This window comes from Tetrao urogallus (assembly GCF_951394365.1).
Source record: "Tetrao urogallus genome assembly, chromosome: 5".
In the NCBI taxonomy this organism is placed as follows: domain Eukaryota; kingdom Metazoa; phylum Chordata; class Aves; order Galliformes; family Phasianidae; genus Tetrao; species Tetrao urogallus.
Window position 1 is genome coordinate 56,884,070 of NC_136818.1, and position 270,840 is coordinate 57,154,909.

General features: G+C 40.4%; 6 protein-coding genes across 7 annotated transcripts; 4 read left to right on the plus strand and 2 right to left on the minus strand.

Annotated features, from left to right (window-relative positions):
- Positions 1-69,475: 69,475 nt before the first annotated feature.
- HABP2 (hyaluronan binding protein 2) lies at positions 69,476-87,562 on the plus strand (the record flags this gene model as incomplete). The annotated part of the gene is made up of 13 exons (XM_079536043.1): positions 69,476-69,550; positions 76,468-76,501; positions 79,711-79,842; positions 80,722-80,832; positions 81,526-81,642; positions 81,913-82,032; positions 82,560-82,731; positions 83,089-83,183; positions 83,314-83,536; positions 84,207-84,349; positions 84,680-84,814; positions 86,341-86,486; positions 87,389-87,562. The coding sequence occupies 13 exons, from the start codon at positions 69,476-69,478 to the stop codon at positions 87,560-87,562; spliced, it is 1,677 nt and encodes a 558-aa protein (XP_079392169.1).
- A 1,384-nt stretch (positions 87,563-88,946) lies between these two features.
- On the minus strand, positions 88,947-134,432 carry NRAP (nebulin related anchoring protein; the record flags this gene model as incomplete). Its single annotated transcript, XM_079536099.1, has 42 exons — positions 88,947-89,175; positions 90,314-90,466; positions 90,726-91,037; positions 91,659-91,766; positions 93,332-93,436; positions 93,546-93,644; positions 94,303-94,407; positions 95,377-95,688; positions 97,316-97,423; positions 97,789-97,893; positions 98,693-98,791; positions 99,783-99,887; positions 100,613-100,810; positions 101,711-101,824; positions 102,167-102,274; positions 102,656-102,760; positions 104,547-104,645; positions 106,790-106,894; positions 107,865-108,176; positions 108,795-108,902; positions 109,363-109,467; positions 111,393-111,491; positions 113,075-113,179; positions 113,404-113,601; positions 113,996-114,097; positions 114,960-115,067; positions 116,080-116,184; positions 116,697-116,795; positions 118,510-118,614; positions 119,306-119,413; positions 119,939-120,043; positions 121,643-121,759; positions 123,711-123,815; positions 126,290-126,394; positions 127,833-127,940; positions 128,207-128,311; positions 129,139-129,246; positions 130,130-130,234; positions 130,712-130,816; positions 133,221-133,308; positions 134,000-134,094; positions 134,361-134,432. The coding sequence occupies 42 exons, from the start codon at positions 134,430-134,432 to the stop codon at positions 89,077-89,079; spliced, it is 5,211 nt and encodes a 1,736-aa protein (XP_079392225.1). The 3' UTR covers positions 88,947-89,076.
- A 6,318-nt stretch (positions 134,433-140,750) lies between these two features.
- CASP7 (caspase 7) lies at positions 140,751-159,605 on the plus strand (the record flags this gene model as incomplete). The annotated part of the gene is made up of 6 exons (XM_079536478.1): positions 140,751-140,863; positions 156,126-156,274; positions 157,235-157,363; positions 157,837-158,012; positions 158,581-158,719; positions 159,382-159,605. 6 exons carry the CDS (start codon positions 140,751-140,753, stop codon positions 159,603-159,605), a joined length of 930 nt encoding a protein of 309 aa, XP_079392604.1.
- A 5,043-nt stretch (positions 159,606-164,648) lies between these two features.
- On the plus strand, positions 164,649-177,428 carry PLEKHS1 (pleckstrin homology domain containing S1; the record flags this gene model as incomplete). The annotated part of the gene is given in 15 exon segments (XM_079535935.1): positions 164,649-164,712; positions 165,828-165,919; positions 166,025-166,131; positions 166,619-166,753; positions 167,706-167,778; positions 168,286-168,393; positions 168,984-169,079; positions 172,480-172,587; positions 173,559-173,674; positions 175,186-175,371; positions 175,486-175,587; positions 176,055-176,190; positions 176,933-176,996; positions 176,999-177,021; positions 177,321-177,428. Coding segments are annotated over 15 exon segments (1,518 nt in total).
- A 10,831-nt stretch (positions 177,429-188,259) lies between these two features.
- Positions 188,260-201,428, minus strand: DCLRE1A (DNA cross-link repair 1A; the record flags this gene model as incomplete). Its single annotated transcript, XM_079535719.1, has 9 exons — positions 188,260-188,426; positions 189,466-189,607; positions 191,168-191,322; positions 192,511-192,656; positions 193,507-193,650; positions 195,340-195,458; positions 196,505-196,638; positions 198,449-199,945; positions 201,011-201,428. 9 exons carry the CDS (start codon positions 201,426-201,428, stop codon positions 188,260-188,262), a joined length of 2,922 nt encoding a protein of 973 aa, XP_079391845.1.
- Positions 201,429-202,417: 989 nt separating this feature from the next.
- On the plus strand, positions 202,418-235,020 carry NHLRC2 (NHL repeat containing 2; the record flags this gene model as incomplete). 2 transcript variants are annotated; one of them, XM_079536580.1, is made up of 11 exons in its annotated part: positions 202,418-202,580; positions 204,445-204,597; positions 213,776-214,231; positions 215,876-215,997; positions 217,055-217,184; positions 227,585-227,684; positions 228,160-228,391; positions 228,843-228,965; positions 229,988-230,197; positions 231,848-232,073; positions 234,752-235,020. In XM_079536580.1, 11 exons carry the CDS (start codon positions 202,418-202,420, stop codon positions 235,018-235,020), a joined length of 2,184 nt encoding a protein of 727 aa, XP_079392706.1. The 2 variants fall into 2 exon arrangements, with proteins under 2 accessions (XP_079392706.1, XP_079392707.1); XM_079536581.1 differs by lacking the exon at positions 204,445-204,597.
- Between the last annotated feature and the right edge of the window lie 35,820 nt (positions 235,021-270,840).

Below are 270,840 nucleotides of genomic sequence, written 5' to 3' on the forward strand. Positions count from 1 at the left end.
AATAAAATGCCCTGCTGCTTATACCTTCACTGCTTGCTGTGGCAAGCAAGTCAGAAAGCAAAAGCTGGGCCTCCACTGAGCATTTTTATCACGTGTATCCAGTGTGTGCATTTATGTGTGAGGATGGGAGCTGCATGTGCACAGAGCAGACAGAGGAGCTTATGGCTGGAACCATGAGGTTGTGAAATGCTCAGTGCCTTGACCTGTAACATGCAACTGTAAATTCCTCAGCTCTTGTTATGTTTTCTAGGGGTCACGGTCTTTAACAGTTTATTTAGTGGAGGAGGAGGAAAGAAGCCCTTTGTATTGTTGAGCAGCACACGCTAGCTTCCCTTGGCCTGGCAGCTGGTGCTGACACAGGGCTGTTCCTCAGGTGTTACTTTGATGGATGGTGCCCCAACGGCCAGCGAGCAGCAGGGGTGGTGGCAGCCTCCACTTACCCGCCTTTGGTTGAAGAAGAACCTGTGGAGATTGCCCGTGTGGGATCCGGCGCTGTCTTCACAGCGTTTTCATTGCATTTCAGATGGAGGCTGAGCTTTTCTCCAGCCTAATTGCCAATGGCAATGGCCTGCTGAAGTGAACTTTTGCTGTGATGCAGAGCACACATAACGGAATGCTTGCAGTGGCAGGTCTGCATTAGAACCAAATCCAGCAGCAGATTGAGTCTGGAGTCCTAGGGCTAAAGACCTTTGCTATCTCCAGCGGGGGGAGGAGCAGATGCTGTTTTTATTGTACTGTAAACTGTCTTTGCACGGCAAAACAACTTGACACTGTGATCTTGGTGAATCGTGCCTCTCCGCTTCAGCCACAGACATTTCCACATCCACGGTTATTTTGGTACTCAGGGACACCATGGTCTGAGGTAGCTGCTTTGAGTCACCCTCCTAGAGGCATCACCAGCCTTGCTTTGCCTCGTGATATGCAAGTCTGAACTCGGTGTTCCTAGTGCTGGTAAAAATAGCACTGGGATGCTCCAGGTGTCCCTGACAGGGGCCAAGGGCTCCCAGGCCAGTCAGGCTCAATCCAGGACAGGGAGCAGCCCACACCTCAGTTTTATTCTGTAGCTCTGAAGTTAAGAACATAAAAAGAGAGTTAAGATGGGTAGAAATGAAGACCTCATGCTTTTCTGTGTGAGCCCTTCTCCTTTTTACCTGAAGTTTCTTCCATTAAAGGCTTTGCAGTTACATGGTGCTACAGCAGAAGTCAAAGTGATGGCTGGCAGCACTTGGTGGTTTGTGACACCTGGACTAGGAAGCACATTGCGTGAGACTGAACTCCTTTTGGATGTGAGGAAGCAGGAGCATATATTGAGCATAACAAGATGTGACTCCCAACCACCTTGTGCACTAATCCAGATTCACACATCTCCCAGATCTGCTATGAGGTCCCGATCCAAGGTTCACTGAAGAGCAGTTATTCAGCTTACTGCTGTAGTTCTGGGACATAGAGATCTATATCATATATTTTTTACTAGTTCTGCCACATTAGCTGGTTGGCCAGATAAGCATGCTGCCTGTCAGGCTCTGACACCACTCTTGCTTAGAGAGTTTGCCAAACTGGTTAACCCAGAGAGAGAATGTATATAGGAACACAAAAATATATTACTTTCTCTGTGTGCTGCTACAGGCAGCACAAAACACACACAAGTAGAGTGGGGTTAGATGTAATCTATGAGACCTTCCCAAGCAGCGAAATACTGATATGCTGAAGGTCTCATGTGTTTAAATTTTCTCATAGCAGTTTGTTAAAAAAGGTTCTGGTACAAACATATGAAAACTTTCTCCATTCCCATCTCTCTGTGTCTTTAACTACATGTCTTTCCACCTTTTTAATTTTAAAACGCATGTGGGTTAAGCCTAGAATTTCCTGTGGCTAAGAGGAATGGGGTCTGATTGATTGTAATAAGGGACAGTCTAAATGAAGTGCTTGGACTTGCCCCGGGCGCTTCTATCTGCAGGTGCTGGGAGCCCTTGCCAATGCGAATGACTTTTTGGAACACAAGTGATTATTTACTGCTGAACCAAGCCAAAGGCTATGCTTTTCCTTGCAGCTCACAGCCCTCAGCCTCCAACAGGAAACGTATTTAGTTTTCAAATCCCTCTCTGACCAAAAAGAAATTCCAGCAAAAATAGCAATAAACATTGACAGAGTCCTCCTCTTCTGTAGGAAAAACATGAGCTTGGGTTTAAAATGAAATATCCTGTGACTAATCTGTCCTAGGAGTGGGACAGGGTCAGGCTGTGGCGTGTGGGAGTCAGCAAGAGGACCTGGCGAAGGCTACCCCTCCATATTTGCCACCAGCCTCCCTGTAGCAACTCAATATATCACCAACGTGATGTTTTCAAACAACAATTGCAAAAGGGCTTCGCTGTTTGATCCTCCTCAGTTTGTCATTGATTTCCCCCATCAAAATAGTTTGTGCAACGAATCCCAGCTGTATCCCTGGCACTTTGCTCACCAGCAAATACAATCCAAATGTTAATTCTTTGGAGCTGAGAGCTGCGTGCCAAGAAATGAATAATCTGTGCAAGGCTAAACAAACAGTTTATTGACGGGGTGGGGTGGGGTGCAGGTGGGGGATAGCTGAGCTGAGGAGCAGGCAGGCCTGACCAGATGGACATCAAAGCTGCTTCTGTGAGAGAGCTTGGTCACATGTGATTTGTTTTCTCTCTCCTCTAACACAGTTACGTGTTAAGCTATTAATATATCCAGGCAGCAGTGCGAGAGCTTTCCAGCAGGCAGGAGAAGCAGATATTTGTGCCCTGCCCATCCCAACTCTGTGCCTTTGTGAGCAAAGAGTGTGGAGATCCTAGCCACTACGCTCTGCGGTGCCTTTGTCTCCAGTTGGCAAATGGGAGAAATGGGCTGGCTTGGAAGTCTGCAGTGTCATTTCTCTGGCAGCTGACAGGAAGGGCCAGGGCTACCAATAGATGGAAATTCCCTTTTTCAAACTTTGCAATTTCTGCCTTTCTCTTCCTGGATATCTAGGAGATCAAGGACAGAAGCAGGGTTACAGTCAATGCCCCCTAAGACCTAGCCCAACTATGGTGCCAACTGCTCCTTGCAGACCCTAATGAACATAATGTGGAAATCTACTTTACAACATTTGAGCTGAAGCCAAGGCAAGGCCCCAGGAATGCTGCCCAGCCACGTCCCATCCCTCCTCCAACCTGTTACGCTGCAATAGCACATACCCTGGTCTTTCTTTTTGTAAAGGTTTGGGCTGCACTTGAAATCCAAGCCCAGTAAAATGCACATGCGCACACTTGAATCTTAACTTTAAAAATAAAACATAAAGTGAAGTGGCTCCCTGGCCAGAAGCCCAGCCCTCAAGCCCCAGCTCCATGCTGTCAGGAAGAGACAAGGGCTTAAGGCACAGAGGTCCAAGAAATAAAAAGCAGGAAACGAGGAAAAGTCATCAGTGAAGGGCTGTGACAGTCATTTACAGAGACACACGCATGAGTAGTTTATTCTATCCAGGGTAAATCTAACTGAGGTACTGATGTAGTCATTTAGATAGCAGATAACCCATGCTGTCATTAACCTGTCAGCATTACAGCAGGAAGATTATATCTTCACAAGAATATATTGATCCAGAAAGGGACATGGTAGCATGACCAAGCTTTTTCTATGCTGTCTTTTACCACCTGCTTTTCCTCTGATCAAAGATGCTTAATGTGTGTGGTCAGTGCAATGAAAGCCATGTTTTCCTCTGGGCTGCTTATATATTTCTCTTTGTCCTCTTTCCCCATTATCTTCAGTGCAATCTAAATGTCCGGTTGCTTACACAGGCCCCTTCCTTTTCATGCTGATGGAGTAACAAAGGCATGATAGCTGTCTACCAGAATTGGTTTCAGAGACACTTGTAGTTGCTGTGTTTGCTCTGAGCAGCTCAGAGGCAGGCACTCGTGTCCAACATGGGACATATCCGGAGCTAAGAAGTCCTGCTCCTCAGATTGCTTACCAGCTCAAACATTGCACTGCACTTAAACATCTCTTCCAATTTTTAGATCAGAATGGGTTTCTCCCATATTTAGATATTTAGAACTTGATAAGGGTTTACCATAGTGGCTAGAGATGTATTGCAGCACCTGGTTTCCACCAGGGAACAACAGCTGCCAGCCTTTGTTTTGGGACAGGATGAAAAATGCACAAGGAGAGGGCAGCTATAAATGTGCTGACATTAATGTCCGCTGAAGCAGTAAAATCAGAACCGTTGCACTGGCAAATCCGTCTAGGGAAAATGGTGTTTTAAGGATACTGGAGAAGTTCTGATGGTATAGCATATCCATTCTTAAAGGGGGTCAGTCTCTCATTCCCACTCTAGCATGCTAGAGATGGCTGCCAGAGCCATGGCACTGTTTTGTTTCCATTGCTTTCAGGTGACCAGCTGAAGATAGGATCATATGAGCAACCTGGTTTGGAGAGAGGTGTCCCTTCCTATAGAGGGGGGTTGGAACTAGATGATCTGAAAGGTCCCTTCCAACCCAAATCATCCTATGATTCTATGATGGTCCATGAGGAGTGTGGATAGTTGACAGACAAGGGCTAGAAGTTTAACTGTAGGAATGAGCCACATTTAATAGCAGGGCATCTTGCTCATTACTAATTGGCAAAGAATAAAGGTACCGATAGTGGAGTCCCTCACCAGTGGCTTTGCACATTGTTGCTATCCAGACCTGTGCCCAGCAGGGTTGACTGCAAAAATGAGGAGGAACTGGTAGGGCTTTCTTTCTGTGTTCATCCTAAGGCTCAGCCTGAGGCACAAGCAGCTTTACAACACTTTCTTTTTCCTTTTTTGGTTAAGTGCCTGGTCGACACAACATCATGCTTCCAGGCTCTGACTGGAGTTACTTGGGGAAGCATGAGAAGCCACACGTGTCCCAGGAACTATCAAGTTTGGTATGCAGATGTACACGTTGGTAAAGACAAATCCTTGCTCTGAGCTTCTTGAGATGAAATCATTTCCAATGCTGCAGTGGGAACTGGCAGCTCTTAATTATGAGGCAGGTGGAAGTTGAATAAGCACATGGCTGGTCCTTAGTCCTCCTGCCCCAGACTGGCGTTCTCTACTGTGAGTTGGCAGCTGAATGTTGGAGGGGTGGTGACTGTCCACAGGGCCTTACATGTACGTGCACACATGCTCCATTCAAGCACTCATAAATGCCTGTGTTTTATTTTCTCCAACAACACTGGGGTACTCTGTGAATGACAGAGTGACACTTTGTCTGCCCTGAAAGGCAGCCACAAATTAGGAGTCAATGTTAAAAGCTGAGCAGAAAGCTGGCAAACTTGTGTGCCTCCATGTGGCAGCTGTGCATCAAACTCTTCTTCCCCAGCCCTTTGCAAAGAGGCAATACTGCCTTAGCAGGGACTGTTCAATCATGGCTATTCCTCCTACACTGGTCACACTATAATATACCACCGAAAAAAAAAAAAAAAAAAAAAAAAAAAAAAGGGAGAGAGGAAGAGAAACGAGTGTTCTTAACAAAAGCAGAATAATATGCTAAGGCAAGGCTCTCTGTGATGTGCTGTTTGAAAGCAGGCGGGCATTGAGTTGTCGTTACCAGCCTCCATCATTTGAGGGCACCCTAGTCTTTGATGTTGGCTGCAATTAGCTGCGGGAGTAGTGTAGCAACCATTTCTCATGATGGCAAGTCGGTCTTTCATTGAAATGCTCTCTTTCCTCCAACCCTCCAGGTCAGTGCTGCTGGGACTTGCTTCTTTACTGATGGAGGAGCACATGCTGGGCTCACAGATCACCATCCTTATTGGTGCGTTGAGGATTGGAGGTGAATTGCCTAAAGGAGAGATGCGCTGGCATGCCAACACTGCTATTGATTAATGCTAATTATCATTTAATTTAACCTCCAATTAGTTTTAATCAATTGTCGCATCCTCCCTGAGTATTACTGCAAGGATGATGTATAGTAAGGAGGATAATTGTCTTGAGCTTTTCCTTGCTTCCCAGATGGCTATTTTTCATTTTTTTCCTTTAATAGAGTTGGGTGAGTAATTTAGCTGCTGCTGCCACTTCTGTGCCTCAGAATTGTCCGTACGTGTAGTTTGAGTGTATTGCTTGGTCCAAAACCTCTTACGGCAGATGAGTTTTTGGTCTGTACAATGCTTTACAGCCACATGATCCTAAAAATTCAAGCAGAGCAGCTTCACTTTAATCAAGCATACAGCGGGGTCACACGGGTCCAGCTCCTGCGTTTCTATCAATCATAGTTCTGGGGATCCAATTTTGAATGAATTTTCCATAACTATTTCTTAAAAGAATGGTCACATTAGTCTTTCTGACATCCAGAGTATTTCCCTTTGAAAAGGCTAAGCAGAGAGAAGCTGTACCTGTCCAACTGGGTAGATCATCTCTGGGTGTTGAGTCCAGGCTCTAGCAATCAGTGAGCACCAACTCAACTTGTTCTCCCAAGAGCCTAACTCCTCTCTGTTACAGGCATCAGTCCTATGAACACAATCCTGTGTGGTCTCACCATTACAGTTTGAGGGATTGGTTTTGTCTTAATATCTCTACAACAGCCTGGCCTTTTAATGTCAAATTTGTACGGATAGGCACAGAATAAATTCAGAGATTCTTGTCCAATTCTTATTACAGCTCCATCTCTCCAAGAGAATTGCAAAAAAGTATCAATTCATTAATCAGCCCTGCTGATTTTGTGTACATCACCGATGAAACATCAGGCAGCATTCCCTGAAGGTCAATAAATTAGGGCAGTTATCCAAAATTGCCTTCTGAGATCTCTCTGAAAGCTAAGGGAAAAGCGAGCAGAGCACAGTCCCATCTATTCTTGCCGAGGATCAAAAGCAGCTCAACAATACCTCAGGGCATCAAAGACAGCTGATAGATCTAACAATAACATCTTGGAGCCCTGATATTCATCTGTAACCTGGACTGCCCGTGCAGTGCAGTCTCTGTGCTGTACTCTGTCTGTACCCAGACCGACACAGGTCAAGAAGGGCTGAGACAGTCAAGTACTTAGGGAATTTGCTTCCCTTCACAACTTTCTCATTAACTGTGCCCACAGTTGGAGAGCAGAAACAACAGAGCCAGGTTACAAGCATCCAGTAATAGATTGTTTTGGGCCCCTTCCTCCACTTTCCAAGATATCCTACATTTGCCAGCTGTCCTGATATAGGCAGTATGGTCTTTTCCCCCAGCCCCTTGCCAAGTCACTGTGGTGCTGATCAAAGTCCTGGTGGATAACATGGGTTCAGTTCTGCTGGTGGGCAGGTCACATCCCATCTTTGAGCCACCACCACAACTTGAAGGGAGGCAGAGGAGGTGTGAAAACAGCCGAGCTCCAGCTTCTCGCTTCCAGCTGCTGGGCTCGGCTGGGTTCCTGATCTCAGAGGTCTCACCTCCCATCCCTACAGCTGGTAGAAAGAACCTCCCTGCTGCAGGACTGAGAACCTCAAGTGTGACAGGAATCAGGAGGATGTGATTGCCTCATAGAAGTATATAGGACTGTGTCCCGACTTATTTATTTCTTAGGTCTTATTTCAGGAAGCAGAAGATCAGCTTATGTGTACCACTGGACTCTTCTTCCTACCTTACCCAACCCGTTCTGTCCTCAGTAGGTCAAGTTACATGGACTCAGATGTCTCAGGCAGATAGTTATGACTTGGTTCAGCATTACTTCATTATAACCGCTTAAGTTACAGGAGAGCTTTAGTGAAAAACAAAACTATGGTAAAGCAAATCCACTGCTCCATAGAAACGAAAGCTGACCCCATGCTTGCTTTTGTGCATGGACTGGATAACAAACCCATTGTGAGATTAAAATGAAAAAGGAGGAAAGCCAAAGCTTGTTTTGTTCGTATAAACATGGGACTTTCGAATTACTTTTCACAGAGCTTTGACTGGGCAACAGAAGAAATGTGAGCTATCTCACAATGTTCCCTTGGCATAACATGGTGCTTTCAGTCTCATTATTATTGCATTATATGTAGCACATCTGTTACTGGTCAGGAGCCAAACTATTTAATTCTATTAGATACATCTATACAGCTAAGTGATAATCTACACCAGGTTTATGGAACAAGCACTTAATTCTTGGCAGGGAGCAGCTCAAGACTTGATACAAGAGCAACAGAATATGTGCAGTGTAGTTGTAGATCAGTGTCAGAAACTGGCCAGAAATCATTTCTGCATTCTTTGGCATGCAGGCATTCCAGTGTGGGAAACTATTCATTCAATTTATTGTTCTAACATCTGTAAGTTATTGGGTGGGGGAAGGGGAGAGAGAGAGGAGGAAAATGCTCAGAGGGAAAACGTTTACCTAACAAAATACTAACTCTTTCAGGGGGTTTCATGTCAGCACTCTGTAAATAATAGGAGCTTTTTAAGGCACATGTGGTAGTATTTATTTTGTGGAGAGGTACACAGAATCCTGTCTTGTTCAGAAAGTTTTCTGCCCTAATGCTGCTCGAGTGTATAGTTTCAGCTGTACATGTTTTGTCTTTGTCCATCTTTTACCTTGCTGAACACAGCTGTCAAAGTCAAGGCCATTGCAGTGCCTCTGCTTGCAAGCCCGCCCAGTGCAGGCTGACCCTTGGGGTGCTGGGCTGGCAGAAGGAGCTGTGCTCCCCCAGAGGGGCAGAAAGCAGCTCTGCCATTTGCAGTTGGCAGTTTGCATCTCAGCACTATTTTCAATCACTCTCTTCCAAACCCTTTCAGACTCTGGGAGATGGAACTCCTGAGCTGTGTGTCCTTCCCAGAAAGGGCAAATAAACATGGTTTTACCCTCGTTTTTAGAGAGGAGGAGGAAGGGCACTGAGAGGTGATGACTTGCTTAGGGTTGCACAGGATGTCTGTACCAGGGCTAGATCAGGGGCCAACTCTCTGAACTGTCAACAACACCTCTACTTTTATCCACCAGGCCATCCTTCCTTCCTCTACATTGAAGAATTGAAACAATTCTCGAAAAGAAAAAAAAAAAGTCTCCACCTGCAGAATTTTCTGACCTTCCATTGATGGAGCTTTTCTTTTCCTTTTTTTTTTTAAATTTCTTTTTCTTTTTTTCTTTTTTCCCACCCTGTTTTTTGTCTCCCTGTGGAAGTAATTGGATATATTTCTGAAAGAAGTGATGTCAGGAGACCTGGGTGTTCCAAGAGTAGTTATTTCCATATGATTCAAACAGGTTCTTACATACTGTGACACATACACTGTTGTAATTTAAACATATCTTGTTCTTTGGACTGAAGGCCATTGGTAAGATTCTCCAGCTGGAGAGGAATTCATTTACTTCCAGACTTCAGGAGCAGCAGGTAACTCTCTGTTAACTCCAGAGCTCCTTCCATCCCCAACACCAGGCGTCTAAAATTTCTCTGAGTCATCTTATGCTGTCCCTGACCCTGCTGTATCTCCCTGGATCCAGCAGGTCATCTAATGATTTCAGAGGTCCTGCTGTTGTGCCAAATGAGGCTGCCATTCGGGGCACTGCAGGGAGCAGAGTGATAAAGCTGGTCACCATTATCATCCATGGTCATCGCCAGTGGCACCGGAGCTCTTAAGGAACAAAAACAGTCCTTGCACCTGAATTTACAATCTGAAATGAGGAAAACAAAAAAAGGGTTATAAATGAAGGAAGATGCCACGCTGTAATGCTATACTATATTTATGCTCTGAGCTCTGGGGGGTGAGTGCTGCCTTTCATCATCCTGTGAGGTTGTATAGTATCTAATGCTGCAAGGTCCTGGTTCATGACAAAGGATGAGTACAGTGCAAAAATAATATCATTACATACCAGTAATAACATAATGAGGTAGTATGTAGTAATAAAACCTTGGAGGGTGGCCAAGTTAAAGGCTCTCCAAAGGCTATCCACTGTTATTCATGATCCTGAATTGTAAGTGGTCATCAAATGTAACTGAAGTGGGGAGGTGTTGAAGAAAGGAGAATCCTTCTTCATGTGAATGCACAGCACTTCTGGCAGTCCAAAGCAATGCCAGGCCTCTTCACTGGTGCTTTCAGAGGCTGTTTGAAAACAGGAAGGCCTCGTGATTCAGCATGACACTTGCATTTCCCAAGTGCTTCCCGAGCCAGGGGTGCCCAAAGCAAAGCCAGCGATGAGCTCAGGTGTATTAGGTCTCAGGCACAGCCCTAACCTCACCTCCCTCCAGCCGAAGGCCTTGGGCAGAGCCAGTCAGGAGGAGCTGGTTGCTGCTGACAATAGCAATTTGGAAAGGTTTTGTCAACACGTAGGAGAAGTTAATATCCCAGTGGCTGTGTTTCTTTTCATTAAATAACTCACACCCCACATGGCCTAGGGTCACCCCTGGGGGACTCGCAGAAGGAAGGAGAGCTGGTGACTGCACCTCCAGCCTCCAGCAGTGTTTTTCAAACAGAACAAGTGCATTGTTTGCTGCAATGAGCCCCCTCCTGCCACTGTGGGGAAGAATTTATGAAGATCTCCAGGTATTTCCATAATAATAGGGAAGGAAAAAAAATCCTAAAATGTTAAAAAATTATGTACATATATATTACTGTTTTTTTCCCCCTTAGCTTAGAGATTAGAATAGTGCATTCTCTGGTAGCAAAATTCATGTTCCAAATGTTGAAGGTGTTTTCAGCTTCAATTGCTCTCTCTCTACATATATTTATTTATGTGTGTTTGTGTGTAGTGTCATTTCTCTTGTTCCTGCCTCAGCTCACGGACCTTCAGCCATACCAATAAAGCAGTTTGGCACTGGGCTACAAACTGGGCTATTGAAGCTAACAACTTCAAAACCTTTCAAAATGTGTTTTGAGGAGGTTTGGTTTGGGTTCACATCATCTCAGCAAGCCTGAGGAGAGCTTGGTGGCACAAACGTGTTAAAGTGAGGTGATTTCTGCAGGTAGGTCAATAACAGGGGTTAAGCAGGGAAATTCATAAATTTATTATAAGCATCAACCTCCTTGAGTGACCCTTGCTCTTCACCAGTTTGAAACTACTGATGAGGTAATGCAAATTCCTGGTGCTAAGCTTCAAACAAAAGACTTTCATCCATCCCCTGTGCAGTCTTTCTTTTGCATGTTATTTGCTTACACGATAGGCAAGCATTATCCTTAGAAAGCACCAGCATGCAAAACATTTTTCTTAGTATTTTCACAACGCTATTGCAGAAGGGTGACTGGCAAGCATTAAATTTCCAGTGTTGTTTATTGGATATTTATTCTTGCACTCTTCCCATGAGAGAGAGAAATCAATGTAAATGAAATACCCAAAGGGAACAGCTTGTTTTTACTTATGATTAAGCTTTAAAACTAAATGGAGAACCTAAGCCACAGATTCCAGTCCTGGTATTTTACCTAACAAAGCATACCACATTCCTGGAGCCTTGGCAGGTCTGGAGCTTTGGCTTTGTCACTATCATAAAGCCATCTTCAGGGTAGTCAAGGTGTTTCTGTCAGCCACTGTTGTCAGTTACAATCCACTTGGACCACTCCTAGGAGAACAGCCTTGTATTGTAAAGATATATCCATGAAACTGCGAAGCCCATCCATCTACAGATACAGGATCCGGTTCCCCTGAAAAAGATCATCACAAGATTCTGGAGGGAGAAATAGGACCAAAAAAAGCCAAGCAGAGTGCCCCTGGGGCAGTGCAGATCTGTTGAAAGCTAGCACTGCTTACAAAGAAATCCCTGACCAGCAATAGTTGAGTAGTTATGGTGCTGGGCAAAGTTTCAAGTGCTGGGTAAGGTTTCAAGAGGCTTGGGTTTGTTTCCTGCTTTTCCATAACATTTTGGTGCCTCAGCTTCCCACAAATGGAGTTGGGTAGGGGGTTGCAGAGCCTTCTTGAACATGGAAAGAGTAACACGATACAGGCCATATAAATCCCACAGTTACAGATCCAGTGGCATTGCACTGACTTCTAGGGCCTACAAATTCTCCATGTGTGGTATAAAATAACCATTAAATCATCAAGAATGTGTCCAATTTAACTGTAATTTCAAAAGGCACAGATTTAGTACAAGTAGCTAATAGAGCTGGTTAGAAAATATAGGAATCTTTTCACGGAAAAATTTAAAATAACTTTTGCATTTATTCAATGAATTCGATTGCTTGATTTTAGTTAGCTAAGAAAACTTTTCTTTATTCCCTTCAGAAGCTTTTGCTTTTTCTTTCTTTATTCTTTCTCATTTTGCCATTAGAAAAACAGAAGGGAGGAAGGGTATGCAGAGAGGGCAGAGGTGCAAAATACTGAAAATCTCCAAACCTTTCTGGTTGTTCTTTTGGGTCATAATATTTTGTTGTTGTTTCAAAAATGAAAACGTGCACAAAATACATTTCTATCTCATGAAATGGGTTGCTCTTCTCTGGAAAGTGCAGCGCCTGCCCCTAGAACAGGTAAATCATGGACTTCTCCAGGTGGCAGGTGGGGTGGCAGAGGGCTGGACACACAGCATGGGACATGGCCGGGAGAATGGGGAGGGATGCTCATAGATCTACAGACGCTCGAATTAATTGGCTGCTGTTTACAGCCTGGGTTTATAGCTCAGCTTTTAATTAACTGTTTCCGGATTTAATCTCGCAAATGTTCTGTCTTCATCCTTGTTTAATCCGGCAGTCTAATGGCAAGCTTATATATGCAGATCAATACTGTTTACAAACATGAAAGCCCCCTGCCAGTTTTTGAACTTTAGACGTGATGGCATTGGTTATCAATAGCTGAAGCGGCCCCAGCAGGTGGCATGTCAATATGCAGCCAGTTGATATTCATGGAGAAGCCAAGATTAAAACTCTTTTTTAGTGGCAATGGGAGGGAGCTGCCTAAATTCCTCATCGTACTCATATATGAAGGATTTACTATCCGCTCCCACCATTGCTTTGTTGCTGCCATTTGGATGGAGCACTAATGAGTAGAATCATGTTATTCAGGAATATGCATTGTGGAGGGAAAAACCATCCCCACAATCTGCTTTGAACCAACTCACCTGCAGTGGGCGTCACCTCCACTAAAATATTTTATGATATAACAACTTTTTCTCTGCACCTAGTCTACCACTGATTTAAATTGAAATTACTGAAGGCACTGGATTATTTTCCACTTGTTCTATTGGCTTTAGTGTAAAAGAAGAGCAGTACGTGTGAGAACCATTTGAAAAACACTTCCTTAAAAACAAGGCGTGAAGAATAGAGGTTTGGCATTTACTGGAGAGCAGATAGGTGCATGCAGACCAGCAAGGAAGGACTGTGTGGGCCCACTCCTACAGCCTTATCTCTCCTTGGACCTGCATTTCTGCTGGTCCTTGTGCAGCTGTTGTTATGGTTGCGCAGGGGTAATGGGGGATTTCCACCTGGATTGCTCAGGTATGGATAACACAGGGTCCTGATCCTCCAGGGGCAGACAGATGCTTCCCACACTGCTCTAGATGTAGTCTCTATTAAAGGAAAGGTAAATGAGATCTGGGTTGCCTCTGCCTACTTTGTGTTTGTGGGATACTCCCACCATAACCTGTTTTCAGGTACCAAGCCCTTGCTATCCTAGGGATGGTACAATCATAGGGAGTTGAGTGTTTGCTATAAATACAGCTCTTACACAGTTTTTACACCTTCTGTCAGTATATTTTTAATAATCAGCAGACAATAGTATGGGCAAGCCAGAAGCATAACACAAAGCATAAGAATAAATTGCATTTAATTACAAGGAAAATCTAATTAAGCCTGATTTTCTTAGATCAATGTTAGACTGGGAGTAGCTTCGTACACGTTAATAGAGTTGTAACACATGTGACCCATGGTATAATGACAGTGACTACTCAGGGGTAGATTGTCAGATTGATGCACGGCATGACACTAACTCGGTTCCTTAATTTCAGAGGTGCAGAGTAGATCATTTCCATGCAGCGTGTGAGGGCTCCAATCCTCCATTTACCTTTGTGCCTTGGCTTGATATTTTTGGCCATTTGCAGCAATTGCTGACATTTCTTAATCCCTTTCTTCTGATATTCACTGTTGGCTATGTAGCCAGGAACGAGCCTTCTGGGACAAGAACTGCAGTGTTCACGCTGGGGTCCCATGGGCCCTTGGATCGAATGCTCCCCCAGCAAGATGTTTTGTTCCTTGACTTCAGAGATGATTTCTTGATGGTTTAATTTTTACTCTTTCCAAATGACTCACAGAGAGGAGAAGTAGGACATGGGGAAAGGGGACTCATGGGGACATCATGGGAACACCAGAACAACGTCAGGCTTTGGAAAAACAAGCTCCATTCAGGCTTCGAAGCAACACACACTTGTATGGGGCTACTAGTCTGTTCTCTCACAACTTTTGGCACACCGTGGCCATTGTAACACTGCCTGAATGGCAGCGTATCACTTCTACTCTATTTTCTTGGCCACAGATCCCAGCCTGCAAAGTGTCATTTTTAATGGTGACATCTTGTGTGCCTTTCAGAGTCTGCTTGAAAGCAAATATATAGGCCTTTTATTAGGTTGTATTAACACATTAAGCTATGGAGAGAAGGAAGAGAGAGAGGGAAAAATCCCTGGCACATACATCTCCGCAAAAGTTTCAGAGTCTGGAAGAATCTGATCCAGAAACAAAAGCCCTTTGAATCTCTCCCGTTCCCTGCTCCCCGTGCCGGGCTCCCCCTCCCTCCCCTCACACCTCCCCCCATCCCCTGCTGCGCAGTAACAGTGCCAACTTATCAGATACTTTTAGCTGCCAGCTTCCCAGATACTTCCCTTTGAATGTGACCTGGCAGCAGCTCGCTACAACTTTTGAACTGCTATATATGTCATATGCTAAGAAGAAGAAGAAGAGGCAGCTGAAGTATAATGACTACTGGAATACGCGATTCAAGACAAAGTCAAAATGCTTTCAGTGGGGAGCGCGAGGCAATTTATTTTAACTCGTAAGGCAACTTTGCCATCCGACAGGAAGGGGGCGGGGAAGCAGGCAGGATAATCGCAGCGTTTCATCTTCACTTGAGGGCTGCAAGTCCACCGCCAGCACCCATGCATCGCCCCTCCTGACAGCCCTGGGCTGCGGGGTGAGCAGAGGGGGGTCCCACTGGGTAGTAGGCAGCAGGCAGGGATTGTGCATCCTTGGGATGGGAGCAGTCCCCAGCTAAGGGGGAAGGGGAAACTGAGGCATGGTGACTCGTGCTGGGAGGTTTGCCCATGGTAATGCAACAAGTCCACAGCAGAAATAACACTGAGGATCAACCAGCTGGGTTTCCAGATTCTGGGTCAATACGATTCTTCTGTGATGTGAAGGAAAGAAATATTCCCATCAATCCACAGTATATGAGGAAACGGGCAAGAGGTGAAGCCTCACAATGCTGTAATGGCTAGGGAAGTGGCTGCTGTAGGTAGTGATGACCATTTGAGGACAGTGGAGTTTTTTTCCCCTTTTCTTGGGAAGTGAATGGCATGTTGCTTTTAAAAATGCACCAATACGTTCTGGAGAGAAGCATCTGCATTTGTTTTTTGTTTTTTAGAAAGTGAATTCCCAAAACCCAACTCATTCAGAAGGAACAGTTTTCATTTTTGAAGAAAAATAGGTTTTCTTCTAGGAAGGGAGCAAGGGGTGGAGAAGTCACCATGCTAAGCACTGTGCCTATTGGAAAAGGTGTTACTAGTGATGAGGCGTTTTTCAACTTTTATATGGAAGGAAACATTTGAATTCCTGAGATTTCTCTGTTCCAGAACAGAGTGGATATGTTTCTTACAGCTTGTGGAGCATTCAGAAGAGTGCTAAAGGTGGTTCCTGACAACTCCAGCTCTAATACATTTAATGCCAGAGATCTCCCTGTCCGCAGCTGCTGGTTGAGGCTGCTATTAAAGAAGGAGAGGGAAGGCTGAGAGCAGAGGGAGGTAGTTTAAGATGTTCCCTGCAGCTCCTGCTTTGTGCTGCTGCAGGAAGCCCCTAAGCACTCTCTGTGCTTCGGCGTACCCCTCCCCAAACAGGTAGGCTGGTAATTATTTGTTATAAAGTTTATTAGTGTCCTTGGCACATTGCAGCAGAGGCAGATTAAGACCACCTTAGCCCCAAGGAGTTTGCTGGTACACTGCCACCCTCGCTGGGGCTTGGCAGGAGACTTAATACATTAATTTCACAAAGCGCTTTGAGATCAGGGGATGAAAGCTGCTATAGAAGTGCAAAATATAATGATTAATTGCCTTTTCTTGGTGGGAAGTTGCTATCATCTCTTCACTTTCTATGACTGGCAAACCGGAGGGAGTATTTAACTTTTAAAAAAAAACAACATCTTTACAAAGTAACAAATTAAGATGCAAATCTGGAGGGGTTTTTTCCCTCTTCTTTTTTCCCTCACTCTCTTTCTCTCTTTTTTTTTCTTTTCTTTTTTTTTTTTTTTTGCTAATTGGCAGAAAATTAATGACTGTGTTTCTGACTGAGCAGATGCTCCCGTCAAAAAAGGCAGATTTGGAATTTCTCTAACCCTCCTTTTAAAAACACATCAAGAAGGAAGTAGCATGTGGCAGGTCAGAAATTAAGCGAAGGTAACTGTGCAGACGGTAAAGAACACAAAGGAGGTTTTGTGCGTGTTTGTGAGTGGGGGGTGCTTCCCCCCTCCCCATCTCTCTCTTTTGTTTTAACTTCCTTGCATTGGTTTTTTATGGGATTTTTTCATTTACTTTATTTTTTTGTTGTGTTTTTAGTTTGTTTTTTTTTCTTTTTTTTTTTTTTTAAAAAAAGAAGCTCGTATTCCACTGCAGCTAATAATTAGCAGCCAGGCCTCTGGGACCTAATTAACCAATTCAATTAACAAAAAAAGCATACAAGTCACCCTGACATTTGTCAGCCATTAGGAGGGATGTCAGGCTGGCAGGTTCTACCGACACATTAATGATGATTAGCTCATTTGCAGCTCACTTTTACCCCAGGTGTCCACCTGGAGAGACTGGCACGAAACACTCTGCAGACAGAGAGAGGGGCTGAGGCTCTGCTGCAACTGTGGTGACCCTCAAAGGGAGTTTTGACCTTTCATTGAGCGTATAATCAATAAGTTTTTTGCCTCAGTTAAGAGAAGCTGCTGTCCCCTCATCTGGCTCCCACGCTCGCTAAGCTTCAGAAAAGCAGGAGCCCAAAGAGCCAGGGGACGATGCTTGCCCCAGGGGCTGAAAACCCTCGTTTTCAACTCCTTCAGTGGGAGAAGCCTTTAGAAACATTTTCCTTGTCGATAGCACTGTTTGCTTGCTTACCGCAGCAGGGCTCCTTCACTTGGCTAGGGCTGCTTCGTAGTTCAAGCCAAGCTCTTTGTTCTCAGAATTGATTAACTACAGTACTCTATATAATATAGGCAGATATTTATATAGACATTGCTTCCGTTCCTGCCTCTGATCTCCCTTAATTTAACTCCATTTCCCCAGCAGCTCTGATTTAATAATAAGTGGCTGATTGTAACAGAAGGGAAACCAAGAAAAATGCTGGCTGAGAAGTCTTCCAGGATGGAGGGGCATTTGACACTTTGGGTTTTTTCTCTTTTTTCATCACCTGAGAGCAACTTCCATTTTCCACCTGGTCAGCTGGCTTCAGGTCACCCGAGTCCCCCGGGGGCTTTAGCCATCCTGTCAGAGCCAAGATGGGTTCCCGTGGATCACAGAGACTTGCTGCTGAGGGTATGTTTGGTGGGGCTCGCCACACCATGCGGAGCCCTTAAGGCTGTACTCAGCAGGCGGCTGCTCAAGAGCTATGCTCTTATTCAGACCCACCAAATCATGCTTTTCCAGCATGCCAGAGCACACCTCCAGGGGAGGTTCAGGTTGGATATTAGGAAAAAATTCTTCTCAGAAAGAGTGGCAATGTATTGTTACAGGCTGTCCAGGGAGATGAGGGGAGTTACCGTCCCTGGAGGTGTTAAGAACTGTGAAGATTTGGCACTGAGGGACATGGTTAGTGGGCATGGTGAGGATGGCTTGGGGTTGGACTAGATGATCTTAGGAGTCTTTTCTAGCTTTAATGATTCTATGATTGGTTGCCTGCTCTTCTGGCCCATAGCTCTGTTGGCTAACCGCAGTCAATAGTAAGCACAGAAAAGCTATCAGCAAGTGGATTTCTTCCTTGATTTGGGCATTTGGCGAGTTTTCTGCCCACAGAGTGAACTTCTCACATCTAATGTCAAAGCGCAAAGCCCAGGTACTATCCCCAGACAGAGGGGAAAGCATGGTCAGCAGCTCAAATGAAGTCAGGTGCTTGCCTTAATTTCAATTAAATCTCAGCTGTGTATCCACTAATCACCAAGGGGCTGATTCAGCTGCTGCAGCAAAACAGGACCTGCATCCATCGTCAGAGCCAAACACTCCTTCCTGGAAATCAGCAGTGCACAATAGTAAATACAGAGAGCTGGGACTATTCATGTATTAACAATGCAGCGGCAGCAGCCCTTTATTGTCACACACATTGTTAAACCCACAAAGAGCAACTGGTAGGTTAAATCTATTTTAGATGGGAAAGCTTGACAAAAATCCTTGCCACCAAGCATTTGATACTGATCACAGTGTCACATCAGGGAACAGCCAGCTCAAAAGAACAAGTCATTTTTATTTCTGAACTTTAGAGGCAACGGCCTCTCCTCTACACTGGCTCCCCAGGTCTTAGTCCTCTTAGTAGGAGGTGGGCTTCTTTTTTTCTCCTGTGCCACTCAATGAGAGCAGACCTGGGGGGGAGAGAGGCAGGGGGAGGGAAGAGAAGGAAACATACAATGCTGCATTGAGGCAATACAGGTGGATGGGGAATGGGGACATAAGCTTCCCTCTCAAGGGAAATCAAACCCAAAGCTCGGGGTGGCAATGAAGGGAGTGGCTGGTGAGGCAGCAGGACAGCCTGGTGGCAGCAATTACAGCACAGATCAGCTGTCCTCTCACACCTACAACTTAGAGCATCACTCTGAAATAAATAGCATGGAATGAATATGAAAGCCTCCATTCAGATGGGTTTATTTGGGTTACAAACATTCCTGTTTGTTTTCTGTAGGAGTACTCTGTGATGGGACCAGTTGTTTCCCACTAATGCATCTCCCTCAGAAATCATGCTAATTTTCCCTCCCAGGTGCAATCCACAAACATTTTGGGCATCAAACAGGACAAACCTGCTGTAAAAAAGATGGGGAAACTTTCTTATACAGCACCACTGGAGTGGTCACTTATCACTGGCAGGAAGGCACTGTGGGAAGAGAGGGAAAAACCTGTAGAGTCTATCTGTGGCTAGTAGGATCCTATTCTTGTTATTTTGTTAATGGCAATAAGTAACTCCATTAAAGGCAATTCAAAGCTTCCAAAGTAGAGGACTATATTGACTTTATAACCCACGTATTTGTTTCATATAGGTGGTAGAGACAACTTTGTAGAAGTATGTTCCTTCTTAAATTTAAGAAATGGCCTTTCCCATTACTTGCCACCTCTATTCCTACTTGTGTCTTGTTTCTGCTTTTTGCATCGTGCCTGATAGGAGCAAGTTGGGTCCTAGAGCAGTCTCAGTGCCAGCATGGGGGCTGTGACAGGAATGTGGCTCATCTCAGAGTCTCAGTGGTCCCTCCAAAAGGACAATCCTATAGCACATTTCAAGACATGCATGGAAAAGAGAAATTTAGTGCTTCTTTGCCACATCCTCTTCTCTTGTTTTGCCCTGCTACATTATGCTCTGAGGACTTCCATGGGGATACCACATTCCAAATAAGCATCAGCCACACCAGCTCAAGTGCTGGTGGTCATAGAACTACTCCAGATCAAAGGGAAACAAACAGCAGCTTTGCCTTGGTCCTGCTGCAGGAGACTGCAGCTCAGTTGTGGTATCTATGCCCAGAATATCTTTTCAGTATTGCCACTCTGCTGTGAACCTTATGGCTCAATTTTATGGATGAATTTTAGGCCATTGAAAGTCAGCCATACAGCACAAAGAGGCTGTTTGCTCAGCTATATCTGAAAACACTGACATCTTGTGACAGTTTGGAGTGAGATGACAACAGAAAAGAGCTGGAGAGCCTGCAAGGTTTCCATGCCTCTTTAAGGACTAGAGATTTTAAAGAGGCCTTCAGCTGTTATTGCCATTTTTCACACACCTTCTGCACCACAACCAGTGTGCAGACACTGCTGCTGCCAGTGTGAGCAGGCTGCGTGGATGCTTAAGCATGTTTAAGCCCTGAGCCTCTGCCCACCTTGCTGCCCATGTTTACTGTTCCTCTTCACATGAAAGTATTAAAGTTTGAGGATTAAGACAATAAAATCCCTCTGAAAATTCTGGAACTCTTGCCTCCACAAGATGCACGTGAGTGATGGCAGATCTCACCCAGCCAGAGAGAAGATGAGGGGCAGATTTCTTAACGACTTACTTAGCTGTAGCAATGTGAATGCTCCTCTTCCATCCAGAGGCAAAGCCAGGCTGTCTTGCTTTCGCCCTTTGGCAGTGAAATGGCCAGCCAGGTATGCTCACCAGGCTGAGCAGAGAACCTGCTTTAAAACAATCTGATGAAAAAACAAGTGAAACTGTTCATTTACTGAGCTATTCACTTAAGCCTGTGGGGGGAAGTATCATGTTTTTAGAATTTTATTCGTAACTATTGTGAGCAATCTTTTTTTAACAAAAGAAATATCAAAATTTTTGTGTATTCTTACGACTCCCAGAAATGGCCAATTAAAGACTTAGTACAAAGCAAGGAAAGCTGGTATTGTCAGCACTCAAATTGAAAGTTTTTTCCTAACTTATTTACATGGTAGAAAAGCTGTAGAAAGAATATGATTACAGGACATTAATTATTCTGCACTTAACATCTACACAAATGTTGCTAAATAAATCGGAGTCTGTTCCTTTCAAGTGCCCCAGATTCTTCATTTACAAGAAAATATTACAACAAACATCAAATAAATAGGTGCAGAAAACTATGGGGGGGGGGGGGGGGGGAGAAAAAAAAGGAAAGACTTGCTGTGAAACTTTCAAATGAAAAAATAAAATTGTTATGCACTGTAAAGAAATAGCTGCATGCTGGTTGAGAAGCCGGTCAGCATTTTCCAACTACTTTTATTATAAAGAAACTAGACTGTTTTCAAATTCCTTTCTTTGAAAGAACCCGAGGTGTTACAAGTACTGTGCAATGCAGAGTCCAGGTAAGGCTGATGAACTGCTTTAACCAGCCTCTGTTTCCAAAATTAAAGTTCTGTGGGCAGAAGAGGTCGTGAGGGTGGCTTGCTTTTTCCTCATTGAAGTCGTGTTTGGGCTTCACAGATTTTAAAGCCAGAAGGGACTATTATGATTCCCTTGCCTGACCTCCTGCATAACACAGACTGCAGAACCTCACCCAATAATTTTCGCATCAAACCCATAACTTCTGTTTGATCTAGAGCATATCTTTTACATCAAGACTGGATATCTTCTTAAAGACTTCAAAAGTGATGGGGAATCTACCAAGTTCCTAGATAAGATAGTTTGAATTTGTCTAACTTCAGCTTTCAATCACTGGATCTCATTATGCCTTTTTCTGCTAGATTAAAGACCTCTCTTCCATCAGAAATCTCTTTCCCATGTAGGTACTTGAAGACCGTGAGAGGGTGATAAGAGAGGACGATATTTCTTGAATGGGTGAAGAGAATGTGTCAACTTAACAAAGATAAAAACTTATCCAATGGAATTTTTTTATTTTCCCCCCAGTTTAAAGCTGCTAAAAGGTGAAAGAGTGGACTTCTCTGGTGAGTGAAGACAGTTCCCAAGAATAAGGGCTCTGACTCACTCCCTATAAGATATATTACAGTGGATTTGAAAATGTCTGCCAGTTACATTGCATTTTATTTTGCTAGGTAGAAACATGATATAGTGAGATGCACCATATGCCCATATGATCAGAGAGTTTTTTTAAACAGGAATTTACAGTTTTTAAACCACTCAGGAATCATTCGTTTCATAATTTTCTATCTCTTGCTTTCTAAACACAAAGACACAAGAACAGCTTCACCTCAGGCTATGTCTGTTTTAGAAATGTTTCCTACAGTCCCTGCAAAAATAGCCCAGTTTTTGTATAAGTCTACACGAAGGGCTAATTTTTGCTGTAGGCTAATTGTGAAATTACATAGATGTTTCCTAAAAAAAGAAAATCACAAACAACAAAACCCAGCACTTCCATTCCCAAACAGCCTCTTAGCCAGCTTTCTGAAACAGAAATCAGAAGAAAGTAGCATCTGCATGAAGGTCAGTGTTTCTCTTCATGGACGATTCCTTTTGCCCCCTCTTTGGACTACAGGCAGGAAACCTCAGTAATTATTTGGCCAAGGAGTTTACAGGAACTCTGCTCTACATGGCTTATTGTTGATCCTAGGTGGATACTGCCACAGAGTGTTTTTAGTCAGAGTGCCCCACATTTCGTCTGAAGGAACAGAGGAGATTAATGATGATTAATGGTAAGCTGTGCGCTCCTGGGATTCACATTGTAAACTCTGTCCTGCATCTCTTCTGACAGGACACACCACTGACTTCCACACACACTGGCTGACTTTAAATGTCCAGAAACAGCACAGCATTGATTATGTGACTTTTCTTGGTTTGCCCTCCCCATCCTCAGCCTGCTGAGACACTGTCCTTGCTTGTCTTCTTTTTTCTTCTCATTTTCATTTCAGTTGGAACAGTGCTTGCACTCAGTATTGACGAGCACATATGGACTCTTTGCTGCTTGTTCAGTCAAAGCAAGCACCTATAAATACAGATGAATGTGTGGTTACATTGCTGAAGGTGCAGCTGCTTTGGGTTATGATGGCAGTCACCGATACCAGGCTAAAAAAATTATATAAATGTATTTGCTGTTGGAACAGCAGGATTTAAGTACTTAGAGTCATAGAATCGCTCTAGTTGGAAGGAACTCTTAAAGACCACGTGGTCCAATTCCCCTTCACTGATCAGGGAACCTACAGCTCCATCAGGAGCTGGACAAGGGTCCAGCCTGACCTTGACTGTCCCCATGGACAGGGCATCCACTACTTTTCTGGGCAACCTGTTCCAGGGCCTCCCACATAGTAGGGATTGCCACAACCCAGGCACAAGACCTTGAGGGAAGAATAGGAAGACATATGATCAGAAATCCATGATAATATCTTTTTAAATATAGTTGTTAAAACAACAGTTTTACTCAAACTGAACTTTCTAAAGGTGTGTCCCAGATCAATCTGGATAGTTTTCCACTCTCACTCCTTTGGACAGCTGTAACTTGTACGTGTGGCTGCATGGGGAATGCTTTCCATGTTCTTTCTTTCCCTAGCAGAGCCCAAATCAGAGGGACCAAGTGTGGCTACTTCATCAGATAATTAAAATGTGACTGCCAAACATGGGGATGAGCATGAGCAAGGAGCTCTGCAGGACCAAATTCTCAAAACAGGAAATGGATGTCTCAAACTGACAAGCCCTGCTCTGAGTAAAACTCCTCTTAAAAATCATTTCTTAACACAGCATTTCACTCTGTTTCATTGTGTGCGTATGAGGGATGCGGAAGGAAGCAGCCTAATGGTATTTTTGGCCCAGCTCGGTGATGCTCTGGATGAAGTCCAGACTCGGGATGTTTCAGCAGAACTGGCTCTATCAGAGCTACAAGGTGCTCCTCCTGTGGTTTAGCCTCAGGCTCAATGGGCAGGAGAGGTCTGGCACTCAGCCAGTCTCATCCAAGGAAATGATCTGAAGAAGCTGGGAGGGCTACATGAACACGGGCAGGTCTGTTTTACTAAAGCAGGCAGTGCACACACTGTTTACCTTTTGGAGCAAGCATGTCAGTACAAACTAATCTTTCCAGTGCTCAGCTGGGAATTAGCCCATAGGACCCAGTTTCAAATGCACTTCTAGATGGGGAACTAAGTGAGCACCAGCTGAGTCCCAGATTGCAAGCACAGAGCAGGAGAAGAGGCTGCTTGCTCCTCATCCCACATGACCTACTGCACAACCCTGCCTGCTCCATGCTGGCTGGCCGCATTGTACTGGGCTCCAATCACAAGAATGCTTCAGAAGCCTCTTAGCCTGATCAAATACCACTGTCTTTGGTCATATGCAGACTCTGTTAAACAAGGCTTGAACTGTCATTTGATATATATATATATATATATTTTTTTTTGTAAGGTCAGTTAGCATTCTAAGATGTAGCATCAGCTCCCCGTGGATGCTACAGCTTTCCTCGTACAAAGGTGGTAGTTAATGTTACCTAAAAAGAAGAAGTCCTATTTGTAAACAAGGTTCTTTGCATCTAAATAGGTTTGTGTGGATGTAAGTTTTTCTTCTCTTTCTGTGAAGAAAATTTTTGCCATGCACTCTCTCTCCAAATGACTGAGCATACCTACAGGGCTGCAGGGTACACATATAATAATTCCTCACACTGCCACATTCTGATCTCTTCTCCACTGAGGCAATTTCTTAACGCAAAGGAAAACATTGATTTCTATCGGCAAATAAAAGCAGTCAATGCAGTTTGCTCCTCTCTGTGCTCTGCATTTTCCTACATCATTAATATTCATAGACCAAATCAAGGAGCCCTTCCTTCATACAGTGCTCACCCAAAAATCATCATGCTATTCTCTGCACATAGTTAGTCCTCCCAGATTTTCAGAAACATTTGGATGCTGGATGACCAGTTATCACTTCAACTTGTTTCACCTCTACTTGTATGATGTTTCTGTAGCTACCAGAAATCTGTCTGATGACCTTCCATCATTAGAAATAACAGACTGGAATCTGACTGACCAATGGTAATAGGACACACCAATATCAAAGAGAAGCCAGTTTTTAGTTCACCTCTAATTCCTGTTCTTATTCACATTTACACTTAAAGCCATCCCACATTACTCACATGGTGCCTTTCAAATTAAACATTACGTTTCTCCTTCACAGGAAATGTCTTTGAGCAACACGTAAAATGCATTCTCCAAGGTGAGAGATATGCAGAGAAACAACTTAGGCAAGTTTTAGTTCTAAAACTGGAAAATTCTACGCACCAGAAAGCTTTTTTTCCTCCCTCTAGGCTAATAGTGTTTTTCTGTGGCAATGCAATAGGAAACTGAAACAAAAATTAACCAAAATTCAAAATAATTGGGAACAATTGTCATTGCTCTTGGGAACTCCATTTAAGGTTTCTAGTATTAGAAAAAAAAAAATCATATCATTACACTATCCTCTGGATCAGATGATCTAGCAAAGGGCATATTCTTTACTCAGTCTTTTATTTCTGTTAAAATATGAAGATCTGAAATGTTAGAAGCACAATCTGCCCTCACTACAGGAGGTTAGAACTACAAGATCCTTTCAAACAGCAGTAGGTGTACCCAGGCTGTATCTGCTGGGGTGGGGATGGAGGATGGGCTCTTGGTTGGGTTGCATCCCCAGACAGGTGTTGCTCATCTGGAGCAAGGCACAGCTCCAGAGAAGGCATGTAGAGAGCCTGATGGGTAGCTGATCTGTTGGAATCAGCCTTTAGGATACTCAGCTCCTCAAGGTAAGAAGTTTAAGGCCTAGTGGTGTGTGGGGTTGGGATATGATGGTGTGTCCTTGCTGGTATCATGCTAGGCTGTGTATTAAGGTGTTGATCTTGGGATAGCGCTTTTGCTTTTACTGAAGTTAGTCCCTCCAAACTGCTATGTGCAATCAACTGTTGGGTGTTTTACTAAAATAGCAGAAGAAAGCATTTGTTCCTATATTTGTCAGGCTGGTTCCTGTGCAAATATGCAGGGCTGTCTCCAGTTAAAGGGGAAAGAGAGGTGATGAGGAGGATCATATCCTACAACTGCCTAAATGATATGTCTGGGTCTTATTGTGACCAGCTGGTGAAGCACATCAAATCTAGCACATCAAGCTATGTTATAAGTGCATCTATTTCATGAACAAGGTGCAAGTATTTGAAATTTCTGGCTGCAGACAGGAAAATGCTTTGTCAGTCTACAAGGCAGTGGAGACAGCATCTCAGTTTCATCTGAAACAACTCAGTGCAGAGGAGGTGGGAGCCAGATGGAGACGTGTCTCACTTTGGAAGGTGCAGAGGGGGCTGGTTATTGAAACCTTGCTCCTAACTGAGTCACACTTGGAGGAGCTGTGCTCAGCTTCCATATGAGATCTCATGAATGAATTTGCATAGAGGGCCCATGGTGGATATATGCAAAATAAAAAAATGCAGCCTCAGAGTGCTGCCAAAGAAAGCTGAGCATGTGATTAAAAGCAGGTTTTAATAGATCCTGACCAAACTTCCCTATGTTTCAAGCCTGTGAGCAAAATCCAGTCTGCTTCATGCCGTGTATGAGGAGACCCAGAGAGCTGACTAAAACTGCAAGCAACATCTTGGAATTTCAATGTTATTTATTTATTTTTAGCAGATTTCAGGATATGCAATCCGAGGCACATCTGAAAAGTGCAGCACCTGTGCTTCGCTGTGGTTTGGTGAACCAGTGCTGGTATCCTGGGTGGCAGCATAAAATATTCACAAAGACAAATGAGATCTGAAGCCGCTGCCGGCTCCCTCTGCCAGCTGTGTGGGCAACGAGTAAATAAATAAAATAAATCCACCCTGCCCAAGTGAATGTGGCAAGTGGGCAGAAGCGCTTCTGCCTGTGCACATCTGTGCTTCTGTCTGGGCAATTAGCAGGGGTTTGTGAACAGTGCTCTCCCAACAGGGCAGGTGAATTTTATTCTTGCTTTTCAGCTGTTTCAGTGAGCTATATGCACCTCTCCAGAGACTCAAGAGCTCAGAGAGCTCTTTCCAAAAATGCCATGTTTGCTCTCTGTTATTTTCCTCCCCCTGTCAAACCTGCGCTGCTCCAGTCCCCACCCGTTTCAAAGGGGCTTCCTGTGTATGTTTCAGTGACTGTACAGAGCCCAAATTTTTCTTCCAGTCAGCCTTGAAACAGCCATGCAGTGAAACCTCAACGAATGGAGAGGTGCTACCAAGATTGAAAAACTGACTGAAAGGAGACAGTAGATGGAAAGAACAGGTCTGTGTAAGGCTGGTGGCCCATATGGGATGCAGTATCCCTACAATCAGTAACTGGTCCCTTGTCGTGCCCAGTCAGTGCCTCTGGTGGATAGGCCATGATTTTCTGTGGTAGGTATGGATAACCATGGAAGAACAAGTAATAGCAAAAAAAAGAGTGAAGGTTTTTCTTGTTGCTTTTGTTTTGGTTTTGTTTTGGGTTTTTTTTTTTTTTTGACTTGTTTCCCTATGGCTCCATCAGATAGAAGATTTGAGGTGCAAAATACCCCGTGAAGGGGTAGAGGTCTGCTTGGAGGGCCTGCTTTTCCCGGTAGCTGCTGGATGACCACCATGTGCATGGCAGTTGCTCAAGCTGGTCTCAGATTTCAGCACTCACCCCTTCAGGGCAGGTCGGCACCCTCTGGTTCTCCAGGCCTCACTCACTACCTGTGGTGTGAATCAGTGCCGTGCTTGGTGATGGGACACCTGCTGGTCTGACCCTAGGGCCAAGTGACCCTGCAGCCATGGGTGCTTCTGACCTAGGGAGAACTTGGATGACTGGCCCAAAGGCAAAAGGCTTGGCATCCTGTTACTAATCCCCTCATGCAGCCTAATCCCTACCTCTTCCCCCCCTCTTTTTTTTTTTTTTTTTTTTTTTAAAGTTTATTCTTAAAGAGCATTTGCTGCACCAGCTGCTGGAATATCTCAATTGCATCATGTCAACAGGTCCATCTCAGACCGATATTTTATACTAGAGAAGGCTGAGTTTAACTCTCTCTTCCATTAAACAATTAAAGCCATGCGCACCAAACTCAAAACAGGCTCTGCTGTAGGAGAACAGTAAATATTGATGACTTGAGGCAAGTCTGGCTTTTATGACGTTTAATGACAACTGGTATCACTTACAAAAATTACATCATAAAGAAAAAGCAATGAAATAGTATGTCATCAGACAGCATTAAATGTCAGAAGAAGCACATTTATCCTTTGTTTTCAGATCCAAATTCAGTTCTAACATTGAAAGAAATCTAGAGCCGTTCTGATATTTATCAGTCACTGTTGCAAAAAGTCAGGCAGTATTTTGTTTGCTAACTTTTTCATTGCTGAGGGCACTGTTCTGTTTATGTTCTTTGAGGCCAAGGTGTAGCCAGTAGAGCATTCTCTGAGCTGAAACGTCCCGTTCCTCCTTACCTCACCCACCTTGTTTTGGTCTGCTCTCATCCTTGGGAGGCACCACGGGCTGCAATTTCTTGAAAACCATAATCGATGGCAGTTGGGCTAGGAGACGCTCACTGAGTCAGGTATTAGCAATAACCCATGGCTTTATTGAAGATGCTAGAAGGTGAAAACACTTTGTCTCGTTTTTTTTCTTTCCCTTATGCTAAACAAAGTTAGGACTGAATGGACCACTGGACCACATTTGTGGTTTAAACTAAATAAACTTTCCCTGGATATGAATCTCAAGATCCTATATATATCCAAGGATATATATATATATATAACGAATGGTGTTATTAGGCAATGATAGGATTTCAGCTATTCTGAGTGCTTTAATATCTATTGCTAAATGCATTAAAAATAAAAAAATAAAAAAAATAACAAACACAGAGAAGCCTTAAAATAAATGTCTTAGTCATGAGATCCTTTTGCTTGCTGAATTCTAAAAATGCTTTTCTTAGTTCTGCACAAAGTAATCATGTGAAAAACCTGGCTGAGAGCTCATTGCAATGCCCGCTAGCTTTCACTTCTGATAATCAAAACAAATGCATAAAAAGTTGCCTTTTTGATGGGAATAGATGGGATAAAGCAGAAATGGAGCTCAGCAAGCATCGGGGAGGGTAGAAATGTCTCTTCTTCAAGACAGCACCTCACAGCATTCACTGCATCTTAATTGCATGTTTGTGGTGCTTGAAAGTGAGGGAGCTCTTCAGTAGAAGAGCATTTATATTGTGTTCCAGTGATTCCAGTATCAGCTGATGTGTAGGCAAAAAGGAAAATGCTCAGCTCAACCATGCTAGATGAATGTGTTTCTGATTGTCCAACAGCCAGTACACAAGAGATGCTAATGTGGGATGTCCACTATGCATCTCCAAGGTAAGCTGCTCCCTGAACCACAGTGTCTCATCAGACAGAATCAAGATTTCAACGTTAGGAGGATTGGGTAAAACCCTGCTCTTCATTATAAGCTGAAGGTTTCACTGTTTCTCTTTCAGAAGCCTGCTGGAAGGGCTGGGGGGTTGTTTTAGACTCTAGGGAGCTAAAGCCAGACAAAAACTAGGCATAATATAATAATAATAGTGTATTTCTAGAACAGTTTTTGCAGCATAAGTTTCATCTGAGATTTTCCTTGAGTTCTTTTCGTCTCATTTCAAATGAGACAAAAGCAGAGGGAAGTGATGTATTTTTTTCCTGCTGAATGGCATGCAGGCTCTCACTTCATGGGAGCTGCATGCTCATTGCTGGCTGTTAGGTCTCAGATTTTCTGGCTGTTTTATAGCAAGACAGGGGCAGCTGCAGTTGTTTTACACTAAGGAATTTCAAAGAATCATCATATGACTTTTTTCTGGTGATTGAATTGCTTAAAATATTCCTGTTCCTAATGTAAGCTAAGTTTACACACATCTAGATATGTATGTATAAACAAACAAACACTAAGGCTGCAAGTCAGCTGGGGAAAAAAAATGTAGCAGGAATAGCAGGAATACATCTAAGTTATTCTGGGAGACTATAAAAGCATCAGAAAGTAAATACAGCATACAAAAAAGAAAAAATAAAAATCAGGCATTAATAAGCACTGGAAGATATTCCATTGGTGTTTGCTCATTTGCATGTCAAGACGACAGTGCCATGCCAGCATGGAGCTGCTTCGTAGCAGCGCTAGTGTCTGAGCCCAGAGACACAATGGGAGAGGTCACATCAGCACATTTGTAGGTTCACCGATTTCTTTTCTGCATGCTCTGGAAAACAAAGCCAAAGGGGAGGACTGGCAGCGTATCCTACCCAGTGATTTGTTGCTGACCTCCCATGTCTTCAGCATGCACACAGTGGCTGCTTTCCCAGCCCCACACGGCTTGTGCTGTGCAGTGTTGGGAAGGGAGAAACTTCTGGGTTCCACCATGTGTTCTGTTGCTGTCAGACATTGCTGTAGCTACACGGTTGGCTCAGGCACCTATCTCGGTCTGCTCTGACTGCAAGCTTTTACTTCTCTGAATGTTGAGGTCAGGATGTCTTTGGCTGAAATCAGAGCAGTCAGCTTTAATTATCACTCTGTCAACTTCTACAAAACCTTTTATCTAAGGGTTCCAGGGCCTTTTATGGCTGTTAAGGGGCAATTTTGGCTCTGTTACACAAACACAGCTTCCTTTGAGTCAGCTGTATTTGTGGCTCTGATTATTTGAGCCAATTAATGAAGTTCTGTACTACATATCAGCAAATCCTCTTTGGAGGAGGAGACTCAAGCAGCTGCAACAAGGGAAGCACACTGAAAGAGACAAGTAGAGTGAGAGCTATGGAAGATGCTGTGTGTGCAGATGGAAGGTAGGCAAGCCTGACAGGAAGCTCCTGTTTCAGTAGTCATGCAAGGTGAAGTACTCTTCCAAAATGCTCATTGCACCTTATCAGCTTTACGCAGGGCTCCCACTCCTTTCCTTAGCTTCTCACTGCCTATGATCACAGTCCTGAATGTTGTGGCTCATGCTTTCATATGGATAGTGTTCCCTATAGGCTTAACTCAGAGCTACTGCCCTCATTAGATGGCTAATCATGTAGAAGTTGCAGCTGTAAGATTCAGTTGTTGTGGAATGAGCTCCAAGTTGCCTTTCTGCTCTTAAGATGACTGCTTCAACAAGACCAGCTGTTGCAATGGGATAAACATGAATAGCTGCTCTGAACTTGCACTCCCAGTACAGCTACAACTGACGCTATTTATTCATTTTTTAAATGCCTGGGAACCTATGCTAGGAGCCCACCACGTTGTAGTACCAAAGCAACAGCAGGAGACTGGCAGAGAAATCCAAGATCTCTAAAAAATTCAGCTGCTGGGGATACCAGGAGGATAAGGAGGAGCTGCCAATACATGCAGCATTTTTTGGCATATCGCTATATGCCAATTTTAGCTTGTCAACTGTTGCTGGCAGTAGGCAGAGAATGTGAGTGATTTCCATTAATTGCCGTTTCCCTGCCAACGCAGATAACCAGGACTTTCTTCCACCTCAATGATGTGCAGGGTGACTTTTCTTTCTTTATTTCCTCATTTACAAAACTTCAGATTATCTTTTTACCCAAGAACTTCTGTCAGGGATTAAGTCTATATAATTATTCTTTTCTACTGGATTGAAGTTGCATCCTCTTGGTTTTTAGCTATGGTTTACACTTGCATGTACTTTCTTGAATACTGAATGCTGAAAAGTCTTTGTGTTATTGCAGCTGATCTTGGATGGCTGTAAAACCTTCTCGTCTCTAGACTGGATATTTCACATTTATAGATGCCTTCAGAGCCAGGGAGAGAATCCAAAACTTCAGACTTTCCTTCCTTTGCGTTGGCCATGGCGTACCTGTGCAGAAGCTGGAATAAAAGGGGACAAAACAACCCATCTGGGGGGAAGATGATGTTGTTCATGACGCACAATCTGTGGCAAGAGCTACAGCTTTTTAGTAAACCAGCTAGAGTGCAGATGTTGCTGTTTAGTCTATCCTATGTTTGGTAGCTGCCCTTTCAAGTGATGAAACCTTCTGTGCTGTAGCTGTCACTGCCATAGTGTGTAAGACCTGTAAGGAGAGGCAGAGCCGTTTGGCTTAATGTAAGGTAACTTCCTTTCTGACAGACACTCTATTGCTTGTGTTCCTAGACTGGCAGGACAAAAGTGACACTAATTCTTTGTTATTAGCAATATGCAGTTACCTTCTTCATTAAGTAAGAGGTGGCTGAAGGCCACAGGACTTTTGCACAGATTTGCTCCGTGATCCAGTGGTTGATTTTTTTCTTTCTACTCAGAATACTTATTCACATTTGAACAAATAATGGATGAGCAAGCCTGAGAAAAATGAGCTAATCTAAAACATCAGTTCAAGACTGTTAGTGTATTCAGGACATTTTGTTTAATGTTTTTGTTAACGTAAGCAATTGTATTTCAAGTATGAATGGCAAAAGTGCTGAAATCTTTCATAAAAGCCTACTCAGTCACTCCACCACTTTCTATGAGGCTAAGTTAAGACTTTTCTTCTTTCAAAGGCTGGATGTGCTCAGCTTACTACTGAAAGGCTCTTTCTGAATTAATCTCTGTAGTTCTGTTACTTAGACTTACAATACTCATATCACCATCTGTGTTGGTGCAGAATATGAACCTGTATGTAACACCTATTATCTGCTCCTTTATGTAATCTGTCACTGAAATCAGCAAAAAGCTTAGAACCAGACCGTGGTTTATTTTAATAGTGGGAAGACAGTGTTGAGAGAGCTTTTATGATGGCAAATAATATTATTATCTAGCTCTCTATCAATTATTCTAAACATACCGAGTTTCTTCATGTACCAGAGAGTGTCTGTAGTCTAGTCTGATTCCTTTTCTTCACTTAATCACCCAAGCATTGACATTTGAAGAATAACATTTTTGATAAATCAGATGGAGTGGAAATGCAGCTTTTTAAACTTTGGCATTCTTCTGTTGTGCCTGCCACAAATTGTTCAAGGTCGGTCATTGAGCTGCTCTTATCCTTTCACCTGCTGCTTTGCCCTCCAGTATATTGTTAATTATTCTTACAAGAAACATTTTTATCTAAGTCATCAAGCCATAGAACACTCGTGTAAGTTCCTCGTGACCTTCCTAGCTGGTGAGGTGCTCTGTCCAACCACTTCATACTTGTTGCAGTGCAGAAGAGTGTTCTCAGTACTCACATTAGGTTTTTTGAAGCAGGTCTGGGTGCCCCTTCGGGTCATTTTTCTAGGCAAATTGAATCTCTGCTCCCAGTCCATTCATTCTAGGGGAGCTAAATATTTTTCCTAATTGTGCCGTGGAATCCTGAAGGTTTTTGGTTTTCCTTGCCTTCAGGCTGCACCACCAAGACAACTAGCCAGGTAGTTCTTGTAAGTCAGCCAACATTTCAGAGGAAAAGTCTAAGAGGAACTCTGCTAATTGTGCTTACACATTTGCTTCTACATGATTATGTTCAGCTTTGTAGATCTCTAGGAACTGTCAAGCCTCATTAACTAATCATACCTTCAGTGGGAAAATTGAGTCTGACAGCTTCATGGACATAAATGCCCTCTAGTGACTGGTGATCACTGTAAAGAGCTGCATTTTGTGTAGAGTGTGTGCATTCTTTGATATGCATCTTATATAGCTGTCTTAAAGAGTTACTTAGCAGGACCTTTGGCCCCTTATGATCCTGAACTGTTAGGGGAACTTTATTAATGTTTGCTTTTTGAGAAAATATTCACTGTTTATTCTTTTCAGCACTATACTAAATGAAAGTTATTTTATGATTGAAACTACTGACACTTTGTTAAGCTTTCCCTTTTTCCTTTTCTCATATGGAGCAGTCCATTTGTACTGTGTTGCCTGGTCTAATTGTTTTTCTTTTTACAGCTGGGGTAGCTTTGTTCTCCCTATTGATTGGGAGAAATGGGAAGGGGAGGACTGGGACTGCATGGTTGTATTTCTAGCTCTCACTGTGAAATGACTTTTACAAGTAGAGCATTTCTTAAACAAATAAATGCTTGACTCATTAATTCCATGTTTCTGCTTCTGTTAGCAATCTGACTGAGCAATCCTGACACATGAACATCCAGCAGCTATTACAGTGGTCTTGGACTGGGCAGTAGGTTGTCCCATCAAAATATTGAAGTCTTGGAAAAGAAGATCAAAATCTTCTAGATTTTTGAGAGTGAGAGCTGGAAAGGACTTTAAGAGAAGTTCTTCTCCAGTTGTTGAGTACTTTCTGCTTGCTAGATCTGATAGTTCAGACACGTGGCTTCTGTCTATTAGTGTGATAGTTATGCACTGGCAAGCAACAATCTAGATGCCTCCAAATGTCATGGCATTTGCTGAGGCAGCAGTAGTGGGACTAATACAAATATCAGAGGAATACCAGTTCCTCCATTTGTATCCTTCCTGTCCCAATGGTAACTGCCCGTGATACTGTCAACCTGTGTACCCATGTATTTCAGTGGGAAAGGCTGAAACTGGAGCTGCAGACATAATTGGAATAGCTTGGATTTTTGTGCATCAGATGGAAGGGTTGTGGCTTTTATCAGTTTGAGGAGAAGCTAGTTACAGGAACTGTGGAGGAGAGCAAAGTGGATGCACAGTGAAGACAAGCTGAGGGGCCAACCTGTAGTCTGTCATGGCACTGACAGACTGTGTAAGGAACAAACTTCCTTTTTTAGAAAGAATTAAATGTTAGTGATTAAAAATATCACAGTTTTTCTAGGGCCATAGCCAGCAATCTTTACTTAGAGGGAAAATATCTAGAGGTCTGTCACCATAGTTTTGTCTTGCTTCTTAAGGCATTTCCTGTCCTGCATCTATGCAGGAGCGTGGCACAGAAATCTTTGTATACTGCCCACCTGTGTTATCATTCCCATCATAGCCAGTTGCTTGGGAGCATTTGCTGTAGGTTGGGTGACTGGAGCATGCTTAGATATGTTACTGCAGAGTATATCAGGAGTAACAAGACTCTGGAGATTGGGAGTTGAGGTCATAGCCATTGGCAATGCTTTGCAGAAAGCCGTCTCTTCCATCATCCATTAATATCACATCATCTCAGAGTCATATGTTACCAAGAAAGATAATTAAGGGTTTCTGAAATGTTTACTTTGTCTACGGAACTTATAGTGAGGGATAAAGCCATGTTGAGGGCTGTCATAGAGACTTGCTGACTGTGATGCTCCTTCCCTTGGCTAATGGGCTGCTATTGGAAGAGATATGGGACAAGGCTGGACCTGCTGTGGGATCGTTCATGTTCCACCAACCCGCTGCCTTGTCCTGAGGTGGGGTAGCTTGGCTCCTAGAAGTCCTCCTTCCCTGCTCGCTCGTTCTTATCTTTGTGCCTAACAGGCTTTCTGGGGCTGCTGGTTCTTTGTTGCTGGCAGCCCCTGCTGAGTCCCACGTGCAGCCGCTGCTGATTTGCATGCGTGTGCATCGCTGCCAACAAGCTGCTGCTCGGCCGCCTGCGCTGACCCCTCTGCTTTGGGCTTGGGTTTTGTTTCTTTTAATGCTGCTAATCTCCAAATCTTGTATAGGACAAGTACGGGACAGCTCAAGAATTATTTTATTTGCTGAAGAAGCCTTGCAAATGTCTGTAGTTGGCACGTGAATGCTATTTGGAGAGGGGGAAGGAAGCAGCTGATATGGCTCTGTCTCATGGTGACTGAAGGTTTTGCATTAGGCTGTGCTGATTTGTTTGGGGGTTTTTACACATGGGTATTTGCAATATTTGCTATACAAACATCTTTGGTGTGCTTTCATGCACATGTATGTCTCTTCTCCGTGTTGCTCTTAGAAGAATTTCTCATTGCAATTCATACGCCTGTCGCTTTTGGGTGTCACTGCCTTCTTCCATGCTAATTAAACCAAAAAAGGGGGAGGGGGCAAATGGCCATATAAATAAAAAATACGGACTTGTCATGTTTGACAAAGGCATCAATGTTAAAGCAGAAGTTTTCAGCACCATGACGGCTTCCTTGTTAGCCTTAGCTATAGGAAAATATAACTAATGCTGTGGTTTTTAGTGATTAAGTGGTTAATGATTTAATGAAGTAAAAAAATCTCATTTGTTGCATCCCTTGGACTCAGAAAAACCTCAAAGAGCTGATTTTCTGTGTACCTCAGTCCAATATTGCTACCTGCTGGGATATGAACACAATCTCTAAATAAATTGCAAGTGGCCTTGGGCAAATGGAAGAGTTTCACTTTGATCTTGCTAGAGAGAATGAAGTCAAATGTTCAATCAATCAATCAAATTCATAACTTCTAGCTACAATCGGCCTGACAACAGCCTATTATTTATTTTTAAAATCATATATTTCATTATTGCAAAACACACAGTCTCTCGTGGGGGGAAAAGACTAAATTATTGATAAGCCTTATATGTGACTGAGTTTGTTGTTTCTGACATGCTTGTCACTAACTATTGTCAGGAAGAATTTACTAAGATGTTTAGTCTGAAAAGTTGGCTGGGAATGTGTGTTGTGCTACATTTAAACTGGGTAGAGGAAACTTTAATAGCTTCTTTCTTCTTGAATTCCTAGTTGGTAAAGACAGCTGAAGGCAGACAGGGCTTTCTAGATTGAAAACAATGCACCCAAACAAGCGTCCTTTGTTTTAATTGCTGCAGTACAGATGATTTGGGTTCTGAAATTATCCATGAGGTGGGGATATGGAACTTTTAATTGATTTATATATTTCTGGAAATAGCAACTCTCAGTCGGCAAAATACTTATTTAAACAGAAAAGGGAGAACAATTAACCCCACGCCTCAAGAGTCTGTTTTCACTAGCATTTGTCAAAGAGTGGGTAAGAGAAGAGCATGTCAGAAATCTGTAGGGAGGCTTACTTCACGTGGCCATAGTTTTAGGCAAAAGCACTTAGAAGGGTGTTGTAATACATAGTTGTTCCAACGCAGCCGGAGTGTGTGAGGAAGCTGTGCAGATGTGTAAATACATCTCCCATGCGGCTGCGGGGACCCCACAATTGACCTATCGCCATGTGTCTGGTAGTGGATTGAGTTTTTCTTGGAGAGCCATGACCTCTTCACTCCCCTATTGCTAGTTCTGTGACCCCCAAGGGTCTTACACATCTGTAAATAAAATACAAGTGCTCAAGATACCTCAGTCCCTGGATATGCTGAGAGTTTGCAGCAACACCTGAACACCGCAGGAAAGAAAGAGGTGAAATTCTGTCCCTTTTGTAGTCAATTGATGTTTTTTATGACGGACATTTTTAAGGTCAGGATTTTTGTCTGTCTGCGCCTTTAGTCATTACTGGGCAGAGCAAGGAACTAAGGTGAGTGCTATGACCCCAGTCTGGCAAGAGATCCACCAGCTTGTGCCTTAGTGCGAGATACAGAAAAATAGCAACTTGTGCAGTGCAACTGAGACACGGTGAATCTAACGACTCCTAAACACACCCACATCTCTATTTGCACATAATACATATTTGCACACTCCTTGTCTGCGTCCAAAAATGAATCATAAGTAAGGAATTGAGCATTTGAGTGATTAGCATGTAAAGCCTTGAGCCTTACAATGATGCTTTATAATGCAGCTCTGTCAGTATTTACAAGATACAGCTTTCACTGGGTCCTCTATGAACAATTAATGAAACTGCAGTTGATTTATTTCTGAAAGAGAAATTATCAATTTTTGCCTTGCAGATTGCCTCAACATTTAGAAAACTTGCTCCTTGCTGCTGGTACGACTCTTCAATAGACTGGGGATGCAGATTAGCAATAGCTCCCTTTGGCTGCAGGGAAAGGCAGGCCCCTCCAACCCTACTGCACGAGTTCACACCCACTGCCTTTAGGTCTGCTGTTCTGCTCTTGGCTGCAATGTCTTTCCATCAGATCATCCTTTCTGAGCTGCAGCATGGATCTCAGCCATCTTTTGGATCTGCTGCTTATTCTGCTTCTACTCCTGAAGTAGAAAACTCCACCAGAAAAATGGTATAAAATATGCAGCACCCACATGGCAAATGAGTCCTGTTTAGCGTATAATTCCTTCATTCCTGAGACACTGATTGGGAAGGACTTGCTAATTAAACTTGTTCTTAGTATGTTTTAGCTCTGTATAATGGACTCTGTATTTGCAATGTGATTTTTTTTTTTTTTTTATAAGTCTGGTTTAAAAACAGAACAAAAACAGCAACAGCCAAACTTCTGGGGTTAAGGTGGACTACGGCAAATACTTGCAGGGTCTTCAGTTCTAGTGGGGTCTTCAGGGTTAAATTCAGTGGATTTTTACTTTTGTTATATCTGTGGATCAGAAGCGTCTGAAACATTGGCATCACAACCACAGGGCCTGGTGTGGAATCATGAGGGTACTTCTTATGAGAAAGTGATGCTACTACAAAATTAAAATGGTTAGAAAAGATTTGCTTTCCATCTGGATATTCTGTTCTTCTATCTGGAAAATCTAAATAAGACTCTTTATTTCAGATTATTAGAAGACTGATTTATATTGTGGGTTTTTTTGGCACGTCTTGATCCAAAATGAAACATTTTGGGCCAGTGCCAGAAGAAAGAAGTAAATGTTGCCAGACTCCCCAGAAAACTTTGTTTTAGTTGCATTGAAATTAAACCACTTACTAATTCTGACTGCTTTTGTTCCCAAACAATTTGTTCCATGAGCTACCTGATTATATTTCAACACATGACGTTGATTTCAACAGTGGCATATATCATGTGTTAGAAGCTCCAAGGGGAGGTGAAAGAGAAGTTGAGCAAAAATTACTGATTTAACCAACTACTAGTCATCTAAAAGTTGGACATTTCACCCAGCACCCTAGGATCTCTGTGCAGGCTCTGAGAAAGAGGTACTCTCAGGTAGTCCTCCCTCTACTGATGGCATGGAGCATGGGCATCTGTCTTTGTGGGACTGGAGATGACATTTCCAGTGACTGTGTTGAGAGGCAACACCAGTGCCACCATGGGTAACCCAGTGCATTCTTATGCCTGAGTACCAAATCAGTGTTGGCCAAGCATGCCTTCAAGCTCTTTTAAACTGGAAGAGGGACCTGTATTTTTTTTTTTTTTTCAAGTGGTCACAATGTGACAAGTAGTCACATTGGGAACTTGTAAGAAAAAAACTCTTTAAAATTTGTACTTTTGAAATTGCTTCAGTTCTCTTGCATCTTCTTGCTTTAGCTGTTTTTGTTTCATAGTTTCAGAAGCATCAGTGCATTCTCCCAGCCTTTCCAGGTCACGCCATTCACCTTTGTCAGAAAAAAAACACTGCAGATGAAGTGGGTTATAGATGTGGCTGGCTTCTGGGAGCTTGCTGGGGCTTGCATTGCAACTCTGAGCGTGCACTTTTGTGGTTTGTTTGCATTATGTCGCATACGACAGTCCTGTTTGCACCTAGCCTTGGACTCAGGCTGTGGATGGCTTTTTAAACCTTGGACTGATTCACACTTGTTGCAAAGCCTGGAAAATGAAGCCTTTCCTGACTATTACTCCTGTGGCATCATTATACCATGTCATTATAGACTGTAATATTATTTTATTATGAAGGTTTAGTGAGATGAGCAGTTTGGGACGTTTACTGTCTAATGTGCAGTTCAACTTGCCTTTGAGTGTTGTTATGAGATTTATTATCAGAGGGAATACACATTCTGCCTGACACTGCCATGTGTCTGTCTGAGCTGAGTACACAGACTTTTTAAGACTAAAAAGATTTATTTGTTCTTTTTAATGTCTGGAACTAGATTTTTGCATGGCAGGAATGTGTTGCATAAATACACTCTAATCCTTCCAGGTATAAGAGAGGGATAAAAATAATTCGCTTCATTTCTGCCTTTCTCAACCGGCTGAGAAATATTTCAAAGATCTTTCCTGCCAGGTTTCCATTGGTCTATGAGTGACTATTGTCTGTTTTCAGAAGTTCACAGGTATGTCAAAACATACAAGCAAATATCCATCTCTCCTCTTAGCACGCAGATCATCGTGGGAGGGCAGCGCAGTGTTGTGTCCTTTGCCAGATGCTTAGTGCTGTGATAATGAGGGCTATTAAGGAAGCAGGGATATTAGATGCTGCAATCCATGATAGTGGGGGATTGTGCTTGATGACTCAGAAAGGTCTCCTCAGCTGCTGTGTTCCTGTGTTTAAGGGAGGTGGTGTTTGTTACCTGCCAAGCAGCCTCTGATTTACAATCTCAAAGCACCGCAAAGTGTCAACACCAAATTAATTTCTTTGTGTGTTGGTTGTGATCTCAGAAGGTCCCTTCTGATACTTGGTGGTTGCAAAAAGGTGGTAAATTCAGCTTTTAGCTTGTTTTGTTTCTTTGGCTCAAGTGAACATCAGAGGAAATCCTTTTCACTCAACTGTGCTATTGAGAAGAGCAGGGAAGTGGCTCAGTTATGCAGCAAGAGACAGTTAGGAGTGGTAATATGCTGCTGCTGCCTTATCCTGCGTTGATTTTGACTTCCTGTTCTTCTCATTTATTACACAATTTCATAATTTTGAAAGCTGGGGTTTGAGGGCACCCTCTTGCATAGGCAATTGTCTGCCTTGCACACTTGTCACATTCAGGCACTTCTGACAGCTTCTGGATTTGGTGCCAGAGCCTTCCCAGTAGCAGGCTGGCATTTTAACGTAGCAAAAAAGAGATTCTCCAGCAAGCAGAAATCCTACGAACTACTTGATGTGGTCTCCAGGTTGGAAATGGGTGTAAAGAAACCAGGCACATAGGATGTCTCAGTTTGTTATCCTTTTAGCAATATCCTTGCTGGAGATTAAACCTAATTTCTTCATATTGTATGGAGTGTGCTTATCTGTATTTTGCACTTTATCAGCATGCAATCGTGTACCACTATCTGTTTATTCAGAAACACAATTATTGCTACTTTTAATATTCGCCCTCGAAAAGCTTGTTCTCAGTAAACTAGAGGAGAGAGCTTTGCCCTTAAAGAGAAATATGTTTGGGGGTTAAACATTCAGTAGGACACTCCGAACTTCTGAAAGAAAGAAAGAAAAAAGCAAGAAGAATGTCAAGTAGAAGACTTTGGATTTAGCTATGCAATATTATTGTTCAGATCTGTCTTCCTCCCAGGGAGAGCAGTGTTTGAACCCACCTCTGCTCACTGAAGTCCTTCCTGATCCAAGCATTCAGTTCGATGTCTCTACATCAGTATCAAATCTGCTGTCTTGGTGAGGGCCATGATCTCACTGGAGCAATGGAAAAGATTTCAGCTTCATGCTTGACTTTCCTCGAATGACACTCTGGCACCAACTGATGGCCAGTTTCCATTGGTCTTACTTTAATCTGACTTCTTAAATTGTGAAGTGCTTCTAATTCCCTTTTATCCACATGGTAGCACAAACCACATCTCATCTTCTGGATTTAGGACATGGTTATCTATAAACGCATGGGAGACAGTGGATTATGCAGATTTGCTTATTACTCTGCAGTGGTGCTGCTAGTTGTTGGTTTGTTTTAATTTGAGCTCATTAACACTTGAGACAACATGCTTTCTCCCTGAGGTCTCAAGACAAAATCATAAGGAAATAAAAGGTGCTTCCACCTCTATTTTGACTGAGTAGAGATGCACAAAAATAAGAGGCTGCAAATTGTTGACCAAACCCCTTCAGATCCCCTCACATACAGCCCTTGTTTTCTCATTCCTAAGCTGAAAGTATCGACCCGGAGCAAATGTACAATGTTTTTGTAGTGGTTTCCATAGAAATTGGGCAGTTTTTCTGCTACACCTTAATTGCAAATGTTGCAGATCATGCCATAAGTGACTCTGACAGAAAGGCCAGGGAACCTTAATATTTTTGTTTACAGTATGTTAAACAGATGTTTTTTTCAGGGTAGAGATAAGACTACATTGAATATAATTTTATAAATACAGGCTCTCACAGCTCATCTCCTCTTGGGACTGCTCTGATTTGCTTGTTGGATGATTATAATGGGTTTTTAATTACACCTGTGAGCCAAGGTGTATATCAGAACTAAATTACAAAGCACCTTATAGTTGAAATTTTTTCACTGTACAATGAGCTGAAAAAGGCTTTTTGTCCAGAAGGACAAAGAAATTATTTTTTCACGTTATTAAAATTACAGAAGCTTCCTGGGCAAAACACAGCGATAACACGAGATTACGACAGACAGACTTTATTTGTTTATTTTTATTATTATTTATTTAATTTGGAAGGTGTTTAGCAGATTTTCCCTGGCAGGCTTAACTCCTTGTGAGCAGCAGACTGAGCCTCTGGTGTTCTCATACCTGCTGCCAAAGCTTACAGCAACCTACTGGCTTTTGTTTCTACAAATTTTTTTTTCTTTTTTTGGCCATAAGAATAAAGAAGCCAAATCATGCATATAGGGGGAAAAAAAAAAAGTAAAAGAAACAAAGCCTTATGATGAGTGATTTTTTTTCATCCTTAAAGGCAAAAAAAAAAAAAAAAAATTGAAATAGTTCAATCTTTTCTGAGCAATCTGCAGCTGTTGCATCTTTATTTACCATGAGAAGTCAGCCTGAATGCAAAAAATATTTTGATAATAAATGGATTTGCATCTAAGTAACAAGAGTCCAATAATTTGGTATAAATATGCAATTGGGCTAATATTTCAAACAGACTTGCTTAATGCAACTCTGTCTTAAAAACGTTATTTCAACCAGTTCTTGGATCAGTGGAAATAGGTACAGGTTGAAAGGTTGGTTTTGGTTACAGCTAGTTTTGGTATCTTCTGAGTTTATCTGAAACTCTGATTGAAATCCTTGAAACTACTCATGAATTAGGCTTTCATCTGCAAGACTTCACTGAGAAGTTTTGTAATATTTTATCCATGCTATGTTCCTCTTCTGCACAGAGCTGTTGATGACTTCCATTAGGAGCTTTTGTTACTTAAAGCGCAAATTGAGAAGAGGCCGTTTAGGCTAACCTAAGACTTCCTTCCAGCAACACCAGCTGCTGAATCCCAGGCCCTCTATTCAAGATCACCTAAGACAGGCACAGAAAACGGTGTCCTGGTGATGCCCAGACGTGTTTGTACCATCTATCTGCTCTGAGTGAAGGGGGAAGGTTCCTATTGCTTCCTTGTTGGTTTTAGTAGTTTTCCCAGCGTGGAAGATCTCTGTAGCCATCCTGGATTATTACTCTCAGGAAGTCATTTCCCTGCACCAGTGAGTCTTTTGTTCCGCCTTACAAAAAGTCTTCAATTTATTGACTGCTGTAGTGAACCAGTTACAATACGTGATTACATATGTCTGTGCTTCTCCAAATAGCTCAAGTGCGAGTGCTCCAATAGTGCAGCTCTGGAATGTACATTTCCATTGAAACTAGGTGCTTGACTTGGTAGAGTGTAAAAAGATGTTTTATTGCCAGCTTCCTTGTTGCAACCTGACTAATGCTGACCCCAATTATCTGCTCCTTCCAGAGCTCAGTGCTGTTTGGCCAGCAAAGAAAACAAGAAATCTCTTTTTGCCTTTTGTTTTGAGAAGATAAAGAGATTTTTTTCTAAAATTTTGGGCAATTATGATCTGATCTAGAAGAAAGGAGAGGTGATAACAATCAGAGCATCACTCTCCTGTAGAGACTGTGTTGTAAAGCCATGCAATCCAAGGAATTTAATAAGAAACAGAAAGAAAAAAAAAACAGGCAAAAATAACAGATTGCTGTGTTCTTCCTGCCTCAATGAGTTGTAACCACAGAGAGCCCTTCCTGGTTGAGTTTCTTGCTCAGCAATATGCAGTAAGTGGGGAGCATTCGTATTCCATTCTCAGATGTCTTTCAGAGCATGAGCTTGCTTTGTTTATTACTTATGTGTTGGGGGTGAGTGGACCACTTGAGATCAGCAATACTTGAAGCAGCCTATAGTTGTTGTTCACGAACTTTTATTTTTCCTTCGGTTGAACTGGAAGAGAGTAAGCTAGATGTTAAAAGGTACCAATATTGGGGGGGGCAGAAAGAGGAGTAAAAAGAGAACATAATAGTAAGAGGTGAGTAAGTGGAGAGATGGAAGAAATAGAGATAAGTGTAGAAAGTTGGATAGCCAGGCAATTGGCACAAAGTGCAAAGACATTGGTACTAGGAAGTGATTTCAGGGATGACACCTTCATTTCAGCTCTTCTACTCCAGATGTGCAGATTGTAGCCACTGGTTTGGATGTTGGTTTTGGAGATTAATTTCACCCAATGCAAGTGTCAGTGCTGGTTTGGTGGCAACAAAGGACTTCTTTCCAGTTTCATTGAGCAAAAATGATATGTGTTCTCAGTGAGCTCTAATCTGACAGCAAACTCTGGTGTTTTCCATCGTAGTCAGTGGCTCAGGCTGAAGGCAAATTCAAAGGACTGACTCCTCTGGGTGCCATCGTGTCATTGCTGATATTCCCTTTAGTACCAAGACAGAGGCTGGCAAAAAAAAAAAGAGCCTTGAACTCCACTACCTGGATATCCCCTTCTTGGAAGTATTCAAATACTGACTGGAGCCTGCTTGATTTTTGGCAAGCTAGGTCTGGCATCTTTGTAAATATCAACTCGTTTGATGGGTTGAAGTGGAGAGTAATATTTATTTATTATATTTAGTACTCACGTAAGACCGTGAACACAGAGAACAGAAGGCCAGATTTGTAACAGAAAAGAGTTTTCTGTACAGCATTTCTATTCCATTAAAACAAATAATTTTTTTGTCACTCGGGTGTGTCCATTCCATTTGTTGCCAAATGCTGACAGCTGGGACTCATCCCAAAAGTTCTCTCTGCTTTGCTGGCTTTGGTTGGTGTGGGATGACTTGGAGAGACCCTCCTAAGAGAACAGAGCAGGACTGCCAGTTTCTGACAGTTTTTACAGGAGAAGCATCAGTGCGGTAACGAGTAATTTCCCTGATGTTGCTGACTTGAAAAGCACCCAGGTAGCTTGTCTATCACAGCTTTCTTTTAGAAATCAAATTACCTTTGATCTCCAAATCCTCCATTTATTATAATTCAAGACCAGAAAGACTGATTCATGAAAATGTAGGCACAAGCATGTTGAAACGAAGCTGGCCACATCCCTTTCTGTGGTGTTTCAGCCTCTTGTTGCCACCTGCTTTAAAGGCCTCCAAGTGACAAGTGAGCGTGCTCGTGGTAACCAGAGACATACCGTAGGGCTCTATCAATTGCAGTACACAGCTTTACAACAAGTAGCTCTCCAGTCGCTGTCAACCTTGACAAGCATCCTTCTGAAATGCAGCTGCCTCGTTCTTGCACCAAATAGTTCAGGTAGAGTCCCTTCCTCTGGCTCAAATGAGGAAGAGGGGAAGGACATGCTTTTGATGTGTAATCATCTTGGGCTGCCTATGCCTCAGGGTGGGGCCACGTTGTGCAGGTGCTCTGTGCATCTTGCACATGATTCTGTTACTAAATTTAATATTGGGCTCATCTTACCCTTAGTGCAGTCAGGAAGGTGCAGTGGTATCAGAGGATTTGTCCCTCGTGTTTTTTGTCTTTGTCACAGTTAAGTGGAATGTGACCTCTGTCTTGCACAGGAGATGAGATTTTATAAGCCTTTATCTACAGGTGGAGAGTGTTAATAAGTATTTCTGACATTCTAATATCCTGCCACTTAAGCATTATTAATAAAATCTCCCTTTTTTCTTTAATCATCAGAGTTAGATGTTTCTGAGCTTTGCCATCATTTGAAAAGAAACAAATACGAAACAAATTGCACTTGACTAATTTTGTTAAATTCTATGGGAAAGCAAATGTGAAGTCAAGTCTCCAGAGGTCGAATCTTTGGCAAGAAGAATTTATAAGCAGAGTACGTATCTATTTGTTCTCTGATTATTTGCTCTGCTGACAGTAGACGAAGAAAAGACGAAGCAGAAGATTTGTGCTAATTTAGAAAAAATGTTTGAAAATGTTGAGCTTGCAAATCCAAATAAATTAGCTAAATGTTATTGAATAATAATGAGAACAGGCATGTATTGACCAAAGGACTTTGGAACTAGACAAAATTAATTTGTATTTATTTAACCCTGCCTTTCAATGAATCTTTGTTCATGTTTCTGCAGCTTGGATTTCCTTGCAAGAGCTGATCTCTCTTTTTATAGCACTCCTTTATTTTAGTAACCAGCCTAAGTGCCTTGCTTCCCTAACAAAGCTTAAACAAGAAATGAAGTAAATATACAAAGCAAAGGCTTGCTCCTCAGAGGTGCTATTGTTTGTACAATGGCAAAGTACCAGCATCTCTGCTGAGGCATGGGCCACCTCTTGCTGGATGTGCAGTAACCCCAAATCTTTCCAGACAAATGGCTGTAAGAAAAGAATTCTGTAATGTGTGGCTCGCATGCAGTGAACTGAAATGGGGAGTGAGCAGGAGACCTGTCTGCATCCCTGGTGGCAGTGCTCTGGGTTTCCCCGAGTCACAACCCCATACCCTGAGCACATTTCTCTCCTCTCCTCTTAATGAAGCTCTCCACCTGATGTGTTGTTTTTTTTTTTGTTGTTGTTATTACAACAGAGAAATGTTCCAACAGATTAAAATGAAGAGAGAAGAGTTAGGGAAGGAAGTCTGAGGGGAATTTACTCTACTTGTCCAGCTCAGCATGCGGACAGAGTGAGTGGTGGTTCTCTAAGCTCAAGTACTTCTACTTGCCATACCTCCCCACCTATTGAACCTGTGTGCTTCCTGTGAACCCCCAGGAGGTTAGGATCCTCCTTCCTTCCCACTTTGGGAAATGCTACCATGGAGAGCCGTACCATGCTCTTGGAGCAAAGAATATTTCCCAGGCACTGTGCTGGTGGAAACTAGAAATTAGGTAGCATTTCTCAAAAAATGAGAAGATGGAATATTATATTCCTCTTTAAGGGAGTGCAGTGTTGAAGTCTTTTAAGCTTTTCTAAGGATGAGTTAATGAAGACTTCAGCCCATTTGCAATGGCTGCTCTGTTACCTGCACATGCATGCATTATCTGTAGCAACTCAGTACTTTGTAGAGGGCTTTGGAAAGTGTGAGAATGATTCTTTCTAATCTCATTTATTTCCTCAAGACATCTGGATTTAGTAAACGCTCAAAGACATCTGACAAGACAAAGTTGAACCTTAGCACTAATAGGTTCACATGCACTTTAAGAGCCAGTGCTGCCTGCGCTCAGCATGCTGGCCCCAGCCTTGGCTCACTATGGAGTCTTAATAGATTTTCTGCAGGTTATGAGTATTAAAGTAGGCCCAGCTATGACTTCTTGCCTCATGGGTTGTTGTGAATGCTTATTACTCATCGCTGAGAGTGGACAGTGTTAGAGGGGGGAAGAAAAAAGGAAAAAAAAAAAAAAAGCTGGAGATCTTATTGAAGGCTCATTAACATCTTGCAAATTTGGCTTGTGTGAAGTCATCCTCAGGAATTACCTGTTGAAGTCACTTTGCACCTTCCCATGTGGGAACTGCAGAGCCGAGCCTTTAAAATGTGTTTCAGACAAATCTGATCTCAACGTGGTCAGGAGAATCTTACAGCTGGCTCCAGAAGAAGCACGGGATGTGGTCCAGAGTGAAAGAATCAGCGCTCTGGGAGTTTGAATGAAATCTAGTAACTAATAAATGCAAAGTACTTTTGTTTATCCATGCTGGCGAGCAGCCTGCAGTGGGAACACCAGCGCCCAAGTATGTTCTTTATCCATTTGGATTTATATGATGCGAAGATGGGAGCCTGGCCAAAGTGCGAGGTGCCCCTGCCACAAAAAGCAAGGACAAAATACAAGCTGAGCTCCAGGAGCTGTTCCTGAAATCCATGCAAAACACAGTTAACTCCATGAAATCACTGCCTTCACAGTGGTGTATAACCTAAGCTCTGCGTGTATTTTTCATATCTGTCTGCCTTGTAGATACTTCCATGGAAGATGCTGCTATGTTGCTGAAGGCTGTGCTACTCTAAGAGTACGGTGGATGTGTTTGGACATCAATTGTTTGCATGTGTTTCTTACAGGCCTTGGATGTTTTATGTTCTCTCATTCTTTAAAGTCCCTGCTCACGAGGGGCTCAGGTGATTTGGGCAGCTTAGCTGTTTTACTGTCCTGGAGCAGCACCAAGCATGTGAGCAGCAGGAATATGCGTGCCCCTGTACCTACCTCTTCTCACCAGTGTTAGCAAGGGGATGAGTAAGCTGTGAGTCGTGGTTCTGGGGTTTAAAAGAAAAGGTGCTAATAGTGATTTATTCCCATGGGATGGTAGCAGAAAGAAGTTTAAGTGTTGTTCTTACAATATTGCCAAGTCAGATGATGCTTAGCCCTATCTAGCCCTGCTGTGAGTCTTGCTCACTGAAGCAATGTAGGTGGTTGGTGATCCCAATTCTTTGAGAAAGGGGAACATTCCTTTGGATTTTCCTCATTGACAGAGCTTTGAGGATGCAAATATGCTGCTTAGGCTTCATAATATGCTTTAACTTTAGGTAGCAGAATAAGAAAGAACTATTGGATACAATGCCTTTTCCTAAGCTTTACACCAGTGTCAGTTGGAAAAATTTGGTCTACTTAATGCATGGATGCAAAGCTGCTGGAAGGAGCTGCACCTTAAATATTGATTTAATTTTTGTGCACGAACATCTTTACTTCGCTATGAAAACCTCCACAGATAAAAACTGCGCAAGACTATTTAAGTCAGGTGTGTAAAAACAGATGTTACAGCATAATGCAAATGTGGCATTTAAGATGATTTCTAGCTGTAAATTTGCAGAGGGGCTTCTTGAATCGCAGACCAGATCTTCCCACCTACCCCAGGGCCTTTTTGTTGGCCAGCTCCTGTCTACTGGAGAGGGGGAAGCGTATGGGTTCATCAAAGTGGTAAATGTGAGCCTCTGTCTGATACCACTTCAGCCTGATGTTGCACCATTTGTATTTTACTTGTATGCGTAATGATTGGGATGGAAGGTGTGGGGGAAAGAGGCTTTTAGCTAGTTAGAGCTTTACTCTGTTCTTGGTATGATGCCTCCTGATGGGAAGCAGTCTAATAAATCTTCCATTTTCAAGTTGAGATAAAAGCATTACCTATCCAATAGATCTGTGTGTAGACACTAATGCCTCTCTGCTTTGTTTTCACATATTATATGTACAACTGGCATTAATTGTTGCATTTTTCTTATGTTTTTCCAGTGCGTTTTTAATCTCTGCAGGCTGTATTGATTTTTTTCCCGTGTTGCTTCTGCGCTTGCCACCAGGACCTCCTTGTAGATAAGGTGTTTCAATTCAGTGTGTGATATTTCTTGGGAAAACACTCTAAACCACTTTTTTAATGTTTTTTTTTTTTTTCTTTTTTTTTTTTTCCCCCTCTTCCCCCCTTTTGCGATGTATTAAAAGGAAAATGCTGGAAAAGAATTCAGAGCACAAAGCAGGGACTCGCAATGCCCTTTCTCTTTCAGTGAACTCTTTTATTCTGCTGTAAGGAATGAAACGCTTCTGTTACAGCAAACACAGACTTGTGTTTTACAGCAGAAGCTGCTTAAAAGGTTATACACAGACTGTATGTAGGGTTGAGCTTGGTAGCAAGAGCGTTTCTGTGTTGCCAATACTGAGAAGAGACCACTTATTCCGAAAACACAGTTGTTATGGAAGTGCCTTTCTTTTTAGTGCTTCTGTCATCACCTCTTTAATTCAGAGCAGAGGGGGATTCTGTCTGGAGAGCCAAGAGTTAAGGCGCAGTGTCAGTCTGTCACAGCATGAGGCTCAGAGGCGAAGAAGGTGTCCTTGGCCATTCCTCTGGTGTGATGGATGATGACAAGGAAAGGCAAAGTTTGACGTGGAGTGGGCAAATCTGGTGACTGCAGATAGATAAATCACAGTATTTTATGCATTTTGGAGGCCTATCACGCATTCCTTAAAAAGTGAATAAATGTAATCCTTCATTTGCTCGACTCATGCTGGGGGCAGAACTCCCCACCAAAACTCAACGTTCAAATCCAGAGCAGCATCTCTCATAGTGCTTTGTTGCCCAACCTCATTGCCCCACACATTATAGGCCTGGCGTACTCCAGCTCCTTTCTGAGTGAGAGCAGGTGGAGGAGAACCTGCTACAGAGCATCGGAACAGGAGAAACCACTGCAGCCTGAGCCTCTCCCTATGTGTGCACAGTGCAGGAAAATGCTGTGAGTCAGTCAGAGTCAGGCTCAGCAGTCTTGGAAAGAAGGAGAAGGAAAAAGCAGAACCCCTCCAACCCAGCTAACTTAGATCCTGGGCAGAGTGAGATACTACACAGTGGAGCTCCCCGTTCCCATCTGTGATGTTCCTCAATACAACAGCCATCAATTTTGAAAGGAATTTTATAATAAAAATTCAGCCACCTTAATCAGAAGCAAGCCCTGATTCAAGGCAGATGGACAAAAAATGTTTAGAGTTGTAGGGCTACACCCCAACCCCAGAGAGCTGAGCGCGGGGCCCTTACTGCTCTGCAATGCATGCTGCCTCCTCCAAAGTTCTGCTCAAGGTGGAAATGCTGCCGTTGGTTTTTCCTTCGTGCTGATCTAACTGCTCCAACTCTCAAAGAAACAGCGTGGGAGCCTGACATTTAGAATAAGGGTGGTGAAGGGAAGTCAAATCTTTCCAGAGCATTTTAAATGTCCCCATCCCTCCCCTAAAGGCGAAGGGCAGTGCTGGTGTGGCTGTTGGAGGGCAGGGTGCTGCTCCCCACACAGAACCTCCTGGTAGTTCACGTATTTCTTATACGTTTTGAGATGTGCTGTGGATGCAAAGCAGCTGGCTGGAAGCACAAGCAATAATTGTCCGCAGCACAAGCTGGACCCACAGAGAGGTGTCCCTGCTGCATCTTTCCCTCAATGTAAGCCCTCTGGAACAGAGCATGGAGCAAAGCAAGAGTTATTTTATAGGGCAAGGTGAATTCTTACGGAAGGTTTCCCATTTCCCCATCATGTCAGCTCACACATGCACACATCAGAGTTCTGGGCTGAAGTGTATGCAAAATCCTGAGATTGAGTCATTTGAGAAATGATGGCAAAACCCTGTGATTCCCCTAAGTGTCTGTGGGTTATCCCTTGGGGCTTTGCTCCCAGAGCCCTGGATGCTGTGGGTCGACACTGGGTGGCAGAGTGATGCTTTTGTAATTGGGAAGAACTCAGCTCTTCATCGTTCAGTCAATGCCTCGTTCAGGCTGAGGGTGGTAGTTGTGACTTCAGCTCAAGATGTTCAGGCATGGAAATAATTTATTAGGTTAAAGCCTTTCCCATGTAGCGCCAGATAGGGACAGTGGTCCTGCAATACCTTGTTAATACAAATTGTTCTCACTTCTGTGGTGCTTCTCACAGAAGTAAGAATGAACTCGTATGTGGTCCCCAGCCATTGCTGCCCTCTGCGCCCTGTTCTGTTCCTCCTCAGCGCTGCGGGTAAGGAATCAGGGCTGTTTGGGGGTGGGGGGTTGCAGCACAAAGGCTGTTATACCCAACAAATTGTAATAGTGCCACGGCAGTGAGATGAGATGATGAATTTCATGAATTTCAGAGAAAAAAAAAGCACTTCTAGGAGAGGGCTAATTGGTAAAACTATCTACACAACTTATTTTTTTTTCCAAATAGTATGAAATAGTATGTTGGCGTTATTGGATAAATGTGAAACAAAACCTCTCTTCATACAAATTTGATTTAAGCTTTTTCCTTTATGCAAGAAATCTATGAATCTTGATTTTTTTTTTCCCCTTCTTTTTTAATAATACGATGGACTAAGAATATTATGCAAAAAATAAAAAAATTAAGAAAAGAAACTTCATTTATATAAAGTAAGAGATATGAGTTGTTTTGTGAAAGGCAGTAATGGGGACACTTCTCATTCCTGCTCTGTGATGAGGTTTTCTCCAGGAAATTTTAAAGATATCTTTTATTAAAACCATTTCACGTATTCCAGTTGCATTTGAAAATGCATTGTGTCGTAGTGGTGTTTTTCAGCTCAGAATAACCAAAGTCTTTCAGTGCCGAATGTTTTAATGTTGAGGTTTCTTACATCTGTTTTATAGCTTTAAGAAAAGAAAAAAGAGTGTGAACTGATTTGCACCAAATTCCCTCGTAACAACGCAAGTTTGTTGTAAAAAGGGTTTGTGGAAGTGAGGGGGAAGAACGGAAGAATTAAAAATAATGGCAGAATTATTCTTGTAATTACTCAGTGTCGGATAAGCATAAAATGCCGCTGTAATGTGAATGATAATCTGAAGGGGGAAGTAACAGCTGAAAGACAGAAAGAATTTCAATTAAAATATACTGAGCTTAACTGATGGTGCAGATAAAACACACAGATACAGCAATGATGGACGCTGTATAATGCCAGTGCAGATTCCCAGAGCACAGCAAATGGTTTAATTAAAAATGAATTTCAATACAATTATTGTTTTAGCCTGACAACCGACTACAACAGAAAGTCATATTTCATCGCGTGCTCCCGACACATGAAGCCTTGCATTGTGTGGTGTTTATGAACCCTGGTTTTGTTCCAAACCTCATAACGGACAGTTGAAACACATAGCCGTGACTCTCTCCTTGTATCCGTTCTTTGTTCTGGAATTTTATCTAAAGATATAATTAGGGGAAAGCGGTGGCATCAGCCAGAGCCTGCTTTCTGCAGGCGGCTGAGCGTCTCGGCGTTCACTGAGGTTTCAGTGCCCTCTCGTGGCTCACACGACACGGGGACACAGGGGACAGCCCTGTGTGAGGTGGCTGAGATGTTCCCAGTGGGAACCCATCCGGGCCACCAGAGCCTTACAACAGCCCCACTTTGGTGCTGCCAGCCTGTGGTGTCACCATGGGTCCCTATGCTCTGGGAGGGTGGTCGCCTTGTCTGCCTGGGAGGAAGCGCAGTGTCACTGGTCTGTAGGGTATGGTTGTGGTTGATCTCATTTCTGCTCTGCACGTGGCCGGTGTCCATAGGGAGGCTCACGGTACTGTCCTGTCCTTGAGCACCCAAGGGTGCTGTAGCTGAAGGAACCCTCTGCTGTAACAGCCAGGATTTGTGGTCTGTATCCCAGCCACATCAGTACCAAACCAGCAGATCACAATTTGGGCAGCTGCTGAGGGAACAGCCAGCACTGCATACAACTTTCTTTTTTGGATGTTGGGTTCGCTTGCTCCCTCCTCACCCTACTGTCCACTGGCACTCACACTGCTTTGTACCCAGGTGTGGATGCACATGCTCTGATTCCAAAACCCCCCATATTTTAAGCCAGTTCCTTACCTAACCACGGTGAGGAGTCACGCTGTGACCATGGCATTCAGATCACTCATGACACAAGCTGGATTTAAACACAGATCTCAGGAAGCGTAAACCCATGTCTTCTAACTAGACTACACTTTTAGATGATGGTAAAAGTCAAGCCCACTGCAATAATTATCCATATATTTCTCATCATGTTGGCTGTAGTGCCCATCACTCTAAAACCTAGGAGATGATGTTTGAAAGTTAAATGCATCATGTGGAACTCAGATCTTTGTTTCAGAGCTAGGCGTCTTTTACAATGTCAGCAATGAGCACGAGCTGCAAGTCTTGTCTGTGCAAAGTGTCTTTTACAGCTTCTAGCTTGTATGGTGCAGATTAGGATTTAAAGACTGATGGGAGAATGAAAACTGCAGAGCTGTGTATTGCGGGGGAGAATGGTCCCTGCTGTAGCTTTGCAGAAGGTAGGAGAGCTGTATGAACTGAGTCGTGTTCAGTGATTAGCATAACCACTTTGCCTTGTGCCGAGGCAGACAGCAGGTGGAGAACACTTGTTGGTTTTCAGAAATGTGTTACTGAGCAGGAATGGTCCTTCCTTCCTCTGCCTTTCCAGTCTCATTGAGACTATACAGACTTTGATTTTCCTTTTGAAGGACACAGCAAAATCAAAGCCAGGCCAGGCTTAGGCGCCCACTGCTGCTGTCCTTCACAGGTGGGAGAATTACACTGGTGAGATGACAATGAGAGACAACTGGTTTTATCTTCTGCTGATGCTGAAGTGATTTCCCTGGTGTAGGTAGGGCCTGAGGGAATGGCATGGAGCTGGCGTCAGGAAAAGGTCCTTTACCCAAGGGTGGTGGACATGGAACAGGCTGCCCAGGGCTGTGAGCATGGCCCCACGCTGACAGAGCTCAAGGAGTGTTTGTACAATGCTTTCAAACATAGGGTATGATTTTTGGGTGGTTCTGTGTGCAGTCAGGAATTGGACTCGCTGGTCCTTGTGGATCCCTTTCAATGGATATGGATCCTTGGGATATCCCATGATCCTATGATTCTAGATTTCTTCCAAAAGTGTTTTTGGAAAGAGGAGATGGTTCAGAAGTCAGTGTGGCTGGAGAGAGAAGTCGCTCCTGTGCCCCCTGCCTAAAATCCCAGTGAATCAAGTACCAAGAGATGCCTAACATCTGTTTCAATAGTCCTTACCAGGTGAACTGTAGATGGTGCTGCTCAGATGTCACACGAGTGCCCCATGGTGAAAGTGGTGGGGGCACATCCTGCTGCAACCCATTGCTGCAGTTGGACATGGAGTGCAGAAGCACCATTGCTCTGCCACTCCCAGTGCAGCTCACTGTGCACAGATAGAGCAGGAGAGACAGATTCTTTATGAGTTGAGATTGCAGAGAAGGCTGTTACCATGACCTTGCTTTTCTATGGCTCCTATTCTAGTGAGCCTTGCCTTGCTGCTAACTGGCCTCTCCTTGAGTGCAGCTGTTATTTACAAAACCAGAGGTGAATGCTCAGAAATGTTTTTGGAAGCCAGCGGCAAAGGCTAGGTTAATGGTTACTCGTGTTCTAACATAGACTCTGACCCATGTGGCACTGCTATCATCTGCGTGGGATGCATGGCACACAGCCCGCCTGGAGCAGCACTGTCTCCTTGCCTGGGCTCATCTCTCATTAGCAGCAGCCTCTACAGTAAGAGACACTTCTTTCAAAACTTAAAAAGTGAGCGTGAATGCTGTTCAAAAGCCTGCTTGTTAGAAGACTAGAAATGGATGGCAGCCTGAGCTGGGGAGATATAGAAGGCTTAAAATACGTATATATGAATCATGTATCCAGCCTTGTATAGAGACTAACCTTTCTGCTTCTTCACTGTAGAGTACACAAACTGCATAATTTGCTCTATCTCACAAATACTTGTCCTCTCTCTGCATCTCTCCTGGTCAGACACTGCCGCTGTGTGAAGCAGCTTCCTCTCTCCTCCTTTCATCCCTTCTCCTTCAGGCAGCACAGCATGGCAGCCATCCTTCACCATTTCTTCACCAAAAATATGGCCCTGTTTCTGTTCGATTCAGGCAGCGATGAGTCTCGTTAGGTCAGATAGAAGCACAGGTCTGTCTCATGGAGGACAGCCCAAACAGTCCCAGTATTGCTGTGTCTCTTCTTTAGATGCAGAGATTTAGCTGTCTGGATGCTTATCTGAAAGGGAAGGATTCTGCCATTGATGGACGAAAATGAGGATATTTCTGCATGGAGAGATGAATGTGAAGGTCTATCTCAAAAAATACTTAGATCTGGGCATAACAGGTGTTCAGGCACTCAGCTTTGAGCTGAGATTCAATGTCATTGTGTTATCCATCTCATCTGAGGATGTCTCTGCTCCTGCCAGAAGAAAGTTGTCAGGTTTGGTCACCTAAATTTAGTTTGTCCTTGAGGTTGGTGATTTCCATGATAAAACATTTGTCCTTCATGAGTAGAAGCTAACTGCTTAGTGTGCATTGTTAAAGGCTGTGTGAGGCTGTGTGGTTCTTTGCTGATTTGGGGCAATTTGGGTTTTTGGGTGATTCAGTTGCAAGAGAACACAGGGTGTTGAACTTCTTTGTGCTCCTTGAGATAATTTTAAATGAATCCTCCTCTCTCCCTTCCTGTGCTGCTCATTTGGATGAAGGTTATGTGACCTGGCATCTTTTTATTTGTGGAAGAAACCTCATAATATGTGTACATTTGTTCCATGTTCATTGTTGAATTTAGTTTTGACAAAACATGTCAGAGAAGCAGCCCCAAAGACAGATGCCATCCATTTTCCTTCCTAGAAGCAGTCACAGAATCACAGAATCACAGAATTGTAGGGGTTGGAAGGGACCTCCAGAGATCATTGAATCCAACCCCCCTGCCAAAGCAGGTTTCCTACACCAGGTCACACAGGTAGGCATCCAGGCAGGTCTTGAACATCTCCAGAGAATTCCAGTCCTAAATCTAAGCTCTGCCTAGCTCTAAATTTGGCTGGCAGAACCAAGTACATCTCTTGGGAACTGCAGGGAATGGCACATCAGTGGCTCATGTCACCTCCCTTCCTCTACCCAGCTGCAGCTCTTGGGCAGAAGACACGTTGGCTTCAGTGCCAAATGGAAAGGTTGTTTAAAAGCAGTTAGCCATCCTGCTAATAGCAGGATGTCTCTTGTTTAACTGTGAAACTTAACACCATCAGAAAATTCTTATTTATCCCACTTGAGCTATTATGCAACTTCTCAGAAAGAAACCACAGTTGTCAATGGGGAATAATAAGTCTTATTTATAGAGTAGCCCATGCATGAAATCCTCTGGGCAACTAACATAATATAGTCGGACTTGAAAAAAAAAAAAGTCTGAAGAAACATCTCCATGTCGTCCAGTAAATGCCAAGAGGGGTGAAATAATTGCATAATGTTTTTAGACCAACCGTGGTCAGCAGTGAAAAAGCGTCAAAGGGATTTTTAATAGATGTTTTCTGGAGTTACATTGCAGTCCTCCTCCAAACAGTTGTTGTGTGGGATGATCAGAAATAGGAGAGAATATCATTGAAGAGATGACTGTGTCTCGACCTTCAGCTCATCAGATCACCGTTTACGTCTCTAAGCAGCTTTCATCTAAAACTACAAGAAAAACTACAAAGTAGTTGAACACCAAGTAATATGAATTTTGCACAGAGATGTGGCAAATTAGGCAAAAAAGCCTTGTTAAAATCTTCCCAATGAAGCCCCGGATTCCCATCCCAGGGGACAAAATTTTAGTTTGTCCCACATGAGAAGCTGAGGCCACAAGGAGACCTGGGGGCTGTGCCACTCTTGGAGATGTGTTGAGCCCTCATGCCGGGTGCATGTGCCAAACACAGCACCTTCCTCATCCCTCCCATTGCTCTGGCTCTTTAGAACTTCTGTCCCTTCAGCGCACTCTTTCCCAGGACAGGTCACTGTATGGATCACACCAGGGTTGGTTTCCATGCTGAGATTCTTGTCTGCAAGCTTTTTAAGGAGAGTAAGAGCAAAATCAGGATGCTGTTGAAAACCAGATGATAATTTATGCAGGTACAATATATCTCTTAATATCTTCCTTCCAACTACATTTCCTGTATGTTGCAGCTTTTATTTTAATTATTGCAATTCCAAATGACTTGCCTTTCAGTCAGCAAGACTGAAAGATCTTGAAAGACCCCAGAAGTAATTTATGAGCAATTATCTGATTTTCATTTTTAGCAAGTCTGTACTGTTCCGATTTCTGTCACCTTGGAATATTCTTCACCACAGTCTAGATAATTTAACTAATAGGAGGGACACCCGTTTTAAAAGGGGCCTTTCTAATGACAGGCCCTGCTGAGCCTGCTGACACTGGTGCGGGTCGTTAGAATTATTATGGTGATTCTCAGCATTTTCATTAATCTCTTCTGCATTCTCTGGGGCTTCTGAGCTGAAACTTGCCAGGCAAGGTCTTAGCAAAGTAAGAATTTTTCTTCTCTTTCCTTAGGGTCTTTTTTTCCCATTGTGAGCATGTGTTAAATAAGGTAAAAGTAGTTCATGAAACTACAAATGAGGAAGGTAATAACAGGCTTATGGCATTTATAAAGAACTCAATGACTGTCTGCTGGGATGGTCGATTCCCTCTTCCCCATATCTCCACTTGAAAATCAGGGACTGGCAGGGAAAGATGAGGTCATTTCTCAGGATTCACTGAGGGTTGCTCTGTTGGCTCTATAGAGAGGTGATGGCCACCAGCAAGTCTCTGCAGGGAGGTCCCATGGCCACATCCCAGCGTGTGTTCTCTGACTCCAGCTCTGCTGCCTTCACCTGATGCTTCCTCAGCACCAAGAGGAGGTAGATAGATGTGACATGCAGCAATGCAGATTTACATAGCCACGATGGCCCATTTCCTCCTCTCTCCAATAGTCAAGTGAAGGAAATTGCCCAGTTGCATTATGATGAGAGGCACAGGAAGAACTGGCGGAATTCAAGCTTTTGAATTCCTCAAGCTCAAGGGCTTTGTAGAGTTCCTCCTTGGGTGCACAGCCCCACAGGGGCAGTGGGACCCAAACACCTCTTTTTTCCAGGCCCACATAGGATGCCCACAGCTCATCTGAGCATAATTAGTCTCAGGAGCAGATGCCCTGGCAAAACTGACGTTTCTTCATTCTGGACCAGTGGAAATCCCTGTTTTCACCCCCTAAGGGTCTGACTCACCTCTCAATAGACTGTTGGCACTCCAGAAGAAGAGAAAATCCCACAGTGGCTCCACTCCACCATAAGAGGCCTCATTTTTTGTGTGGAGCATTGGGGTGCTACCAAAATCTGAATCACAAATATCATTTTTGCGTTTGTCTCCTTTTTCCTTTGATGTTTTCCATGCTCTGGTTGCTGATAGAGTCAGCTAGCTTAGAAACAAATATTTATTGCAGTTACCCTTTTCCATAAATAGTAATGGTATACTTGTAATCAGATCAACTTTATTTATTTATTTTCTTAAAGCATAAATCTGGAAGCTAAAGGAAGAAAAGGAAAATCATTTAGAAAGGCATAGGAAGTGGACACGTGCATATGTCCCAGTCCTCTGTAGTACACTGTGCAGAGCTGAGCACAAAAATGACTGCTGTTTGGGCAAACATCAGAGGTTTTAGACATTTAAACATTCAGCATGCAGGGGAAGAAAAGGGATGGCAGCTACCAGTTAGCTGGGAGGTTTTGTTTTATTTCTCTCTCTGCTCCTCTTGTATGCGCTTAGAGGAGATGACTCAGAGGGTTCAAACTTCCTTGCTTGCTTGTGGGGGAAAAAAAACACAACAGCAATCATCCATGCTTTGGGAACCCAACTTCTGTTCCCAAGCAGGAAGTCACAGATAGAGCAGATCAGCAGGTAAGAGAAACGCTTGCCTTGCCCCCACCCCAGTACATCAGAAGTGAAACCCAGGTCAAGCCTTTTCATGTGATGCTCATAGCTTCTTTCAAATAGTGAGCACCAATGTGATGAACATTTTTCATGTATTATTAATGCATTTCTTTGTACCACGTTCCAAAAAAAAAGTTTTGATTTATTCCACACCTTAAACCCAATGTGACAAACTAGTGAGATGGCAGCAGGCTGTCTTTTTCTTTCTCCAAGATTTGAAAACTGAACTTAAAAGTCTGGAATTATACTCAGATGCATTCCACTCTTGTAATATTAACATTTTTTTTTATTACCTGAACTATTTTCCCTGTCTCCCTTGACTCCCACAGCAGGGACTCTCACATTATTTCCTGCAGTGTTCCACCCCCACTTTCAGAGACCTGGATTTGAGGAGCTGCCCTACCGTTTATCAAAGCTTTTCCCTTGGTCATCAGAGAGAGTCTTGTCTGGTTTGGGCTCTATGAAATTGTCTGCTTCTACTTTTTTCCTTGCTTTTTCTTCCTTGTCTTTGTATTGAGTTATCTGTTCACAGCTGAGTAATCTCAGTAGAACTGCGGGGATGGAGATCTTGCCTCGCGTCAAAGATACAGAACCTTTTTCAGCTGAGCCAGGGATTGGCATAACGGACAGGTATTATAAGTGCACACACAAAGTAGGCACGAGGTGTTCACTGTGGCAATTCCTGTGCAATACTGTATTGATCATCTATACCTCTGACCTCTTTTTCTGCCCTCTAACCGCGCAGTTCACCTCCACCAAACTAACTACTTCCAGCCTTCTTTGCTTCTCAGTGCTTCTCCATCAGCAACCTTCCTTCTGGGAAAGCAAGATAAAACAAAACAAAAGCAAACAACAAAAACCACACCAATCAGATAAAGAAAGTCTTTGTTTCACTCCTTTAAGCTGCACAATTTTCTCCCAAACCAGAGCTGTAAAATTCATAATAACCTTTCTTAGATAAGCTAACATGTTTAAGGTTCAATCTGTTATAAAACAGGTTAAACCACCACCACACTTATCCCATAGATATTTGGGAATTATTTATCTGAGAAGAGAGTAAACAGTCAATTTTAAGTCCAACATAGACTACAAGATAACAGATTTTATGTATGTGTTACACACAGAAAAATCACAGCTCATTTTGCAGTGAAACCAAACCAAATGAACAGATGGACTCTGTCACCAGCAGGTATTTTAAGTATGTAGTGTTAATATGGGTGATCTACCCACAGAATAGGCTGACACTACTCTAAGGAAATGTTTCAATTGGACTTGTTTGGGGGTTAAATTCTTTGTTCAACTGTCACATTCATGCCTTTTTTCTCGCAGTGTAAAGCCTGTATCCTGCCTGCACTTCTTAAGCTCTTTAAAAACACTTCTCTGTGCAGTCCTTTCTGCAGTGCAGAGTTCACCTATGTAGAAATTGTTGGAGGTTTCTATCTTGCCTATTTGTGAGATGGCCCTTTGAGCAGGGGCTCCTCACAATGGGAATGAGCCTCCCCTTCCTGAGAATTTGGATATCACCTGGCCCACATCAGCACCTATGCTGATGTTGCTAACACCAGTATTGCAGGTGGTTATTATTTATTTATGTGCTCCCTACTGGATAATGGAGTTCTCTCATCTGATATTAATAGAAAAATCTTTTTACAGCAAAATTATATACATGAGTACAGGTGACAGGGACATTTTAAACTTCACAAATCAGTTTTAAAGTATTATGGTTTGTTTTTTCAAGCACTGAGATCCTGCTGCACTGTTATGTTGCAGCTCTTCCCAAGTGTACACAGTTGAGAAGGACCTAATCACTGTCCATGTCTTCTCCAGCTGAAAACTGCAGTCATAAAAACACTGATGCTTGCATGAGCTTTTTTCAGAAAGAAAATTTTCAGTGCTGAAGTCAATGTCTGGAAACAAATTCAAGAGTAACCTGTGACCATTTGCTAATCAAGTGGTGGAAAGGAAAGCCATGTATTTACACCCCAAACCAAGAGTTACCATCCCAGCTTAAACTACCCTTACTTGATCTCTTGCCTCTCATATAAGTTGCAGAACACAAAAGCTTAAGGTATTGATGCACGTTTGTAAACAGAAAAAGTGGGTAAATCTATAGAATAGATTGAAGTTATTTTCCCCTACTTCTTTTGCCTGCCAGCACCACTATGCCCGTACTGAGCTGAAAAAAGACTTTTCACAGTTTTGTGATCTAACTGTTGAATCTATATTTATGAGTTTCCATGATGTTTCTGTAATAAAAAATTATTGTCTCTTTTACTTAGTATGGAGCACTAAAGCAATTAATGCATAATACTCCCCCACCTGTAAAAGCAACAGATTCAATAGCAGGGGCTGCTGTAAAGAGTGCAGCGAACATTGTGGAGTATGCATCTATTTTTAGCAGGCATTCAATATTCTCTGCAAATACAGTATGAGACAAGGGAATTGAACTTATAAACATCTCACAAACAATCAGTCCTTCCTAGAATTGTGTCATTTAGGTACTTTACACCTTTTCTGTCTAGTCCTGCACCCCAAGGTGCTGGTAAAGACCAGGAGTAGTGCCAAGTCTAAGGCAGACCCAGGGATGAGCAGGATTTTGCCTAGTTCCCATTTCCATAGTTCATTCGTGAGACCTTCACATTGGGACCCTTTGGAAGAGTCATATTCAACACACCTTGTCCATGTTGAATTCTACTCTGTCCTAAATGTTTGTTTTTGTTTGGGTGGGAGCAGGAGAGGTGGGAGCCTGAGTCTGGTGACACCCAGATCCTGTGAGGAGGATTTAGTGGCCCCTTGAGGTCTCACTGTGGATATGAGGTCCAAGAGGCTGATTTCAGAAATGACATCAAACCTCATCACAAGGAATGGTTGCACACAGATGGCATGGTGCTGAATGCATAGTTTGGACTACAACTATGTGTGAACATATTCAGGTTTTAAACTTTATTTAAACAGATTGGAAACCTCCTTGCTCAACCAGGCAGCCTGCAACAGCATGTGAAAGTGACAGCCAGGTAAAGTGCCATCATTAGGAGTATTTCCATCGTGTCTATGGCTCTTTGTTAACAGGCAGGCATGCTGAAACAATGCATGCAGTATTTTCAGATTAATACAAAATGTATATGAGTGGCCTTTGTAAGTTTGCTGTGTGTTCAGGAAAACTCAAACAAGGATCTGACCTGAATTTGGAATTAAGTGGTCCTCCCAGCTAAGTAAAAGCTCATTTTTCGTGACAGGAATCCATTTATTAGGTGAACCAAAAACCCCATAAGCAGACAGTTTTAGGATTTCAAAGTGCCTTCATACAGGTTCTGGGAAACAACTTGCAGAACATGCAGGAATTTATACAGAGATGTTTAATAAATCAAAGCGACACTTACAACAATGAACATCACTCAGTTTAGGTGATTAGTTCTTTACAGTCATTAGGATTGGAGACCAGAGCGTGTGGACTAGTCTCTTTTTATAGATGATTGATGGGATGAGAGAGATCAGAAACAATATTGTAGACAACAGATGAACAGAGAATATTAAAAAAGCAGTGGGGGGAGGATTGAAGCCCTGCTGAAAGATTAAAGAATAGAAAGAAGTACAAATGAGCAAATCAATTATTGTGTGAAGATTTCTAGTATGTTGTTTAATTCATATTGGCCTTTCTATATTTAGTTTCCTCACAGTTTCTCTTTTTATTGATGTTTCTTTTAGTTCCCTCTCTGGAATCTGATTCTAAGATGCATCATTGAATGATCCTTTGAGGGGAAATGTTACAAAATGAGACCCAATCTAGCAAACATCTTCTGACATGAGCTGTCTTCCCTTAACTAAGCAAAATTCAATGACGCCGTTTCCTAGTATGGAAATCGTTCAAAGAAGCAGAAAGTTTGGAAGTGTGAGCTCCGGGGTGTGCATCTGCTCGGAGAGACAAGGGCAGGGCAAGGAAAGTTGCTAACTTCAGACGTGCTTTTTCCCCCTACCAAAATTGATGTGCGCTGTGGGATATGTCATTGAATGACATGGTATGGATGGGTTGATGGTTGGACTGGATGATTTCAGTGGTCTTTCTGACCTTATTGATTCTGTGATATTAGCACTGAGAAGGTGAGGCAGGCTGAAGGATGGTCATAGAGTCATGGAGAGCTAAGTGGGATATGAGAAGGTTATAAGTACGAGGATTAGGCCAGGTGTGTGCTTGGGGTTGGGTGTCAGTGTGGAGGATCCTTTGTGCTTAAGGGAGGGAAGCACCATGGGATGGGAAAAAGAACAGAAAAGGGAATAAATGCACCTTTAAAAACTGGCATGCTGTAAGCACAGACCATAGACTCTAAAACAATGGCACTGTGTTCCTGTGCTTACTTTAGGATCTTACAGAACTGAGCCCAGACTGCACAAGAATCAGTTCCCCTCTGGAGCATATTTTAATAAACTTTCATGGTAAAGTGTCCCGTTGTGCAATGCCTGGCTTAGAGATGGCTATAGCATCACTGTTACTACCTTCAATGTAAATACTGATGAATGCTGCCACCTCTACCAGAACCTCAACACTCAGAATTTGCAGTGAAATGTTAGGGGCTTGTCTAAAAATACTGTTTGTAAAGTGCTGCACAAAATATCAAATTCTTCCCGGAAAGTTCTTTTTAACGACAATAGAAAACATTCACCAGTACCTTGTTTGTGAAAACAAGGAGTGGTGACTTTTAGCTCTGCTCTGCAGGACACTACAGTGCATCAGGAGGTTCCTGTTACCACCACTATAAACTCAGGAGAGGAGGAACGTAACTGCTGCTGCCATGAACCACTGTGATGGTTGGTTCATACCAAAGCTTTCCAACCTTAAAAATGTTTACTTTTATTTGGGGCCCTGAAGAAGGAAAGCCACACTGCAGTGGCTTGAGCATCTCACTCCCATTGCTCTCCCTGACCCGGCTTTAAGCATCCACCACAGCTAGGACATAAGAGCCTAAGAGATGGCTGGTTTGATGACAGTGCAGAATGAAAAATGGAACACACAGGTTTGGAAGCAGCTAAGCCAAACAAGTATTGGTTAAAGAGGACCTGAGAGAAGCAGATAAATAGTGCTGAATGCAGGAACTGGAGATGGGACTTTCAAAGGAAGAAAATGGTAGAATTCAGGGAGTGTGGGACAGGAAATTCCTTAGGGACCTGTGCACAGATCCAGTGACTAATTTACAATCTATTAGTCCCACAGTTATTGACCCAGACCTCACGTTTAGCATTGCTACTCAAGAGACAGTTTTATAAAAACCATAATCAATTTTATTCGTGGTTGCCATTATTACATGGAGAAAAGCACAGAGGGCTGTGTTGCTTCAGTGAGAGACTGTATTATTTTTTTTTAATGAAAAAAAATGCTTGCTTGACTTCAGCTGTGTAAAAAATGATCTTAAATTGTATATCAGTGTCCACAGAAAAATTGCTTCTCATAAAGAAAATCCAGGGATAAAATACAGATCTAGGAGGATGAGTCAGAAAAAGAAATTGCTGTCCGGGGAAGCTGAGATTGAAAAAAACTCAATCTCCAACCAAACTGGCCCTGCTCATCATTCTCGACCAGCCAAATTAAACACAAAGCCAAGATAAACATAACATTAGTACCAGGACTGCTAGATATTTCATCACCTCCATGAGGTGTGAGGACCAAGGAGGTAGGACATGGGCTGCAACTGTGCTGCTTCAGCAATGCATCCTTCAGGTCACTGCCAACTCTTTGCCATATGTAGTATCAAATAGTTGTAGGGGTTTTTTTGTTTTGTTTTGTTTTTTGTTGTTTTTTTACAAAAAAATATATTCTTATTTAGAACTCTGCACACCTCAGAACAGTAATGTAGGTGCATGATTCTTGCTCAAGTAAGATTTGTTGGCTCCATCAGAACTGCATGGCAGTATTCATAGCAGCTGTGCACAGTTGCACCTGGAATGATTTATCTCTGTTATTTTATTCATCAATTAATTACATCACATACTATATATTCCGCCAAAGATTTCCCAGATATTTAGGATATGTATTATTCCATGATATCGTATTAGATACCCCTGGAAACCCATCTGGAAACATGATATCCCACTGTCACACTGAACAATACCTGACTCCCATTCAAGTAGCAGCACTGCAGTGAATAAAGAAAAATAAGAAAAAAAAAATAGTCAAAATTTCCAGAAAATTATTTTAACATCTGTTTTGGAGGCACTTTTATTATTATTATTATTTTTAATTCAAATGTTGTTTTGTTTATGGTTGCCTCTAAATACATGTAACATAGCATGGAGTTCAACCTTCATTATGGATTTGCTGCCTCAATAAAAAGTGGTTGCCATCCTGTTCATTATATTTGGCCTGCTTGGGGATTGCAAAAATAAATAAATTAGTAGTGCAGCTTGTGTCATCAGCACTGCAGCAAGAGGAGAAAAAGCATGCATACTGGCTGAAGGGACACCAAGACCCCCATGCCAAGTCTTGCAGCACAGCATGGCTGGATGGCTTGGCACCTGGGAGAAACAGTGCCTTTCTCAGAACTCAAACAGGAGCTGGTGAATACCTGGAGGTTTGAGCACTACAGGCTTGGCACTGTATGTCAGCAAAGCCTGTGAAGGCACTGCAAAGAAATTATATTAGTTCTACCTTTTCAAAGTAAAAATATCTGCTTTAGGATGGCTGAACAGAATTCGGCCCTTGGGATTCATAGCCTATGCAGGTTAAAGTGAGAGCTGTGCACATTAAATTGAGACTTTGAGGTAGGCCATCGCAACTTTCCTAAAATGGTGTTACCCTGCAGTCACATTTTGTTTGTTTTTAATACTCTATATATTTACTGCAGGAGCTTTGATGCATGTTTTTCAGCTTGAAAGCAAAACTACTTTTATCCACTGCTTTGCAGTTTTAATGCTTTTAGCAGGCAGCTTCAAGACACAAAAACGGGCTCATAAGGCAGTGCAGCTAACAATATCCGGAGCTCTGATAGGGAAGATTTAAAAGAACACTCAAAAGGCAGAAAGGGACAGAAATCGTGGCTGGGGCAACCACACACCTTGGGCTGGGGACAGGAGTAAAGCTCCTCAGTGGCAGGTTGCTCTTCGAGGTCTCGTTGGTGCTTATGTGCCTTCACTTGAAAAGCCTGGCACCAAATCAGTATCAGAGAGGTTGCTGGGCACAGTGTGTGCCACTGGAGCTGAATTGCTTCCCTTCCTAATTAGCCAAGTTCTGCCGTGCTCTATCTATTTGCATAAAGCCTTTGAAGAATTACTTCTGGGTTATAGCAGCGGGGACAAGGGAAGAGTTCTTGCACGTCCAACAGAACTTTCTGCCGCCTGCATTTATTCTGGTTTTTGTTTGTTTGCTTGTCTTTAAATTTTAACAATGCTTTTGATCTGAGCCCAAGAATTGAAACCATCACTGGGATTTTGCTGCTAGAGAGAATTATGAAACAAAATGCAACCGCAACACTTTAAATGTTGATTTAAGTGGTGTCTAGACCTCATGCTGACTTTCTGCACCAAGCTGAATTTCACAAAGAGAATGCCCCTCCTCCCCCTCCCAGAGTTGATATTAAAAGTCAATTCCCACTACTCTCACTCAACTCTGGTCCTTCTGTATAGAGAGGAATAATAGGGCTTCTGCTTTCCTACTTTTATTTGCACTTTGGAAAAGGCCTGTGTTTAATGGAAGTGGAGGGAGCATTAAAAAAGAAGCACAAACATGTATAAGAATTTTGAGTTATTAGTTTAATTAAAGAAAGCCACAGAATGGTAGCAGTGGGAAAGGCTGAGCATTGAATTTTGCGTATTCCACAGCACTGATGCTGGGTCTGAAGAAAGATTTCCTGGCCCTCCTAGAGACCACGTTATGCTCTTGTAGGCACTGTGCTGGTGCCTGATGCAGGCAACTATTTCTAATAATCACTGTTTTTATTAATGTTGACAATTAGAAATTGTTGTTTTTCCTTTACCTTGGGAATTTATGATAGCATGTTGTTCATTCGTGCTCTTCTGCTTGATGGTGGAGGATGAAAAGCATCATCGAGGAAGGGTTTGAAATGCTTTCCATGATCAGAGATTGAGGACTGTGCATGGTGGAAGAAAAATGTCCAGGGGAAATGTTTTCTTAGTGGAAATTCTTATTTTAGTAGGAAAATAGAAATGAACAAAGTAATGCAGTCAGGATTCCCATGCCTCTCACATCCCTGAACATCTAATAAATAGGAAGGAAGGAAATCAACTTTCTACAGGCAGATAGTTACAGGACAAGGGGGAATGGCTTTAAAGTAAAAGAGGAGAAATTTAGGTTAGATGTTAGGAAGAAATTCTTTACTCAGAGGGCAGTGCTGACCAGAGAGTGTGGATGCCCCATCCCTGGAGGTGCTCAAGGCCTGGTTGAATGGGGCCTGGGCCCTGATCTGGTGGGGTTCACCCAGCCCATGGCAGGGCTTGGAATTGGATGGGCTTTAAGGTCCCTTCCAACTCAAGCCATTCTGGGATTCTAAGATTCTATGTTTCTGCTGTTTATTTTGGCAACAAAGTTATCCAACCACTGTCATGTACTACACTCGATAATAATTCCAAATAAATCACTGACAGCATAGTCCTTTAGGTTGCTCTTTTCCTACTTTTATACTAGACAGCACTGCCAAAAAAAAAAAAGGCACCTCTTGTGCCTGGAGCTGCTCATTAATGTAGGAAAAAAAATGAGCCAGAAGAATTTGTTGTCTAAATAGGCAACACATAGTGAAAGAGATGTTACCACCCACATGCTTCAAGTAGGAAGCAAAAGGAATGCTGAGAGTAAAGGATCTGTTCAAGGCAATATGATTCTGCTGAAACTCTCCAATACAGCAACATTTCTTTCCATCACATTTAACAGTTGTTTTCATCTATTCACTCTCAATTTTAAAGGACTGATTAGTTCCTCTTTACATTTTTATCCATATTTTGTGTAATCCACCTAAACTGTCACGGAAAAGCTTTTTGTATCTGATGAGCAAGACAGCATCAATAAGATGAGTTTGGAGAGGTAGGGAAAGTTCCACTCCAAAAAAAAGAGCAGCTGGACCCAAGCCCTTCATTGCTTTTGAAGCCTTTTACTATGCACAGCAGCATGCTTTGTGCAGCTTCCATGCCTTGAAAGAGTTGGCTGTGTCCTCGTGGACAAGGAAAGCAAGATGGAATACGTGGGCTAACACCTTTTAAGAATCAAAATATGAGAAGGTCAATAAAGTATTAAACAGCACCCAGGATAACAAGTTAAGATTACTAGGTGCCATGTAACGTTTTTTTAACGTATCATGAGCTGTGCACAAGGGCATATCTAAATAAAATGCATAGGAAATAGCATCACGCAAATATGATCTACATTTTTTCTTGATCAAAGAGGCTGAGGGAAAAAAATAATTAAAAAGTAAAAGCCTTATGCAATGAGATTTAAAAGAAAACTTTGGAGGCTGACAAGACGCATCTGGCACAACTTCAAAGTCCATCAAAGTACATATAATCAATGTTTGTCAATAGCAGTTTTGCATCCTTTAATTTATCTTTCATGGGTATAAAGCACGATGTTATTAGGATCCCGTCCATACCTTAATTCTGTTTGAGATTTGATGAATCAGGGCTCCATTAAAATTCAGTGCAAATCAGCTTACTCAAGGACACGTTACATAAAGTTGTGCATTATCTAACTCCTTTCATCTTGCTGTCTTTCCAGCTAGTTAGAGGACCTGGTATATCTTAAACCTGCATGTGCGGTCACCAACATATTAAATCTCAAATGTGTTTTGCTTGTAGGCACCTGCTTAAAGTATATATGTGAGGCACAAGTGTCACACTATTTATTTTTTGATGTATGAAAACTACTTTATGATGCTCCAAAATGAGCGTACAATTTATTGTAGACTATTCAAGTCTTCTCAACAGAAATGTTCTTTTCCTCCTGGTGATGTAAAATGTTCTCAGCTTTATAAACATAGAGAAGAAATATTACCAAGGACTTCTATATTTCTATTATCCTTGTCCTTCGTTCCTGGGCTCCAAAATATTTGGGAGAAAAAGTGTGTTTTTCACGTTCTCATAACATGAGAACAAACAAGGTCTGTACAAACAAGGTCTGATCAGTATGATTTTGTTGACATTTCTGTCATAGAGGGTTGTGTTCCTGTGCTGTTTCCCTCAGCTGCCACTATTGTTGTAAATGCTTCAGTATTCACATAGAGACTGGGGATTACTCAAGAATTTCAGGTTTTATTAGAAAACAGATCCTGAGTTCTCATATCCATGGAAAAATGCTTGAGAACATGAGTCTTGGTGTTTGAAACCAGAAAATAATAAAAAAACACACTCTGATGTTTCTAAAAATTTTATATTTTATAATGAGATTCACTGCTTGTTCAAGTGGATGGGAGAAAAATCTGAGACAGAATCATAGATTGGCCTGGGTTGAGAATGACCACAATGACCATCTAGTTTCAACCTCCCTGCTATGTGCAGGGTCACCAACCACCAGATCAGGCTGCCCAAAGCCACCTCCAGCCTGGCCTTGAATGCCTCCAGGGATGGGACACACCTGCTTTGAATGAGAATAACAGAAAAAAAAATCTAACGCAAGAAAAACAGTTAGTTTTGTCATTAGTTTATACTATTTCCAGCTTTGTTACTTGTTTGGAATATTTACCAGCAGCCAATGAGGTGGTTTTCTGCGCAGGATGCACTTGTTGAATCAGGGCAATCTGTTGAAAATTAAACAATATTTGAAGTCAGTTATTTGCACTGAGTTAGCTAACCCTCAAATAATTGTGCCTTATCTGAAAAAATGTAGACAACAAGACAAAGCAAATTTCAGCTCAAATAGAGCAGCATGAGGATAGTTAACGGTGCTTTGTCCCTTCAGGTTCTCCCACTGATCCTTCTCCTAGGGAACACATATGTGTCTGTGAGTATGTTTCAGTATTTCTTTTCTTGCTGGATGCCAGCCCTGTCACTTGCTGAGCCCTCCCTGGGCAGCTGGAAAGGGTGAAGAGTGGGTAATGGTATCTCCTGCCTACCTCGTCCCTGGGGTGGTACAGGGATGGCACTGGGCTGAACTTTGGTCTCTCCAAGAATGGCTATCAAGTGAATTTTCTTTTGAAAGAAGGTTCCTTCAAACCCCTGCTTTCTTAATGCCAATTCCTGTGTGTGCTGATTTCATATTTGCTGAAATTGATTTCCAGACGTTCAGTGTTTGCATGTTTAAATGGATTCCTTTGGGAAACATGTATAGTGAGGAGCTTTATGGTGGATCTTTTTGAAGAGCTGGGTGGATTTGCAAGCAGTGATAGTCTGCACTCATTGAGGCAGGTGTAGTTGCAGTCTTAGACAATACGAAGTCTGGTGCATATTTTCCTAGCTGGTTCTGAGCATTAGGTTGGTTCACTTGCTCTGACAATCCTTGTCTGACTTTGTTCTACACTGCACTGTAGAAAATGCAGTACATGTCTCCCCCAGCCCCGAAAATTCATTAACACTGCTAACACGCAAAAGCAATTCTGCTGTCACTGAGTCGCAGCACGACAGAATATTCAGCAGGCTAGTTTTTAATAAAACATTTTTTTTTCATAATTAATATAACAAGGTTTTCTGGCTTAGCACTTGGTGTGAATCCCAGAAAAAAAAACAACAGAGGGCAATGAGTTGCTGTGATGTGACCATTGCATGGCAAATGTTACGAGGGCACTTTTTCCCCTTAATGATTTGTTTTGTAATGAAGTCATGCTGAAATAGCTCAAGCAAAAAAAGAATAGACTTTGCACACTGATGTAACTGTGGATTCCCCTCCCATACACAGCCAAATTCCTGTTTTCATCCTTCTTGCTTTTATTCAAGTCTAGTTTTAGGAGTTTGTGTAAGTAACATTACAAATGCTATCGATGTTATACAGCAGAAGTCAAACACAGATTTAGACAGTAGCTCATACTGAGTCAGTCAAAATAGGACAGAAAAGATCTGGGACTTTTATGGATCCAGAGGGTTTGGAAGACTATAAAGTAACAACTTCTGTCCGTTCTTTCATACCCTGAGGAAAAACTGATTTCACCTGCACAAATCCAAAATATTTCTATACATGGCATGAAAATGCATCATGGACGCAAGTGAGAGCAAAATTTGCTCCTGTTTTAACATATGTGTGCAACTGTACAAAATACTGCCTTTGGATGTAACTGGTCTTCCCAGTTTTCAATTTTGAGTGTTTTTTTTTTGTTTGTTTTGCTTTTAATTGCTATAGATCCTCATGGATCCACACATTGGTTCTGTATGGACAAGGACTTTTTAAAGAAATCAATACATTACTTCTCAATAAGATGCGGCAGTAGAAATATTCCTGGTATGAAGTGCAGTGTTTCCAAGTATTCCTCCCTTTTTGCCAGAAAGAATTTCAGTGAGCTCTGCTGAAGCAGAGCTCAGACAGAGCCACTCAACTGAGCATCCTGCCTTACTCAAGCTTGCACTGAATCTTTTCTGAAATACACGTGGATTTGAATGATACACTTAAATGCCATGTCTAAAGAAATTGGCAAAAAGATGAGACTGAGCTGGAGCCCACACATTCCAGGGCAGGAGCTGCTCATGTGCTGAGCTTCCAGATAATGAAGCTCTAGACGTTTATAAATCAACAGATGTTCAGATCAGGCTTTTCCCTCCTATCAGTGTTCCCTCCAGACTCAGCGCCACAGGCAGCAGAGAGAGAAGTGCAGGAGTTGGAGCAGCAGCTGTGGTTCTTCACTGAAAATTTTGGATCTTCAAAAAATTGATGTCTGATGGAGAGGGTGATGAAGAGAGTTTTAAAGTTCCCACCCATGTCCAGTCCAGTTGTCAAGTGCATTTAGTATTGGAATGGAAAAGAACAAAGCATTGCATGAAGATCAAACAATTGCAAGGAAAACCTGTCAGTCCTGCCCTCAGCAGTGGGCTGGAACTGGATGATCTTTAAGGTCCGTTCCAACCTAAGACATTCTATGATTGTATGATTCTGTGGTTCTATGATTCCATGAAAACTTCCCATTGATCCCTGTTTCCTAGCTGGCCCACAGCACGTGTGAAGCTGTTACCAGAAGCACAGGTCTTTCCGTGCCTTGAGTGTTTGGAAAACCATACGTTAGGCTGAAAAGGCCCAAAGTGTCTCTCTGACACCTTCTTATGTTAGTTTTTCTGCCCACTCATGGATCCATTCCTGTCATAAACTCCCATTTCTTCTCTACACAACCATTCTCCCAGGACTCTCCGTTCTGCTGCATAACTACAGAGCAGAGCAAGGGCTGTCAAACCCCTCACCCTTTGCACCCCATGAGGCACAATGCCCCCCTGCAGCACCGCATCACTTTGCCTGATGCAGCAGGAAAGCGAGGAAGCCCCAGGAGTGCCTGCAGCTAATTGCACTCCGAGAGGGACACGAGTCTCTTTGGCCCCCCAAGGCAATCAGCTTATGCCCTGCAGCATGCAGGTTGATATCCCTTGTAACTAAAGGGACTTAATGACTTTGCATAAGCTTTAAGTCGAGCAGCATAACCTATGAGCCCAGCACCGGTTGCCAAAGCATTCAGTGTGACAGTGTGGGTTTGCATAACCTCCTTGGAATGGGTTTCACGCCTTTCCTTCACTCTGGCATTGCAGGCTGGTCCTGTTTTCCACCGGGGAACACACACACCTCACCCACCAGTGAGAGCAGCTTTAGAAACAGCCAGCTGCTAGCAGACCATCTCCCACAGAGTAAAGATTAACTTGGAAACTTTGATCTCTTGGAAGGCAGGAGCAGGTCATGCCTGTGCAGGGAAGCAAGCTGCCTCCTGCAGCACCTGTGAGAGCTGTGCTGTGCTTCTTTTGGGTCCTCGTGCATTTTGGATCAGATGTGACCACAGGAAGGGTCTGCAACTGAATAACCAGTAAAATCACAGAACCGTTAAGGCTGGAAAAGACTACTAAGACCATCTAGTGCATCCATCAACTCATCCCCACCATGCACTAACCATGTCCCTGAGTGATACATTTTCCCATTTCCTAAATGCCTCAAGGGATGGTGATGCCATCACCTCCCTGGCTAGCATGTGCCAATTCCTCACCAGGTAAATAAAAGAAAGATGTTGTATGTAAACTTCTCTGGAAGTCCTGCCACCAGTTAATAAGGAACGTGCTGTATACTCTGGGGCAAACATTGCAGTTCAGCACACAGGCAGGAGATGGCTTGCTAGCAGAGAGGTGAAGAACTTGGGGGTTTTGGTGGAATCCTTTAAGGGAATGGTTTCCCAGGCTAAAAATACAACGTGCATTGCATGTGTGCTCCAGATGATAATATGCCCTGCTTTCATTATACCACAGCCATCGCCTTGGCTGAGTAATGTAATGTCATTGCTGGAAAAGCCATTTTGCCTTGAAGTTCAAAGACTGTCACTATCCAAGATGGTTGCAGGCAAAAATCTGGCCGATTGTAAGAGCATCAGAACCATCAATTCCCTCCTCCTTTGGCGAGGAGCCCAGACAAAGGTTCCCACTGAGAGCTGTCAGCAGGATCAAGGGGTTCCCGAGGAAAAGCAGTAGTTGTGCCTGCCCTCGTGGCTCCTCCGTGCCGGATGTCAGCTGTGGGTGGAAGCTGATCAAATAGCCTTCCTCGCTCTCCAGCACAGCCCTGTGCCACCACCTCCCTGGCTGCAAGGCTGAGATTGTGCAGAGGAAAGGGCAGACACTTGGTTTGCTGCCATGGAGGCCACTTTGCAGTGAGTTGCAGGAGAAATGCCTTGATTTAGTGCAATTAAGCAAGCAACTCATACAAGATGCAGCTGAATTTCTGAACTCCTGTAGGGCTTTATTGGGAATTACATATATGTGGAGGGGCAGTTTTCATCCCTTTGGCTCACCAGCTCAAATAATAGACACTGTTTTCTATGGAATTACTTCTGGTTTGCACATATGTAAATTCACAGCCTAACCCTGCCTTGTAGCCTTTGTGCTGCCTGTTCCTCCACCAGCTTTTGTATTGTAATTATTCATCTTGATTGTAATAAGGGGTAGCAAGACACAAGCAACAATTCAACTGCAGAATGCCCTTGGCAGCTGTAAATAACTTCCCTCGAATTTAGGGTCAAATCTTCTTCCCTTATTCTGAAAGAACTGCCAGAGAGTAACTGGACGTTTTTGTCTAAGAGCTGTAGGATTCTGTCCTGAGATGTAAGAAAGCTCCCGGTTCTAGCACTCCTGTTTGAAATCTATTATATTTTATTAGCCTTTCTTAAGGAGCTGAAATGAAAAATGGAGAGCATCATATCTCTGTGGCGTTTAACCTTTGTACAAAGCCTAATTAGCAAAGTTTCAATGGTTCTTTGGAGAAATGAAGCTTCAGTGAAGTGTTAATCCCTATGATGATGACAACAACAAAGGTCAGATGAAATCAGGTATTTTGAATTTCAGCCATTAGCCCACCCTTTTTTTTAGGCACCCTATAAATGTAATCGACTCCAAATTATGAACCCAAGTAAAATGCCTCTCCTGCGTTTTTCTTTTTTGCAGGGTTTCTTTTTTAAGAGCCTAAAGTCATAAAATTTAAAACTGCTCTCCGCAAATTCTTCCAGCTTCACTCCCCCATCTCTGTGGACACGCTGCCAGCAGGATCCGGCGATTTTATTCCCTCTTGAGAAAACGCACAAAGTATCGGTGCCAGGCTGCAGAGAGGAGGCTGTTTGGTGAAACAAGCCCCACAGCCTCGTTTCTTCTCCCCCCTTCCCCCTCCCGCTTCTCCTCCTTTTGTTCGCGTCTTGCTCCCGGCTGGGCGCAGTATCGCACCTCGTTGGAAGGACAAGATCCTCCTCTGCTGGCCATGAGCAATACGGCACGGCGGCGAGGGGCCTTGCCACGCTGCTGTGCTCCCCCACCAGGCCTCCATTCTCTGTTCTCCGCCTGTAGCCCCTTTCCTACACCCCCACCTGCATCCCCTCCTGCAAACCACCTCTCACATCCCACATCCCATGTCCCCTGTTGCACCACTTGCATGCTATATTCCACCCCCCTCGTTCTGCATACCCCATCCCATGTCCTCCATTCCATCTCCCTCGTTCTGCATCCCACCTCCCACATTCCCCATCCCACGTCCTCCATCCCACCTGCCCTATTGCCCATCCCATGCCCTGCAGCCCCCTGCATGGCACATAGGAAAGGGCAAGTTCACGCCTGCAGGAGGGAAAGAGATGGGCTTTTTGCTGGCCTCAGCCAAGCAGCACCATAAAAAGATTCATGTATGGGACCAAAAGATTAAATTTGGCTTTGTGTCAGCTAGCAGAGGTGGAGGTTGTCTGAGCAGTGTGATCTAATGGATATCTCAAGGGAGGAGTAAAGTCTCCTTGTTAGGAGACCGGGTCTACCTGGGATTTTATCCCCTACAGTTCTGCATCACACATCAGAGGGGGGAAGAGAAACAGCACAGTGGAGCTGTGATAAAGGTTGGGTTGATCTCCTGGGAACATTTGTTCCAAGGAACATTTGTGTTGTGTCAGCACGTAGTGGCCTTAATCCAAAACTAAGAATGCAAATCTAGGGCTTAGCCACCCTGAAGTACAAAGGAGTAATGGATGCTGATGGAAACCTGTATATTTTCCAGGGCAGCAGGTTATTGCAAGAGGGAAGTCAGGTCATCTTTCTGTCTTGTAAGCAGCTCTGTCCATGGGAGAAGGTTTGGAGGGGGACAGGTTTGAGGAAAATAGTAGTAATAATAGGAATAATAATGTGCTTAGGCTCCATTCATTCTCTTCTTTACATCTGAGCAACAATGCATGCATATCTCATATAGCCCATGCTGGCACTTAGCCCTTCCCAGGCAGAGTAAATGGCTGCCCTGAGTGCAGGGGAGTTTTAGCAGTCTCCTTGAAGTCAAAAGATTCTGCCCGCAGACCAACTCAGCAAATGACACAAAGGAGAAGTATGGAAAGCTGAGGAGGGAAACAAGGTGCAGGAAACAGAGGTTGCACCGTAAAGCATAGAAGCCAAGCAGAAAAACCCCCACTCCCTGCTTCCAGGGGGTCGTGAGCAGGCCTCAGGCAACCTCAGGTGTATGTGCTGGGGGTAGCAGCAGGTGTGAGTTGTTCTGAGTAACGTGGCAAGGTTCTTATTCACTGCTGCTTATTCATTTGCTCCTAGTTGCAGCCAGGTTTTAGCTAAGAATGTTGGCATAGCAGCTCTATGTAATTTCTTATATGTCTACTGCTAGCACAGGTGCCCTCATTGCAGCTAGGTAGCCCTGTCTGCAGCTGTGATTTACAGCAAAAGGGGATGCCCGCTGACACCTCTGTGTGGGGAAAGAATCTTGATGTGGTTTTGGTACGTTTTCTTTCTGCTTCACTTGCTCCTCAAAGGCTGAATGCTGTTTTCCTCCTCCTCCTGTTCCCTTTTGTCATTTGACCTTAATCAGGAGCCAAAAAGGAAAGGCTGGAGCCCCATGTCAGAGGGTGAACGTATGGCATTTCCTCGTGGGAAGGATGTGCCCTGGTAGCTGGCTGTATTGCTGTTAGATAAATGCCATCACTTAATAAGCAAAGAAGTAATTAACTTATTTGGGATCAGTTTTTTACAAGCAGACTGCAACTTTGGCTGGATGCTCAGAGAATCTGGAGTTCCCCTGTGGGTTGTTGGGAGCAATATGGTTTTATCAGAAAAGCCACGTAAATCTGAAAGGACTCTTAAAAGTACTGCTTGGGCATCTCTGGAGTGGGCAATGGATTTATCTGGACGTCCAGCACTGGAGTGAATTCACCTAACTACAGGTTGTGCCATAAGCCAAGACCCAGCTTGGATTTTTTTCCAGAAACTGACTCTGCCCTTCTTTATCCTGTGCAGCCTTCCTGGTCCTCCCTGACCAACCTGCTGAATGGTAAGTAGCTTTGATTTCTTCCATTAAATTCTGCATATGAGCCTGAGATGTTGGCAGCCTGGTCCATCGAGCTCCATGGCTGATGGTAGTGTTGAGTTTTAACTTCATGCGCAGCTTTGTAGCACTTAAGGCAACAGCTGAGATCAAATAGGAAGTTACTGTGCTTTGGACAGGCAGCATTGTCTGCACTCCCAGGCCTTCCTGCTTCTCACATTGGTGCAAAAGGCAACTATGTCATTTTGTTGTCATTTTGGTCCAACCTGTGAGTCTTGTGGCCCTATATCCATACAGCTCTGGTTCTTTCCCTAGATTAATTCTGCTCTCCTTATAGAATGTTCCAGATCAGTATTTAGTTTCCACATCCTCAGCTGCAACTAAAAATGGGCTATTTTACTGTAGTGAAACAGCCCCAAAGCTGTTTGAAAGGAGTGAGGGTTTGGCTGTTCGCTGTTCTTATTCCTTTTGCAATTTCTTTCTGAAGTCATAAATGCTCGCAGCCAAAGCTTTTGTGGAAGGGAGGAAATACCAAGAGGTCTATGTAGAAGCAAGTGGGAGACCTACTGGTATTTGAAGTACCATTGCAATTTCAGCTTCATAAAAATAACTTTGTATTATTCACAGACCCTCAGACAGAAAGTATTTAGAGAGGTGGCAGGAAAACTCATCCTGCTTAAATTAGGCCAGATTTCAGTTCGTCCCCAGAGGTTCAGAGAGCTTGAATAAATGCCGGGTGCCCTCAGTGTTGGCAATAAGCTTTAAATTTGCACATCACTCATCTCGACAACTGCAGTCCACCAAAGTTACCTTTCCATTCGGGTCACTCGATGGCATCCTAATGCATCACTTTCCCACTTGGAACATTAGTCATGACTTGATCCAGGCAAGGTTTTGAAAACAGTGTGACTGCCAGCATTGAGATATCTGTTCTCCCTATAAGAGACAATCTGTGTAAGCTAACGAACAAGAGGATATTGATCAGAAATCCATTACGTGATTGACAGCTCTTGGCAATGTGAAAAAGTGCAGATGAAAGCTTGAGCAGTTTAAAAGATCACCCAGACCTCAAAGCTGATTTGAAGCTTTAAAAGTCAATCTCTTGCCTATCAATTATGGGGGGATTTTTTTTTTTTTTTTTGTACTACACAGAAGAAAGTTATTCTTTGAAAATTAGCATGCAGGATGTCTAATTTAATTTCGTGTAATAGTCACATTTTGGTGACAAATGTCAGATCACTGCTTTTTAAAGCATGTCAAGGTTTTCCAGCACTTACAGAGAATGAGCACTCTGATTTAGTAATGTGTTTAAATCAACCAGTGTATCAGATTTGGTGTGTTAATTATGTACTCAGATTAAAAAAAAATGTTGCTTTTGCTTTACTAAATCCATGGCTTGTTATGAATAATTAAAAAAAAAAAAAAAAAAAAAAAAAAGGGAATGGGAACACTTCTTAAGTAAGAGATGTGGAAGCCAAACAGTTATTTAGTGATATAGCAGTGATAAACAGGAAGACATCTTTGTTTGATGTACCCAAGTCAGGGGAGTCTGTTCTTTATTCTTATGGTGCTTAATAAATGATTGATTCATTGCTAAGTGATGGCACCAACACAGCAAAACGAAGCGACGGTATCGTCGTTTCTGAGCACTGTCCTTACAGCTGTAGATGTTTCTGCAATGGCTTTGCTGTCTGTGCTTGTTTGGAGCAGTTGTTTTTCCTCTGTCAATTCAGCAAAGCCCTTGCGCTCCCTGTACCGCATGCTGGGCATGTCTGCTGGGTGCTCTCAGCAGCCCCAACTCCTCCGCTCATCCTTCACAACTTTTACCAGCTATGTCTTTTAGAGAAGAAAGATAGAAAAAAGGCTACCCTGTCTCTCCGAATAGCTCCTTAAAGCACCTGTGGAACAAAAGCTGACGTTTCCTGCTAAGATTCTGAAAATAAACAGGGGAAACAAAACCAGGCTCCTCCACAATATTCCCTCAAACTCGAGTCCGCCTGCAGAATCTCCCCTCAGACGAAGTGAGCTTGCAGGTTGCATTTCAGGCAAAACCTTCTTTTTGTTTTCCTCTCTTAACTACATCGCATTAAATTTAATTTTGTTCACGGTAGACAATGTCCTTATCTTCCAACGAGATCCTTCTGTTCCTCAGCACAGCGCACACTTCTGCAACACTTGCACACTGTCGAGACTCGGCTCCTGTGGAAATAATGAGCTGAGTAAAAGGAGTCTTGACTTGACATAGCAATAAATGAGGTGAAACTTTTCTTTTTTTTTTTTTTTTTTTTTTTTTGTGAGAAACGAGAGTTGGCATGTAGGAAGGGGGGAAAAAAAAAGAAGAAAAAAAAGATGATTCTATTTTAATATGAAATATAAAACACCCATTGTACAAAAGTGGAATTTTTTTATTTTTTTTTTCAGAAGCAAAGAAAGAATAAAGATAAAGGCTGCGAGGGAATGAATGAGGAGAGAAAACTAAGATAATGTAGTCGATAATCAGTTCAAGGCTGAGCTTTATCCATGGGGCCATCGGTCCGGCCCTAGGGGAGAGCTTTTTAAAATCTCTGCACACTGTTTAGCTGTGCTCATTATCATAGCTTGTCTTTGACATGTCAGCGGGGCTTTCATGGGTAGCAGTGTGCCCATGCAAATCAGCTGCCCCAAACATGGACTGGTGGAGCTCCAGGCTCTCCATCAAGCAAGCATGTGCTTTGTGGCACGTCCCCCAGCACAGTGGGGATGTTGCTCCCTCAAAGAGGCTCTGAGCAAGACAAAGGAGGCCTCTTCTTGTAGAGTTGCCTCTTCCCAGGACACTTAGAATCATGAAATTGTTAAGATTGGAAAGGACACCTAAGATCTTCACATCCAGCTGTCCACCTACCATCAATGTTGTTCGCAAAACCATGTCCCTAAGTACCACATCTCTATGTTTCTCAAAAACGATGGTGACTTTGCCATCTCTTTGAGCAGCCTGTGTCAGTGTCTCACCATTCTTTCAGAGATGTTTTTCAGCCTGAATCTCCCTGGTGCAACTTGAGACCATTCCCTCTCAGCAAATTGGGCTTGTCCATGTCTGCAAGGACATTACCACCAACTGAACAAAGAACAGCCATGTCCCCTCCCAGCACCTCAGTAGATGCCCCCAGCTGGGGACAGTCATGCACAAAGGTGGCTTTGTAGCAATTATAACCCTTCTGCATTTCCTTTCCCTACAGATGAGGCTGATGAGTATTACGAGTACTATGATGAATACACGCAGGTGGAGGAGGAACCATCTGAAGTGATTAGGCTCTTGGGGGAACCCGACTGGATAGGCCTATCCCCTCACCACAGAAGAATCCAGCAAGGTGCTCCTGGGGGTGGACAGGGGGTGAGGAAGGGGTGAAATCCCAGCCCCAGTATGCAGTGCGTGGCAGGGCTCGGCTGCCAGCCTGCCTGCAGAACGCCTGCTTCAAAGGGATGAGTGGGGAGGGTTGTTTGCTGTGTTCTCTTTTGTGTTTCTCTTGTAAGGAGCCTGTGTTTTATCTCTAGGTTTCACAGGATGGATTCTGATCATGCAGAACATTTCTGATTGCTACTACAAAAAAACACAGGCTTATTTGTCTATAGACACTGTAAGGCGTAATTGCTATTTTCATGGGATGTGCGTTCTGTATTCGTGCTGGGAACCAAATGTAGAGCAGGTTTCCCTTTTTCTTTTTTCTTTTTTCTTTTTTTTTTTTCCTTTTTCTAGTTTACTGAACTTTAGGAGAGCAGGAAAGTATGCCCTGGGCTGCTGTGGGATCACAAGGGGAGAGGTGGGACAGCAATAACCCTTCTCCTCTGGATGGCTTTTCCAAGGGAGTTTTAGTGCTAGGTTGCAACCAGGGCAATACCATGTCTAGGCAACTTCACACCAATGGCACAGAGGCACGTGCCCAGGGCAAGCACTGGTTCTTAATGGATCTGCTTCTAGTATGATGTCACATGTGCTCCATCACAGGCTTGTAAAGGGAGATGGGAATTCCTGGGCTCTAAGCCTTACAGCGTACAGGAAGTTCCACAGCAATCCATAGCAGCTTGTGCCACTGCTGGGCCAGCCATCAGCACAAGCATGTGTGACAGTGGACGCTTGCCCAACCTTCTGCACAGCCCTATGGTGGCACCTGTCACACAAAAAGCGCACACAAGAAAAAATGCTGGTGAGAAGCTGAAGGAAAACTAAAAGCCCTCTGTCCCTTCCCTAGAAGATCTGTGCTCCCCCAACCCCTGCAAGAACAACGGCCGATGTGAGATGAGAGGAAGCAATTTCACCTGCCTCTGCTCCAGGCCCTACACTGGGGATACCTGTGAGAAAGGTAATCACTTCTTTGCTGACTGATATTCTTGTTCTCACAGCTGAGACAACTGAAGCAAGTACAGGGTTTTATAAACCCACTCTTCCCTGGAGGGAGAGATTTAGCAACCCTCTTCAGCCGTGTCAATAGATCCAGGCTGGAGTCTGTCTAAAGCAGCATCAGCATCACACACTTCAGGTGTGCAGAAAGCACACTTCTGTCTTCTGCCACCCCATGGCAGCCTCCAAAGGAGGGCTACAAGGATGGTGAAGAATCTGTGGGACAAGGTGTGTGAGGTTTGCTCAGCCCAGAGCAGAGGAGGCTGAGGGGAGTCCTCATGGTGGCCCACTGCTCTTCAAGGGGATCAGCAGTGTGGAGCTCTGCTCTCTGGTGACAGTGACAGGGCGTGAGAGAATGGCATGGAGCTGTGTCTGGGGAGGGGTAGGTGCAGAGTAAGTAAAGGCTCTGCACCAGAGGGTAATGAGCAAGGAACAGGCTGCACCGGGCAGCGGGCATGGCACCTAGCTGCTGGAGTTCAAGAAGCATTTATTTGGACAACACTCTCAGACATACGATGTGATTTTTGGGTGGACTCAATCCTTGGTTTCTTCCAACTCGGGATTTTCTATCATTCTCTGGGTCAGGAGAATCAGCCTGTGAGGGCACAGCACTCCTGTGTGTGGATGAAGTTGGGTTTTTTTTGTTTACCTGCAGTGGAGGACACCTGTGTGGACAACAGCTGTGCTGGAGGAGACTGCCTTGTTACATTAACCAAACCTTACTATCAGTGCAGCTGTAGCCATCCCTACAAGTTACCATACTGCCAGCAAGGTGAGTGCAGCTCAGCAGGCACAGATCCCACATTGCGGGGTGTTGTGGTCCTGAGCCTGTGTTGGCTGCAGGTCCCATCTGCAGGGATGATGCTGGGTGATCCGTGCTCTGTGTGATGGGTGGATCACTAATGAACCCCGTGCTGGCAGGAATTTTGAAGTTCTTACAAGGCTAAATGAGGGCTTTCCCTGATTTTCAGTGGGGATGTGAATGAGGCTATAGTGTGTCCAGTGGAGTAACAGTGCTGTTCTTTGATTTTCACCTTGACAGCTTCTTCACAATGCAGGCCAAACCCATGCAAAAATGGAGGAATCTGTATACGGCACAGAATGAGAACAAAATTCACCTGCAAGTGCCCTGAACCTTACCGAGGGAGGTTCTGTGAGATTGGTAAGTGTTGTGGGAGAGGCTAGGGGTTGAACCTCCACAGATTGCCCTCACCTCACAGTCAGCTTGACGACGTTTGTAACATAACACTGGTTGCTCTATGTTGCAGGTGACCTTTGCACCATTCTCCATACAGATTAGGGTTATAACCCTGCAACCTTACTTTTGGCACACCCCTTGCCCTATCGTGACAGTAGCTCTGTACCCAGCTCTGCCTCATCCCTCCAGTACCGTTTCTTGCGTAGGTCACCAGAGGAGAGATTCTGCTTTGTCACTGAGAAATGTCTTAGCTGCTAGGTCTTATCCAGTAAAGAGGCTTTGGGCACTTGAAGTCAGTGGAACTTATGCTGCAGTGATGTTGGGACATAACTCATTTCTGGCCTATCCGGGATAAGAACTATCTTCATGTAACCCTGTTGGTCCTTCTGATCCTTTGTGAAATTAATGTTAGGGAAGGAAGAGAGGGAAAAAGAACCACTTTAGGCAAGGAATGACAGAGAAGGCTCTTTCATATCAACATGGTTTTACAGGACCAGATGATTGTTATGAAGAGGACTCCTTTTATTACAGAGGAAGAGTGAACCAAGCAGAGAATGGCAGGACTTGCCTGCACTGGAATTCCCATTTGCTCTTAGACTTCTCTACTAATGCATTTATGGAGGATGCTGAGCTTTTTGGCATTGGGGAACATAACTTCTGCAGGTAACGTTTTTAAGAGAGCCAGTTGTGTCACATAGATCTTTGAATACAAATTGCTCCCATGAATTTGCTAAAATCTGATATTAAAATGGCATTGTTACTGAAGTGAAGATTCCAGAAATGGGCCTAATTTCCTTTGTTTTTCTTAGGGTGAAATAGTTTGGGGACAGTAAAATGGCAGCAGATACAACTCCATTATTTTAGGAATTGTCTTTATCAAATCTTATGAAGAGTATCTCTTGCAGCTTGGCTGTCCTGTAGAAGCAGCACAAGTGTGTTCTTATTAGCATTCTTGGCTTCCTTGTGCAGCTTCAAGGAGATTTCTGCACTTTGGCTGATGTTCTCAACCATTCCTTTCAGAAATCCTGATGATGATCGAAAGCCCTGGTGCTTCATCAGAAAAAATGGCAAAGTGAAATGGGACTTCTGTGATGTTTCACTGTGCTCTGAAACAGGTAGAGTAATGCTTTAGGAGAGAGCTGGTTGGCCATGCATAGGTGGTCCTGATGAGCAGGTCACTGCCTGTTACTTAACTCCTGTCTGATATTATTTCTGCAGTGCACGTTGCTGTTTCTTCCAACATAGATAAGGAGATCCAAGAGCAAGAAAATGAAATGTTCAAAACCTGTGGGCAACCAGAAAGTCAAAGGGGACTCAAGAGAATCTATGGTGGAACTAAAACTACAGCTGGCAAGCACCCCTGGATGGTATCTCTGCAGAGAAAGTCTTCTTCTAGAAAAGTAACACACATCTGTGGTGGAGTGCTAATTAAATCATGCTGGGTTCTTACTGCTGCACACTGTGTTGAGTATGTGCATGTCCTTTGCCTGGGGCAGATAAACATATGAAAAACAAAGTGGCCATTAATGACAACTTGGAATTGAACTGATTCACATTCCAAATTGTTTCTGGGTATCGAAAGGAAAACATACGTGAAAATATGCACATACATTTTAAAAAATGGTGCTTGTTGGAATTACAAATTAAACTTACATCCCAGTCAACTAAAATGATCTAAAACATAGTTTAGTGGAGAAATATTGGTGGTGGGTGGGCTGTTGCACTAGATGATCTTGGAAGTCTTTTCCAAACTTAGTCATTCTATGATTCACTTATCATCACAGCTGCAATAATAGACTAGTTGCACACTGCTGTTCTCCCTCAAAATAAATTTAAAAAATTAAATGTTAAAAAACTAGGTTAAAAAAAAAAAAAAGCAGCAACAAAAATGTTCATGCAGCATTAATAATGTTTTATTTCATGATTGCAACTATTTAAGAGTGCATGGACTGTCCAGCACTGCAGCTTTCTCTTCTAAACTCTCTTATTACTAACTTTGGAAATCTTTCCATTGTGCCTTACATCAGGAACCAGTATCTTGGCTTCCAGATAGTTAAGCTGCAGGTTTTCACCACTGTTGCACAACATCTGTTCTGCACCACCACAATGGATAATGTAGTTTACTTGACTCTTTGTAGACGCCAAGCAAAAAATCTCCAAGTGGCCCTGGGAAAGCAAAACCTCGATAGCAAAGAAGATCAAGAGCAAATATTTGATGTGGAGAAGGTCATCATGCATCACAGATACAGAATGGAGGATGATGTCCCATACAATGATATTGGTAAAGTCTTCTTATTTAATGAGTTGTCTGAAAGCACCTCGCTGGAACTGAGGTCAGTATAAAATACCCCTCTGAGAATGTGAACTGGAAATAAGTAGGCCACGTTCTGGCTTACACCCCTGTGAATCATAGAAGGAAGGCAAATCATGATGGGCAGAGAAAAATTGTGTGGGGGGAGTAAAAAAAATAAAGGGACAGGTTCAGCATGTAGTGCAAGCTGTATGCCAGTTGCTTGGAGCCTTGCACAGAGTTGTGGTACGGACTGACAGTGATGGGTAGGGATTAAAACCAGTTTCAAATACTTTTTGTGGTGATTTTTCTTGTCTGCAGCATTACTTAAGTTGAAGCCAACTCGTGGTCGATGTGCCATCGAAACAAAGTATGTGAAAACAGCTTGTCTGCCAGATTTTGAATTTCCTGTTGGGACTGATTGCTTCATTTCAGGATGGGGCGAGACAGAGACAGGTATGTGAGCTCTCAAGGCTTGCTGTAGTTTGGCTGGTAGCTCGATGGCAGTGTGAGCTGGTGCTTTTAGTGGCAATTGCTAGACACAAATGCAGGGCTAAGCACAGAGTGAAACCAAGGCCCAGAGTTAAAAATTAAGGACAGCAAACCCTCCTTTGGGAATGATTCATTGGCAGAAGCCTCCAACTGCTAGACACACAGAACTTGTCAGAGTTCTGAAAAAATCCCCAACATGTATTTTTGTTGTTGTTGTTGTTTGTCATCTGATACACAAATGTCATGGTTTCATCTGGAGCCAGCCATTGAAGCAAGATGTATCAAGAGAGAAGCTATAGTACTCCTATGTTCCAAGAGAGGACCAAGGCAGACTGGCATTTCCTCGTGCTTTTCCAGCCCATTGGGTCAGATAAAGTTTTTCAGAAGCAGCATCTGGATCTTCAGATGCACTGAAAAAATAATAAAAAATCCAAAGCTTTTCAAGTTCAACTAGCTCTGTCCGAAACCTTTCTTGCCCACAGTAAATCCTGAGGGGAGAAATTACTATGCTTTAGAAAAGATAATGGCAATTTTCTGAAAAATGCATTTTCTCATGTCCTGATTGATGTGTTGCTGTAAAGCAGCAGAAGGAAAATGTGTCACTGAGGCTGCAGTAGGTGTCCTAGTGCTTTGTGACTGATACAGCCTGATACAGTACGTAGGGCCAAATTCTTCCTTCTGATGTAAGTCTCATTGAAGTCCACAAGAGACAAGCAGGTATATTTGATCAGAAAGCACGAACAGAATTTAATAGACATTTTTTTAAAAGTTCCAAATAAAAAGTATCTTAAAAAGGATACAGAGAATTTTTGTATTATTTTTTTTTTTCCTGCAAAGAATATCAAGTGCCCTGTACGTGTTCAAACTAGATGGCTCCTTCTTTGCACAGAGCTATTATTAGCATTTCAGGAAATCACTGCAGAAATGGAAAATTTCCTGAAACTCAAGCAGAACCAAACTTATAAACCATCTTTAGTTATCTACAGATGGTAGTGCTTTGATACTCTGGCTATCGCCTTTAGATGTCAAGTTATGTCTTTAGATTCACTGTAATTAATCGTTGCCTTTAAATATTGCATGATTTTCAGTTTTCATCTGTTTCGTTAGCCCACGTATTAAAACATCTAATGGCACCAGCCTGAGAAGTGCTGAGCAGCTCTAAGTACTCCTGTACTTAGTAGTGGGAGCTGCAGACGGCCAGCACCTTTGAAAAGCAGGATATCATTGCTACGTGCAGAGCTGATCTGAGCCAGATTCTCAATGTGTGTGACTTTGGTTCTGTTCAGGCAAGAGCTCAGTGTCCTGCATGAAGCTTTCAGGCTCAGACTTAATGCAGACAGATACTTCTTTTCTTTCCAGGCTAGACAATGAGCCCCTTCCTGCTCTTTGCCCCTTCCATCCATGAGGCGAGCAAATCTGTGTTTTGAAAAAAGACATGTAACAGGAATGTGAGGGAGGTGACTTAATTTTTTCGGTGTACTGCCTTGCAGATGACACGTCCCCTAAGCTGTTAGATGCCAGTGTCAAGCTGATTTCGCAGAAGCAATGCAATGCACCCAGAGCTTATGATCAGAGGCTGGATGAAAGCATGTTTTGTGCAGGAAATCTTCGGAGAGGTAGAACGGATTCTTGTCAGGTCTGTTGCTTTTTCCATATTTGAACACTAATTTTTTGTGTAAATAGGCTGTGGAGAGCAAAAGCTCTGGCAGGAGACTGCATGCGTGTCTGTTTCTTCCATCAGTGTATTATTTCAACAGCCACTGTCTTCCTTCCATACAGTTTGAGATGTATATCCCTGGAGCTAATGTCATCACTGTCAGCTACAGGCAGATCTTTTGGAGCTCAAGAATAGCCTGGGAAAGGTGGCTTCTGAGGCAGATTGTCATAGTAACTTTGAAAACTTGCCTTTTTCCTCTCACTTCTATTACAGCCTCTATTACGAGAAACAATTCTAATCTGATTTTTGCAACCAGAGCTTATCCTTACTAGAGAAGGCAGGACTGATATTTCCTTGTAGCTAGCGAAAATGTGAAGCTGGTTCATGTAAGCCTGGTGAGGAGTTTGAACAGTGCTTCCTGTGGTGAAAACTGCAAGCATACTTACACTAGAAATCACCAATAAAACTGAAAATGAGATCAGCCAACTTGGAGTGATAATTGTTATTATTTGAGGGGACCAGTGTGAGGAAGGTCAGGAGTTTTCTTTTATCCTGAGGATCACATTTTTATCTTTCTCAGCTCAGGCTCTGAACACCTGGTACTTCCATGCCTGGGAAATTTCATTTGACTTTTTCAGATACATTTTGCAGCCTTAAACAGAAACTTATGTCTAAAGAAGTCTAGTATTGTTTGACCTGGTTCCAGTACTGCAAGCTGGCTTGGGAATTGATCAGAACCTTTTGGTATACCTGCTAGGAGAAAAAAAAAAAACAACAAACACCACTCCTGCCTCTAAGTCTTTTGATAAGAGAAGGCAAATCTTACATTGGTGAATGATTCACTTCTTATTTTAAACTAATCTTGTGTTTTTTCTCATCAGGGAGACTCTGGAGGTCCTCTAACTTGCGTAGAAAATGGTTTATATTATGTATATGGCATTGTGAGCTGGGGTGATCAGTGTGGTTTAAAAAACAAGCCAGGAGTTTATACCCAGGTGACATCATTTCTCCATTGGATTAAACACAAAATTCAAACTGAATCATCGGATCAGTAGTTGACAGCTTTCATTTGGTGAAGGGTAAGTTTGAGATGTTTATTTGTTCTTAGCCTTACACAAAACTCCCCTTTAGCCAAAATTGTTATTGAAGGTTTCTCATGGTCCTAGCTGGGCATTCTGGATCACAATCTTAAAAATAACCTTTCAGTGTTTTCTAGAAGCTCAGTGACAATTTTTCTGCTGGGGGCTTTGAAATAAACCCTCCTTTTGTAGGCAAAACAGCTTGGAAACTAAAGCAATACCAATTTTTATCCACCTCAAAGCCATTGGTTTGTGCTCTGAAAGCCAATGACATTTTTTCACATACTTAAAGTTAATAATTTGCCTGTGTTTGGAAGACTGGAGCCATTAGAATCATGTGAGGAGGGAAGATCAGGCGGGAAAATTATTTTTAAAAGCCCTTCTGTAGGGCAAGTGACCCTAAATTCCATCAGTGATGAGTTCCAGGTTGAAAAGTAAAAAATAAAGTAAATCACTAGTAGAAATATCTTATTTACTTCTGATGAGAGGATGAGAGGAGGATTACATATTATTCTCCAGCTCTACCATGGCATGTATGTGCTTAACTTCAATTCATATGTAGAGGGTATTAAATTAAAAAAAAAAATAATCTAGATCTATTGGCTAACTTTTGTTGTTAACAAGTTTTGCAAGTAGAATTATATATTTTTCTGCCCAATGATTTTGTAACTCTATATAGAAAACTGGAGAACAAGGGATTGACATTAAATCAGAATACAAACAGTAGACGTTTGCCAGCAGAGTCAATTATTTAAAATAATATCTCCTTCATCTGAATACCAGGCTTTATAAACTTCTCTAAGAAGCTTCCTAATCTGTCAATAAGCTGTTAGTAGTAGTTTCTAAGGAGCTAATTTTGATTGTTTTTCTTTTTCTTTTGGAAGATTTGAGAAAAGAAAACAAACAAACAAAAAAACCAACCTGAATGGGATGTAAATATGTCCTGTTAATCAAGAATGAATTCTGCTCTGTTGTCCACCAACAGACCTGTCTTTGGTTAGTCAGTAACTTTGCGTCCCCTGGCTGTTGTCTTGTTCATCTGTTAAGCCACCCAAATCATGTTTTTGTATTCTCTTAAATCAGCAGTGCCAATGATACACATAAACACACACAGTGGTGCCACGGAACATATAAATCTCTAAAGACTAGAAGTATGGAACCAGATTCATCAAATTTATTCAATACAAATGATTTTATATTCTACTAATCAGGTTCATTCATCTGTAGTACAAAGCTGAGCCTGCCAGTCATCTAGTATTAATTTCATTTACAGCTTTAAATAAATATCAACCTCTGTAATGCATATAGTGATAAATCACAAAATATCCACACAAGTTAGAAACATCAATTATTAGTTGCAATGTCTAGTTTGTTTTTTAAAACAAAAAATTCTTAGATGTCATCTATTGTGCTTTCCAGAAAAATGGAAAAGCTACAGGCTTTGTAGGATAAGATGAAAATCTATTTGTGTTTTGTCATGTTCCTGTTCACTACTTGTACAGATGCATTTTCCTTCTCTTGACTTGCAGAATTTCCGAAGCATCAGGATTAACTGTGACCTGCTGAGATCCTTCCGGCCCCACTTGGTCCTGTAAGATCAAACACAACTACATCATGAAGATAGCTGAAAGCAGAAAGCTAAGATCTTATTCTATAAATATATTTACTAATCAAAAGTTACCTCCACTGGAAACAACTGGACAAAGTCTGAATTACTGCTCTGTACTGAGACAATCTCTGCCATGGCAAAATGTGGATAGCTGACCCATTCGTGTCAAATATCCAAGGTCAGGATGTGCTTGGTGCCTAATTTCTAATTTGAGCATTAAATAATGAATGCATTAGCAAACACCTGAGTTGCAGATGTATTGCACACCTGTGGATTTCTCTGGTACCATCAGATCATCACTGCATGTAAGACCTAAGAATATACTGCAGACTGCATTGCTCGTCCATAGTTAAACTTTATTTCCTCAGTAGCTTTAGAGATGGGAATGTAAATCATAGATTTGTCCTGTTTCTCTTACAGGGGCTTATTGTTTGACTTTTAACACTTAAATCAAGTATTAAAAGCACACACAGCTCTTCTTATACTGTAATTTAACATTCCTTAACTATAGGGGCTACATTACAAGATCCCTGTATGGACTTTTGCTCTCTTACACAGGGACATAGCAGAATTGAAGCCACCTTGTGAAGAACAAGGAAAACCTGGAAAAAAATAGCTTGTAATTTCTTGTGTTTTGAGATGAGTGGAGGAGACCATAGTACACATTATGGTGTCAAGAGTCTACAGGGAGACTGTCAGTACAGCTGCCAGGGGAGAGTACAGGGTAACAAAGTGTGTCTTGCTGAAATTAGGAAAAGAAAAGGGAGTTGTGCCAGGTGTCCCTTCCACCTGCACTTTTGCTCTCTGTGGGTAGACCACGTAGAGATCTGACAATATCCAAAGTCAAGGGAAACACACCCTGTAGTTTAAGAAAATCCTATCCTGTGGCACTTTTAGTCCCTACAGGAATTCCTCAGCTATGACAGATCGGAATTCCCTTGTGAGGTTCCTTCAAATTGAAGCCTACAAAAAGCCACAAAGCGTGGGGAGGGAATCACATATATTCTGTTTAAAGTAAGGGGGAGAACTGTAATCTCCAGGGAGCATTAAACAGGCTGTGTGCCTAGCTGCCTTCTCGAGAGCACAACTGTAGCTATTTGAGAAGAATGGTTACTTACAGCTTCAGGTCCGTACTGAGCAGAAGCAGCCTGCAACCCCATTTCACGAAGGTACGCCAGCTCAGCAGCTCTTCTTGCCCTTTCCACTTTATAAGAACCTGGGGGAGTCCAGCCGATGCCTCTGAGCCAGTTCAAGTCAGACTTGTATTTTACCTAAGAGAATGAAACATACAATAGTATGTATTACTATTAACCACATGCTCTGTGTTTTCAAGAGAAGGAGTATACAAAGAGGGTTAATAGTGAACAAATTGTTTTGTGGGTTTTTTGCTTTTTGTTTGTTTTTTTTTTTTTTTCAAACAGTCTGTAGTTGTTTTAAGAATGATTTTGTTGATAAATTAGGTCTGTGATGACACTGCCACCCAGATAGCTCTTAGCACTGGGAAGGAGAGTGCCTCTCAGTTGTACTTACATCACTCTGCAGCTTGTAGGCCTGCTTTGCGTGTTTCACATTTAGCTGCTCAGGATCACAAGTGTATTGGTGCAAGGGCTGCTTGTAGTTAACATTGCTGGCAAGCTGCTGGCTTCTCTTAGCGTGGAGGAACCCTGGCTGGTTAAGGTGACTCTGAAAACGTGCTCTGTTTTGGGCGTATCCACTCCTGTACAGGTTGTCACTCTGGAGTTTCCCCACTCTGAGGACATGTCCGATGTGGGCATCACCATTTGCATTGAAGAATCCAATCATGTGGCCTCTGTCTCGCAGGAAGGCTTCTCTGTATTTGTACTGAGGAAGATGCAGAGAAAAGTATAATTTTCACATTCAGATTATCTTCAAATTCCATTATGAAACAACATATCCTCCCCTAGCTTTTAGTAGTGTTTTTTGTGTTGCACAGAGACCACAGGTTTGTTTGATATCAAAATACATCTCCTAATCTAATATGACACTGCAGGAGAATGACCTTGATGTTAATTTTTAAGGGACTGGAACAAATGGGGCCCAAAGTAATCCCCTCTCAAAAGTAACCAGAAGTCTTATTCTGTACTAAGTGAACATCTCAAGCATGCAGCTCTTCCATATTCAGCTTTCCTGCTGACTGAGGTCTTCTGTGTTCAAAGGCGACCCACTTTATTCTAGCTCACACCTGACTATTCATAGCCTGGCACCTAGTTTATGTAACTACAGTACAAAAAATGAAACAGAGCAGCTTGGTATTGGACATTATTAATGAGAGCCTATAGTTGGAAATCTTCGTATTTAAATGGCATTTGCTTCACTGATTACCAATTTTCACACACACACGCACACACACAAAGTTTCCTTTTGTCTTATTCACCCATTTTTGCAGAGTGGGGGTGGCATGGGAATAAGATTGGGAAGTGTTTGAAGAAGAGCAATTCTTACATCACTAGCAATCTCTCTTGAAGCCTTTGCTGTCTGGAATGGAATGGCGTCAATCCTAAAATCATAGCCAGATGCTCTTGTCTGTTCCCAAGATGTTTTATACGCTTTCTGTGTTGAAAAGAAAAGAACAAAACAGTCATTTCCCCCTTGCAGTTTCTTAAGTGTAGTCCCATGACTGTAATAATAAATGTTTTATCCTACTGGGCTTGTTTGTTTCAAGAGTCATCAGTACCATCTCCAAGGTTTTGATCCAGTTCTACAGCCCTTCAACTTGTTTTCTATTCCCCATAACGATAAAATGTCTCATCTGAAAAACGCCACTAGGGTTTCCTTTTGTACATGAATGTGGTTGTTTCTGATTGGGTTTAATTTATATTAGAAACTGTGATGCATCAGTCACATCAATATTGCATTGATATTACTCTTATTCTCTCTTTTGATGCATCCACTTGCAGTGTCTTGGGTTTCATGGCATCATAATTTCAATACTAGTTAGTTCAAGCTTTTCTAATGATTCCTGTCTCTATTTCATAGCCACATGTGGCTTCATTAATTCATCTAAAATAACAACCAGTTCTAACATATTTAATGTGACTTTGTGGGTGTGAAATACGTTTACATCTTGAAGAGAAATTTCTCTAGATTTGGCTCTTCTTTCTTTAGTAGCATTCTTACGACAGCTTCCAGTCCTACTATCCAGCTGTTGCACCTTAGCAGATACTTTTGGCTGTCCCTTTCTGATTTTATTGATTGGTTTTCTGGAAGACTTTGATCCATCCTTTTGAAGGTTTGCAATTATATGAGAAAAACAGCACGATATCTATTTCATATTTCAAAAAATATTCTCATGTTTCACTGATGGATTTAGTGCCAGCTGATGCTTAATTTGAAAGTAAATTAAGATGCTAGAAGTCCTGCCAGAACCAGTAGCCTGGATAGAACCAATGCAAACATTAAGAGATGTTTTGTTAATAGGTTTAGGGCTGATCTTTTGTTTGTGTACAATCAACCCTTTGCCACGTTGTTTTTTTTCATCTGTCACATCAAACAACTTAAATCCTATTTCTTTCTTGTACATGTAGAAGACCTACCAACAAATAAGAAACTAAAAACTTTTTTCAAACCAAGATCACTCTGACCCTGCAGCTAAAGATGACAAATTTGATCATAACTATTAGCAATAGACCGTGTGCCACTGTATGAAGTAAAGTGGAAACAAGATCTCTTTAAACCAATTCCACTCACTGATTCATTTGCACTCTCAGTAAGGACTGTGCCTAAGGGATCGGTTCAACGCAGCATTGCAGCTTCATGAAGATAGATCATACAGTCAAGGAAAGAGAGGGATTCTCTCTCTGCCTCATCAAATGTAAGAAAAAAGATTTATATTTATAAGAAATTATACCTAAACTTTAGGACTGAAATGTTTAATAATAGCTTATTATCCTAGGAAGCAGAACTAATTTTTAAAAGAAAAATAAACAATTTTTCCTCATCTCTCCCTCTCAGGCCAAGCAGCACATTGGCAGTCCACAAGCTCTGCCTTTTTCAGTTCATGTCAGGTTCAAAGAACCTGACTTCTACACCTTCATGAAAGCTTTTCATTTCCAAGCAAATTTGTTTTCCTTAATGACTGTTACGAACTCAACTCCTCAAAGTAAAATCTTACTTACATCACTGATATGAAGTGCATTCTGGCGAGCTCGGATAAAATCTGGATGATCAGGAGGCAGGGTATACCTGTGCCTGGCTTCAGAGTCTCCAGCCTTGTACAGCCTCTGAGGAGTCAAAAGACATTGAATGCAACTGATTCTGGAAGTGAGGTCAATTCTTTACTGCCTTTAGCACAACAAAAGTTAAGATCATTTATAGTCATACGAAACCTACGTCGTTGCACTGCAGGTAGCTATGTTTAGCATGAATCAAATCAGGAGAGTCAACCACAGCGGTGAACTTCAAACTTCCTGGCTTCTGACGGTACTTGGTCTGGAGGGGCCAAACAAACAAACAAATGCACACACAGAAGATGCTTCTGTTAGATGATATTGTGATTCCAGGTGTGCTATCATTGGAGTAAATCACCAAAATCACCTTCCTGAAGCCACAGTAATACTTTTTGCTTAAGTCTTATTTGCTCTTTCAGCTATTGAACAAGGATATCACTGTCTCATTGCTGTAATTCTGAATAACCATCCTTTTTTTTTTTTTAATGTAAGGACTTTGCACTGAAAATTCACATTATAATTTATGAACACTGCACTTTTGGCAGCTTATCATTTTCTTCCATTAATACGTGATACCAAGCAGACTAATGCACCCTCATTGTGACTGTCAATGCTGTATCTTTCTATATCACTTCCATAAGGACCTGCTTAGAATTTCATAATAGAATTTACTGCATTTATTTATTGCTACGTGTTTTGTTTATACTCTTGTGATTTATTCGGAATGGAAAATATTCAGCAGGTGTCACACAGTGGACTTGCATCTCCTGTACTGCTTCTTGGTAACTTATACCTTGTATAAACAGGCTCCCACATCAAAAGGAAATGATAAGCTACATTCGTAAGTGTCATGTAACGAGGAGCCTTGATGGTAAACAATTCCTACAGACGTGCTAACCCATGAAAGATTTATCAGTTACCTCACTGATGAGCTCGCCAGCCTTCTTTACGCTTTCTATCTGCGGAGATCTCAGAGCCATCCAGCCAACTCCTTTCATGAAGTTCAGGTCTGATTTATAGCGATGCTGTTGAAAATGAAAATCGTTAGCTATCAGTTTTGCATCCACAGCTATTAAGGTATTTTAAAAAGACTCTCTGATTCATATTAACATTTTGAGGTTTTTCATTTGCCATGCACATATCAGATCGTAAAGCCAAACTGTTTGCATTTGTTCATTCCACTAGGAATTAAATAATGTATCATATGCAAGTTACAAGAGAAGGCCCCACAAGTGAATTAGTATGACTCAAAGCAGTCAGTAATAACCTGTTTGTACTGGGCGTAAAAGAAACCCTTTTGAAATAATTTTCTGAGGTGAGTTCAAGTCAGGAATACTAATTATTTTATCTGGTGCAGGCTTCCTCATTAACCCCATTTCTAAGAGGAGACTTAAGACTCTTTCTTTATTCACATTAAAGGCTTCCTCTACTTTCTTATCCAGTAAAATGAGACAGACCCTATAAGAAGTAAAAGCCAGGAAAGTAGTCCCAGTCCCAACAATTCTTACCTCTCCTATAAGCAAAAGGGATAGCAACCATGTAGCTTAAACAGGTGCTCTACATTATTCTTCCTAGGCAGCGAGGGGATGAGACAATATCACCTTAATCATTTCCCTTTGGTGTCCATAAGCAAAGAGACAAGTCTTGATGTCCTTATTCATCTCTTGTCTTCTCACTTGTTAGGGAAGCTCTGAAGTACATGCTGTTTAGGGTCTAAGAACCCTGAACGGATAAAATATCTGCACCCACGCAGCTTTATATTTGCACTAAATATCTACATCTATCTGAAAGCGTTTATGGCCAATAGCTTGTATATATAATAGCTTTCATGTATATTCTATAGGCATAGAGTTAATCAGATATCTTGATGCTAGACATTGTAAGTTTGCAAATACTGTTTCTAAAAACACTGCCCAATGTTAGCAATTCGTGCCATTCCTTTAAAGCTCTATCAATGCTAAATTCAATTTTCTGTTTACATCAGGAAAGTTTACCTCACTCTGCAGCATGTGGGCTCTTTTGGCCCATTTCATCTTCAAGTCTTCCGGGAGTGCTGTAAATTCATGGAGTCTCTTTCTATAATCTTGGTCACTTGCTAAGGCCTGGGCTTTCCTTGCATGGACAAGATTCACCATGTCCATGGGCAAACAGTACTGAGACCACACTCCTTGGGATCCCTTCTTATACTCCTGTTCACTCTGTAATTTGGCAGCACGCAAGCAATGCAGCAACCTGGTATCATCCAGAACACTTCGGGCCCCAATGTGCTTTCCTCTCTCCATCACAAAATTGTGTTTATATTGGTACTAAAAATAAAAAAAAAATAAAGGGTAAAAGTGAAAAAGTGCCATGCTTACACTGCTGTAGCTAAGTAGCTTAGGATAAGTCACTGAAACATCTATGCTGACTGCAAAAACAGCCAGAGGCTGCAGTGCTAAGTATTTCCCAGAATCTCTCATTGCTTTTGAGTTTAAATACCACAGTAGTTACAATATGTAAGTTAAGCACAATTCAATACATGCTCTGAATACCTTCAAAGCACTGATAATATTTAAACCTCAGATGATGCACTTTTATTAACTCTCAGTTATAATCCCATAATTAGGAATGAGAATGTAAGAGGAATAAACAAAAGAAAGAAAAAATATCCCTATGGTGAAACATCATGCACTCTGTAGCCTTCAGATTTGCAAATGCCACCCAGCTATTTTAAAGAGTAAATTCAGTCTTCCCAGATCAATAACTATGTTGAAAAGCCTAAGATGGTGGTCTGAACAGAAGAATAAGCACCAGCAACCCCTTGTTCTCATCTTAGCTGGGACTATAACTCTCCCTATGATCTTGCATTTATCCTCTCTGTGAAATAGTGATGATGATGATAATGATTATTTATACAGCATCAACAGGGTGCTTGGAACTTTAAAGAGAAGGCCTGGGCCCTGAAGAGTTCATAATGTAGTTGAAATGGGATAATAACACTTATCTACCACACAGGAGAGTTGCGGGGATTAAATTACTGTAGCTAATGTTTACAAAGTGCTTCGAAGATGAAGGGCCAAATTCAGATCTGTTGTAAGTGGATGTAATTCTATTACGGACTTGTACCCTTTAGAGCAGATCTGAAGCTGTAACCAAAAGCACTCTGCAAAATGTAGTTAAGTATACATTATAAATTACAGCTAGATATGTTTGCTTCATAAAACAAATGCACATGAAACAGATTCATATTTTATCATGTTAGAGATAAAATATGTGGCTAAATACTACACAAAAGAAGGAATTTTCAAAGTTAGTTTTTAGATTTTTTTCTTCTTACATTTCTTGTGAGGAAGAGATGAACTTAGGCTTTCTGAGAAATGGGTACCACCATGTACAAGTTTTGCCAGCAGCAACCAACTGAAAGTGTGTTTTTAGGGATAAGAAGATTTGTTTCTTCTCTTTCGGAAATTAAGGGGACACATATGCACAGGAGCATTCACTGATTTTCACCTCCTAAGCAGACAGACATCTCCTGATTTTCGGAGATTCAAAAAATGCTTTTCTGAATTCATCTCAATTCAGGAGTCCTGAGCACTTCCAAAAGTTAGTTCAAAGCAGGGTGGACAGAATTAGTGGGCGCTTTATTATACGAGAAGCTAAAAGCCTGGAGAGGAACAGAATCTCTCTGATTTATCTGTCTGCAAACACTTTAATTCACCAGCTATTTCCCAGTGGAAGATGTTTAACTGAGCTTGGCTCTCGATTAGCAAGGATTCTTACTTTTTTTTTTTTTAATTCACACAAAGAATCTCATTCATAAGTAATATATTCTGTCTCACACTTGTCTCACATGGTTATGGAGTTGCTTTAATTCAGTAAAATCTGCTTTAGACATTGTTTTACATGAAGTTAACAGGAATTAGGCAAGATGGAAGGTTGAATCATTCAACTCACATCACTGGCAATTTCTCTGGAGGCCCTTGCAGTCTGGAAGGGGAGTGCTTCCATTGTCAGCTTGTAGCCTTGAGCACGTAGATTATGCCAAGATTCCCTGTATTTCACCTAAAGTAGGAGAGGCACATGTAGATTGCTCTTTCGCTTTTACATGCACAAAGGAATAAACAAAGGAACCCTCTTTCATTTGTTATTCTGTTATTATACTCAGAATACTCATTCCTCATAATCAAAGGATTTTTTTTTTTAAATTATCTTGAGGAAATCCTGCTATCTCAGGCTAAGCAAGTCCTATATTTCATGTAGATTTAATTTACAACTACATGTATGCTAATGGAAATAAATATCATTATAATCAAACCAGGGAAAGCATAAATAGAACAGATCTAAGAAGTCCTTTACTTATCCTCCTTCCTTGCCACTGCACAATTTATCCTCCAACTCAAATAAGTATAAGAAATACAAAAATTTACATCGCTGAGATTGGCTGCATTTATTCTTGCTTGTGTGAACTCAGGCAGACCCAGTGTTGGTGTATAGTGATGCTGAATGTCCTCTCCTGCTGCTTTATAAAGGCGCTAGAAAAGAGACCAAAAAAGACAGTTGCGATTAATTGTCCTTAATATGTCAGTAATGCAACAGCAGTGCTTAAGTTGTTTATGATTATGGCAACTATAATCAGCCAGCACAAAAAAAACCCCAAACAACTAAGAATATAACAATGCTATTTAATGTTTTTGTTTTTGTTTTTTTTTCTGGAAAGTAAATCCAGGACAAGTTTAGAACAATTTTCATACATATACCAGGATGCCAACCCACTGTGTTGGTAGCTTTACATTTACATTTCCAGCAGGGCTAAAGGGTACCTAAAACCATTAATTATACCTTGAATGTATGTTATTTAAGTGGGCTGGCATTTCTGGCCATCTTTTCTAGCTTAGAACTTTTCTTCATGTTATGACAGACAATTCTGATAATTTATCTGTGGGTTTCCTCCTGTTTTTTCAAAATTAGAGAAGATATTATTCTGGAGGCCTCAAAAGTAGCACATACTGTGCAAATGAGCTCCCACAAGAACAGCATCAGATCTTTTGAGGTTTTGTTTCATGTAAAAACACTTGATACGAGGATCCTATCATACGGACACTATTCAAGCGGTTTTGTTTTTTATCTTTAAAGAGATTGAATTGAAAAATGATATTAAATATTTTTCTGGAAATAATGAAACATGATCTAACTAGGCATAAGCAGAATTCAGTGATGCTTGGTTTCTTCTTGACGCATTTTGCTTTCGGAAGAGAATTTTCTTTCTCCCTCCATCCCTCGCTCACTGCATTTTGAAAAGCATATTTTCTGATTCACGTTAAGAGAGCCTACCTCATTAGCAATCATATTGCTGAATTTTGCATGAAGGAGGCCAGGAGAGTCTGTCACCGATGTGTACTTGAAGGAATGTGGCTGCTGACGATATTTACTCTGAGTTCATGCACAAAGAAAGATGAACAGAATAACTAAATTGTCTTGTCAAATATGGGACATTTTCCAGTACTGGTGCCCTTCTGCTTAAAGCTCTACTTTACTTTGCAAAGGATATATAACTTGTAACCTTCAAATTAATTTACCATTTGCAAATCTGAATTTGATGGATTTTAGACTCATAGGGGAAAAGAAAAGTAAGGAAGGAATAAGATGTAAAATAAAACAAGCAAAAAACTGTCATGCTGAATACAGCCATGAGATTATTTCACACCTTGGTGCCATTAACACTGGCTAGAGGAATTATACTGAGGCAATCCACTCCAGAGAAAAGGTGCTGCACAAGTCACTGAATTTTTTTGTGGTAAAGATGAGATTTCACCTAATCCATATGTCAGAATTGTGAACAAAGTAACCACAATGTCACTGCAAGGAGGTATCCATTCACTAAAACAATTACGAAGAGCATCCTACAAAGAGCAAATATTTTTCTTCTTATTTTCACATCAGTTGGAATATGGGTAATAGATCAGTGATTGGAAGCTATCAGAGACTATAAGAAGATAACACGACAGAGGAGAAAAAAATAATCAGGTAAAGAGGCAGTTAAAAAAAAAATGACACAAGAAGGCAGCAAGTGAAAAACTGACTGTTGGACACTGCAGTCTAATTTTGGAGAAATAGCACAAGGTACTTAATAGAAAGAGTCATGGCCTTATTTTTAGTTGAAAATCCCATTTTTAATCTAAATGAAAATCACATAAAATAACCTACTGGGTCAGGAGAAAAGATCTGTGAAAACAGCAAACTCTGCAAATCCTGGAACTCGTTCAGGCTCACCCATCTGCAGTTAGGACATGAACTGACTGATCAAACACAAGGGGAGGGAGACTAGCTCTATCCTGTGTGCCACTTTGCCAGCCCAGTTTAATGGAAAGACATCTGGCAAACTCTTGTATGCTGTGGAGAAATCAAAAACCTCTTTTGTTACCTCACTGATGAGTTCAGAGGCTTTCTTCTTTCCTTCAATCTCTAGGGCCCCTGGAGTAATACATCCAACTCCTCTCATGAAGTTCATGTCAGACCGATATAAATTCTAAGGAAAACCAAGCAGAAGTAATTACAAGTTTGTGTTTGAAATGCCCTATATTTGTTCATCCAAAAATACACAATACATTTATTCAAATAAATCCACTAAAATTTGTCTGTGATAGGTACTGTAAAGGCTCTTTGCCCTACATTCTTTTGTTTATGTGCATACTGCACTGGCAGACCTACAGAGGTTCTGAATTGTACTAAATCCCATGAACACTGAGTGGACTCCAAACATCCATTTGTAACCTTGAAAATCTCCTCCAGATAAATAAATTTCATTCGTATCTTATATTAATTACATCTACATAGTTTTTATTTGCAGGTCTTTTTCAAGTCCGATCTTTAACAATAAGCATTTTCCTTCTGGAAGTACAAATTACTCTTACCCAGACACAAATCAACTCAAATAGTTGCTAAATAGTTTTCATGGTAATCAAGACCTTAAAAAGCATATTTTATCAACAGTGCAGTCATACTCACTTGCAAGCACTCCTTGCCCAGTCATCAAAGACTGCTTTACTTTACCTCTCAGTGTGGTGCGTTCACAGACATTGCACAACTGCTCCAACAGATAAGCAACTCATCCTGGTTGCAATCAAGGGGGAACAGCTATTGTTTATCTACCAGCCCCCACTCAAATACATACCATCAGCTGCCACAATTTGGAACCGAATTATTTTCAATCACACCCAACTGGGAAATATTGCTGGGATATTTTGCAATTACCTCACTCTGTAGTTTATGTGCATTCTTGGCACACTGCAATCTCAGATCATCAGTCAAAGAAGTGTACTGGTGTAGCAGCTGTCTGTATTCTTGTTCACTGACCAAAGACTGGGCTTTCCTGGCATGCACCAAGTTTATCATATCGAGTGGCAGATGGAAGTGAGTCTTTGTATCCTCAAAACCTTGCTTATATTTCACCTATCAAATAAAAAACAGATCACACATAGAATTACAGCACAGCAATGCGATGTTATATACCACACATCTAATTGCAGCATAGTAATCAGAATTCACATCTTGATCAGAAGGGACATTATCCATATCCAGCATAAATTATTCTTTTTAAAAGTGCATTCCTGAATTTAACTATACTGTGCATGCTCAATATTTGTATTTCGAGTATGTGGCAGCCTATTCTTCATCAAAATAGTAGCCATCTACATTATATTTAACTAAGTTGAGATATTATAAAGAATTTTCATTTTTGTTACTGTGAAATACATTGAATCTATAAAAATCACCAAACTGATGACAGAATTCTTAATTTTCTGTATCTCTAGAAAGCACAACAAGGAGTTGAAGCTACTGCTTGGGAATAAAACACAGCCATGTATTTGAAACACTACAAACCCCCACTCAAAATATTTGTTGGTGCCTACTGATTCAGCGCCCAGCTTCACCTCAGTATTAAATATTATTTTTAGGGTTGTTGGGATTTTCCCCTTCTTTTCACTTGCTGTCTCAGGAAGAGGATTTAATAGAAATCTTCAGATAATTTTTTTCACGTGAAATTTCCTAATCGGAATATGCAAAATTGAGATGCTCAGGTAGTTTATCCAGATAAGGAAAATCCAGATCTACTGATCAAACTGACTTAAAAGTCATCTGACAGATGACTCAATTCTTTAGACACTTGTTTTACCTTTATCAGTCTAAGAACACCATCACACAAGAAAGAATCTTAGTACAAGCACAGAACTCACTGAAATGAAATAGCATGACAAGAAGCTAGTTCACAGCTCATTATACTTTCCATAAGAACCCATGCACCATTAGGAATCAATTCCAAAACTTCCACATCTTCCTTTTCATACTTACATCGCTCTGCAGGGATGACGCATGGACTGAATGAGCAATATGAATATCACCATCCAGGCCATATGAACCAATCATCTGCCCTTTCATTTTCTCAAATGCTTCCTTATACTTGTGCTGAGACAGAAACAAGAAAAGAAATATGAACAGGACTGACTGAAGAGAAATTAAGAATGAAGAATTAAAAATTAAGAACTGTTACAAATCCAATAAAAAGATTTACATATTGCAGAAGGAGAGCTACGAATAGTAAATTCTGGATATACGTAGTTGTGGTGGCCTACATCTCCTGAACAATCCCTAAGATTGCCCAGTCCCTCCATCAGCTAGTCTGATTGGCTTTGCTTTAGCAAGCCTTCCTTTGGTAGTTACCAATAACAATTAATTGTGTCTGCACCTCCAAAACTACAATAACTAACAAGAAGGAAGCTGAACGTCTCCCACATGTAGTTCACCTACATCGCTTATGATTTCACCCGAAGCCTTAGCTGCCTGGAAGGGAATGGCATCGAGTCTCAGCTGATATCCACCATCTTTCATCTTTTGCCAGGACTCCTTGTAGCATATCTAGCAAATAGAGAAGAGGAAAGAAATACAGATGAACTAATATTGCAGCATTATTGTTACCCTAGCAATGTTACCAGAACATTTTCATTCTATTCTAACACAGAAGGCTACAGCAAATGAAACTATCAAGATGCAACAGGAATAATTAGATTGCAAATGGTCATCAAAAAACTGTAGTTGGTTGATCTCAATCTATCTAACTTACGAGAAGTTTGGCAAGAAGTTTCATTTCTCATTTTACTTTGGAGACATTTAGACCATAGAGTAATCATACACAAGGGAAAGTAAGAAAAAAAAAAAAAAGTTTGCCTGTATGAGACAAATGGCAAAGCACTGTGAATTTTTCATTTTTCTTTAATATTTTAAAGGACAGATTTATACCTCACTGATATTCTTGGTGTTTAATTTAGCCCGAAGGATTTCAGGAAGATCTGTTGTTAGCGTATACTGATGCTTTACACTTTCTCCATGCTCCTTGTACAACCTCTGCAAACAGAAATGAGTTTTAGTAGTAAGTATTCAATATATGTTCACCAAATAATTTTGTCCAAAATAAAGTACATGAATAGATTTATAGAAAGCAAAGACTACAAGAAAGTGATAGCAGCATTAAATACAGGCAACTATATGAGTCAAAAAGAACTTAAGGTGTTTCGTGCATTTATTAGCTAGTGTATGCTAGAGAGGAACTCCTTGAAGTTATGAGCATATAAATCGATACGACAATTCAAAGCTCTGGATATTAATTTGATAAGACTTCCAGCATACGTGAATAAGGGGAGGGAGAATAAACAGTGTTTATTACGGATATGCAGCCATAAGTGGCCCACCAGCATTTCTGAAATATCACAGAGATCACACATCTTTCCAAATTCATTCATATTTAGCAGATGAATACACTGATAATTATCAGTGCAATTACTCCAATTTTATTTCCAGAGCTAACTGCAAGGGGTGCTCTATAGTCAATAGAAAGAAATAAAAAAAACTCAGAGGCAACTGATCCCAGCTGCATGGACTACTATCAGTCTTTGGAGGAAGATTATAGGGTTGACTCAGGACTAGGTGACTTTAAGACATCTACAGACAGATAAGAGATGTTCCATGGGGTTAACTGGAACTTCACCTACAATGGCTATCCAGAGCTCACCTCTTTCAAATTACTTTTCTTTCCTTTATTAGTTTCTTCTCACATTGACACTGTAGTTCTCAGACTACCACAAATAGCCACCTCTCTTCTGGCCTTAGATACAACCTGTATCTTGACCACCCAGCTTGTCTTTCCCAGGCTGTTATTCCCACATAAGTGTTTGAGAACCTCGAGATAAGAATGAACCTGTGTGTTTCACCCTGCTGTCACTTTCTTTAGCAAGTACACCCACTTGTAATGCAGCTCCACGAGAGGAAAATTAATGAGAACTGCATGTGTGAAGAAGTAGAACAGCAGACTGATTTTGATGGTGGCTCAGTGGAACAAAATGACTTATATTTATCCTGCCTGAGACGTAAGTCTTTTGGATCTTATTAATTAAACCAAAGGCACAGACACTATAAGCGTTACAATAGCATGTGTTTTACACAAAGTCTTTCATCTTCTTCTTCACTTTAAAAATATCTATTTTCACAATAAAACATCCTCTCATGTTTGAAACTTGTCTTTTTTGAGTGACTTTTGCTTATTATTCACTTCAGCATTATCCCAGTTAAGTCTACAATAGTTTTAAATCGCTCTACTATTAAAAATAAACATGTTTAAACACCAAACAGCCTCCATTCTTTCCTTTAACATTTCCCCTCCTGAATTTCTCTCTCAGCATGTTGACAGCTTGAAACAATTTATTTTTTCTTCCTTGTCACGCTGTCTCACATTTTGTTTCCAAAGAATATGCAGAAATTGAAATTTGAAAGAATTGTTTGAAAAGTAAGAGGAACCCCAAATAGGTTCTTCCTCAATGAATCTCAAAAGGTCAGCACTCTCTAAAGGTCAAAGGTCAGCCTTACTCCTAAATTTTACTTCTGAGAAAAAGAAAAAAAAACTGTCGGAATGTCTTTTTTACATGAAATTTGCATTCACTTTAGTGGGATTTGTATGACTTCCCATTTCAAGTTAGAAACATGTTTTTTGTGAGATGCACCACACCAGAACACGGAAGTTTTATGGTTCCCAAGGATTATCTCAGAGAAAGAAAGAGAGAGAAAGCCAGTGCTTCAATCGGGGCGTTCAAAGAGGATACCACTCTTATAATCATAATGTATATACATTATAACTTACATCCACAGCCTGGTTATAACTAATTCTAGCCTGGATCATCTCAGGAGTGTCTTTAATACTGGTAAACTTCAAAGCATATGGATGCTGACGGTACTTCTTCTGTTGAGCAGAAAAAGATCAAAGCTGTGAATTTTGTGCTGCTCTTTCATGCTATTTGAAAGAAAAAAATCATAGGTTGCTGGAGATTAGAGTGAATTTGTGAACATAATTATTATTCCTCTTTCCTCATCTTCATGTCCTAGGTACTTTCAGATTAATATTTGTTTCAATTTAACAATAACCTTTTGCCGATTAATATTAAAGTATTTCTCCCAAAATATAAAGAAAACATTTCAAAATCAGATATGTCTACTTAAATACTCCAGGACTCAGGATTTGAAAATCTTTTTCAGGTAGCTTCAAATACAGTATGACTTATATTTTTTATTTAGAGTTCCTTTAAGCAAGAAATGGTATATGATTGTGATGCTTTAATAATGGCAATGGCTAAACTACTGCTTCAAGGGCTAGGCTTTTTCCTTGCTTACCTGTAGCAAATCTGTGCAGCCATTAACACCGTGCCTAATTGTTGTGGTACATGATATTAATTTCGCGTGTTTGAAAGGACCCATAAAAGCCTCTGAGACATCTTGCTATATATACATAATTTAAATGAAAGCTGTTTTCTGAGAAAACACTTCTTCCATATGGTCCAGTCAGTAAAATCTTCCCTTCCTGCACAAGTGGTCCTATACACATCATTACTCTTATCACTTCTCCAAATAGCATGTACTAAGTGTCCTGATATCTGTGATGAACTCCCAAGTCAATAAGTATGTTCATGACTCTTGGAAACTGTTCACATCTGTGTACAAGGCTAAAGCCATGTCATCCTCCTTTAATTTAACACAATCCCCAGAAGTTACTCTGAGACAATATACTGAATCTTTGAGGACTTAAAATGACAATGTAAAACATATTAAATCTTTTAAGCGTATCAAGCAATATTTTGATTTCAGATAGAAATCCCTTAAAAACAAGCAATCTCATTGATTTTAACTGAGGAAAGAAGCGGGTTACTCTTATGTCTTTGTTCAGTTGTAAAAAGGAACATTAGTTGATGAGAACATCCCTTACATAAAATTCAAAAAGCAATTGCTTTTTAGCAGTAAAACAAGTAATTCATGGGCTGTATACAAAAGTCAACATTTTGTGAGTGAAAATTTGAGATGACATGAACAACCTACCTAGGTCAAATTTCTGCGTGGCAAATTTGTCACTACTATGCATCAAAATGGCATGCTTTATACAGATTCACAGTTACTGTCCCAGCTGACACTAGCTTTTATGAAGCTATCTCACTTCATGCTAGTTGAGGATATAATTTATTGTATCTAAAATAAACATCCATCTTCAATGCAGATGGTTATACAGGAAAAAATGGTAGCAATCAGGCAGATGTGAAGAACAACCATATGGTTCTGAGACCAGTGGCTTTATCGTTATTCTCACTGAATGAATGGACAGATGATTCTTGTATCATCAGTGGTTGTCTAATAAAATCACAAAACTCAGTGTACTACTACAGCAGGTTTGGCCAATAGGACTCCCTCTGAAATAAAGAAACAGAATGCTATGAGCCTTTGAATCATTTCCACCACTACTTCCTTTGAAGGCCTCTTGGGACTGGCACAAAGGATTCTGGAGCTTGCCTTACCTGTAAGTGGCATTGGTTATAGAGAGAAATAAGGATGAAAACTACTCAGAAATATATATATATATATATATATATATATATATATATATATATATATATGTATATATATATATACAGCTACATACAAAGATATCTATATGAATTTCAATAGCTAACGTGAATATATCTCAAAAAGGAGCAAGGAGGAACATGTATCTGTTACAAAAGAAGGTTCTCAGTCCAATGACTACATCTTTTCATCATCTCTCCTGTTTTGCTTCATTAAAAAGGTAGGCTAGTGGGTAGCAATTGAGCACTGTTTGATTGCCATTATTATTCATAATATCATTTGTCACCTACTTTGTTTTTGCAAAGGCTATATGGACTCCTACTGGTGTGTGTTTGGTATCTGGTTTCCCTCTAATTACCAGTTCTATCCCTGGTTTTGAGGGCTTTCATGTGATATGCCTTTTTCTTTTCCCTTTGAGTGGAAATTATTTTAATTTTATACAGACATTTTGCAGACATTATGCAGCAAATTCTGTTGCATGCTGTCATGAAATCTCACCTCACTAATGAGTTCTCCTGCCTTCTTAGCCTGCTCCACATTTAATGACCCAGTGGCTATCCATCCAGTTCCTTTCATCCAGTTCAAATCTGCTCTATATCGGTTCTGACAAAGAAAAAAAAAATCATCCTATTGTTGGTGTTCATACACTTAAAATGCCATTTAAATATTCAGCCATCTCAGGAACTACAGCCAAGTCAAATTAGTTCCTGCTTGTGTTCTTTTCACTATTGCACAGTTGCAAGGAAAGCAAAATAAATTACAGAATGAGATAGCAGTACTAAGACTCTAACACTAGTGCACATGTTTTGCAAGGCAAATAGTAAAAGTAGTCTATACCTTACTGTTATTTGTACTCTTTGCTCTAACTTAGCAAAAAACTTCAATTCCACTGTGCGTAGCATCTGGTGTGTGCTGTTTAGAAGGTTACAAATGATTTGCAATGATATGAATTGCCAATTAACATTTTCACACCACTATTCTTTTTCTATACTGGAGGGAAAGCATTGTGTTGTCTTTTTTTCTTCCTCCGTGTGACATTAAGGAGCAAGTGTACAGATGTAGTCCCTCACAAAATGCTTCCTACCAACAGCCTACTAAATTGCAAAAGCTTATACAAGCTCCAGAGGCAGTTTTCTCAAAGAACTTGGAAGCATTTCAGCACTAGCACCTTAACAAAATCTGAAAACATATCTATCTTAGTTTCCTTTAAAAGTTCTAACTTAAGACCTCAGAATGGCAGATTGCCATATAGTGACCACATACAGTGTCAGACAGTGCAACTGACCACTTCAGGTGAGTACATGGTCTCCATATGGAACCTTATCACCATTTTACTTATGCTATTTAACCTCCCTGTGCATTAGGTAAAACATATTAATTGATGTATATCTTAAGTGAATCACAAGGTGGTTAAATAGGTGGTTAATAATTACTGCCTTTGTATTGACTATTTAAGTTTTGAAAAATTAAGTGCATCACGGCATCAGAAAGCATCAACACATAAAGAAATTCAGCACTAAGTATCTGAAGGAGTTGAATAAAGGCACTGAAACACAGTAAGCTCTGTACTTACGTCACTCTGCAATCCATACGCCCACTTGGCCCATGCCACTTTCCTGTCAGTAGGCAAAACAGTGTAATGATGGAGGGCTGTCCTGTATCCTTTATCTGAAGCCAAATTCTGAGCCTTTTTGGCATGGACAAGGTTAGCCATATCCAGGGAGACCTGGAACTGATTCTTTGTGTCCTCAAATGCCTTCTTGTACTCCAGATCACTCTGCAGTTTTGACATTTGAAGGGAATGAGCCATCTTTGAATCTTCCTCCACAGCTTTTACTCCAATCAGCTTACCCTTCATCTTCTCATAACCTTCCTTATATTTAATCTGTGAAGAAAAACATAGACCATGATTCAAATCATCTAAGTTACCAAACTGACAGCTCTACTTGTAGTAATGCAACGCTCTATCAACATTGTGACACACTGGATCCTCAATGCAAGTACCTAAGTCCATTTGCAAGAAAGAACTGGAATGCCTTAGAAATTAGCAAGTGTCTACCAAGAATAAAAGCTTTCTCATTAATTATTCATTCTCAAAAATCTCTAAGAAATCTTTTACTGTTGGTTATCCTAAGGAAAATGAGCATTCATTCAGCACTGAGGTCAGAAGGTTCTTTCAGACATTTTCTGGTCAGGTAGAAACGTACTGTCACTTCGTTTCATAGGAGAATTCCACTTCAAGTACTAAAATTCAACCTTTTGTCAAAATAAGAATAAAAGATAGTCAGCATGTGGGAAATAACTCTGAATTGCTCAGAGCAAACCTTCTGAATAATTACACAGTAACAGTCAACCAGAGAACTCCTCCATTGCTCCTTAGTGTGAATCAAGTGAGTGTGGCTCAGGGCACAGAAAGAGATGTGACACATCCTCAAAACTCTGATAGCAACCTGGACTGACAGCTGTCTTAATACTAAAGAACTTTGAGGAAGTCCATACTCACATCACTTGCCAGATCCCTCTTTGCCTTAGCTGTCAAGAATGACAAAGCATCCAGACGAAGAACAAATCCTTTTTCCTTCTGCTTCTCCCAGCTACTTCTGTACAGTTTCTAAAGAGATGAAAATAACACAGTGTCCTTACTACTGCCAATATATTCTATTTGTTTTCTAGTGACAGTGAAATCTCTGAAGTAATATCAAACCACCATACACTCATGACCATACATTTAAGAATCAGATCTTACTCCCATCACTTGCTATCTTCCCTTACACACTGTGCATACTGTAACCCCACTATCCTACTGGCTCCTGTGAAACTTTCAGTATGCCTTCATCTGAGTGAAGGTAAGCACATGGAAAATACACAGCTTCAAACTCTAAAAGTGACAAGTCTTCAGAGCAGTGGATGTGATAAGTATTTAATTGAAAACAAATTGACTATAAAGTTTTCACATTTAAAACAGTTGGACCTTCTCATAGAAGGAGTCCGACTTCCACCCACAGAACCAACATTTCAACTGCAGCTATTCACAGGGCTTAGAGAATCCAATCCACAGTCTCACACAGTACCTCACTGATATTGGCAGCATTTGCTTTGGCCAATAAGAAGACAGGGTCATCTTTGGTGATGGTGTACTGATGAAGAAACTGCTCTTTTCCTGACCTGTAGGCAACCTGTCCCAGAAAGCAAAGTGTGGTCAACAAACCGTAGTCCATGCTTCATTTTGAAGAAACAATAGTCAAAACATCCTAAATATTCAAGGATTTGTTTCATTCTGTTTATTTGGTGAGTTAGTCTTTAGCGTCATGACTTTTTTTTTCCCCCAAGTCTCAATTTAAAAGCTGACCTACAGAGCCAAGACAAAGAAATTACTCCTTCAAGGAAGTGGAGAAATAGCAAGCATATCAGGATACTTCAGTTCTCTCTCCAAAAGTTAGTTATTTAACTGATCATAAATCTGATGATAATTCATAATCTGAATTAAACATCTGCAAGAACATATTTTCTCCAGTACTAAATGGCAGCTATTATTTAGTAGTAGCTTAATAAACAACAGTAGCTTAATAAAAACAGTGAATTTCAGGGATGAAATGAAGAACACTAAGGAATTCCATCTGTAGAGAAAACATGTGACCAAGATACAGTTGCAGACATAATATTCCAGCAAGGACTACCATTCCAACTTTAAATGAAAATATCAAGGACCTTCTACGATCCAAGCAGCAAACATTTCCATTTTACATCTCAGGGCAACTCCAACCGAGAAATTTGCTGCCCTGTTTCAGAACCCCGTGAAGCAGTTGGGAGAGCTACTGAAAAGCTATGAAAAGATGCCCCATTTCACGAAGTGTTAAATTTCTTAAATCTCACCGTGAAAAAATATATATTTTCCCTACTATAGAGCACTAAATCCAGCATTACTATTCCATCTTCAACACTCATATAAGAAGGTAGCATTATAGAGTAAATGGAAGATAAGTAATGGGAATCAGGAGACCAACATTCTCATCCTATTCATACTAGTGTTATCTCTGAGACACATAACACTCATCCAAATAAGTGCCTGTTTTTCACTGATACAAGGAATAAAAATAAAAAAAAAAAGGAAACAAGGTAGTTGCCTGAAGAAGACAAACAAAAAAAAAAGCCATGACAATCATAAAGCAATAATGCTTCATTCATGTAGCAATTTGAGGTGCTGACAGCATCTTCAGTTCAAGGCATGGCATATTAAAAGAAAAAAAAAAAAAAAAGGTTAACAGGTTACTTCTATTACAAAATCATTTGGTCAGTGATTTTTAACAACAGGTTCCCTTCCTTATAAAAGTGAGGTGCATTCAGCCAAGTGCTGCCAGGAGTTCTGAAATACCATCTGCCAGGGTCACGAGGGCCCAGGGAAGGATAGAGAGCATCCTGAAAGTATCCAGTTTGGGAAAATGTATTCACTTAATTCTTTTACAAAAAATCCCTTAGCAGCAACAGCTAAAGAATGTGGCAGTGAACAGACACTAATATAGTATTACACAGCCTGACAGGGCCATCAGTAGAGAGAAATACAGAACCTGGGGCGAGCGTATCTTAGTCCCTGTGCTTACATTTGCTTTGCTTTGAAACTCCAAAGTTTCAAAACTCAGAGTGAGTACTAGAATACTGTTTCCCCCTGCTTGCTTCCTTTTACTTTCTCACAGATACCCCATTTTTGTGCAGACTACATTAATGTCCCAGGAAAATTTAGACAACCTCTCATGAAAGCTTTTCAGTCATCCTTGAATCTCACTTGCATCACCCACAAGGTTGTTGCAGAGGCTTTCTGAAAGAGGATTTCCCTTTCTTTCTCTGGTTATTGACACCATCTGTGGGAAGCCTGGATTGCATATCTCCATTCCCATTGATTTGTTGTTGTTCTAGTTTAGAGAATTCAGTGGGAGAACTCATGAAATCTACAAACAAAAACCCTTAGAAATAAACCTCAAGAACTTAAACTTTCATATATTGCAAAGTTTCACAATGATGTGTTCTGCCTCCCCTCAACCCTCAGTATACATATATCTCAGGAATTACCATTAAGAGAAAAGCATTTGTAAAGAGAAGGACTCACATCACTTTGCAATTCCTGGCTTTTCTTGGCATGTTTGATGTGAGAACTGTCAGCCACGCTGGTGAATTTCAGAGCATCAGCCTTCTGTCGGTACTTTTTCTGGATCAAATTAAAGCAAGTTATAGAAAAGCTGCTGCAATATTTACCTTCCCACAAGCACATGATTGATAGAGTACTTAAAATCTATTCACAAGAACAAATTTTCATACCGAATAGTATTTCTAGTTTGATAAATAAGACTTGCGCTACTTTTATTCCATCTTGTTTTACTTTACATCTGGAACACACTAAAGTGATTGGAAAACTTCCATTGACATCAGCAGCCTTTGGATGAGGTCTGTTTTGTATCTATGTCTCTGCCCAAGCCTTATACATTGCTCACTTCAGAGCAAGCTAAGCACCTCTATCTGAGGCAGTAAAAGGAAATTCAGAACACCATTTCAAGGCAACAGAATGACAGGCAAACACTTCTTGCATACTTTAGTCAAATTCTTATTCTAATAGTTCCACAATAAGGTGGGGCGTTCCACCTAGGAGAGCTTTAAATGCATTTTTTCATGGTATGGCATTTCAGGAGAGAAATCATTCTGTTTGAACTGATGGATGAACAGATCAGTTTATGCTGTGACTCTTCTAGAGAAACACAAAACAGAAGTTAAAAAAGCATGCAGCACTTCAAAGAGGTGCTCATCGCTTTGTTTTAGGAACCTGGAAGGGAGGGAGGCAGATTAAAACCAGCATGTTTTATTACATATCATGGAGCACAACATAGTGACATTTTGCAAAGACAAAATGCCAGTCACCATAGGGCAATAGAGATCTCTAAAATAATATCCACCAGTATAACCAGTGTGACTGTCAGACATCTCTTGGCCTGACATAGCCCTGAAAAGAAAAGGTAGACCACTATGGATTGAGTAATTGTGGAAGTGATTACTAATACAGCACATCACAGTAGCAGATGTAAGTCTGTCTCTAGCAAGACACTGGATCTGAGAGTTGCTGCTCTCTTTTTGCTTCTAAGATGTACTTTTTTTCCCCTTGCAGTAGCAGTGAGACGCTGTCAGAGACTCAAAGTATCAGAGTATGATCTCCAGTAACTTACTGGCTTCTGGTCCTTCCTCCAGAACTAAGAGGGGTTTTATCCTTCTTGTGAAACTTCTCTTAATTTATTCACCCTTCTATCCTCTAGTTTTCCAAGCACTAGTGAAACAACTCAACCACAGCTAAGAAGCTGCAGAAATGTACTGCCGTAAGGGTAACAGCAGTGTATGAATTAACCGAGGGAAAGGAATGAAATGTAGCACTGTTAGAATTGCCAAGCATGACTGTTAAGTATCTAATTTTTCAGCATTATTCCTTAAAAAGTCTACACACTACATGTAGGAGATTCCATAGGAAATTCTGAATCCTTTCCGTGTTGCTCTTTTAATTCATTTACCCATTATGTAGAGATGAAAGTACAATTACAGGGCCTTTTGCTCACAGTCTTGAGGGAAATCAGTAATTGCATCATCAGAAAACATTTTTAACGTTGAATCCAGGATCACCCACACTGTAGAATATCTAAAGTGTCATCTTTCAGTATAGGAATTCCTCACCTCATTCCACATGATATAACATAATAAGTGTGTATAAGCCTTCAAATAAGCAACAGACAGAAAGCTGAGCATTTTGCTTACCTCACTGACCAAATCTCCTGCCTTTTTGGCTTGCTGTATATTAAGACTTCCTTCTGTAATACATCCAACTCCTTTCATCCACATCAGGTCTGCCCTATATTGAAGCTATTGAAGAAAAATAACAGTTACAGACATGAGGGGCAGAAGTACAATGTTTGGGTGTGAACATGAGCACACCTGCCAGTTTCAAAGACATGTCAAAGCCATTTAAGAAGTCCTACTGTAACTCAGATTGCATCCACATGAAATAAAAAGTAGCATCAAATTCTGAAGAAGTTTATATGCATCCATACTGCATTAATAATTAAGCTGAGCTTATACCATCTTACATCACTCTGGAGCCCATAGGCCTTCTTGGCCCATTTTGTCTTCATATCTTCTGGAACCACTGTGTATTCATGGAGTCTCTTTCTATAATCCAGGTCACTAGCAAGTGCTTGGGCCTTCTTAGCATGCCTCAGGTTTACCATATCCATAGGCAGATGGAAATGGGTCTTACTCTCCTCAAAATCTTTTTTGTAGGCAATCTAGAAAAAGTAGGAACAAAAATAACTTGTTTGTACCACTGCACTGCAAATCCAAACCTATCTTAAACGTCTGGTTTTGCTTGTTTCCTTATGAAGATTGGGTAAAATATGTTCTAACATGAACCAAGTCCCATGTGAGATCCATAACACAGCAGAATTAGTATTGCAGATTATTATAGTACATCTTAGTTTACAATATACTTCTATCTGCACAAAAATTCTCTGTTGAAGCATTGAGGTTTTAATAGGACACGAACCCAAAATCACCTACAAGAACAAATGTATTGTGTAATCTTTGTATATTAACAGTCTGAGGCAAGAAACAAGTCACATACCATTGCTGAAAGACTCGTAATTATGGATAACATCTGAGTAAGAGAAATAAATAATTTACCTCACTACTCATCTTGGCCACCTGCAGAGAGTGCAAAAGTCTTGAATCTTTTGTTTCAGTTGCCTTTCCTTTTGTTTTCTCATACTCTTCTTTATACTTAATCTGTAAAAAATAAAATAAAATAAAATAAAATAGTTTAAGTCAAAGCACATTTTTCATTTGCATCAGAGATAAGCAATATGTTTTTCACTGACTATTTGGGTGGTCAAAATTCAGAAAGGCTTATTCCAATTCCCACACGTTCTCAGAAATACCCAAATGTGAAGGACAAGTCTTATCCATATTACGTTTAACCTCATTCTTCAAAGCTCACTCCTCTGAGATGCATTTTCTTACAGACTTTGTCTTCTGAATAGCTAAATTACGTTTTGGTTTAAGAACCAGATAAGAAATCAATCATGGAAAAACCAAGCAAGACTTGATTTTCTTAATGAGGTGGGAAGACTGCTGAATGAGCATAAAACTCTTCTTTTCTCAATAGATTTTTGAATCATCTTCAGTACTGAGCACTTTCTAGCTGCAGGCAAAATTTCTTCCTTTTCCTTTCCACAGGTGAAGAACTGTGGGAGAAGTCATTTAAAAACAGCTAGTTTTGATTTTGATTTTTTTTTTAAATGTTAAAGAAGCAGACTAAAGAAATATGCAGTGGATGGTAACAGCATTTTTGAAAATATGAACGATTCAAAACACTAATTTTTACTATAGAAAGATTGAGCCCACTGTCCCTTTGCAAACTTTGCTTCCTTCTGTACATTCATATTTAAAAAAAAATAATTTCCAGAGAGTGAAATTTCACAGAACAGTCTAAGGAAGTTTCCAGCTGTTCATCTGCCTTTGAGAAAGATGAACGTATGACAGTAAAATTCAGGTCTTAAAAACCCAGATGAAGAGAGCTTAGTTTTATTTCCCTGTGCTACAACAACTTATGTAAAGAATAATTCCTACGTAATTAAATGTAACCTACATCACTTGCAAGATCCCTCGAAGCTTTGGCAGCAAGTAAAGGCAGAGAATCGAGCTTCATTTCAAATCCCTGGCCCTTGCTCTTCTCCCAGCCTTCTTTGTACTTAACCTGAGAAAGGAGAGACAGAAACATGTCAGTATACAACACACAGTGTCTTAACTGAACATGAGAGTGACTAAGAGCAAAACAGAACTATAAATCTTCTCTGCCCACAAATTAGAACCCGCTTAATTCACAGTTCATTATAATTTGAGTTAATTAATTGGCTAGGATTGAGTCAATAGTTTTATGCTTGGAGTTTAAAGTCACCTTAAATTCCCAAACATGCTCCAATAGCTCTAGGTTTTAAAGTCTCATGGAGGAGGGAAATGTTTCCAAAAGCATCTGTTTGTTTTTTTTAAATATGCAAATACTGTGGATTAATAGGAGCTGATCTCTAGGAAGGAAGTGTTTAGAATCAGACATCACACTGCACATTTCAGGATTTTTCTTTCCCCATCATACCTCCCAACCTAGATCTAGCAATGTTCGCTGACTAACTGTAGCCGCAGGTCTTTAAATGAGCTGCTAGAGGCCATCCTTAGTTTGAGATCTTTCAAAAGTTGGCACTCATGTGGTCTGAGGCCTGGTAATTCTTTAGTTTAACTCCTTAAACTAAGGCTTTCCTGTAAGTGCTTGATTTTAAACACACAAGTCTCTAAGAAAGTCACTACATACTGTGAAGAATGATGAATGGCAGCAACAGTAGGTTTGACTCAAGTTCAACAAATTCACTGTGACTCATTGCACAGACTTAAGTGGCCTTTCAATTATTAGAATTGCATAAATGTTGGTTCTTCATACAAACACCAGCACAGAAGTAGCTAATTTGTGAAGTGAACATAGACTTATTAAACAAATTCAAGGCATTGGAAAAGATATTGGGGAAAAAAAAAATGTCTGGCAGCATCACCATACTTGCAATGGCATCCCTATGTCTTTTTGTTTCTAATTCTCATGCTGCTTGTTGAAGACAGCTTATAAACATAAGTGTTTCCAGAAACGGTGCCATCATCTTTACATTCATTTCTCTCTTCTGATGGCATTGTGAGTACAAATATTTCCACATAACTTGACTTACCTCACTATATAATTCTGCATTGGCTTTGGCCTTGACCAACTGAGGTATGTCCTGAGGTAGAGTGTAATTTGTTTTTGTCTTCTCATACTGGGCTCGATAGTTCAACTGCCATAGATTGAAAAACATCAAAATCAAACTCAGTTATTTTTTATTAATTAAACAATAGGCCGATGGCATTGATTGACTACTGCCGAATTTCAGCCTCCTGGTGTCATATGTTACATTTGCTATAAGAATATCATAGGTGTTACAGCAATCATAACTTTTTCATAGGTACTAGGAATTGCAATAACTATTCCATAAATAGAGTAACTATTGATTATCTGTAAGTAAAAAATACCTGATTTTTTTTACAAATCATGCATTAATAAATGTACAGAAAATAAATTTCTAACGAAATACACTAATAAAACTGTTAAAAATGGAAGAAAATATTGTATCTACTGACTGCTGTGACTGCTACATTTCTGTAAGTAGTTTCATTCAACTTGTATTCTTTTGGTTGTTAATCTGCCAAATACCCACCCACAATAAAAACATTTAAGTGCTTCGAATGCTATGAAATAAAATTATGAGATAATTCATAAACAAAGATGGCCACTGTTGACAGAACTTACATCACTGAGCTGCTGAGCATTTATTTTGGCTTGAGCAATTTGTGGAGTGCTGGCAACAGAGCTATACTTCATCTTGTCTATGCTTTGCCTGTAGTTTACCTAATTTAAAATTAAAGAAATGGAAAAGAGAATATTTAGTAAGGGAGGTAATGTTCAGACTGGAAAATGAGCGCTTGAGTAGACAAAGTTTTGTTAGCTATTTTCCCAGCAAAATCATAACTTAGATCATAATAAGCTGAGATGGAGAAAAATACCAGGATCTCTTGGATGAGATCTGCAGTCATTTATAATCCCTTTCCCTCAAAACAACAAATTCATAAACACAATTAGTCCTCTAGAGCATTAATATTAAACTTATTTCTTACCATCACTCAGATCAGATTATCTTAAAAGACAGTTATAATGTTCCTTTTTATTAATAGGTCTGTCCAATGTAATGCTGTACAGAGCAAATGAACTCTCATGCATTATCTTTAATTATTAGATCAAAACTCAGTAATCACAGAAGTTCCCTATGTAGTAAGAATTTTGAGTGAAGGATGAGAGAAGAAAACCATATATTTACAAAACAAAACAAAAAATTAGTAACAATCATAGTATTGAAGTCCACAAAATTAACATGATGACAGCAATGCTAAGCTATTAAAACAAACAAACAAACATATTTTAACCCAAAGTTACACAAGATTACAAATCACAAAGAAGCTTTCTTTTAAATCTGTTGTTGCCAAAGGTTTTACACTGCAGAACACAATTATCGTTCATTGTTGGCCAAGGTCAATATTCACTAATTGCCACTTTGCAAACACTGCAAATCACATAAACCTAGTTCCATAGAACACTCATTTCCAGTTAAATGGACTATGAATCCTTTCTATTTCATGTATCCTTATATAAACTTCCTTCTTTCTGACACAACCATAACATTTAGGAAAGAACTTCAAAATTGATCAAAGTACAACAAAATCAAACATTTGATTTGCTTCCCTTGGAGACAAGAAGAATTTTACTTCCACAGAAAGAGATCATTTCTTTTTTACTGAAAATGTATACCCCTGCTTATGATTTTTTAAGGAGAAAGGTGACTGTCCACCAAACCTGAATTTACAGAAATTAATTCTACCTGCTCTAAACATTTCAGCACTTCCTGCTCTTGTACAATTCAGTCAGAAGCTGCTTTTGGAACCCAAAAATCAGTTGGCCACAGAGCCTGTTGTACTACTCACAATCATCACCTAGTACTTTACAATAGTCCCAGGATTTATCTACTTATTGATAGCTATTATGCTTACTTTGAAGACTTTTCTAAGAAAAAACTGAAATTGTTGCCCAAGAGGCAACAACTCATCTTATAATTGAAGCTTATCAAATAATTCCTCAAAAATACCCCAGGTTGTCCAGAGAAGCTGTGGATGCCCCCTCCCTGGGATTGTTCAAGGCCAGGTTGGACAGAGTCCTAAGCCCTGATCTAGAGAGTGGCCACCATGCCCACAGCAGGGGAGTTAGAAGCAGATCTTTAAGGTCCCTTCCAACTCAAGCCATTCTATGATTCTAGGAAGAACGTAAGTGTGGAGCAGCACTAATTTTTTCCCACTGTGTTCAACTGAAGCAAATGACAGGAGGTGGCACCACTATTCCTCTCAGCCCTCGTAACTCCTTGCATTTTTGCTTTAACCTTTTCTTTTTTTTTTAATCACTGGCTGTCTTCTTCCATGATTAAATCATCATTTGACATACACAATCCATCACTATCTCTCCTACAGAGAGATGATGAGCCATGCAAGCCATGTAAAAAAGCCATAAAATTATTTACATCTTTCAAAGGGACCAACTTCCTTGTTGTCTGGTATGAAGGAGTAAGAGTAGCTGGGTAATTGTAGTCAACACCATCATGTTTGTAATCAGATTTATAGGCTATCTGAAACAAAGAGAGAACAAAAAAAAAAATCATTCTTTTTTTTAGGCTGTCATTTGTTTGAATAATTATCAGTCAAGAGGAAAGGAGAAACAATAATATTAATATTAAATGCAGGAAACAAAGTAATTTCAATGTCGTGAGTGACAAAGAAAATGAAATTATTTGCATAGTTTAGCCACTAATTGATTCTTTTTCAGCTCCTCAATTAATCCAATGCCAACAGTGGGAGCATTAACTTAACTTCTACCTATGACACATCTCTTTTATCTTTCTGCTTAGTTCTCAAGCTTCTTACAGATTTGTAAATAATGTACTTGAAGGAATGGTATGTAACGAAATAGCTTTTTGACTAACCCAGTAAATTAAATTGGAATCCAGAAATCTTTATTAAAGGCTGTTTTTTTTCACCAAAGGTCTGACCCTGGAGGAGGGAAGCAAGCAGCCTTCAGCATCCTACTGATGTCAAAGAAAACTGAAGGAGCTCAGTATGTTGCCAGATCACTGAATTTGCTTATTTCAGTCTCTCCTGCACAGTGCAGTACAAAAGGGTTTCCAGAATTTCTTCTCTTCTCAACATATCTATCCTTCAAATCTTTACTACAATATAACCTATGTTCTACCATCAGCTTAATTCTGGAAAAATAAAATAAAGAAAGCCATGACTACAGAAGTGTGATTTAAAAAGACTTACATTGCTTGCCAAGCTGCCCACTTTCATGGCATGTAACATTCGCTTGTCCATACCAATGCCCATGTAATGACCTTTCATTTGGTTCTGGTATGTTTCTTTGTACTTAATCTGTATTTAAAAACAAACAAACAAACAAACAAACCCTTCATAAAACTTGTTTAGTTTTTTCCATGTGTTTCCATGGGTTACAGCAGTGAAAAAAATTGCTACAGCTATGGTCTGTCAATGCTGCGCCACTACAGAAACTCACAAGCTCACAAAACAACCACAGCACTTCTAAAAACAAAGCCTAGAATACTCAGTGAATTTCCTATGGTAAAAGATGTACTTTGTACATTCTTCAGAACACCTGGATGCCACATTCAGAAAGTACCTCCACATTCTACTGCTGTAAGTTATTCCATCAGAAGTAAATACTAAAATAAATAATGCAAATAAGCATTATTTCTACAATATTTGTACAAATGAATCATCTACCAAAAGCAGATTGTTTTGCTGCAGCTTTCACCAAGCCCAGTGTACACCCAGTGTTCTCACCAACCAGGGAAAAATGACAAGATAAATGATCTACCCTACCATCATCTGCTACCAGAGTAAGCTTTCAACAAACCACGCAAGGCACTGAAAACTTACATCACTGGTGTATTTTGAGATCTTGCTTGCATTCTTGAATTGCGGAGTATCGCAGTAGTTAATGCTGTACCCTCTGTTGTTCCCAAGACCCTTCTTATATTCCACCTTGGTGACAAGAATACAGAAGGAAAAAAGTTATGGTAAAATGTTAAATTGCTCTATCGAGTTCCTCTGCACACTGATGATTAGCCAGGACTACTGTTCAAACATTCTGATACATCTCTCTTACCAGAAAACGTATTGTGGAAATTACTATAAGGATGAATTTCTTATCTTCACTTCTCATTTTATAGACAAAAGAAAAATTGTTACCAATTTAATCCACACAGACCTCAGGATTGAACTGGAAAAGGTTTACTAGCTTACTTTTTCAGAGTAATTGGTTTAATATTTTCATTAAGTTCTTTTGCTTTGAAGCAGGGATATTCAGAGGGACTGGGACTAAATTCAGCAATGTGAGGTTAATACATGTAAAGACTAGCCACAAAAACCTGAGCTTTAAGGATTCATTGCCTGGAAGGGCTGAGAAAGAAAACAGTTCATATGTAGGCTGATCAGACAAGGATGGCAAGATGCTGAAATAATTCAGCCATAAAGAAGGTAAGTGAAGTCCAGAGCAGGAACAAAAAGAGCTTTTTTCAGCAGGCACTGGGTAGTGTGCATGCTATGTACCAGGATCCAGCAAGATCTCATCAGGAACTCATGCATTCTGACAGTCATTCCTGTTCAAGGTATACGCGCACAGCCTGTAACAGCTGCAGTGAAAGACCATGAGAGAACAAGAATTTTGCTTGCTTAGTCAGGGAAAACAAAGGCTGAGAGAAAATGACATGTGTGCAAGCGTCTCAGAAAGATAATCATGGAGGGAAAAGAACTTTATAAACCAAAGGGCAATGTTGGCACAAAACACACTAGTAATAAAATGGGCAGGAATAAATACAGGCTGGAAATTAGAAGAGAGAGGATTATACAGTGCTATGCAAAAACAGCAGAAGCTAGAAATCATTGGCCCGGGAGGCCCCTTCCAGTCCTACTTCCAGGGGTTTTTCATTATTGAAGGTTTTATTCTTTGACACCTCAAGAGCATAAGTTTTTAAAGTGCCACGGGAAACCTGTAGGAACTCACACTTATTAATAGCTTTATAGCTCGTATGACAATATAAATAAATTAACAATTCATAATCTACTGAGGATTCCCTAGCAATCTCCCTTGGCTAAGCAGAAGAATGCATTAGGAGCAAGTCAGTCTTTTACATCACGTAAGAACACAGAAACCTGCGCTGACAATATAGCACACGTTTTTGATTCTGCTAGTATTATTTTTCACTTATAACCAGAACATTCTTTGAAACACTGTAATATATACTCCCAAATAAGCCACAACCATTTATGCTTATAACCTCAGAGCACATTAAGAGCACAGTACAGAGTTTTCTTAGATTTCTATTCTCCACGTAACCAGAATTAGAAGCGCTCTCCTGGTATAACATTCCATGTTTCCATGCATATCTTTGGAAGGGCCAGATAACAGTAAAGATCTGTTCTTGCACCTTCCTTTCCAGTTGCTGTGCTACACAAAGAATTGCTGCTACACAAGGAACAAGAAAAACAAAAGATTTTGAAATCTGTAGTCCTTATTCATCAGATGCAGAAGTTTGTGTGAGCTGCTATTACTGCTATTACACCATTTTTCAGATCACTTACCTCACTAACAAGCTTGTTAGCACTTTGGGCTTGTTTAAGGACCAGGTTGTCTTCAGCTGTTAGAGAGTGAAAGTGAGCTGCACCTTTCATCTTGGAAAGATCTTTCTTGTATTTTATCTGAAAAGTAAGAAAAATTATAAAACAGATGCCTACCTTTTTAATGCTGTTTTTTGGACTGGTTATAGAAGTTGCAATATGGCTTTTCCCATTCTTGCTTTCATAAGAAAACAGAATTTAGAAAGTTGAAACATTGCAAGTTCTTGTTTCCTGAAATAAACCAGGCATAAAATCACAGCCAAAACAATTCCTGCAAAGCCACTGCAGTAGACAGCAGTTTTTAACCTATTTCTTTACATAGATTGAACAGTACTGGTTGTTGTTCATAGCTGAAACAGATAACTAACAGACTCATGACAAGAAACTGCTTGGAGCTTGTGTGCTGTTCTATTAGTGAAGTTAATTGTCAGTACTTTAATTTTAGAATTCTGCTCTGAGAATTGCATACAGATAGTTATCAAGCTTTTTATGATTTTTTTTTCCTTTTGTAGAAACCAGCATTATGAAAAAGCCTTATCTTTTTGCCACTTTTAAAGTTTTTAAAACAATTACACTGCTCTACCAAGTCAACAATTAGATAAGGTATTTCTGATTTTAATTGAGGCATCTGGATGAGGACTTAAGTTGAGCTAGGATGAGTAACGAGAGATAATATTTGTGTTGGCCTTTACCAGACTTTGCCCAGCAAAACCCTGTTTGGAACTGTCTTGAGCCTGCTTTGACAGGGGTGTTGGACTTGATGATCTCTGGAGGTCCCTTCCAACTCCCACAGTTCTGTAATTCTGTGAATATATTCCAGTGTTTCTTGCACACAAGGAGATGCAGATTCATAATGTACAAAATAACAAATTACTTGAAATGTGCTCAATGTAAAGTTATTATTTCTTTTTATTTTCCGAACCTGCTCACCATTTCACAGGCTTTAGAGACATTAAAGTTGCATGGTAAGTACTCCAGCTGGGTACTGTTATAAATCATCCCTTCACTGCAGATATTAAACTCATAGAATCAAGTAAATTGGAAGACCTTCAAGATCATCAGCATTAATAAGGAAACTTCTGACCACTCTCAGTTTGAAAAAAATATGGAACTGCCGTCTTTAGCTGGAGTGGTCAATGATCCCCTGTTTAAACATGAAATATTTCAGTTTGTCATATGGGATTTGGTCATGGAAGGTCTCAGGTTTTTAATATGGTCTCTATCTGTAAGCTCAAGTAACTGAATGTCACCAATTCTTCCACTCTTGTTTATTGCTCGTGTCTGGTCCAGGCTAGTACAAGCTGAAAGGCTCAAGCACCTGTTAACTTCCCGACAGACTGAGCCCATCAGGTCAGATAGTCTCAGAGGAGGGCAGGTGTCCTCACAAACAGAGTCTGTCACTCACAGGAACCCTTCACAGCAGCCACAGGGTAGCGACCTCATTTTTGTCACTGCTAGAAACAGTCTCCTCAAGCAGGACTGAAGCTCTTTAATCAGTGGGCTGCATGCAGGAATCACACTTCACCATCTTTTTTTGCCAATTCTTCAGCTTATCGCCCAAAACTAAAAATCAACAGCTTAGAAATAAGCTAAGCCTTATGTGGTGACAATGTCACACTTCATATGACTGGCTTTGTGCTGGAGGCATGCTACATCAAAATATCAAACCAGCTCATTCATCCTCCATTTATTCACTACTGGGAATATACCACAGTAGTCCAAAGGATGATTAAGACAGTTGAAGGTTTCATTAATAATACAGGTGCAGATTTGCCAGGAGGGTTAGCCTAACAGTAGGGATCCCCATTAGTCGCTGCTTCCACCTCCTCCCTCACACAAGCTGGAGCTGCATCCCCTTTTATTAATAGATACTATTAATCCCTTGAGCTATCCAGTTCCCAGCAACACAGTGAAATGTCATCCTTGTTTACTTCTCAGGTGTAATTTTAGCATTTTCCTTCTAGAGCACAGCTCTAACAAACTGATGTTTTTAATTGTTCATGAATGGTATTGATCTGGGTTTCATACTTACATCACTTGCCAATTCATTTGCCTTCCTGGCATTTTGATAAGCTGGGGTGATCATAGCTGGAAAGCTTCCTTTCCCTCTGCGTTCTTCATACTCATTCATATAATCCTGAGGAAAAAAAATCAGTCTTTATTCACCACATATATGTATGGTGGTGTCACGAATGATTTCACAAAACCCCATAATCCTTGCTAGCAGTAAAGTTCATTACTTTGTCATTATTACTTTTTTAACAAAAGAGAAAGTAAGATTATCAACTTCAAGAATGAAATCACCCACCAAATTAACTGTGCCAGCAAGAGGAATTTAGCTAACAATTAGCTGTGGCCAACATAGCATTCAAGTGTATAACAAAATACATTGTTTTAATTTCAACCTAAATCTTAGAGATGTAATGTTTCCTATCTTGTCTTTGTTAATATACACTTGTCTGAAAAAAAAACCTGAAAAATATTTAATGGTTTTAGCAGCCAGGAGATCTTAAACTTTCCAAGTTTAGTGTGGGAGCCTGATAGAAATCTCTTGACCTCGCTATAGCCATTCCTCACATCACAACTAACCAAAACATAATACTTCTCTAGAAACAGAAATACCTAGATATTACAGTGCTAAACTATTTTGAGAACAAACTCACAAAATTCAATTTGCTGGATTAAAAAAAAAAAAAAAGAAGAAGAAAAAGGTTCTGGGTTATCCTATTGAAACTATAAGTAAATATTACCATTTGAAAAGCCTTTTGATGACTGAATAGCAAAATACTGGAACTTTCTTAGCATGGTATTACATAATGACCACCTCAAAGCTTTCCAGATCTGGGGAGAATGTGATAAGCATATACACAAGTAAGGTATAGTGCCGTATGTCTTCTCTGTTATATTTTGTTTTTCTTTGTGGCAAAGAGCCAATGTAAGCCAATGTAAGCCAAAAATAAATAAATAAATAAATAAATAAACAAACAAATAAATCTGTGCTATGTCAGCAGTATCATGGAGAATGTAGCATAGATAGAAATCAAAAATATTTGGGGGATCTCTCTGGTGACTTCTCGATGCAAAACAATTAACTGTGGCAATTCTGTGCAACATCAATATCACAGGATATGATAGGTCATATTGTAAGTCTGTGAACAATATAGATACTGCATCCAAATTATTCTACAAACAGGCACAGAAAGTAAAATATGTCTATATTGCTGACTCATCAGCTGAGTTAGTCTTTTAAAATAACATTCATGAGCCTGAATTCTTCAGACTAAGTTGTCATTTTCTCTTTTTCGCAACTTCCTCAAATACGTTTTATGTTATTTCTAATATCATTCATATTCCAAAGCATCATTTTAAAGTTTCAAATAATTACTTTTAACTTTTAACTTTTAACTAGTTTTCAAAAATTAATAAAACAGCATGCAGTAAATTCTTTAAATTGCCTGATATATGATATGTACACACATATCTGCACACGTGTAATATGTATAATGTAGCCTCATGATCTTGACTGTTAAAACTCTGATACTTTTACCCATGTTAAGTCATACTTAATTCAGAGAAATCTATTCAGTGGCTCACTTTTATTTGAATAAAAATATCAGAATCCATCCTATTAATATTAGAACTCAAATTAAATTTGAAGTCTGTGACTGAAGTTTCAAAGATACTTTCAAAGAAAAAAGACTTAAATTAATTCAAATGATAGAAGCATTCCAATCCTAGAAGATGCAATTAGCACTTTTTCAAACTCATTTTATTTGTTTATTCTTACTAAAACTTGTATGAACTCTGAAGATGGAAACTAATTGAAGACTCCCTTCTAAATTCGTATTATTGAAGGATGGAATGCTTTTCACACATCACAAAGATGTAAAGTTGGACAGAAGCAGTGAACAAATGTAAAATTCCCAAGTGTCTTAGAACAACGTACTTCCTATTCCTTCCAAAGAATATAGGTCTGATAAGGAGTTAGGAAGAGAAACTAAACTAACCATATAATTTCTTTTATACAGAAACATCATTCAGTTCCTTTCAAATTCCATTTAGCTGTATTTAGTTCTATTTAATTCTGCTATTTCCATGGAAGAGGCATACCTTAATTAGAAAAGAACTTCAGATGCTATTTGGCAGACCACAAAAATAATTGTGTTACAATTAAAAAGAAATGAAACTAAGACGACTAAAACAGAAATAAAGCCTATTTGGCTCCATGTACATAGAACTACAACCTGTGAGTCTTACAATATCAATTTTGTAGAAGAGCCAACAACTGAGAAAACTTGCACATATTCAGAGCTGCAAAGCTTCTAAGATTTCTTAAAATAACGGCAGGAGAAATATCCTTTACTACTTTAACTAGCTTTCTATCATTTCAGGACCCTTCCACATTTTCTCCCAGCTGAATTTACATTTTTACTTTCAATAGAACGAAAACTTTCCACATATGACCACATTTGAGTGATACATAAATATACTGTAACAGAAATGTCCAGTGCATTCATGTACACAGATTTGTCACAGTAGGACTTATCCTCCCATAACCCAAATGACCCTATGAGGATCTGCAATGACAGTGATCTCCCAGATGCTGCATACCTGACCATATTGATCCACATTTTCTCTTGTAAAAGTAACATCTGTTTCAGCTGTATGGCTGGCTTTTCCCTTGATTTCTTTTTCATACATTTGATGATACTTTACCTAAAAAGATTTAAACAAAAATAAATAAATAAAAGGAAAACAATCATCTGGATGAGTTTAACCCAGTCCACGGATACTGTATAATAAAAAAACAAACAATGGCACACACATGTTGATAATTCCTGTTGTCACCAATCTTCAGAAGTCAGGTATGCCACTTAAAGATATAGCAACAATAGTGGTGTACTTAATAACATACACAATAAATGTTGGACTTGCCATTTTTACCCATACCAGGAGTTCAATGTATTCAATACCTCCTGCTTCTCAGAAGCTAATCCCTCATGTTCAAGGTAAAAAAAAAAAAACAACCCATAACTAATTGTAATGTAAATTCATGGTTATCACAGAGCACTTCTTCCTACTTAATTTGCAACATTGTCACCTGCATGCCATTAATAAAGTGGAATGTTTCTGAATGATCTATCTCCCAATGATCAAGGGAATTCCAGGCAATCAACCTTCAAATTTGGACCAAGATCTGCACTATTGCTGAAGTAAAAATAATGCCTTTAACCTGATGCCGCCCTTTAATCAGCATTTCTCTTTGCTTACAAAGGGTCTTTCACAGATCAAAGGCAAACAAAGGCATTTAAATGTTTTAGAGTAAGTTGCTTTTGCCTTCAGAACTACAGATCTCTTCTGATTCTCCTTGAGGACTCTTAATAATGTTTTAAATTCACTTCCACTGAGTTAGCACAATATATTATCTTATCCAACAAATAGAGCTTTACTTTCACTCTCCAATGACAAAACACAATTGATTGTGCATTCTGAAGCAATACTGATATCCTTTTACAATGCTTTTTAAGGATTACAGGGATGTTTTGCTCTGTTTGGAATGGAAAAGGAAGCCAATGAAGATCAGTACATCAGGGAGTTTAACAAACACACACATACAAAAGATAAAAAGTAAAATTAGTAGAATAGAAAGCAATTGTTTATATAAAACGTATGCATATACACGTGTATCTGTGTGTATATAAATATATAAAATTGATGTTCAAGAAGCTTGTTTCTTTGCCTCATGTACATCTCATTCTGAAATGGTGCACAAGAGACATGGAGCTGCAAGGACTCCCTGGGAGCATGGTAAGTCATGGCAAAGCAGAACCCTGCCAACACAGCCCTCCCCTGATGTAAAGCCACCAAGGAGTATTGCAGCTACTGCATAAGTTAGAACTGCTCTTCAGCCCTTCTAATTGATATGTGGTTGGGCAGAATGAAATCAGAGACCTTCAGCAGACTCTTTATTGTCTTCCTTCTACCTACCATGCAACAGGAGGCTGGGTAAAGGGGAGAACAGATATCCACAGTGTTTATTCACAAATAAAAAGATTTTCCCTTTGTGCATAAAATTCAACCTTATACCTTAAAAAGAAAATAATTTTGTTAATGAATTTTTTTTCCAAAAAGAGACTCTGCTTTGGACACTTACATCACTGGCTAATTCATTTGCTCTCTTGGCAATTTGATAAGCTGGAGTGATCATAGCAGGAAAGCTGCCTTTCCCTCTCTGTTCTTCAAAGTCTTCAGTGTATTTCAGCTGTAAAAGCAAACAAACAAAATAGAACAAAAACAGAACAAACAACAGCAATAAACAAACAAAACAAACAGGACTGATCAGAGAAATGTATTTTGGTTACACACATAATCAGGTCTTAAAGTTACAAAGTCCAGTATTCAACAGCTGTCAACTGCCAAACTGTCTTGTATTATGTTTTTATGTTCATATTTGCAAGTGATTTATAAATATCTTAATATTCACTTTCAGAGTCAAAAGTGAATCAACCTATATTTTTTTCCACTTACATCACTTGCAAGCTGCCCTCCAGCCTTTGCATGAAGTATATCTGGAGTGTCTACAACAGAGGTGAACTTTGAAACTCTCTCTTCATGTCCCCGCCTATATTCCACCTGGGGGAAAGATACATATATAAAATACATATTACAAGCAAGAAGTAGCAAATATATTTATTCTCTCAGAAATTATCAGTAGGAAGTAAGCAGCAATTGTAAAGAGATTCCCCACTGCAGAGTTGAATTTTAGGCATGCTGAAATCTCCATTTCCTTAAAGTGAATGCTTGAAGGAGACAGAACTGGCCCCAGGTAATCAAAGTTTTAAATGATACTAAATTTATGTGAGCCACACATTTGATTAAATTATTACAAGAACAGACATTAACAGACATTATTAAGGTCATACTGTGGTAACAATACAGGCAGTATAGAAAAAAATGTAATACCTTAAAACCATTTGTTCAGGATTTATTTTTATTTGATCACTTTCAGTTGAATTGTTATTTTTATGAAAAGGCAATTCTGTGTGTATATATGATCTAATTTATCTTGTAAATGAATTAAGTTTAATATTAACAATATTTAATTTCATATAATAAACAGAGTGGAAAAGATCAGAAGATGAGAAAAAAAAATTAATAAAGCCACCAAATGAAAATAAAAGTATTGAAGTAAAAGTTTTTGAGTGCTCATGATTTTATTCAGGTTGTAATACATTACAGAAAAAGTTGTTTTATCTTCCAGGAAGTGTCTGCATTGTCATTTATCTTATATGATTATTTTTCCCAAAGAAATTTGTTAATCATGTTTCTCTCAACACATTAGACTTTTATTTTGTAGAACTGTGTTCATCATAGAGTACACTGTCTAAAAAGAATGGCCAAAACCCAGGATTCTCCACCTTCAGGAAATCTAATACATGATTTAAAAAGCTAACACTTACATTACTGCTTAGTTGAGTGGCTCTCTTAGCCACCTGATAGCCTGGAGTGATCATAGCAGGAAAGCTGCCTTTGCCTTGACGCAGCTCATATTCTTCTGTATACTGGAGCTGCAAAATTAACATTTGGGTTTTGTTATTCTAAAGGAACATACTGTAGTTTAATATCATTACCTTTTTAACATCCCCTTCCTGAAGGTCTGTAGCTTATACCATATAAGTTTGTTAGGTAGAAATATGTCCTACTTCCAAAATCAAACAAATAAACAAAAGACAAAAAAAAACCTCCAACCAACCAACATTCCACCTTTGTATCTATAATCCATGGTTAGTTTTCTGTGTTATTTAGGGCTCTAACCCATTATAAGGGCAGAGACAGTCATACTTCAGATTTTCCCCTATAAAGGAAAGACAGTCGATGGAAGTTCTACTCCATGAAAAATAACACATGCTTTCCATCATAAGTTTTGCTTTAGAGAGGAAAAGAGTACTAAGACAAAGATATAATCAAGGTCAGGTCAGGTATCTTTGATAATTGCTGAAGTGCATCTCTGTTACATAAACATAGAAATGTGTGGTTTTCAGGATAGGCAATAACATTGTTGTGTGACTAATTACTCACATGGCTAAATACTGTTAATGATGGAAGTAGAATAACTTGAATTAGAAAATTCTTCTTCCTGTACAAGAATCACCATTCCAAGTCCTGGCTCCACACAGAGCAACCCATAATTCACACCCTGTGTCTTAGAGTGCTGTCCAAACACTTCTTGATCTCTGGCAACTTGGGGCCATGACCAGTGCCCTGGGGTGTCTATTTCAGTGCTCAACCACTCTTCTGGTAAAGAATGTTTTCTTAATATCCAATCCAAACCTCCCCTGATGCAGCAGTAGGTATGTCAGTATTTCTTCTGGTAGCATCTTACTGAAGGTTTGAGTTTGATGCACTTTTCAGCCATGAAACTGAATCTGTTTCATATGTCAGTGCACTTACATCATTCAGAGTCTTCTGTGCCTGAGTTATCCTGACCATCTGAGGATCTGGCATGTTTCCTGAGTACCATGATGTTCCCCCCTGATAGGCAGCATAGTAAGCATTCTACAAAACAAAAATTAGATAACTACTGAGCTGTATCCTTGCTTTAAAAAGGGAGCAGATGGTCTGAAAGGAAGAAACACACAATGCTGTGGAAGCAAAATTTACCCTCCAATGACATATAGCACAAGGCCTTCACATACCTTCAAAATGCCAGACACCAAGATGTCAGGACATAAGATCCTGGATTGATACCCAAATAACTCCCCTGGGAACCAGATCACTTGTTGTGAAGCTTCAGTGTCAGTTGCAAAGAAGCATGTTGGTATGTCAGTACAAGCAGCAGCCTAATTTCTAGGTAGGTATGCTCATCCTCTCCCACCTTTTGGTTCTTGCACCCTAAGCCATAGCTACTTAGCTATAAACAGTTCAGCCAAATAAGAAGCATTTTGCTTTTTTAGCATTGTGAATAAACCTGCCAAGGGAAAACTTTGTTATCCTGTGGGCTTAAGGCTTGGAGACTTGAGGGTAATCTCTTACCTGGCTGGCCAGATGCTGGGCTTTATAAGCAGCTTCAATGTCTCTGGACCTCCCATCCCACTGAAAGGCAGATTTGAATTGCTCACTCTCTTCTCGATATTTTACCTACAAAAAAATTAACTTGGAATTAGTAGCATGTTGGTACAGACTAAACACAGCACTCCCAGGAGAACAGAGACAAACAAGGTCAACGCAGTCTTAGTCCACAATGGTATGGAATCTGCAGGAACTGCAGCAACCAAAGAGTAATGCAAATCAAAGCAACAAAAACAGTGCTGTTCACACAACAAAATTGGCTTTAGTTTTAAGGTCAAAGCTTGTGTTGCAACCCACACAATAAGATTCTACCTAATACTAGTTCTATTATGAAGCTGCACAACTGCAAAGGAATGGTATATTAGACTTGAAATTTGATGTGAAGCTCTGAAAGAATAATTTAGTCTTCGGATAACACTTTTTGGGGAAAAAATCTACAAGGACTAAAAGAACTTTTAAGCAGAACATACCAATGCAGTATTAGATGAAATAACTACTTCCTGCTGAGCAATACACCAACTGTGTAAATGCAAGGGAATACTATATTAAGTCCTGGGCCACTGTTTTCCTCTTTCTTTCCTGATATCCAACCTAAACTTCCCTGGCGCAACTTAAGGCCATTTCCCCTCATCCTGTCACTTGTCACCACTGAGAAGAGACCAACCCCGCTCTTGCTGTAAGCACCTTTCAGGTACTGGAAGAGAGCAATAAGGTCTCTCCTCAGCCTCCTTTTCCCCAGACTGAACAGCCCCTGTTCCTTCAGTCCCTCCTCGTAGGGCATATTCTCCAAGCCCTTCACAAGCCTTGTTGCCCTGACAGAGAAGAGATACTCAACATGCACAGTTTTCAATTTATAAATTAAGTACAAGAGGCACACAGAGATTAATGATTTGTCTGCAACACAGAACTTCTGTGTAGAGAGAAGCTGCTGAATTTTTATCTCTATATTCACTTACGTGAAAAGAGTATGATATAAGTGAAGAAATATTTTTTCTGGTTAAGTTTAAAAATAAGAAAAAATGCAGTAGGAATTGAAGCAACTTAGTACCATTTTATACATTTACCAATGAAATGGTGTTCCTACAAGCAAAATTTCTACAGAAGTGCTCCCTTTAAGTAAGTACTGCAGAATCAGCTTCTTTACTACCCTAAGCAATTTTCTCTCTGGAGCAGAACCTCATTATGTGATTGAAAAGGACAGAAGGTGCTTGAGGTGTTAAAAAAATAAAGGCAGGGAGGTGGGGGGGAGGGGGGGGGAATGATCTTTGAGCTATAATTTGTCTGGTGTATATATTCATATGCACTGGAACTATCTGTGTCATATCATGCCTAAAACCAGAAATAGAACCTACAGTAATCCCAAGCTCATTCCTCACCAGATCTGTCACACATGGCTTAAAGTGTGACAGTCACTGTTGAAAAAGTGACTGCCTCTGATGATGCCAGACTTGATGCATGATAATAATACACACGAATGATAAAGATACAGCATCTCATAAAAGTCACTAAATGTGCTTCCACTTTGTATGGAAGAAAAACAGAACACAGAAAAACAGAATAATGTAGTGCACTGTAAGTAACGAAACTTACTTCTTTTATTAATGTCTAATCACATTTAAACACATTGGTTTTTTTTACTAAATATGGCTTTGCAATCAGTAGTGCTATTTTAGTGTACTGAAAGAGACATGGCATAGAACTGAGGTTGCAAATGATTACGGGGTGGTTCAATGTTTCTTGTTTTATAAAAGTTGGTAGGCATGTAACTTTGAAACAAATACACCTGGAGGAAAACAATGCAAGGCACAGCAGAGGCTTTCGGCAAGAAAAAAGACTCGGAGCACCTCTAGAGGTTCAGAGGTGCACAGCAGCCTTCTGCAATAGCTGCACTTAGTCGGGTGCAGAAAGCTGCTCCATCCAAAACATTCTAGCAAAACATTTCCAGCAAAGCATGCAAAGCTCCCCACGCTTTGTGCTGCCTCACAAAAATGAAATACCAGCTCAGATATTCCAGAAATATTGGACAAAGTATTTATGAGAACTTTTGCCTAGCTCTGACTGAGATAGATGTGTTTGTTTGTTTCATGGCACTCGGTATCAGTTTCAGATGAGATCATAAAACAAGTAGGTCATTCTTGTTTCAGACAGCTGTGTAAACCCCCAGCTTAGTTACTAAGTTTGCATACTCTGGGCAGTATCTCCTGCAGCTTATGCAAACAATGCTTCCATATGGATTGCCAGACACGGTGTATAAGAATCTGCCATCCATTTTTCCTTTTGAAAGTATCGTTTGGTTTCTTATGAATGAAACAGTTTTTAAAATTATGTTCAAACCTGGGCTGAAGTGTTTACTGCTCTTAAAGAGCACAGAAGACTAAATACAGAATGCATACTTATATTTTTATAACAAGACCTAAACGTGATATCAAAATTTTACTCAGAGCCAACCACATTTGGCCATCAAACTCCTTACCTCACTTACCACTTCCGATAGCTTTTTGGCATTCAAATTTATTGGTGTCTCAAATATGCTTGTGAAGGCATTGTTTTTTGGGTTGTGCCTAAGAAAGGAAGCATAAAAGGATTTGAGGAATGTACCAGACAGCCCACAAGAAAGGTTCTCTTTGAGCACTTGAAAACAGCATCAGCCTCCACCCCCCCCGTACACAACTTTTCCCCCACTCAAACATAGATCTCAGATTACGTTCAAGTTATTATTGTATGGAGTAGGTGCCTAGAGCAAAATTAATTTTAATGATCATCATATCAATGCTGTGTTTCTAATAACAAAAGAGAATAATAGAATAAAAAACAACTGTCATCTCTCCTTTTTCTGCTGACAAATTTGACAGGAACTGATCATTATAAAATAAAAACTTCCGAGAACAAACCAACTCCAAAATCTGCATTTTATACATTTTCCTGATGATTAACTCAGCCTGTTAACTCTTAACCACTGATTTGGAAAGCACAGGATTTTATGGTTGGATTCATTTCCTTCCTGAAATACTGAAATGAAGCCAAATTTGGCATCTTTTAACATGCTGGGCAAATGAGGAAGCTTTATCTTTAACAAGAGTTTCCCACCATTGTTGAGCCACTTAAACGCAAAGATAAGCACTCAGGCTCTAATAATACATTATTACGCATTGCATAGGAACAGACTGAGTCTAAATGGAGATCTGTTTCATTACGATTACTTCACAATATTTTAAAATAAAATAAAATAAAAACCAAAGGAAACAAACTTACACTTGACAGTAAGGCTTTTTCTCATGGCTAACAAAGTTGTTTACTGTTAACATCATCTTGCACACCTCACAGTGAAAACAGGCTTTATGCCACGTCTGGAAATACCACAAAAGAGAAACCAAACAGACATTATTTGTGTTTCATTATTATTCCATTGAGATTCGTATTGCAGTATTGACCCATTCCACCTATTTCATGAACCTGAAAAACTCCTCTTCAAATACATACTTATTATTAACTCATTTCAGATCTGATCCCAGTTATGAGTTAAGAACTTCTGGAACCAAGAGATCTGTGCTGTGTTAAAAGCTCCAATCTATACATTTATTATAGTCCAAAATAATAAAGAAAAAGAACTGACCTGATCTATACAGTTAATCTTCTCAGCAGGGTAAACCCCATAGCCACATCTAGCACAGGGCTGCACATTCATCTTGAAATCCACAGAGTGAAAAATATATAGGTTTATACAAAAGGTTCAAAGAGTATGAAAGTGACTTTTTGGCCTGCGCAAAGCACGCTCTAGACGCTCCAGTCAGGGCCTTTTGCCGTGGTCAATGGCTCCCATTAAAGCTCTGAATTGAAGTCTGTTGCTCCGTTTCCTGACCTTCTGTTTCAAAGTCAGCTGCAGGCTGGCTTTTAAAGCTGCCAGTTAGTAAGAGCAGTTATTTTGGCAACTGTGTCAGTGCGTAAGGGAGGGTAGCAATATCTTTCTCTAAATAGAAGAATGAACTCATGGAATCGAATCATGTCCATGTGAATGTTAGAATCTGATCATTTTGTATTTCAGTTTTGTTCTAAAGCCTGTTTCATAAGCCCAGGGGGAAGATAAAAGCCTACACAGCAGCAATTCATCAGTCACCGCTCACCCAGATGCACAGCAAATGACTTTATGTAGGGCTGCTCTGGAGCATTATATTAGGAGGTACCACCAAAGAAGCAGGCCAGAGATGGGCTTGGAGCATCCCAGCCCTTCATTACACCTGGAAGAGTTACATTTGTTCTCCATCACTGTCTTGTCAACCATCACTCCAGATATAGGACACACAGCAACATGGGCCTCTTATCTCAAAGAGCTCTAAATGTACTGGGTGCAAACCCAAACATCTACCCTCCATAGATAAAAACATCAGAAAGAAACAATTTACTTATGGAATGAACAAGGCAGATACTTAAGAGTGTCCACAAAGGGCAGGCTGGCACAGACCTGAGTAAAAAAATTGCTGACGACACTATTTAAGAGTCATTATGCTTGACATTAGGATTCAACCAAATTATTATGGTTGTCAAGTCTACTCTGAACAAAAAAAAAAGTTACTAAATTTTGTCAGCTACAAATGGTCAGGATTTGAGCTTTCTGTCTCAGCTGATCATAACACCTCCACTGGGTATGCTTAGAGAGCCTCCTATGCAAGAGATGGGGATACACTGTTCTGCTTAACCTATGCCTGAATGCTGACAATGTACTGGCACAAGGTGCAGTCAACAACTGGCATACTGAAAATAGACACTAATCTGATGAGCAATAGGTATGGCACAAAGTCCTGCAAACACTTAAGGCTGTTCAAAAGAGGTGATTAATATGAACATACACATACTTCCATTTTCTTTTAAAAATATGTGGTTACAGAATAAAACTTGTGCTACAATTACTGCTGTGTTTCCTCATGGTATTCCTTAGGGAACTGGGAGCAATTTTATGTTGACTATGTTATATCACCATAACATTTATAATGCTCACACCTGTGAACCTAAATAATGTGGTGGTCTTCCAGTTTCCTTTCTCACACACCTTTTCACGTTTTTTCAAACTGCCATTATGTTTATACAGATGACAGCTATTAGGGTCATAGTGGCCAGGCTGTCTCTTCTTTATTTAGCGCTGGTCACGCTACCAGCTGCTGCCTCTTTGTGTCTATCTACTCCAGGAGCAAATTTATCATTTATTTTCTAGGTAACCCTTGTTTTGATCCCACACAAGGAACAAAGACATATGTCCTCCTTCTCTTTCAGCACATTCCTGAAATGAGCGCAGAGAGGTGCTGAAAACAGCCCATCCCCAAACCAAAAAGACTTCAACCAGGAGCCAATTTAACACCGAGGATCCGGACGGGACTCCAGGATGCTCTGTGCACCACATGTTCCTTCCAAGCCAAGAGGCTTCTCATAGCTAGGTTTCACAAATAGAACTTACTTCATGTCAGCAAAGACAGGGCATGCTTGCTTCTTTTCACCAGAACACAGATTACCAACTTGTCTGAAAGTCAGCCAATGTTTTCAAGTTCTCCTTCTCGGAGGTTACAGCATATCCTAAAAGAGAAGTAGGGTAACAACATCCTGTGCAGCAACATCATTCCCAGCAATGCCCGTTCCAAGCACACTATTTTCCCTCACATCCATACCGTCCCAGTTCTGCTGAAATCTATTGAAGACTTTCCCATTCCTGAGCATCTCAAAACCATCCTGCTGTATGGTCCGTGCTTCACCATTCTGGGTTGAAACTAGAGTTGCTATCAGAAAAGAGAATTTATCAAAAAAACAAGCATTGTACAGTGTCATTACAAAGTACATGTTCCATTTTGATCATGCAAGGAATTAAATCACAAAACCAGTGCAAGTTTGTTATCTTGACAAATCTTAGCAAGACATTTTTTCTTCAGTTAAAAGCTCATTGTGGCTCTTTTCCTCCCTTAGTAGGGCCCCATAAAGGCTTTTTGATATCAATGAAAATCTTAAAAGTCTTTACTTAACAGTAGAACCTTAATCAATGTGGTTTAAAAGTACCTCAGTTACACACAAAGTACAAGGAGACAGTACCTTGAAAGTGCAAATTAGTAGGAAGAAACATTGTTACCTCTCCAAGCACCTTTTATTCATTGAATTAACTGCATAGAAAACTATACAGCGTGCCTGCATCGAGAATCTGAATCTAAAAGCACACAAAATAACCTCTTAACAGACATTCAAGTCAGGGCCGCCTTCTCTGTCACTCCTGAATAGCAGCTGTGCCCTTCCAGCAGCATGAATAGCAGGAAGCCGGGCTCTATAAATCCTGGCAACCACATCTTCCCTCTTTTGCAAAAATAGAAATTAGAAAAAGGTGCAGTTCCACCACACAAACTGGGTGTACTATCCACTGTTAAAAGCTGCCTGTGGAAATTCAGACACGAGCCCAAATTCATCATAATCTTCTCTAACCACGTAGCTAATTAGATAACCTGGGCTCACAGCATTTTATTCGTGTTAACCACATTCAGCATAGTAGCAAACACTGCTTCCAAAAAAAAACCAGAAGTTAGAAAATATTTATCAAGACATGAAGAAAAACAGCTATGGGACTACTTTCCAAATATGTACAGTAGGCTTTTGCATTTTTGTTGTTTCGGAAACCAGCAAACAACTGTTCACATTTCTCAACTTGTGCTTACATTTTCCTTTTGATGCCAGTGTCTAGAAAACTGAATAGCGGGGAGATTTTGCAAATGTTGCCAAAGAGCAAGAGAAAGTGAGAGCAGGAATAGAGAGAAATGGGGGAAAAAAAGAATCAAAAGGACAAAAAGGCAGAGCGGAGAAAGAAATGTAGAGGATGTAGCTCAACTTAAATTAAAAGTTTGAAGAAAACTGTTCAAGGCATGCACAGCACAGCCCATGCAGACAACGTCCACATGGTCCAAATATTCCCATTTAATATACATAAAAACCTAACAGCTGTAACTTAGGAGGGAACATCCTGAGAGTCACTCAAGTTCTTCCACCTAGAAATATCCTCGCCTCTGCCTCCCAAGTCACAGCAAAGCCCTATCCTTGTTTTCACAGACGTCGTGCAGAACGTAGCACAGTTATTATTCCAGACAGGTACTATTTTGTTGCCTCAAGCCTTCTAGTTTGTATCTGCCATCTACCTTTCAATTTCCCAAAGGCATGCTGCATTGTCATCCTGCAGCTGCTTACACGGTGGTTAAACATTTCTTTTCTACAATGCAAATATCCAGCCAAAGGCTTCCTTATTAATGTTTTTAGAGAGTAGAGTGAGTCTCCAGGGATAAGAGGAGGAATGCTGATGCATCACATTGCTGGCTCTTCCTTCTGCCCAGTAATGCATATGGCCAGCTATGCAATAGTACACATGAGAAAATATTTCCTTTCTGACCCTTCTTGAGGTAGCAATCATTCTGTGCCCTGAAGCAAGATATTTCCTTTTACTTATGTATTTTCTAATTTCTCCCTTTCTCATCACTGAAAACCAGCTAGATTTTCTGAAATATCTAGCACCTTATTTTCCACTGAAATATTAAATTACCATGTAGTTAAGAACAGTTTTCCAGCACATTGAGGAATCAAGCTGATCGAGCTGTAGATGCCCCTGTTCACTGAAGGGAAGTTGGACCAGATGACCTTTAAAGGCTCTCGCAAACTCAAACAATTCTGTGAAACACAATACTGTTTTTTTGATAGCATTACAATGACTTGTAGAATGGAGATGTTTTTAGATATGCCAATTTAGCCATGAGGACCAGATGACAATATATAAACATTTTCATTGAGATATAGGAAACCATGGCATATCATATCTGGATTTCCAAGGTAATACACACACATCATCAGGAAAGGGTATTTGGATGTTCAGGAGCCAGTCCCAGTCATTGCTGGTTATGCCACAGTCCTGATCAAAGGACTGGAGCATCACTCTTAGGAAGAAAAGTGGAGTCGGGCTTGTTTAGCTCAGAGAATAGAAGGCTCATGGGAGACCAGTACTTGAAGAGAGCATATAAGCAGGAGCGGAACCAAATTTTTACATGGTCTGGAAGAGATAGGACAGGGGGGAAAGGCTTTAAACTAAAAAATGGGAAAATTAGATTAGATGTTAGGCAGAAAATTACTCAGAAGGTGGTGGTGGTAAGGCGCTGACACAGGCTGCCCAGAGAAGCTGTGCATTCCCTACCCCTAGAGGCGTCAGGGTCAGGTTGGTTGGAGCCCTGGGCAGCTTGTCAGGCGGGTGGTAAACCTGCCCATGGCAGGGGGTTTGGAAAACTCAGCGTTCTTTAAGGTCCCATCAGACCTAAGCCATTCTACAATTCTACAATTCTCTCCCATCTCACCTCTCCACACACTTACTTGAAGATCCATACATTCCCAGTTCCTCTGTTGTCCTTAAAGATCTATTACAGATTTGGAAATGGCGCTGGCTTCTTGAAAAGAAGCAGCTAACAGACGGCATGAGAGGAGCCATGGGTCTCTGTTAGAGCTTAATTTTCAGCAGCAAGCTTTGGCTCTATCTCCAACCAGGAGCTACAGGCATAATCCCACAGAGCGGAGCTCAGCCCGGCAGCAGCACAGACACTTGGTGAGAGCCACGCGCAGCTCAGACGCTGCTCGCTCACATCGAAGCAGTGACCTGTCGAGAAGCAAAAGGCTGTTTGTTACAAAGCCTGTGTTTTGTGCCAATTATGAGGCAGTTACACTGAAAAAACGTCGCTTTGATGTGAATCTCTTCAGGTAGTGAATGTTAAACACCGCACGCTGCTGGGTAGGTGTATGATTTTGCAGGATCGGAGCCCGCATCCAGGAGTAATTAGCAAGACTGTGCCAATCTCCAGCCCGTGCACTGAACTGCTGGGTCCGATGCAACGGCTCCACAGTGGGGTATCGTAATTAGCAGAGATGCAACACAGTGAATAATTGGAAAGACCAGGAAATGCCAATGAAGTTTATATAAGGAAAAAAAATTTCCTCAGATCTAGACAATCTCTTGTCACCATGAAAATTCAGGCTCCTCTTTCGAGGGGGTGTGAAGGAGCGCCGCTGTTAAAAAGCAGCAATTTTCTCTTCGCTGGGACGAAGCTGAGGGGGGACTGAGCTCCTCCGCAGGGAGCGGAGCCGGAGGAGCCCAGCCGCACTCACAGCCCCGGGAGGCCGAGACAGACCCCGCCCCGCGCCGTGCCCGCAGGCCCCACCTCTGCTTTCGCTTTTCCTTTCGCTTCCGCCTGCCCGGAGCTCAGCGCTAAGGCAAGCCCCGCTGCCGGTTCCCTGCCCCTCGGGTCCTTCGGGCTTCGCTCCCCTCCCCTCCGCCCCTCTCCCTCCCGCCTCGCACCTCAGGGCGCTGGAAGCGGTCCGGCCATTCGCGTGGCTGCACAGCCGTTTCCTCGCGAAGGGCACGGGGCGTCGTTTGCAATCGGCGGCGCCGATTTCCTCCACCTGCATGGGTGGGACCGCTCCGCTGGGGCAGCTTCTCCTGCTGCCTGTGGCCTGCACGCTTTCCTTCCTCACCGTGTCACAACTGCGTTTCATTTCCAGGAAGCGCTTGTTCTTTCCTAAGGCCTGTACGCTGTTGATACAGACAAAACAGAAGTTAAAAATTGAGATTCCATCCTTGGAAGATGGTAGAGTTTCTTTCAAGCCTATTTGCACGTATCAGCTTTCTTCCCAACACGCTTCTTTCCAGATGATGAAAAATTTTCCGGCAACTAATTGTAAGATCTTAAATCATAAAATGATTTTCACTTCTGTTCTTATGTGCCGTGTTCAGAGCGGTGTTAGACAAGAGACTTTTAGGCATTCACCACAGGGCACAACAGTGATGGCCAGGCATGTACTGCATCACCAGAAATCTATAGGTGCGCTTAGTTGGTGAAGGACCACATGGCATAACAAACTGGCAGTCCTACGTGTCCAGTTAGTGGTTTTGGTTAGGAAGTACTGAAATAACAGTGCTCACTGAGGGATGCTTACATTCTTGTACTTTTACTTGTAGATGTCAGGAGATCAGCATGCAGGCCGTTCCTCTGAAGAGAAAAGTAATGGAGACCAAGATGATATAGTCGATGCAAAACCAGACAGAAGTAGCAGACTCTCACTTTTTGCCAAGTAAGTTACTACTTTCATTTCCATTTTTCTTTTTGCCAGCTATGATACTGCCTTTCTAATGGGATTGCAGTGTTCAGTTTGCTATGCCCAAGTGCCAAAGAGTGTCTGATAGGCAGCCTATGCTGTATAAAGTCTGACACATTTAATCTGTACCCTGCTGCTGAACAGCCTTCACACTGCTCTGATTTACAGAGACCTGTAATATCACCCATCAGCTTACTTGGTAGTCGAGAGACCACTAAGTTCATTTAGCATCAGATGTAGCCCCTCATCTTAAACATTGCCCTTTTGTGGAGCTGGGAATTAAATATGCCATTAATTATCTATTTTACTGCATTCAGCTCTGCTAATCTCCTACATCATTGGAACCCCCTGCTGACTATTTAAGTTAGTTTAAAGCCTGGATGTGCCATCTAGACTGTAGCACAAAGAAGCCTCACTGAGTCTAGAGATGTAACCTATTACAGAATAAATTAAAAGCCTTTCATTTTAGCCCAGTAGACTCACCGAAGCATAATTTTACTTTCATTAAATGTACAGGCAGCAAGAATTATCTACTGTTTTACAGATAAGGAGCACATAAATGTGACTGAAAATGCAAAAGCTAAAAAACAAATGTGCAAAATTAACAAATGCTGTTGAATATCAGGAAATACTAATTAATGTGGTAAATGTATTTTATTACAGCTGTTTATTACAAATACTTGTATTTACAGAGGCTTAATTTTTTATTGTTCTTGGACATATCCACATTCAAGTGAACAATGTAATTCAAAGTACGTGAGGAATGTCATTTTATTTTTGTAGCATAATATATGAACATGATGGGTGTAACAAATCTGAGAGAGATGCGAGAGAAGTGAAGTTGCTTTCTTCTTAGATGACTTTTGATGTGCTGTTAAGCAAATCACTGAAGTTTTCTCATATTTTCTCATTCCTCAATGCATTTTAAGATGTATACACATTAATTTCCACAAATGCACGTTATATGCACGTTATACCAAATAGACAATTTAATGTTTGTTCCTAAAACTTCAAGTATTTTCCCAAGTTTTCTTTTAAAATTTCTAAAAATGCGTGTTTTAAAGTATGACATCTTCTTTAGAAGAAGCGATATGCTAATATTGTTACTCAATTATGCAACTCAAAGTTAATCATTCCCAAAGGAAAAGCAAGAATCAGCACTTCTATCGCTTTTCTTTTTCATAAGAAATTTTCCAAGTAATTTGGCTATTCATCAGCTTGAGACATTCATCTTTTGGGAAATCCTTGAAGATACAAATTTGAAACATCTTTTGCTAGAAGTAAAAAGGAACTCAGATAAAATAAATGCCGAAGAAAAAATATAAGAAGTTTGAGATGTTTCAGTATAGATTTTGTAGTAAAAAATTGAGTCTGGAATTATCTATCAGTGCTGCTTGGCAAAAGTGATGTTGGCCTGAAGAGGAATGAGCTGTTCTACAGAGAGGGTCTTAAAAATCCAAGTGCTCTGATAAGATCATTGTCTTATAGATACTCTCTGGCCTGCAGGAGCACAAAAGGAATGTGAGAGGATAAAGGAAGATGGTTTAATGACCAGAAAGAGCGGCAGTCACAAAGGAGAAAGTGAATAGAGAATGATTGATTGCTCATTGGCCTCACAAAAAAGTTATAAGAGACATCCAATGAAAAATTCATAGAGTAAGATTAAAACAATCACTAAGATATATTTTTTCCATGGTACAGAGCAGAGTCATAAAATTTAAGCCACAAGATACTCATCTAGATTCTTCTGAACTCATCTGAAATAGCAGCGTATGCATGTGTGGAAGAAAAATCTAGTGGAAATATTAATGTTAAAATCTTTGATATGAGATGCCCCTAAATCAGATTTCTGCAAGAATATATTCTGGACCAAATTTGTTTAGTTTGTTCTCTTAAAACTCATTAGTGGTCAATAACAGATACTGGGCTCAGTTTGCTTTTAATTGGATCCTGACCAGCTGTGATTTGATTGCCAAGGCTCCATTTTGGCAATGTAAACTTAATATTTGTTTAAAAAAAAAAAAAAAAGTGTCTAGAAAGCTTTAGATTGACTACATTTTTTTGTTTTACTGATCCAATTTCTACCACCCGTGCAGTACTTTCATGGAGAGTGGCTCTGGGCAGCCTGTTTTGGTGGTTGGACACCCTGCACATAGCAGGGGGGTTGAAACCAGATGATCATTCTGGTCCTTTTCAACCCAGGCCATTTTATGATTCTATGGAAGTCAGCATACAGTTTCACTTATATTTAAATACATTTTGATTTTTTTTTATACAAGCTTAAAAAAAAGATAAGCTCAATGGGAAAACAAGTATTTTCTACTGTTAAACAAGCACGTGAATTGTAATGAGAAAGAAAACGGAACAGCAGGAAACTAAAAATCAGAGCTACGCAGACACAGCAACTACTTCCAGTACCTTCACAGATATCTGTCTCTGAACAGAAATGTAGATAGCAATCGCAGTAAACAGAGATAGGTGAGAATCTTCAACATTTCTCCAATAAGACCACGACCGTGGCTCACCAAGCAGGAAGCAGAGCTCAGAGCAAGCCACAGACAGGGCAGACTCTTCTGTGTGCACCACAGTTTGGGGGAATTCTCTTCTGCGTATTTCCTTTTCTTGGAAAGAGTGCTACAACTTCAGTAACGGCGGAAAAGTGTTTGGGATCGTTAGGCGGTTGTTGGTATTTGTAGCCACTAGATGGCAGAAAGGCTTTACTTTTGTTTACTACAAAGGTTGCAGAAGACTAACTTTGTGAGACCCGCAGTTGACCAAAAAAATTCCGTTTCAGAAGGCAGACACAGCAAGATGCACTACGGCAACCTTGAGCAAAACAAGATTTCAAAAGACATGATAGCAAATATTGAGTTAGGAATTGAGACACGTTTTTAAATTTTTTTTTTTTTAAATGATAATTAAAAGCAAACAGAACTTTTCCCATAGAAACTTTTCTGTGCTGTATGAGCTCACATCACCATCTTTGAGACCTTAGAAATAACCTTGCTTCTCCAAAAGAAGATTTAGTTTCTTTACTTGGAATCTTCAGCTAGAGAACTCTGTTAGGAGGATTGAGGAAACATAGCAGCCAAACCTATTTGAGCATCCAGGTAGCATAGTTTAGCATGGAATAGAATTCAGGTCCCATTGTTAACTAGAGCTAGAATTTCTCTTACTCCTAATGTGTTTTGTCATTTGTTTGTTTAAAGCTGCATCTAAAAATTCCCAAGGTTTGGTAGACCAGCACTCACACGTTCAATAATCAGGACTGTGAACTTCAGTGAAGAAGTATAATGCAGAAGAAGGTAGTTGTTAGTAGTATATAGATACCAGTTTTATACTTGTTAATTTTGTAGAACCCTTTGTCCTTTGGTTACTTTTATTCACCGCAGCCCTGCTGTCTGATTTACAGTCAAAGTTTCCCTTATTTGGAAAGGGAAGATGTTGTTTAACTATATATTTAAGAATTACAAATGCCTATTTACCACTGAAACTGTGTGATTCGGTAGTATCTTTATAGTAAAACACATGAAATGTATTGTAACAAAATCTTCATGAGTCTGGTGGGGTACACCCATGTGTGCTCCCTAAGAGTCCTTCAGCTGTTTAAGACAGTAAAAGTTATTTATTTCTACTAAATCAGGCCACCATAAAGTTTGGGACTTCCTTCTAATTAATTTGGAAGCTTTCTAGAAACATCAGCGCATATCTTACAGCAACAGTTCAAGAGTTATGATGCCTACCAATAAAACAGCCAAAGTTTGTAAACCCACGTAACAATCAGAAAGAGCAACACAGTGGAATGGTGATACAGGAGGTGTAACAGCAAAGGCACTAGTGCAACGGAAAGGCATTACAAAGGAAAAGAAGTGCTCACCCATATCTGAAGATCCAGACTTACAGAAAAAACTCTACAAGAAAAGAATCTCCAACCAGAGATCCCATGCCAGCAGTAGTCAGCCCTTAAATGAGGTCTAAGAGAAGTACAGCCAGGCTTCACCCCTCTGGTCACGCAGCTGAATTGCCTTCACCTGTGCTCCCAGGGCTGACTCTGTCCTTTCCACAGGTGATCAATCAGTGGTTCAAGCCCTGACTCAATACAACTAGTGTTTAGATTCAAAAGATACATAGGAATGTTGTTTGTTTTTCATTCATATGGTGTTAATTTAGGCTACAGGACACAAAAATAAGGAAGCACAATGTTACTTAAGCTGTTTTAACTTCATGATCTCTATCTCAGTATAGTCACATTTCTCAACATAAATAATCTTGTCCTTCAAAGAATAAATACTCGTTTTTGAGATTCAACTTCAGCTGAACCTCAGCTATGGAGCTCCAAAGGAGTGGAAAATTGTCTTTGTTTCAGTCTTGCTTTTTTGTTGTTCTTCCATTTTTTCAGGAGGTATTTTTTACCCAGTTTTGATTATCAACAGTTTCTTTATATTTGGTTCATAGGAAGTTTTGCAGTTAGTACTTGACAAAGAACAGTTTCACATAGTTTATATTTTTTCCATCTCAAAGCTGTGTATCTTTTCTAGAGTTGTCCATTTTGTATTTTTGGGCCTATTGGAAACAATGGACTTGAATGAACTGCTTAGAAAAATTACTGCTAACATCATATGTTTAAGAAGTAACTGTATTTGCTTCTACACCAGCTGTTCCTGCCTTGAAATTAATATGTTCACATTCAGATGATGCTTTGGGTGATATTTCATCTTTTCAACATAACTTTTTACACTTTTAAATTCTAAAATACAGTTCTGTTATAGGTTTTCCAGCCACAGAATATTACAAACCTTTCAAAAACAAATACTGCTTATCTCTTTTATCCTTACATTGTGTATAATAAGTAAGTTACTTACTGAGTAACAGCCGAACAATCATCCGAATTTATGCTCTGAGCTGAAACCGAACTGAGCTCCTGGTTTAGCCACAGGTTTCCTTTATATTTCTAAGCAAATCATTGAATGCATTTTTTAGTCCTATAAGTGAGTGATGATCTTTCCTTTTACTATCCTCACTCTGAAGTTCAGTGCAATTTCATTTTAATTTGTTTGGGGTTCTGCTTTTCCCAAGCTAAATACCAGCATATGTCCTCCAAAGTGATGAACACATAGTTTTAGAAGTAATGGGTTCTAGCAACTCTTGTCTGCTAATGTTAATTCCTACACATACAGTGAAAGAGCTTTTAACAGACATGATACAACAGAGGTGTTCCTTTTTGTTACTCATTCTTGAGCTGGAGGCTCATTTTCAGTTTTGTTATGATCATTTTTGTTAGATCTAGCTCTTAATTTCTACCGAACACCACAGGCATACAAACAGTTATAATGCTGCACAGGCATACAAACAGTTATAATGCTGCACAGTGCTTGTACTTTCCCTTGGACGCTTACTGAATGTACCATGTAGGAAATGCCCAATATCTTGAAATAGCACCTGAAGTACAAGAAGTAACTAATTCAGTTAGCATTCGCTTCCAGCCTCCTTGGAGACTTCCTCAGGTGAAGCACAGCAAACACTGGATTGTTCCTGAACTGTATCTGGAGCAATTGCAACAGTGATCAAGTAGCCTAATTCCTTTTTATTGCAGTAATTTATTTCCTTCATTGTAATGAACTCTATGCTGTCAGCACTCAAAATGTGGAGGAAAGCTATAATATGTTTTAATATTTAACCTTTTAAAGGAACCACAATAAATTAAGCTGTATTTTTGAATAATCCAAAACTGCATAAGAGTAAATATGTGGGAAATAGTTCTGTGAATTAGAATACAAAAGAATTAGAATACAAAAGAGGTCTTGTAAACTATCTATGCTGATGTTCATCATTTTCTTAGAAGCATTCATTGTGCAAATATTGTAGTGATGGTTGGTTCTGGTTCTGCAAGAAGGTGTGGAGTTGTATTAAAAAGTAAAGCTTGCTGTGTCACCTCCATCTCAAGATCTGCTCTGTTTTCCTACACTCTTATCTAGGAACAGTGACAGGATCAGAGTGTGTTTTCCACTTGTCAGCAAAGGTGGATCAGGCCTGCATGACCTCTGTTTGCAGGACGATAGCTGTGAGGGTTTGAATAGCCCCATAGAAAAGTCCAGTGTGACCTACTGCTGACACATGCAGATCTTTGGGCCTGAGCACAGGGCATCCTGTTTCATGCTCCCATCTAGCCCCGAGCATGGTGGGCTCCTAGCATTACCAAGAGGATTAGACTTGCTCTTGAGCACAAGTTGAAGTCAGATGCAGTGTGGAGTGCCATTTGATGATGAGCCAAGGTACTGTGGAAAGTTATTTACCTCCTTCCTTCCCTGCCACCTGTTTGGGAACCTCGTGAATGAGCACCCTCAGGGAGTTTAGTTGTGAATTATAATTCTTCTGGCATTTTGCAATTGGTAATCCTAGATAGAATGTTCTCCTAGATATGTTATTCGGGGGTTTTGCTTTGTTTTGAGTCATCTTCCAAGCAGCCTGTGTAAAAATATATATACCTGCTAACTGTTCATAGTACCTATGACAGATAAAAGAGGCTTTTTATTTTTCTTTTACTGCATACTTGCGAGTTGCCTGTGTACATTATTTAGGATATGATCATGCAACATTTCAGTTTCCAGAACACCCTTGGAAGGTGTATGTGCTCAGGTTTTCCAGAGATGAGCAGAAAGCCTTTCAGCAAGCAACATTGTTTTTGGAAAAATTCTACCTTTTGAATGGTATTTGAATATTATTCCTCCATACCATGCAGGAAATTGATCAGGAAGCTGAATTACAAATTGATCATTAAGAATCTGGAATTTACTCAGTTTTGGTCAACTGCAGGTGTCACCTCACAGAATTGTCATGCAGGCTGTCAATCATCCACACAGTTTTAGGTGCCCAAAGATAAGGATGACAGTACCTCATTCTTTTTTTCCTTCTTTTTTCAACTGTTGAGAAATGTGGGCAGTATTAGACATGATAAACTGTGCTGAAACATTTTCATGAAGTGGAACTGGCTTAGCACCAGCGTGCTCCATCTTGTTCATGTATATGTAATAAATAAAATTGCAGCTCTGATTCTGATTTCGTTGTGTTAAGGCCATCAGTCACAGAATTAGAAGGATGGTGGGATATTTGGCACTAAGGGACATGATTTACTTCTGGGACTCAGTAGGTCAGATTGATGGATGGCCTTGATGACCTTGAAGGACTTTTCCAACCTAGTTGATTCTATGACTCTATGATAAGTTTAAATACATTTTAGAAATCCAAGAATACCTGTAGTGTACAAAGGATGCCACAAGTTCTAGCCTGAAGCTTCTTCTTTCAAACAGCTCAACTCCTTTTCTTCACACTTAGTTTCTAGATGTTCTGAACTGGGTTTCTCTGTTTTCCAAGTTCCTAGAAAGATTTCCCCTTCTCTTAATTGGAGAAGAACCTGAAACTAAAATGGCACCAAGAAGCTACTAGGTTAGTTCCGGTTTTGAAAAATATCTGAGAGATTTAAAATGTGTTTTATTTCATTTTTCTAAAGTTGAAAGGTAATTTCCTTGGAACAAAGGTAAAATATATGGAATATAACAGTAGGAGCTGGGAGGCACTGTCTGAAAGCAAAGAATTCATAAGTACATCCAACAGAGTGAACATTTACAGTAAGTAAAATCAGTTCAGCAGATCCCTCAAAGTGAGGCCAGCGTTTGAAACACTGCAACGTTGCAACATTTTATTTAGGCACATAAGATCTTTGAAAAAAGAGTTTTAAATCTAAGAGATGTTCTGCAGATTAACCAGAAGCTGCAGGTTTGTAGAAACTTCTGAACGAGATTTTCTGGTTTGTTTTGCAAGTGATCAAACGAGAAGCGTGCTCGCACACAGGTGAGTCAGCTACTGCAGTGAGCACACTGGTCACACGTTGATTTTTGCTCGCCTCTGCAACTGTTGCCCTTGTGGAGCTTTGTGGTAGGTGAGGCCCTGCTGTGGATGAAGCGAATAGACTTTAGGTTGCGGTTTACGGGATGTGGAACACAGTCTTTCCTATATTTCAGGGGAGTAATTGCAACCACGTAAGCCATGTTAGATTCACTGTTAAGGTCCTGGGAGACTTTGGGGCTGTACTTTGAGGACTGCCATACTCTATGAGCTGCAATCACATGTATTTTGCAGTTGACGTGAAACTGTTAATGCCTACATGTAATTATTCAGGGAAGCTAATGATCAGTATTTGCTTCTGGACTGAAATCCTCTGTATACCTCCATCGTGCACAGTAGGAATGCATTTGTTCCGAGCACTGTTTTCCACCAGGGACATGCCAGTACACTGCTTCACCTACTCTGGGTAAATTTGCAAGACTGTGCAAATATGTGGCTGCTAAATATAGAATCACAGAATCATAGAATGGTTTGGGTTGGAAGGGACCTTTAAGATCACGAATTTCCAACCCCCCCTGCTGTAGGCAGGGACACCTCCCACTAGACCAGGTTGCTCACAGACCCATCCAGCCTGGCCTTCAGTGCTTCCAGGGAATGGGCATTCACAACTTCCCTGGGCAGCCTGTTCCAGTGTCTCACCATCCTCACAGGAAAGAATCTCTGCCCAGTATCTACTCTAAACCTACCCTCTACCAGTTTAAAACCATTTCCCCTTGTCCTGTTGCTACAGCTAGCATACATCTTAATAAATGTTGCTTATGGCTCCTGTTCTGCTGTTGGAAGTGATATAACATGCTACAAGAAACTTAGAAAATGCCAGGGATTCGATTTAAAAAATGGAAACATTTTGTGAACTTTTTGCAAAATCTGTAACAGCACTGCTACGTATTTTGTAGTAGGAACCAAAGTAAGACTTTTGATATGACTGAAGGTATGAACCCAGACTCACCATGGGCAAACATGTCAATGAAAGCTTAGTTTGTTCCCAGCCCTATTAGTATCTCCGTAAGTCCAAGCAAATAATTCCATTGTTGACTTAACTTGCTTCTTTCAAGGAAAGAAATATTGCTACAACAATCTTGATTGCGTATTTATAGTTAGAAGGAGGATGTGGGGCACGTTTTTTTGGTAAGAAACAAGAGATACTTTCTCTGTTAATTCCTCACATCAGATTCATTCAAAAAAAAATCTTTTCCTCCGGTGATTTTAAATGATCTTTGTTCAGTCAGCTGGCAGTCTTACTGAAAAGACATCCTCAAGAAGTCATGAACTAATTACCAGCTTCAAATAAAGATGGAAGCTAAATATTTAGTATGGCTCTGATCTTGAGAAGGGTTACGAGCAGGCTTTCTTTTACTGTCTGACTAGTCCTATTGCTTTCAGTTTGCGTAAGCATGCTGGGCCATTTCCTGTCATTTTACCACTTCCTAAAAATGACTGTGGCTTAGGAACTTTGGCAGAGTGTATATGAAGAAGAAAGCACCGATCAGACTTCATGTATCGTTGATAAATATGAGTGTTAGACTCCAGTACTATCTATTTGATCAGTTTCACCATAATTTAAAATTTCTTTAAGGCAGGAAACAAGCCTATTAGAGGGACTAGGAGCCTAGGACTTTTTTTTGTGTTTAAAAGTTACTTTTCTGTATTGTGTTGTTTAGATTTGCTATTGTTTTTCAAATTGTTAGGTAGGTTTTCATTCATTTTGTGTAGTCTCCTTGCTATAGTAAACAACATAGGTGAAATGATGGATATCATTCAGATGCTTTTAGGTGAACTTCTACTTTTTAGGTGCTATGTGTCTGAAAAATAGATGGAAATCACATATGCTACTGTAGTACTCAGGAGAAAAAGTCTGAGAGCCTACAGTGTGTGGCAGGCAGATTGGAAACAGAATGGAGATCTGTCAAAAGCCAATGTCACCAGCTGTGGCTCCTGTTAGTATTTAAAGTGGATTTCACTTTGCATTCCAGCATGTAGCATTGTTAGTATATGACCCAGAATCACATAATCAGGCACACTGCAATACAGTGTTAGTATTTGGACTAGCATTTATGGCTAATGCTTAGTCTTTGTCCCATATAATTTATGCTTTTTGGTTATTAACAGTAAAAGAATAATCATTTTATAAGAGATGCTTCAAATGGAGACACAATCATCTTGTCCAGAAATGTTGCAGTTCTGCCAACTTGATGCAATAACAATGGGAAAAGTCAACAGGATAATCTATTATTTGCATGCAGCTCTAAATCTACTTGACATTTTACCTAAACAAATCTGACAAAGAACAGAGTCTGCCTTAAAGAACTTAAGATCTAATAAGCTCTGGTCAGGTTTAACAAGTGTCTTGTGCTTGTTATTACCAATAGATTTCAAGAGAAAAATAAATTCAAAGAGGGGAGTGTGTACAGTAATCAGAGGTGTACTAAGTATGGTGAAATTAGACTGGATGAAAGTATTAAAGCTGCACAGAAGTATTAAAGCTGACAGTTTGGAGAGAAGGTTGTATAGGAGCAAGGCAAACCCACGTACATTCATCAGAAAGCAACAGACATGAGTAGACCACTGATTATTGAGACTAGAGTAAAAACAAAAGAATTAAATGCAGAACTTTGATTTGTCTAATTCATGCATTCTGTTTCTTGGTAACTTCCTCAGAAGGTGAAAATGATGAGGGGGCATCTAAGTGGTTAGCAGTAGAATAAAGAGCACTGAAGTTTTATGATATCTTCTGTCCCACAACATGCAGTGCATGAAAGTTCTGCAGGTATTTGATGGGTTACCTGAGAAGATCGGTACTGTGGACTTCATCAGTCTGCCACTGCCATAATCTTCTTGCCTGGACGCAAAGGCTGACTACCCTATAATAACAAGAATCAAGCTCTTCTCCAATGACAAAAGGTCTGGGGATTTCAGAAGCAATCCTGAGACAACGCGTTCTGTAAAAGACAGCATGTTTTATAAGACAAATTTTCTTTTTATAGAAACCTGCTAACAAGGTATTAAAAAGCAATATACTACTACCCATCATCCTAATGGAGAATGTGAAGGAACTAAAGGGAAAACAAACAGGAACCTCCTCCTATCCTATGAGAAGGAAGTGATTATCTTGAAATTTGTTTTATCCTTCTAATCCTCTGTCTGTTTGCCTATTTAAGTGACTGTTCTTTTCTGAAGAGCCTTGTTTCTGCCCTGGGTGTTTCTAGGTGTCACTGAATTGCTTGCTTTTAAGGCAGAGACACTCACATTTCCAGGAAAAAAACAGTTGTCTGTCAGTTTCTATCAGTCTCTTTTTAAATTACTTTTAATTTTCAGGTTCAGTAAATGGATTGGTGTAATAGTTTCTACCCTAGATATTGCCTTTTTTTCATGTCTTCCTTTAATCCACTCCTCTCTCTTGAGACTTTTACCTGAGTCATGCTGCTACTGTTCCAAGGGGAGTCCATATATTACAGCAGACAGGCATTTTAAAAAATGTTTTATGTTTACTAGCTTTTAGACCTTGCACAAGGACGGACTTCATGGTTGGCATTAATTATGGAATGGAATGGAAGCTGAAGACCTCCACAGAAATATTGTGCTTTGCTTGAAGTTAATTAGAAGTTAAGACATGACGAGAGACTGGAAGCTCTCCTGTTAAAGGATGCTATGTCATAATTCTCCATGGTAGCAAAGATAGTGCAGAGTGATGCTAGAAGAAGGGAAGCCAAAGGAGAGGAAATTGGGACTGCTCAGAGACACTGTTTTCAACAGAACTGTAAAGATTTCATTTTCTTGAAAATAATCTTTACGTATACTTAATAGTTAACAGGGGTGCTTTTATCCTTAAATTCTGATACCTTTACATATGGAAATCATGATTTACCAAAGCATAACAGAAAAAAGGTTCTTGTGATAACTGTCATTTCTTTAGGCAGTCAAGATCTGAGTTCCTACGGGCGCAAACGAAGGTATCTCCATTAACACTGACAGGATTTTAGTCAGTCATAATGATGAGAAATTTGGCCTTTGCTATTTAAAAGTTCAGTAACACAGTGATAAATGCTATGGGAAACTTTCGTTTTGTATTTGAAATGTGAGAAGTTGATAATGATGTTTTTCCCAGGGTTGACGCTGAGTGTAGACTTGATGAAGTCACATTCCGAGGCATGCCGCTGTCAGGCCTAAGCCCTAGATTTAGAAACACTGTAAGAATAACTAGGAAAATGTGCAAGTTACTTGAGGGTGCCAGAGTGGACTTTTGATTTTTCTGAACTCTCAGCTGAAAGAAGAGAACGCGAAATATGTGAGAGCAGTGATAGAAGAATGTTTCTGTCTGAGGGAAAAGATCAGAGTAGTGGAGTGAGGAATTGAGGCACGGCTGTAGTTAAAAACTAAAAGCAGAGGAAACAGTTGTAAAATTCAAGTTTCTGTTTAGTCTGGGCAAGTTTGAATCCAAAAAGAGGGAAATTAAAGACGTTGGATATCAGAGAAGCAGAAAGAAATAAAACTAAGAGCAGATAGTTGACAACAGTTTATAAAAGCACATAATTAACCCGTGGAAATGCTCTCAGAAAATACTGTGATTAGAAAGCTTAGAGAACAACAGTGGTAAACATTTATGTTAATGTGTCCAGTTCAAAGCTTAAAAATCAAAATTTGTCTAGAAAGCTTTATGCTTTCAGTCATAAGACAGCCTGTCACTGACAAGGAATTTCCCTTTAGGACTGATTAGTACATATTTATAACATTATTAGTCATTATTACAAGGTATGATTTAACTTGTTTAAACTGAAGAGTGGAACCTTAAACAATCAGCTTAAGCCACTCAGGCAATTCCCAAATTGCCCTATTTTGGCGTAGAAAACAGAATAAAAAAAAAAACCAACAAAAAAAAAGAATTCTCCTTGGATTGCAGTGTTGGATAAGTGTACAGCACAGCCTTTGCTTTCTTATTCATTCAATTTGGACAGATACCAAAGGATTTCTGGAACTATTTTGTTGTCTGCCAGTAAAGGAACGACAGGCGTAACCCCACAAGATACGCTGTGGTTGCTTATGATCTGATTATCCTGTTAGGCTTGGAAGCAATCATTAGAACAAAAGCATAGTATCCTTTGTGAAGGAATGGGGAAATTAAACGATGGATTCATGCGGACTGTTACACTGGCAAGGCTTGTCTGTGACCTTTGATGCTGAACAGCATAGAGCTTCTGGCATGCTTTTGGGAATACCAGCAGTAGCTATATCTCTTAAAGTCCTGAGAATTTCTGCATGAATGAGTGCAAACTATTGAACTCGGAAGTTAAGTGGTTTCAGAGAAGTTGTGTGGCTGCTTTACTGTGCCACTTAACCCCAGCTGCTATTTTCAGAGAAGTTCTTTGTTGGGTAATGTGACCGCATGACTTCTTGTCTCAAATTAGATCGTTCCTAGCATTTTGGAGTGGACAGTGTAAATATGATATTGCACCACGTAGGTAGATCTATTCCAAGTGTTCAAAACTGTTCATGGATTGAACATCAACAGAAATTTGTGTAGAATACCCCTGAAAATATCTTAGTATATGTAACAGCCACTGCTAGTCATACAGCTTATTCAGGAAGTCAGTGAAGCTGGATAAATTTGTATAAACTTGAATAGGGCATGGGCTAAGGAAATTAGTCTCTTCATTGGCCTGAGTGCTTTCTTCTTGTTTTGAATTTTCTTCTTCTCTTTTCTTTTTTCCAAAGAGTTGTCTTGTGATGTTGGACTAGGGGGAATTTTAGGCTAAAATAAGAATCCATGATCTCTTTGAAACCCAAATGTAACATCAACATCATGCAGCTGTGGATAATTCTTTAAAATGGTTAAAATCTTTTCTTGAGGCTAAGCATATTTAATTATTGTTCTCAGAGCCCTCAAGAAGCAGTGTGTAGGGAGAATACCAATATTTGGGTTTGACAGAATAAAACCCCGTGCTTTAAGAGTATCAAAGACAATCCTCAAGTAGGTACAATTCAAAATCTTGTTCCACAGTTTCTAAAATAATTCTAAGAGAGGAGAAGACAGTCAGATGATGGGTAAAAAAAGAGTGTAGAGAAAGCCTGCAAGATGCAACTATTTAATGTGGTCACTTATAACAGAGCATGAGGACACTCGAAGATAAGAAGAACCTGTTTTAAAATTGAATTGCCATGGCATTTGAACATAATGAATCATCTGGAGATGCTTTATTATGGTTTCCAGTTACTCTTGCCCTTAAGTAATAAAAAATAGGACACTTGGAGACTCCAACAATTGCTAGAGACAACAATTGTTAAATCAGAAAGATAAGTAAGTACATTTCCTAAACATTTAATCAATCCACAGCAATCTCATCTCTGAAGACTATTAGTGAAGCAAATAGCTTGGGTAATTTTCTAGAAATATGTCAAAGTGAGAATACTGAAAGTACTTAATTGACATTATGGGACAAATCTAATTTTGTTTAAAAGAAATGGTATAGTACAGTTGGTTGTGCTGACAAAATAGGTTTGTTTTCCGCTCAGACTGCAGCAGTAAGTACTACTGGAAGCAAGATGCTGATACTTTCTTCTGCCCTTTCCCAAGTATTGTCTCTAAGCAGGCCTGCTCCAAAGCTTGCTTATATTTCTAATGTTTCATCAGAGCCTTTGAAGGCTTTCCCTGGCTTCAGTTCTGCTTGTGGAGATCACATCAACATCAGAAGTCACTTGGCTGGACAAAAAAGTCCACCTCAAAAAGCAACCATTACTGAGTTCCTCATGCTTGTATTTCAGGTGTGCGTGCAGGTTGTCATGGATTCATTCTATAATATTTGATTTAGAATAAATTGGTGGGTAGAGTCTATGCTGTCTCTCAGCATCTTTTTCTCTGTCTCTCAGCATCTTTTTCTAATTCAGTCTAAGACTCCATCGTATATCGGAAAGATCAGTGTACAGTTATATTAGTGGAGAATGTTTACAGGATAAATCATTTATCTTCTCATCATCCTTGAATAGTTATTAAGGAAGATCTGTCTGGGTTTACATGAATCACTTATAGTAAAATTAAAATAGTTCTTACATCCAGAACCGTAGTTTGCAAAAGACTGCTGCCAGCCTGGTATTTGGTCAAGATCTGCATGTCTGCAATTCACTCAGGGGTGATTTTACCATCATCTGTATCCAAATACTGAATGGAAATCATGAGACTCAAGCAATGAGTTAATATCTCTACATCTCTGTGTGAAATATGAAGGAAAAGAAACATAAGAGAAATAAAAACATCAGGTAGTGCTGCCCCAGTGGCATTAGTTAAGATAAATAAGCACCTTGCTTGTGACTGGTCATTAACAGTTTTTTCATTTGATTCACACAGGAAAAAGAAGAATGGAGAAGAAGAACAGCCAAAGTCCTCTCTCAGTAACCAGTACCGAATTGTTACACCCACATTCCAGTATAATATGAACTACAAGAAAGTTGGCAAATGTGTAATTATAAACAACAAAAATTTTGAAGACAAAACAGGTAACATTCTTTGTCCTGCTTGAGAAGGGAGGACGAACCACATGACCTTCAGAGGTCCTTTCCAACCTAAGCCATTTTTGATTCTGTGATTCGATGACACTTATTACAGATTTTAGAATTTTCATATTTTCATTAATCAATAAACCTGTTATTTTTAGGGCATGGAATTTTAATGACCATATTCACTTTAAGTAGCTGTTCATACTATTTGTTCCTGTTCTTTAAAACTTACATTAGAGTAGTTCTTTGTGGCTCCTTTGCAGTAGGTGGTTCAAAAAGCATGTCAGCTTGTTCTGCCAACTTCCCACTAAACTTCTGTCCTAGAATTTAAGGCTGTACTGTTAACACCTGAACTTTGGTATCTGCGGCCCATGTCATCACTTCTCTGTCTCTGAGCTGCTTCTAATAGCTATAGCTGCACTACAAAAGCTAATAGCCATAGCTGTGCTCTGTTCACAATCTGGTGTCGGCTGCACTTTCCAGATTGCATGCAGTTTTGAAACAGATATTTGTGAAATAGCCAACTTTGTAGGCTTTTTTTTTCTCTACAAGTTAGGCAAACAAATTAAATGAAGTGCTTATTCCAAAGAATTTACGTCAATTTCCTTTAGGGGGTATCATGGGGAATCTTTTTTAACTATTGAAGAGCTTTGTGCATATGTTACTCTGCAGAACCAAAAGGAGATAGAATTCTCCACAGAGGTCCCATGTTGCAAAATGCTGGAGATAAACCAGCATTTTTCAGCATAAAATACACGTTCACATTGGACCTTGCATTATTTTGCATTGAAACAAGACTCATAGTTTGTTCTGAATGCCAAGGATGTTGTTAGAGGATTGTTTTAAATTCATGTCACCATGACATTGTATATAAATTAAGAACATAAAGTTGCTTTTGGACATACAAATTATTTTAAATTGTGTAATGTGCAATCAACTGTACTATTTCTTTTCTGGTAGGAATGGGTACACGCAATGGCACTGACAAAGATGCTGGAGATCTCTCTAAGAGTTTCAGAAGCTTAGGTTTTGATGTTCACACATACAATGACCGAAGCTGTGAGGATATGAAAACACTACTGAAACAAGGTAAAAATTTAGAATTATAGAGTAATTTATTGTGTAAGGGACCTCTGGAGGTCACCTAAGTAATGCTCTGCACAGAGCAGGTCAGATTAGAACAGAGTGCTTAGGCCCCACGAAGTGGAATTTTCTCTACAGAAAGATTTGATTTCTGAACAGATTAGCCTTAATTCTCCAGCTCCTCCAGTGTAAATTCAGAAATGCATAGTTTTGTTGTCATAGTAGATGACAAATCTACTAAAATAATTCCATATAGTTAAGAGTTCAGCTGTTGAATCAAGTGGGCTGAACTCTATGTTCATTTATTCAAGTTATTCATCACATTCTTAAAAATCGGGCTGTGTTATCTTTACCTTCTCCTTTCTATGACTTCCAGTAGAGGCCCACTCTTCATTTAGTCTCAGAAAGATGTGTTTGATAAATATAATTTGTCATTTAAAACGTTGCCTCCTTTTGGCTAACAAGTATTTGATTTGTAGCTGCTGAAGAGAATCACAGTGATGCTGCTTGTTTTGCCTGTATCCTTCTAAGCCATGGGGAAGAAGGTCTCATTTATGGCACTGATGGACCCATGGCTATCAAACACCTGACTGCACTCTTCAGAGGAGACAAATGTAAAAGCCTGATAGGCAAACCCAAATTGTTTTTCATTCAGGTAAATACTATATCCTTCTGCTGCAGTGGGGAAAACCTATTATGTCACTTGTCTTGTCGTGAAATGCTCTGAAAGTTATCTTGCTGAATTTGGTAGAGGTCTTGAGGAAAAAAACAGTGTGGAGAGAAGTTAAATACAGGTGACTTTTATCTTGTTTGCTTTTAAAAAGTGATTTACATGCAGGATTCTTAGATGTAAAGAACATATCAAAATATTCCCCATCCACTTTTTTGCACATGGATTCCTTTTGTGCTGGGTAATACATGAACTTCAGACCATAGAGATAACCTCCATCTTGTGCAGACAGTGCTGAGAACAGTATGTGATTATCAATAGAAATAATTCTGTCCAAGTATCTTTGGATAAAGGCTGCATCTCCAAATTACTGCATTCTGCTAAATTCTTCAATCTCCCTGAGTAGCCTTGTTTTCTACTTTCTTGCCTCTTATACATACAAAGTACTGCCAAAAACTACATCCATTTAAAAATGTTTTTTTAAAAAAAACATTATAAAATACCTCATTTCTCCTTACTGGTCAAGTTCTCTTCATCTTCACTGGTGTTTCAGGCATGCCGAGGCTCTGAGTTTGATGAAGGTATACAAACTGACTCTGGACCTGCAAATGACACTCTGGAAACAGATGCCAATCCTAGATACAAAATCCCAGTAGAAGCAGATTTTCTGTTTGCATATTCCACTGTGCCAGGTAAAAAAAAAAGAAAAAAAGGGAGGGGGTGGGGAGGGAGTTTTAGAGGCAAGAAGCCTAAAAATTTATCCTATCTTCAGTTGCCAATCAACATTTTTTATCTATAATAGTTACTCCAATAAAACGTGTTATTTTTACAGAACTGGCTTTTTCTCTGCCCTTATGCATCACAGCTTCAGTAGCGATGGACAAAATGCTAAGACATGGTGTTTGGTTTGGCCAGTGTGTTCCATTTACTACTTTTACAATGAGCTGAAACAGGAGGAAGCCCAAATCTGGCAGGTGACAAAGCACAGGCATTACAGATGGCAGAGGAAGGCAATACCAACCTTAGATAGGCTAGTTCAGTAACTATGTTGAATTTACATGCAAGAAGAGGATGGGCTATAGCATGAACCTTTGCAAAAATATGCTTTATGAAAACATAGAGAATTGTACCTTAATATGCTGAAGGTTGGAGAGGTAATACACGTTATTTTCCTTGTCTGTGAAACAAGATTTGTGACAGGAGTAATAAGAATTGAAGTTTTTGTGTGCAGTTTCTGCTTATCCAGAATTTTTCACACAAACTGGTACATTTCTCTCTGATGTTCTACTCTTCAGCACAAAGTCTTAAGAAGGCAGAGGGAAAAAAGCACGCTCTTTTATCTCTTTTCTGTAAGGTTATTATTCTTGGAGGAATCCTGGAAGAGGCTCTTGGTTTGTGCAGTCTCTGTGCTCTGTGCTAAATGAACATGGAAAACAGCTTGAGATCATGCAGATCCTCACACGGGTCAACTATGTGGTTGCCACGAATTTTGAATCACAGTCTGATGATCCACGCTTCAGTGAGAAGAAGCAGATTCCTTGCGTAGTCTCTATGCTTACTAAGGAACTTTACTTCTGAAAGCGTATTTAATACAGCCAGTAATGTGAGATCGGGATAAATTTGGGGGTGAAGATTTGGTTATAAATTGCAGTAACACAATTTTTAATAACAGAACTGTAATGACTCTAGATTTACATACTGTATAAGCTGGGGTACCTGACAAATGGACAATAGGCAATATTTTAAAGACCACCTACATGCTGTGAATCAATCCTGTAGCTAATTTCTGATTTGTATTAGAATCGTAGACTCCATGATTCTATTACAAATAATTTTGATTTCTCTTAGTGTAGCTGTCTGAGAGTCAGTTACCTGACCCATAAAGGTTTACTCCAAAAAACAGATTGTAAAATCTGTAAAAAAACATAAATGAAGCTCCATCTTTTCTTTCACTGCAATCTCATGGAATTGTAACTTCCTTGGAAATTTCCAAAGACCATCATACAATAAATATGTCCAGAGATGAAACTGACTTTGTAGCTATTCGAAAGGGTGCTTCTTAGTCTAATAAATTTATTTCCATTTTAGAACACTCTTAAAGAAGAGTAATGGATGCACTGTGCTTAATATGGATGTCAATTTAGTTATCATTCTAGCATAAGGTTAATTTTATTTGCAGATAATTCAGCTGAATGGTATGGAAATGTATCAAATAGAAAGATTTTCATTTTGGTTTTTCTAAAAGTAGGCAAACTAATTAGATAATACCTTAATAAAATACCATTATGAAGATTTTTGCAGATGACAATTAACTGAGCGAACAGCCTGACACAGTAGTCGTGCAGTTTCTCTGCTTGCAGAAATAAGAACGCCTGCATGTTGATTCATAAGTTTTGAACCCAGAAAAAGTTGATGTCTAGACTTTGTTATAAAACATTACAATTTAATGTTGAAACAACAGAATTATGTATTTCAGTAAGAAACGCACGTTTAGATTTAACTTCCTTGGTGAGGAATTTCACCAAGACCAGAAATACTTGAATCAGAAACCAGAAGTGCCTTTTTAGTTAATATATTGTCTTGATTTTGTACTTTGGAGTTATGTCAATGATGCTTATATTTCTAATTTTTATATTCTTTTTAAATATGATAGCTCAAAAAAGTAATTTTAATGGTTTGATTAGACTGATAAATGATAGGTTATTCACCCTTTTCCTAGTTATGGACTCTTACTTTTTTTAAATCTAAGAAAACAGGTGCATGCCGAGTTATCTCTTTATTGAGTATATTTTCTTACAGGAAATGTAGCATACCGAGGCATATCTTTTTCATAAGTCAAATTTACAATTGTTTGAATTAAATAAATTATTGTTTTGTGAAAGTCTTGAGCATAATATCAATAAAGACCTTTTTTAATTTCCTATGAACATCTGCCTGTTGGTCATTTGATCTGGTGAAGTGAAAACCAACCAAAATACATCCCACAATTTTTCTCAGTCTTGAATGTTGCTCTTCTGCATCTTTATCAAGATGAGGTTTCCTGTGTCGGTTGGAAAGTAGTTTGGAAGTATAAGCTGGCATTTGATTGTTTGGGTTAAGTAGGCCGGATCCTTTCATAGAGTAAACCAGAATTATTGAAAAGATTTTAATGGAAATCTCCTGATTTGCCAGCCCTTAATCTTGCCCAGTGCATAAAGTGTTTGTATACATTACACTGTACGGTGCTCTAGTGGTTCATATGAAAATGTTCTTATTAGTTCCTGCAAACAGCTCTATCTTAAACTGTTTTCTAGCACTGGAGAAATACCAGAAATGTTTTACCATGAGAAATGTACCAATTCAACATTTTCACTACTCTTACACTTTTACACAGCTCTTACACTTCATTGCACTTCGCTGGTAGATTTTTACTAAGCTGGTTCTGCTAACAACGATATCCTGACACCAAAACCACCCTTTCATTGAGGGACGTTGTGGTTCTGAAGCCACAAAGCATTGGGAACAATAAGGGAGCAAGTAGGGGTTCTGAAACAGAGCACTTGAGGTTTATGAAATAATGCCAAGAAATGTAACAGTATAAAAGTTAAGGAGCAGACTTCTTGTGCAGTTTATTCATAAAGGTTGTTTGAGAACAATCTTTAATCATTGAAAAAACTACTGCCAATCTATCTTTGCTCAGAAGCACTGCAAAAATGTAGACTTTACCAACTTCTGTCAAGTGAAGCAAAAGGCCATCAGTGCCATTCAAAATTGCTTGCAATTAAGGTGGATCATTAAATACCTCTGTCCCGTTGCCAGGGTTTGTGTGCATCTCACCACTCTGTAGCTGCCTCACAAACACTCCCTGATTCAGCTTGTGGCTGGTGAGGTTCCCTGTGAATGGTGACGAGGAATAGAAGCAATTAGCATTGGTTAGTTTACTCTAGCAGTAGGAAAAGCTTCTTGCCCCACTTGACGTGATGTATTAAAAAAAGGATGGACAGAGTGGGTCTCTACAGATCTTGTTGTACATTTACTCTTATGGACAGTAAATGCAGACAACTTGGGAATTTCCAACTAACAGGTGAAGCAGTAGCTGTCTCTCTAAGCAGAAAGGCAAAACACTAATGTTATCTGAAGCTCTCTAATGCGTCAAGCAAATAAGTATTATCAGGTTTTCAGAGATCTCTCCTGGTAGACCAAAGGTTTCCTGGAAAAAAATATGATAACATAGTGTAATAATAATATGATAGAACAAAGGAGCACAGCAATTCTATATGCTGATTTACAAAGAAGGGAAGAAATAAAGGCAGAATCTTAAGCAACCTCCAGGCTTGTCCAGTATATGAAATATACAAAGATCAGACATAAAATACATGAAGATGCTGCCAGAGAGGAAAGCAACTTGGAAAGATAACTTTGAGAGAAAAACATAATTCCCTTGTATAGGGGCCCATGTCTCTGCTAGATGGAGCATTACTTTAGATCATGTCCAAGAAGCATTAATATTATTTAGCCTGCAGCAACATGTTCCCAGTAAGGAAGCCAGACCCTGTGACTGGAGCAATGCCATTTTAGTTTATTTCCCACTCAAAAATCTTTTTTGTCTAAAAGCATTTCTGATATTAGCAGGAATAGCTGAACAGCTGAAAATCATTATCATTAATGATATGCTGGATGTCTCTTGGGAGAATGCAGAAAGTCACCTATAACCAGGACAGACATTGACCCTGCAATAAAAGTACAGTTAGGACATAGGTAGGGTAAGAAAGCCCGTTCCACTTCATGGTCTTTTTATTTAGTAATCTAAGCTTGGTAACACTTTATGGCACTGCATGATCTTTTTATGGTTCTTAATGTTACTTTCTCTCCCAGTCACGAGTGAGTACAATCTCCCAGGCACAGCTCCAGGGAAAAGAAAGGGACTATTTAGAAACCAGTTTAAATAAAAGGTACCTCCTCCAGGCTTATTTCCTCCTGGGAGACATTCATGGTGCCACAAACAGGTATTTTTTTAATTGTTTGTAAGTGAATATTAATCTGGGTTTCCCCTTTCAGAACAGTCTTTAATTTGCTTCTCCAGGCAGAAACTGGAATTTCCTTGTGGGTCATATTTCAGGGTGTTTGTGTTCATACACCAGCTATAAGTCAGCAGTCAGTTCAGGGAGGACACTTCATCTTTTGCTGCAGAAAACAATACAGGAAATCTGGAAATGTTTGATGGTGCATTTCTCTAAGATCTTCTATGCTAGAAAGACATTCACCTGTAAGTATGAACACACTTTGTTTTCCTTATCTTGGCATTATATTTTTGAAGATTTATAATAGTGCACTTCTTACTCATTTGCAGCACTTTATTTGCATTCTGACTGAAGTACCTTGTTGCTTTTCCAAAAGGTTGAAATCACCAAATCTCTGAATGTCAGGTATACAAAAATCTGATGGGGTATAATCACAGAATTGGCACTGTTTGTTCTGAATTAAACATAATGTGCTTAATAAGTTGCTTCCATTGAAGTGAAAAAATGATTAAACACAACACATAAAACTTCTTTTCCAAAATGCAGTGAGGCAGCAGTGATAAAAGCTTGCTGTAATCTCATCTTTCCACCTGGAAATGTTGACTTTTACTGAGACCTAGATGAGACTTTTATCCTGTTACAAGCTGTTGAAGGCTGCTTTGAGAGGTGTATCACTTGCAGTCAGAGTGACTTTGTCAGTCACACTGGCAGGAATATTACTGTGGCTTTCACTGCAACCCCAGATGTGTCCCTCTACTACTGACATTAAACATCTGACTTTTTGTGCAGCTGTTTTCAGTTTTGGAAATAATTTTTATCTTTTTTTTTTTTGTTTGCTTTTGTAAGCAATAGATGAAAAACCTAGGCATTAAATTTTGTAACAGTCTGTCTCAGCTGTTGTACAACCAACCGAAGAGTTGTACAAAGAGCTCTCCAAAAGAAGCAAAACTGTACTAATTTCTCTAAAAACAGCGTAAGCAGAAATGCTCCACAGAGTTCTACAGCAACGGTTGTTCCCTTTTACAGCAGGGTATTGCCTGAAAGCCCACAGTCTGAATCACGTCAAAGTAACTAAAGCCACATTTTACCTTCTGAAAGATGCACACCGCTGTGTTCTTGCACTTTCAGGGCACACAGAGCTTATCTTGCTGCCAAGGCAGTATCAGAAACAGGTGCGATGCAATGTTCCTAAAGTACAGCTGGGGAGGCTACTGCAATGAAAGGGGCAAAATGCAGTTCTGTTGGCAGGTCTCTTCACATCCTGAGCAAATCGTCCCTCTGAATCATGTAAGTTAATCAATTTTGTAGTGCATCGTTTTATATTTATGATTTAAGAATAAAATACAACACTATAGCATAGAACATATAATCTGATATGATTTTATTATCGATAGTAATATGTTTAAGTGAGTAACAACTATAGTCGTATCTGTAGTTTCTTAGGGAATTTTTCTGTTTAATTTCCTATTGTTTAACCATCACTATGAAAACAAACATTTCTGAGATATTTGTTATTTTCTCAGGCAACCATGCGCACAGTGAAATGTTGCTCAGCAAGAAAGAGTGAAAGGAATTAGCTTGAAGGTTTTTACTTCCCTGTCTCAGTAAAAAACTAATCAGGATGGCTTCAAGAACTGCAAATAACTCTGAAGGTACAAAATTTCATTTACTAAGATTTGTTAGCGGTAAGACTGAATCAGGTTGCAAAATATTCTTTTCAATATTTGATACTATTCTCTCTTGCCTCCAGCTGCCAAGTATTTTGTTTTAAATAGTGAAAACAGTGTATTGTGTAATTCTACTCCTCCGCTCCCTCTCTTAAAGAATCTGTCCTAAATGCAGCATTTTCTGTTACAAAGGAATCTTTCTTGTACCTGAAACAGATTGGACTGACATTTCTAAAAACATCAAAATCCTTAAAAATTGACTGGGAACTGGAAGATGTGTCAGTAACTCTATGTCACTGACAATGAAGTCTTACCTGCCCTGAAGTCAGTAGTAAATGGGATCTCAGAACCAAGTGTTTCTCTCCACAAAGTTGGATGTTGATGTATTACAGTCTTTCCCAGAACTTGCACTAGACTGTCGGAGGTTGACTGCCCTTTCTTCAGTCACTGGATTCTTTAAAAGCATTAACATCTCCTATTGGGCTTATGGCTTAAAAAATGGAATGAGATTGGTACTCCTTTCACCGGGTGTTAGTAAACTGAGCTGTTGATCAGAAATCCACCAGTGGTGAGAAAACCTGATTGTATGTAGGGTTGTGAACAAATATATTCACATATTTTTAACCCTAAGCTTTTAGCTTATATTTACCCTGTAAGACTCCTTCCAGTTGCTGCATTGTGATCTGCAGTGTAAGATGATCTATCACTTGAGGTGTTTGCCTGTCCGTATTGAATGCCATCTACAGATTTCATTAGGGTGCCATTTACTGCTTTTCAGTTCACTAATGAGGAAGCTAAGTAAGACCAGACCCCAGAAGTTAAATAAGAACTTTAAATAAGACAGAGCTTCATGATATCTTCTGAGCCACCTCTCTCAACACAGTACATTACCTCTATCATTTGCTGACAGCTTTGGCCAGTTGTCAGCAGTAACAATGACATCAAGGAAGCAGGGCCTGGTCCTGTATTTTATAGCTTTGATTTGTGTTTCTCTTCTCTAATTGAATGTGCTTTATGGTCATTTAAGCTCAGAAACCAAGTGCTTAGCAACAATTTTCATTTCAAGGAGCTTCTTTTAAGAGATTAATCGGCAACAAATAGAGTAATGGTGCCATTCATTTCTCTTTGATTAGTAGAAGCTCAAAACGCATTTTGCCCTGAAGGTGGAGTTTTCAAGCATGGTTTCTTCATCAAGTCACCACCGCATCATCTTATCAACTCCAAGGTACATGAACACAAATCAGTCATATTCCAGCAATCTCCCACCAAACGTCAGATACTTCTGCTATCGTAGGTTTTAACAAGAGACAAATGACTTCCTCTTTGGCAGAATTCGTGGAAAAGGCGCTTTTTCATCCTGTCCAAATCCAACAAGGGCGATTACATCCTGAAGTACCTAAAAGGAATGTCCATGAAAGGCTCCATAGCTGTTGATCAGTATGTAACTGAAATATATCATTTTTTAATTTAAATATTCTATTACCCATCTTAAATGACTACTAATTGTACAGGCACTTGTTCCTGATTGAGGTTCTTGACCAAATCCTACTGAAGACAATGAAAGAGTCCTTTGGGATCTTGTAGGCCTAAAGTACAACTTACAGTGTATGATTTACAGAGTTAAAATCCTAAATATTTTGATGAAATTTTATACATTCATTTGAGCAATTGTGGTGACACACCTACAAAGCAGACAGGTTGGTTCCATGATCCCAAAGGCTGTATTCCTACAGCAGATGATATTTTCTGTGAAGATAATGCTTTGCACGCTTACACAAAAATAAGGATGGACTATGCCAGTTGTAACTGTGCAGACACACAAACTTTCTCACCTTACAGATGGCTGGGTACCTCCCACCCTGCAAAGAATAGTATGTTTGCATGCTGTATAATTGAATAATGTTTCATGCGGTTGTCTTAACAGGATCATAAGTGTAGAAATAGGCATAAGTAATTCTGAAACAATGGTGATGGTGAGGAAGATGTTCAGATGCTTTCCAGAAGAGGTGATATCCATCACTACTGAAAACAGATGTTACTACCTCATTGGGAAAAGCAGGTAGGTAGGCTGAGAGATGTGTGAATGCAGTGTGATATTGCAGATAAGCTAATGTAGCTCTAAGCTGCTGCCCTAAGGCATGATCCCACTACTTTGCAGCTCTGGCCAGCAGCTCCCACCTCTTCCTGTGTCTGAGCAACCCGGGCCAAAGTGGCTCAGATGAATGATCCGAAGGAAAGTTGCTCTCTTCTATTGCATTTTTCCCATGCCTGGGTTAATTTCCTGCAGTTGCAGACAGCTGAACCAGCTGGGAGAAGGCTGATCTCAAAAGGAGTAGCTGGGGGCATACCTACAAGCTGCTCTGCTCACTGCAGTCCAGCCTGCAGCAGGGCAGTAATTGCTACAGCCTAGGTGGTCGGCTCAGTGAGGCAGGACATTTGGCACAGTGCTTCTCCACTGCAGCTTCCCACTTTTCGCTTTCCCAGCTACAGGCATAGTGGGGTTTTTCTGCCCTAGGGCAGAAGAGCACCTGATGTGTGAATTGCTGATAAGCACAGAAGCAAAACACATACCTGTGTGCCACTTGAGCGTTCCACTCCACGCCTTCGCCCAGGGCACTGCTCTCACAGCCAGGCTCTATAGAAAGTGATGTAGAATTAATCCAATGAAACCCACTTGAAGCACTGAACAGAACACATACTTTCAAGAGTTTCTCACCCTGCTTGCATTCCCGAGCCCTATTTTCAAGAGTCAGCAGAGCAGCACCACACATGGAGAATGAAGCAGAAAGCACTATTGCACCTCCCCTACAAAGCCTTGCCATACCTGGGCTGGGTCTACACATCTCTGAGGCCAGGGTTTTTCATCCATCCCCTAAAGGGATGGTGCAGATTTTCCCTGTTGGTTTCAAGAGGTGTTTTTTTAGGCTCATGAGAGGAAGTAGGTGAGCAAATGGGTTTTCCCTGGGTTTTACCTAGGAATAGGTGTTAACTTCTATTGTTCTAACCCACAGGCTGGAAATAGAGGACTGGGTCACAGCCATATCTTCCATCAGGGAGGCCAAAAGAGGTGGATGCTGCCCTCAGGTGACATGTTACTATACTTGATTTTAGAAGGAAAGAATCTTTTTTTTTTTTGACCAAATCCTACTGATTTTGTAATCTTGTTAGAAAGCCATGCAAAAGCAAGGAATTTTTTGCTTTGGCCTTGTCACCTGTCTCTTGCCTTGGTTAATCAGAAATTATTTTTCCATGTAAATCCTGTACTCCAGGCTTACACATTAAGCAGGCATTGCATAGTCTGTTTGCATGGGGATTGTTCTTACACCAAAAGCATCTCTTTGAAGACTAAGACACATGGAAATTAGGAAGTGATTGACACTGTGCTACAATGAATTGTACCTTTGATGTGTCAGGATGAAAATGTGTGTGTAATTCTTATTCTTACTGTGTGCTTTTTGGATCTATTTACATGCCATTTTACAAAGTGATACACATCTAGTCTGTCAGTGCTGCGAAACAGCTGGAGACCCTGCCAGCTCAAGCTGCAGCCCTTCAGGTGTCTGTCTAACCTTGCTGTTATCATTTCTCTAGAACCAAGATCTTGCAAATTCAGAAGTCAAAAGCCGGTCCTTCTCTATGCCACTGTTCTCGAATTCTACAGATATGACTGGTTCCCTGAGAAGGCAAAGCTACCTGAAGGTAAAAGGATTACCCATCTCTAATAATGAGTTTGCTGCGAGGGGTGGCTGTGAAATTTGATTTATATAGTTGGTAGTTTTGATCAAAAGTTCTTCAGAGCTCATGCAGTGAGTGACCACGTGGTCTGTATTGCTCTGTACTGGGGTTCCCAAGCAGGAACAGGATGTTAACATCATCAGAGAGCCCCCACAACTGTGTAACATGCCAAACAGTACTGGCATGTTGGTTTATAAGTCTGTCTGTAAGTAAAGACAGATAAAGAAGGGTCAGGAGCTGCTAGCCACACCCTTGCTGCTCTGTGCTTGTGCTGTTCTTTGTCTCTCGGAGCTCTGAACTCTAGTGGGGAAGTTCAGCCCATTGCTGCCCACTGCAGCCCACACTTCTTGCTGTCTGTGCCTTTCAGATATTCCCTCTCAGTATTTAAATAGAAAGTCTTAGTCCTTTGGTGGCAGAATGAATAGCTGCAAAAGGGGCGTTGGTTTCTGTACTCACAAAGTCATGCTCAAATAGCCTTGATGGAGGAAGCTGAATGCATGTGAAGCATCTCCAGTGTATCTTTAGGAGTCAACTTTTTTTTTTTCTCTATACAGGATGATGGTGCCTCAGAAGATAAGAACAGGCCAAATTCAGATCCTGGCCCTCATCAGGCTCAGAGCAACTCACCACAAGGAGTTCTACCAAGACTGGTGAGCACAACAAATAAAACTGCTCTTGACTTGCTTAGCCTGGAGAAGTGACTACTGGCTCTCATGTCACCTGACTATCTATAGCCATAGATTATTCACCTATTTCCCAGCACACTGACCTGCTTTTTATTATACGGACTTCTTAAACGTAGCTAGTCAGTTGCCTCATTTAGCACTGAGAACCTTCAACCTTCTGAGAACGTACTTTAGATACCCTTTATCTACCTTTTCTTGGGGGCAGTTCCTCAGAGTTTCCAAGCAGAGATTGCACCTTGAGGCAGCTCTCCCAAGGATGATAAAAGACCACTCTGAAGCCGCAGTGCTTGAGGATTTGTCCCTGCTGTCATATTTCTCAGCTGTGCCACACTCTTCTAGGCTTCCTTCTGCAGCCTCTGCAAGCAGCAGTTGAATCAGAGTAATCGAGCTACAAAACAAAATCAGACTGAAGTACACCTTAAAGCTGACATGGTATCATTATAAATATGGCTTCCAGTAATTTAGCTTCCATATCTGACAGGAATTATTTAAAAAGATAGAATGATGAGTGCTACCATGGATTATTAACAAAGCATTCTGACCTCTGTTCCCTGAACAAAAAGGTCTGCAGCAGTTTCAGATACTTGTCAGCCACCCTCTACCCTGGGTTACTGCCTTTACAGCAGCTGACAGAACTGACAGCACAAGCACACCAGTTTGCAGTTAGGCAGTTGAATATAAATCTATCTTTATTGGCAGTTCATGCATTGGACTATGATCTGGAGGAGCTGAGGTACAGGGAAAGAATCTGTTCTGCTCTCACAGCTAACAGGACAGCGAATCACATGCTGCAATCACCATTTATTTGTACAGGCTGGCAGCAAGTATGATATAATACACTTTGATTTAGTGGACTGAAGTGAAAATAGCTGAAATTACATTTCAATGCCAAGAGTTGTTATAATAGTTCAGCTGAGGCACTGTAATTTGTGAAAGTGCAATCACTCAGCTTTGAGTCTGAGCTCTGAAATGAATTGTGTTAGCCCTTCGTTTGACTTGAGCTACCACTGCTCTTGGATGCACACCAAGGCTCTCTTTCTGCTTCTTTCCTATACGTGTCATTTCTGTCTTATTCATTAATCCTTTATACTCACAGTGACTCTGAGAGCACTATTGTATGTAGCTGGCCAGAGTAGGACAGGCTGACAAGGAGCATTCAAAGATAAGGAATTTGGATTTTCTTGTTCTCTTTAGCCTGAAGCAGAGGGAGTATCAGGAAGCTTATATTATTTCAGCATGTGTCATAATAAATAACCTTGCCATACAGCTAACAAGGAGCAAAAATGTTTCTGCATTTGATAAAAATATCACACTTGACTCATAAGTTTAACATCCGCTAACATCTCCAGATCTGTTCTCTGCTCAGTGATGTCCAGACAGATGACTTCCAGATTAAGCCTTTGTATTTACTTCCTGTTGGAAGTATGACTCTTCATTTCTAGTGTATGATTAGTGTTGCTTTTTATTGGCAGTTCTGTCACCCAGGCCCTGATCTTGAAAACTGGTCAGAAACCATTGTTCATGCAAACAGGCTTCTCCATGTCAGCTAAGTTTGGTTACACAGGCAGGGACCCAGCTACCCGGGAATGCTTTGAGAACCTGGTTCCTTTTCAACCCATGTTTTTGAGCTACCAAACTACATCTGACTCAGCAACTGAGTACTAGCTATTTGCACGTATCCAAATATCCAAAATATCCAATATCATCATTTAATATCCAAAATGCATCAAAATAAGGAATCCTAATTTGCATCACACTGTATGACAGGTCCTCAGACAAACTGGTCAAGAGCCTGGCACCAATACATGATGAACATGATTTTTTGAAAGAGAAATTCAGGGCAGCGTGTAACTTCTAGCCCTTTCCCCAAGGAGCCCAAAACTAGCAATTACCCAGATGATTTCCAGGTATCATTCACATTTTTTGCTGCAGCCAATTTCCCTCATAGCCCGCTTTCTCTCTAACGCCAGTACACACTGTGGTTCAACACAGACTTACTGAACTCATTTAGCTGTACAGCTGAGAATAATTTCAGACTGAAGTTAGCTAAACTTCTCTGGTTGTAAAACATTCAGAGGAACACAGATGTCATCAGATTTCTTTAGGAAAATGCAGTGATGCTGCTATTTAACCTTTTCCACTGCTCTCGTAGTCTGTGATGATGATGTGGAGAGACAGTACACGCATTTGCCAAAAGTGGCCACTGTCAGCAATCAAAAGCTCAGTTTGGGAAGCTGATGAGTGCTGTCTACTCTGAGATTTCATAGGAGTTGGAGGATCTCAAGTCTTAATGTCAGCTCCTCCTCCTCCTTCAAGCATTAACGTGCTTGATTGACCCAAAGCCCCCAAAGCATGACTAGGAAACTTGTTCATGACTTTAGATCATTACCACAGAGCTAGTCTTCATTCCCAAAGGAGTTTGGTTATGCACTTCTTGAAGGACCATTCGTTGGTTTGTTCTGACTGCTGCAGCGTGGGCTGCTTTTTATGTCATTTACACCAACAAAGAACAAAAATACATTCATCATCTTTAATTTCTATTCAGTGTCAGTTTCTTCTCTTTACATCTAAGAGAGTAATTAGTTTAATTTACTTTACCTTGAAAACAGTAATATATGCTTGGCATATTTAGCAATTATTAAAATGATTACCATGGAAACCAAGGATGTAAGTAGAAAGATTAAAAATGGTTGTATCACAAACATGGCATGGAGAATTGCATTGGGAGGCAGCAAAATACTAAGTACTATACTCTTCATTACAAGGAAGCATAAAAATGAGTAATTTGTACTTAGAAAGGTTTGTGGAAAGATTAATTTCTCCTTGACTCACCAAATAGCCGCAGACTTAACAATTGAGGTATTAACGAATATCGTTCAGGACACAGAGGATTCAGTATCAGATCTTCAGCCCCTGGACTATGAGAAAGAATAAGAAAACTCTAGAAATGAGAGTTAATAAACTTTTCATTAGTCAAGTGAAGTCCCAAATGCATTCTTTACTTGATAATATTTAAAAGCTGCTTAAAAGTGACAAATATCTCCCAATCCTCTTCCAGATTTCCCATAGATTTTTTCCTAGTGTAAAAACTTTAAGATAAATAAGAGTTTTGCCCACAAGCACATGAAAGCATGCAGAATCATACATACAGTATTCAGCCTACTTGATTTTTAAACAAAATAACAGTTTTGAACATGAAGTCAATTGCAACTGCCTAGTTACCACAAATCCATCCAGGAGAAATACTGATACTAGTGCCAATTTGTGCGTGTGTTTCCTGTGGACATTCACTAGGAAATGGCAAAAGCCATGTTAAACAATCCATATAAGTGAACCTGTTCAAATAAAAACATTTTTTTCGCAGGATAAAACTCTGGGAAAGACTGAGGAAAATCTGTCATCAGATTCAAACGAAGATCTCGAAAAGGAAGAAGAACCTTATTACCAAACTCCCAGCAGTCTTTTAGCAAAGGTAGTTTATTAGTTGTGAGTCCTGTTTTGTTAACAGCTCCAAGGAGACAGACACACACATAAAGACCCAAAGAGGAAATGGTATGAGGAACCAACTCATACCTTGCCACAGAAGTACGTAGATAAAGCAACAGGTAATAAAGCTTCAATGTGTACAAGAAAAATGCTGAATTCAAAGGGTCTTTCTGCTAAAAAGTGGCATTTTCACAAAACATACTGCTGATTTTGTTGAAATTCCTCAAACTGACTGCTGTAAATGACTTTTGTCAATTGTATCGACATTCGTTTTACCAACAATGAAAACTGCACTAACTGCTCATCATCTTCAGTGTTACTTCAAATCAGTAGCATCAGTGAGTGGCATAAAGCCAAGCAGTAATTTTTAAATGCCAGGAAACATTTTGATGTGTGCATTTCAGTGTGAAAGAAGGGAGCAGGAAGAATCATACTGGTAATCTTAAATAAATACTGGCACTGAATTTGGGAGGTTCATTTCTCATGGTTTCCCATGCAGTCAGTGGTCATGAGAAGCTCGTTAGGCCAGGCAGGCTTCTGCAGATGTCACTGCCTCTCTCCAAAGCCTGTACAGATAACTGAAGGGCATGAACAACTTAATTTTATCATATGATCTAAGTGCTTTAAATGAAATAAATTATACATATATAATCTTATTGAAAGACTTTCCTAAATTAATATTACCAAACTTTAAGTGGTCATATATGAAAGTATAGCTGGTTATGTTCCAACTTAAAAGATAGTATCTATTATACCAGACAGCATGAATTTCTAAGTTACAACCACATTTCTAGCTTGCAGTTTCTGGGAAGTGAATTACTTGAGGTAAACCAAGCTGTACTAACTAATGGTCTTAAACAGCACAAACACTGAACGAAACAAGGTAATTGAGATTCTTTTTTTCTGTAGACAGAGCAAGAATATTTATTTCTTAACATTGTTATGTGTTTCTAACAGTGCAATAGTGAAATATCGGAGATTGACCCTACAGCTGAGCCTGATATCCCTGTACAAGAGAAGCCGTGTCAAAGGCAGCCAGAGAAGGAGAATGCTTATGAGTCAATGGAGTCACTGTAAGTAACACAAAAACAGAATCATAGAATCACCAAAGTTGTAAAGACCTCCAAGATCATCAAGTCCAACTGTCCTTCTAACACCAATATTTCCCTACTAAACCACATCCCTCAGTACAATACCTAAACCTTTCCTGAACACCTCCAGGGATGGTGACTCTGCCACCTCCCCAAGCAGCCTATTCCAGTGCCTGACCATTCTTTTGGAAAATCAAGTGTTTCGATCCTTTGTTAAACATCTCCATTAAAGCTTTGCATGTTACAAGTGGCATAGCTAGCGCTGTTGTGCATAGTATTTATTTATTTATTTTATTTTATTTAGTACCTAAAGGCTGCATCTTGTTTGAAGGAGTTTTTCCTTCAGTCTTGGTCCAGAAAGTTCAAGGCTTGTGGAAATACCAGAGTGAAGTTCAAACTCATCACAGCGAAATTTAAGCTCACATTTCAACTCACGCATTTAGACAGGCTCTGACAAGAGGCACAGCAAGTTCTGTTGACTGATACTTAATCTAGGCCTTAAGGACATAACAGCACACCACGGTGCTTAGATACCTCAGCCAAGTCCCAGCAACAATTCAGATAGGCTCCCTGCAAAGAAAACTGTATTAGCTAGTTAAAAAAGGCAGGCCTAAGACTTGTGGCATTAGCTCCTAGTTCTTCCAGTAAGATGCAATGTTAGCCCTAGGAGGTCACCTCTCAACTCCTTCCTACCATTTCCCCAAAGTATAGGTCTGATGCTGTGTACTTTGAGGGTGTAGTAGTTGGTATGTCAGAAACAAAGACCTGAACATTGCTGTTGTGGTGTCACCAGGAAACTTTACAACCAGTATGATACAGCATGCTAGAAAAAGAAGTGCCTACGTCATAACTGCATGACAGTGGTGAGCCAAAAGGCTCGTCCATAGCTGCTGGCTATGTCCTGCCACCTACAGACAGCCAGGTGTTATTTCACACAGTGGGAGGCAGTCAGAAATGCAGGCCCAGAAGACAGATTATTATTACAATAAATTTGTTCACCTGCGTTTTTAAGAGTCTTTTTGGAGTAGTTCACTATACAAAGATCACAAGTCTATGACATTGGACTCAATATGCTACTAACCCATACCTTGTTCAAGGTGAATAAGAGAGGTGACTACAGGCATTACAAGCCTTATCAAATAACCCAAGTATTCAAACCTATCTGAGTCATTGTATCCCTCAGAGGACAGCGTTACATCCCCACAAAAGGTGGTAAAGCCAAGGGCAACAATCTGTACTCATTTCTTTCTAAAAGTATGTTGTTAGCTGGAATGTTTTGGGGCTATATAAATAGTCTTTAAATACTGAAAAGGTTTATTTTAGGATTTACGGCCCATTTTTAGAAGGACAGTTTATTTTACCTAGCCGTAATTTTGCCCACTGGATATTCTACAAGAACTTGTTATTCTTTTCTTCACTGACAGCTATTTGATCCAGCAGGAGTGTCTGGAATGGCTAAATCAGTTCACTTTTTATCACCATTCCTTTTTCAGTAGGCTAACATGTAGACGTGACAGCCTCCATTCTCCTCCCAGAAGCCTGGAAAACAGTGCAAGTCCGAGCAGCTTAGAGGCAGACACAGATGTAAATCTCCCACAAAGCACCACACAACAGTCTTTCCTCAAAAGAAGGCAAAACTCATCACCACTTTCAGTGGTTCAGTTGTCTATACTGCTCAGGTAAGTGCCTCCCCCTTTTCTTGTTGCTAAGAAGACAGAAGAAGACTAAGAAGTCTTTGGGTTCCACTTAAAGGTAGTAAAAGGGTGCCTGATCTCAAATGTTTTCTCTCACAGTCAAGTTACAGATAAGACACAACTGCAAGAATTGGATATTTTGGTCACCCTGGCAGATATTAACAGTTACCTAAAACTTACTGAAGCAGCAGGACAAATATGGTAAGTCCTGGATCTTGTGCAATGGTGACTGTCAAGTGTGAATGAGTGCAACAGTCAGGGTAGGGGTAGAAGCATACACATCCATATGCAGAGTTTTGCAGCATAAAGGTCCAGTCAGGAGAGCAACAGATCTCTGATCCTTGCAATTGTACCATAAATAAAACATAACAGCAAGTTTTAATTTCAGTCTCTAGAAATGCCTTGGAAAATTTTTTTTGGCCAAGTATGCAGCACATACACAGACCTGCACCAAGTCTAGCCCCATTTTCAGGCTGGAATCCCCAGCTCTCTCTGGTGATGCTGCTAGCATCGGTCTCGCTACCAAGATCAAGAAGATGTAAAGTCATGCAGTCCATGTGTCATTTCTAGAGGGCGGAGCCATAAATGCAACCTGTTTTCTGTTAACAGTAACTGGTAATTATAAATCCCTTATGACTCATTTGTTGTCTGTCCTCCATCTATGTTAGTGTCTCACAGTGGACTGGTCCTTGCCGACTGGGATGCTTATTTAACCATGGAGACTGCATAGTGGCTGTGAATGGTCTGCACCCACAGAACATGGAGGAGGCTTCCTTGTTCATCAGCAGGTCCACACAAAAGGAGGTACACTTGGCTAACTTCAAAGTGACAGTTAAATGAATTGCACCAGATGAGAAAACAAGATGCTTCTTGCCTCTCAAATGGCTTTATTCAAACCAGTTCGTCCTGTTTTGACTGTGGTATGAATAAACTGTACCAAACAGTCCTTCAGTATCACTTGGGGTAGCACTTCTTAGTCCTGTGCTACCTGGGGAATGGCAAGATCTGCATCACTGTGTTTGAGGTCTTGATCTGAAAGAGTCTGCATAACCCAAAATTTTAATTAAAGTTACCTGGTATTTTTTGGCTAAGGCTTGTGAATTGAAAACTTTGGAAAACGAATCACCTAGATTCCCATCTCCAGTTTCTTATCAAGCACTATACAAACTCACTGTCCGGTGCTTAACCACTTTTTTTTGTTGTTGTTCATAAGATTTCTAAGTGATACCTTAACACTGCAGTAATCTGTTACATGTAGATATCTATATTTCTCTGAGATTTCAGATTTTCAGTATTTCAATACTGAAGTTCTTTGAACCATACAGGAATATCTTCATATTTAGTTTTGCTGAGAAACTTGAGGTCTACAGATGTTGTTGCCACCTAAAGAAAAGTAAGCCAGTTTCAACAAGAAAAAAAAAAACAACTATTAATCTCTCTAACCAAAATATTTTTTACCTAGTTACAACACAAGTCACATGGCAGCACAAATATTTATCATTAGTAACAATCTATAAAGCAACATCTCCTACCTTTTCTTTTTAAGGTGAAACTTACTGTATGTAGGATTCCACATTCAGATACCTTCCATGCTAAAGGCTGTTCATGTTCCTGAAAAAAGACGTCAATGATGAAGTAAGTGCCAAAGTTCAAGGGAAAGGATCAGGGAGAAGAATGGAAAATGTAGCATACAGAGATATTCTGTATGATAGACAGAAAAGATTTCATTTTATGTCTTAGTAGCTTGTTTTGGTGGAACGAATGGTTGTGTTTTTCCTATGTATCTATTTCTGTTACACGAGCAAGGCTGAAGATAAATCATTTATATAACCTTTGAAATCTATATTCCTTGTAATCCAGTAGGAAGTACAGTTTCATGTCTCTGCTTGCCTCTTTACAGCATTATATTGACTTACCTCTATCTCTTGAATCAGCTAGGAGTGTGGGAACAAAGTGAGTTTGGAACACCTTACCCTCAGCTTCAGAAAAGCAAAGGCAAACCGAGAATTGCGGTCTTGGAAGGCTGGTGGAGAGCTGTGTAGTGATTCAGGGGAGCTCCTCTGGTGTTACATCCCTCACGTTAAAACCACAAAAATGCATAGAGAAACAGAGTATATTCTATATGGATAGGTGCACATTGGCATATGTATACGTGTATGTGTGTATTTACATACATAAATATATACAGTTAATACATGACAGTATGGTAAAGAACCACATAACCATTTTTGAGTACAGATCATTCTGTTTTGCCAGATAAACCAGCATAGCAATTGGGTTTAGCAGGCCTAGTTTTGCTGTTACTAACATACTGATGTAAGCTTTCATCAAGGTGAATTTGGCCGAATGAAGACATTTGTCTGGCTTCCAGCTAAGTTAGTCCAAATCAAGAAATTACACTTATTAAAATCAGAGTTGCTGCCACTTAACTCCACTTAACTCCAGTAGCAAATTTGACAAAGGTGATTTCTATACTGGCATTAAAATCCAATCTGAAGTTTCATTTAAAAAAAAAAAAAAACAACAACTTTATAAAAATATATTTAGCTTGAGATGAAAACAGCATCAGTAACTCGAAAGAAACATAAACATTTGTATAACCAATTCAGACTTTGTTCCTATTCAAAATATTAATTTTCACAGAGTGTTTCCACAGCCCATCTCTGCTTTTGGGATAAGTGTGATATGTCGATTCCTTATGTTGGGAAAGGATCATGTTTTACTATTTGTTTCAGTTTTGTTCAAAGGCATAATTGTGCTGAATTCTGCATAAAGACAGAAGGAAATCCCAGTCCTGGAATAACAGAGACTGAGAATGGAAGAAAAATAATTCCTTAGGAGCCCTCCTCCAAAGTTGCTACATTGATTCCTTTGCTCCAGGCTGTTTTCCTGGGCCTAACAACTCCTCTTCTGCCCTAAGGAGTCCCTGCAGGGTGGGGTGGCCAGGGCATTACCACAAAGGGCTGCTTCCAGCTCTGTAACCATGTGCCTCTAGGCCAGAATCCTGAAATCACAGCTCATAGAGGTCACAAGTATCCACTGATGACTCTTACTGAACCTTCCCTGCCAGAGGTTTGTTCCAAGACTTGTATCTCTGTGTGATTAGGATTTTTCTTGCTCTTTTCAATGGGAAAGGGGAATGCTTTATTTTCTACCACGCATTTTCTTTCAACTTTTTTTTTTTTTTTTAAACATTTCCCAAAAACATTCACGTGACACTGATCAGCAAAACAAATACTTCCTTTTCCAGTCAGGAGCGAACAAAGAGGTGAGACAGCTTTAAAGCAACTTCCTGAAACTCTGTGGGAATCATGTCTAAGAAGAGATAAACAAAGAGGAGCTCCAAACCATATACGGTGGTGAGAAGAAAGAAGCCACCACCCTGGAACTTGCATGTAACATTGCTGCTGAAGCAGACTTTGAGTGACACACACAGCACCTCTCAGCCACGGGAGAACGTTACTTTTCAACAAGAATGGGCTATGAATAGAGATATCAAGTACAAAAGGGTTCCAGAATATTTCAGAAAACCTGAGAGTTATTTCTGTACTTCTATAAGCAGTTACTGAAGTGTTACATCAATTGATTATCAATTGATGATCATCAAGTGATGATCATCAATTATGTCAATTTGCACAACACTAAATGCAAATGATGAGTGTTTACACAATATCTGATTCACAACACTTGCTAGACATATGATATGAAAGTTAGATCCGTACAGTAAATTCTGCTAGGATGTCTGAAGCTGTCTGTGCATGTGTAATTAATAAATACCTTACCACTTTACAACACATACTGCACTCCCTAGCTACCTCACTTTTCCCAATACGGTCCCTCCTCATATAATTTCCCAGTAACTTCTAGATAGGCCACCAAACAAGTCATGTTAAAAGCAAAACGAGCAAACAAACTACCCTTCAAAAACAAGAACAACCTTCTGTAGCATTTTTCCACAGTCTGAAAATTTTACCCTTCTCCAAATGATCAAATTCTGCTAATTCGCCTCTAGAAGCAATAGCAAAGAGAAATACCTACATGCACAGCATCACCCAGCACTCATATTTAATTCCAGCAGACCTGAACAGACTGTCTTTAAGTCCATGCCAGCTGACGTGGAACTGCTAACCTTTTCAATCACCTGTAGCATATTATAGGTGCTGTGTTAGACACCTAAAGAAGCAGGTATTGTCATGACTTCTTGCTGCAGTGTGATCTGTGCTGTTAAAAATGGCCTCAGCTTCTGGCCTGTGGAGGGTTCCTGGCACAGATGATTAAACGGTCACGAGCTGAAATTCAGTAAACATACAGACTAGCACATCTTTGTAAAGCACAGCCAGAAGGCTGCAAATCCTGAAGACATCTTGTACCACTGGCAACAAAAAGTTACAGGCATGGAAGAAGAGCTGCAATACCTGCAAGTTTGAATTGCTCTGTGCCTTCAAATTAAGCCTGTAAGAGACAAAAACCAACAGCCTGCATCACAGGCTCCATGATCTATGTTTAGTGATTAACATGCCCCTCACCAGCTGTATTTTATTCCTGTGTATTTGGGCTCTTTCCCTGACTGTTAGTTCATGGCACGTTCCCATGCTGCACTCATTTATTACTGGCTGCTAATTTCCTCCTAATTTCCTCCTGAATTCCCAAATATGAATCATGCTCTTTCTGCATCTCTAGTACCTTCTCCAGTAGAAAAGTGGCAACCGTCCAGGAGAAAAGCGAGTCTTGGAGAGAAATTAACAGGAAGAGAAGTCTCAAAACTGATGCGATTAAGTTTTTTTTTGTTTTTTTGTTGTTGTTGTTGTTTTTTAAAAGCCCATTATATAGAAAGCACAAAACACCACAAACCACACAGCCCCAGCATTTCCTCTGGAAGGCAACATGACTGAGAACCAGGGAGGGGGCCTGATATACTGATCAGACAGCACAAGAACAGCAGCAGAATGAGTTCAGCCAGGAAGGAGTTCTGTGTTACCTGCCTGCATCCATCACAACCTGATATACAGACAAGCTCTCTCAGTGCAGTGCCCAGCCACAGCAATGCTGTGATTTTCAGTCCCCTTGACCTGGAGTACCAAGCCAGGCATGTTTGGTGGGGCTGTGCTTTCAGCAAGTAGAAGCAATAAAGGAGAATTGCAATAGAGAACAGCAGTATTACCTTGTACAGAACAAAGACTAGATTAGTGGTGATATGAACACAGCAGGCACCAGACAGTGTTTTGTTCCCAGTATTCTGGGTGACCTGTGGCAGTAGAATCATAGAACAACTTAGGATCTTACAGATCATCCAGTTCCATCCTGCCTGCTGTGGGCAGGCTTGCCACTTCACCATTTTAGGCTGCCCAGCACTCCAGCCAAACTGGCACTGAGAACCTCCAAAGACTGAGCATCCATCTCCAGGGACAGAGCGTGTAGCTTCTTACAATGACAGTGGTCTCCAGTATCACATCCAGTGCTGTCAACTGCTCTCACTTCCAGAATATCTCCTGGAGACACCTCCTTGAGACTGCAGACATGCACCATGGGGAGGTGGTGGGGTGCCCACTTGATTCTAATGGAGAAGACAACCCTAGTGCCCAACAGGAACATGAGAGAGCACAGTCATGGGTGAACAAGAGCTGATGCTCCCACAGAGAGCTCAATGCTGTTGTGTGCAGCTCATGTAGAGTTGCAGCAAGCAAACAGAAATCCTTTAGGTTGGACAACTGGCCAATATTTCATGCCCCATTAAGGGGTATGATAATATTCTCAATGCTGTTGTGTGCAGCTCATGTAGAGTTGCAGCAAGCAAACAGAAATCCTTTAGGTTGGACAACTGGCCAATACTTCATGCCCCATTAAGGGGTATGATAATATTTATAAGGGTATTTCCTCCTTGGTGTTCCTTTGGTCATTAGAAGGAGAGCACAAACTGAATCCTCAGCAGGAAGCCTTAACCACAGGCCCATCGGGAAGCTGATAATGTATTCTGAGTTGTACTGAGGGCTGTTTTGGTTTGCTTTTCAGGGACAGTCACCCCTCCCCAGTATACTCCTTTCCACAGGCAACCCCTTCCCTCCTGCAGGCTGGCCAGCAGGCTGCAAGGAACTTGGAGCATCTCAGGCCATTCCTAGAAATGCCACTGGAATTTCAAATGTTCCCTTTGGTGCCTTATCATTTTCTAATTTATTGCATCATTAAAAGAAATTGAGAGGGCAGCCAACGTTGATGTGAATCTTTCACTCAGCAAAAGCACCTAAAGAGAAATTGTATCTCTGTCTGACAGCAGCGAGGATGCTCAGCAGAAGTTTTCTTGACAGTGTCTCACCCTTCCCACTCTGAAATGACAGCAGGATCAGCTCTTCTTCAGGCACAAAACCACTGTTGTACAGCAGGACTGCATTTACGGTGGCAAGAGCCTGGTCATGTTGCGTTTTTCATCCTGGGCTGTCCAAGTTCAAGTCTATGCCTGAAAGCTGGTTTCCTTTCTAATCTGGCAAGAGAGAATAAAGAAGTTCAGATACAAGCAGGAGTACTAAGACACGGCTAGCAGTGGTGTTAACCTCATGGTTTAAAAATGTCACGTCTGTTACTGTATTGTAAACATTGCTTCAAAGCCACAGGTTCCCAGAACAGGGTTTTCTTCCCCAAAGAGCTCAGCATCTCTTCCATCAAGGCAAAACATCTGCATCAGTGCAGAGCTTATATCTGCAGGGTTCCCCAGACTCTCCTTGGTTTGATTCATTTCCAGACAAAATGGGGTTGAGAATATCTGCCTTTGTGTGTGCTCCAGCTAACCAAATCTACCTGAAAATCCAAAGCATCCACGTGAGCACAAAGGATGCTGCTGCCTCTTCCTACTTAAAAAAAACACCAACCTTTCTCCACATAGCAGAAGTTCCTCTGAAAAGTAAAATCCCCCCAAACACTTGCTCCAAAACAAGTCAATCTCAGTCTCCATCTCTTGTAATCCCTGAAGAAAATTGAGAAAGGAAAAAAAAAAAAAAAAAAAAGCTTGGAAGATTTAGAACATAGGCCTTGTGTGATGGATTATGAGCAGCATGCCTTGAAACAAACCCATTTGAAAAAGCCCCTCACACATTTGCATTTCTCAGACATGCCTGTTTCAACCTGGAAACATTGGTCTGGCAAACTGCAAGGATCTTGTACATTTGCCCAGGATTTCTGGGCTCTCCAAGTTCCCAAATCCATGCAGCACTGTGATGCACCCACCCCAGCGTGCCTGTGCTGCTAAGGTGGTCTCCGCAGATTTATGTCTTTCCAAGCACTGTTCCAATATCACCAGCAGAAGCCATAAAGGTGGTACAACTTTTTCACCAGAGGATCTCCTATTTTCAAGTTATTTCTCCTTAGAAGCCTCAGCTGATCAGTGGCACATTCCACACCAGGACACGTTTTGCCAAAATAACCCCATTTACATGCTAAATGCCCTTGAACTTCCTCCTGCCCTCTGATTTGCCTCTTTTCGCTTTTATTCCATATCCAAAGCCAGCGTCATTCTTCACAGATGTCAGCTTGCTTCCAAGCAAATGTTCTTGTGCTCCTTTTTCTAGGAACAAAGGTGAATGCTGGTAGAGTAACATTTCTGAGAAATCCCCAGCAAAGGAAGGGTAGATGGGGAGAAAGCACAGATAGAGAAAGGTTGTGAAGAGTCATGAAGAGTTGCTATAAACAGCAAGATGGTAGGAAAAAATAGAATCAAAGATGGTAAAAGTGGAATTCTCTGCTGTAAATACGTCTGCTATATTTAGTGATTTGAAAATAATCAGCTCACAGTGATTCCCAAGCTTCAGATGGCAGTACCCATTCTTCAAGCCCAGCTAAAGTACTGGAATAACTCAGAGTAAAACTGCATCCAGTCTCTCTGGTAGCATGATGAAACATTGCTAAATTCAACAGCTCCATGCTCCTGGCACCCAGAGCACTTCCATCCATTTGTACTTGTCCTGCTGATCAGAAGAGCAAGAGGCTACAGGGAGTGCAAGATTTTGGTATTGCAGCAAGACAGGAAGATTATGGAACACCACATACCCCTGCAGAACAGAGCCAGTAAGCAACCATCTTGTCCAGGGGCTACTGAGCAACAAGCTGTTTAGTGCTTCTACAAACTCTTTAGTGCTACTTACACAGCCCCAGTGTGCACAGGGCTGTTCCTGCCCAGCCCAGCCCCCCTGCAGGGTGTAGACCTCAGCCAGCCCTGGGCCACCTCAGTGCATCTTTGCTTGTACCCATGGCTAGCAATCAGTGTCTTCTCATGGTGTGCTTCTGCACCTCTGCTTGGTTGTGGTCTTTGGTCTTCTCCTGGCACGGAACCGCTTGGTCCCAGGCCTGTGGCAATGTATTGTAACCTCTAAGAAGGGTAAAGGAAATAACAGATTGAGGGATACCTGGGGGCATGACTTGAGCCTTCGTCTCAGTGAGTGGCCATCCTGCCTGGCTGGCTCTTGTGAGCCTTCTCCTGATGCTCCTTCCTAAAACAGCCTGGGCTGCAGCCAAATCTGAGCAGACAGCAGTGCTTTCTGTCCCCAGTGGGCATCAGGCTGCTTGTTAGAATAAACATCCTGGGAGCAAACTAGAAAGAACAAGCAGGAAACAAGAGCTGTAACATCTGTCAGCTTCCACTGAGAAGACATTCATCATTCAATTCTGTTGCTATGAAATCCCTGAAATTTCCCTAACTGATTCAGCATCACATTTCATTGGCTGGTGCAGTGTGCAACTCTCTCAAATATTCATCCACTTTGGCAAGCCCCACCACTATTTATTTACTGCAGATGCACCCAAAGCCCTTCGGCTGCTTTTCCTGGACTCTCTCCTCAGCCACTGAGCATCTCCAGTTGACACCAGTACTCCTCAAGAGATTAAAATGGAGAGAGCATCTGGTGTGTAAGGCCACGGGCTCCCATAGGTGCTGCCAAGACCCTGCAGCATCAGTTCCTCCATAGTATGGCAGCTCACAGCAGGTTCCTGCACTTACTGTCACAAGGCAGAAACCCAGAAACCCTGTCACGCTCCTGGAGATCTCTGTGCAGCCCCAGAAGCAGCGATAGCCCTCAGTGCACCTCCCCACAGCCCAAGGCCTTGTTTCCACCCCCAAGACATCAGCCCCAGCCATGCTGAGGGGTGCCCTGAGGATCAGCCCTGCTGGTGCTCTCCCTGCTGGGAGGAATTGCCTGTCCCAGGAGGGATCATGAAGGAGTTGCAGGAAAACTATGAGGGAAAGCAATGGTCTCGCAGGAGGGGGGAGCAGGAGCTCATCACCAGCTCTTCCCGCCAAACTCAGCCCCATCATCACCTTTGTTTACATTTGTGTCCTCATATCACCTTTTCCTCACATGCAATATTTGTGTCTTTTTTCCCCCAAGACAGTGCCTTTTCCTCTTCAATCCATGACGATCAATGCAGCACACAGAAGGAAAGGTGAGTAAAGTTACTTTCAAACAGCAGTTAGGAAAACTTAAACTGTTTTAAAAATCCTTATGCGAGCACTCGCTGGGAACTGGCACAAACAAGACACTATCTGCTCTGAGATAGCACAGCACATGTAAATGTGACCGAGTGGAAAAGCCTCTTCACTGCCAAAGTATTTGTTGGAGATTCGATAATGAGGTGCCGCCACACGACAGCGGGTGAAGGTTCAGATGAACAAGTGGGAACAAGAGACGTGTGGAAGATGCAGGGCTCTGCCTGCTAGGGCTCAGCACGCAGTCCTCCAGGCTTCCAGCAGCTCCACAGAGCAGTCTCACCCTAACAGCACCTAAGGGCTGTGTGTGAGAGAAAGGACAGGCTTGCTGTGGCTGTTTTCATTTATCACAACCGGTCTGAACCTCGCTACCTGACTCAGCACATTCAGCAAGTTGCTTTCCTTCCCTTCCCTCTCCCCTCCCACTGCCCTGTTCAAACAGTGCTGCTTTTAGCTCATTTATCTGCCATTGGGGAGATACGTAATCAGAGCGCGGATGGGAAATACAAAGCGACTCTTTAGAGTGGTTGGCTTTGAAAACTGTTCTGGGCACTGATTGTCACGTGTTACTGCTGCCCTTTTTGCTTTGCTTTCTGCCCCAAGTCTGTCAGCAACAGGCAAACTGGAAGTGCTCACAAACCCATTCTGCTTTAGTGAAATCTGTAATTTACATTGACACGTGCCACTCATTGGATGTGGTGGTGAACACAGAGCCTGATTCCCCCATCCACCACACAGGGCACCCAGGTGCAGTCTGACTGTAACAAAACAGACCAAAAATCCTCATCGACTGACTTCAAACAACAGCATCTTCAGTTGGAGCCAACAATTTTAACCAAAGGAAAGGGTTTTTTTTCTCATGTATTTACAATTCCAGTGCTGCTAATAGACTGAAAATATTCACTCTGCCATTAGGAAAAACAGAGTCACTTCTTAAGTCCTAATTAATTACACCAACTCTGAAATGAGGCTTATTGTATCAGTGCCCCTCAGAGGACTCAACCAGCTGTGATCAGAGAGCCTTCCCTAAGGAACAATCTCAGAAAGGAAAGAGAAAATATCCTGCTATAAATCTTTCCACAAAATTCTTAATTAAATGGTTTTCCACATCTGCTTATGTGCCCCTTGTGGCAATCTAAGAAATCTAATCCCATTATTAACTTTCTTCCTTTACAATACGGAGAAGAACAAAAAAAAAAAAACCAACAACAAACCCAAACAACCAAAACCTTTCTTCCAAGTTGAGATTCTGATCTTTTTTCATTCCATATGAAGGAGGCTAAATATACGATAGCATGGACAACTCCTAATAAGAAGATGGATGACAAATCTACCCTGACAAAAATAGGTGGAGGTAGGTAGAGGTGCAAATACAATTGAGAAAGAGGGGATAAGAACACGCAGGAGGCTGACACATGAATAGCTACAGCAAAGCAGGCAACTGAAACCAGACCCCACACACAGACAAAAAAGGAATTCAGTACAAATGCCATTCTTCTTCTGCTTTTGCTCTGTGAGTCTATGGGCATCTGTTCCAAGTCAGGTCATTAACTGTATCAGCCCAGCGATGCCGATGCCAGCATCTTCCAATACACATCATTTTTGTGGTTAGATGCAGAAATTGAAGTTTGCTTTTGAAAGTAAACAAAACCCAACCTTTGCTCTGGGTGGTAGCATAGAAACTGAGACCAGAAAGCAGAGCCCCATGGGGGGACCAGCTGCCTCACACCTAGCAGCTGCAGTGAAAGCCACTTTACTTAGGTTCTGTTAGAATCTGCATAAAGGCTAACTAATTGCATTGCAAGCCCATAAAAATGTCAGCATGTTCACAACCCACACACTTACTCATTCTCTGCAGGGATATTCATTCTTGAAACTGCAGCTATAAAAGCAAGAGGACGTCAGAGACATGACTACAGTTTTAACATCAGCATGCCCCTCATACTTTGTGCAAAATTAGGTAGGAAAAAGACACGAGAGCTGAAAATCATGAATAATTCCATAACAATTCAACTGTTAGAAGCACGTGCCTGCCAAACAGAATCCCCACATCTGCCCTAACTTGTACAAGGCAGTAATTCAGGCTCAGCAAAAGCAAGCACATCAACAGATAATTTTTAACACACCTACACCAACAAGGAGTGGAATCCTAGGAATGGGTATGCCAAATCCAGGGCAGTGAACGGTTCTTGTGATAAGGAGAGCTAGCATAATATATGATGTAAAATAAAAACTTCAGATACTTTTAATTGCCTAGGTTAAACAGAACCATTTAACGATGTCATATTTCAGCGAGTGTACTGAAACAACTGTGAATCATGGCAAGCTTTTATACTAACAGTGACCATTAAATAAATGTTTTTCTGACAAAAAAGGCACTGAAGATTTCAGATTAGCTATACTAAGGAGTTGTAGGATGGCTTTTTGTGCATGATCACACACTTTGGAATGATTTCTATTAAAACACTTAAAATGACACCAACGTGCCTGTGTGCAACCACATACTTGAGTACCATAAACACCAAGCAGATAAAGAAACAGCACCGAGGGAGAAAACGCAAAGTGAAACTTACCTTGGTGTTACTGACTTACTTTTACTTTTTTCCAGAATTCAAGGGACAAAGCTGTACAAACAACCTGGCCAACACAAATGTGTTGCACCACATGGAGAAGCACCACTTGTGTTCTTTGGCTCTGTGTTGAGAATTTGCACTACAAGGGCACAGGCCTAACCTCACAAAAGCAAAATACGTGGAACGTTCACTGGAAGTATAGAGAGGTTTCCCAATAGGAATGAGCAATTATCATACTGAAATAAATGCACTTACATTTTAGAAAAAACTCACATGCTTCATGTATGTTCTTTATTTTTAAAAAATCTTGACCATAATATAATTAACAATGTCTTCTATAAAATTCATTCTTGCAAGCATGTATACTGCAGAAGCTACACCAATACTCTTACATAGAGTAAACTTTGGAAACAAAGTTTTAATTAACACTAATTCCAGCTTATGAAAAAATGAGCTCCTCTGAAGCCTGAGCTGGTAGCATGAGCATAATGCTGTTTCATTTATTACAATAACTTATTTTCCAAGAAGATTAACCTGGAGGTGGCTTCTCCCCCAGCACTGTACGTCTGGGCATCTCCATGATCTGAAGAAAATTAAGAACAGGATAAAAAGAATAAGATAAGAATAAACTGAAATAGGCATTTGCAAACAAGTGATAGGGAAATATATTAGTAGGTAAATCAGAAAACAAGGTACCCTCCCACCAGTCCATTTTTCTCAGGAGAATGGCAGTGGTATCCTTCCCAAAGAGTTCCATGTAAAAAAAGAGTCACAATTTCACAGGAACTCCGAATTTCCCATTCAGCTTCTCTTCTTTGAAATATACATTTTTCCTTACTTATGTCCACTGCCCTCAATCATCCAGTCTCTAAAATGCTTTTCCATCAAGCTTCTGGCTCTCCAGTCACCAACGTTTACAGTGGGGACAATTTTCTGTGGCTTCAACCACTGAACAAAACGTTTCATTTCCAGGTAGCTGCTGTGTTCACTGTAAGGAATCCCTGAAATGAAACAAATCAGAGAGATCTGTTACTCTATCTAACTTCTTGCCAAAATACCTTTGTAAGATTTCCAGCTCAGAAATTATAATTATTATTATTTTTTAATTCAAACTGGAGATCTAAAGTTTACAGCTAAATGAAAACAAACATCCAGATTTTATTTCTGGAAAGTTATTTTGCATTGTTACCAAATCAATTGTCAGTGCAAACTGAACAGTCTAACATTTGATTAAATTAATGTTAAAACTTTAAAAGATTCAATTTCATGTATTGATAAGAACTGACAGGGAGAGGAAGACCACAGTCTTCTCTCTCCAGCATGAGAGTGAGGATGGAATAAAACCTTGGCTCAGGAACTGCACTGCCACCAGCATCAGTGGGCCAAGAATTCATCCCTGGAGTTACTGCAAACATCATAGAATCATAGGATGGCCTGGGTTGAAGAGGACCACAATGCTCATCTGGTTTCAACCCCCCTGCTGTGTGCAGGGTCACCAACCAGCAGACCAGGCTGCCCAGAGCCACATCCAGCCTGGCCTTGAATGCCTGCAGGGATGGGGCATCCACAGCCTCCTTGGGCAACCTGTTCCATTGCATCACCACCCTCTGAGTGAAAACATTCCTCTTAATATTTAATGTAAACCTCCCCTGTCTCAGTTTAAAACCATTCCCTCTTGTCCTATCACTATCCACCCTTGTAAACAGTCATTCCTCCTCCTGTTTATATGCTCCCTTCAAATATTAGAAGGCCACAATGAGGTCTCCCCAGAACCTTCTCTTCTCCAACCTAAACAAGCCCAGTATATCACATGACAATCTTTATTTGCAAGAAGAGTACAGGGGCAAGTAGTATGAAAAGAAGTCTTCATTTACAGTGTTCTTATGTTCTCAACTACTTTCTCCTGGAGAGATCCATCTGTTCAGTTTCTCAGCCAGAAACCAGAAAGCACTGGTAACAATAAACAGCAGGAGTTCCCAGAACAAAAATACAGAGACCGTTCACACAACTAAATGCAATGAATCTTTATCACACTTATACCATAAATGGTGATCTTTCCTCTTGTCTGCGGTTTGATATCCATCACAGAAAGGCATGAATCAGAGTAGGTCCACCCAGTAGGTTTGAAAGCCAGAACTTGATCAAAATTCTCAGAAAACTTATTCAAATGATCTTGCAACCCCTATTAAAAAAAAAAAATAGGACTTATGCTGAATGCCTTTAAATTGCTCATTAGTTGAAAGACTGGAGATTTCATGATAGAGACATCAAATTAAATTTTGTTCTCATGCTTTTGTAAGAGCTTTTTCTTTTAAATACCACCTGCCTTCAAATCAATAATGATGAATATTTACATTTGCAGAGCACCTCGCACGTTAAGATCTTAACTGTTTCATCTAAATAAGCACATATTAATAGCTATGTATTACAAATCAGAACACATAAGGCATCATCACTTTTTTTTTTAATTTTGCTCCCAAACAATTTGTTTCCTTCTCTGGGCTGGAGGTCAGCACTCTTGCAGCTGAGTGGTGATAAAAAAAAAAGGCAAAAGCCTGCTTGAGTGCAAAATCATCTGGTTAGCTTAAAGCGCCGCTGACGTTTTGGTATCTGCTTGTGCCAGAAGGGGGGTGTGAGGGAGGAGAGATGGAGACTGAGAGGCTGTGACCAAACACCAAGTGCTAACTTAACCTGTCAGACACTGGTGAGTTATTAAGTAGAGAAGTGGCACAGTAAGAATCATAGAATCACCAAGGCTGGAAAAGACTTAATCCACATTTGTCAGTACTAAGTGAGCTCCATTCTTCTCTTTTTTTCAGACTGCCTTTAAAGTAGAGCCTGCTGCTTTGCCTTTCTGTATTTTGTGGACCATTTTAAAACGCTCTTCACCCCAGAAATGAGTCACCTTTCTTAGCTAAGAAATTCCCACAGAAGTCTCAACACCGGAAGTCTACTGGCTCAAATCTCAACTGAATGTGCTTTTATATTCATCTGCTGTGAAACATCTTAATCATAAACTGGTTTATTTGCTTTGGTTAAAAAAATACAAATAATGATCACGTGGAAAAACTAAAGCATGTGCATGCAAAAAGCATCCTTCAATTCATTTGCTGTATTTGTTTATGCAGAAATTTTCACTGAGTTTTAAATGATCCATATCCTCAAATATCCATATCCTTGTTCTTCAGCAGGAGAAATAATGTTTTTGCAGGTAAAAATATGATTACAAATCCTTGGAAATTGAACTGAGAGGAACAGAAGAGAACCGTATCCCCTTTTTATGTCAAATACCAAACTGGAATTTAGCAATGTTCATGGGCTGACGCTCATCTTCATGCAGAGCTGCATGCAGAAAATCCTCCTACTCTTCTCCTACATCGCATAAAGTAAAAGACAGGCTGAAAGCAGGAACTCAGTGTCAAAACATTAATTGCTAATAAGGTAGACCCTGCAGTCATTACAGAAATCCACTTCAAAAAGCCAGCACAGAGCAAGTCCTGGAACAAATCTCAGCTTATCCTGCACAAGCACCGTATTGAGGTGAAATTATGCTTTCTGTGTATCATGTTTGGAAACATTATTAATGTTTAATTGCATTTCATTTTCAATATAATGCTGTATGTCAAAACTTCACTAAGTAAATATGATCTGACAAGAGGGTAAGAAGCACCAAACACTGACGGGAAGAGCCAACAGTCAAGATCAGCCAGAAGGTTAAGCAGAGAATACTTCTAGAACTTACCTTAAAATTAATTTGCATCATGGGGAGAATGTGAAGCAAAGTACCATTCCAGTTCGTACTGATGAGGGAGTTAACAGCTGCTGACTCCAAACACTGCAGTGTTTTATATTTGTCACGGGACATGCTTGCTTTGGAACCCAGAACTTCAGCAATTGCTTAAGGATTGATTGAGAGAAACGAATAAAACCAAACACAAACAAATAAAATAAATAGGAGTTATTTTGTTGCTTCCTTGGAGCCACTCCTAACTATTACCCTGGGTCAATTTTACTATTGGGAAAAAAATATCTATATTCAACAAGATGATTTTAGAATACGAAACTGTTTCAGAAGAGAAACCTATGGTAGCTGTTGGAAAAAAAAAAAAAAAAAAATCCACACCAAAAACCAACTACTCCAGCTCCAATGTTTTAGTCAGAATTACACTGGAAATCACAACTAGAAAGAAAAGGAGAAGAGAAGCACAGTGACAAGTTCAAAGTCTTATTTCTTTGGTAAAATCTTACTGGTAATCACTTGAAATAAGCTGGAAACATGCAGGGTTTTGGGGCATACAAAGAAAACAAGCTAGAGCAACTAAATGTTGGTGAAAAAGTTTTGTACTGATGACTTCAAATATACCTAAAAGCACAAGGAGCACCAGCAGGGCAGAGCTGCCTGCTCTGGAGCATAGTCTAAAGCAATCACTTTAATTCCTAATGCTGTACCTGAGTGAAGCATAGCATACAAGATTTTCATTAGGATAGAAAAGTTGTGCTTTGGCTTGGGGAATGCTGTGTAAAAACTGATTTCTTTAAAACTGATAAATATGTGTATTTAGGAAACTACATTATAGGAAGCTTGAAGGAAAAACTGTTAGCAAAATAGAAGTTGAAGAATAATTACATCCCTCTGCTACTCTGGTAAAGTGAGATTACTACAGCAAAAATACATCATTTACGTTTTAAAACGATCAGTGGCACATTTGTCACCACAATCAATTAAACAGGTTCATTCATTTAGTATCCAAGTATTCCTTCTGCATACTTGGGAGGTGTGTGTGTGTGTGTGTGTGTGTGTGTGTGTGTGTGTGTGTGTGTGTGTGTGTGTGTGTGTGTGTATAAACATGGCAGAAAAACAGTTCTTCCCAAAAGTTTAAACTCACTGATTGGAAAAATAAAGAACTGGCAATAGCATCATTACATCTCCAATTAACGCAATTTCTGACCTGAAGAAATAAGCAACCCTTTGGCATCCTTCAGGAAAAAGGTTGCTTAACATGTACTTAGATATTTACTTAGTCCTGTATTTAGACCTACTATGTTTTTTCTTTGTGTTTGGTGTTTGTTTTTTTTTTTACTTACCTAAAAAAACTTTTTCTTTTCCAATGGAATAGGTGCCACAGACAACTAGAGTGCGGGGGTTTAAAGTCACCATCTCAAAGGCTGTATTGACAGCAAACTGGACAACCTCTTGTTGAGAAGGAAAGGTATATTCAGGACTACAGTACCTGGGGCATGGAAACAAGACAGATCAGATGGAAGACATCTGAGTTTACTAAGGACCTCCAAACTGCATATATGCAATAAGAAATGAAAAAGATGCTATCCTAAAATAGAATTTCAGTTTGAGATCCCTTTATCAGAAACCATGAGGTGCCAAGATAAAACTGAATAAAACTCACCCTATGCATGCCTTCTCCCTGTGTCAGTTCAGTTGCCTCTCTACTCTGTAGTTTTTCCTCTATAAATACCAAGTGCACTTTCAAGCTAGACATTTGTAGCATATTCTAATTACATCCTGATGTCTATTTTTTATCATGCACACAAAACCATAACATAAAGCATTATTCATTCACAGAAACATATGGAACAGAAATAAAGAACTGCAGCTGGACATTAGTCATCACAGAAAAACACTTACATACACAAGTCACAGAAAGGTCTAATGAAAACCTGGAAATCTGACTTATCCATTTGGCATTCTTTCAATCTTTCAATTCCCTCCCCCTGCTTTTTCATAACAGAGCTGAACACTCATAGAAACAACCAGAAGACTCTAGTTTTAAAGCTGAACAACTCACTGCACAAGTTTTAACCCCAAGAACTTCATATCACTTGCAAATAATAAAGCCATTTCAAAGAATGCATCTTTTCCAGTATCCACTTCTCTTCTCTCCCGTTAACAGCACAGCAGATGAACAGGACAGACATATAGGAACTTTGGCTTTTACATAACACTAAACAGAACTAATGAGTATTAAAACAGTAAGGTTATTTATACTTACATGCAGTTGGTTCACAAAGTAATACAAAACTGCAACTATAGTTCATACTGAAAAAAAAGTGAACTCAACTTACGTGGTATCAAGGTAAAGGGTGTGGATTTTTTGACCAATCAAAGCAGGGTAACGTTCCATAGAAGGATCTGCCCTGAAGTCTCCTGTGTGCAGAATAGCAGCTCCACCAGGCAGGTAAAAAAGGATCATTGCTGCACCTGGACAACTGGAAAGAAAAAAGAAAAAACACCCGCATGTAAATAATCTTCTACAGAGATGTGATGCTTTGAGACAAGTAATACGCTGCCCTCCAGTAGCAAGAAAGTGCACAACAGCACTGTAAATCACACCTACTGGGCTGCCTAATGTAGCTAGAAATTCCTAGCTTACAAAGGAATTTTAAAGCTATCCTTAAGGCTATAGAGAAGACAGACTTGAATTCCCAGCTGAGAAGGAGAGAAGAAAAAACACATCAACAGTAAAGTAATCAAGCATTAACTTTCTTTTTGGTTGCTCTTTTTTCATCGGGTACAACAAAGATGCTGCCTCAGTTGCAATCTCTGAGGTTCTATTAAACTTGGAGTTCACAAGGAAACAGCATACTATGAAAGAAGCAGCATTCTCATCTCTGAGGAGCACTGCATTATTGCAGGTCCTGGACTTAATGGAGCATTTGCTTTTAAACACTATTTGCAAGTTTTAAATATCATCCAGCATGCAGAATTCACTGCTTGTAAGCACAATTCTTGGCCACAATGAATCCACTGCACCTTCTGCAGCTCCTCACCAAAGCTGTCTGAAGGGCAAGCGCTCAGACAGGAAAATCAGAGTGAGACTATTTTGGACATGAGTCATATGGAAAGGGGAAATGAAACTTCAGAAAAGGATAAAACTGGCATGAATCAGAGCTAAAATGAGAAAACTGGTAAACTCTCCAACAAGTTAAACTTCGTACTTTAGGTTTATATGCCTTTCAAACTGAAACAGGGGTGCAGGGAAGCAAACAGGAAAAATGAGAAGTGTCCAAATTACATAAGAAACAAGGCTTCCTTCATTCCTAGAAAGGGTTCTCAAAGGACTTCATGGAATCTTCTCTCTCCAACTATAAACAAATCCTAAGATAAGTAACATTCAAACCAGCTGTGACAGTGCTGCATTTCAATATATACTTTAGGGAAAGGACTTTTCTTCAAGCACATAGCCAAATAAGGTACCAAGAGACAGAACAGCAAGAGCACGGGGCTGGAAGTCAGGAGCTACTGAACCTAAAATCCAGCACAACCACACACTGGCAGTGCATCACACTGGGTAAGAATCTCACCCTTTTACCACTGAATGCACTACAAGTTACCTGTTGTGATGTTTGTGGGTTTTTGTTTTGTTTCTGAGCGGTTGGGTTTCATCTCTCTCAGGAACCAAAGTACCATGTTTTTCTTCAGCTGAAGATTTCACTATCTTGAGTTGTAGATACAAAAACCTAACAGATCTGATCATCAGTTCTAGGATGTTTCCAACCAGGCACAAAAAACTGAAGTACCCAGACCCTAGAAAACCATCCAAACTCTCAAGTGTAAACACTAAGGAGATACGTCTGGATAACACTGAAGTGCTCACTACAAGCAAACAAAATAAAACTAAGGTAACATCACCAAAAAAGCCTAAGATCCTTTTTAAAAAATAGCTCCCCTATTCCAAAAGCTAACATAAGCAATAAGCTTAGGCTTCTGCACTCTGAAGTTACTAATGAAATGAAAATCTATGTTAATAAGTCAAGTCAGGGTATTGAAGAATTTCTTCCCTTCTTTTTTCAGATCCATGGAAACCCAAAAATTATGAAAACACTGGGTCTGTTCAGCCAATTATCTTTAATATTCTAAACAAACAAACACTGCATAACAATTGCAATGATACCTACTGATTGGCATCAAGCAACAACACTTTGATCCCATTCACTATACATTCTGTGTCCATTGGCAGCACATTGATGTACTGCTCTTTGACTCGAAGTTTGCTCTTCACCAGATTGCCAGTTATCTGTAACAAGAAAATGAACAAAATCTTTTAAAAGACTTTATTTTTTCTTAGAAACAAAGGCTCTCAAAGCCAAACTGTCTGGCTTAGAGAGAAACTGTGAGAACGTGAAGAGACCAACAAGAAGCAACATGATGAGTATTTGTCACTGATTGTCTATCAGGAAGAGAAGTTGTCAGTGCTTGCTTAAATAACTATAGAAGTTTCCAGGTCACTGGCCCTGACTCTCATCATAGGGTACAGTAGACAACTCAGCAGCTGCTGGAAGGACAACAAGGGAGGCATCCATTTCAGGGGACTTCCAGAGAACCTCATAGAGAAATTTTTGACGCAGACTCTGGATGGGCTTATTAGGGAAGGTGCCCTACCATGCTAAGAGTAGAGAAGACCTGGTTGGACAAAACACAGCCAGTGGCAGTCTTGGCCACTCGGAGACCTGAAGCACAGGACATGCAGGACCAGGCTAAAACAACTGCATTTACTTAACCTTGAGAAGAGGGTGCTTACAGGGAACTTAATTTCAAACTTCCCTCCCTTGATGAGGCCAATGGAGACTATGGAGTCTATATTATTCTCCATGACACATACAAAGAGAAAAAGAAGCTGCAGTCATGAGTTGTAAAATGTGACATTTCAATTGCATGTAAAGAAACCAGAGTGGCTTAAGCACTGCAACAAGTTGCATGGAGACACAGCAGAACCTGTCCTCTTCTATTTTCAAAATTTGAGCAGGCAAAGGCTCTGAACGATCTGATCTAACTTTGAAGTTAGCCCTGTACTGAGCAGAAAATTGAGCTATATGATCGCTAGAAATCCACTTAAACCTAAATTAATTCCTGGTAACTAAACAAGTAAGTTTCATTAATCTTCTTTAACAGACAAACTAAGATAAGATTTCTTCCCAGACTCCCCTATACATATTATCCACTGTTCTGAATTGCCCCAGTAATGGAATCTCTGGTCCTGTATTAAATTTTCATCATGATTATAGTTGTGTATGGACTTGATATATGAATTTGATAATATCTAGTTACCTTGAAAAACCTTACCTTATTACAGTACAGTGGAAATACAAAGTTTTTTGTCAACCCACAATAGTGATCAGAGTGAAAATGAGTGAGGAAATAGGCTGTGCAGCCTTCTATTTCTCCATACTGGAAAGCATCAACTGTAAAGCCAGTTCCTAAAGCAAAAAGGCAAGAGAAACCAGTCAGTAATCACAGATAGCTCAGAACAAGTTTCTAATGAGATTTCTCTTAGACTCTTATTTGTTTTTATTTCTTTCTTCCAAATTAAAAACGGAATACAGTTCCACCATGCAAAGTGTCAGGGACCACTTAATGATGGACTCAGTTTGCAAATGAGTCAACAGTCACACACAAAAATAATAATAAAAAGGTTTTTTCACATTAAAACAGAGTTTTAGCAATGCATCCACATGCAGATACATTCACAGGTCTCCCATCTATTGGTCGCTCAGCTGCCATCCTACACACATGGCAGCTGGTTGAGCAACTCTGTATTTAACTGGCATTTCTCAAAGTTCGTGTTTAAAATCTTAGCACAAAATAAAACAGATAACAACAGCTTAACAATTAATTTGGCCATCAACCTGCAAAATCTCAATTAGTCTGTTTAACGTTCTCCACAAAGCATGCTACTGTACTGTTACTGAGTGAGCGATCTGGGATCTTCAGATATGTCTGCTGAGATAAAATGTGAATGATTTGCTGTTCCACGTGTTTAGTGAGGTGCTGTTTGTACAGAGCTATTGCATAAAGACAGCAGCACGGAAGCCAGCCCTCCTTCCTGCACATGTAATGTTTTAATGCAGACGAAATGACAAGTGGTCCTTTTACATTGGGGTGTGGTCCATTTACATTCATACTTTTGAAAAGCCACCCATGATCCAATTCATTTGGGGACAACCAAATATTTTTCATTGTACGTTGTTGAGCTCTTCCAGAAGAACTACAAATAGCTCTGCTATAGCTAGAAATAGCTAGAATTTGTAACTCCATTAAAAAAAACAAACAGTTGTCTGCCAATAAAAAGCAAAATAAAACAGAAACTCCTTAAGTGAGGATCCACACGTAGCATTATCAGCACAGAAAACACACTTCAGGTAAAGTAATTAAAACAAAAAACACTACAGATTATAGCAAAACAACTTTAAATTTCTGTTGCAGGCACAGAACTCTGCTAGTCAAATTTATTACATATGGGAAATGCTCTCAGTTCATGGAACCCATGATAGTGGTGTAATCTCATGAAGACTTATATGTCAATCTTCAAGAAGCAGTCTGGCTCTCACAGTCACCAATGTATTTCTATTTGGTTTCCTCAAATATTCATGTATAATTAAACCCTTTGGTGGTAAACAGAATCGTGAAGCTTTTAAAGTTGCTGGTGTATCATCCCATATTTAGCATGACTGCTTGAGAAGATTGAGAAATTCCTGTGTCCTGAGCTACATTCTTCTGCTTCACTTTCATGTCTTTGCTTATAAAGTTGTAGCATTTAAGAACTTCATATGCAAAATTGTTTTTCTTTTTTTTTTAAATTAGCATAAAATAAGTGTAATTGACCAACCTATTTTCAGGGGCAAAAGATACAATGTAAAAGATTAAATAGAGGAATTAAAAGTGAACATTAACAAAGGAGATATTCAAAAACACTGTAGAAAGTAAATCAGCTCGTGTTTCTTATTCTGTCAAAAACAAGCAGAAGTCTTCCTAGCAACTGTTTTCCTGAGGCAAACATTTCACTGTGCTTTATTGAGGAGGCCTCTGTGGGCTGTTGTCCCATGGTCAGATTCTTCTGAAGATCTGCACCCAGACATGTTTTTATTGACTGCTGGAAGAAGTCATTAAAGGTTACAGTTTAAATTAATATGGGGAGTGAAGAATAACAAAGCCTAAAGTTAGAGGAAAAAATGCAGCACACAAGCCCAAATTAGTTGACCACTACACAAAGCAGTAGTTATCTCTCACCTGGTATTTTCTTGTAGAAAGGACACTGTTTTTTCCTTGCTCCTTCATCTGGAGTAGATGATTCTCTAAATCTTTTTCTCCACTTCCTTTGGCCACCAGAAGTTACATCTGCAAAGCCTCCATCCTTATTTGAACTTTCTTTAACTGCTTCTAGATCCTCCACAGATTCTTCAGCTTTTCTTTTTTGCTGTCTGGGCCTCTTTCCACTGGGAGCTACTGAACTGAGTATCTGCTTTCCCTCACTCAAACACGCCTCTCCTTTGCTTTCCTCTTTTACTTTAGGTTTTAACCCAAAGAAAACACCAATGTCCATTTGTTTGAGTCCTTTGGCAGGACTGGATTTGGCCTTCATACTTGCTAAGGAACGAGATGAGACCGTTTTAGAGATGGGGCTGGGAAAGCACACACCAGTTGAATCGAGGTTTTCTTCTTTCTTCACCGCTTGCTGCAAACTCTCTTGGCAAGCTCCTTTTTCAATGGCATCAGCAGTCATTTTATCCGTATTAGTTAAAACAACACTTGGGCCTCTCAAAACCTTATTTTTTTGAGACAAAGGAGATCCAGCACCTTCTGTAAGCAGCTCTGGTTGTGTATGAATAAGACCTGAATACCCAGAATCCAAAGCACAAGCACCCTTGTCTTGTGACTCTTTATTACCTGTGTTAACTGCAGGGGAAATCAATCCTGGCTGTTGAAACTCCTCATTGCAATTAAGAGGAAAAGAGGATTCTGCTGATAGCATCACTTGCTGATTATCTACACATGGTGAATTACAGCACTTGCTGTCTACATAACTCTGAGAAGCACTTTTTCCACTATGATACAAACAGCTTGATGTATTTATTTCCTCACATTGTTGCTTTTTAAATTTAAGAACTTCAGCATCAGATTCATCACCTTCAAGATTCTGGACTTTGAGTAGTTTATTCTGTGATGTTTTTACTTCTGTCTCTTCCTCAACTTCACCCTCACTTTCCTCACAAGTACTCAGTGGAGAATATGAAATTTCCCAGTCACTGAAATCAGCTTTTGACTGTAGTAGGCTTGGCTGACTCGTATCTTTTTGACTACAAAGGTCTTCTCCCGGAACACTTTCTTGTGAAGGTGTAAAGTCATAAAATTCAAATTTACAGCTGTTATCTGTGGTTTGTGTGAACTGAAATACTTGTTGAGGCTTTTGAACATCTGCAAAAGAGGAAGTGCTTTCACTGGTTATATTTAGAGATTTCCTTTGTGCCGAATCCTGTATCTTTGATGTACACTCATTATCTGGGACATTTTTTAAGTTCTTAGATGTTTTCTCAGTCTGCGAGACTTCTACAGGACTTGGAAAACAGCTGGACTTTGCAGTAGTAGAACATGTCATCTTCCTCTCCAAAGTGTTTGCTGTAGAGTTCACAAGATATTCTCCTGCTCTGCTTGCTGCAAGTAGAAAATGGCTAAAGCGCTTGTAGTGGGATGGAATGGTAGATGTGCACAGTAAACCATCAGGACACTCTATGGAAAAGCAGTTCAACCAAAAAGTAACATTAATGTCTTTGTAAATGTAGTTTGCATAATTATTACATCAAATAAAAATCTCATATGGCATACAATTTTAAAGCTTTTCTTATAAATGTAGTTATTGGAGGACAGAAGGCACAAGTACAAAGTAATGGTCAGGCTGCCACATCTCCTGCCCCAAGCTGGTGCAAAATGAAAGGTTTTAGGTTTTCCAACCTGATATTAGCACAGCTCTGAGCCTGCATTAATTCACCTTTCTCGCAAGATAAATATGTTACCCTGTTTCAGTACTGCACTTACTAATGTGCTACGTGGTTTCTAGTTTAGAATTGTCTCATGTACAAGCAAGGCTCAGATCAAAAGTGCCCTAAAAGGCTACAACGTGTTTCAAAACAAACCAAACCTAGGTTCTGAATCTACTTGAAATTCCATTTAAAATTGTCTGCTAGGTGACATTTTCAAAAGTAGTCAGGTATCTGTTTATGTAAGTACTGTAAAAAGGACTCAGGGTTCAGATGCCAACAAAAGATCTGTCGCTGTTCCCTGAACACTTTTTGTTGACAGTTTGCTAACCTAACTTTTGAGAATTTTCACGGATGCAAATCAATTAGGACTTTTTTCCCCATTAATTATAGGAAGAAGAGATGGAAATGAAGTATAGAACATCTGCTTAAGGTAATACCACCATCAAAATCAGGATTAAAGGCTCAATTTTAATTGTTCTGAAGAAGAAACTTCAACAAAAGTAAAACAGATATGAAGAAATTCTGAATCAAAAGCTGCAAATCCTTAAATGAAGGATATTTCTCATTATTTTACAATGGTAAATATGTACCCTCGATTTCTTCCTTAATACAATGGAAGTGGAACTTGTTAAACAATCATGAATCTTTATTAATGCTCCACATTTTTTGAGATTTTCATATCAGATTTCCACGTTCTTCACAAAGAACTGAAAATTCGATACGAGAACATTTTAACTACATATGAAAACAGAGCTTACAGCAGTTATCTGTTTAACATATTTTGCTGAAGACTTCTTTCTTACCCTATTCCTACCTTTTTCAACAGATCCTGGAGTATCCAAACATTCAGCAACGTGCCAGCGAGGTGTCTGCACCAGCAGCAAGGAGAAGGGCATCTGACAGCTTGGGCAATATCCATCACAAACCAGCCTTGTGCTTGGTGAGCCCTGTTCTGTCAAGCTGCTCAGGCTTTCCTGAGTGTGCACACTGTTGTCATCTTTAGACGGATCCAGGTCCTCACTCGGCCTCAATCTCTGCCCGCTTTTCTGAGGAGTACTACTTTTATCCACAGATTTCTTTTTGTTTCCATTTCCCTTTCTTTTCAGCCTGCATTTGCCTTTGGTTACTGTCTGCATGGACACAGAGGTACTGTTTGAGTTACTCTGTGGCTTTCGCTTCCTAATTGATTTGTATTCCCAAATGTCCTCTTCCAATAAAGCATCTTCAGACATGGCAACATACAAAATATTGTCCTTGCACTTAAGCAGCAGTTCACAAATCTAACTTTCGTACCATTGATAAGTTTTGTCTTCCAGCAGTGAACGGGAGATGGAAGAAAAGTAACCGAGCCCCATTCTACAAAAGCATCACTGTGCCCCAAACCAAACGGCAGCCCCTGATGGGACAGGAGCATGGTGGATCTGATCCTGAAAATAATTTAACAAGCGTCTCTTTGAGTATCTGCAACAGCTGTTAAACAAGAGCAGAATCTGTCAGGTACAGAAGGAATGGCTGACAGAGCCATTTCCTTCAGCCCTCCCCTCCAACCCCCAGCCCGGCCTGGGGTGCTGCTCTCCCCGCACCCCTGACCGCCCCCGAGAAGGATTTAAAAGAAAAGTGACTTCAGCTCCGGGATCGCTGCCACGAGCCGCCACACAGAGAAGATCGAGGCGAGCCCAGCGCTCCGCTCCCGCCGCCGAGCAGCCGCCTCGCTTCAAGCGCGCGCCGCCGGCCGGCCCTCACAGCCCCGTCGGCATCCGCAGTTTCGTCACCTCCTCTGTCATTACATCTCCTTCCGCTCCGAAAATTAAATAAAAAAAAAAAACCACAACAAACCTCAATCTTTGGTTCCGATACATCCCAGTTGTGACGTATTTTACGCTTAAGAATAATTAAAAAAAAAAGCGTAATAAGGGGGGGGGGGGGGGGGGGGGGAAATAAGGCGGTGGTGCTGAATCTGCTGGATAGGAATCACCGCTCGGGATTTAGCGCACAGTTTCCCTCACGAATGTGCTTCTGCGAATTGCAAAAGCCGGGTCAAAAATGAGAAATGAATTTAAAAGCCCCTCCCTTTAGGAAAGACGAATCTCTGTGTGTTTGCGTTTAGCGTTTTCATTGCTTGTTTTGCTTTGTTTTGATTATAGCTCTTCTATCCCAGGCCGAATGTGCGGCGGCGAAGCGGCAGGCCAGTAAACAGCGGCGGGCTCGGCCTGGAGGCGCCATGGCGGCGGAGGGCCTGGCGGGGCTCCTGCCCGCACAGACGCAGCTGGAGTACGCGCTGCTCGACGCCGATACCGCTCAGGAGAAGGAGAACCTGGTCTACCAGTACCTGAAGAAGATGGACAGCCGGGAGCGGGACCTGACAGTGCCCGAGCTCGGCGGAGGTGGGTGGATGGGCCCGGCTGCGCCGCGGAACCACCGCCCCGTCGGCTGGTGTAGAAAAAGGCATTTTTGCTGGGCAGCGGGCTCGTGAAGGCACGGGAGCGAAGGAGAAAAGAACCTCTTTACGAGTGTGCCTCTTGCTACCCCTTGTAAAAACCCCTTCTTTAAAGCCTCGTTCTTAAGCTTCCTATGCTTTGTTAACTTTTTTTTTTTTTTTTTTTTTTTTTTTCCCCAAATAGGCGCTTTCGTTTTCTGCAGGAAGCTTTCTTCTGGTTCCTCTGGTTTTGCTGCAGCTCTTGCCCTTCCACTTCAGGCCTTTCTGAGCTCTCTCACCCCATGACCAATTTGTGCTTGCTGATTTTCATGTTCCTGATAAAGTGTTTAATGCTGGAGATGCCGTCCTGGTTCAGTGGTGCTCCTTTTTCCACTTTCCATATTCTTGTAACTTTCGTGCAAAGCATTCATCCTGCAATTCTTGCTCTTGTGGGTGCTCGTGGCCTCAGAGATGCTTGCTGGGGCTGTGAGAAATGAGGGATTGCAAGACAGAGACCCAAACAGATAAAAATACAGGATTAACGTTATAGCATAGGAGTGAATTCTGACTTCTAACCATTGTGAATGCTTTCACTGTCTGGATTTGGCCTCCTGAATTGAATCTTCACTATCATTACCATTGTTTTGCTTTCTGTATTTTGTCAAAGCTTCTGTTCTTTTCTGGGGATGAGATCAAATAAGTAGCCAACACTTTTTAATTCCAGTATGCTTTAAGGGAAGATAATTTAATTCTAGTGAAAAGTGGAGCGATGCCATTAAACCAATCTGGTCTTCTTTCAAGAAGCAAAATGTAAAGCTTCACTCTTGTATTGTAGAAATACATGAACTGAAATTAATTGTCTCCAAGTCTGAATGTGCATACATTCATGTTGTATATATGAATATACATCAATATGTACTTTGTGTATAGAGGGAGGCCAAACTTTCTCATAGCAAAGCAGAAAACAAATCTGCTGACTCAGGTAGCAATAACTTCTGGAGCACTGAGCTCAGAGTTTGCTGAAACTGATGGGGTGAAGGTTCAGATTATTCTGAGTACATTTCTGCACTCCAAAAAATAGTCCTTTAAGAGTTGAGTTTGACTTCACAATGTATCATATCTGTTTTTTCTCCTTTTTTCCCCCAAAACTGTTGAGTGGCAAACGGTTATCCAAGACATTCAGATCTCAATGCCAGGATCAGAGTAATATCAGTCACCAGTGAGAAAGCATTGCCTTCACGTTTCAGATCAAGTAATAAGAATGAGTGTCCAAGTATACTTCCACCTCTATCTGAAAAGATTATAGTTCTGTCACCTGGGAAGTAATATTTCATGTCTGTCATTTTAGGTTGTTTAAAATGAAGGTCAAAACTAAAAAGGGAAAAATATTGAAGTCATCTCTGAAAGTGGTCGTTTACAAAAATGTTGTAAAATGAAGAGTTTGAGTTCTATTCCATTTGCATTTATGAGTTTTTAAAGTTGTTATTAACACCTATGATGTTGTTAGGTGTTGAGTAATACAGTTTCTTTTAAAATATATGGAAATGGTTCTTCAGCTTGCATCTTCTGGCAATTAAATGGTACCTTTTAACTATAAGTTGTACTTTCAATTTTACATTAAATTCATTTAGTAATTTTGAATATTTGTGTAATATGAGGGTGAGTTTGATAAACATAAGACTTCTGTTTTGCTTTTCTACTTGGTAGAAAGAGATGGGATTGTTTGCCTCAAGTGAAATGCCCTAGAAGTGTTGTGTTAGCATACCAGTTAGGTACAAGTGTCTTCCTTTCCCTGCCCTTCCTCTAAGTGGCTATCTCTGTTCTCTGTGCAGATCTACAGTGGTTAAACACTGAAGGTCCCATTTCTCTTCACAAAGACCTTGGTGGAAAAGTTGTGGTGTTGGATTTCTTCACTTACTGCTGCATCAATTGCTTGCACCTGCTGCCTGATCTCCATGAATTAGAGCACCAGTACTCTGATAAAGGTAAAAGAGCTTTGGCTTGCACAGAATAGAATTTCCTGGCAGCGTTGCAGGTGGAGTAGCTGAGTCACTTCAGTTACTAAACAGCTGGCAGCATTTCAGGGATGCCTAAAAATGTCTCCTAATCTTTTAAGTATCCTGACAAAGGTTACTGGCTGTGCTCTCATCACATTTTTTTAGGTGGGGTTAAATATGGGGTTTCTTTAACTATACAGGCACAAAAGACACAATGTGTGTCTAAAGCCTGAATCTGATATCCTCATAGGACTGTTTGCAAAACGCGTGGATGTAAGTTACAGGCACAAAGTTGCTGTATGCACACGTGCCTTACAAATCAACTCTGAGCAGGACATGGTTTAGTCTATTTTTTTTTTTTCCCTTTCCAATTGAAATAAAAAAAACTTGGTTTAGGTTTTCTTTTCTCCCCCTCATCATCTTATTTTCAGTTAGTAGCCATCTACCCTGAGAGAGGGGATTAAGCTCTTAAAGATTTAAAGTTCACAGCTGAAATAAAGCCCATCTCTCTCTGACCGAATGAAAATTCAGGGTAATTACTATTTAAGATTTAGTCTCTCGTCATTCTGATGACTTGTCAGAGAGAAGAGGTGTTCTTACACACAAACATATCAGCAACTAAATTAACCTGTGTGTTTTAGCAGACTAACTAGTTAGATGAACAGTGTTACTTTCATTCAGTAAAATATTGTAAGGACTGACACAGTAAACATTACTTTAAGGTTTACATTTTTGATCCTACAGTAACATTTCTGATCTGATTTTCATTCTGTCAGCATTTATTTTCGTGTTTCCTGTTTTTGTTAGAAAAACAGATGGCAGTGTCACTGAAATTAAAAGTTCATTAAGTTAGTTCACATATATTGTAGGTTTAAGTAGTGCTTTACAAAAGATTGAAATAGAATAATTTACCTGCTTTGAAAAATTTGACTGTTTGCTTTGGAGAAGTTTGAGAACTGGTGTAATATTTTAGCTATGAGGAGCTTCATTAAAATAACATCTTCATAGCTTTTTTTTTTTGTGAAGGAGGCAGTTTTAAGTGGAAAGCAATGAAGAAATTAGGAAGGGATTGTTCTGAATGTCAGGCATGCTGGGAAAGAAGGTCTGCTTCAGAAGATGGAATTTGTCATTGAATTGATAACATCTTTAAACAACACACATTTTAAAATATATATAAATATATATAAAATGTATTATAAAATATATATATATAAAAATACAGCAGCCATCCCTGATTTAAAAAATAAACTAAGCTGTTAAATCTGTTGGGAACAAAAAGTTATTTTAACAACCTTGTACAGAGTACTTTGCTGACAGGGAACAAATGCTTTTTAGATTTGAGATATACAGGAACTGCAGTTTGGAAAAAGATGCTTGGGATGGAAGTAAAAAGCATAAGTAGAAAGAAATGACAGCAAGTGTATAGGAGATAAAAGTTACCAGTCAGCAAGAGATGAGAGGAAAGGCCAGCTTGAGACACTTGAGAAAAGTAAAGGCTGGAAGAATAAGACTGAAGTAGAAAGGATGATGGGCATACCAAAAATACTTTAAAAATACTAAGATAAGAACTTTTTTAGCATTCATCCTGATGCCAGAGTTTCATTCTATTTTAATCTGCTGCCTTCTTTAGCTAATGGAAGTCTGTTGTCCCTTCAGGATCTGGGGACAGATTCACTTGGTTTCCCCATCTCTTACCTCATAATTACAAAACCTACAGCATTTACATACACGTTTCATTGACATTTAGCAGAAGAGTCCTGATCCAGCAGACAGTGTTATTCAGAGGGAAAAAACAAATATTTTACTCTCACAGGTTATTTCACAGTGCATTTGGGTCTTTAATCTGGTGTTAGAATAGCTAAAGGAGTGTTTCTCCATATTTCTGCATAACTGAGAACAAACCCTAACGTTGATATAATTTGCAGCAGCATCTTTTTGTGCATAACTTTTCATGTTCTGATTTTTGTCCACCTGGTTTAAACCCTGTCTTGCTGGAAGAATGTAGAAACTTCACTAATACAATCATCACATAAGACATCTAAACAAGAATCTGGAAGTTTCAGGATGATCCTAAGCCATTAAATGTATCTTTGCACACATGCACACAGTTCTATTGTCTGGAATTTGAGATTTGTCTCAAAGTAAAGGCTGCTTTCCATAGGATTAAATGTCACCTAGCATCTTTATCTGATCTGTTCTTGTTGCTATCTTCAGTGGAGCTATTTCTGTTTTTCAAGTGGCGTTCAAAAAGTTATTTTAAACCCCAGTGCATATCCAGTTCATGTTATCAGCAGTCCAGAAATTACTTCTATAAGAGGGAGTACTTTCTAATATTCAGAAATAGCTTGGCATAACTCCAGTGTTCTGCTCTGCTATAATCCTTCAAATAGTGTTTTAAATGGTGTGCATTTTCTTGTATCAGTGTAGCATCTGTTTCCACAGAAGTTCGCTTCATGAGGGAGTATTATAACGTCTATTATCCTTCCAGCCTTAATGATATTTTTGATGGATGGATAAAGCACTGCTAGTGATCTTATTATAGTGAAAACGTTCAAATTGCTCTTCAGAGTTTATCACTTTATGATACAAGAATTTAGTTGTCTCCCATTGCAACATGCCATGCCTAATGGATTGGCAACAATACTATTTCTTTGGTTTCCTTGATTCACTATCCTTGAACTTGTTTTATGCAGCTCCTGTGCAGAGCTTCACCTTTCCTTGTTTTCTTCCAGAAAACAAGAGTTGCTACTCCTCTAGTTGTGGTTCTTCCCTATTAATACTGTTTTACAGCTGAGGAGAAAAGCCAAAATAGAAAAATAAGTCTCAATTTCTTTGTAAGCTAATAAAAAGCAAGTCAAAGATTAAATTGGTTTCTTTGGTTGGTTGTTGTTTTTGTTTTTGTTTTTTTTTTTGTTTTTGTTTTTTTTGTTTGTTTGTTTTTTTTGTTTTTTTTTTTTTGTTTTTTTTTTTTTGTTTTTTTTTTTTGTTTTTTTTTTTTGAACACAACAACCTCCTCTGAGCTCAATAATCCAACTGCTTAAGTCATGAAGTAATAGCCTCTTACATTTCTGACACAAAATCATCAAAATAATTTACTTGAAATAAAAATTAAATACGAGTTGCACGGCCAAAACAATAACAGTGCTGTCAGCCCTCCATTTTTAGAGATCATTCATCAAGTGCTAGCAATGCAGTGTGCATTGCTGCAGAAAGTTTCTTTCCTGGAGCAGGTGTCAGGCAACCATAATGTACAATAGGATGCTTATTCTCCTTTTGTAGAAGGGGATTATTTATGATCTGGCTTCTATACACTGTAATATTTTTGCTGCATTATTTGCAGTAACACAGTCGTTCAGTAATCATATTATTATATTGGTTTAATCTTCAAAGCCTCGAAAAACAGAAAACTACACAGAAAACCCCACCCAAACAACCAACCAAAACCAAGCAGTAATGCAGGCATTAGAAGCAAGGTATGGTAGAATTCTTTATGTCAGGAATGCTTTCCTAAAGTAGAATTTGGATTTCTGCATTGTAGAATAGAGCAAGATAAACACACATTCCACAGCAGGTGTTTGTGGAGGCTTTCTTTGGGAAGAAAACATTGTTAGGTTTAGAAATAAAACATTGGTTTGTGGCATAGATAGGAGTATGTTACAAAGCTTTAGGGGAATGTAATGGCTTAATACCTGTTGATTTGTAGAGATCTTTAAGAGCATAAGGAGAAAAAGGTTTGACATCTTTGTGAAACATGTATTTGAATAAAAGAGTATCCACTGAGCAATGCAGGAAGAGGAGATTTGCAGGTGTGCTTGTAGGTAAAAGGAAGAGCAGCCTAAAAGGAAGCAGCTGCTATCCAGAATTCAAACCAACTGGATTGTGGATAACTTGTAGGCCTTGAAGATTTGAAGTCCTCTTGGAAAAAAAATAAATAAATAAAATATAGCAAATACCTGGAAGAAAGCAGTCCAAAATTTCTTAACTCAAAGAAGTTTGTGTAGCAGAAAGTATTCTTCCTGTGCCAGCAAAGTTAAGGACTGTAACACTCAGAAGAATAACTCGCAGATTTAGACTAAATTAATTAAATTCAGCAGTGCTTGTGATGTGGAACTGATTCTTTAATGGGAGTGATTTGGCTTGCTTGAATCTAATGGCCTGCAGACGTGGGATCAGGGAAGCCAAGGCGCAGGCAGAACTGAACTTGGCAAGGGATGTGAAAAACAATAAGAAAACCTTCTACAGGTACATTGGCCAGAAGAGACAGGCCAAAACGGGTGTACCTACTTTGGTAAATTTAAAAGGAGAACTGGCTTCAACAGATGAAGAAAAAGCTGAGGTGCTGAATGAATTCTTCACCTCGGTCTTCACTGGTGGCCAGGATTCTAGTCTTTTTCACGTCCCTGAGCCCTGCATCCCCAAACCTCTATGTGGGGACCAAGGAGGTAAATCCCTCCCCACTGTAAGGGCAGAGCAAGTCCGACAGTGCCTCCTTAGACTGAATGAATATAAGTCTATGGGGCCGGATGGCGTGCATCCCAGGGTCCTGAAGGAGCTGGCTGAGGTGGTTGCCGAGCCGCTCTCCATCATATTTGAGAAGTCGTGGCTGTCAGGTGAGGTCCCGGACGACTGGAGGAAGGGTCACGTCACTCCCATATACAAGAAGGGGAGCAGGGAGGACCCGGGGAACTACAGGCCGGTGAGTCTCACCTCCGTGCCTGGGAAAATCATGGAACAGATCCTCCTGGACAACATGCTCGATCACATAAAGAATGAGCATGTGATCCGAGACAGCCAGCACGGCTTCACCAAAGGAAGGTCATGCCTAACTAATCTTGTGGCCTTCTATGATGGAGTGACGGCATTGGTGGACGAAGGGAAGGCGACCGATGTCATTTTCCTGGACCTGAGCAAGGCCTTTGACATGGTCCCCCACCACATCCTCATCTCCAAATTGGAGGGAAGTGGATTTGATGGGTGGACGACCCGATGGATAAGCAATTGGTTGAAAGGCCGCAGACAGAGGGTGATGGTCAATGGCTCTATGTCCAGGTGGAGGCCGGTAACAAGTGGTGTCCCCCAAGGGTCTGTCTTGGGACCGGTGCTCTTTAACATCTTTATCAATGACATCGATGAGGGAATTGAGTGCACCCTCAGCAAGTTTGCTGACGACACCAAGCTGAGTGGTGCGGTTGATACGGTGGAAGGAAGGGATGCCATTCAGAGGGACCTCGACAGGCTGGAAAGCTGGGCTCGGGTGAACCTAATGAGGTTCAACACGGCAAAGTGCAAGGTTTTGCATTTGGGCCGGAAGAACCCCAGGCACCCGTACAAGCTGGGAGGAGTGGTCCTTGAGAGCAGCTCGGCAGAGAAGGACCTGGGGGTCCTGATGGACGAGAGACTCAACATGAGCCAGCAGTGCGCTCTGGCAGCTCGAAAGGCAAATGGGATCCTGGGCTCCATCAGGAGAGGGGTGGTCAGCAGGGACAGGGAAGTGATTGTCCCTCTCTACTCGGCTCTTGTGAGGCCCCATCTGGAGTACTGTGTCCAGGTGTGGAGCCCTCAGTACAAGAAAGACATGGAGATTTTGGAAAGGGTCCAGAGGAGGGCGACTAAGATGATCAGGGGGCTAGAGCACCTCCCCTATGAGGACAGGCTGAGGGAGTTGGGCTTGTTCAGCCTGGAGAAGAGAAGGCTGCGGGGCGACCTCATTGCAGCCTATCAATACCTGAAGGGAACCTACACCCAGGAGGGGAGTAAACTCTTCATAAGGGCTGACAATAGCAGGACTAGGGGAAATGGATCCAAGTTGAAGGAGGGAAGATTTAGGTTGGATGTTAGGGGGAAGTTCTTTACGAGGAGAGTGGTTAGGCCCTGGAACGGGCTGCCCAGGGAGGTTGTGGATGCCCCGTCCTTGGACGTGTTCAAGGCCAGGTTGGACGGGGTCCTGGGCAACCTGATCTAAATGTGTATGTTTGGTGGCCCTGCTAGGCAGGGGGGTTGGAACTACATGATCCTTGAGGTCCCTTCCAACCCGGGTGATTCTGTGATTCTGTGATTCTGTGATTCTTTTTCATCCCTGACGCTCACAGGGTCTCCCCATCTTCTCCTCTTTTATGACATTACTTGTATTGACGATAAAAATATGGAATTCACTATAGACATCAGTAGCTGGGGGAAGGAAGGAAACACTACAAATATTTGAATGTAAGCAATGAAGGAATCTATAAGTGCTGAATATTTGCTTTGATATGACTGGAAAAGAGAAAGCATTTGTTGCTGTTAAAATATTTTTTAATTAAGTAAAATTAACTAAAAAGGATATCAACCATAAGGATATTCCCCCTTCCCCATTTAATTTAGCCTCTCTACTCAACCTAACACATAAGATAAGATAAAAGATTAGAACTTTTTCCTTGGATAAAGTAGTAGAATAATTCCATTTACCTGTGGTTATAAAAAGCTTGCAACATCCAGAAACACAGGTGATTTTTCAATGCATAGTAGGGTACAACACGTGGTATGTACAGTAGTAACAGCAGAGCAGCAACATCCCAAGCTGTAACAAGTCAGGATCCTCTCAAATGGAACAGCAGCAGGCACAGGAATAAAAGAAAGAAGCTGCTTACCTTCAGAAAGCCTTAGGGGCAAAGTAATCTGCAGCAAGATAACATTGCTTCTCTGGCCAACCTTTAAATGAGGTCTAGGACGCCGTGGATCCTGGCTACACCCCTTCCAATCATTCAGGGGCATTGCGTGCACCTGAGCTCCCCTGGGTTGGCTCTGCCTTCCTACCAGGTGCTCAATCACTGGTTCAAGCCATCACTTAGTATTTCCACTACATAGGGTTAACATCTAAAGATTTCAATTAGATCAGCAGTTTGGGTTTAAAGTTATTAAAGTTTAAAGTTATTGTACTGCAGTTTTCTACAACTGCATGGTTGTGACTGTTGTTATCTTCCTGGCTTCAGTAACAAAAGATCTTCAGTATCTCATTCTTTTACGATGGCTGTGAGCAGCAGATTCTAGAAATGGAATGTTCTGAAATTTAATCAAATGTCATGGTTCAGATACTATCATTTATTTTACTTGCATCTCTGAATTTTAAAATAAAAATAAAAATAACCCAGAACCCAAATCATCCCAGATTTGACAAGTTACTTTGACTGTAACAACATGACGTTTATGGCTAAGTATTCTTGAAGCAGAAAATGAAACAAAATATGTTGTTGATGTCATGTACGTTGCTCATTTAATTTCCGAGAGATTATGCTAGAAAACATTATTTAAAGCACTGAAAAAGGATCCAGAGTTGTTTGTTGGAGTGTTTGAGGATTTTTCCTCCTAGGAAGTACTGAAAAATGACTTTACTGAAGCAAGGTTCTTCGTTCTTTTTCTGTTAAGTAGGTGGGGGGGGTGTAAAATTTGGGACTGCTGATGAAATTATTTACATGGAGTGGAAGTATATTTATTTTTTGGCATGCAGAGAAAAACTGATGAGTTCTGAACTGTAGATTTTCTGTCTGAGTTTCATTGAAGTGAGAAAATAAACAAGTAATTCAGTTGTGTGCTTTTTGATCAATTTATGGCTGATGCTGTCTATTCCACATATACAAGCTGAATTATATTACTCTGTGCTTATCCAGCACCTTCATAGAATCAGAGAGTCATAGAATGGCCCTGGTTGGAAGGGACCCAAGGATCATCAAGTTCCAAACCCCTGGCACAGACAGGGCAACCTCCAGATCTAATGCTAGACCAGGCTGCCCGGGTCCAACCTGGCCTTGAACACCTCCAGGGACAGGGCATTCACAGCCTCTCCTGGGCAGCTGTTCCAGCACCTCACCACTCTCAGTAACATCCAACCTAAATCTTCCCTCCTTCAATTTAAAACCATTTCCCCTTGTCCTGCAGTTATCTATCCTTTCAAAGAGTTGATTCCCCTCCTGTCTGTAGGCTCCCTTTAGGTACTGAAAGGCTGCAATGAGGTCACCCCGCAGCCTTCTTTTCTCCAGGCTGAACGAGCCCAGCTGTCTCAAGCCTGTCTTCTTAGGGGAGGTGCTCCAGTCCCCTGATCATCTTCATGGCTCTCCTCTGGACCCTCTCCAACAGCTCCCTGTCTTTCTTGTACTGGAGGCTCCGGACCTGGACAGAGTATTCCAGATGGGGCCTCACAAGGGTGAAGTAGAAGGGAACAATCACCTCCCTGTCCTTGCTGGCCACCCCTCTTCTGATGGAGCCCAGGATACGTTTGCTTCCAAACTGCAAGGGCGCACTGCTGGCTCATGTTCAGTTTTTCATCCACCAGGACCCCCAGGTCCTTTTCCACAGGGCTACTCGAGGTGCACTTTTCCCAGTCTGTATACTTATCTGGGGTTACTCTGACCCAAGTGCAAAACCTTGCACTTTGCTATGCTGAACCTCATTAGTTTGTCGAGGTCCCTCTGGATGGCATCACTTCCTTCTAATGTATCAACTGCACTGCTCAGCTTGGCATCATCAGCAAACTTGCTGAAGGTGCACTTGAGCCCATCATCGATGTCAGTGATGAAAATATGGAAGAGAGCCTTCATGCTAGGATTTCAAGTGCAGTATCTCTATACTACTGATTATCTCTATTAAACAAATATGGATTTTTTGTTATGAACATTAAGAGGGGTAAAAATTGAAGATTAAATTGACTTAATCCACTGTTTCTTTTTTAAAGCAAGGAGTAGGGCCTGGTATGTGATAGGCACTTTTTTTCATGGTTTCCGGCGCTGCCAGCTTTATGTGAAACACAGGGTACTGTTTTGATTTTAGGAGCCTGTACCATTCCTTTATTTTTTAAAGTTCCGTGTTATATTTATGATTCCTAGTTTACAGTAGAAAAGTATTAATTTTCTGTAAACACCACAGTTGTGTAAAGGAATCAGAAGTCAGAGGTGTGGTGAATACTTGAGAAAACACTGTATCAGTTGGACTGCTACAGCTTACCCATGATTATTTTCAAAGCATTTTCTGCAGAGTTTAAGAAATTAAGAACTATTTATGACATATTATGCTTTTTACTTGTTCAACCCTCTTCATTCTGAAATGCACTTAGTTACGTTGGAGCACTGCTTCATTTTTACTTTTTTCCGTTGCAATGCAAATATATCTAAATATAATAATTCACTTTTCCTTTCAGATGGTCTTGTTATTATTGGTGTTCATTCAGCGAAGTTTCCAAACGAAAAAGTTCTGGATAGCATTAAGAGTGCAGTTTTGAGGTACGATATTGTCCACCCTGTAGTGAACGATGCAGATGCAACACTGTGGCATGAACTAGAAGTGTCCTGCTGGCCAACTCTGGTCATTCTTGGGCCTCGTGGAAACATGCTGTTTTCGCTTGTTGGAGAAGGGCACAAAGAGAAGTTGTTTTTATTTACTTCAATAACATTGAAATTCTACAAGGAGAGAGGACAAATTAAAGATAACAGTATTGGAATAAAGCTATACAAAGACTCCCTCCCGCCTTCTCCCCTGCTGTTTCCTGGCAAAGTGACAGTAGATAAATCAGGAGAAAGGCTGGTGATAGCAGACACTGGACATCACAGGATTTTGGTCACTCTGAAAAATGGGCAAATTCTACACACTGTTGGAGGTAAGGTTTTGTAAATTTTGTTGCAGACTTTTTCGTTTAGGGGGGACTGTGTTCTGTGGTGCTGCTTTGAGCTAGTAATTCAGAAGCATTGGGAGAATGTTTTTTCTCAAAAATCACTTTTACTGGACATGGGAGGGAAAAAGCATAGAGTACTATCAATGAGAAGCTCTTATGCAAATGGTTGAGTTACCTCTAATTTTTTCTCTTGTTTCATTAACTAAGTTCTGTATTTTTAAGTGACAGCCTATTTGAATTACAAAAGTACAGTTTTTCTTTCTTCTGAAAGATCTTCAAATGCGTTTAGATTTAAGTGATGTATATCCACATCTAGCAGCAAGATAGGGAAAAAAGATACGAATGCTTCCCTATCCAAGAGGAAAAAGAGAATATTGGATTGTGGTGGTGTGTGTTTTGGGGGTGCTTTTTGTTTGTTTGTTTTTGACTGAAGAGCACCTCTCAGTAGGATCATCAAACTCCCTATACCAGTGGCACAGACAGTGCACTGACTCATTATCCAAGTGAACCTTGCTCAAAGCATCAGTCTCAGTGCTCTTCTCCCACAGGAAGCACAAATAGGGTTTATTATGACAAGAATCAGACAGTTTGGTTTCTGTTTTGTATGTGAGCTGAAGTCTCTGCTGACAAAATACTCATCAGTGTTCTGGGATGTTCAGTAAAGAGCAGCTTGGAGGGATGTGTCCTCATCTCTGAATTGGTGCCTTTGGTCCTAGTCATAAAGGAACGACTGGAACCCAACACACTGGTACCTCAGTATTTCATGTCTGCTCAGGTCTGAATTGTATGCTGACAGTAAGTTGTAAAAGTTTGTGTATTTTAGTGACTCAGTTAAATGATTCTGTGGGCAGAAAATAGTGTAATTGAGTTGATAATCCAGTAATAAATGTGGGCATGCACAGAGGTTGAAATTGCTGTATTTGCATCATAAATCATGTTGCGCACGTACTCATGAATTTAAATGTCTTCTGCTGACACACAGTGCTGATGCACTTTAAATGTTACTCCATCTGAAATACCATGCTTACACTGATACTGCTTATCAGGGTCACATTCCTCTCTGTTTCTTCGCTGTGCTGTGCAGAAGGCTGTCACTCCATCATGCTCACTGTTCTCCCATGTAATTTGTTGCGTGTCATCTTTTTGCTAAGTTTGTATTAGTAATGAGAAAGTGCTGCTAATCAAACCCATTGTATTTACAGTAAAATCGAAACCACTGAAATGGAATTGAGGTTGGGATGTAAAATCTTTGCTGCTGACTTGCTTTGATGTAATTAGGAATACATTTTAAAAAAGAGTTTCTGATTGCTGTCTTCTGCAGTTACTATTGCCTCTCAGCAAAATGGAACTGGAGCAACGTAGACCCCTACTAAGACTTTTCTGTGAAAGATAATCTTAAAGATGCAGAGAACTCATGGAGAACGAGTTCAAAACTTAGTGTGGGGCTACAGCAATTACACATCACAGTGACTAAAATGAGGCTCCGCAGAATGTACGTGATGTAACTCAGCAGGGCACTATGGGAGCATCTTTTAGAATATGTGATTATCTTACAGGTTTAAATAGACAGGCTATTTTTGAGTTTCTTTTTCTAAAATGAATCTTGAGTTTGCTTTGGTTCATTTATAGGTCCAAATAGTGGAAGAAAAGATGGAAGATTTTCAGAGGCAGCTTTCAACTCACCACAAGGCGTTGCTATAAAAAATAATGTTATTTACGTAGCTGATACAGAAAATCATCTAATTAGAAAGGTAATTTTTCCATAAGAAAATTTAATCTCTTGTGCCTTGCCCTACTTAGTTGAAAATGTATATCAAGTGACTTATTCTACAGATACTCTCAACATCGAGAAAGAAATTTGGTCTAACAGCTTCCTAAAAAATGCCTTTGTATGGTGGTTTTTTAAAGGGCTGCATCTATCTTTTGTACTTCTTTGCAAATGAAGCTATGCACTACTTCTAGTGAGTCTTACCTTCCTGTTATAAGAAATAACTATTCTTAGTGCTGGAAGCAGAAGTTGTTTTTGTTTCACTTCCAGATTGTTATCAGAAGTTATTGTATTCTTACGGATTGGTGGATATCTAAACGTTTGGGTCTACAGTCTGCTGTAATCCATATGGGTTTTTTTTTCTGCTTAACACGTGCAAGTTCTTAGCACATAGAAACATTGCTGTTAATATTTAATTGGAATTGGATCTCAAGCCCAGTGAGGTCAAACTTAGAATAATGAGAAGTTTGCTGAAGCAATATCGTGTTACCTTGTTATTAAAAGAGAGATATCAGAAGTCACTTAGAATATAAACATAGGGGAAAAAAAAGATAAGTAGGTTTGGGCTGCAGAAATAGAAAATATTTTTTGCTTCAAGGCATGAAATGAATTGCAAAAATAATTTGCTTTGTATAGATTATTTTATGTAATGATGAGAAATAATTTACAGTATCTGAGCTCTAGTAGCATATTCCTTTAGAAGTTTAAAGTAACCACATCCACCTGAAACACTTCTCTAGAAAATTTTAATGCTTTCTTCTAAAATTGCTGACCAAATCTGTGTTAAATTTTGGTGCATCTGGAAGAGAAATGCACTCAGTTGTTTTTCCTGCTTCCTTACCCTCCTACCACCAGCAGAAAGCATTATGGTAAAATTAATGATTTTTCTTCAAGCAAATGCTTGAAATTTATTAGGATTTGAGTTTTACTTGCAAAGATACACCATTTATGACATAGATTGTCTCAGATTATCTGTATTACCTCTCTATTAACTATGCTTGCTGTTGTGTATTTAGCGTGTATAATTTTGCTTCTTACAGATTGACCTGGATTTAGAGATTGTGACCACTGTAGCAGGCATTGGGATACAAGGTGTTGATAAAGAAGGGGGAGCAAAAGGAGAAGAACAGCCTATCAGCTCTCCGTGGGATGTGGTCTTTGGAAATTCAGGTGCAATTTCAGTTGAGCTTTTAACAAAATCTCACATGCATGAGTGTTTGCTGAATGTTTTGCTGTTCTGGTAATAACCGAAAACATGAAATATTAAGACATACTTTACAGTTGAGTCTAAAAACTGGTGGTTTCATCTGTATAAGTACCACTATTATTAGCTGAGTCTATGTTTCTGATGTGAATCCTGAAAAAATGTGAGCTGTTAACCAACCTGAAGAAAAATTCTTCTGTAGAAAGTTATGTATTTACTTGGTCCAAATACAGAAGGAAATTGTGATTGCCTTTGCTAGCCCAGTGCTTTCTGCCAGGATGACTGAAGAAGCAGCTGCGTTTTACAGGAAGTAGACATTGTCTGAAGTTCCTTTTCTTGGCTGTATGGACATCTCACCATTTGTAAATATTTGAGTTTAGGAAATAAATTTTATCTGATGACTTCTGCTTATTCCTGTTTAGACGACGTGAAATTGTTAGCCTAATAGATCATGGTAAATTCAAACAGATAGAAGAAGAACACCTCAGAAAACACCTTCCAAGCCTCAGGGGATCATAATGAAGTCTTCGCAAGATAGTATGTAAAAAATCATCTCCTGAGGATTTAAGTGGTTTTCTTTCCTGATCAACTTAACACAGTCCTGAGCCTGACATCACAAAGCTGCCATGATTTTAAATGTTATTAACTGGGAGTTAGTATTTTCTTACGTTTCCATTTCAGTATGATTTAGAGCTTGCAAATGCAAGTTCCTTAATGACAGAAAAATGATTGTCTGTGGCACAAAACCTTTTGCATCAGGGAGAAAAAATTAGTTTAAGAGAACATGTAGCTAGTTCATGAATGCTGATTGTATGGTAGTCTTAGGATACAAATACATTGTTATTATATGCAGTGTACTGCCTGTACTAAAGTAAGCCATAGGCATCAATGTTACGCTTAATGCTGTCAGTGACCCTTACAGATTGAGAGTCCTACAGAGTCTTACTCAGGGAAAGCTGAAAGAGGATCTCACCAGATTTGGGTTGCTGTTTACGATTTTTTCCCAATCTGATTTCACTCTTGTGATCCAGTAGACTGTTGTGTCTGAGTGCTACAATTCTCATTTTATTGAACCACACTGAACCAGCAACCCAGTTGCCGTGGGATGTTGTTGCAGAGCTATTTTACAGATCAGTAATGGAGGAGAATTCCAACTCAGAAAGTACTGCCCCAGTGGATCAGAAACTTAATCCTCTTAACAGAATATTCAAAATATACATTATTTATACTTTGCCATTTTCATGGTGCTTTTTTTCCTGCATCAACCGGTAGCTGAGTATCTGTTGATACTTTTATTTCTGAGAGCTCTGATGGTTAAGTAAAATGTTAAATGATATGATTGTTATCAACATGAACACAGTAATCACTGAATTAGTCACCTGTAAAGAATTAGTCATCTGCACTGTTTAACATTGCTGAATTTTTATCAGTGTTTATATAAAAATCAGATTTTCTAAATGCACTGTTTTCAGACCAGCGTAGGATTTTTTTGTATTCAGTCACATCCTAACCAACCAGTTGGCTGCTTAGATCTCTAAAAAATATTATAAAACTTTGAATTTAAAAGGAGATTAAATCAATTTAATCTCCTCTTCTTTGAGAGGAGAATAGGATAGATAGGTAAAATGAGGGGGCTGCTTTTAGGATTTTTTGAGAGTTTTGATATGGTTTAGTGTGAGAAAGGCAAGGTAGGGAAAATGTAAATGATTGTAATATCTATGTGAATCTCTTCAGTAAACTGTAACTAGAGGGAGTTGTGGAAACATGAGGTTATGCTGAGTAGTACTTTAACAGCAATGTGTCCCATAGCCCAGTGTCATCAAAGTACAAAAGGCAGACAGTATATTGATGGAAGCACAGTTTGAAAATGACTTTGATACAGCAAATCTGCTTGGAATGCTTTGTTAATATTTAGTAGGGGGCAATACCACATACTGCCACATATTGTGCATATGAAGAGAACAGTTGAATTGCAGATGACCACAGTGTGAGAGGAATCTTGTTTTCTAAATGTTCCGCTGGGCAGGACAAAATTTGGCATAGAAAGGTTGGGAAAGTTGGTAAAACTTTCTAGCTAACAAGACGGCGGAGTCTTTTTGGAAGTATTGGAAAATGGGTTGATGGTTGGTCATGAGCTGTAGATGTGAGGTGGTACATAGCATCTCCTTGAAGAAGGGTAATGAACTAGATCACTTCCTGAAGCCTCTTTAAGTCAGTGGTACAGTGTGGAGGATTTGCTCTCTGTTCTCCTTGGAGTATGTGGTTGGCATTTATGATAACAGCTCTCAGAAAATGGTGTAAAACAAAACTGAAGACTCCCTTTCACCATCCCAGGCTGCAGTACTTCAGCCATGCTCACTTACTTCAGCTTCCTCCTGCATTCCTTGGCTGAGCCTGTCCTGCAGATAGTTGCCTCAGTTCCTTCCCCTGCTGCTTCTGAAAGTCTCCTAAAACAGCCTTACATGTCAGAGCAGCAGCCTCAGGCTGGTCTTTTCAATGCAGCTTTCTTGAAGGGTGTTTCTCATAACTCGTGTCATGGTGTCACATTCATTTCATTAGGTTTGTTAAAAGAACTTCAAAACATGTAGCTGGGGTTGAACTCTGTGCAGCAGTCTCTATGTTTTAGATTTTAGGGGGTTTTTCTAGGGGGCTTAGCTTACTGGACTAAAAGGAAATCTGTCAGATGTAGACAGCACTGATGAGTGGTTGGTACAAGTGCTTACTTATTCTTGGTGCGTGTGCAGTATTTTTGGGAGCACCATAGAAATTGGAATGTTTTCAGGGGACCAAAATTGCAATTAAGTCACCGTTTTCAAGGAAACTTGAAGAATCAGAGGAGTTTTGAACAAGTGAATGAATGATGCTCACTGTAGTGCTGTCTTAAGATGAAGCACAAAAACAACCAGATTGTGCGCAAGGAGCCAGGACTGTGTTGTAATTTGCACCACATATGCATTATGGCATGGATACAGTCATGAGCTGCAGTGAGTTTTTTTCTTCTGTTTTGTTTTCCTTAGGTTTGTTAACACTAAAAAACTCATTAGGTAGGGTTTGTCTTAATGCAAGTCGCTGGAACCTAGTAGGACATTCTCATAAGGTCCATTAGAATGCATGTTATGTGGTAAACCCATATGAAGCTAACTCTATTGGAAGCCTCTACCACACAGAGAACTGTCCGTGAGCAGAAAGCCAGACTTCTGTTGGTGAGTCTCACTGTGCTGTCTACAAGTTATCGAAACTATTTTGTCCGTATCTCTTAATGCATTTGGATGAATAAAGTTTCCCAAATGACTTTTGTTTGCATCTGGAGAGTAGTGCCCATTCCTGTAACGTAACTGCAAGCTGTGGGAGTCTATGCGTGTTTGAAAAACTTATGGTTCATTATTCCAAATTTTATAATTTATAATTCTGACTTTTGCCAGAACTGGAATGGCATATGGGAAATAGATTCATGCCTCTCTGTTTTGCATAGATCTATGTAATTTAAACTGTACAAGAAACATTTTTTTTCAGAATGTAGATTTATGGATATTACAGTTTTTAAACAAGTGATGGCCCAGAGCCATGCTAATCAAAACATGAGAGGAGTTAAAAAAAGAAAAGATGAAAGTGGTATTAAACAGCTTCTGCTGACCTTTCTCAGAGTGTCAGAGGGAAAGGTTACATCTTGAGAGATTAATTTTTTGCCTCTATCAATCAGATCTCATCCAAGATTAATCCTCCTACATAAAGTTTAAAGTAAGTATTGATCAATTTAAAGACTGCATTGTTTGCTTGGTAAGTTTTTAATGTATTGTTTGTTGTGAGCTTAAATTCAGATCCTGCTCTAAATAAAAGGTGCCATGCACAGAACTAAGAAAAGCCCTCAGTTAATCCTCTAACTCTGTGTTCAGAAGTCATTATCGCTTTGAGACAGTAGGCATAAAGGTGTGAAGTAAATACAAAGCTTAGTTGTAACATTTCAGTTGTCTCATGGATCCCAGATGACATTTAGCCTGATTCAAAGCCCACTGAAGTCCTCAAATCTGTTGCTGACATCTGTTGTGGCGATACAGGAAATGGTTTCAGTGAATGACATTTTTTTGTGTTAATTCGCTTCTGAGAATACTTAAAGAGTCAGACTTCTTAATTCCATATGCAGTTCAGTTCTGTGGTTTCTGATCATTTTTGAAAACCTGTATTCATAAGGATAAAGTTCTCATTTAATCAGATGAGCAAAACCAAAGACCTGAAAGGGTATAATGTCGTCCTTATGAAAACCAGATGTATCCCCGCTGGTAGACAGTTCTGTGTGATTAGAATTTGCTTTCTGTATATTTTGAAGATAAAAATGTTGAGAGGAAAAGTTAATGAAGGCATAGATAAGTTCATCTTCAGAGCAGATGCTACTATTATACTTTCAACCATCCTGACAGTACTTGTATGAGATAACAAGCTTCTGTTTTATACAGATGCTGAAACTTGAGGCAAAGAGGTTAAGTGACTGAAATACCTCCTAATAGGAAGGTGATAGAAATGTCTTTCTAAGGTAGGGGGGTTAAGACAAACATTGTGCTGGAATTCAGATAAACAGTATTCTTCCTTGCCATCTTTAATTGAGGGTAAGCTTCAGTTTTGCCCTCCCCTTTTGAAAGTCTTGAATGAACTCCATGGATTAAATTCTGTTGTTGAAAGTGGTTCTGGAATTTGAATCGACTCAGATTATGCAAGAAGCAGACAATACAGGGGAAGGGCCAGCAGCTTAAAAATACATTATTAAATGACTGTGTGCGTTTTTAGCTTTCTCTGTTGTCCTGTTCTATTTTTATTCAGTGGGTGTTGAAAGCAAGTGATGCTTAAATGCACAGTTGATCTGAGTGTGAAATGTTCTTGATAGCTGCGTTCTTGCTGGGAGGTAAAGGACAATGACCTGTGCTTGGTGACATAACTGTGTGTTTCACATTCCAAAATCCAGTCTTAAGTTGCATGATTGTATCCTATTTATAGATCCTCCCAAGCACAGCGTTGGCTGTGCTTTCAGTAAACTAACTGGAAATTTTTAAGTCAGTGTGGTATTTACATTTTAAATAATATCTATTATTTAAGTGGAAGTCCCATACCTTATAAGACTGATACAATCTTTATAGCCCTTAAAGGGCAAAAGTATATACAGTTTTTTCCTGGTGTTTCCACTAGACAGTTATTTAGTACAAATGTATTCCCAGGGAAATACTCTTTTTTTTTTTCTTTCTGAATGATCCCTAGCAATTCTCCCCTAATTTTACAAACAAAAAAAGCAATAATCAGTTCAGCTATATGTAATTAACATTACATTGTGTGCCTGAACTATCTCTATCTTGGAAGCATGCTTTTCTGCATGTCAGTTTTCTTTCCCCTTCTAGTTTGGTCTCATTCTGGCATCGAGGCTCTAGCCTCCACTGACTTGTGGAAGGAATTTTCCTTGGCTATGGAAATTAAAGGGCTCCTTCATGAGATCATCAGGCTTTAATTAGGAATCATTTCTTTTGATTACTCAAATTTGAATTGCTCTAAATGTATCTTGCATATATGATATGACTGCATGATGTATCAGTGAGGACTTAGCTGAAACACAAAAGGCCTTCTCATCTCTTCAGAGGTTTCCAGTGCAAAGTACAAGCTCAGAGATACCTATAGCCAGCTTTGGGCATCAGCTGCCCCTTTAGTCATGAATGGCACAGAAAGTCACGTTAGAAACATTGCTGACATGAGACAGCTTCGTCAGTCTTCTCAAACCAGATCCTAAATCTCTTTGTGAATGGTCCTTAAGTGATTAAAGAGTTTATGGTATTGCTGAATAGTAACACCAATAGACTTTAATAGTATTTTACATATTCACTGTAGATTTAGGGCAAGAAATTAGATACTGGTATTAGTATAACACGCCTTTGAGATGAACATAACATCTGAATGGGAGCTGTGACTGGATTTCCACCGGTGATCCTATATAATTTAGTTTGACAGACTTATTTTCTATTAAGACTTTTCTAAATCTTGACAAAATGGATAATGATGATTTTCAATAGCAAAAGAAACATTTGGTTTAGCAGATACCATCTGAACAGATAGCTCAGTAATATCTTCAGTTCCATGAGTTTTCAGTGCCCTCTGTATGTTTATATATTATGATACTTGTGCCTGTAATGTTGGTTATAAATTATGATATTTGTACCTGTAATGTTGGTTTCTTATACAGTTTCTTCCTTCCGCAGCGTGCAGGTCTTGTTTGTGAATTAGAAAAATGTTAAAACTGTTGGTCAGATGCCTGAACACTTTCAGGCATTGGATACTGTTTCTGATGTTAAGTTCCAGATGAAGATCTGCTGAAAATAAACACCCCTGACAAATCTTACAGAGGCTTTGATGAGCATGTTAGGTCAGGATGAGTGGCTTCTGAGCTTGCCTGCTTTGATGCTGAAAGCACTTTTCAATGTGGGAAGTTCATTGAGAGGGAGTGCAGTACTGACCTAAGCTTGAGTGTATGTGGTTGTTCTCTGACAAGAATGAATAAAACATGCAACCAATCTTAGCTTTTTCGTAGTTATGTTATTGTATCCGTCAGTAGATAATCTAAATTAGTTTGTTGGTGTTAAACATGCCATCAGATCATAGCTGTTATTTTTAGTTCTCTTTTATCTCTCAAAGTTGAGCATCCACTTGCTATTCATGTGCATGGATTTCCCTTGATTAGAGGTTAGGAGTCGTTTACTGAGGAGGAAAATTCTAAATGCATTTTGTTTCATGAAAGATCGTGCTGTTTGCGTGATGCAGAACTATGTGAAAAAAAGCATGGAAAAAAAGAAAACTAATTTTTCCTCCTCCAAAAGGGATGATGTGTGTGTCCAGACTTAGAGTGCTAAGGCATTTGTTTTTGCAACTTGCTGTCTCTGTCTCACTGGAAAAAGAACAGTGATTCTCTAGCCATTGTATTAGTCAGATTGGGATTTAGTGTGCTAAACTTCCACTGGCTTCAATGAGGACAAGGCTTATATCCATATGCATGCAAATGCAGCATGTGTGCCTGTAAGAGGAGGGGGCCATTGATCAGCCCTTGTTGCCTGTGGGGGTTTTGCGCCAGATGAGCATACCAACAATCTTCTTGGTTACTGTTGCATTTTTAAAAGATAACATTAGTTGACGCAAATTATATTTTCAAACTTCAATCTGTTTAGAAAATACCAGTGGTGCCAGCTGTGAGATGTGACTTTGATTTCCAGGCTTTCAATTCCCAAACTGAAAGGAAGCAAGAAGTCCCCACAGGGGCAACTGGAAGTGTGTGGCAGGCCTGGGAATGGAATCTCTTCAAGTAGGTGTTGCCTGCTACAACAGACAGTCCTTTTGGTGTGTTCAGATTAGTGTCTTTAAAAGGTCAGCAGTATTCCTAAACTATTTGAAATTGAGTGTGTGTACATACAGGATTATGAGTTCTTAAAACACAGATATGTAGCACAGGCAGACTCAGGAACTAAAAAGCATTGAAATATCGTATACCACATCACACAAATGCATTCAGAGCTCTAGTTTATTAGGAGTGAATCTTTATAATGTAAGTATATCACTTTAGTAAGCCATACTCTGCTTTGATACAGGCAGCACTAAAGATAAGAAAGTACATACCCTAATAAGGAGAAACTACACTGGACTTTTAGAGCAGCTCGAGATAGTTTGGAATGTGCTTAATTGAATAAATGTAAAAGAGTTGCTTTGTTCTTTTATGTTGTTTTATAATAAATTCTTTAAAAGTAAATTCTTTCCAGTCAAGGATGATAAGGAGTTATGGCAATGTTGGCATTATCATCACTTCAGCAAGCAGTTCTCCCCAGTTCCCTCCTCTTGTGAGAACAGTACAAGGATGACAGTGGTGCTGTGTCCCCAAAATGCTTAATCCTCAGAGAAGAGTCTGAGGTTTTTTTGATTGTTTGTTTCCATTTCATAACGTATAACATTAAACTCTGTAGTGTCAGGACCACCTTGTTTAAAAAAAAATGTTTTCTGTGTGGCCATTGGCATTGGTTTTGCTTTTCTGGTTTTCTGTAATTTTTTTTTTCTATTAAATCTCTGACATATTTTCCACAACTCGGTGTGTTTGTGCTGTTACTGTGCTTTATCCATTCCATTTGTTTTAACTACTGTCCAGAAGAAAATATTTGTTCCAGTGATTGCTTCTTGTTGTTCTTATTTACGTTTCCTCTCTTGATCTCCAAATGAAGAAGGAATCCTATCTCTGTTGATCTTGCATATTCTGTAAAATTTGAAATTAATATTTATACTTTTTCTCCTGTGTCTCATGTTTGATGAGCCTTTTGATGTGCAGAATTAGAGTAAGGCACTTTTTTATGTTTAAACCTTATAGCTGTCACAGGGGAGCAGCAGTGGGTGGAATTACAGAAATTGGATTTTATAGAATAGAATTTTCTGAAATGCTCAGCTCTAGTCTTCCTCCTTCATTTAATTGTTGGGTGAAGTGAATATTAAGTAATGAACAAAGCTGTTTTCGACACCCCTCAGAATGCAAAGTGCAGCACAGCAAGATGTAAAGCTTGCTTTTGGAGTTGACCAGTGATTTTAGCATCCCTCTGGGATCCTCAAAATTGTAGCACCTGAAAAGTGCAAACTGTACAGCGTAGACACAAAATCCTGGAAGTAGATCATGCACTTTATAGGAAGTAGTAACATGTTTCCTTAGTCATTTTCTCAATTCAGTCTCATAGAAACATGCTGGAACCAAAGGGGATTCTGTGTTTTGGGGAGTTTTGTTAGGTGTGTGGGGCAGGGCACTGTATTGCCAGTGCTTTGGTAAAAAGCATTTGTCTCTGATGAGTGACAAAATGTTTATTTCCAACTGATTTTGCAAACATTCCGTCTCATTGAAAAGCATTCAGGTATTTTGGAAGTCTGACTTTTATTCTTGGAACTTCGCTTTGGGTAAAAAACATGGAGCTATGTGGAAGTGCAGGAGAGGGTCAGCACAGTTCCTTTGATCACCGTCTTGGAAACTTGTATCTTCATCCAATAGGAAATGCTGAACCAAAACTGCATTGCAGTCATACCAATGCTACTCCTAAGAGCTCACAGTGAGCAGATTGATGCTGAAGATGGGGTGCTGTTTTCTTCTGCTTGCAGTCTGCATTGCAAAGAAAGATTTAGGATTGAAGGAACAGCAGAAGAATATCAATTGGGGCAATCGTGGCAATTTCATTTTAAAAGATTGCTTTGGACTGACTTCACAGATCTAAGATGTTGGCAAGCATTTCACATATAATTGCCTTTGTTTTGGAACCAGGGCTGGTCCAAGAGGTTGTTTGCAGGAATAGCTGTGAGATGGAGGTTGCTTTATAAGCTCGTATGTGTTAAAAAGTATCTGTGAGCCTTTTAGAAGTGCTTTTCTGTTGATAAGGTAGTAGTTAATTTTAATTTTTAACCTGATGTTATTTCTTATGTAATGTGATATATTTTGAGCTAGAGAGCACTTGAATATTCTGTTTCTATTTCTGTTGTTTTATTTGTGATATATTATCTAGGAGAGCTTTGTTTGATTTTATAGATGTGGACTGGTGAATATTAGTGTTGGAAAAAATTAGATGCTTGATATATGCTTGATCAGAACATCACTGTTCCATAGCTCTGCATCTTTTATGTGCAATAATGTGTGTGTGCACAGGGAAAACAACTTGGAGACTGGACAGCGTCAGTTTGCGTTATGTTAAAAACATTGTGTACCCTGTCTTTACTGTCATTAGTGCTCCTCTGGGTTCAGTGGGACTGCTAAGTGTAACACAGTGAGAATATCTGAACTTTCAGGATAACTGACCAGGAATTAACATGAACATTTGATCTGAAAGGTGCTTTCCTTGTTATTCCTCTCAAGGCTTGTAAACAATGATGAATAGCTTTTGATTGTGTCTAATTTGGCCATTAGCTTAGTTTAAAACAAGACAAAAAACCCACCACCCTGAAATCCATGATCAGGAAAAACACATGTGTTAACATACAGTCCCAAAATGACAGGTGAAACATGGACCCAATAGCAGAACCTTCCAAAGAGCAAATCCCGTTTGAAGTATTGTCCTTACCAGGTAGAGATATTAAAAACATAATTCTATATCCTTGGGAAGAGAATGTAAGAACAGTAGCAGATTTCTTGGTAAATGAAAGACATTCTCTTGCTCTCTTGCTCTGTGGCTTGTTTATTTGTTTCTTGTTTTTCCCTGTGGCAAACAGTGAGCTGGAACAATGGGGATGGCAGGATTGGTTTGTTGGCTTGTTTGTTTTATGATCCATTTACAAAGGGTGGGTTTTGTTTTTTGGTTCTTTTTCATCTGTTCTTATATATCCATTTTTTTTTAAGTTTCAGGGACCCAGGAGGACGATGTTTTATGGATAGCAATGGCAGGCATTCATCAGGTATGGGCACTGATGTTGGAAGGTGGAAAACTTCCAAAGGGAAGGTAAGCAGTTGCAGTAGGAGACATGTGAAACTGCTGTTTGTCTGGATAACTAGCCTTCAAATCCTAAAGAGACAGATAAATTGATTAAATTAAAGTAATTTATCTCAACTTGTAACTTAGCTTAAAGCTTGCTACTGCTGTTCAAAGTGAAAAGGCTTGTGTCCTTTAATGGCTGTGTGCTTTTACCCACATCTGTTAGAGGAAATGAAATACACTACCTTTGCTAAAAAGCTCTATGACAGTAAGGTACAGTTGTACATTTTAATGTTACTTTTCATTCCATTTGAATTATCTAGTGGTGAGTGATAAACCAAGTTGAATTAAAAGATAGCATAAAGCCTTTGAGTAATTCCTTATGCCGTCATAGTGGAGCTGTTTTTATAACTTACAAGTGCTCTTCCTGTATTTTGTGTTTCTGCATAACGTCTGAACTATGTCAGACTTGTTCCTGAAGATAAGTGCTATTTTTCTTCAGTGATTTAAAGAAAGGAGTCTGTCTTCGATTTGCTGGGAGTGGAAATGAAGAGAACAGAAACAATGCATACCCTCATAAGGCCGGCTTTGCACAGCCTTCTGGACTCTCTCTGGCTTCCGAAGAGCCGTGGAACTGCCTTTTTGTAGCAGATAGTGAGAGCAGCACTGTGCGAATGATCTCTCTGAAAGATGGAGCTGTGAAGCACCTTGTAGGAGGAGAGAGAGATCCATTGGTAATCACTTCAAACTTCCCCACACTGCCCTACTAATATTTCTCAAGCCTGACCTGGAGGAACCACTTTTGGGGTGAGAGGGTAAATTAGTTTCTGTGGCCGTCAGTTTCTTAACTTCACTGCTTGGAATGCAAATGTGTGCCAGTGGTGGTGCTCAGGTTATAGTGCAGACTGTTGCTCCTCAGATACAAAATCACTTGACGTGTTTGTAAGATAGTTGAACAGAAACTGCGTTGCGTGGTCGTTAAAGCCAGCTGGATTCATACTGATAATTTAAATGTGATAATTTCCATTTCCATCATTAGCATTCTTGCTTCCTCGTTTTCAGTATCCTTTTTTTGAAGTTGTCATGATATTTTTTTTTTTGTCAGTGAATTTCCATTTAATTCCGACAGTTTAAATTAATACCAGCATTGAATAATCAAATAATTTCATTTGATAACATCTTCAGAATTTGTTTGCCTTTGGTGATGTGGATGGAGCAGGCATAAATGCCAAGCTGCAGCATCCCCTAGGAATAACATGGGACAAGAAAAGAAAGCTGCTGTATGTGGCGGATTCCTATAATCATAAGGTAAGCATGTAGTAGCTTGATAGGTACACAATTCACAATTCTTCACGATTTTTACTACTGTAAGAGATTATTTTCAGAATGTATGAAAATTGTGCTTGGTTGAGCTGAAGAAACAAACGATAAGAGTTCTTTTGTGGGTTCTTTTCCCTTCCTTCCTTCCTTTATAAGTCCTCTTTACCCATTGTTTTGTTGCCATATGCTGCTGTGTTGATATGGTGGCGCCTTGAGGAAGGTCAGTTTTGTGCCAAGTTACCATTCTAACTAAAGACTCATTCCTTATATCTTTCTAAAGATGGTGAACTATGGCAAAACAGCTAGGAGTGTTTATTCAGGAATACTGCAGGTTTGATAAAACTGGGAGAGCAAGAGGACTGGCTCTTTCCTCAGAAAAGCCACCCATGTTTTGAATTACCCCTTAGAATTCAGAGATGAGACATTGTTTTATATGACTGCTTTCACATGACATTGTAAGCTTTCATAAAGTTTCTAGCTGTACGTTGATTAATTGCATTAAAGGCAAGTAATTTGTTTTACCTGAAGACTAAGGTAGGTATCAGTAAACACTCATTAAGATTTCAGGTGCAGATGCGATTTTGTTTAAAGCATTATACACGATCAACTTTTTTGCTGTTACTTTAAATAAAAAAAAAAACTAACTCATCCATTTTTAGAAAAACATGTTTAAAAGTGTGCCTCCCAGTTTTGTTGTCTTACTGTTTTGCAAATGTTTTCACAACGGCAACAAATACTAGAAAAAAACAAGCTGTTCAGTGTATGCTTATACCAAAGGGATAGGTGCCTTAAGTGGAGAAAACTGAATGAAGTCCAGGAAGAAAGGAGGGAGATGTCTTTTGGAAAAGTATGATAACCTATCTTCTAGGACACACGCTTGTTAGCTACGAGAAGCAAGTTTAGCACTGTCTCCTGAAGATGTGGGATATAATATAATGCAGAACGTCTGAATTCTCGTGTTTCTTTTTCAGAAAGTGGAATTTTTTTCCTGATCTTTTTTTAAATCTTAGATTAAGGTTGTAGATCCCAAAATGAAGAATTGTGCTACCCTGGCAGGCACAGGAGAAGCAAGCAATGTTGTTGGCTCCAGCTTTACACAGTCGACTTTTAATGAACCAGGAGGTTTGTGCGTTGAAGAAAATGGCCGTTTGATGTATGTTGCAGACACAAATAATCACCAGATTAAAGTGCTGGATTTGGAAACAAAAATTCTGTCCATGGCAAGTAATATTTATTAAACAGCCTGATAGTGGTGTTTCTTGGTGTGAATTACTATTCCAGGCTTTGGCAAATGGCATAAAAAATGTCTAGCTAATAAACTTGTTGGTAACTTATTCACGTAATGCTTTGTGATGATCTGACAAACAAGCATCACCTGTTGGCGTCTTTGTTCAAAGTCCTGGTCCTTGGAAAGCCATCTTTTGCATGAAAACAGTGATTATCCTCTATTAAGTAATAATAATGCTGAAATACGAGCTATTAAATAGTGTAGCCCAGTTTTTCAGTATGAAAATTTTGTAAGCAACAGCAATTCCATTAATAATGAGTGGAATTAAAATCAATGACCAGGTCCTCAATTAAGGCATAAGGTGTGGTTTGTGGAGACCATTGGCTTGAGGTGCGGTACATAGTCTGTCCCAAAGATAAGATGGCAATCTGAGGGTGCCATTTTTGCCAAATTTCAGCTATTCTACATTTTCTACTGCATAAACTGTTGTACAGCAGGGCAAATCTCACCCTGTGTGCTTTGTGTATTTCTGTGTAGCTTACTGTGCTATAGCTTACTTTATAGCTTACTTTTCTTACTTACCACAGTGTTTGTAACAGATCCTACTTTGTTAATACTGTTGTCTCTACTTCTGCATCTGTGTTTCTGATATATAAATATACCCCAAAATTTGCACAGTGTTGAGAAAATAAAATACAGAAACAGTAACTTGCTGCAGCTATCTGGAGAGAAAAGTCAACAAACATTTCTGTAACATAACTGCTGTGGGAGAGCAAGATTGTTGTTGTCACTCTCCTGTACTTCCAAAACTACAAGTCTGTAGATGCAAATTCTTCCAAGTTTGACAAAAATGCATTCTGTGATGTCTTAATATTACTGCTATGGTGCTGAACATCCAAACTTACTTCAAGCATGAAGTTTTAGTGTATGCTGTGCAGAATTTCATGTCTTCCTTATTTGGGGCTTTCAAGTTGCCAAATGAAATCCACTTTCAAATCCAGCAGTGCTCGGTGTGCTTGTAAGCATGAAAGCAAAACAGATTTGCACTGCTGTCCATCTTATAATGGCACCATGTTTTAATGTTCTCATAAATATATGATGTAGTTGTCCTGCTGTTTTCTTGTAAGTTTCTTGCACTTCACAGTATGCAATCTTAATGTATGTTTAAATTTTCATGCCCTGTAACATCTAGGTTCATTTTCTTGGAAATTGCTGTTTACTTTGCTGTATAATCTGCAGAGTTAGATTCTTGGATTTTATTTCCAAAGGTTACAGTTAGCACCCAATCAGCAGAAAATATCTCCAGATTTTATTTAAAATAACAATGGAAGGCAAATGCTAAAAATTTCAATTGAATAGTGGGTATGGTAAAACAGGTACGGATTTTGTGATTTTAATAGCAGACATTTTTCTAGGGATCAATCAGTTTCATCCTTCTAATTTAAGAAGTCATTTTGCCCTTCCTTTTCTCCACCTGTCACTGCAGTATTATTGCATCTATCAGACTCTCAGAGTGCAGTAGCCGTATTGTCATGTGTTAATTTTCCTAGTCCGTGTCAGCTGTGAAAGTGAGGCTGTGTTTTGAAAGCCTACTTGCTGTACCAAATCGAAGGAAAATTAATATTTTGATTTCTGCTGGTAGTTGCCTATCCTGAATCCAGAAACCTGCGATGTTACAGATCATCTGGCTGCACAAAAGGACCAAACTGCAAACCTTCCAAAACTGCCTAAATCTGCACCAAACATTCAGCTTCCTTCGCTGAGTGCAGCTCCCGGTCAGACCATTCAGTTTCTGTTGAAGTTGACTCTCCCTCCAGATTCAGAATTGAACGAAGAAGCACCTAATGCCTGGTTTATCACAGCAGAAGGTAAAGTGCTTACGTTGATTTATCGATTGAATGGGAGTAGATAAGAGAAGTAGATATTGTCTTTATGTGCATGTATATAATACGTGGGATCTCAGGCTGATGAGCCGAAACGTCCCTCCCAGTCTGCTGTATTACTTACATCGTGATATGCTAAATGCCATTTAGAGTTGCTACATTTGAAAATCGAAGTGGGAAGAATTAAACAAAAACCAACTAAGCAAAAAAAATAAAGCGCTTGGTACAGCAGAAGCCCAGAAGGTTTTTGCTTGAGTTAACGCACGCTGCGGTAATTCTTGTAAAACTTCCTTGAAACAAACAGCCAGTGAGGGCGTGCAGAGGTGCTGTTCCCAGAACAGTGGAGATTTTTCCTTCTCACATGCTTGCCCTCTTTACTCTCTCTGTGAATGGCTCATCTCAGCCTCACTGCCTGTCTGTGGCAGAAAGCTTCTCGAGAAGCTGAAACATATTCCAGAATAAAATTCCACTTTTTCCTTTCGTCTCTTCCAGAAATGGAGGAACATTTGCACCTAACCATTTTGAACCGACTTTGTTGTGATTCCTGGTTGTTTATTTGTGCTTGAGTATTTCTATAACAAGGCACACCTTATATCAGAAATAAATTTTGGTATGTCAAGGAAGCAGAAATTATTGATGTTTATTGGAGGTTCTTTCTGTGTGACTTTGGATGCACTGGAATTTCACATCTTGGTTACTGTGAAATGGGAGTGCTGAGTCTAAATTAATCTCTCTCAATAAATATTTAAAGGAGCACATGGAACACATTCATACTGTGTGTGACTGAAATGGTTTAATAGTACCCATCATTACCATCCTTACTCTGGACTCTGCTTTGTCCATAGTTGTGACTGGTAACTAGACTGTGTCAGCGTGTTCCCTGAAATTCCCTTTGGTACAAAAATAGTAAGGTTATCTGAAAAACCTTCTTGCAAAGGGTGACCATTAGTGAGTGCTTGGAGACAATGTTTTCCAGTGTTCCAGCTGCACTCGGAAGGGAATATCTGTCAGTGCCCTTGGAAGCACCATTCCAAAGTAAAAACTTCCATGGAAGTAAAATTTGAACCAAGTACCATTTGAAAGACAACCATATGAAACAAAATAACCCGTGGTTTTTCACATTCTTTATATGTTAACACCATTTTGCCTGGCTCTTGACTTATTCTGATAAGGCTCATTTGCTTTAAGTCTGATGTGTTTAACTTATTCATCTCTCTGAAATACCTGTGTTTCTAAGCAGTATCTATAGTAGGTGTTGTGTGCTTAAGTAAGGCTGCCACCATGAGCTGGTGTTCTTGGAGTTGAAGGGATGACATTTAGTGCTCAGATGATGTGATATGAACGCATTTGTTTTTACACTCTAGAAGTCAGTGATGTACAGAGAGCTGTTACCTCTCGGAGTAAGTTATTAAAATATCCACTAAGGCATTATACTGTAGAACAAACCTTGCTAAACAGTTTAAAAGAACAAAAAGACCTAGAATAACTTTTTCTTTAGCTTCCTTGTCAAATTTTAGAAGCAATGAACAGAACATTTGTATTTCAGTTATTTTTGCCCACTTGACTGCATTGAAAAGTCATTTTTTTCTGAAATTCTGCTGAGTTTTAGCAACTGTTCTCAGCCTGAATTTATGTGCCTTGTTGGCTTTTACAATGATGAATACATATTAATAGTCATTACAGCTTGTAGATGCAATTAAAGTGATCTGAAACTAAACATCTCATTTTGTGACTCATGGTTTTTTGGCCAGCTTTCAAAGTGTCAGACCGTCCATGTGATAGCTTAATTAAATTCATTGTTTGTAGAAGCATTCAACAAATACGCTACAGCAACCACAATCTGTGGATATACCTCATGAATCCAGGTAATTTCTCACCACAGTTTGTGCCTTTCGAGAACAAATAGAATATTTCCAGGACAGTCAGCAAACCTTTCGGCCTGCATCTCTAGATATTGTTGAGGTGGGGATCTACGTCAAATTAGTGATGGAGGATTAGTGAAACTGGAGGAAGTTGAGTGACTTCACCTCAATGAGAAGTCATTGCAAGCTCGTAACTTCCAGAGCAGCTTTGATGTATTCTCTGAAAAATGCCAGAAGGAGCACTTCATGCGTCCCACTGCAGTCTGAAACGCAGAGAACAATGCAGTGACTGCTGATTGTAGAGCTGCTTTTTAAGTTCACACACTTTTCAATATTTAAATCAATGTGAAACTCCAGTTGTGTTGTAACCGCCTGAGCATTGGTAAATTTCAGCATAGCGCTCGTAAAGCCAGCGTTTCTGTTTGGAAATGTCATAAAGTACCTGCAGTTCTGTGTGTTCATGGCAGTTATCTTACCTGCAGTATTAGACCTCTGATGAAATCGTGTAACAGCCCACTAATTTAAGGAGTTTTGCTTATGTATCTCAGAAAAAATTTATATCTTAATATCCTCTGAAGAGTCTATAGGACAAACTGCAGATCACTGTGTTTAACAAAGGTATACTGTACATGTACCACAATAGGAAGAGTTCCCATAGTTGTGAAGCAAAGCTCTGGATCTTTCCATCCTTAAAAAATTGTAAAGAAAGGCCATGTTGTCATACAGGTAAAACTAGCGTTCTCTATTGCTTTCAGATATGGTGTTAATATCCTAACGATAAAAGTTGTTCTTCTTTTGCAGGTAATAATACATGGCTGCTTCAAGGACAGTATCTGTCTGGAGAAATTAAGGATGTTTCCTGTCAAACTGTCATTCCCTTTCAGCTACCAAGAGTCTGTCTATCAGCCGAAGCTGTGCTGGCTATCAGAGCGTGCCTCTACTATTGCAGTAAAGATAGCAGTGCCTGCCTGATGAAAGGAATCTCATTCAATCAGCCTTTACAGATAGGAAGTACAAACCAAGGCGGTGTGACTCAAGTTGAACTAACACATTCGTTTATAACTAACTAGTGCTTGGTAAAATGAAGTAGAGTTTCTTAGTTTAATGGGAATATTTGTAATCAGAACCTCATTTCCTTTCATTACAGTAGCAGCAATGATGGTGTAATGCTCTAGACTCTGTTGCCAATTGTGAATATATGGATGTGCACCGTTCTAAGGAATGAGCAACAGGTCCTTTTGAAAGAGTTAAGACTGCTTTGTGATGTTACTGTGAGAAGTTCTTTGTGCTGTACATTGGATTACTTCAGACTAACAGTTACTGATTCCTTTTGTGCCCTTAAATTGTAAGAGAATGTCAAAACTCGAGGTTTCTTTCTTAAGGCTGCAAAAGAAGCATCTTGCTTGTTTTTCTGAACAGCATCTATGGCACATGTGTTTTGAAAATAGATCTTAAATTAAGTGTAGCTCTAGTATTATTTAAGCTGATTGTTTTTCTTAGCTCTGTCTGATTGCCTTATATGAAGAGCGCAGCTTCATGGAAAAATTCCTGTGACAGGAAGCGTTTAAGTTCCTCCAAAAAAAAATCACACTCATTTCTAACAAAGAATGTGCCTCTCTGATGTATATGTATATTTGTAAAAAAAAATCATAAAACCATGCTGGAGTCTTTCTAATATGTACTGACTTACATTTTATGGTAAGTGATAAAAAACGTTTGATTATCTAAACTGCAAAAATTAAATGTCAGCCATTTCAAGCAAGTGAATCACTTTCTCACTTTTAAAATTTCAGTGTAAAACATTGACTGAAGACTTCTTTCTTGCAAACTTAAAATACTTAGAGTAATACTTCCTTCTTGAAGCCCAGTTCAGAGTTTTTTGAAGTCACTGTTTGTCCACACACTCATTTGTTACGGTGGCCTCTGAATCAGAGCTATGCATGTGATAATACCACATCTAGAGGTTCTGACATTTTGCTAGAGAGCTGGTGATTTCATCTTCGAGCAAAATGCTTTGAAGCTGTGCTCCAGAACTCTGCCTTTGGTGCTTAAAAGTTCTGCAGAAAAAATTTGATCAATTTGCCATAGCGAGTACCAAGAATACAGGAGGATGTGTGAGGTGAGTGACCCAAATTGGAAGGGTTTCCACAGTGCCTAAGTGGCAGCTGGGCTGGGGTCAGTGCTTTGATGATGAGGATCAGTTCTGAGATGAATTTGTTGGTAAGTTGGAAGATAGTTATTTTTGCACATAGAATGAAGTGTGGTCATGGAACAATTTTTATGTGGTATTTTCTAAAGCAGTCATCATGGTTCCTGACTCCTGTCAGTAATTCCCCAGTATGATTTGTTGTTGATGTTTCTTAAAAGCTGACTGACATCTTGGTCATGAACTCGAGGTACTTTTGTTTGGGGGGACCATACGGGTTGGTAAGCTTTTTCCTTCTGTTGAAGTGCCAGCCTCTCTGAGTTCTGTGTAGTAGCAGAAATGGTGATTATCTCACCACCTGTCAGCAGGGCAAGGACTGAACTGTTACTTCTCTTGTGTTTCTTTTGTTTGCTTGCTTTTTTAAAGCCACATTTTCTAATTCAGTCTTTCAGTCCCTTTGGGTAAGCCTCACAGTCTCATATGCCGTGCTGAAGGATAGAACTTTGCTATGTTGTTCAGAGGTTGCAAATGCCTTGGAAGGATGAAGCTAAAGAAATTGCTTGGTGCATTTAACATTTCTTACATTTTATTGCAACCCCTTCAGATTTCTTTTGGTGTTTATCTAACTTTGGATGGTAACCAGGAAACCTTAGCTCAGCTTCCAGCGACATCACAGCTTTTCTGCTGCTTACTAAAAAAGCCCAAGTGTTAGTTTCAGAAGTTCAGAATAACAGATCAAACTCTTGAAGTTACCTTGAGAATGTAACTCAGCAGATAGACCAATATAAAATAATTTTAATTGGAAATCAGAGAAAAAGAATGTCTTTCAGTTGAAAAGGATCATAAAATTCTGCCTTCTATTCTCAAACTCAGGAAAAAAAGCTGCACAAATGCAATCTAAATCACATTTTTTTAAATTAAAATATTACTATAGGGAAAGGCCATGTATTCTTAACTTTATTTAAGTTCAGTGTGTAATGCTGAAATACAGTATTGCAGATGTTTTCTATCTAAACATGTATCTATCAAGTTGTGCTTAAGGGTCTTATGTTTTTTGTTTTCAGGATTCCCCTTGTAGTTACTGTACGTAGTAGGCACATTCAGAACCACTGTAAACTTAATGGAAGTGAGTGGTAGTAGATACTGGGAAAGCTGTTGCATACGATCCAGCTAACATCCAGGCTCAGAATTCAAAGGACCTTTAAATATTTAGTCATAGCCAAATTTGAAGTAATTGTATTTCAAGGAAAACAGTAGGAATATGTGATTGATTATTTTATTGCTCTTTTAAGTCGATGTCTTGCAGCAGTTGAGTGGATCCTGTATAAACAAGGAGTGTATCCAACACAAATGGGGACATACCAAATTCCTGCCATTGTTAGTACATTCCCTGTTACTGCAGTGTAATGGCTGTGCTAAAAGAGGCAGAAGGTGTGTGAGACCATCTCAAAAATACATCTGTCTTGTTATTTAAAGAAAAGGTGGATGTCACAAAACGCTTTCCCCACCTGCATCCTGTAAGTCCTAACCCCCTTCAGAGTAAAAGGGAGACCTTCTTACCCTGATGCCTTCATGGCTACCACACAGGGACACTGCTATAATAATTCTCCTTTGTTGTCTTAAGAGCAGCTGATTATCAGCATGCTCCAGCTCTCCCTGATGAAGTTACTGGGGTTGTTCTGATCCTCCTCACTCTGCGTGTTCACTATGACTGGCATCTGTCGCATTAAGCCTGGCACTATTTTGTTTGTCCAGGAAATAGCATACAAACTCACCGAGTCCCTGCTTATGTTTCACTCCCAGCATCAGCTGAACAGACATTTGAACACTCTATAATTAGCATAACACGCTTTTTAAGAGCTTATGTTGTTTCCTTTTATCCTGCAAAAGGGATGCTGTTTCCATTGCTTTCTCCAGGGTACAGGGTGCTGTTACACTAAAGCAACAAGTGCTATGGATGTTACCAGACAGGGAAACAGTAGCTTGTACAAGCAGCAGAAATTTCAGTGGAGTTACCAGAAAGCATCCTTAAAATATTATTCTAAAAAATAGGATATTTGATTTCTGTCTCTAAATACTGAAAAATCAGATGGCTGCTATCTCTTTGTATGGCAATTTAGCTTGTAGTATTTCCTGATGTAAAAACTATAAATTACCAGTAGTTTGGTATGGCTCAGCACTCCCAGATTTTGAACTTCAAGTGACAGTATGTAATTCAAAGCCTCTTCACATCGTGTTTTCTCACTGACTTTAATAGCCTTTGCATCAGACCTTAATAAAGTTGTAAATTACTGTAGCAAATCTCTAAAGAATATTGGTCATGCTTGCATTCTACAATAGAAGCAAGTTCTGAGGCTTTTGCAGTTTTTAGTTCTAGGGTTTGCTTTCCTAGAACAGCTTTTGTTTGTGGATGAATATGTTAAAAGTTCCAGGAGATGTTTGTATTTAATTACAGTTTTAATTTCACTAGGAGAAAGAGAATGTCATTTCAAAGAAGGAGAGTAATGTCTTCTCATAGCTTTTCACATTGTTTGAATTCAGTAACATCTCTGTAGTTTGTTCCCCTCCATTGAAAGAAGAGGAGGAATGCTGACTGCCTAAGCCTGGCATTGATGGACATGCATTTTATGTTCATTCTTTTTTATATTAGATTCTCTTACGCCTTTTTGGGTTTTTCTACTGGTGCACCTCTTCGTAGTTCACATTTTGCCTCCCTCATGTCTTCCACTTGTAGGGCATTGTGCTCGTGTAATGCTGTGGTAATGTGATACAAAGCAAGTCCAGACCAGCTGAGTAATACATCAGAGAGTAGTTTGCAGTGTCATGTGAATGCCTGATCTGCTCAGCTGAGAAAAGGTGCATGTTTATATATTCTTAATCCACTTGTTTTATTCCAATGAACAAATCTTGTCATTCAAACTATGGAAAAACTACATTTTGTGAGAGCATCAAGAAAGAACTTGTTCCTAATCTCTTGCTTCCAGGAGGGAGATGATCAGAATGAAGTGACAGGGCATGCCTTTCTGCTCCTTCAATTACTGGCTATTAATTTAGTAAAGAGTGTTGTACTCTTGGCCACAGTTTCAAATTGTCTTGAATTTTTGATCCTAACAAGGTTTCCTACATGCATGAAAGCTTAAATGTTTGACTTTGCAGAGTAATTAATGATATATCTAGTTTTAAATGGCTTACACTTCAGCAGAAAACAGCAGAGATTTATATACATTCGTATGGTCTACAATTTCTGAGAATTACTGTTGCTCTTTACCTCAGTGCCACCTTGCAGCTCCACTTACACAGAAGGGTGTTTATAAATTGTGTGTTGCAAGTCCAGAGTTTTCTTCTTTGTATAATTTATGGGAGATGCTGTAGCTGGTTGTGTGTGTGTTTACGATGCGTCCTCCAGGCTGCGATTGTTCTGACTGAGAAAAATGTACCACGCGTAGCAGCTTATCACCCACCCTTCTTGATGGTGCACTGAAATCTACTGCATCAGTTACAGAATCTGTTCAGATCACTGATCTATGTTAGCAGAAATCTAGTAGTCAGAATTAATGATGATTTAAATTGGAAAACGTTTATCAGAGATTTAATGAGCTTCTGTGTCCCTAGCTGGGAAGGCGTCACAGTGGTAATATACACAATCATTGCAAAAGTGAGCCCTGGTTATTTTTTTAAGTGGGCTGCCAAATTTGTCTTTGCATTGTATCATGAATTTAGAAATAATATTTCTAATATTTTACATTCCATTTTGCTCATATAACAAAGTTTGACTGCTCCCATCCATCAGAACCAGCTGTTCCTATATGCTGCAGATGTTGTTGCATAAAATCATTTGCTCTTCTTAAGGATTACGATTCATTCTTACTGAGTATTCGGTACATCTAGGCATGACCTGAGTTTCTGGCTTATTTTACTTTCTTTTGTCACAATATTATGGAGGTATTCATTATGGTTTTTTGTGTCTGTCTTTTCCTCCAGTAGTTTCCCCAAGAATGAAACATAGCCAATATTTTGTTTCCATAGAGGGATCCAAGATAGATAATTCCCTTTCCCAACCCCTTGCCCCTCCCCTGCTCGTTCAGTGAACTGCTTTGTTGGTCCATTGCTTTCAGGCACACCAGAGAACGTATTGTCCAGATGCAGTACTTAGGGTGAAGCAAAAGAACTTGAAGAATTTTTCAAGTCTTGCCTCGTTCATCTGAAACATTGACAATTTTGAGCTGAAGAAATGATGCTTGTAGAAATGTGTTCATAATCTACCTTTGCTCAGTGCAATGTACTCAACGTGCCTCAGGAGAGCAATGTTCCACAGTGTGTATTTCTCCTTTTGACTAAATATTTAGAAACTCAGCCCATCTCATAGAATCACAGAATGGTTTGGGTTGGAAGGCACCTTTAAGATCATGCAGTTCCACTCCCCTGCTGTAGGCAGGGACTCCTCCCCCTAGACCAGGCTGCTCACAGCCCATCCAGCCTGGCCTTGAGTGCTTCCAGGGAGGTGGCATCCACAACCTCACTGGTCAACCTGTTGGTCAACCTATAGTCAAACAATAATATGGAATATAAGTATTCCTAATTGAGTTTTAAGTTTTGAAGAACAAAATCTTTTTTAAGCTTTTTGATGAAACTGAAATCCATGTTCTAAAACCATCCATTCGAGGAATGTGTCCTGAGGGTCAGGTTGGTTGTTAGGAAAAGGTTCTTCAGCAGAGGATGGTCAGGCTTGGAACAGACTCCCCAGAGCAGTGGGCACAACCCTGAGCTGCCAGAACTCAAGGAGTGTTTGGACTGTGCTCTCAGACTTGAGTTTGGATTTTGGGTGGTCCTGCATGGAGCCAGGATGATCCTTGGGGGTCACTTCCAACTTGGGATATTCTGTGATTCTGTAACAGAATTGCTGAATATTTTTATATTTTGAGTATTTAACTTCACATGTATCCAGTCTCACTTTTAGAGGAGAATAAGTGCATTTAAATCTTTCTCTTCTATATATGATGAGGTAGTTGGAAAACGGCAGCAGGGTGAAATTCAGGCTCCCCAGGGATAGCAGCAAGTATCTCCTGGGACAGTAGGTCAGCCCAGTGTGACAGAAATGCTGGGCTTTCATTGCATCAGGACGACTGAAGGAAAAAATCAGTGCCTTGAATGAAAATTCTTGAAAGTGTGTCTCCGTAGAAATGCTGGAGTACTGAATGAAATAAGGTATTTATTTGACCTTCCCGATTTGTGAGTTTGGGTTTTGTTTTTTGTTGGTTTGTTTTTGAAGTCTGCCAATTCTGAAACTGTTAGGGTTAGTTTTCCTCCACTGTTATGTTTTTTGAATTGAGCTGCAGTGAAGGTGCTTTTTGTTCAAGCTACTCTTATGAAGTACTTCACTCTCAAGTCTTCCTCAATCTTGTGAACATACTTCTGAAACTGTTTTTAAGTGTACATGAGAGATAGGAGTAAACTTGGCAGGGTGATTTCAAACATCTTGCAGAAATTGCAAATGGGATGGAGGGCAAAACTTTAAGTGGGCAAGGATGATATTTCTTGATATTTTAGGGGCAGGGTTTTGGTCTTTTGTTGTTCTCCCACCCCCTTACAGATCGGCAAAGATAAGTTAAATGGCAGAGGTCTGTGTGTAGAGGCAGCTATGAAGGGTCAGGTACTCTCACTGTGAAACCGTATCACTTCATTTAGACTCTGATGTTGGGGTATCTTCACATTCCAGTGGTAGAACAGTAGCAGAGAAAGTCACAGTCGAGCACTGAACACCTTAATAAATGTCTCTGTGTTCTTTAGGTGGAAAGATGGGGATTGTATTATCTTCCTCGAGAAATTCAGTGTTGCTTTGAGGATGTGGGAGTATTTTTGTCTGCTCTTTGGGATACTAAACTTCTGTTTTTGCATTGTGTGTGTTGCAAAGCCTTTCAAATGTTTGGACGTTTAAAGGATATGTTCTGTATTTGTTGCTGCAAAGTATGGGAAGAATTAAATCTGAAGGCACTTCACATACAGCTTATGTAGATAGTGGAGATTCTTCACATACAGCATTACCTGATTGAGTTCTTAACAATATTCATGGATGATGATCCTTTTTAAGTAAAAGGTAAAGGTCCTGTAATATTAGGAGAACAAATAAATACACCGTAGAGGAAATGCCAGCCTCAGATTTCAATGAGAAAAAAAACAGCTACTGAAGAATGTATTCTTTCTCCTTTGAAACCTCTTTCTCTTTGTAAAGTATTTTTCACTGAAAAATAAACATTAAAAAATTTATCTTTCATGATCTGATTTGTTTGTCAGTTTTTACATCAACAGAGATGTGGAAGCAGAGAAATGTGTGTGCCATAAGGCATTACAACCGAGTTAAAATCTGTTAGCCAACAAGCACCATTCATTTCCCGCTCCCTTTCCTGCAGGGCTGTGCAGCCACGAGTGTCAGCTGGCCATTTGTGGACCTGGGCTAAAACTATGGAGTTGCAAAGACTCTCCAGCTTCAGATTGATTCAGCAACCTGGAAGACAAGATGTGGTTTCATTCCATTTCTGCACATAAGACAGATGAGAAATGTGCTGCATGAGTCATAGGCTGTTGCACACTCAGTTTGCTGCAGAGATCCCAGGGGTTAGCTTAGCTGCTGCAGCGGGTCTTGCTGCAGATTCTGCTTTGGAGCCCTGTTAGCCATCTTAGTGTGTGTAGATGGTGGCATGGTTTGTGTGTGCGCCCGCAGACACAGCTGTTCTCCACACTGCGTGGCCCCTGGAAAGATTCTGTAGGCAAATGCTTGGTTTGACTTCACCCAGACCTTAATGTAAGGAATGAGAGAACACCCTCCCCCATTTGTTGTTCATGTTGGGAGGTGAACATTTTGTTCTATTGACAATAACTACCATAGTAAAAATATTTCACTGTGGCTGAGCCAGGCTTTAACAGCAGCTCCTACCAATTAGAATTGTTTTGTTACAGCCACTTCATTTAGATAACAATTTTACAGCTTTGACTAAGAACATATGGAGCCAGAGTACTTGTACAGGCTTGGTGCGCAGTCATTCAAGTGAGGAGCACTACCAACATACCTACAAATATAATCTGCTACTTACGCTTCCCCTCGTGATCTTACTGGTACAATGATTAATTGCTCATGACGGCATTGCACGCCAAAAAATCTGGTTTGTTTACTACAGGTGAGTGCTAATGAGAGTAGGGCAGCTATGTTGATTTTTTTTCCTTGATAAATATCACTGCTCTTACCAGTTGAAATATTTAAAGCATTAATAGATAATGTATTGCTGTACGTACAAACCTATGGATGGCACCATTAGGTATAATGACATCTCCGTGACTGAGCTGGGTGCATTTCACCAGAGCCAAGGAAGGCACCACTCCTTTCTGTGGTCTCAAAGTGACTGCTCTAAGAATCACAGAACGATGCAATCATAGAATGGTTGGGTTGGAAGGGATCTCAAGGATCGCCAACCTCCAACCCCGCTGCCGCATGCAGGGCCACCAACCTCCATATCTAATACAGGATCAGGCTGCACAGGGCCCCATCCAACCTGGCCTTGAACACTTCCAGGGACAGGGCATCCACAGCCTCTCTGGGCAGCTGTTCCAGCACCTCACCACTCTCCATGGATGAAGGTATTTTCTTTCTGTTGCAGGGATTCTGCAGTCTCCTGGCAAGACCCTATCCGGAGGGGAGGTAGATGGTGGCTTTGGAAGGCCTCTCCCTGCCCCGTCCTTCCGATCTGCAGTACACTTTCCTGTGGGTGTTCAAAGTCATGGTCCCGCTGTCTCATACAAGTTTTATCTTTTCTTCCTGTCAGCCTGGTATTTTGTACGCAGTCCAGCAGAAATTGAAAACAGTGTCTGATGGCTATTTTTATACTCTGCTGTGTGAAGCAAAATTCTACCCTCGCTTTACTGGGGTTTTCTAAGGCTGGTTTGTTCTCCTTGCCTTCTTCTTTACATACAGAAGTGAAACCAGAGTGGGAGATGTCAGCCTTCAGCTCTGAAAGTAGCTTTCTAAAGTACTGCTACAGCAATAGGTATTATTTCCTTCTCTTCTGTAAAAGCACGAGTACTTTGCAACCCTTGGTTAAATCTCTGTATTTTTCCTTTCTCAGGCAGTGCCTTAAGCAGAGTATGTGGGCTTATCGGTGCTCAGAGATCCTATCAGCAGGCTGTAAATAATACATATGCTTTCCAAAAGCTGAACAAAGCTGCAATGTAAAGAGTGGTGGTTCAGATATTAATGAAGAGGCCGAGTAAAACCAAATAGCCAAAATTACCTCTGTGCTTTATTTTTGCTTGTAAGTTCATAATGTTGATCCGCAGTGTTATTTTTGATCTCTGATGCTAAAGCTGCAATTCTTGTCAGTGAGAACTGGATACGTTCTAACATCATCTCTATATACTAATGAGAAGGTAGTACACCAGTCGAAACATCCTATTTCTACAGCAGGTTTGGGAAAGCACATCGCTTCCCCAGCAAAGGTCTGAGGCGACAGCACATCAGTGTGAGGTGCCTTAAGCAAAGCAAGGAGCAGTCAGCACTCTGTCAGCAGCAGGCGTGAGCAGCGGCTCAATCACAGGCTCAGCGTTTCCCCTCTCTCTCCATACATGCTGACACACCGGTGGCTTGACTGAAGTTGTACGGAGATCATTAAGAATGAGAGATGGAGCTGTCTTTCAGCATCTTTAACGTATTGAGCCAACGGAATCACAAAGGAGAGAATGAAATCAAATGTGCCAAACAGCGCGTAGGAGCGTCGGTGTCGGAATGGCAGTTAAATCCAAGGGAAATTTGCCGGGGGCTGGTGAGAAACATTTACATTTTTGTCTCCTTTATGCAGTTGAGTGAAGGAGAAGAGTTTAATTAGGATTTTTGCTGCTCATTTAGCAGTGGAAGTGCTGTAAAGTTGTCATAGGCTTGAGTCAAAGGAGGCCTCTGTGGCAGAACTTGTCAGACTGTGCAGAAAGTGCAGAGGATATGCTGGGATGCTCTGAGATGGGGTCCCTAGCAAAGAGTAACAAAACTTGCCTCTTGGAACTGTAAACTGAAACACCGACTGACTCACAACGACGTAGTTAGGAAATGAAGCTTAGCAGGAGGCTAACATTTTTTATTTGCTTAAGGCTGCTGAAGAGCAATTCTCTTTATAGTAGGCTTAAATTACACGTATAAAATACAGGAGAAATAGCTTTACCAAGCGAAGACATGAAGTAGAATGAATGCTATTTTTATAGAGTTGCATAAGAACCTTGTTCTAAGACACAAAGAACTTGTTGATTCTAAAAATAAAGATTTTGAAATGTTAGTGGATGGAATCTCAGCGACTTTGTGACCTAGTTTGGGTTTACGTAAGCATACACCCTTCCACGAGGATAGCTAGTTTTCACAGACACTCAGTGCATCGTCTCCTCCTCTCGTATACCTTTCATATTCTGATGGCTAGGACTGTGCACATCACAGCTTTGGTCTTGGCAGTAGGAAAGACTGTCTCACTATAGGCACCTGACATCGGGCACCTGTTTGTTTGCAGAAAGCATTCTAGCTCTGATGAACCTGCAATGGTAATTGCTTTCCAACTTCTACTGTGTAGAAGCGTGGAGTATAATTTTACAGCAACAAGCGAAAAGAGATCAGGATCCTTTTATTGTTGAAGCTTCACACAACGCTGAAGGGAATGGATACTTATGATTAAAGCAGTCCAGTAGTGCTAATTTGCTACAGAAATTTTCAGAAAATGGGACCAAGGTATTCTGAGGCAATGCTGACCTGTCAGGTGAACAATACACTTTGGGAACTATCTTAAGCCATGATATCTGTGATCCTTTCATCGTTGTTGTTGTTAGCCAAAGAAATTAGTGAGGAAAATCCACTAGGCTTATGTAGCAGTACCCCTCAGCATTAAAGCCTACTGAAATCTCTGAGTAGGATGAGGGTCAGATTCAGTAATAAGTTTAACTCAGAGATATAAAATGTGAAGGCTGAATCCTCTGGAGGAATTAATCAGTCATTCTCTTTAGCAATAATTCGTCACACCGTGGTTGCTCCTGAGCACATTCACTCCTTCACTGGGAAGGGTCACTGCAGCCCTGGTGTAACCCAGCAGTAAGGGGCAGGAGGACTGCAGCTGCTGTTGCCTCACAGCACACAGGAAGATGCTCGAGGTCCTCATGGATGTGCAGCACGCCGGTGCCTCTCACCTCTTGGCTAAACCTTTCTCTCCACTCACATCTGTTGTCAGCCTGTGTCTTCCTTTCAGATGTCCAGCTGATGAGGCCGAGTGTTTCACGTGGCTCTGTATGCAGAGGTTGTCCTGCTTCAATCTGAGCAGTAGCGTCCATACATCTATCCCAGGCAGCAAATAGATGCATTTGCCACTGCTTTGCTTCAATCACCTCTTTAATCTCTGCTGAATCTCTTTTTAACGACTATCACTTGATCCTTTTCGCTCCACCATCACTGCTCTAATTAGTTCTCCCAAAACTCACAGCCCATTGATTATCCATTTGTAGCTCTTTTCACTAAAAAAAGAAAAGTAATTTAGCTCCTCTCATACTGGAAAGAATATTCCTAACCTGCACACCCCTTCCATTTTCTTTTTGCGCTTGTGAAATATTCTATTAACAAGAGCTCCAACTTCCTCTATTTCGAGTCTGTGTTCCATTCCCACTAATTTAGCTGTCTCCATGCTGACCACCAAAATTGCTCTCAGCAAGGTTTCTAATAACCTTTTGTTAGCCAGATCTCTTCAGGCTTCTTGACCCACTAGTTACTTTCAACACATAAACCTATCTTTTATTTCTAACATCTTTGTTTCTGTTTGCATCTGTTCAACACTTGATCCTGGCTCTCTGCCTACTTTGGAAGCCGCTCCTTCATCGTGCCCTTGGCTGAACAGTCCTCGTCTTCCCAACCTTCAGTTTCCTGTGGGAATTCCCCTTTATTCTTCCTAGGCGTTTATGTATGTAGCTCCTAATGCAATGGAGTTCTTTCCTGAGAAGGACTCCTAGATGCTATGGCAATATAAATGATAATAACAGCTGATATGACAGGTTTATTTCCCTAGTAGTGTCTAGTCTTAGAAAAACAGCTCTAAAAATAGATTCAGAAACCCGAATAATAAGTGACTTCTATGAAATTTGTAATTATTCTTCCATCATACCAGAGACTTGTTCTTGCTTGTTTGTTTATGTACAAATCTCTCACTGCTTTTCCTCCTGAAGCTTCAGAAATGTGTAAGCAAATACACTCAGAAACTTTCCTGAACCAGAGGGATTAAGTCATTAGCACAGGAATTCTGGAAGGGCATATGGAGTTCAGCCAAACTAGACATCTCTTCAGGTTCAAGCCCTAAAGGGTCCAAAGATTTTTATTGAGTTTTTTATATGGATGTTTGATCACATGCTGAAAAAATGTTGAAGTTGGCCAGAGATGCAAGTCTTCACATATTTATTAGCTCTTTTTGTTTGTTCTAGTTGCTAGAGAGATGATTGATTGAACAGATGAAAAGCAAAAGATGTTGAAGATGGGGTTTGATATGATACTGTGATATATCTGTCTTTCACCAAAATACAACTGATCCTACCTGTGTGAGTGATGGGCTGGCCCTTTCCATCGTAGGCCATTGCAAAGCTGCTCAATTCTTACCAGTGTCCACTAGATCTTAGCGCAGTCTTCTCAACAAGAAGCAGCCTTGTCACACCGAGCAGCAGCTGCACGTTGAGGTCGTGGCAGATGAATGCAGTAGTAAACACAGTCTGAGACATGGCTGCTACAGAAGTACTGGCCAGCCATTGCAATCAAAATACCTCTTGGGCCTCGCTGTACTTACTTAGGGTTAGGATTAGAAGAATGCCAGCGTAGAAGTGCATCCACAAACTGTGTTGTGCGACACAAGTTAGAGCTGATATCTCCAAACTGAAGCTGAGGCTGTGAGCTGACAATTGCAGACTAGTCTAGGTGTAATTAGTGCAATGCTCTGAAAGGATACTTTCCTGGCTTCTTTACAATAATGAGCATTCTTATTTGAGTGTTAATTAACAAGTGGGAATCATCATCTGTGTTTCCATCTTTCTCGCATCTCGGGAAGAACTGGACTGCCAAGGATGAGTTTGGGTTATCTGTAGGAGGTCACATACTTGGTGATACTTAGTTTGTCTAGAAGTTTACTCTTTGGTTTTGAACAAGCTGCAGAGAAGTCTCCTGAACAGGTTGTTACCCTTACAATGGAAATCTGAGGGCCTGATCACTGTTCTTTTTCAGCAGCTGACTTTTGTATGTTTGGCATAGAAGAGTATGATTATTTTCATGGATTTTACTTGATATTTTGATTAGAGAGATTTATTTCCTCAGTCACAAGTTTTCTGCATAGCCTGCTGTCTCTACACTTCTCACTTCTGCTTACTTGGTGATGCAGTGGCACAGGCTGCCCAGGGAGGTGATGGAGTCACCGTCCCCAAAGGAATTCTAGAACTGTGCAGATATGGCACCAGGGTCAGTGGGCATGGTGGTTGTGGGTTAGGGCTGGACTTGGCGCTCTTGGTTGTCTTTTCCAACCTTAATGTTTGTGTGATTCATGTTCTGCCTTGCATGGCTACAGTCCAGGCAATGTAAGATATGTATAACACGCCAGCAACCTGCCAGGACAGAAATCTCCAAGTCAACTGCATAAGGAAGAAGGCACTGCCCTGAGATGGTGCTGTGTGTGGCTCAGTGTCAGTGAGGAACCCAGGAGGGCTCCAGGTGCAATGTAAGTACCCAGACAGATAGGCAGCAAGCCTTTTATTGGGGGAACTTCTGCAGTCCTGCATAAATCTGCTAGCATGGCCTGGTTTATTTTTACCTTTAATCCTGAAGAATGCCTGTCTGATGTTCTAACCTTGCTTTCTCATGTTTTATTAAAACCAACTTACAAAGCCTCATTCCAGCACGCGTGGGTCCTGAGCTCAGCTTTCCACCAAGAGCTGCCTTTTAACTCTTTCAGACCTTCTCCTCAGCAATTCTCCTTTTAAGATGATGCAGTGTCTGAGGAAAATATTAAAAGGAAAAATACGTTAGTTTCTCTTCTCTGTAAATGACCTTGAAGCAAAGCACCTACCACATGATGTGAGCACTAGGAAGATACTTTTAAGATACTACTTTAGGAATTTTTTCCCCCCAGATTCTCTAAGTTTGGTTTCTTTATTTTACAGCCCCAAGAGGGTCACACGGACGTATCTTTTAAGATTTAGAAACTCTACATTCAATGCAACTAATATTTTAGTCACTAATGTGAGGATGAACAGCCAAAGTTGCCATAAAAAAACAGAGCACAAGTGGGGCTTGTCCATTCTGGCACAGGGAGTTAGATGCGCTTGCTTCTCTCTGATTACTTACCAGCTTCCTAATTCCCTAAACCATAACTAAGCACCTTTCTCATTGGTACTGACTTAGTATGTTTTTGGCAATCTTTTCTGCCATCCTCTGCCACCCATCTCTGTCCCCTACCACAGACAGACGCTGTATTTGAACTCATTCCCCATGTCACTATGGCTGCACCTACACTGGGATGCCTATTTTGGAAGACTGTGATCCTTTTAGGGTCTACTCCCAAGTCTGCATGCGTGCTTCATTGCCCAGGAGCACTGCTGCTGTCTGCAAAGAGCTCATTCACTGCAGTAAAGGACTGTTCATAAGCACACAGCTGCATCAGCATGCACACAGCTTTTTGTGTGCTGAGCACAGTGAGGCTCCAGCCCAGACTTGGGACTGCCGTGTGCTGCTTCAATAGAAATAAAGGATGAAAATTGTAACTTGTTTCTTAGATACCTATTATGGCTTTTTAAAATATCCTACACTCTCACTTGTTCAGAAACATTGACTGCAAAGTGCTTCTTCTGCAAGAGAACTGACAGTGTCACAAGCAGGCCTGTGTGATGACAGATACTTGATTGCATTTAAAAAGCCCTGTCATAAAAGGCTTTTCCTACCTTGCTGTTTGCGCAACATTTGAATGCACGCATTGCATTTTCTGTGTTCTTAATGAAAACTTTCTGCAGTATGACAAAAGGAGTAAAAAGCCCGGAGCTAAGCCTGTATAGATATACCTTATGTCATACAAAATAAACACATAAAATACAAAAAGCAAATCTATGAAAGTTTCTCATGGTGGCAAAAAAATGCAGCAGTCAGATCAAAACACAGATGAATTAGAATTTCTGTCCAAAGAAAGGCTCATGATGCTGATCCCAGGGTCCTGCTCTTTGAACTCAGCAGCCTCAGAGCTGATAAGAGCATGCTATTATGCAAGCTATCAAAGTTTATTTACACAACGCCTTAAAACAGATCCTTTCGATGGTATGGCCAGGTGGTTAACATCTATTGTCAGATTTCTTGTGCATGCCAAGTCAGTAGCACACATTCTCCATCCTGCAAGCAAGATATTGTCCACCACGCAGTGCTGTCATCCTAAATCTGAGGGGCTCTCATCTTTAAGCCCTTGGAATCTTTGCTTTCCTTTAGTTTTGAAATCTGTACGCACTTCCGCAGAGCACATCCTTCAGTAGATACAGTACAATATCAAGCATCTTAAACAGCATTGAGTTGAGAATTGAATTATCTACCAGGCAGGAATCTGGCAACGTGGCATGAGTCTATCATTAACGTCTTTCATCTTTGCAAGACCCAGAGCACTCCAGCATCCCCAAGTCATCAGGAGAGTGTCTGTTCAGAATATTGTAGGTGGTTTAAATGTTACCACAATTTGAGGACACCCAACTTAACGATCACTTAAACGGATCTAGTTTTTGAAGGACGGCTGCTCAATGCTTTCTGAACAGCAGGCTGCTTTTCTGCTGCTATCTATAAGCAATGGCAACAAAGATCACTCATCTCTTTTTTCCAAGGGCAGAACAATTCTTAATGTATTTAATTTAACTGCACCAGCTATGAAATGTTGGGTTTCCTCCTATGTTTAAGAGGCTTTGTTTCTGTACGAGACATAAATCAGAAGAGAATGTATCACTAAAAATGGGAAACGGAGACACCAAATTGTATACAAAAGAAATACTGGAGGATTTATTACCAGTGATTTGCTTAAATCTGCTTAAACACTGCACTGCCCACATTCTCCAGAACGGATACGGCTGCAGCTTTTCATATCTGTAGTGCAGGAGTTGGTGGGGGATCCTTGGAGAGCTCAGATTAATGAGAAGTGACAGTAATGAAACAACTTCCAGCGAGCTCCAAACTGCCATGGACTGCTGGAATCACCATCCCAGCTCTCCTGAGAGCTCTGGTGTCACACCTGAACCTGCTGAAGCTGTGAAGACGACAGCAGGAGCTTTCGTGCGTGTTGACATCGCTGTCATGGGAATAGAGCTCTCAGAAGGGAGCTTTAACCTTGAGCCCTTGACACGTCAGGTCAAGTGTGGAAATCATGACATGCCCGACTTTAGATCTGTGGCTGTTAACACATTGCAAACTCCCTTTATGTTTGTATTCCATTAAAATTAACTTTACAGCTTGTATTTGTATGCCATTAAAATTAACTTTGCAGCAGCACTGACTTCTCATGGGGTTACCTTGACCCCACAGTGGTGTAATGCAGATGTCTGTGAGTATTTTCATCATCATGCCCAAAGTCTTTTCATTCTGTGTGCAATTTCCTAGCCTTGCAGCCCTTTGGAAACTAGACTAGTGATAGAATGACTTAAGCCTTTGGAAAGAAGTTAAAATCTTCCCACACCTTAAGTCAGAGCAGCACACTCTGATCTTTTCCAAGGCCAGGCTGGCTGTGGCTCTGGGCAGCCTGGTCTGGTGGTTGGTGATCCTGCACATAGCAAAGGGTTTGAAACTTGATCATTGCTGTCCTTTTCAACCCAGGCCATTCTGTGATTCTATGATTCCATTCTATGATCTTTGCTTCCAGGTGTCTGTGGAACAGGACCACACAGTGCCAAGGTGGCAGCAGTAACAGCGGCAAAGTCATCTGAATGCGATGGAAAATTTTCACCCAAGCCTAACTGAGAAACTGGAAGCGACTGTTGGGTTTTCATGTTTGCTTTTAAAAAGAATGTGCAAGAAGAATGCTGCTGCTTCTGAGACCTTGCACAACGTAAATAGTTAAAAAACACTGCCACAACCTCGGAATCCAAAAATGATTTTCGCTTCCCTGTCTCTTTTGACATTGCTTCCTCTGACATCGGTGAGTGCCTCAAAACTGCGTATCGCTTCTATCTAAAGCTCAACCTTCTCTCTTTTTTTTTTTTCCTTAATAAGTAACACTGCTAAAATTATGCATCAGACCAAGAAACAAAATGAATCATCTGACTGTGTAAGAATTACCTTGAAACTGTAGGAATATATATACATATATATGGGCATGTGGTTCTGAAGTTGATTAAACCATCACATTTGCAAATCCTTAGCCCTTACCTCACCATAACGTTCATTAAAATTCTGAGACAGACCACAAGCTAAGTTTGCAGGAGAACATGTAGCAGACACATACCTATAGGCATGAATTGTAAAGACATGATTTCTTGCAGATCAGGTGATGCTGACAAGGACTGAAGCACTCATAGCACATTGCAGGTTTCATATATATAGACTGCATTTTCAGGTGGGTTACAAAAATATGCTCATTCAGCTGAGAAACCAGAACCTTCGTTGGCTGGAAGACTTCCAAGTAGGAAGCAAGGAAGAGCTGCTTACCTTATGCCTAGTTAAGATCAAGATTAGTGGCCTTGGTCTATTCTCAGTAGTCACATGGCCACCCTCTAAGAAAACACCATTATAGCTTAGGCTGACTTTGTGGAAGGTTAAAATACTGAGAAAAGAGAAGAGCAGAAGTGCCTGTATGTCCTTCCAGATTTGATTTGAAGCAGTGTGCTGAAGAGACAGTAACAGCCATTTTCACACAGCACTTTTCATCTACAGGTGTGGTTAATATTTATTATCTGCTGCCAGGACCAGGCCTGTTCTGTGCATAAGAGGACTGCACTTCTCCATCTCAAACCAGAAAGAATGTGCAGAAAGCAAAGATACACAAGCTGAATGCAGCCAACACATTCATTACTTGTATTCATGTTGGGAAGGTGAAAGATAGAGCAGATTTTCTGGACTATTTTGGGAATTAGAACGATCTAACAATTGTGGCTGGGCAACACAGCATACAGACCTGAGGCTGTTCTGCCAGCTCATCTGAGCCATCAGCTGCAGCATCACTTGCTGGGTCGTTACTTAACGTTCTTGGGGTTGAGCACCTCAGTCATGCCAGAGGATCCCAAAACATTTCAGTTGGTTTTGCTTTTGTCATTTAATAAAACCAAGAAAACGTGTTCATGGAGATGTGAATAGATGACCATTTATACTTGTCTGTGCAGTCTGCTCCTGAAGTTGGACCAACTGCAGTGGTCATTGGAAGCTGCATAGTTCTGCAGCTCATGATAGTGCCAGCATGACATTTGAAGCTGAAAACATTGACTACTGCAAGAGAATGAGCAGGTAGCAACCCGGGATATTAATTTTCACTTGAGACATGCCACACAATCTATGGCAGAGCAGAGCAGGAAATTGTTGTCCATATGTGAAGTGTTTCTCCCACTCTTGGGGTCTGGAAACAACTCTGATACTGATACTGGCAATCAGGAGCTAAATGTTCAAGCTAAACTTTCATAATGACTGCTGCTCATCACGTAATGGGGTCTTTAACTTAGAGGTCAGTTTTAAGCAGATGCTAGCATCTGACCTTGTGTCACAAACTCACTTTCACAAAGCCTTCCCTCATTCAGCTCTGCAGAAAGTTTGGCTTGAACATTCCAGCAGTCAGAGGTGGAGGTGGTGGGTAGGTTCTTTTGGGGTTGGGTGCACCTAGAGCATGAGCAATCCAAATTGCCTTCCAAGACAGGACTTACTGCCACCTGAGTAAGCAGTCTGAATTTCAAGCTTAGCTGCAAGTCGTCCAAAACATATCTTAAGCTTTTAAATCCTTGCCTTTTGATAGCATACGTGATTTAATAACCCTTTTAGAAAAATAATAAGAAAAAAGGAAAACCAAGGGCCCAAGTTTTGCACAGTAATGTCAAGTGCTCGGTTCCTTCTCCAAGCTGAGCTCATCATGCTTGGAAACTCAGGACATAGCTGCATTGGTCCAGCTTTTCTTTAAAGAGTTTTAACCTGATGTCCAAAACAAAGCAGTAAATTAGATGAATCTGTCAGCTGAAATTCAAAATCCTTAGCTGAAACTTGGCATGTCGCTTTGCCAGCTCAGTTATAGATTTTCTTGATGACTACGTGGCTTTTTATTTCTCTCTGTGCCTTTTTAAAATTCCTCGTTCCTCTTTTCTGCCTTAAAATGTACTTTCCATTACAACAGTGGAGCACAGAAAAGCACCACCTTCCTCACGTCCCTAACGTAGCCATTTTTCTTAAATATTCTAGACTCCAGAGACATTTTGTATTAAACCTACCCATTTCTTTATTGCTTACTGCCATTGCAACACGCCTCTAAATATGGATTGTTTTGTTTCAGAGGTGCACAGAAATGAACTTAATGTGGAAATTCATTTTGCTCAAAGAAGGCAAAACAAACCATTAAGACAGGTACAAGAACATATGAGCCTGAGCAACGCAGGGACGTTGAGTTCATTTCCATTGCTGAGATCTGTAATTCTAGGACCTATGAAATTAGTTTTCCCAGGTAGATCTCAGTTTAAACACTGAATAACAATGTGTTCTGAGGATTTAATTTTCACTTTTTTTGGTTTTGGAGTTACTCCACCTGAAACTTAATATTGCATTGTTTGGAATTACTGGGGAAATTTTGGTACAGTTAGTTTGTTCCCTTTTCTTTCTCATTTGGAACTCACAGTGATTACGTCCGCAATTTTTAAAAGCTCTTCTCTGCTTGCTTGTAGCACTTGATATATTATGTCCTTTATTTGCAGGCCGTTACCATCTTGAGAGCTGCCACCTATTTTCTATCCTGAGTTGACAGAGAGCAATGCTGACTGCCAAGGATTGCCAGAGGTGCTTAGAAATTCTAAAATTATTGCCCTTTCTCTGGCTTCTGGGCCCAATGTTGCTAGTAGTTCTAAAGAAGCCATGGTTCTCCAGCACTGAGAGCAATAGACATTCTCTTTTCTTGAACTTACCTTGGTTTCTTACCAAATTTTCATCAATATGAGTGAAGGAAGAAGAAATGAGCAAAAACACCTGAACTGAAAAACATATCAGGCGTTAAAATAAGCTCAGGTGGCTTTCTGAAGGAGGAGAATCTGGGCTGAGGAAAGATGGCTTTATTAAATTCTGCTTTAAGGTCTGACCTTAAGTTCTGCAGGGCACACAAATACCAGCTGCATTTCCATAGACACTTCATGTATGTGTCTTATTGCTGGCTTACTTGTGTTCCTGATGAACCCCAAGGAGAATGACATCATACACTTTCCTGTGGCTACAGAGTTTGAATCCCATAGCATCACACATTTGAAAAGTTTCCTGCTCACAAAAAGGAAGAATGTAACAGAATTCAGAGCTTAATCCTCATCGTTTCAGCCCATGTCTCATTGTAAGAGCTCCTTTTTTAGGGTTTACAAATTACTCGAATCCATACAAAACAGATGAGTCCACATGAGAAAGAAGCTGCCCTTCCTGACTGCTTTCATGGATGGCAACTACTCGGGACTGGATTGTATGACTAAGACTCATCTCCAATCACACCAGCAAAGCGGATGCACCAGCAACAAGTGGAGCTTGAAAGGAGGAGGGAGAGCACTCTCTCTACTTTAGACCAAATAAAATTGGTTAAATTGAGCATTACTACATTATCACGCACCAACCTAAGCCCTAGAAGTGCAGAATACTCATATGGTCTTCCTCCTCTCCTTCCATTAAAAGTCAAGACTCTCTATTACATGTTATTTTTATTCTGGCCTCATGTCTATAAAAGAGTTTCCAGTGGGAAGACTCATGCATCACCAGATGCACATATTTCTCCTCTCACAGCTTTTTCATTGTGTACCTTTCTTATTTGGTTAATCCAAAGTTTGAAAATGAGAAAGAATCTCTCGTTACACATCAGCATTCCCATCAGGGAAAATGAGAGAGAAAATGTCAAAGCACAGATAACGCACAGAGACTTAAAAATGGAAAACCAAAAGCTGAAGCTGAAAGCAAATTAAAAGGACACTTACTTTCATATAAACTAACCAGTAGTTCTCAGAACGTTTGAAAGCCCAAAGCACTGTTATTTTCTTTGTGTTGATAATCCCATAGGCACTTTTTAGCAGTTCATACACAAATATGTCTTAGAGATTTTTAGCATTTTTATAAGACATTACATATCTCCTACATAAAAGTCTCTCCGTAACTGCTACCTACCACTGTTTGGTAACTTTAGTGTTGAACAAGACTAAAAGAAAAAGCTGACAGTTTAGTTCAATACCACAATTAGGAGATGGGTAAAGTTAAGTCCCCATTTTTCTGGAAACTCCACCCTTTTCCTTTTCCTCTCCTTTCTACTCTTTCTGTGGTTATGAAAACTTTCAGGTGAACAGAATTGTCTGGAGAAAATTATCTTAATGACGGTACCTTTTCCATAAATCAGCGATGTACATTAAAGATTCAGAACACACTTTAGAGCAACCTCAAATGTGGAAAATAGCAAGGTGCCAGGGTGATCCCCTCTAAATTACAGACTGAGCATTAGATCCAGCTCTCAGCCATGCAGTTGCAAGCCCATTAACTTCAGGTTTACCTTGCTGAGTGAACTTCAGGCTTAGGATAGGAAGCGGGGTGCTTTGCAATGCTCACTGCAGTGCAAGTGCCTGATGCCCTGAGCTGTCCTACCAATCGCTCTCTTCTCCACCCTACTGAATCGTGACATGCAATGGGATACTGCAGGGCCAATTATGTTGTAGTGGGGTGTGTGGGGAACTGATAGATGTAACTGTGGGTAACATGGGGGAATATTTGGGAATCTAGTTCAATTGCTCCTACCTAATGATCCATAGGTCCCAAAGGCTTGGCAGAACGTCATGCGAGGCACTTTGAAAGCATTAAGCCTAATGTTGCTCTGCTTCAGTTTGCCATAAACAGGTCTGTGCATCCATTGGAGAACATTTCACAAAAAGATAAATAGAAAGAAGATGTGAAACAGTCATCTACTTCTCTTTTTCTGCATCACATTTGATTTCATTTTATTGAGATTTGTATTGGAAAGCCTTCCACTTAAATATTTGTATAAGCTTTGACATAGTTTTCAGCATTCCTGTTAGACCCCAAGGCAGCTGTTGATAGCTTTACAGTGCATGCTAACAACTCAAATCTGTTCTTAAAACCCCTTTTGCTCCATCCTTGTGAATCAATTTAGAATGGGATTTTTTATTCTTTTTTAAGGGACAAAAGAATGACACATTTAAATTATGCATTACTGGTGGAGAAAGAGCTCTGACAGTTAATTGGACGGATCATCAGTGAAGGTGAACTGAAAAAATGATCAGAAGCCAACACTCGTGCCAAAGGTAGAATTAAGTCATATGCTCTCATGTCACATTTTAGAAGCTGAACGTGTAGGATAAAGGTGCATACTGTTGATACAATCATTTTCAGAAATATTGAAATCACAAAGAATTGGCAGGTTTTCTCTGCAGAAATAAAATGTGACAGTCAGAAAGAAAGATGAGGAGTTGTCTCTTTTTTTATTCTTTTTAATAATTTACAGCACTTTCTATCGTAAGCATTGGGACTGTTGAGGTGAGGTTGTAAATCCAGTTTTGCTCACTTCTGTCTCTGAGTTTTCAAGCAGGCTGAGGAATTTTCTGGCTTAGAACTTCTAAGCAAAGAAAAACCGTGCTGTTTCTGTTGTGTTATTCAGCTAGTCCCAGATGCCTTCATCCTCAGACAGCACAGTCTGTATTTGCAAAAAATTTAGATTTAGATAAATTTGTCTGAGTAACAAAATAACATTAAGATTAGGAATTGCCTATAAAATATGAGCTCTGGTAATAAACCAAAACGTGTGGGAGTTCTGCTCTAAGGCAGCAGCATGTCTCAAGACAAGCAGACTCAGAGAATAAAACCATTCCAGCATGGCATTAAAATCAAGTTCTCACTGATTTTGGCTTGGCTTCACGTGTATGCACTAGATGAAAATACATTCATTTTCAATAGGCAGGAACGTTGCTCTAGTAATAGTGGAAATGACAATACATTAGAGGGCTTTGAGAAGGCAGAGGGGAAGAGCACAGGTCTGAGAGTCCTTTTGCATCCAAGAGTCCATCTGAGATGCTGCTGCCTCATCTTTCCCCAGGAAATTATGGGGATACACAGCAGGAGGTGATGCACATGCTTTGAAATGTCCTGTCACAGCCTGCCCAAGGAAAAGAATGGAGTTCATGGAAATCAGTAGAAAAGACCATTAGAGCTCCTTCATCTTCATGCACAAAGGATTTTATGCTTCTGAGTCTTGTCCTGGTATCAAAGAGGGAATTCCAGATAATATGATTTTGAGGGGGAAAAGATTTAAACAATTTGCTTTGGTATGCCAGAAACGGGCCTAATTACCCGGAGATTTGCTAGATATGCCTGTAAACCTTTTCAGGCTGAACTAAATCCTTTTGAAAAGCCATCTCTTATTCCCCATTCCTGTTCCTTACATCTGAGCACCCTGATGAGCTGTACAGAGCCGTGTTAATTAGGCCAGTTTTCTGCCATCTCTTTGTTCTGTTTTTGTTTGGAGGACAGAGGCACAGTGACACAGAGCGTCCCAGGAGACAAACCTCCTCACTCCTCCTTCCCAGCGAGCATCACCATGACTGTTCACAGCAGTCCCACGGCTGAGCAAAGGAAATCATAGTAAAGAAGTAATGGGCTCTTGAAAGATCTGCTGTCTTTTATCAAGGGATTCAGAGAGAAGCATAAGTGAGAGGGAGGTGAAATAGAAAGCACGCAGTGCCTGGGCTGTGGGTGATGAAGTACAAAGCAAGAGCTGTGTTACATGGCAGTGCAATTCCACCCAAAGTTTTGTCCATCCAGCTGTGGAAGCTGACACCTCTCCTGCTCCCCCTGCACCTTCTCTTAAAACGGAGTTCGAACTTCTGTTTGGCAGTTTGTATTCACAGCATGTGCCTGTTGGATTGAAGTGATACTTCCCTACCAACGCTTCTCTGGTGACTCAGTCTGTTTCCAAAGAGTTTAATTGAACTAATTGTTCATGTCCTTTTGTTTTGCAAAGAAAACTAAAAAGCTAACAGAGAAGGTTCTTTCTCCCAAGCTCTTAGCTAGGCAGAAGCACTGAGGGGAGGGCCTGATATTGCGAAGAAGCAACATTTGAGAAGCATGGACTACCCAGTGCCATCTCAGTCAGGCACTGGTACAAGAGTCTAAAACCCACCCTCACAGATATACAGGGATGGCCGTGGGTCTGTGGGGCCCCCTGCTTTCACACAGCCTCTGTAGGATGAAGGTTTGTGCAAATGAAGCTGGAGAATTCGGGGTCCTGGTCCCTGACATCTAATCTAAATTGCCCCTGTTTTAGCTTAAAACCATTCCCCTTGTCCTATCACAATCTACCCACATAAAAGGTTGCCTTCCCTCTTGCTTATCAGCTCCCTGCCCCCCGCACTCCCTTGGCCAAGGGGCCGTCAGCTGCCCTGCAGGCTCAGGGCTCAGCAAGGTGCTGCCTGGCTGCAGGCTGGAAATGTTTCCTGTAGGTTCAGCTCTGTGATTTAATGCTGCGCTAATATTATACCTCCACTGTAACATAGTGTTGATCTAAGCCAAGCAATAACTTCAGAATATGTATGTGGGAAAAAAAAAGGGGGGGAGAGGGCTTGTTTTTCTTCAATTTTAAAGCTGCAGACAGGATATAAAGATATAAAGTAGGGCTGGGAAAAGCTTGTCTCTGAGGTCCCAGCAGTGACTTAGAAACAGCCTTTTACAATGACAGATTATTTCATGACATAGCTAGAGATCTGCAGGGACAGCAGCCCCACTCCACCTGCTTTGCTCTGTACCATGGATTCAATGGGAGCTGGACAGGACCGTCCATATCACCCACTGCAGTCGCCATTAAATATCAGATACCTCTGCTGATTTAACACAACACCTCGTGCTTCTACTGCTGAATAGAAATTCGGGGCATAAAGAAGACATTTCAGAAGGTCATATGGCAGAACAAACTAATGTCAGAATGAACCCATGACCACCTCCCCATTTATATCCTCATTTATTTTCAAAGAGAGTCTCAGATCAGAAGAGGCAGGCTTTGTCTCATTTTCTGCTTCATTCCAGAAAGCAAGTTGCAAAGCAAATCAACATAAGGATTCAGAAATCAGAATCAATCTGAATATCTTTTTGAAATCTCAGTTTGCTCCTGGATTTGTCTGCATGCATAAAGCTGCATTTAAATTCTTGGTTCCTTTTAAGCCTTTTAGAGAAAATCATGGGACTTCATGAGCTTTGGCACTAGTATGCTCTCAAATTGCTTGAGTTTGACAAATGGCAGAAGTGGGACCTACTCATGGATGTATTGATCTGAATTTGAGTCTAGTTTTACCTCAGCCACCTGCCAAACTTTGTGCTACTTGGTGGTCTGGTTCAGAGCTGTCTGGGATCCAAACAGTAAAAGTGAGCACATTCAGGAAATCAGTTAAAAGAGACTTCTTTGGTTTCTCTTGGAAAAAGCCATATTTTCAGGAAACCAACAACTGTTCAACTCACTGTGATTTTATTTCTTTGCTCAGGAAAATATTTTAGAACTGTCTACTTTCCTACAGTAACAGACACTGGCCATACTCAATTCTTCATTGTAAACATGAGCTACTAGTTATGGGATCATCCACATTAAAATTGATTTGGCCATAATCAACCTACCAGGCTAAAATCAACTGTCACCTGCAATGGTAATGCCAGAAATTAAAGCTTCTGATTTCCTGAGCCCCACTACATGATTGTATATCAGGTGTCCAAGGAGTTAAGTGTTCACACACATAAACATCATGGAGTCATAGGACCATTTGCATTGGAAGGGACCCTTGAAGTTCATTGAAGTCCAACTCCCCTGCAGTGAACAGGGACATAATATTTGCAAAGCCTTCAATTAAAGTCTATAAAATACTATCTGAAGTTATTATTAAAACCACCATTCCCTTGACATTTTCCAGTGTTCATTTATATGTCTTATAGAGGTTCTTTCACAGTTTTCTAGAATAGTTTTCACATCGCTGTGAAAATTAAATGCAAATTATTCTGTGCACATGCTGATTTACCCTGTGCTTATATGCAATAATAACAACTTATTCTGCAGATCAGTTAGTATGTTGTGACTTCTCCTTTGTGTTGTATTTGTCATCTACTTTAACAGTTGCTCAAGTAAACTATTGATACCCTGTCTGTAAAGGGAGGGCTCACGGAGCCGAGCATTTCTTCTGCTTCACTTCTTTAGCAAAGAATCAACATCTCCCCTGAACATCATCTTATCCAGTTGCCAACTCCCTGATGCTTCAGTCAGCTCTCCTGAAGTTTTCCGGCTATCTTGTTTTATACCTCTTCTACTTTCAACTCAAAAGCAAAAACAGATTTATATCACAGCGCTGGGCACTACTTATTTGTCCTTTCTCCCTTCAAAAGCCTTTGCAAGCAGTGCATGTGCAATCTCAGAGCAAGAACCTGCCATCATGTAGCATGTCTCTTTGCCACCAGGGCTCAGCTGTGCAAATTCAGTGTCTCACACCCCCAGTGGGCTTCAGAGTGGGGAAGGAAATTGGTTGACCGCAGTTAGTGGAAGAGTGCTGCATTAACAGCTATGAAGACACAAGCCTTCCACCAACCGCCCCAGCTCAGCATGGTGTCACAAGAGTGACACTCAGCTGCCTGTAAGTCTGCCTGCTCAGGGGAGCGCTCACAGGAGGTGATGGAGCAATTCGCTTTTCACGCCCATTCTTCCTTCAGACTCTCCAGCAATAAAGAAATCTGCAAAACAGACAGATGGCAATTAAAAGCAACTGTAAATTCAACACGTTCCCAGAGACTGATTTGCTGCCTCAGAGGAAAACAACTGCTGACCATAAGGAAGCAGGATGGCATCCAAACTGCTGTCCTGACAGCACTGAGTTTGGGCACTGCACATCTTGTTTTCCAAATGTAATGATTTCATGGCCATCAAATGCCTTCTTTTTGATATATCCAGAGTCACTTTGCCTCACTGCTACTGAAGGGACAGGAAAAGGGCATCATGGCAAAAACTGCTCTGAGGTTCAGCAGCGCTGCCTCTTTGCTGCTGAACAACTTCTGAGTTACAAACAACTTTTCTTTTTTCAGTTTGGCAACTACCTCAAAATGCAGATGAAAGCTGCTCACGCTAATCCCCTGCGATCAGCGCCCTGTGATGGGCGGCTCTGCACACAGATGCAGCACTGTTTTGGTATCTATCTCATTAAGAACCAGCTAGCTGCACAAGGTTGGCTTGAAATGCAAATTAGGTTGATGTGATTCACAGACATTAGTGATAGGTTTTTTTCCCCAGCTCAGTCTTGGTCTTCCCACTCGCTCAGTTGAGGTGATTTTACTGCAAAGACACTCAGAGTGAGCTACTGACATCTGAAAACTTCAGAGCTGAAGGAAAGCTTTCCAGACACGTAATGCACAAAAGAAAGAGAAGAGCCAATGAGAACAGCACACAAAAAAAAGGTCCAAGATATTTACCAACTAAAATGTTTTAACAAACAGATCCAATGTTGGGCAAACAAGAAGATGGGACCAGGAAATAAAAGAACGAAAGGAGAGGCTGTCAGGAGGAGAACATTTTTTTTCTACACCACCTGGTTGTGTCACCCAGGTCACAGAACATTCAGAAATTTGCTATTTACTTTGCTAGAGGTAAAATAGCTATCTCATACCTGTCTTTGTTTGAAGTTGCTAAGTTATGAAACCACAAGTTTCACTGCAGGTTCACAGATGAGTAGGCATTGCTATGGCCTCAAAGGTGTCATGTAATGGCCAAGCAGAACAGAAACTCAACCCAGGTAAAGGAAATGAATGGCACAGCTATACAAAGCTATATCTTCATTGGAGAGCAGTAGCAATGCTCTGGTAATAAAGCTAGGATGCAGAAAAAGGAAACAAACAAACAACCACAAACAAAAACATAACTGTGAGAACCTGAGTATAGATTACATAAGTTGTTTTCTTCAGATCTTTTTTAGTTTCTTCAATTTTTGTGAATGAGTGAAGAATTTTATCATGTAAGAGAGTTTCTTGATAATCTACTCAATGTTATCCCCCTCCTCCAGGATGCTGTTAGAGATGGATTGCTCACTGTTACAGTTCACTGGAATCTGTTGCTCCCACTGAGATTTCTGGCAGTTTTGCAATAATATAAGACCAGTGTGGAAGTTCAGCTAGCACAAGATAGGGAAATAGCAACTTTCAGCTGAGACAAGCTTGATAAAGTCATGTTTCAGAGCAATTGAACTTTCTATAACAAACTGCAGTCAGTCATATCTAAAACTGTGAGCAAAGCACTTCTCTGGCAAGTCTTGCTGTAAACACTCAAGTAATTCATTGATGCTATTCTCGTCTTTCTCGTCTCTTGATATGACTCACCAAGCATATTGGTCATACCTCTGTACACAGACGAAGGCAAGGAGACAGAATACTGAATAGCATGTGTGTTCAAATTTAGTAAAATATTTTACCTTGAGCTGTTAGTCAGCTTGACCCCTTTGTTTTGACAGCAGTGCCAGGAGGTGTGTCTGATCTTTCATAGCCTGCTTCACGGGTGCAAAGCAAGTGACCACACCTGTCAGTGCCACACTGCAACTATATTCATCTTCTATTAATTGAGGCATGCAAGGAAGCACCTCATCTGCACCCATCTAGCACACGGATATGAGTATCTGCCTTAGGTGGTCTGTGGGAGATGGAACATCCTATATCTTACACCATGCAATGTTTTCACAGGGATTTGAAGGACTGGGTTCAGGCTACCTTTCAGGGGTTTCCAATGCTCTTACTGCAGATTTCTTCCCCCCATCCCAGAAGCCACCCACAGGTTCACCCATCCGTTGGCAGTAGTTGGGCTGAAATAAAAAAAATATTTGTCAGTTCTTCAAAGTCAGAGTTTATGGTTTGGCATAATGGTGATGGAGAGAACTGTGCCATGAATCTCCGTTCAGAAGAACTCAGTGCTCGAAGTCAGAGGTGAGAGCTGCACCTTTTCGTCAGACTCTGTTGTAACTCTTTGATGTCCTTGTATAAACCCATGAAAAAGTCAAAGTAAAAAGCCAGCTCCAAAAAGATGTGGATTCACAAATGCAACAAAGAAACACTCTTTAAGATAAATCCTTAGCGAAAACATTTCAGAGATCCCTGAGATTCTGCCTCCCTGAATTTTTGTACAACAGAGCTCTTCAGACTACATAACAAGGTAAAGCAACTTTGACTTCCATCATCATCCCAGCAGCACTTTGAATGAAAATAAAAAGGAGGAATGGTGTTTGATTCTAACACCTTCTATGAATCAATGTCTTTAATACCCGCATTAACCACAAGACAGATTTCTGGGGACCTGCTATGTCTCCATCTCACAAGACAGAGTTGCTGCATTTTTGCCTGGGTGAGAGGAGAGGTACCATTGCATCTCTTACAGAAACAAAGTTTTTGAGTCTCTGTAGACTGTTTGCCATTACTAAAGACAGGTATGAACAGCACTGATCCCTTTCAGAATATTTTAACTATAATCGCTCTTCAGACCCTTCAGATTTTCTACCATTTCAAATAATAAAAATACTAATTTCCTTTTGTAGGCAATAAACATACAGATGTGTACACCTACACTAAAATCATAGATGCCCGATTGCCCAAACCTTAATAAACATTGTCCCTTTGCCCCCTGCAACAGTGATTACTTCACTAGCCCAAGAAATACAACTAAAATAAAACAGATGTACCTCAAGATTGTTCTGATTTTGGCTGGATTCTAAGCCTGTGGGATCCATTTTACTCTGAGAAATGTATGATATTCTTTCTGTTTGCAAAACTAGCGATAACTTGCTGCACAGAGGACAAAAGCCTTACGCTGAACTTGATTTCAAAACATGGTTTAATCTCAGGGCACTATCTCACACGGTTTCTCTTTCAGCTGAGGTTCAAGTTCATGTCCCTTTGATGCTGCATATGGAACATGCCAGGCTCGCTGACGCAGTGTAAAACGTACTGTGTGCTTTTATAAGAACAAATTAGCAAATTATCTGAGGGTTAACGTGCTCTGCTTTACGTGCTGAAAATTCAAAGGTAATGACTTTATGTGCTGGTTTGTGTTATCTTTCCTGGCCTAGAACTTCATTCATTCATGCTGTCATAGTTGTTTGTTCTGATCTAGACTATCCGGTTATCTCTGTGAAGTTTGTACACAAGCAGACCACAGAGTTCAAGTCAGAAAGGATGCAAATCCTCCTCCCAACATGGATCCCCATAGTAGCAATTCACATAGGAATTAAGTGCCTGTGGTCCTGGGCAACTTACTCCAGGGTGAATCTGCTCGAGCAGGGATTTGGACAAGAGGATCTCCAGAGATTCCTTTCCATATCCAACCATTCTGTGACTGTGAAGTCCACCTTTCCTTAAAAATTAAAGCCTCGAGTCTGATCTAGAACAACTGCTCTTTTCTGCCTAGAGTCTTATCCTTACCATATTTTTACATGGCATCCCTCCCCAGTAAAGGAGAATGAATGAGAAATCACTCTGTTCACTGCCTGTGTCAGTACAACCATGGCATGATTACATCCCCAGGGCCAGCCAAGCAGATAAGAGTTGTTCAGCATGGGACTCTCTGTTCCAAGCCAATTGCTTTGATATCTGCTTTTCTCTTCCTCCAAAGCTTTCTGCACTGTTACTTTAGAGCTCTTTGGTTCTGTTTCTTCTCACAGATCATCTTTGGAGTTGTACATGTTGTCCTCATCCAGGAAATACAGCACTGCGCACACATGAGAAACATCTGAAATACTTTATACATGCTTATTTGCAATAGGTAATTCTTCAGGAATTCTCTTTTCCAACATCCAAATCATTGCAGCAACATGCAAGAAATTGCAAACATGAAGATGTTGAATTTCCAGCTGCCAGTTAATTGCCATGCTTCTCCATGCTTCTAATGCTAAAAAGCGAAGTACTTCCCAAGTATTACAGCTGGTTGCTGAAAATAGAATCACAGGCTGAGGCACATACGTTGAAAAGATCTAGACAGCAACCTAAATACATGGGCAGAGTCATCAGAGATAAGAATCCTGCCTTTTCCTTCCAAGACAAGTCATTTAGGTGATTTGTGGTGGACTGCTTATGGATTTCATTGCTGCACCATGAGAAAAATTGTCGTTCCCCCCCCCCCCCAAAAAAAAAAAAAAAAAAAAGAGTAATAAACAGATCAGAGAACTGAATGATTAACTGTGGGCTCCATTCCCACCCCCTACCTGTATTCCTAGAGTAATCTGGAGCAGTAAAGTCATTCCCTATGTCTTAATTGTCCTTGAAAGAGAAAGAGCTATTCCTTGTCTGACAGGGATCAAGAATAACTAGGAGGTACTCAAGTTTATAACAGAAAGACTAGATAATCACCTGGAGGAAAGATGTATTCACAAAACTTTAAAGGAGCAAGCTCAGCTGTAGCCCTCAGAAAGACCATAAGCAGATTATTCCATTATGATTCAAACAGCCACTTACCACAGAAAGCTTCAGCCTCTGGTTCTTTGTATTCTGGAGTCAAAAGCAATGCTTGAAGTATAGCACCTATAGTTCTAAGGGTGTGTTTCTGTTCTCTGTACCAGTGTACTTTTTTTTTTTTATTAAGAGTTAATGAGACCAGAGAGCAGGTTTTCTTAAAGTATTTTGAGCAATACAGATAGTATTTACTTGTGATTATTTTATCTTTTTTCCCTTCATACTTAAGATCTAGCGTTGATCTTTGCAGCAAGCCGCTACCAACTTCAGTTTCTACTCTTTCCCTTCTTAAGCTCAGACTGACAAACCTGAAAACACAATCAACTCAGCAGATACAACATCACCAGTGTTGCTTCAGAGCTGGGAACGTGCCCTGGTAGGATTAAGCTAGCTGCTTGGCTTGACTAGTCTGACAGCCTGCTTGACAAATTATTTTTCTTCCATCTAGTTAGAGGTTCTTGCCTTTTAAAACCGTAGATGGAGAACTGTGCCTTTATTGCCATACGAGGAATTATAAGTGAGATGGTGAAGGAATTGGGATAGTAGTTTTAGAGCTGTTCTGATAACACCTATTTCTCTTCTGCTCTGCCATTTGCTATATAAAATTCTCTCATCAGCCACAGACCAAATAGGATAGAGAAAGGAAGAAATCTCAGACAAGAAATACTGAGCAAATCCTACTCTGTCTAGTATTCATCTGAAGTAACTTGCATTCTGGTACCTCAGACTATCCAAGATTTACAGCAAAAAGCAGGAGGATTTGGATATTTGCTCCTGGGATTTGTTTGTATTAAGTAATATATACGTATTTGTGTGTTTCTTTAAACTGAAGTCTTAAGTAGCATAGTCTGACTTTAGTACTAATCTTTCCATAGCACAGAATTTACTAGGGAAAACTTCTGCTTCCAGTAAGGTGGCTGACATAATGCAGAGAAATTAATGTTGTAAAAATATTCACAACCTTAAAAGGAATAAATTCACAGCTGAGTAGGCAGGGGTTTGTGGTTCCTCTTCTGCCCTTGAGATACTCCAGTCTTTATGTTCCGAGTGACTTCTACACCTCACAGACATTATTCATCCACAGGATTTCTATCAGGGCCTGGGGAAGCATGGATCACACCACATGAGTACCATTTGCAACCTAACAAATGGACATCAGGTCATACACAGTGGCTTTTGAACAGTGTGGATCAAATACCTTTCTCAAGGCACTGAAGAAAGGCACAAAATCCAGGAGAAAAAAAACCACAAACCCCTGTTATGAGTATTGCTTAATTGGTGGTGTCTGACTGCATAGGCTTCAAGAGGAAAATCAGATGTTTAAGGATCATGATTTACAGGAGTTTGAATAACTTCAGCAGTTCGCATTTATTTTGTGCTTGCATTAGGATGCTGTAATGCTGTAAAGCAGTGCAAAGCACAACAATAATAGCAAAGTAGCAAAGTCTTAGGCTGCAGACAGTGAGGATAAGCCCAAATACAACAGCCATGTACATGGCAACAAAGAAAATATCTACTTTCCCTTGGGAAGCCTCAGGTATGCAGGGATCTCCACAAGATACCCTTACCTCCACTGCCAACCCTTAAATGAGGTCTCAGAAGGGGTGGATCCTGTCACCTTGCATGCATTTGAGCTCCCTTGAGTTGGCTCTGCCTTCCACCAGGTGCTTGATCACTGTTTCAAGCCATGAATTAGCATTTCTATAATTAAAGATTGCATCTGTAGCAAAGTTACATCATGTGTTCTTTCCACAAGAATCCTTTCCCTAAGGTGGAAGACAACCATGGTAGTGGTAGACATATCAGAAGTCTTGCAGTCTATTGGCAACATTTAGGAAGAGGACATGACCACACTCAAACAGCTCACACCAAAAAGATCTTACAACAATTCAGCTAAGAGCATGACAAGTTTCTTTGGCTAGATTGACAATTTTAGGGAGATAGCTGATCTAGATGATATTAGTGGTATTTTTCCAACCTTAATGATTCTATGAAATCCGCAAGAGGGACTGATGAGCAGCAAGGGTTCATTGAGCAAGGGAAGCTGCAGGATGGTAGTCAACATAGTCATTAATTATGTCTGTTTACAAACAGTAAGACAATACGAACAATACAACAAACAATACAAACAATAAAACAAAGGTGTAAGAAATCCACAAACAACAAAATGATATTTCTCTAAGTTATTGTCTGGTTCATTATCTAGATGACCTTATAGCATGCAATATTTCCTCTAACATCTTGGGATTGTGCAGGATTGGTGTAACCACAGGTGAATCCGGTCAGAGTTTGACTCCCACCCTCAGCTAAAATTACAGCCTCTAATGAACGTACTAAATGCATCAGAAATGTGCAAAAATTTATGTTGAAGTTGCTTTGAGAGCAGAAGTCATCCAACACAAGATCCACAGTGGTAAATGCAGTTGGTGGACAAACAGTCAGGATCTTTGTAGACTGAAAAGGTTGAGTTGTGTGCCCACACACCCTTTTACGTGTTACTGTGACTAAAGACAAAGTGAAGCCAACCAGAACTAAATGCTGGGAATGAAAGAGAAGAGAGTCTCTATGCTGCAAATGAGAGGAAAACAAATACTTTGGATATCAGGTAACCCGGGGTGAGAACAAATTGCTCTGTTGAATGCACGTGATGTAAGTGGGTGAATACAAACACTTTTTCCTCATGTATTTTATCATGCATTCACGACCTTCTTTTCTAAGCTTTAATTGGGATACATTCAGAAAGGACTGAAGTGGCTTCATATCACCGTCCTGTGACATTTAATGCTGCACAGCAAGCTCTGCGTGTTAGCCAGCTCTCAATACCACAGACGCCTGGATTAGGTGTATGTAGTAAATAATGACGAGCTAATGAAAAGAACTGCCAATTAACTTTATTGTTTTGCTGTAGGAGAAGAGGTAAAAACCAGCAGAGACTTCCTGCTACTTCATGGGCTTTCCCACTTTGCTTTGTCTTTCTGTACTCTCAGACTTCGGCCAATTTGAAGAAGATACATTGGCAACAAAGGTCCTAATTAAGGCTTATCAATTATGTTCAGATTGTTCCAGCCTCACAAGAGTGGAATTTAGCTCTGTAGACTAACTGCAGCAGGGTTCCAACAATCCTCAGGCCTGGAATCAATCCTGCACCTCTTACCGGGCTATCCTCACAAGTTCTAGGAAATTTGTTTTCCTCTGGCACTTCTTTTGAGTCAACAAAAAATAAATGGCCAGAAATTTCCCCTCTCTGCCTTCATACTCATCTGTTCCCCAGGGTGGAACTGAACAGATGCAGTTTCTGGCTCACAGCATCTCTGCAAACTGGCAGGATTGCATTGAGCTGCTGTTCGCAACTTGTGGGGCAGCACAAGGTACACAGACTTCCCTTTTCACCAGCATCTGTGGATGTTCATAAATAGAATGGGATAGGAGACACTGCCTTTCAAAGAGCACACTGGTTCATTCCACTATGAATGGAAGATACATAGTTGGCTGCACATACGCCAACTATGCCAAGAAGTGTAGGACTTCTGTGTAGGAAGACCAGGAGGTTATCTAACATGCTTCTCTACCAAGTCTTGCTTTTAAAACTTATTCACTTCTTTGTAAAGACCTAAAATTTCTGGAGATACAATATTGATTTGGATAATTGTTGTTCTTGAAAGAAATTAAAGTCTTAATTTACATGAGAATAATCAAGATACCAGCAACAGAAACAGCATAAGAGGAATGTGTGGCTTGGATATTTGGTGCTAATGGAAGTGTCACTAACCACATAATCATTAATAAAACCACACACTTATGCTTACATAGAGCACTGTCAAACTACAGAGTGCAGCTGGAAGTGAGATAGCTCTTTGTCAGTAAGTTACTCCTGCAATTTATTCAGTGTCAGTAATGCACAGCCTCCAGCTAGCACTCATGATCCTATTCTTCTAGGCTGTATGAATACCTTTTGAAATGGAAAGAGCTTTCCAGTGCACTAAAATTTACTACTAGGTAGCTCTGACCAGTGTTCAGGAAGAACACAAAGCCAACTCCCTAATTGAATGG